Raw genomic sequence first — 243,793 nt, 5'->3', positions numbered from 1 at the left:
GTATTCTATTGATACGCCGGCTTAACTATTTCTGAATGTAGCTATAACTCTGTGCCTTTTTATTCTCCTTCGTCTGGGTGAGTTGTCATTAGAGGGGTCGGTGGTGGAGAAGCATGGCTCCCTGTTTAGGATGAAGTCATGCCGAGTATTTCAGTCTCCCCGCCTATGGGACAATCACAAAGACTCAGCTGACTGGTTGTCTTAGCAGCGATGTGTAAACTAAAAGATTCCTTTCACTGGCGTCCAGCTCTGCGAGGATCACTCCACTTAGGAAATGGTTCACACTATGAATATGGACTGAGCGTTCCCACCTTCCAGACGGGACAAGTGCCATGCCGGTGAGCGTCCGCCGCAATAACTACCGGAGTCCTTCCAGGCGTCCCCCATCCCTGGTGATCACCTAATCCCAGACAGGTAATTGCTTTTCCTTTAACGTTACATCTATGATCACGTTTCACGCTTTAACGCTTGCTAAAAATACGCTGACAGTTATGCCAAAAAAACGCACCTCTAGCTTTAATACACATTTTTGACGCTCTTAATGAGCATTTAACCACTTGACCCCTGGAAAATGTACAGCCTAGCCATTTTTTGTGATACGGCATTGCGTTACTTTAACCACTTAACCCCCGGACCATATTGCTGGTCAAAGACCAAGGCGCTTTTTGCGATTCGGCACTGCGTCGCTTTAACTGACAATTGCACGGTCGTGCAACGTGGCTCCCAAACAAAATTGGCGTGCTTTTTTTCCCCACAAATAGAGCTTTCTATTGGTAGTATTTGATCACCTCTGCGGTTTTTAGTTTTTGCGCTATAAACAAAAATAGAGCGACAATTTTGAAAAAGGGGATAGCCGGACAGGTTGAATATTTTTTACTTTTTGCTATAATAAATATCCCCCAAAAATATATAAAAAAACTATTTTCCTCAGTTTAGGTCGATACGTATTCTTCTACATATTTTTCGCAAAAAAATCGCAATAAACGTTTTTATTGATTGGTTTACGCAAAAGTTATAGGATTTAGAAAAAAGGGGGTTGTTTTATGGCATTTTTATTAATATTTTTTTTTTACTAGTAATGGCGGCGATTCAGCGATTTTTTTCGGTACTGCGACATTGTGGCGGACACTTCGGACACTTTTGACCCATTTTTGGGACCATTGGCATTTTTATAGCGATCAGTGCTATAAAAATGCATTGGATTGCTATAAAAATGCCACTGGCAGGGAAGGGGTTAACACTAGGGGGCGGGGAAGGGGTTAAGTATGTTCCCTGGGTGTGTTCTAACTGTAGGGGGGGTGGACTGACTAGGGGAAATGACTGATCGCTGTTCATACATTGTATGAACAGACGGTCAGGCATTTCTCCCCCTGAGAGGACCGGGAGCTGTGTGTTTACACACACAGCTCATAGTCCTCGCTCTGTAACGAGCGATCGCGGGTGCCCGGCGGTAAACGCACCCGCTGGACACGTGCGTCGGGATCAGGGACGAGCGGGGGACGTGCACGCACCCCTAGTGGCCGCTTCGCGAGGTGACGTATAGCTACGTGCTCTCGCGCAGGGGAGCCGACCTGCCGCCGGCGGCTGGTCGGCAAGTAGTTAACGTTACATCTATGATTACGTTTCACACTTTAATGCCAACGCTTGCTAAAAATACGCACTTTTGACGCTCTTAACGTGCATTTAACCACTTGACCTCTGGAAAATTTACCCCCCCCCCCTTCATGACCAAGCCATTTTTTGTGATACGGCATTGCGTTACTTTAACTGACAATTGTGCGGCCGTGCGACGCTGTACCCAAATACAAATTATATATTTTTCTCCCACAAATAGAGCTCTCTTTTGATGGTATTTGACCACCTCTGTGGTTTTTATTGTTTGCGCTATAAACAAAAGAAGACAATTTTGCAAAAAAAACAACAACAAAAAACAATACTTTTAATTTCTTTTGCTATAAAACATATCCAATAAAATTTAAAAAAATAATTTCTCCATCAATTTAGGCCAACACGTATTCTGCTACAAAAATTGGTCCAACTAAAATCTGATGTACAAACACGCATGCTCTGAACCAATGCTGAACATCAGACAATGTCAGAAGTTGCTCAAAGGGTGGCGGTCAAGAGCTGAAAAAGCACGTGGTTTGGTGTATGTTGGCTGAAAATGTTGGGCCATGTGTATGCATACCAAGTTCACAGCCAACGCCCCTGAAGACCAAAATCCATGGAAAAGTCAGATGGAAGTCCGATCGTGTGTATGAGGCTTATGACTTGGTTGTGTTGTAAATTAAGAAGACCCAAGAGTTCTGTGGAAGGGTCATGGGCACATTTTTTTGCTATGAGGGTGGTGATCTGTTTCCAATAGGATTCAATGTGTGGGCCTTGCCACAAAACTTGGGAGAGGGAGCTGGTCCATATCACAAGAACATTGGAGAAACCCGTGTGTCCCACCTACGTAAACCCACTGAATCTCTATACCGGTGTTTCTCAACTCCAGTTCTCAAGGCGCCCCAACAGGTCATGTTTTCAGGCTTGCCATTATTTAGCACAGGTGATGTTTCACCACAGCTGTTTCATCTAAAGGGAAATCTTGAAAACATGACCTGTTGGTGCGCCTTGAGGACTGGACTTGAGAAACACTGCTCTATATCACTAAGCCAGGAGGTACTGATAGGGGAAGAATGAGCTAGAAGGAGAATTGTGGAACATTGTTCATCATGAGACAATTTCAGCTCCCAGTATGGCAGGCTGGCTTCATGGTTTATATGTGCTACTGCTAGGAGCAGATTATATAGCAATGAGATGCCATGACAGGGGCTTCACATGGGCAAGAATATGTTTTATATTGGATTAAGGAAGACTAATATAGCCATGTTGGGAGGGTCTTGACAAAATTACCATTACAATTGAAACCACCTCCAAAAGTCCTGGGATGTGTGCCCCCAATCAAACCTTAGGAAATGTGACGTAGTCACAGTGGGATCTCTGTAGGGCCAGTTTTAGAAAGCTGTGTTATCCAGATCCAGAGGAAATAGTTAAATAGTTTTTTTCTTCAAGTCGTCATATGAGAGAAGAAATGTGTTGGTGTTGGCCAGATTCCTAGGTGACTTATATGTCCAAAGCTAAGTTTTACCCACAAGAGCTTCTTTAGCATCTACCATTTTTTATTTACAGTGGAACCTCAGATTGCGAGAAACGAGGTCAATGAGCGTTTCGCAATACGAGTGCTGTATTTAGAAAAATCCTAACTCGGTTTGCAAAAGTTGTCTCGCAAAACGAGCAGGATTCAGGCAAAAGCGGTGTGCAGTACTGCATTTGGCCTGAGGTGGTGGGGGCGCTGGAGCCAATCGGCCCCTTCAGAAATGCTCGGAAAGACTCGGAAATACTACGTTCCCAAGCCTTTCTGAGGTTTGCCGACATCAGCCGAGCTGTCCTCGGGCCTTTCCAGCTGTTTCCGAGGCTCTCCGGCGCCCCCTGCCTCTGGCTGCATGCATTATTGCATGCCATTAAAATCAATGCGGAACTAATTATTTTCATTTCTATTGACTTCAATGGGGAAACTCGCTTTGATATGCGAGTACTTTGGATTACGAGAATACTCTTGGAATGGATTGTGCTTGTAATCCGAGGTTCCACTGTATTTATTTTTAGGGGATTCCATAAATATCTAATCTAAAGTCTTGTTGAGTAAGGGGGCTTTGAATTATTTTCTAATATCTGGAAAGCCCATGTGTCTGTTAGCTTTAGTTCTCACAGTTGGATTGTGGCTCTGGTACTCGGTCACAAATTTAGAAGAAAAGTCTTTACTGGGCTTCGCCATGTTAGATGTCCAAAATTTCACCAAAGATAAGCTGTGCCCACCCCCCGGGCAAGTCCTACAACTCCCTGCATGCTGTGCCAACCAACAGACTAGTGTTGTAGGGTTCTCATCACACTGGTGTGAATCTTATTTATATCTGCGTGTAGAGAACTATTGATGATTAAGAAGTTTGAGAACTATTGATGATTATTATTGGTATTTATAGGAAGAGTGATGGAGGAGTCCTCTCAGAAGAAAGAAATGCTGACTGAATTCCTGCAGTGCGCTGCGATGGGGGATATGGAGGAAATCCTCACCACTCTGATGGGTCATCCAGATCTTATAAATGCTGAGAATTCAGAGTCTGGGGACACGGCTCTCGTTGTGGCGGCTCGGGAAAACCAGCCAGAGGTAAACGAAAAAGAAAATAAAAAGCCAACAGAAACCTTACTGAAAAGAGACTTGGAGGCTTCCATTGCTAAATATAGGATGCCGATTGTCTGACTGTCATCTATGTAGGACTTTTGAAAATATTGACCCAAGATAATAAGTTTTCATAGCTTTTGGTTACTTCAGCCAATAGTAAAGTTATTAAATGACTTTGGTTACTACTACTGATTAGAGAATCATGACCCGATTCCTTCTCGAGGAGATCCCTCCAATTATAACTGAAGATCTACAGAGAGAAATCAGGACCTATTTCCTCCTTCTTGAGCTCTCTCTAGTGATAACTAAAGATCTTTTGAGAGAAATCTGGACCACGTTCCTTCTGCTGGTGATCCTTCTAGTGATAACTAAAGATCTACATAGAGGAATCAGGATCTCCTTCCGGAGATCCCTCTAGTAATAACTAAAGATCTACACAGAGGAATCAGGATCTCCTTCTGGAGATCCCTCTAGTCATAACTAAAGATCTACATAGAGGAATCAGGATCTCCTTCCGGAGATCCCTCTAGTGATAACTAAAGATCTACATAGAGGAATCAGGATCTCCTTCCGGAGATCCCTCTAGTAATAACTAAAGATCTACACAGAGGAATCAGGATCTCCTTCTGGAGATCCCTCTAGTCATAACTAAAGATCTACATAGAGGAATCAGGATCTCCTTCCGGAGATCCCTCTAGTGATAACTAAAGATCTACATAGAGGAATCAGGATCTCCTTCCGGAGATCCCTCTAGTCATAACTAAAGATCTACATAGAGGAATCAGGATCTCCTTCCGGAGATCCCTCTAGTGCAGTGGTTCTCAACCTTCTAGTGCCATGACCCCTTGATAAAATTTCCCAAGTTGTGGGGACCCCTAACAGTAAAATAATTTTCATAGCGTGGGTTGAAGGCAAGACAACTAATTTGCGCCCCTAAACCGCGGACATTTAGCGCTCCCTGAGTGCTTTCCACTCGTACAATATTAAAACCCCTTACAGTACATTTTAGAATGTACCTCTCTTTCTTTGTTCAACTTTCTTTCCCTTTCATCTCTCTATATCCTAATTCCTTGTTTTCCCCCCATCCCTCCCTCTAACTGTCTTTCTTGCTCTCTCTTTTTTTCCTTTCTCTCCCTTTTTCTTTGTTCCTCCCCCTCTTATCATCTCCCTTCCTGGGAGAGCGGTACGGGCTTCAGTAACAGCCCAGGATTTGGTGACCCCTGGCAAATCCTCATATGACCCCCAGGTTGAGAACCACTGCTCTAGTGATAACTAAAGATCTACATAGAGGAATCAGGATCTCCCTCCGGAGATGCCTCTAGTGATAACTAAAGATCTACATAGAGGAATCAGGATATCCTTCTTGAGATTCCTCTAGTGATAACTAAAGAATCTTTAGTTATCACTAGAGGAATCTCAAGAAGGAGATCCTGATTCCTTTATGTAGATCTTTAGTTATCACTAGAGGAATCTCAAGAAGGAGATCCTGATTTCTCTATGTAGATCTTTAGTTATCACTAGAGGCATCTCCGAAAGGAGATCCTGATTCCTCTATGTAGATCTTTAGTTATCACTAGAGGAATCTCAAGAAGGAGATCCTGATTTCTCTATGTATATCTTTAGTTATCACTAATGGGATCTCAAGAAGGAGATCCTGATTCCTCTATGTAGATCTTTAGTTATCACTAGAGGGATCTCAGGAAGGAGATCCTGATTCCTCTATGTAGATCTTTAGATCTCCTTCTTGAGATCCCTCTAGTGATAACTAAAGATCTACATAGAGGAATCAGGATCTCCTTCCTGAGATCCCTCTAGTGATAACTAAAGATCTACATAGAGGAATCAGGATCTCCTTTCGGAGATGCCTCTAGTGATGACTAAAGATCTACATAGAGAAATCAGGATCTCCTTCTTGAGATACCTCTAGTGATAACTAAAAATCTACATGGAGGAATCAGGATCTCCTTCCGGAGATCCCTCTAGTGATAACTAAAGATCTACATAGAGGAATCAGGATCTCCTTTCGGAGATGCCTCTAGTCATAACTAAAGATCTACATAGAGGAATCAGGATCTCCTTCCGGAGATCCCTCTAGTGATAACTAAAGATCTACATAGAGGAATCAGGATCTCCTTCCGGAGATCCCTCTAGTGCAGTGGTTCTCAACCTTCTAGTGCCATGACCCCTTGATAAAATTTCCCAAGTTGTGGGGACCCTTAACAGTAAAATAATTTTCATAGCGTGGGTTGAAGGCAAGACAAGTAATTTGCGCCCCTAAACCGCGGACATTTAGCGCTCCCTGAGTGCTTTCCACTCGTACAATATTAAAACCCCTTACAGTACATTTTAGGATGTACCTCTCTTTCTTTGTTCAACTTTCTTTCTCTTTCATCTCTCTCTATCCTAATTCCTTGTCCCCCCCCCCATCTCTCCCTCTAACTGTCTTTCTTGCTCTCTCTTTTTTTCCTTTCTCTCCCTTTTTCTTTGTTCCTCCCCCTCTTATCATCTCCCTTCCTGGGAGAGCGGTGCATGCTTCAGGAACAGCCCAGGATTTGGTGACCCCTGGCAAATCATCATTTGACCCCCAGGTTGATAACCACTGCTCTAGTGATAACTAAAGATCTACATAGAGGAATCAAGATATCCTTCTTGAGATGCCTCTAGTGATAACTAAAGATCTACATAGAGGAATCAGGATCTCCTTTTGAAGATGCCTCTAGTGATAACTAAAGATCTACATAGAGAAATCAGGATCTCCTTCTTGAGATTCCTCTAGTGATAACTAAAGATCTACATAGAGGAATCAGTATCTCCTTCTTGAGATTCCTCTAGTGATAACTGGAGGAACTGGGGCCTCTTTTCTCCTAGTGGAGACCCTTCTAGTAATACCTAAAGGTCTATATAGGGAAATCAGGACTCCCTTCCTCCTGCTGGAGATCCCTCTAGTGATAACTAAAGAAAAGATCTATATAAGGGAATCAGGACCTACTTTATCTTGCTGGTGATCCCTCTAGTGATGCACCCAATATTTATTTTGGATTTCCCAACTGACATGGCCACACTTTTTTCTTATTTTGCAATCATCTAAAATACACCCAAATACCCAAATATTTTTTCTGTTGATAAAAAACGAGTTAAGCTACATGATACACATTTTGTCTGATTCCTGCTGAATCAGGGCAGAATTCAAGCCACGGGGGGCCATGTCGGCACCACCTGACTTGACAAAAAATTACTTTTTTCATCAACAGAGCCAAGTAAGAAAATTCTCGGCTATTCAATTACTGCATCCATATCAATCTAATAGCTGGCAGCAGGGGCGGACTGACCATTCGGGCACTTGGGCACTGCCCGAGGGTCCCATGACACTAGGGGGCCCAATCAGGGTTGCCAGCCTTAGTAAAACCAGGGACAGTATGTAAAAATCTGTGGTTTTTTTTTACATCTGTCCCTGAAATGTCCCTTACCGACATCCTTTTGGTCTAAAAATCCCAAGATTATAGCTGACCAGTACCTTCTCAGTGTGTGTATGTATGTACTGTGTGTCTGTGTGTATGTATACTGTGTGTGTATATTGTGTGTGTGTGTGTATACTGTGTACTTATACTCTATGTGTGTGTTTACAGTACTGTGTGGCCCCATTATCTGTTGCCTGGGGGGCCCCATAATCTCCTATTGCCCGGGGGCCCCATAATATCCTTTTGCCCGAGGGCCCCATGAGTTGTCAGTCCCCCCCTGGCTGGCAGGCTGTACTCTCCACACTGTTTAGTGTGTAGGAATCAAGTAATTTTCTCACAATCATCCTGCAGGCTGAAAATTGCATGGCTAGCATGGCTAGCCTTAGCCGATATTTAGCCGATATTTGGAATACCGTGTCTAGTCCTGGAGACCTCACTTCCAAAAAATATTGATAAGATAGAAGTCCAAAGACTGGCAATAAAAATGGTCAAAGATCTGAGGGATCAAACATATCAGGAGAGCGGGACTGCAAGAACTTAATATGTACAGTTTGAAAGAAAAGGAAAGAAAGGAAAGGTGGGTTTTGACTGAAACCTTTAAAGCGGGGGTTCACCCTTAGAGGGCACTTTTTCCCCTTAGCTTCCTGCTTGTTTTCTCTAGGGGAATCGGCTATTTGTACTAAAATATGTGCAGTACTTACCCGTTTTCGAGCTGCATCTTCTTCCGTCGCTTCCGGGTATGGGCTTCGGGAATGGGGGTTCCTTCTTGATTGACAGTCTTCCGAGAGGCTTCCGACGGTCGCATCCATCGCGTCACGATTTTCCGAAAGAAGCCGAACGTCGGTGCGCAGGCGCAGTATAGAGCCGCACCGACGTTCGGCTTCTTTCGGCTACGAGTGACGCGATGGATGCGACCGTCGGGAGCCTCTCGGAAGAATGTCAATCAAGAAGGAACGCCCGCTCCCGAAGACCCATACCCGGAAGCGACGGAAGAAGATGCAGCTCGAAAACGGGTAAGTACGGCTCATATTTTAATACAAACAGCCGATTCCCCTAGACCGAACGAGCAGGAATCTAGGGGAAGAAAAATTTTTTTTTTAGAAATGGGTGAACTCCCGCTTTAAATACATGAAGGGTGTGTATATAGTCCAGGAGGGAAGGATATTGAATATGAAGCTAAGATCAAGTCCACGGAGAAATGACCTCAAACTATCAGGAGGAAAGATCAAAACCAACCCTAGAAAGTATTATTTTACCAAAAGAGTGGTTGATGCTTGGAACAGACCTCCAGCTAAAGGAGGGAGTCAGTCAAAAGTAAATTTAAATATGCTTGGCACATAAAAAAGAATTAAAAAGAGCAGACTCGATGTACAAATTTCTCTTTTTCTGTCATTGCCTCTCTGTTTCTATGTAAAGGTTCCCATGCAATGTTGTCTAAAGAGCTGAGAGCTGTGAACAAGGCTTGTGCCGAAACGCGTAGTGTTGCTCACGAATATTCGCATTGCGAATATTCGACTCGAATATAGCATATTCGAGAAATCGCGCTATATTTCGAATTTCGCGGTGAATATTCGCAATTCCGAATATTCGCATTTTTTCAATTTGATTTTTAAAACAGATCACATCCTATCGACGTCTAAAAGCATTGCTGGTATGATTAGAGACCCTGGGCCGAGTAGCTAAGCTGAGGCGATCCTTTTATGTTGCCAAATTGAAAAGAAAAAAATTGCGATTTTTCGCTATTGCGAATGCGAAAATGATTGCGAATTTTCGATAACTGTGGTAGGAGAACTCTGATTGTCTCTGATGCAAAAGGGGGGGGCTTTGTGTATGTGTATGTTATGAATATTTGTATGTTTGATATTATTATTTTTTGTAAGAAGGAAAAAATTGCGCATACCTTAAAAAAGGGGAGAATACAGCAGCAACTCAAAAATGTTATACAACATAAATTAATACAAGACAGAAAATGGAGTCGCTCTACAAGAATAAAAAATATGTCTAGTGACAAGACATGTGGGCAAATTATAAAATAAGCAAGCGCAAATAACTTGTGAAATACACAGTGAAACAAATATATAAAGAAATATAGTCCCAATAATAGAAAAATAATCTTTCATAAAAATGTCTTTGATATGTGAAGTGAAAAAAAGTCCAAAGCATGCAGCATGAACGTGTTCAATCTTCAAGGTGTTTGATTGACAAACGGCTGTGACAGATGGATAGAGTAAAGAATCACCACCAATGCAAAACACTTTTTATTTTCTATTGTAAAATATCACGAATATTCTGAGCCAATCAGAGTGCTCCTTCCGCATTTGCCGAATATTCGCAATTATTTTGTATTGTAAAATATCAAGAATATTCTGAGCCAATCAGAGTGCTCCTTCTGCATTTGCCGAATATTCGCAATTATTTTGTATTGTAAAATATCAAGAATATTCTGAGCCAATCAGAGTGCTCCTTCCGCATTTGCCGAATATTCGCAATTATTTTGTATTGTAAAATATCAAGAATATTCTGAGCCAATCAGAGTGCTCCTTCCGCATTTGCCGAATATTCGCAATTATTTTGTATTGTAAAATATCACGAATATTCTGAGCCAATCAGAGTGCTCCTACAGCATTTGTCGAAATTGCGCAATAAATATCGCATTCGCATGTTGCGATATTTCGATAAAATATCACGAATATTCTGAGCCAATCAGAGCGCTCCTCCAGCATTTCTCGAAATTGCGCAATAAATATCGCATTCGCATGTTGCGATATTTCGATAAAATATCACGAATATTCTGAGCCAATCAGAGTGCTCCTACCGCAGTTATCAAAAAATCGCAATTATTTTCGCATTCGCAATAGCGAAAAATCGCAATCATTTAATTTCGATAAAATATCACGAATATTCGAATTTAGCGAATATATCTCGAATATTCGAATATATATTCGAGATATATCGCGAAATCGAATATGGCATATTCTGCTCAACACTAGAAACGCGTCACCATGTCTTTTTAAACTTGGCATGTTACGATAAAGACCACAGATGAATTATCCAGTAGTGCCAGCTCTTTCTTTGCATTTCATCAAGTTTTCATTTTGGATGTAAGAAGGACGTCCTGAGCCTTAGAGCATTTGGGTGTGTCGGTGTTCTTGCTACTTGGTATTCGGATATCATAGCTCAGAGCGGTGTTTATCACGAGTCGTAATGTTGTCTAAAGCGTTAGAAGTTTACATTGTTGATATTGATTTATTTTTTGTAAAGGTGATTGCCATCCTTCTGGACCATGGAGCGGATGTCACACTGTGCAACTCCAACTGTCAGACAGCTCTGCACATTGCCAATGACGGAATCCGGGCACATTTGTTATCTGCTGTTAAGAGAACCTCCTATCCACAGCTGGCTCTGGCACAGGCAGCCTGGCAAGGAGACCTGGACACCATTCAGGAATTTTTGGTCAGTATACTGGGCTGCTGTTCTGATGCATCCATAGAGAGTAATAAAAGGGGTTTTAAAAAGAAAGCAAAATAATAAATTTTTTGAAGTTTTGAAGCCAGTACTTGTACTCATGCAAAAGCTCCGGTGCCTAATCCCGATACCTGGGCAGTCAGGGATGATCAGTGCGGCGAGTTACAAGCACCGATCTCCCTGTAAAGATTTCAATAAAGCAGCTGACAGCCGCCGCTTCTCCTCCTCTCCTCCTCCCCTCCCCTGCGGCTTTCAGCTGCTTTATTGAAATCTATACAGGGAGATCAGTCCTTGTAACTCCCTCCACCGCCACACGATCACCCCTGACTGTCCCGTGTCCTCCTCCATGCTCCTCCGGTTCTCCTCTCTGTGCTTCTCCATGCTCCTCCGGTTCTCCTCTCTGTGCTCCTCCAGCAGTCCCCCTCTGTGCTCTTTCAGTGCCCTCCTGTCCCGGATCTATCAGGATGGAGAGCAGATCTGTCATTTACCGGCTCTTTCCTTTGATCACTAAATCTGTCTATTCATCATTCATAGCGGAGCATTGTAATCTGTGTTTACGATGTCTCAGTTTATGAATGGAGAGCCGCTGCCTCCTGTTCATTATTCTTTAGTGCAGCTGAGGCTGCCGAGAAGGGGACTGGGCAATCTGTCCTCAGTCCCTTTCCCTGTCTCAAAGAGGAGATGTCAGGGGTCTGTTTAGACCAGCCTTTCTCAACCTTTTCTACACATAGGGACCATTGAAATAGTTCTCTGGTCACAGGGAACCCCTGCTTAAAATTTGAAATCTACAACTCATGATATATTAGTGTGATGGTCAGTGGGAAGAATGGTCCTTACACTTGTGGTCATTGGGAAGAATTACCTCCTTACAGATAGCTAAAAAGATCAATGGTGTCTCGGAGAGGCAAAAATTGCCCATAGCTGAAGGAACCCCTCGCAACCCCTGGAGGAACCCTGGTTGAGAATTACTGGTTTAGACCCTGATATCTCACCAAAGCCCCTGCCCCCAACAGGGCTGATAAAAAAACAAACAAAAAAAAAACAATATTTAAACATTAAAAATTTAAAATATATAAAAAAAATAAAAATTGACGCCATCCACTCTTACCTCCCCAAAAAGAGAAAGCATTGTAAAATATATATATAAAAATTGTAAAAAATAATAAAAAAAATAAAATAGTAAAAAACTACTGACAGTCCACGCATCATCGGTGCTGTATATTAGTCCCACTGTCACATGACATAAAAAAAAGTATTGGTATCGGCGAGTACTTGAAAAAAGTATCGGTACTTGTACTCGGTCTTAAAAAAGTGGTATCAGTGCAACCCTAATTTTTAGTTCCAGCCCTGTGCAGCCAAACCAGAACAGGGATTGGGAATTCTGTACACAATTTTGCAAAGTCTGAAGGAAAATGCGATTTTTTTTTTTTTTGCAGTTCTAGAAAAAAAACTATCTACAGATTGAGCCAGAAAAGTGCTGAAAAAAGTGTCACCAATAAAATCTAAAGGGAGATTGCCTTTTGGTTTCATTAAAGCAGTATTAAACCCAACAACAAACATTTATTATATTGCACTGTACCAGTTCTTAGATGTGGTGGGCTGCATTCATTTTCTTTTTTTGTTTCCTTTCCTTTTTTTTCACCTGGTAACTCTGCCAGGAAGTCTGTTTTTCAACAGAAGATGCTCTTTTGCAGATGTAGCAGTTACAGGGTTGAGACAAACCATTTACAATGGACACGGGTGCGTACAGTGATCATATGTTATCCATTTATGTAAAACCTTTATCCCAAAGAAAAAAAAAAAAATGGTGCTGTAACTGCTTACAAAGTGTTAGCTGGAGTCACTGTGCCCATCAAACGCAGCCACCGTGCCGATCAAACGTAGCCACTTTGCCATCAAATACCGCCACTGTGCCCATCAAATGCAGCCTCACGTGTGCCTCTGTGTCGGTACCACCCTAGGCCAAGGGTGGAAGCAGTCGAGTCAGGGCATATTGGGTGTTCTTCCTTGGCAGCCAATCAGTGGGAGTTGATCGCCTCGCTGTGCATGCTGGGGGACAGTACTTAAAGCGGGAGTTCACCCATTTAAAAAAAAAAAAAAATCTCCCCTTAGCTTCCTGCTCGTTCGGTCTAGGGGAATCGGCTATTTATATTAAAATATGTGCAGTACTTACCCGTTTTCGAGCTGCATCTTCTTCCGTCGCTTCCGGGTATGGGTCTTCGGGAGCGGGCGTTCCTTCTTGATTGACAGTCTTCCGAGAGGCTTCCGACGGTCGCATCCATCGCGTCACTCGTAGCCGAAAGAAGCCGAACGTCGGTGCGGCTCTATACTGCGCCTGCGCACCGACGTTCGGCTTCTTTCGGAAAATCGTGACGCGATGGATGCGACCGTCGGAAGCCTCTCGGAAACCTGTCAATCAAGAAGGAACGCCCATTCCCGAAGCCCATACCCGGAAGCGACGGAGAGGATGCGTCTCGTAAACGGGTAAGTACTGCACATATTTTAAAATAAATAGCCGATTCCCCTAGTAATAACGAGCAGGAATCTAAGGGGGAAAAGTGCCCTCTAAGGGTGAACCCCCGCTTTAAGGGACGGACGTCATTAGTTCTGGGTTGTCGTCGTGGTCGTTGCCGATCCTGGCCTGTTGTCCCACCACCCCCCCTATGTGGCCCTCATGGCCGGGGGTGCGTGTTCAAGTGTTCCTGGCTCCGGGACCACGTTGGTCCGGGGTTGTGATCTACTAAGTAGGCCTGGTAGTCAGACTGGGTCTACGTTTGCAGAGTGGTCCTGTGCTGTCCGTCCTGAGGGAGGAAGCCACTCAAAGTACCTGATTTGGAGAGCACTGAGCACAAGGCTGGTATCTCAGGAGAGGCCTTGAACTTCATCGAAGGACGCACCATTACTGAGAGGCTGAGTGATGGTCGCCTGTCAGTTCTGAGTTAACAAGAGTTTATTCAAGAGAGATCCGGTTGCTTAATCCTGTGTTGAGAAGGATTCTGGACTGAATACATCTCCACCTTTGGGAAGGTCTGTGGCAGAGACTTTGCTAAAGTTTCTGTGTGACATCCTGGCTTCTAGGTTGGTGAGAGGCCTATCCAGGTGCACAACACCCACTCTGGCTAGAGTGGTGATGAAAGCTACGTTGCTGGAAGCAGGAGTGTTTCCGACAGTGGCGGCTGGTGCTCAAAATTTTTGGGGGGGGCGCAAACAAACAAAAAAATAAACAATTGCAGTCTCACTGTGCCCATCAAATGCAGCAACTGTGCCCATCAAACGCAGCCACTGTGCCATCAATTGTCACCACTGTGCCATGCCATCAAACGCAGCCACTGTGCAATGCCATCAAACGCAGCCACTGTGCCATCAATTGTCACCACTGTGCCATGCCAACAAACGCAGCCACTGTGCCCATCAATTGTCGCCACTGTGTCCTTTAATTGTCGCCACTGTGCCCTTTAATTGTCGCCACTGTGCAAATTGTCGCTACTCTGCCAATTGTCCCCAATGTGCCCTTTGTCGCCACTGTGCCCTTTAATTGTCGCCACTGTGCCAATTGTCACCACTGTGCCAATTGTCGCCACTGTGCCCCAGTAATTATCGCCACTGTGCCCTGTAAAATGCTGGCCCGCCCGGCACTTACCTTTCTGGGATCGGCCATCCTCCTTCCATGGTCCCTCGATGTCTTCTCCCGCCCTCGATGACGCTTCAGCCAATCAGGTTACCGGTAACCAGAACCTGTGAACCTGATTGGCTGAGACGCTGGCTCTGATAGGCACTTCCACAGCCAACCAGCTGCCGTTATTCAGATGGTCCGCGCTCACCAGGAGGCCAGCCATCTGAATAGTCGGCGGCAGCGGCAATACATAGATTCATGCAATGCATGAATCTATATATTGTATCAGTGGCGGTGCGGAAGCGAGAGGGGGCAGCGCTCCAGCACCCTCTATGGACGCACCGCCACTGGTTTCCGAATAAAGTTATACGCCTGAACCTATTACCCTTCCACCTCTTCAACTACTACTTTTATTCTTCTACCACGTTGGGTAAATAAAGCAAAGAAAAAGAAGCCTAGAGCCCCATACACACCATCAGATTATCTGCAGATTTTTGTCTTCAGATTTACCAAAACCATATAATATGAGGTCAAACCTTAAGAGTTTCAATTTGTATGCAATCAGGCAGGCCCTTGTACTACATGGTTTTGGTAAATCTGAAGACAAAAATCTGCAGATAATCTGATGGTGTGTATGGGGCTTAAGGTGTGAAGTTTTTCTCAACTCTCATCGTATACCCTAGACGGCGAAGGAATAGAGGTAACATGCCGTCCAAAACAAACCAGCAGCTCCTTCGGGGGTAGTGCTACATAAAATTTTTGGTTTTTGGTTTATTACCGATTTAATGCTGCATTGTGGATTACAGCGATGCTGAATATTTCAGAGGATAATTGTACTGACACTACAACCTGTTCAGATGTGTGATTCGGTAGGGGCTGTATGTAAGAGGGGGTGAAGAATAGATGTGAGAAGGAATCTGCAGACTGGACTGTATATAGAAGAGTCCTCCAGCTGCACAGATCTGTAGGAAGATTGTGGGAACACTCTTTAAAATATGATCCGTACTTACCCGTTTTCGAGATGCATCTTCTCCGTCGCTTCCGGGTATGGGTCTTCGGGAGCGGGCGTTCCTTCTTGATTGACAGCCTTCCGAGAGGCTTCCGACGGTCGCATCCATCGCGTCACTAGTAGCCGAAAGAAGCCGAACGTCGGTGCGGCTCTATACTGCGCCTGCGCACCGACGTTCGGCTTCTTTCGGAAAATCGTGACGCGATGGATGCGACCGTCGGAAGCCTCTCGGAAGACTGTCAATCAAAATAGGAACGCCCAGTCCCGCAGCCCATACCCAGAAGCGACGGAGAAGATGCATCTCGTAAACGGTAAGTACGGATCATATTTTAAAACAACTAGCCGATTCCCCTAGACAAAACGAGCATCCATCTAGGGGGAAATAGTGTCATGTGCGGGTGAACCTCCGCTTTAAAGGGTTACTAAAAGATTTTTTTTTTTAGCTAAATAGCTTCCTTTACCTTACTGCAGTCCTGGTTTCATGTCCTCATTGTTCGTTTTCGCTCTGATGTTGCTGTAATCCTTCTCTGTTCTGGAAACTTCCTGGTTGTCTGTTTCCTGATGACCACAGTACTGGGAGATTCTACTTTAATTTTCCAAACCATCACTGCTCTATGGCTCTGTCTAGCACAGAGGCAGGATAACATGCAAAAATGAAACTAGATGCAAAAACGAAACTAGATGCAAAAACAAAACTAGAGGTACATTATATGATTGATTTTGATCTATTTTTAATCAATTTTAAAAGGAATCAGTTAACTGTTATGTCTCCATACCCTGTAAACAGTCATTTCAGCAAAAAAAATATTTCCTTTACAACTCCTTTAAGTCCGCAGATTCTTGCCAGGATGTGAACACTATAAATGAGCAAGGCCTGACCCCGCTGATGTTGGTGGTGCGTGACGTGGACCTCTTTGAGGGACTGACCATGGAGTGTAAATACAAACCAGTGTCTGTATTAGAAGAACTATTAAGACATCATGGGTAAGTTCACACAGCGCTAAATAGACGACATAGGAAAATATGACACCGTCTTAGTGGATTTCCCAAATCCCCTGGTGAGGTGACTATAATTATATATATATATATAGAGAGAGAAAACAAACGAGGAAGCCCAACCATAGGAAGACAAGGGACTTTCTATAGTGCATATCTAATCATGTGAATTTATAAACATGTATTAGGTTAAAAATTGTGCATTTTATTTTTAACATATTAAAATTATTTAAAGTGTTGGTGCTAAATAAATCTTGTAGAATAATATGGGCATATGATGACTGTAAAAATGCAAGATGACTCTCTCCTGATTTTAAAGGGGTTTATTTAAAAAAAAAAAAATCCTAAATAGCTTCCTTTACCTCAGTGCAGTCCTCTTTCACTTACCTCATCCTTCCATTTTGCTTTTAAATGTCCTTATTTCTTCTGAGAAATCCTCACTTCCTGTTCTTCTGTCTGTAACTCCACACAGTAATGCAAGGCTTTCTCCCTGGTGTGGAGTGTCGTGCTCGCCCCCTCCCTTGGACTACGGGAGAGTCAGGACGGTCTCTACGTTACAGATAGAGAAAGGAGCTGTGTGTTTTTCTTTTCATTCTTTTTGTGCTGAGTTCATTAGCTGTTTGATGGGGGAATCAAGTGAATTTCTTTCCTACAACCTGTGGTTGCAGAAAAAAACATTTGCTCTGTGTATGGCCGGCCTAAGGGGGGATACTATCACCTTGTATAAATAAACAGCCCATATAGTAAACTTGGTGCAAGCTTGTTCACTGTATAGTCATTGCAAATGACAAGGGGGCACTCTTTGTGCCTGGAAGGAAGAAGATTTATAGTAACTTTTGAAGGCTTATTTACATAAAATAGACCTCCACAGTAGTGAAGAGTAAGAAGCAGCACAAGAAGCCAATCATTTTGAGAAGAAACATGCTGATAGGAGGAGAAAGCAGAGTGACAGAGAGATGAGCTAATCAGTCTGCTGCTTCTCCTTTTACGGTACTATCCCAGTCACAAGCTGGGGCAGGTCTATGGGCTGAACGATGCTGGCCATCATACTGAGGACACCTAGTGGTGAAAAAGAAGTACTGTGCGTAAAAGCTCTGGACTGAGGCTGAGTGTTGAAGTAAAAGCTTTTTTTTGTTTTTGTTTTTTGCTTTAAGTGGTTCTAAAAGCATTTTATTTTTACCTTAATGCATTCTCTGCATTAAAGGGGTGTTCCGGGAAAAAATTAAAAGCCAGCAGCTACACATACTGCAGCTGCTGGCTTTTAACCACTTAAGCCCCGGACCATATTGCTGCCTAAAGACCCAAGGGGTTTTTACAGTTCGGGACTGCGTCGCTTTAACAGACAATTGCGCGGTCGTGCGACGTGGCTCCCAAACAAAATTGGCGTCCTTTTTTCCCCACAAATAGAGCTTTCTTTTGGTGGTATTTGATCACCTCTGCGGTTTTTATTTTTTGCGCTATAAACAAAAATAGAGCTACAATTTTGAAAAAAATTCAATATTTTTTACTTTTTGCTGTAATAAATATCCCCCAAAAATATATATAATTTTTTTTTTTCCTCAGTTTAGGCCGATACGTATTCTTCTACCTATTTTTGGTAAAATAAATCGCAATAATCGTTTATCGGTTGGTTTGCGCAAAATTTATAGCGTTTACAAAATAGGGGATAGTTTTTTTTTATTTTTATTTTTTTATTTTTTTTACTACTAATGGTGGCGATCAGCGATTTTTTTCGTGACTGCGACATTATGGCGGACACTTCGGACAATTTTGACACATTTTTGGGACAATTGTCATTTTCACAGCAAAAAATGCATTTAAATTGCATTCTTTATTGTGAAAATGACAGTTGCAGTTTGGGAGTTACCACAGGGGGCGCTGTAGGAGTTAGGGTTTACTTTGTGTGTGTTTAATAGTGTAGGGGGGTGTGGCTGTAGGAATGATATCATCGATCGTGTCTTCCCTATAAAGGGAATGACGCGATCGATGCGCCGACACAGTGAAGCACGGGGAAGCCGTGTTTACATACGGCTCTCCCCGTTCTTCAGCTCCGGGGAGCGATCGCGACGGAGCGGCTATAAACAAATAGCCGCACCGTCGTCCCGGATCGCTCCCCGAGCGAACCCGACCTCCGCATGTACCGGGGGGGGTCCCGATCGGACCCCCGGACCCACGTCTAGCAGAGGACGTACAGGTACGTGATTGTGCCTGTCCGTGCCATTCTGCCGACGTAAATGTACATGGGGAGGTCGGGAAGTGGTTAATAAATGGAGACTTACCTGTCCAGCAGTCCCTCGATGTCGGCACCGCAGCTGATGTTTCCCATCAGCTGTTGGGTGCTGCCGTTGCCATTGCAGGTAAGGGAACCTGGCAGTGTAGCCTTTCGGCTTCACGCCGGGAACCCTACTGTGCATGCGCGAGGCCCGCTCCTCTCTCCTATTAGCCCGGCGGCAAGGGGAGGAGGAGGGAGCCCCGCGATGTCACTGGACTTCCGGAAGTGGGAAAGGATACCTGTCTTTGACAGGTATCCTGTTCCCCCTCCCCCCGAAAGGTGCCAATTGTGGCACCAGAGGGGGGGAGGAATCCGATGAGCGGAAATTCCACTTTAGGGTGGAGCTCTGCTTTAAGTTAAAAAAAGCTTTTGCATGCAGACCCCCCCTCCCCGCCTTATACTTACCTGAGCCCAATCTCGATTCAGCATTGTGCATGAGAGCAAAGGCTCTCTCTGCTCTCTTCCTTCTCATTGGCTGTCAATCACAGCCAGTGAAGAGGGGGAAGGGCCGAGCCATGCTCTGTGTGTCAATGGACACGCAGAGGGTCGCTTGGAAATGAGCACACAAGCAGCTTGCTATGGGCCCACTCAGCAGGGGGACCTGAGAAGAGGAGGACTGGGACTGCTCTGTGCAAACCATTGCACAGAGCAGGTAAGTATATGTTATTAAAATTTAAAAAAATTGGAGTATTTACAATCACTTTGGGGGGGATTTTCTAAAAACAGAGCATTCCGAATCTGGTGCAGTTGTGCATGGTAGCCAATCAGCTTTTAACTTCAGCTTGTTCAATTACGCTTTCATAATGAATCCTAGAAGCTGATTGGTTTCTATGCAGAGCTGCACCAGATTTTGCACCCTCCAGGTTTTAGTAAATCTCCCCCTTTAAGTCACTGATAATAAGTCACTTAATAATAGACAGTTAGGCCTCTTGCACACGGCAGCTTAAAAAAGCTCAGTACAGCTTATTTTTTTTACTGCCCTAAAATACAGCCCATTAATTGTAATGTAAAAAAAAGAATAAGGTAACGGTGCCAATGCAAAATAACCTAAATGTCCTAGTGCTGCACCTAAAATTAGTAATATACTAAAAAAATATATAAATATAAAGGGTGCAATCTAGACAAAATTAGTAGCGAAAATATTACATTTAATTATTTTATAATGTATAAAATAATGAAATTATTAACCACTTAACCCCCGGACCATAGTGCTGATCAAAGACCAGAGCACTTTTTGCGATTCGGCATTGCGTCGCTTTAACTGACAATTGCGCGGTCGTGCGACGTGGCTCCCAAACAAAATTGGCGTCCTTTTTTCCACACAAATAGAGCTTTCTTTTGGTGGTATTTCATCACCTCTGCGGTTTTTAGTTTTTGCGCTATAAACAAAAATAGAGCGACAATTTTGAAAAAAATGAATATTTTTTACTTTTTGCTATAATAAATATCCCCCAAAAATATATAAAAAATAATTTTTTTCCTCAGTTTAGGCCGATACGTATTCTTCTACATATTTTCCGTAAAAAAAAATCGCAATAAACGTTTATTGATTGGTTTGCGCAAAAGTTATAGCGTTTACAAAATAGGGGATAGTTTTATGGCATTTTTATTAATATTGTTTTTTCACTAGTAATGGCGGCGATCAGCGTTTTTTTTTTCGGTACTGCGACATTATGGCGGACACTTCGGACACCATTGGCATTTTTATAGCGATCAGTGCTATAAAAATGCATTGGATTACTATAAAAATGCCAGGGAAGGGGTTAACACTAGGGGGCGGGGAAGGGGTTAAGTATGTTCCCTGGGTGTGTTCTAACTGTAGGGGGGGTGGCCTCACTAGGGGAAATGACTGATCGCTGTTCATACATTGTATGAACAGACGGTCAGGCATTTCTCCCCAGACAGGACCGGGAGCTGTGTGTTTACACACACAGCTCCTGATCCTTGCTCTGTAACGAGCGATCGCGGGTGCCCTGCGGTGATCGCACCCGCGCCCCCAGTGGCCGCTTCGCAAGGTGACGTATAGCTATGTGCTCTCGCGCAGGGGAGCCGACCAGTTATACGGCGGCTGGTCGGCAAGTAGTTAATTCATATTTTCACTACCAATTTTGCGCCCTTTATATTTATATATTTTTTATTTATTTTTTTATTATTTGTAATGTGCCTATGCACACAGGTGTGTAAACAAGTGCCGTGTATTCGTCAGTAAAAAAAAAAAAATCTGCATTTCTGGTCAGTAATTTTCGCCTCAAGTGCGCAAATGCCGCACGTTTGTGCACAGATTTGTCCATTGACATTGGGACTGCAAGAACAAGCTTCCGCACATGCGTGAAAAATATGCGCGAATGCATATGCGCTAAAATACATTAAAAAAGTCTGAAAAAGTAGATGCTCAAATGGGAGTATCGTTTGCAAGAGTCCTTACCGGGGGGAGTAGTAGTCGATTCTCATCTTTGGCATAATCCAACCAATAACTTCTCTTCTGTGAAATTGCAGTGATGCCCACCTGTTGGACTTAAATGAGAATTCTGCAATGAGCTACGCATCCCAAGTGAAGAGTCCCATAAGGCAGCAGCTGATGGACCTACTGGAGAAGTCACCTCCCCCACCAGGTAAGGGTCACCTTCTAATAGACAGACAGGAGGCCAGCGGAGCAAGTGATTGTTTCACACAAAAAACTTCCCTAGGCTTTTCACTTACAGACCATTCATCATAAAGTGTAAATGGTTTCCATTTGCCTTCGCAGAAACATTAGACGAAGACTTCTGCGGCTTTTGTCCAGACACAAAGACTTCATTATTTGACAGAACAGCTTCTACTCCGGACAGACCTGACAGTCAGAACACACACTCCGGGAAGGAGGTAAGGCACACTTGCTCTTTCATTTTCTTATAGGGTCTATGAGGGTTCGTTCACACCGTAACGTACTTACGCATTGATGCCTATTGCAATAAATTTTTCCTAAATGCCAAAAAATTGCACCTACACTAGTCTTGGCTTTGCAGTGCAATGCACCAAAAATTTACATATGTGCGCTGTGGGTTGCAATGAAGAATGAGTGGCAACGCACACATACAGCGGGTTTTTGTTGCGCATGGTGTGAACGAGCCCGTATTAGACATTAGGCAATTTGTTTTGTTCTGAATTCGTTTTTTAACGAATTTCGACAAATTAATTAATTCTGAAACATCCAAATTAACGAAAACCCATTTAACGAATTTTTCCAAACATTCGTAAATTCGAAAATCTAAAATAATAACTATTCAATTATAGATTCTTATTTCCTTATAGTGCAGCGCTGTGTAACCTTTAAATCATTATATAAAAAACGCCATTGAATGTTTTTTTTATATACATTCCCCTATTATGTTTTCTTAAATAAGTGATTAATCACAGTGCAACCAGTCCATATATAAAAAATAAAAAATGCTTATGTTAAAAAAAAAAACATAAGATTTTTTTTCCTTTTTTTTTTTTTTTTATATGGACTGGTTGCACTGTGATTTAATCACTTATTTAAGAAAACATAATAGGGGATTGTGTATCTATATCTATATAGATATAGATATAGATATACATACATACATATATAAAATTAAATGGTGTTTTTTTATATAATAAAACATAATAGGGGATTGTGTATCTATATATATATATATATATATATATATATATAGAGAGAGAGAGAGAGAGAGAGAGAGAGAGAGATACATACATATATAAAATTAAATGGTGTTTTTTTATATAATAATTTAAAGGTTACACAGCACTGCGCTATAAGGAAATAATTGTTTAATTGGTGTGGTGAATCACTGAGTGTTACAGCAGCTGTGGGGTTTTTACAGTTTTATGCACATTATAACGTTTTTTGGGCACTGATTGTTACTTTACATCAAATTATAGATACTGTATTGGAATTTCTTTTCAAATTTGGCGGTTAGTGAACGTAAATGAATACAATTTATCTGAAGTTATGAATTATCCGAAAAAAACAAAATGCAGTATCTAAACGAATGGAACATAATAAATTAATAAAAATAAATAACAATAATAAAAAACTTTTTATTTTTTATCATTACTTTGTTCCGTTCCATTTGTTTGAATACGGCATTCATTATTTTGGATAATTCCTAACTTCGGATAAATTTGTTTTCATTACGTTCACTAATAGCTAAATTTGAAAGGAAATTCCACTATCTATCATGTATTAGTTAGTTATTATTAGTTAGTTATTCTTTAGAATTTTCGTATTTTGATTCTTTCAGATTTTCTTTCCTATTTTCAGATTTTCAAATTTAGAAAAGGACGAATTTTCAAATGTACAAATTTGCATATTTTCTAATTCACAAATTTTATGAATTTACAAATTTTCTAATTTACGAATTGCGATCATAACGAATGATCCGGAAAAAAAAAGAAAAAAAAATGAAGCTAAAACTAAGACGAACACATTTTTCGGCAGTGCACGTCTAGCCCAGATGGTTTTGGGTTCATTTTATTTAAAAAATGTTGGGTTTTCTTTCTCTGTTTTTAAGTTTATAGGTGATGCTTTATATAGTCCTAGCATCAGATAAACGCTTTCAATTAAATGCATGCATGCCAACTTATGTGAAAATAAAAGTCTAGAGCATTATCTGATTTGAATTAAAAATATTGAGCTGCAAAAAAAAAAGAAGAGGAAAAATATTTTTGCAAGTTAATAATTTTTTTTAGTTCTGACCATGATAAACAAAAAAAAGATATGTTCAAAACCAGTTTATATTTTCTTTAAAGGCTAAGAGCCCCTTTTACATATTTGCATAGTAAATACAGTGGGCCAGATTCACGTATTTTCGCGTAAATCTGCGGCGGCGTAACGTATCACATTTACGTTACACCTCCGCAAGTTTTTACGGGCAAGTGCTTGATTCACAAAGCACTTGCCTGTAAAGTTGCGGCGGCGTAGCGTAAATCCGCCCGGCGCAAGCCCACCTAATTCAAATGATCCGGGTAGGGGGCGTGGATCATTTAAATTAGGCGCGTTCCCGCGCCGATCGTACTGCGCATGCACCGTCCCTAAAATTTGCCGACGTGCATTGCGCTAAATGACGTCGCAAGGACGTCATTGGTTTCAACGTTAACGTAAATGCGTACAGCGCCATTCACAGACGACTTACGCAAACGACGTTAAATTTCAAATTTTGACGCGGGAACGACGGCCATACTTAACATTGGCTACGCCACCTAGGGGGCAGCTTTATCTTTACGCCGCATATCTCTTACGGAAACGGCGTAAATTTACTGCGACGGGCAAGCGTACGTTAGTGAATCGGCGCAACGACTCATTTGCATATTCTACGCCGACCGCAATGGAATCGCCACCTAGCGGCCGGCCTAGAATTGCAGCCTAAGATCTGACGGTGTAAGTCACTTACACATGTCGGATCTTAGGGAGATCTATGCGTAACCTGATTCTATGAATCAGGAGCATAGATACGACCGGCCAGACTCAGAGATACAACGGCGTATCAGGAGATACGCCGTCGTATCTTCTTTATGAATCTGGCCCAGAGTTCCCACAATATGCAGCAACACAATGGTGTGATGCATTGCAAGATTACTAATTTTAAATGGCACCTCAGTGCATAATTGCATTGGTGGGCACACTGGGCGATGCACCCCAATGCATATATCACATCTTGTGCCGTGCTGCATTGGATAAAGGCATTTTTTTTAAGCGTGTTAAGGTGCACTGCTAGCTCATTCAATGTGAATAGAGTGCCTTGCCACTGCACAGCCTTGGAAAAGGCAAGAGTGTTTTCGTTCTGTACTTGGCTATTGAAATGCCTGTGTGATAAACCTGACAGACTGCCCAGATGAGAGCACATGGCAGCCTGACAATGCTGATTCTATTTACAGAACAGTGGCTTAGCATTGTCAGCCTGCAACAGGAAGCGCTGTTACTGGTAGGATCTCCAAGTATGAAACTTTGCAAAAGATTTATAAAATCCCTGGGGGCCCCTGGCCTCATCTCAGCCATCTACACATCTTTGAATGGACGCCCGTCATCAGCATCCCTCTCCTACATGTGTCAATGAAAGTGGGACCTCCAATCCCCCAATAGAGGTAGAGGACTGGAGTAAGGCTTGGAAAACAGTTGCAAAATGTTCTTTTAATACAAACACGCTTGAAGCTACGTATAGGTTTTTTTTTCAGATAGTACTGGGTCCCTGCTTGGGTCACCCATGCTTTTCCGGGAAGTAGTGACAGATGCTTTTGTAACTGTGGACAAAGGGGAGATGTCCTGCATACCTGGGGGTCCTGCCTGAGACTGGTGGGGTTCTGGTCCAGGGTTTTTGGCCTGCTCAAGAACCTCTTCCATTTAATGGTCCGCAGTTGACCCTATTGCATTGCCTGACTCTCGGCTTATCCGCGCCCCAGCGCTACTTAACTTTTTATTTCTGGAAACCTTGGATTTCCTATGAGTTTTTCCCTCACTTCAACCGGTTTGTTTGGGCCTTCTCTGACTGCTTCTATTTGCATATCTAAATCTGAGTTCTTTTTTCCCTTCCCTTTTCTAGACTCAGACTCTCTCTTACTCTGTCCTACTTTCCCTTTCTAGACTCAGACTTTCTCTTACTCTGTTCTCCTTTCTTTCTGGCTGTTCCTTTTTCCCGTTCTTACAGATGCCATTAGACATGTGCGATTCGGTTTTCGTACAAATTAGTTAGTATTCATACATTCGGATCAATTCGAACATCCGAATAGCTGAAAGAACCAAAGTACGAAAATTACGAATAAGCAAAATAACAAACATGCGAAAATACGAACTTACGAATGGACAAACTTACGAAAATACGAAACACCGAAACAGTAAAAGAACGAAAATGACATCTAGAATGAATGATTTGCATTCCGTATTTTCAATCCTTTGTCTGTTCGTAATTTTGTTTGTGTGTTCGTAATTTCGTTTCTTTGTATGTTGGCAATTTCATTCGTTTGTGTTCTCGAATCGTTCTTTTGAATGGACAGTGTAAGAAAGTGTATCTTAATATGTATGTTCGTATTTTCATTCGTATGTTCGTAAATTCATTTCTTTGTCTGTTCGTAATTTCATGTTCTTGAATCGTTCTTTTGAATGGGCAGTGCAGTGAGTGATGTATCTTACTTAATATCTTAGCCAATCAGCTTATCTCTTTTGTGTCTGAGTCACAATACATTCCTGAATCTTTTTAGATTCAGTTGAGGAGACTGAGTCAGGTCTCATGACTAAGGGGGTGGACTGGGAGTAAGTACAGGACTTATTAGAAATTAAGATACACCCTCTCCAAATGGCGTTCAGGGGCGGAGGCTTATAGCCATGTGTTAAAAAAAGAAACTAAAATACGAGATTGCGAATGTCCGCGATGTATTTATAAAAGTACGAATCCATTCGAAGCACGGTAGTAGACACGAATCAACGAAAACAAAACAATATTACGAATCAACGGAAAAGGCAATCTCACAAAAGTAACAATTACTAAATTACGAGTAGTGTATCGAATACACGAAAATTATTATCTAACACAACTACAAATTTGGAATCAAAGAGAATAAATTAGACAGAATTACAAATCATTCAGTATCAACGAAAATAAAACTGTTACGAAATAACGAACGAGTCCGAATATGAAAACTCGCGTCTTACGAAATTACAAATCTTTACGAATCTACGGAAACGAGACGAAAAGAAACACATTTTTTTTTTGTGCACATGTCTAGATGCCAACCTTTGGGGTTGGTCGCAGCAGGAGTTGGGCCATCCCTGGGGTGACTGAGTATGGCCTTTTTTCCCTTTTCTTTCCATTTTGCATTTATTATCCTTCAATAGCATCGTATTCTTTTTGGATTCTCTGTAATACCTGATCATTCTTAAAGGAGTTGTAAAGGAAAAAATTGTTTTGCCTAAAATTTATGTCTGCAAGGTAGACAGACAGAATAGTGTAATAATTCTGTTAAAAAACGAATAAATACCTATTAAATTCATTCATCTATATCACCTCCGGCGTTCTAGTTTCTGTTCTCTCATTCACTTCCTGGTTTGCGGCGTTCGTTCATGTAAGAACTACATTTCCCAGTATGAATTGCGGCACGCCCAGTAATTCACACCTCCTTGAAGATCTTTAACACGTAAAGAGAGCGTCCTGCCACACAGATGTAGTTCCCAGGAGGGGGTGAGCACGTTACTGACCACCGCAGTAAAGCCTCCCTTCACGGTGGTCAGTAAAATCAGACAAGCAGGAAGTGAACAGAACAGAGAAGAAATAGAGCAACTTCTGAGCAAAAACGAACAATGAGGAAGTGAAAAGAGGAATGTCTGCAGGTAAAGGATGCTTATTATGAAAAAAAAATGTTTCCTTTACAACCCCTTTAAGCCAACCTGGTTGCTTCTGATTTCTTATGTTGTGTCATAAAACGAATAAATAGATTGAAACAGAAAAATCAATTTGCTTATAAAAACTGTTTAAAGTGAGATGTGATGGCAATCACAATACACTTTAAAACTGTATAGAATATCTGGTTGCATATATTAAAGTGATTGTAAAGTCCAATTTTTTTTTTAGTTAAATATAACAAACATGTTATACTTACCTCACCCAGATCCTCCTCTTCTCGGGTCCCTCTTCAGTGCTCCTGGTCCCTCCTTCCTGTTGAGTGCCCCCAAAGCATGCAGCTTGCTATAGGGGCACTGGAGCCAAGCCTGGCTTCGCCCCCTTTCTCTCCTAATTGGCTGGCTGACTTTGACAGCAGCCAGAGCCAATGATGCCGCGCCGCTGTCTCAGCCAATGAGGAGGGGGAGTCCCGGGCAGCCGAGACATTCCCACAACATCGCTGGAGCTAGATGGACCTCAGGTAAGTATTCGAGGGGCTGAGGGGAGATCCTGCACACAGAAGGCTTTTTATCTTAATGCATAGAATACATCAAGATAAAAAAAACTTCTGACTTTACAATCACTTTAAGTACTCACACGTTACAATTGCATTGTAAGATTTTACACTGTTGCATTTGCATGGGTTGCAGCTTCCCTATAGTAAAAATGGTGTCTGTTCCCATCTTAGCGCTGCAGTGCTTAAAAAAAAACATGCCCCTTATTTTCTGCATTTTAGTGCATTGGTGAGTCCAATAGAAGTCATTGGCAAGATATCAATACCCATGTTACATGTATTATTATACATGGGCAACAGGTGATAAAAAGCCTTAGTCAATGCCTGTTAAAGTGACAGAAAACAATATCCCTATTCTCCAAAAATAATTCATAAACATCCACTACTTAAAGCGGTGGTTCCCGTTCCCGACGTTCGGCTTCTTTCGGCATCTCGTGACGAGATGTATGCGTCGGTCGGATGCCTGTCCATCAATTAGGAACGCCCACCGCCAGCATCGTACCCGGAAGTGGCGGTGGGAACGAAAACAACAAACGGTATGTACGGACCTTTTTTTTTTTATAAAACCGGCCGATTCGAATCGTAATTTATTTGGGAAAAGCAATGTTAAAATTTTATTTTTAGGGGAACCACCGCTTTAAAGTGGTTGTATACCTCCAATGCAGAAGTTGTACCTAAAAGGTAAGAGGCTTATCTATAGGTACTGCAAATATTTCCTAAAAGTGCACCCTTTAGGAGATATTTACCTTGTAGTGTGCCGATGTCATTGGCGCACGCGCTATAAAGAAATGGCCCTCCGTGCTGTTTCTTCACTAGCAGGTGCCGTGACTGATGGCTCCCGGGCACATGCTCGGGAGTGACGTCACGCAACTCCGGTCAGTCACAGAGCCAGAGTCCGCACCCCTGGAAGAAAGAGGGGCGAAGATGGATGCGGCCACCAGCGGGGGCATTGTGTCCTTTGTTTGCAGGTAAGTGGCATACTAGCCCGTTATGCTTTTACTTTGCAGGGGGAAAAAAAGAGGAAGTAAAACCCATCAAGGTTTACTTCCTCTTTAAAGCGGAGTTCCACCCAAAAGTGGAACTTCCACTTTAAGCACTCCTCGCCCCCTTACATGCCACATTTGGTATGTAATTTTTTTGAGGGGGGAGTGGGGGCTTTGTTAGGAGTGGGACTTCCTATCCCACTTCCTACTTCCACCTATGGGCCGCCTAGGCGACTCCTCCTCTGCCCCTAGGTGGCCCCTCCCTCTAGGCGATCTGGGACACGACAGGTCCCAGGAAGCCGAAAGCTGTCACGGTCAGGTTCCCAAAGTGGCAATGGAGGCGTCGGAGAGAGGAGCGGAGCTTCGGGCAGCCGCATTGCTGGACCGTGGAGCAGGTAAGTGTCTGTTTATTAAAAGTCAGCAGCTACACTTTTTGTAGCTACTGACTTTTAATAAACAAAAAAAGGCTGGAACTCCCCTTTAATGGCCCTATTATCTACTTCTCATGAAATTGTTCCTTACTGTGTTTTTCCCCTGTGAGCTCTCAAGCCTCTCTTTTTTTTTTTTTATTGTATTTTCTCTTTTTTAATTGTGTAAATGTTTTTTTTTAAATTGCGTTTTAATTGAAACTTCTGGACTAAATTCAATGGAATACCAAGCAACAAAGGAAGTCTTTTATCCTGGTTGATACATGACTGGAGTGCCTGTGCGTTTATTTTTTTGCTTAAAATTTGGGGATTTTTTGTTTTTGTTCATAGAATGATTTTCCTTTGCTAGTGTGTGAGGCAGCTAAATAATGTATTTTTCAGAACAGAAGTTCTAATCAACATTCCTTCCTCAGCAGTTGGTCGGGGGCGTCTTTCTCAACACAAGACTCAAGAACAAACTAGCCAGAAGTGGGTTGTTCTGTCTTAATGTTCATTTTTACCATTTAGCATTATAGAGATTTGAAAAACGCAAACCTTTTACAAGGCACATCCCTATATGAGCGTGTGTAAATTGCTCTGTATTTATAAAGTAAATTCACAGGGGGGGAAAAAAAAAAAAAAAAGAGAAAGAGAGCGAGCAGCAGTGCAGGTTTGCATAGATATAGGGGTAGATTTACTAAAACTGGAGCACTAAGAATCTGAATAAGTCCCAAAAAGTTGCTTTATATAGGTGGCATGCAGGAATCCTGAAATAAACTGGCTGATATAGGAATGACCTGTGCGCTGGGAAAGGGCTCTTGGGAGATGTAATTCTGGGGCTGGGGGAACATATGTTTGAAAACAGAAACTGCGCTCTTAGCAGCTGACCCTGCTACAATTTATAAGCCTATTGATGATGTTGCAGGGAGTAATGAAAGCAGTTTCTTGCTACAGGAAGAAGGTATAATAAAACTATTTTAGGTAGAGCCTCTTCCTGACAACAGGGGTGCCTTGATTTGCATTGCAATTACACCAACTAATGTTTAACAGAAATAATTGTTGTATTCCTTACAGTAATGTAACTAGACCATTTACCATTAAAAGAGAAGTACAGCCAAAGCTTGTTTGGCTGTATGTCTCCTGTGGATGACAGGAGTGTAGTTCGTTCTGCACTCCTATGACCCGTTTTCAGCCGACAGAGGGTTGAAGCCCGCTGTTGGCTGATGTCACAGAGCCGGTCCAGGCTGGGGAAAGACCATGACCATATGGTTGGAATCTACCCAGGAGCCTGGAATGGCACCTGGCTAAGCCTTTGTAGCAGGCCTGAGCCGGCCGCTCACACCCCCTCTCACAGCCCAATGCTCCAGTGAGCACAGGGTGAGCAGATCATACTGCAATGGTTGACAGTCACCAGCTCTTTGCTCACTGAGAACTGAACGATCAGCAGTGTTTGATTGCTCGGTTCTCCATTTTAGAGCTGGCGGGAGAACCAATGCTGCATCCACCAGAAAAAAAAAAAAACTTATTTTAAGCTCTTTACTTTTTCTTTCCATTCTATATCTTATATTACCAATCCCCTCCCACCTAATGGAGTTGAAGGGATAAGGACAAGTTTGTAGTCAATATCAGGAGAGCAGCATGGGGTGACAACCCTAGATACACTGGTGGAGGGTGTAGCTATCCAGGGACAGGAAGTGTTATTTGCATGATTACTAGGGGTGCAACGGATCGTGCCCGATCCGGCCTAGCTCCGGAGCGGTCGGCCATCTTGGTACACTCGGCGGCGGTGCGCGCTGACGTCATCACCCCTCCCTCTGCTCGTGGATTTTTTCTATTTTGCAAGAGCGCGCTGCGCCGCTGACTCTGCATGCAACCTGAGTGCAGTGAGACGGACCGAGTACATCAGTACAGTGAGTTGGCTAATGGCTTAATAGCCATTAGCCAACTCACTGTACTGATGTACTCGGTCTAGTAAAACAGTAACACTGTAATTACCATTTTTGCCACTGTAATAATAGTCATAGCCAACATTGCCCCCACACTAGTAAACAGTAACACTGTGTGTATAGCCATTTTTCCCACTGTAATCAGTGGGAAAAATGGCTATACACACAGTGTTACTGTTTACTAGTGTGGGGGCAATGTTGGCTATGACTATTATTACAGTGGCAAAAATGACAATTACAGTGTTACTGTTTTACTAGTGTGGGGGCAATGTTGGCTATGGCTATTAATAATAGCCATAGCCAACATTGCCCCCACACTAGTAAAACTGTAATGGTCCCAAAATTGTCCGATGTGTCCGCCATAATGTCGCGGTCACGAAAAAAAATTGCTGATCGCCGCCATTAGTAGTAAAAAAATAAATATATTAATAAAAATGTAAAAAGACAAAACTTTTGTTTGTCTTGTGTTTTTTTTTTTTTTTTTTACTAACCTGAAAATGATCCGATCCGTGACTCCTGATCCGAGGATCGATCCGATCCGTGAGTTTTTTGATCCGTTGCACCCCTAATGATTACTAGGTGAAAATAAAGCAGAAAAACTAGAAAATATAAAACAAGTGCAGCAACCGCACCAAGAACTAGTAAGCTGCAATATTTTCATTTTTTTTTTTTATATTTTTGGTTTGAGGTTCAGATACACTTTAAAGGCAAACTTTATTTTTTGGAACCTTGTTACTAGTTATTCAAGAGGAAGTAAACCCTGATGGGTTTTACTTCCTCTCTATTTCCCTGCAAAGGTAAAGCATAATGGGCTACTATGCATCGCATAGTAGCCCATTATGTGTCACTTACCTGAAACCAAAGCCTGTGATGTCACTGCGGTCCCCACTAGCAGCGAGCGTCCATCTTCACCTGTCTTTCTTCTGGGGCCACAAACTCTGGCTCTGTGACCGGAGTCGCTTGACGTCACTCTCGCGCATGCGCGTGGGAGCCACCAGTCACAGCATGACCTCCTTTAGAAACGGCACGATTGCCGCTTCTAAAGTGTGCCTGCGCCGTTGTCTTCAGCGCATGCACCACAGACATTGGCGCACGTCTCTATTGTAAATATCTCCTAAACCGTAGAGGTTTAGAAGATATTTTCAGCACCTACAGGCAGGGCCACTGATAAGGGGGGACCACCAGTCCTCCTATAGGGGGCCCGGGCACACTGGGGGGCCCAAACAGCAGGGGGAATTAGTGTGGTTTGGTGGAGGGGCAGTTACAGAAGAATGCCCTGTGCAGCTCTCTGCAGCAGCTGAAAGCCAGTTTCTCCTCCTCTTGCCGGCTTTCAGCTGCTGCAGGGAGAGACATAGGGAATAATTCCTGTAATTGCTTCCCTGACACTTATTTCCCTCCCTGTTCTGCCTGCTTCTGTGACTGTGACCCCCTTGTCACTGTGAATATAATCATTTTTTTATGTAAAAAAAAAAACAATAAAAAAGGGCTAATTCACACAGGTTCTCTGTTATGTTTGTGTCCACTAATAATGATTTTAGTGTATTTTTTAAAAAAATATGGTCTTAATATATTGGGGGGGCCCTGCCAGGTAGGCTGTATGGGGCCCCTTGATTTCTAACAGCAGCCCTGCCTACAGGTAAGCCTTAGTCTAGGCTTACCTGTAGGTAAAAGGGTGTAACATGTAAGGTGGTGCAAATGGCACTTCGTCTTCAAATGTGACAGCTTGCAGGAGAAGTTTCTCCCCTGCAGTCACTTTTCAATTCGGAGCAGCTGCAGGACTCTGCCCACACAGCGGCATCATTCACTCACAGAGATCCGTGAATGAATGAACTACAAATGCCACCTGCCACCGCGGATGGAACATAAATTCCCCTCCAGCTCTAGAACTGAACGCCTGTATCTTGGTATGGGCACAGAGACTGGCATTGCACCCAACATCCACTGCTCACAGGTACAACAATACTTAGCAGGTGCCTGTGAAAAAATAAATAATATAGTAAATGCAATTTCCTGCAAAAAAAATGTGCCATTATAATTTTTTTTAAAAGGTGAACTTGGCCTTTAACTAACGGTTGAAAAAATTACCTGAAATTACTCAAAAGTGCAGTAATCAACAAGAAAAAAAGGTGTATGTCCTGCAACAGAAATAATAGTAGTGCAGTAATTGGAAAATTTGGTTATCTGCTCCAGATCTAAGTGTTTTGGGCAGCTTATGCCCTCCAGCCAGGCAGATGCGAGTCCAGGATTGAAGCTTCTTTGTTCCCCTTCAGTTAGGATTACAGCACACAGCCGCCACCTGCCTCTTGGGTAATAATCGCTCAGCCATATCATGTAAAGGCAGATGGTTGGCAGCAGTCCTCCGCCACCTCTCTGTACGCCGACACAATGACTAATTACGTAACGAGACGGCACTGTTACAACAGGTTGTGAAATGGGAATTTGTGGAAGGTCTTCCCACTGGGGAAACACAGGTAACAGTTGCCAACACTCAGCAACTTTCCAGGTTGCCTTTGACCAGGTACATGTGTTTCTGCCGACGTGTTTTATCATTGTGCAATTTACACTCAATAAATCAAGTTTGTTTATATCAATATAATTTTTTTTTTTTGGTTCTTTTTTTTTGTGTGTAAGCTACAAAAAGCCATTTTCAGTTTCTTCATGCAAATATTAACAATGTTCTGAATTGGCTTCCATTTTGATTTTCAGCCACTCTGTGATGGGATTATTGTGGAAGATATAAGTCAGGAGCCAGAAGCAGGTACAGCAAGTTTACTGTTGTGTCTGTCATTTGTTTCTACAAAAAAATAATAATAATAAAGTTGGCTTTACCCTGGTAGGTTTTCAAATAAACATTCGTGAGAATATCCGTACTCTAATCACAGCGGCAGAGGGAAAAAGAAAGAAAAGGATTTTGGGGAGGCTGATGGAAGCAATAGAAGAGATTGAGTTGAGAATACATACTCGAGAAGAATGAAAAAAAATACAAATTATATACACACAAACACATAGTGGAACCTTGGATTATGAGCATAATCCGTTCCAGGAGAATGCTTGCAATTTCAAAGCACTCGTATATCAAAGCAAGTTTCCCCATAGCAGTCAATGGAAACAAAGATAATTAGTTCTGCATTGACTTCTATGGCATACAATACCGCATGTGGCCAGAGGTGGGGGGTGTGCCAGAGAGCCTCAGAAATACTCGGGACAGCTTGGTTGATCTCAGAAACACCTGAGTATTTCCGAATGGCTCCAAGCCGTTCGGAGTGCCACTGATGCCCCCGCACTTCTGGCCAAATGCGGTACTGCACACCCCATTAGCTTGAATTCTGAATTTTTTTTAAAAAAAGTTGCTTGTCTTTCAAAACGCTTGTTAACTGCGTTACCAAGGTTCCACTGTGTGTGTATATATATATATATATATATATATATATATATATATATATACACAGGGTTACCGGAGCATAGGCTCTGGGAGCAAGCAACAGGCACGCGTTCCTAGTGGCCACAGGGCAAAGCGACGCAACATAACATTGTTTCGCCCAGCCGTGCCATGCTTCCGCAGTAAAACTGTGGCAAGTGGTTAAAAGCAGATGAACTCTTTTGAACGACATTCAAATGTTCTGAGAATTTTCCTAAGCCTTTAATTAAAAAATCTATGGCCAGCTTTACATCTGCACACTGGACAAATAAAAAAATATATACCGGTATATATGTGTATATACAGAAACAAATTTTAAGATGAGAGATTTTGTTTAAGGCTTATTTTATTACATCTGAAGAACTTTCTCGAGGGAAAAGGAATAATGCATTTCACTGGTGTATCTGTATATCTATAGAAGTGCCAATCTGTCCAGAAGCTGGCGAAGCAGGAGATGCCCCTGTTTATGATCTAGAAAATAATACAATGGATGAAAGGTAACTTTAAAATCAAGGTATTCATTGTACAAACCTTACTTCCTTTGCATTCTATTTCATAAGTACAGTATCACTTTTTACTGAGTCTGTTAGAAGATGAGATTCACCCATCTTCCTCTCCGATTCCTAAACCTTGGTTGTTCTCCAAACTTGTGTCACTCGTCACTGATCCTCAGCACAAAATTCTTGTCACTCATCCTCTAATTACGCCTCTGTTATGAATTGAACATACCCATCTTACTCATCAGTTATTTTCCTCACATATCTTTCTTAATCCTCCTGGATACTTCACTCATGAGTTCCTTTTACACTATATGGCATACAGCTTGTAGATATGTACCTACCACACCAATATGAGCATGAGTTGGCTTCCCTTTGGCCTCCACTTTGCTGGGAAGGCTTTCCACAAGATATTGTGGCTGTGAGAATGTGTGCATGCAGTCAAAAGAGCATCTGTGCGGTCATGTACTGATGTTGGATGAGAAGACATGGCTCACACTTAGCTTTCAAAATAATTCCAAGGGTGGGCAGTGGGGCTGAGGCTCTGTGCAAATAACTAGTCCAGTGGTTCTTAACCTGGGGGTCGAATAATGATTTGGCAGGGGTCACCAAATCTTGGGCTGTTCCTGAATCCCGCACTGCTCTCCCAGCCTTTTTGCAGCCGCCCAGCAGGGCTTTCCCTGGAGCCTGTGGCCGTCCACTAAGCCCCTTCGCAGCCGCCAATTCAGTTCATGGCATGACTGGGGGGCAGAGACTAGTGTTCAGTTGACTGGTGACGGAATGTAAAGTGGGAGGGGCTGGAGGAGACCCTATTTCCTGATTTCGGCATAGGTGTCACTGCTACGAGACACCACAGAGCTGGAGACACAGTAACACTACCTGTGATTATAGTTGCCATTAAAAGTCCCCACTACAGTTCTCAGATCAGCAGATGACCTTCATCAAGAGTACCTAAGTTGGCTGATCAGAATTCCCCCCCATCATTGCCACTCATACCAACTCCCCTCAGCACTGCCACTCATCCCGTTCCCCCCACCAAGGAGTAAGAGAAAGAATAAAAACAGAGAATACATGAAAGGGGAAAAGAAGGAGAGGAACAAAGAAAAAGGGAGAGAAAGAATAAGAAAGACGGCTAGAGAGAGGGATGGCGAACAAAAAACAACAAATTAGGATAGCGAGAGATAAAAGGGAAAGAAATTAGAACAAAGAGAAAGAGTGGTACATCCTAAAATGTACCATAAGGAGTTTTAATACTGTACGAGTGAAAGGGACTCCGGGAGCGCTAAACGTCCACAGGTTAGGGGAGCAAATTACTTGTCTTGCCTTGGGTGCCGACAATCCATGCTATGAAAATAATTTTACTGTTAAGGGTCCCCACAACTTGGGAAATTTTTATCACGGCCCCAGGAAGGTTGAGAACCACTGCTCTAGTCCCTCCACACCAAACTCATCAATCCATGTTTTGAAGCTGGCCTTGTGCCATGTTAGAAAATAGCTTACTTGAAAAATGTGCTACAAGGTTGTAGGTGCACATTTGTCTAAAATGTCTGTATGCTGTAACCAGGGCAGCCATCACAAATTTTGGAGCCCATTACACAGCTTTAGGCAGGCCCCCCCTGGAGCAAAGAACGGGGGGGGGGGGGCTCCTCTCTCCTGCCGTTTGTGGTAACAAAAGTGTCATCTCTTCTCTCTCCTGCCGCGAGTTGCTAAAGGGGGGGGGGGGTGTCAGACAAAATAAAAAAAACGGGGGGCATCGGGCCCCTTACAGGTGTGATGGCAGCCCAGTACTCTTCAATGGAAACACATGCATTTAATAAATGTGAGGGGTGTCTACATCCACTTGACCTCCAAAACATAAAACCCTCATTTCAAACCCATGCAAATGTATTTGTGAATTGAACAGACTGATAAAAACAAATTATATAACCTAGTAAACTGACACTTTTGTATTCCAGAAAGAAAAACTTTCTACCTGCACAATGGCTCCCTGACTTCTCACCAGAGCACTTGACCTCAAGGCCATCCATTAGGAAGAACCCATCATTGCCACCGCTTTATGTGAAGAAAGAAGAAAAGGACGTCCAACTGGAAAGGCTTGGGCTCGGTTACCTGTTGAAAGGGTCACATTCAGACCCCAACATCCCAGAAGCACCATTAGAAGTTGACCCGCTTCGAAACCTCAGATACATAAAGGATCACATTAAGCAAAGTAAGATATTCCATTATATAGCTTTACATTTATTAGGATCAACATTTGAAATAGATTGCAGTTGCCAATTTAATTGTGTTAAAGAATTTGGAATATCAAAAGATGTATTCAGCTGGTAAAAAGTTGTTTTTTCCAATATGATTTGAGAACATTAAACTTTTCATATTGGAACAACCATTAAGAAACCCAAAATGTGTCAGTGGGCTTATGGTAAGTTGGTTGGGAGCATACGATTGATGGTAGCACACTCACACATTATACTACTAGCAGTTTGCTAAAAATCTTTGTAGACCCCAATAACTGCACCTGTAGGCCAAGCAAACCTATTGCTTTGCTGCTCTAATGTTAAATCTGTTTCTTTAACCCAGTGTTCCTCAACTCCAGTCCTTAAAGCGGGGGTTCACCCGAATTTTTTTTTTTAACATTAGATTGAGGCCAATTGTGGGAAGCACAATTGAGTGTTTTTTTTTTTAAATCAATGCAGTACTTACAGTTTTAGAGAAAGATGTTCTCCGCGGCTTCCGGGTATGATCTTCGGGACTGGGTGTTCCTATTTGATTGACAGGCTTCCGACCGTCGCATACAGCGCGTCACGAGTTGCCGAAAGAAGCCGAACGTCGGTGCGGCTCTATACGGCACCTGCGCACCGACGTTCGGCTACTTTCGGCAACTCATGACGCGCTGTATGCGACGGTCGGAAGCCTGTCAATCAAATATGATGATGAATAGGAACGCCCAGTCCCGCAGTCCATACCAAGAAGCCGCGGAGAACATCTCTCTCTAAAACGGTAAGTACTGCATTGATTTAAAAAAAAAAAACACCCAATTGTGCTTCCCACAATTAGCCTCAATCGAATGTTAAAAATGTGTTTTTTGGGTGAACCCCCGCTTTAAGATGCTCCAACAGTTCATGTTTTCAGGATTTCCCTCAAATGAAACAGCTGGGGTAATTACTAAGGCAGTGAAACTGATCAATTCACCTGTGCAAAAAATGGAAAGCCTGAAAAGATGACCTGTTGGGGCGCCGTGAGGACTGGAGTTGAGAAACACTGCTTTAACCTATTCCGACTTTCTCAAACAGAAAATAAGGGATCTCTTAACTGCATGGCCCTTTGAAATGTTACAACTCAGTCCTCTTTCTACTGTGCACACAAGCTGCTGCCCCATTTATGGATAAACTGTATTCTGCTAGATGGCTAGCCTTGAGGCGATTCAGTTCGCATATGTAGTGCTATACAAGTTTTTCACTCACTCACGCTCCATTGAAGTGCTAATGCTCCTAGGATTCAACAGAGTGTAACGCGTATGCACAGGCCTGGCCAGTAGAATTTTGATAAGTGGATGTGTGCCACCAACAAGCTGCAAAGCACTGGATTAAGGGGCAAATGATTATAAGACTAGGAGGGCGCACAGAGAAGGGGGGCCTTCAGAGTATGTGTAAATGCATTAAAAGCCATTTACACTTTGAACCAAATCTATGCTACAGCAATCAAAACTATTGTAGAGGTGGACTGCGTAAAAAAGCAAAATGTACCAATAACCAAATGCGACACTTATGAAATGCCTTTTCAACTATTCATTCTCATAAAGTAAGGATCTTATTTTGTTTATGGTACAATACAGCCCAAATCGCTGCTAAATCCCCTTTTGTTTTCAAAATCAACAAACCATTGCTTGTTGGGCATGACATGCCTCATCAGTCTAGACTTTCTGATGCATTTCTCCCATGAAGAAGCAGAACATTTACCCATGTTCCATTTCAATCATTCCTGGTGCTAAAATTTACACGCTACCTCAAAACACCTATACTGTGTAAGAATACTTACCCATTTTCAGTCCACTCCGGTCATATGATCCAGCTCCCATGTGTCAGCCAGCAGCCACTTCAAGGGAGAGGGGTGAGCTCCAACATCAGATGGGCCATAGAAAGTCTATGGCTTACATTCATTGCTCCCAGGCATAACCAGCTGTTGTCAGAGCATTCTCTCCATTTCCCTGCAACCGGTGCTGGTTGACAAAGGGGAGATTAGGTGACCAGATGGGAGCGGGCTGAAACGAAGTATACAGAACTTTGTCTTTTGCACACCTATGCATTTTTTTGGTGCATTTTCAGTTTTGTAGAAACACACTACATTCCATTTAACCACTTAACGCCCAGCCGCATGACTATTTACGTCCGCAAAATGGCACGGACAGGCAGATGGGCGTATATATACGTCCTTGCCTTCTAGCGGGTGGGGGGGTCCGATCGCGAACCCCCCCCCCCCCGCTCCGCTGCGTGCGGCTTACCTCGGGGAGCGATCCGGGACGACGGCGCGGCTATTCGTTTATAGCCGCTCCGTCGCGATCACTCCCCGGAGCTGAAGAACGGGGAGAGCGGTATGTAAACACGGCTTCCCCGTGCTTCACTGTGGCGGCGCATCGATCGTGTCATCCCCTTTATAGGGGAGACACAATCGATGACATCAGACCTACAGCCACACCCACCTACTGTTGTAAACACACACTAGGTGAAGCCTAACACGTTCAGCGCCCCCTGTGGTTAACTCCCAAACTGCAACTGTCATTTTCACAATAAAGAATGCAATTTAAATGCATTTTTTGCTGTGAAAATGACAATGGTCCCAAAAATGTGTCAAAATTGTCCGAAGTGTCCGCCATAATGTCGCAGTCACGAAAAAAATCGCTGATCGCCGCCATTAGTAGTAAAAAATAAATAATTAATAAAAATGCAATAAAAATATCCCCTATTTTGTAAACGCTATAAATTTTGCGCAAACCAATCGATAAACGCTTATTGCATTTTTTTTTACCAAAAATAGGTAGAATACGTATCGGCCTAAACTGAGGAAAAGAAAAATGTTATATATGTTTTTGGGGGATATTTTTTACAGCAAAAAGTAAAAAATATTGAATTTTTTTCAAAATTGTCGCTCTATTTTTGTTTATAGCACAAAAAATAAAAACCGCAGAGGTGATCAAATACCACCAAAAGAAAGCTCTATTTGTGGGGGAAAAAAGGACGCCAATTTTGTTTGGGAGCCACGTCGCACGACCGTGCAATTGTCTGTTAAAGCGACGCAGTGCCGAATCGCAAAACCTGGCCTGGGCATTTAGCTGCCTAAAGGTCCGGGGGCTTAAATGGTTAACATGGTTTCCTATAGCTATAGTTCACATCTGTGCATTTTATGGAAAGGGCCAGGGACTTTTTCTTGTTTTTGGTTCCATAGACTTCAATGGATCAAGAACGTGAATTGAAAATTGCAAAATGCACCTGAAATATGCAAACTGCAATCTGCATAGGTGAATCAGGCCTTAGACTTTCGTCAGAATATGTGTTAGGAGGTAGAATGGAAGATTTTTAAGACTAGTTCGGTAAAGCCTGGCTTACTTTAACTACAAAGTAATTCTCCTCCTGCGGACTACTCGTTATCTGTAAGTACAAGTACTCTGTTGCATAATATCTGTTGAAAATGTGCGTTATAGTGTCAGGTCTAATGTCAGTCAAGTAGTTGGTTTTAGGGGGGTATTTAAGATCATGCTTTGTAATTTAATGAAATAGAACAATGTTTGAGTGTTGTATGTGTATAAATGCTACCCTGTCTACTACTGGGTCTTGTATTATTTTGGCAACAAACGACACAGTAGGGCTTATTTTCGGGGTAGGTCTTACCATGTAATGTGCTGTCTTCTCTCCTCCTCTCTCTCCCTGCCTGTCAGGAATCCCCAGTGTGAACCGAGTTAAAATGTTTGTAAAATCCTATAATCCACTCTATTACAGAAGTATATAATGTACAATGTGTGCATTTCTGTAATATAATTGTGCCACATACCTTCGTTATAGCGCCGCTCTGCGCTTCTGTGACCGCCGGAGCTCTCTTCCACGCAATTATATTACAGAAACACACACATTGTACATTATAGTTTTTAAAAACGTTTTTATTTCTTCAAGTGTATGGCCCTAATTAGGGTAAGATAGTAGTATTTTTTTAGTTCTTTTAAATGCTATTATGTGGTTTTATATTGTTATCTTACAGTAATGAGAGATGTGTTTTGTACTTGTATATGTTGGTTCTATGAGCGCATCGATGCCTTCTGGTAATGACTGCGCTCCTAATAAGCATTTTAATAAATAAATAAATAAATTATATATTCCTGTAATAGAGTGGATTATAGGATTGTACAAGCATTTTAAACTAGGGCTTATTTTCAGGGTAGGGCTTATATTGCAGCCAGGAAAATAACTCTAGGTCTTATTTTCAGGAAAACACAGTAGCTCCTAAGCCCCAGGCAGGGAGAAATGCATCAAATAATTATAGTCTAATAGGACATCCTGTTTTATTGGACAATAAATCTTGTGGATTTAATAGAAAAAAAAAGGATTTGGAACTGCGCATCACAACAGCTGAGTTTACGATCGGCTGTTGAGACAGCGCCTGCGCACAATAGCAGACAAAATATTTTTTTCTGTCAGATTGTGCCCCGCGTTGCCGAGGCGTGTTCAGGTGGGTGAGGGGCAGATTATTACATGATGGGGCAGATTATTACATGATGGGCAGTACTGCAAAACAAATTTTTCTGCTATTCTTCCTGGACGCTTGCGGGGCGTGTGTAGTAAACCGGAGGGCGTTTTTTTTTATCAGAAAACTGTTTTCCAGCAGTGGGCATAATTAAAAAATACGCCCCATTTTAGCAGCACTGTGCATCATTTAATAATCCGGCCCCATCATGTAAAAATCCGCCCCTCACCAACTTGAACGTACCTCGGCAGCACGTGGGTTCTATCAAGAAGTGCCAGCTATTGTGCGCAGGTGTCACCTCACCAAAACAACAGCTGATCGTAAAGTCAGTTGTTGTGATGAGCATGCGCAGTTCGAGGCGGCCACTTCTCGGTAGAACACCTGCTACCTATAGTTGGTACCAGTGGCGGCCCGTCCATAGGGACGCACGGGCGCCGCCCCCTCCCACAGTCACAAAAAAAAAAAAAACGGGCCCTTTAAGAACTTTTATTCGGCTAAAATGTCATTTTGACATTTTAGCCGCAGTTCTGGCGGCCGTCTATAGAGGGCGCTGCAGCGCCACCCCCTCTCGCAAATAACACACATTCGTGCATAAATGCACAAATGTATGTTATTGTTGGTTGCCAGCGCTGCCTGGTCTATTCAGATAACCGGATGCGGGACGCCGGTTACCCGAATAGCGGCAGCTGGTTGGCTGAGGGGAACTGCCTATCAAAGCCAGCGGCTCTGATAGGCTTTTCTCCGGCTCTCAGCTGTCTATACTCTGAGCGCAGGCAATCTGCGCTCATTGTATAAGACAAACGGCCGTTTCAGCCAATCAGGTTCCCGGATTCTGGTTATCAGGAACCTGATTGGCTGAAGCTTCACCACAGCGGCAGAAGACATCGAGGGAGCACATGGAATCCTCAGGTAAGTGCTTTTTACAGGGAAAGGGGCACAGTGACATCATGGGGCACAGAGGTGACAATTGGCACAATGGCAGCATGGGGCACAGTGGCAGCATGGGGCACAGTGGTGACAAAGGGCACAGAGGTGACAATTGGCACAGTGGCATCATGGGGCACAGTGGTGACAAAGGGCACAGAGGTGACAATGGGCACAGTGGCATCATGGGGCACAGTGGTGAGTGACAATGGGCACAGTGGCATCATGGGGCACAGTGGTGACAATGGGCACAGTGGCATCATGGGGCACAGTGGTGACAATGGGCACAGTGGCATCATGGGGCACAGTCGTGACAATTAAAGGGCACAGTGGTGACAATTGGCACAGTGGCAACAGTTGAGGGGCACAGTGGCTGCGTTTGATGGCATGGCACAGTGGCTGCGTTTGATGGCATGGCACAGTGGTGACAATTGATGGCACAGTTTCTGTGTTGCATGGCACAGTGGTGACAATTGATGGCACAGTGGCTGCGTTTGATGGCATGGCACAGTGGTGACAATTGATGGCACAGTGGCTGCGTTTGATGGCATGGCACAGTGGTGACAATTGATGGCACAGTGGCTGCGTTTGATGGCATGGCACAGTGGTGACAATTGATGGCACAGTTGCTGTTTGATGGCATGGCACAGTGGTGACAATTGATGGCACAGTGGCTGCATTTGGTGGCATGGCACAGTGGCTGCGTTTGATGGCACAGTGGCTGCATGTGATGGGCACAGTGAGGCTGCAATTTTTTTTTTTTTCCGTTTGCGCCCCCCCAAAAATTTTGAGCACCAGCCGCCACTGGTTGGTACAGAACTGCAGTAAATGACGGTGTCATACAAGTCCATAACAATTTACCCTGCAGAAAAAATACAAGTTGCTTTGGGCAACAAATGTAGTTTTTATTTGATCACTGAGATCTCTACCTTTTGGTCTATGGGAACATTGACTTATGCTTTTTTTATGAATACATACGTAAATATTAGGAGAAATATAGAATTAACTTTTATTTTGTGTTTTTAAGGATTAAATTTGAGTGAATCCCCAGGAAAAAGTAAGGTGAGACTATATATGAAATGCCTATAACTAATGGAGTTTTGACATTCCACAGCTGCTAACAGTGTGAAACAGACACAGAAGTTGCAATGCAGTTACCTGGTTTCACTTTCATGTCTTACCTATTGTAAAGGTGATGAGTGATTACTGCTAGCAGCTATATCTGCTGGCAGTAATTAAATGTAAAAAAATGCGACAGGCTGGTTGTACAAACAGGCTGTGTCAACTTGGGTACAATCAGCCAGCCCATACATGGAACGAATCTTGGCCAGTTCAGCAGGGCCTGGCCGAGATTTTGATCCATGTATGGCTGGCTTATGTCACGTTAAAATGGGGTAAATATGAATCATCTTTCCAATGTAAGCTTGCAGAAGTATTACTATATATTTAGATTCTTCTATAAGAAAATTTATGGCGATTCGTTTTCATCTTCATTTTCAATGGTCTTATAATACATATTTTCTTTCACAAATGGTAAAAAAAAAAAAAAAAAACACTTTTACAAAGTCCACTTTGTGACCTTTTAGGGTACAGGCAGTTAAAAAGGATTTGATTAGCCATACAAGGCTACCACCATTGATCAAAAACCAGTACCAACCTTGGGCAAGGATCTGGACATTTGTGGCTAACCTAGGAGACAATGACCAGTGGCAAATGCAGTCAGAGGCACGTAATCCTATAGTAAGAGTAGGGAGGACCCTCACCATGCCAACATCCAAAATATATATTTACGGATTGACCAAGTCAAAAGATTTGCGGACTTTGTAGGCTCACGAGAGGGAGAATAAAAAAAAGTATACATTTAATTACAACATAATTAAAAACACATATAAACAACATACAAACACCACCCTGTATGGACACAGTTACCCAATAATGCAGTTATAGAGGACTGGACCTATGGTACAAAGATTAATTTAATAATGTATCAAGGTAAGTGAAGAATTTCGGATCCAGTAATGCCTCCAAAAACGCATTTCACGAAAGTATTAACTTCCTCAGGACAGATACCTACCCAGTATCTGTCCTGAGGAAGCTAATAATTTAGTGAAACGCAAGACAAGAACGTTTTTGGAGGCATTACTGGATCAGAATTCTTCTCTTACCCTGATTAATCTTTTTACCGTAGGTCCAGTCCTCTATAACTGCATTAATGGGTAACTGTGTCCATACAGGGTGGTGTTTGTACGTGGTTTATGTTTTTTAATTCTGTAATAAAATGTATACTTTTTAATTGATTCTCCCTCTCATTGTGTGCCTACAAAGTCCGCAAATGTTTTGACTAGGTCAAGTCCTATAGAAAGAAGTTACCTGCGGGTGGTCCGCTTCTGTCCATCAGGAAAGTTAGAAGAGAAACAGTGGTGAGCCCTGGCACTACAGAGCATAGGCAGATGTCACCCCACTCATTCTGAGGCAGGTATCCTTTTGAGCCTTTAATGATAAGTTGCAACATAAGCTTTTTTGTTTTTTCTTTTCAGACTTTTCCTCCAATATATTATTCCCCTCTATCCCCTAAATCCTACAAACTAAGACCTCTGCTAAAGACCAGTTCAAGCAACAGCCTAACAGAGAGATCGATTACCATTCTTAACTCAGAGAAGTTTGATAAATCCAAAGACAACAGATTAACATGTAAACATGGGAGTGTTGGGAAGCCAGTGGACGGACTAGATATGGTCTTATCTAAAGATCAAGTTCAGATTAGCTTGGTCAGTGTTACCAGTTCTGAAAGTGTAAACCACACGAGTGATCTGTCAAGAAGTGCTCACTCAGGCATAAGACTTGCTTCTGGAAGAAGAGAAGACCAAGGCAGCTCAACGAACCATAACAATACTAGTCTACCTCAAATTTTCAGCAGATTACCTGAACTGCACGCGAATGGCAAGACACCAAGGAGTAGCTGGAGAGAAAAGACGCATTCTTCTTTTGAAAGTGAACCATTAGCAGTACAAAAGAGCCATAAAACTTTGGGAGAGCCAAACAATGACAGTAAAGACAATGAATTAGTTACAAATTGTGACCAAGACCTGCTAAAAGACCAGACAGGCATACTACTGTGTAACAAGTCTAACAAAAACTCAAAAGATAACATCAAAATGCCATTAAATGACAACAGGCTACCGTATGTCAGCAAAGTCATAGAGTCCATCAAAAACAATTCACCAAGGACACCCAGAGCAAGCTATGTGCCTTTTGTACAAATCACCTTCTCTGAACAGGAGGCTGAAACAGAAGTTCACTATCCTCCAGTCAAACAGTCTCTTGTTAAAGGAAAGCCAAACTTGAGCATTCTCACTCACGTCAGTAGAAGTTTTAACATAAATGCCCAAAAAGAAAACGACAAAAGTAAGAAAACTAATAACATAAGAAGCAACTCGGCAACTAACCTAAAATTTTCAAGGCCTCTGTCCAACAGAAATAGTGGCAAACGTGTGCCCTTGCCCACTTTGGCATACTCTTCTGGGCCTTCACCCTCAAGACTGTCAAAGAAAGGCAGGCCCAAACAGGGCAGTGCAGAGCGAAACAGCCAACGTTCACAAACCCAGTTATCCCTTTATACAAAGAAAAGACCCAAATCTCCTGTAAATCCAGCCATGGCTCTTCGAGCAAAGTCTGCGGACGATTTCCAGGACATACATTACAGTGATATGTTTGTTGAGATAAAATCACAAAACAATGGCCCAGGTATTTTTCAAATGTTTGAGAGTCCAGTTTATATCAAATGTTCTAAAGACGATAGAAAAGGCCGTAAGGAAGCCGGCTCTGCCTCATCCACTAGGAGCTGTTCCTCTAAAGGTATTCGATCAGGGTCTTCACGAGATAGCAGTGCAAGATCTTCAAAAAGCACGAAACCTGGGAACAGGAAAAAATCCTCTGCAACAAGCAGTCAACGTAAAAACTTGTTGACAAAATCGGTGGCTGCAGAAGATATTTCTGAGAAAAATCAGGACAATCAGGTCATTATATCTGGCAAAGATTGGGAAATCAAAACCATTAAAGATGAGAGAAAGGTTATTGAAATTAATACAGATAAACTAAAAAACCTATCAGACCTCCCACATCAAGATTTTGCAGATTTATCCATCATTAAAGAAGCCACAATAGAGAACTCACTCACTGGGAATCAAGCAGCTCAAACCATCTTCATTAAAATGTTCCAAGAAGTGGGAAAAGTTAATCATATTCAAAATTTGAAAAAGGAACATGTTGATCTTGTTACACCAGAAGAGAGAAATGGAATAGAAAAGGTTGGACCTCAGGCCAAAACCAAAAGCAGTGAAAAAGATGAGGAACAAAGAGGACACATATCTGAAGCAGGAGATGTTGGACTACCGCCTCAGATCAGTGCTACAAGAAGACCATCAGAAGGTCTTCAGCTTTCACTAGGCAAAGCCACCTTGAAAAATCTCAACTCAAGAGAGAAAAATGAGGAGGAAATCTTGATTGAAGACCGTGAAAGAGAAAGATCACATCAGTTGTACAGCACTTCTATCTCAATGAACAGCAAACACAACAGTGGAACCAGTGACATGCTGATTTCTTTCAAAAGGTATTTGGAACAGATTGATGAACAGTCCAAAAGTTCAAAAACTATGGAGAACCAAGACAATGATCAAAGTATAAACATTGACTGCAAGCAACATGCTGATAAATCTGGAAGAAAAATGGATTCAATACAGGTAACAAATGATGTGAGCCATTAAAAAGGGAACATTTAAATTAATCCTAATTTTGATGTCAAATGTGGATTTAGTTTTAGTCAGTCTTTTGATTAAAATGCAGTTTTAGTTGTATTTTAGTCATCTGAATTGTTTTAGTGTTATTTTAATTGACTAAAATCTTCAGCACATTAGTCGACTAAAATCCAATGGTTTTGTTAAACTGTAATGCATTTAACCAGTTGCTGAATGCCCTATAGTAGTTTTACTGCTACAAGGCGGCAGCTGTGCGCCAGATAATTGTATATATACACGTGACCCTGAACTTCTGCCTACGTGTGCCGACAGCAGGCTGCTTTCTGTCGTAATTATTCACAGCAGAAGTCGATCTGTCCACAGGCACCAGACGATCAGGCAGGAAATCAGAAATGGGCTCTGCCTACATAAACAAGGCAGAGTTGAGTTCTGACAAGGGGGAGGGGGGGATAGATTTGGTCTTTCTGCAAAGCCGGGACTAAAATCCATCTCTTCCCCCTAGTAAAAGCAGGACACATGGTAAACACAAACACTGACTAGGCACACAGTTAACCCTTTGATTGCCCAAGATGTTAACCCCTGCCCAGACAGTGTCATTAGTAGTGACAGTGCACATTTTTATTCAGAGGCCAAGATATCCACTTCCTTGGCTGAAAAGGAGAGGAGGGTTTAGTTCTACTTTAGCAAGTTCATCTTCACAGTGCAGAAATGGTTTGCATTACACTTTCTTAATTGTTTATTAGTAAGCCTGCACAATTTTACATTAAGACTCCATTGACACTTGTACAAATCCAAAGTTGCGTGACTTGAGTGCAACTTTGGATGGGGTTCGACATGGATGTAACTTGTTGTGCCTCTGCAAAGTTGGACCCACTGTTGGATGGTATAACATTCAGGTACGACTTTCATACAACCTTTGAGGGTTAATATTAAAGTCTATGGCCTTCAAGTTGCATGAAAGTCGGACCAAAATAGTGCATGAACTTCTTTGAGCCCTGGTTCACACTGGGTACGATTTGGAACGATTTGAGATGCGATTTGACATGTCAAATCGCATCTCAAATCGGCGGCAATTGTCGGCAATGGCACTGTCCTAATCAGTGCGACGCCTCATCTGCGATTTCAAAAAGTAGTTCCTCTACTACTTTTTGCGATTACGGGCCGCGATTTATATTAAATTGCGGCCGAAATCGCGGCAAAATCGCAGCCGCGAAATCGCGGTAAAATCGCGCATTTTACCGCGATTTTGAATTCGCAGCAGTGTGAACCTAGGCTGAAGTTGCAACTTTAAGTAGCACATATATGAATGGTTATCATTAGAAAACATGGGGTACGACTTGTCATGCAACTTTGATGTCCAAAGTCGCACAAGTGTGAAATATTTGAACCTTGCAAAAATCCTGTTATACCTGGTTGTATTTTAGTAGGAAATTACAAAAAGAAAAACACAAGACACAGTTTAAAAAAGCCAACAAAAAAAAACGTTGGTTAGTATATTTGCTCTACTTTAACATTATTCAGTAGCAGTGCATTTTTTAGTTTAGGACCTACACCTTGCTTCAGATTTGGCAGCCATCAAGCTGCGATTGGTCATCTTTACTGTCCATTTTTTTTAAAGTCAACTGGAAAACAGCCAAGAACTTCACCCTGGTAAACATTGTCAGCTGCTTTCAGGAATGAGATTCAGAACAAGGTGTAATTCCATTTCAGTGAAAATATATACAAATATATAGATATATATAACATTTTGATTGCTAACTTTTATTCAGACATGACAACGCATCTTAAGGAGCATTGCAGTACCAAATTACAGATGGCAAGTTGGCAGTCAATGCAATCCCTGACCATTGGGTTGCCATGAATCAGAGGTGATATAGTTGAAGTACATATTGAACAATCAGAGAGGAACATGCTGAGATAAGGATTCTGTTAATTTTTTTTACCTTGTATGTAGATACACATCTAGTAAACTGATGAACTAAACAGAACAAATTACAGGAGCCAGATGCCCAGTATGTGAAAACATTGCTTCCTCCTAATTTATGAGTTTTGGAGTCAAGGATTCTTATGTTCCTGGCTACTTAATAGTATCTTCCAGTGAATATTGTCCACCATGCTTTCGTGTAGGTACATACACTACATTTGTGTGCCACACTTATGTTGCATCTGGGTTGATTTGGTTAAAAGAAAATTGCATATTTTGTGAAACGTGTTGTCTTCAGCAGCAAGCATTCATGTGAACGCATTACTCAGCCACACCAAAATTGTGGGCACATTTTACAAAAAACAGTTGGTCACAAAAGCAGCAAACTGGTAGCAACTCTTGGTTATGGTAAAGATAACCTAGTATGTACATTTAGTAGTGGGTATTCTTTAAATAAGAGCAAATGTCTTGTAGCCCCCAGCCAACACTGCCAGATGCAGTCTTAAAGGATGCACTGGAATGTCAAATTCATGGACTGCTTAGGTGCCAAGAGGTATACGTTGCTAAATTAAAGTGCAGCTTTGGATTTCCTATGCAATATCTAAAGGCAAGAGAATCAATAAACTGTAAGTAGAATTCGTTATCTATATTCAGACCTGCCCATATAGACTATAGAAAAATAGTTCAGTTTTCTTGTGGTTGGGCAAGCTCATCTACACTGGTCTACACTTTTCCGACTGCCTAGACACATCCTTACCACCTTTTTTTTTTGTACAAGAAAACTATAGATGTTCATTACTGGATGTAATGGATAGTCAGGAGTCAACAAAATCAACAAGTTTGTAAATACTATTTACATAGTCTATTCCATAGCTCTGGCGTACCATGTCAAACCTGTCAGAAGTAGAGGGACATTAAAGTAATATAAATTAGATATCTGCTTCAATAACAAAACACATAAAAATAAATTACATTTTAGTGTTTCCATCTTTGGGATGAATTGGTCATGATAAAAAGCAAAACGAAATTAAAATTTCAAAACAAATTTATAAGTTTCTGGACCACACTTTGTCATGTACAATTGGCGTGCAGTCCCATCCTGAGATTAAGTGCTTGAGGCTTTTCCTTTCTTCCAAAGGAGCGTCTTCACGGTCATCATGAGTCTTACCGGTAGAAAGCTAAGGAGATAAAGAAGTTAAATAATTTGGACAGATGGATAGAGATAGACAGACTACACAACAAAATAAATCAGAATATGGTGGGATAGAGAAGGTCTAGATCAGGAGTGTCAAACTCAATTTCATTGTGGGCCACATCAGCATTATGATTGCCCTCAAAAGGGCCGGTTGTATCTGTAAGATTACATGTCCAGCGCATCCCCTCCCCTTACATTAGATGTTAAAAGCCCCCCCCCACCATCAGAAGACGAGTCCCCCACTCTCCCTTACATCACAGTGCATCCCCTTTCCTTATGCTGCTGCTGGGAAGAAGCTGGATGCATTTCAAAGGGCACAGCGGCGACAATGGGTACAGTGGGCACAGTGGCTGCGTTTGATGGCATGGCACAGTGGCTGCGTTTGATGGCATGGCACAGTGGCTGCGTTTGATGGCATGGCACAGTGGCTGCGTTTGATGGCATGGCACAGTGGTGACAATTGATTGGAACAGTGGCTGCGTTTGATGGCATGGCACAGTGGCTGTGTTTGATGGCATGGCACAGTGGTGACAATTGATGGCACAGTGGCTGCGTTTGATGGCATGGCACAGTGGCTGCATTTGATAGGCACAGTGGCTGCATTTTTTTTTTTTTTCGTTTGCACTCCCCCAAAAATTTTGAGCACCAGCCGCCACTGGTCTTTAGTAAAGAAGCCAATGTGCTTCGGGGTTCCCCCCTTCATCGATCTTAAGAAATGCAGAAAGAGGGCCTAATTCTGGATAATTGGCATTTAAATGCTCAGAAAGAAATATTGGTTTTCAGTCTTCTACACCGCACAAAAAGCAGCAACACCTAAAATCCAAAGTAAATAGAGTAATACGGATAATTCAACTGTGCTGAAAAAAGCATGCCAAAATAAATCTAATACATACTATAATCGACAACGTTCATTTTGGTGCCAAAATCCTAAATTGGGCATCATTTAATTCATTACAAGTGTTATTTAAACTTCAGTCATTACCGGTACTTCATCTCTGGATACTTTTCTCTAGCCAATATATTAAGGCTGGAATAATTTTTCCACCTTCCAAAATAGTCATTTTAAATTAGAAATGTTAAAATACATTCCACACTTTTTGGGCTTCAGGGTGTACCGAGGTCACGGGAAAATGCAAAACGCGGCAAAATCAGCTAGCGGCCAAACCGTTCCTATCCTGAATGGGATTCTTCAGTGTTCAGGAAAGGGAGGTTGAATTTCCCCTAACCGCAGCAGCTCCTAAAACCAGCGATGGCGAACCTTGGCACCCCAGATGTTTTGGAACTACATTCTCCATGATGCTCAAGGCATTTATGGAGTTGATTTTATAACAGCATTCAGACTTTTGGAGTAAGAGTCTATCAGCATGGCACATCTTGCCTTGGCATTCTTTGGCCACTCTTCCCTTGCGAAAGTGCTCTAAATTAAATTGGATTCAGGTATGGGCTCTGGTTAGGCCATTAACCGCTTAACGACCGCCGCATGTACATATACGTTGGCAAAATGGCACGGACAGGCAGAACGACGTGCCCGCACGTCGCTGCCTAAACGTGGGTCGGGGGGTCCGATCGGGACCCCCCCCCGGTACATACGGCAGTCGTTAATCGTGTGGGAGCGATCCGGGATGAGGGGGCGGCTATTTGTTTCTAGCCGCCCCCTCGCGATCGCTCCCCGGAGCTGAAGAACGGGGAGAGCCGCGTGTAAACACGGCTTCCCCGTGCTTCACTTTGGCGGCTGCATCGATCGTGTCATCCCTTTTATAGGGAGACACAATCAATGACGTCAGACCTACAGCCACACCCCCCTACAGTTGTAAACACACACTAGGTGAAACATAACTCCTTCAGCGCCCCCTGTTGGTTAACTCCCAAACTGCAACTCATTTTCACAGTAAACAATGCAATTTAAATGTGACAAAATTGTCCGAAGTGTCCGCCATAATGTCGGTCACGAAAAAAATCGCTGATCGCCGCCATTAGTAAAAAAAAATAATTAATAAAAATGCAATAAAACTATCCCCTATTTTGTAAACGCTATAAATTTTGCGCAAACCAACCGATGAACGCTTATTGCGTTTTTTTTTACCAAAAATATGTAGAAGAATACGTATCGGCCTAAACTGAGGAAAAAATGTTTTTTTATATATTTTTGGGGGATATTTATTATAGAAAAAAGTAAAAGAAATATTGACTTTTTTTCAAAATTGTCACTTTATTTTTGTTTATAGCACAAAAAATAAAAACCGCAGAGGTGATCAAATACCACCAAAAGAAAGCTCTATTTGTGGGAAGAAAAGGACCCAAATTTTGTTTCGGTACAACATTGCATGACCGCGCAATTACCAGTTAAAGCAGCGCAGTGCCAAATTGTAAAAACGCCTCTGGGCATTTAGCTGCATATTGGTCCGGGGCTTAAGTGGTTAAAAAACAAATCATCTGGTGTTAAAGCATCACAAGCACTATCGTTGCTGGAAGGTATCAGGAAATCAAATGTTCTCTGAAAAACATTCTACACTAGTGTAAACGAGACCCTACTACAATTAACTGAAAGCTAATTGGTTGCTATGGGTTAATTTCTATGGTGTGACTTAGGCTGGCCATACATTATACAATTGTCTTTTATACAATTTTCCTTTACATTTACCAAAACCATATATTATGGGGTCAAACCTAAAGACTTTAAATTTGTAACACAAACAGGCAGGCCCTTGTACTAGATAGTTGAAGGTAAATCTAAAGGAAATTAAAATAAGAAGATTGTATATAATATATGGCCAGCTTTAGGGTTTTCTCATTTATAACAGAACAAGGCATTCACTATCCCATCTCCAAGTGATAAAACGTGGTGCGCTCTGTGGAGCCTACGGTGCCCCACATAGTTCTCTGTTTAGCATAGCAGAGAGCTCTGTCATTGGAAAAGAGCCAGTCATTTGACTTGGAAAAGAGCCAGTCATTTGACTTTGATGGGCTGGTCATTTCCCCCATTCATTCTTATTTTTAAAGCCAAAGAAGAGCAATGCAAATAACGATGAGAATGATTTTAAATACAAATATGCAGTATTTTTTCCTTTGGCGGTGGTATTAGCTTTTGGAATGCACCTGTAACCGATTGTCCTACTGGTTTTCCTTTTACAGAGCAACAGATGTACAAGCCCCACTGACAGGGAAACCAATAACTCCAACCAGTCTGGAAACTACTTCAACACTAGCAACAATGACAGCTCCATTTACTGGATAAAAGGAGAGGTGTTGGGCAGAGGAGCGTATGGAACGGTAAAGTCTGGTATATTAGATTTGTTAAAGTACAAGGTCAATGTCTGTGGACAAAGGTTTCTATTACTGCTAGTTGCGTTTAAAAAAAAAAGTATGGGAGTCATCAGGAGACGCGAGAAACCAGTCTGCGAAACATCAGAAATATAACCTCTGGGGTGAACTGACTTTTTAAGGCCGGGGCCCTTAACTGGGGGTACACACACCTCTTAGGGGTTAGGGACTGAATCTCTATATAAAACAAATGACAGGTTTTTGTTTTAGTAACTGTACCTCTAATCGTCTTTTTTGCACAAAAAAGCTCACTAAATTGTAGCTTAGCTTGTGTATTTAAAAGTAGATGAAAGATGGATAGCCGCACTCCAAAAAAAATGTGCTGGTTGTCTTTTATTCAAATAAACAGCAAATACATCACTGAATCATAAAACAGGAACAGGGGAACAGCCGACGTTTCGCACAAGATTAGTGCTTCAGGAATCCATGAATAAGCACTAATCTTGTGCGAAACGTCGGCTGTTCCCCTGTTCCTGTTTTATGATTCGGTGATGTATTTGCTGTTTATTTGAATAAAAGACAACCTGCACGTTTTTTTTTGGAGTGCGGCTATCCATCTTTCATCTACTTTTCATGCTCGCCCAGTGCACTGCCAGCACCCTTGGAATCCTGTTTTAAACGTGTGACCATATAGTAGACCCACCTAGAGCGGTGACTCTCTTTCTAGCTTGTGCATTTGCTGTTTTTATATAAATATGCTATCCTTTCACCTGCTTATAATTATCCCCATGTAAAGTCAAATCAAGCCATCGACTTATTTAATGTCATACCTGAATCTTACAGGACTGACAATGATGATTAACAGTTTGGTGATGAGGGTATAGGGGAATATTTGGCAATCCATTCTAGCAATCATAAAACATTAAGAACCCTGCATTAAGGTGTTAGCAAATGCAAAGTCAGCAAATTTCCTTTGACAAAAATGGCTACCATATAGGCTACTCTAGGAGCCTAGCTCTAGGCACCTTGGTAGTGACCAGTGGTCAGATAGAGAGACAATGGCGCCATAGTGGGTAAAAACGACCCAAGCATTAGGGTGACTATTGAAGAAAGGGAGGATGAGTTGGGCATTTGTTGCAACAATGGGCAAAGGGGATCCAAGAATCTAGCTGGATGAGGCAAAAATAATACATTTGTAGTTAGAGAAGGACTAGGTTAAGGCCAGAATAGGGGTAATGTGCTCCAACTGTTTAACAAAGGGTTTGTACCCAACAGAGTGTACCTGCAGAGAGGTGGTACTTGAATTATTAATAGCAGCAGCTGTTTAATGGGGCTTTAGCCCATTTAATTTTTATGCTGCGCTCCAATAGATGTAAAATAGCAGCTACTAATGTTCAGATGATGTACATACAGTAAACATTTCTTATTGTCCTTTGGCTACAGGTGTATAAAGGTCTTACAAGCCAAGGGGAGCTCATTGCCGCCAAGCAGGTGACGCTACATGCCTCAGACTCAGAAGTTGCAGAGAAGGAGTACAAAAAGCTACAGGAGGAGGTAGACCTATTGAAGACTCTGAAACATGACAATATAGTCGGCTACCTGGGTACCTGTCTGCAGGACAACATAGTGACAATATTCATGGAGTATGTACCGGGGGGATCCATGGCCAACATTTTACGGGATTTTGGACCACTGCAAGAAGCTGTAATAAGTAAATTTACAAACCACATTTTGCAAGGTATTGCCTATCTGCACAAAAACAGGGTGGTGCACAGAGATATCAAGGGTAACAACGTCATGTTAATGCCCAACGGGGTCATCAAACTGATAGACTTTGGCTGTGCTAAACGCCTGAATGGACTGAGCATGAATAGCTCTCGGAGGGAAATGTTGAAATCAATGCATGGGACACCATACTGGATGGCACCAGAAGTAATCAGCGAGTCTGGACACGGGGAGAAGTCGGACATATGGAGTATTGGTTGCACAGTGTTTGAGATGGCGACTGGAAAGCCTCCGCTGGCACACATGAACAGGTTGGCAGCGATGTTTTATATTGCTGGACATAAAGGATTCATGCCAACTTTGCCTGACCACTTCTCAAAGAAAGCAAGAGACTTTGTAAACCTGTGCCTGATAAGGTGGGTCAATAAAGTATGAGTGATTTACAAACACAGACAGAAAGTGAAATTTTCTAGTTTGCTAAAGACCTGTCATTTTCCCAACAAGATTGAACATAAAAGAACTATGCTCAACACAGAACTGTAGCCAAAAAAGCCCAGTGCCCACCACACCCTCACAAAATAGAATCCCAAAAACTCACAAAGGCAAATTGCCAAACACATGAGTATCTGTCATGCTACACGGGGAACATCCCATGCCAATCTCTATATCGTGTCCTTTTAGTGGGGATCATGTGACAAAAGGTCTGTGCATTAGGTCACATTACTGGCAACTATGACATCCAAGATCAGTGAATGAATTTTACAATATTAAAATGTGAGGATAGAAATATGGAAGCTGCTATCCTTTTTTTTTTTTAACAGAAAGCTGCTATCCTTTTAAAGCTTCAGACCCTAAGGCCATAATCTTTTCTTCACTTTCTATTGAATCAATGGCCATAGGACCAAGGAAATTTCAACTCCCATACTACATTCATCTAAGTAGTAAAGACAGGCTCAGAACTGAAAGTCCTGGGAACCTGAGCTTACCCCTCCTTAGTCCTGTTTACTGTTATCATTGAAAGAGAAAAATTAAAAGAAAATTTTAAAATTAGGGTCGACACCAGAACAGAAAGAGAAACTTTTCCAACGGGGAAGACTTTAGAGGGATTTCCTCTAACTTCCTCCTTCGGCTATGGGACAGCAAGTGAAGGACAATCTCCCCAGTGGAACACAGATGGGAAAAAAATTGACAGGGGTTATAATCCTTTCCTTAAGCTATCCTAAATGAAAAAAGATTTGCCTTTAGTGCTACTTTAAGGGTAGCAGGGTGGGCAGGGCAGGTGGTGGGTCTAAATTAAGAGACCTTAGACCCAGGTTCACACTGCTGCAGGACTGACATTCCCGTATTGTCCGATGTCTGTTGAAATCGCACCAAAGTTGTCAAGAGTAGTACAGAAACTACTTTTGGGAATCGATACGGCGCCACACCGTTTTGGAAGTTGCCATTGCCGGCAATAGCTGCCGATTTGACATGTAAGTGAACATAGGCTAAAATTTATATAAAGAAACAGGTTGTTTTGTCTTCAATTTCTCATCCAAAATATAGGTGCAAGTGCATTAAAATGTCACAGTCTTCAAGCCTCCAACCCCCCCCCCCTACTGAATCTGGGGGTTCTTCTCCACAGAGGCTTCTGACCTTTATTTTAATCCAATGCTCACACAGCTGCATTATTCATTCACAGGAGATCTGTCCAGAGTCCCATTTACCACTGGCTTTGCCGATCTCAATGGCGTACAAGCAAAGCTCCCAACTATTCCTGATTTCGAGGGACTGTCTCTGATTTGGAACAAAGTCCCTCTGACCTCATTTGTCCCTTTTTTTAGTCTTATCTATCTAGTTGTATATAAAATGCACTTTTTCTCAAAAGGTGTTTCCCAGTGCTAAACCTTTCATTCAAATTCTAAATTGCTGCATTTGTAAAAACCAGCATAAAGGAATAGTAGTAAAAAAAAAAGCATGTTTGGGAACAGCTCTCCTGCATAACAAGGTGATCCCAGAACACTGACCTAAAGGTATTGGAGGTGGTCAGATCCACAACACAGCCTGGTCAAGGTTTTTAATTTGTGACTGGATTGTAACTTCGCAGGTTAAATTATAATATGTAAAAACACAGGTACTGTTGGCACTAAATTACAAAATGTCACAATAAGAAAATTGTATGACACTAAACCTTATCAGAATAGTGGCCACTATAATTTGGGGAACAGTGGTGTAGCATTGTTAAATTACTGTATGAGTGGTTGTCACTTACCATGACTAAGGAGGCGAAAGTACCAGGAAGGACAGAGGGTCAAAAGTTTCAATCTCATCTGAAAAGAAAATATGGGAGATCTCAACAAGGGAGATCACTTACAAGTTTAGTTGCAGTGCTTAAAGAATAAACATACACATCACTTTATATCCAATATAAAAACAGTATTGCAATGGGCAAGGCATGCAAATATATATATTCTATACTATAGTATTGATGCATAATATTAAACGAAATAAAAAGTCTGTGGCCACCTGACCATCACACACAGTATATGTCCTAAGGAGTATGGAAACCCTCCAAACTCTTAAAACCAGGTTCCAAGTGAAGGTTACTATTAATATTACAAGAAAATTGTGCACTTCCAATCGTGTGATAACAGTTGTAAAAAAACAGCTCCATTAACCGCTGGTCTACAAAGGCAGGTTTACGAATGGCATAGTAGATAAGTGCTTACATCAAGCAGTAGCAGCTGTGAGCTTGGTACCGGCTTTAAGGGTCAGCGAATGGCTCTGTTCAGCTAAGTGACTAGGTAGCTATAGATCTGTTGGAGCACTTATGGGGCTCTCAAAAAGGCACCCACCCCCATCTTTCCACTAGGCAGCTGTGGACCATTGGAAATGGTTTCCCTAGTGAAAGGAGGAGGAACTCTGGGAATGGATCTCTCCTGCGACCGATGACCCTGGAAGTGACGAGCATCACTTCCAGTGTCACAGCGGTCATTCCTTGGCTACTGTAGCCGATGATGCAGCTATTCAAAACACTGTTTGAATAGCTGTGTTGGTAGACAATGGGGACATTGTGGGGGAGCTTGTTAGCTCAGTTGATTGTGGGGGAGCTTGTTGGCTCCACTGCAAGTAAAGAAACGCATCCCTTGTGACAGCAATAAGTAGTCATAGGTACACTTAATGGAGAGATCTGGGGTATAGTAGACTCCAGATGTCTCCTCTGCCCTTAGGCTCGATTCACACCTATGCATGTTGCTTTTAAGTCTTTTTGCGGTGGTTGCTGTGTTTTTCGACACACGTGTTTACCGTGATTTGCGTGTTTTTTTTTTTAGCAGGCAATTATTTTTTTTTATATTTCCTTTAACAACTATCTATAAACAGGTTAAAAAAAAAAAAATCGCAAATCGTGGCAAAAGCGCGGTACTTGCGTTTTGGATGCGGGTCCATTGAATTCTATTACATGCAAAACGCTGCTTTTTGCAGGAAAAAAGTCCCCGACCCTTTCCAAAAACGCAGACACACTGCATTGATGTGAACATGTTCCATCGGAAAACGTTAAAAAACAATTCCCTGCATTTCTGCAAAATGCACCAAAAAATGCATTAGTGTGAATCGAGCCTTAAAGGGTTTGTAAAGTTTTGTGTTTTTTCACCTTAATGCATCCTATGCATTGAGGTGAAAAAACACCTGCCAATCACAGGCCCCCTAGCCCCCCGATTTACTTACCTGAGCCTGTTCACCTGCTCGGCGCGTCCCCGGCAACCTCTTCTCCACGGAGTCTCTGCGTTAATTGGATAGATTGATAGCAGAGCAGCCATTGCCTTCCGCTGCTGTCAATCAAATCCAATGACACGGGCGCCGGGGCCGAGTCATACACTCGGCATCTATGGACGCCAAGTATATGACACAGGAGCATGCCCGCAAGGTAACCCCCTTGGGAGATTCCCAGAGGTGGTTATCTAATGCGGGGAGGAGCCGCTGTGGGACCCCAGAACAGAAAGATCGGGGACACTCTGTTCAAAACAAACTGCACAGTGGAGGTAAGTATATGTTCGTAAACAATTATCCTTTAGTATCCCTTTAAAAGCATCTGGTAACACAAAGATCAGATGCTTTCCTTGCGTTTATATCCAAGGAAAACAGGAAGTCGCGTCAATACTAGAAAAATAGTATAAGCAATTTTCACATTTTACAAGCTTGCTCAATTTTTGTTATTTTTTTTCATTAGCATAGCAGACTATTTGTTTTAATCAAATTTGCAAGTGTTAAAAAAACTTTTTCTAATAACGTTAACGTAATAAAAGGACATTGCCACTCATCGCTGCTGGCATGCAAAACTGCAAAATGGAAGGATTGTATGATTTTTTTCATTGAAGTTAAAACTTCATCTTTGTAGAGAACAGAAACAAAAATTACACTAATTACAGCGAGGCTTGTTTGCTTATATCATATACACAGGATTGGATATATCTAGTGAATAATTACACAATTTATTGTGAGAACGTGCTCACCACATTTAGTAAATCACACTCATTATTACACATGCCACTTTTTGACAAATATGAGAAAAAAAAAAAAAAAACTTTGCACCTCTGGGATTTGTGATCAGCGTTACTGAGAAGTTGAACAGTTTTTATTACAATCACCCCTGTACTGCCAGAGGACAAAGTTGTGTCTCTGCCGAAATACCTACAAAAACCCTACTTGTCTAAAAGGTATGCTGAGGGGACCGTGTCTCCTTTACAACATGAAGTGGATAGAGGAGACAGACCCTCCCACTTGGCATTGCTACAGTCTCTTAAAGCAGAGCTCCCATTTTCCTTCTCCCCTTTCCCTCCGCTGCCACATTTTGCACCTTTTGAAAAGAAAGTGGGGTACCTGGTTTTGACAGGTACCTACTCCCACTTACGGCTGACTTCACCAGGATGAACTCATGCGGAAGTTGGGTCCCCCTCCTTCTCCCAATGCCGGGCCATTCACAAAGCACAGCCCACTTTGCGCATGCCCCAGTAGGGAACCAAGGCTTCACTGCCGGTTTCACCATTCCTGATATGGCAGCGGCAGCACCCGAGCGCCGAGTGAAGTCACCGCTGGAATGCTTGGACAGGTAAGTGTCCCAATAATAAAAGTCAGCAACTACAGTATTTGTAGGTGCTGACTTTATTTTTTCTCAAGGAGCCTGGAGCTCCTCTTTAAAGTGTATTTCCACCTTTGCAGCCAAATCTAGATCACACATACTTTTTGTTACATGTTCCCATTCACATAGCATAACCTAAAAATTCTTTACAAATGTTGCTTATATTTTTACTTTTTTTTCTCTGAAATTGCCAAAACGAAGGCCAGCCATACACGGTTGGAATCGATTGATCAAATTTGGATACAACCAGTCTGCTGGATTCCCTTGCAATTATTGCAAACGTCTGTCTATAATCACTGTCTTTTACCGGTGGGGACAGCTTCCCCCTGCACGCCCCCTCCGGGAGCAGACAATTTCTCAACAGGAAATGCGAATTTCCTTCTGGCAACCCGTGGTAGCAGGAAAGAAATTTGCACCGTCTTTGGCCTGCCTAAATTTTTCCCCTTGTGTGAAAATGTAAAGGCGGAAGCTGGGGAGTTCATGTTTACCATAATTAACCCTGTCGATAGGCCTGTACACACAGGGCGATTATTGGGCAGTATCGGCGGGTTCAATAGAAAAAGGTCTGCCAATCAGCACTGACAATTTTTTTTTTTTTCCATTCAGCCCCCTGGGTTGAACAAAAAAAGTAAGTGTGTACTAGGTTTATGTTTTGGCAGATGTGATTATCAGTTTTAAACTAGATTTAAACAATGTTATAATAATGGGTTAAATATCTCAGTTTGAATTAGGTTAATCAGGGGAAATTCAATGCGATTCTTCACTTTCAAATTTTTCCGAGTGGCTTTCAATCTACCAAAAAAAAATTCAATAAATTATATATATATATATATATATATATATATATATATATATATATATATATATATATATATATATATATATATATATATATATATATATATATATATATATATATATATATATATATATATATATATATATATATATATATATATATATAATTTATTACATGCTGTGTGAATGGAAACGCTGTGGGGATTCTTCAAATTTGACACCAAAAGTGGAAATGTAAAGTGTATTTGCAGGCAATTTTTTTTTTAATTTACGCTTTGAATGTAGTAGTTAAATCAATTTGTTTACTTTATTTTTTTAATGTCCCAATGGGGAGATTTTCCTTCACTTTCTGACCCAGACACAACAGAAAAAGAGATGAAACCTCTCCAAACTGAGGGAATTCCCTTATCAGACAGCCGTCACTGGACAAATGTCCATATTGAAAGATTCTCCAATAGACTCCAAGGATGAATCTGGTAAAAAAAAAAAAAATGCAGAATCTTCCCTTTCCTACTTTCTTAAAAACACTTCAATTTGTGGATACAAACATAATAAAGCTAGTAAGTAAACTAAAATCCTTGCATAGTATAACTTTGGATGTTCAACAGGTTTGACGTTTGCAGTATATTTCAGTGCGTTACTGTGCATATATGTTACGTTAAAATTACCTTATACAAGTTCTATTAAATTTAGGGACCGTGCATAAATATTTGCTGACAATGCAGATTTTGTATGACTACTAAAACACAAAAGCTATAACTAAACTTATGTTTTAAATTGACAGGGAACAGGAAGAGCGTCCCTCTGCAGAACAGCTCTTACAACACTCATTTACAAGGGAGAAAACCCCCCCTCAAAAATCCTTTCAGCCACCAGAAGACGCCTAGGAAGCCAGAAACAAGTACCAGAGCACCTTATTGCATTCATGGCAATGGCATATTGAATGCGGTCCTAAATCACACATCTCACCCAACACAAAATGAAGACCAATTTGCCTGCGCTGTTCCATTGCATAACGGGAGCCTGTGACATCACAGAAGACAATAACCTTCTCTAAAGACATATCGGGATCATGGGTCTGTGTGAAAAAGAGGAACCTGTGGAAGAGCAGTTGTGGGATGCAGAAAACCAACTTTAATAAAGTAGCATCTGATATTGTGTAGGAGATGATTTAAGGGAAAAATATTCCCTTTTCCTTTACTATTCATACTTTTGGTGCCAGTGGAAAATGTTCTCAAATTCCAGCCAAATTTGTCTTTGATATTTAGTGGAGAAAGCTTAGATATGCTAAACTGTTGTGCTCCTATTTCTGCGTCCCCTCATTGGAGACATTTCCTCAGTGATCATACAGGAGGTGGAAGCATAATCTCCTTAGTGGGACAAAGACGGACAGAGGTTCTCGCTCTACTAAACAGCTTTTATAACCATGTCGGCATTGGGGAGATTACTCTCACTTCTTCTCATGTCGTCATTCAGAAGCAATGGAAATCTTCCCAACAGAACGCACACATGAAAACCCTACATAGGTTCCAACATCCTTCAGGGGCCAGTACCTGTAGCACCAGATGGCAGAAACCATCTTTAAACTCCTGGTTTGCTTCACTAGATTCCAAGAGAGTCAATTATATGTTCTGCTTCACTGCCCCAACACACATTTTGGAAAGTAGAATTACAGATTGAACTAAAAGCAGAGTTCCAGGATAAAATCAAACTAGGTGTAAAACAAAAAACGAGCACCCCACCCCTCCACGTTTTTTGTCATTTTTCCAGCAGGACTTCCATCCTACCTGGCAGCGGCGAGGGACGTCATCCCCGGATTTGCATTGACCCCTCCTAGTCCCCTCCCAGCTGCCTTCTGGGACCTAAGCGTGTCCCAGAAGGCAGGGACATTCAGAAAGCACACCGCGACTCGCACATGCGCAGTAGGAAACCAGCAGTGAAGCCTGAAGGCTTCACTGCAGGTTTCCTTTAGTTGCAATGCCGTTACCTGCACCCAAGTCGGTCGAGGACGAACTGGCTTCAGGGGGCTGACTTTGCGGGATCCCTGGACAGGCAAGTGTCTTTACATCAAGAGTCAGCAGCTACATTTGTAGTAGCTGACTTTTACATTATTTAGAGGCTGGAACTCTGCTTTAAGGCAGGTTTTTTTTATCCTGTCATGGAATCCATTTAAAGTGAAGCTGAAGACAGACACATAGGAGCTGCCATTAATGGATAATGCTGGTATCTTATTTTCCTGTTAAGGGGGTATAGAGGTATTTCACTAGAATGTCTGGATACCTAGGGTGGCAGCTTCTCAATGCCAAGGGACTTCCACTGTGTCATTGGTTTGTAATTTAGGGAATGAGATTGAAGTGTCACACCCAAACGAAATCACCTAGATACTGATTTATTCTGAGGCAATTTCAGAAACTTTGTCACAAAACCAACACTCCCCCCCCCCCCTTTATGAAGGCCCAAATGCTGGACAATGGTTACAATGCATCATGAATTTTGACCAAATGGTTAAAAAAACAGTGCTTGAGGAGCTGCTGATGGACTTTGATTTTCAACAGTTTGGTCAAAACACCCGTTACATTGTAACTGTTGTGCAGAATCTCTTGCAAATTCATTACCAGTTTTTAGGCCCTGAGGAGTGTGAGTACCGAGTCCCCAAAATGCACTGGCTCTGTGACAAAGTTTATCTTGGCTTGTTCACACTATTCACTTTAGGCTTAAATCAAGTTAAAAACTGAAAAGTAAATGAGTTGCGTTACGTCCAGCTCCTAATGGGTGTCATATCTGAAGTTACACCACAAAGAAGAAAAAAAAGCAAGCAGACACTGAGTTTGTAATATATTTAACAATAAAAGCAGCTTCAACTTGTGTCAATTGTCATTCCAATACAAGGAATACAATAAGAAATTTAAGACATGAAATAGGCCACGACATACAAAAAAAGTTAAACAAAACCCTCAAATGTTTAAAAATGTAATATAGTAAAGCGAGGTCAGAGCATATTGGCCCCATAATGGATGATCAGGGTTTTTTTTTTTTTTTTTAAATGACAAGGCAATTGTAATAAATGTATTGTTCTATTGCAAAGGAAAAGGAAAGGTATAATAAATCAAGACTGTGTCGCTAGTAACAGAACATAAAATGTACCCTAACAGAAGCCAGTGTCCAAAAAAAGGACTTGAAAAACGCAAATAAATCACCAGGACCAGATGGGCTTACACCAGAGAGTCTCCTCAAACAACTTATCCAGGTTAAAACCATACCATTATTCCTTTTTATGAACAGCTGACTAGAATGGTACCAGTGTTTATAAAAAAAAAAAAAAAAAAAAAAAGGACCGAGAATATATATATATATATATATATATATATATATATATATATATATATATATATATATATATATATATATATACACACACACACACACACACACACACACACACACACATGGAAACATGGAAATGGCAGACCAGTCAGCCTAACATCAATTGGTATGTAAACTGTTGGAGGGTATTATAAACTAAACTATATATTAAAAAAAAAAAAAAAAAATAGCAGCGCCAATCTGAGTGCAGAGATTTTTTAAGGCAAGGTTTAATGACAAATAATACACTCACTAGACGGTGGTTATAAGGCACATCTTAGCATCATCCTGGAGCTGACCACCCAGCACCTGTGACGTCTTGCGGACTACTTCCTCCTGCACACTCCGCATCCTGCCCAGGACACCGGAAGACATCGGTGCAGCAGAGTACGATACCACTGCGCTGGTCTGAAGCCGCCCTAGAGTCCTGAGACGTTTTCAGTAGCCATCACAGATGTGCTTTATATCCACCACTGTCTAGTGAGTGTAATACTTGTCATTAAACCTTGCCTTAAAAAAATCTATGCACTCAGATTGGCACTACTCTGTTTATGTCTTTACTACCAGAGTTGCTTCTGCTCAACAGCATGCTGCTGCCTTCCAGTGTTGACCTCCAGACTGTCGCATATCACAGGAGGTACAACCCAGGATATATGGAATGTTTTCGCCTTTGACTACCCAATTTTTTATACTTTAATACCAGCCCACATTCCCCCCATTCCTCACCTAGGCCACATATTTTTTTCAATGATTTTTAATGCTATTAAATATCTTGCAATTGCGCTATAACTAAATGTTGATTGCCCTCCACCAGTGTCCCTGCTCCAGCCTGGAAGTGCTTTAGCGCGACAAACGCTGTTAAACTATATACAAGAATTTGCTTATGAAAACGGTATTAGTAGTAATCAAAGATTTACGAAAGATCGGTCTTGCCAAACAAACCGGTTAACAATCTATAAGTAAGTGAGCCGTCAGAGGAAGGCCTGTGGATGGGATGTATGCTAAATATGCAAATCTGTTAGTATGGTACCTGGATAGAAACTGGTTACAGGGGAGCGTCCAAAGATTGGTAATAAATGGCATGTACTCAGAATGGTCTGGGGTTGTAAACAGGGTACCCCAAAGCTCTGTCCTGGGACCAATTAGGTTTAATTTATTCATAAAGGATAAACAATAGACTGAGGTTTGTACAAATAGTTCAATCTTAGTGGTGATGATAAAAAGCTAAGGAGGACAATAACTTCACAAGAGGATATATCAATTTACAAGTAGACTTTAAATTTAAAGGATGGGCAAATGATGAAAAATGTATGGCAAGTTTCTCGCTAGGGGGTGAACCCTTGGGGTGAATCCAGAATAGAAAAAAGATATTTTAAAATAACCTTTTTAATGCATGCAGATATTCTGCTAGCTTTGCTTGCTGCAGCTTGGCATTGTATGCTGTTGTATGCTGTTGCTGAGCCTATGATCTACTAGGCAACAGCATACAATGTCGAGCTGCAGCAAGCAAAGCTAGCAGAATATTTGCATGCATTAAAACGGTTATTTAATTCGAAAGACTATAATTCTGCTATTTTACAAAACTCTAGTTTGACCACATCTTTAGTATGCCCATCCAGTTCTGGTCACCAGTCCTCAGGAAGGATGTGCTAAAAAAAAGTCCAGAGAAGGGCAACAAAGCAAATAAGGGAAATGGAGGACATCAGTTACAACAGGGGGCAGGCAATCTTTTTCCATTTAGGACCCGTAGGTACAATGCCTCCATCCCTGTTTGACAATTCATTGAAGAAAGAGGTTTGGAACTTTATATGAAGCATACAGCTGGGGGGGATGACCATGATGCAAATTGTGTCTGACCAGTGGCTCTCTTGCAGGACTAACCCAGCCACTCGATTGTTATCACAAGCAGCAGGAGGGGGGGATATCCTCCCCCGTTGCTCACCTGGGCTCTCCTTTCCCACTGAAGGACTGAGCAACCAGCAGGTACATCTGCCGGCTGGCTAGAGACCCAAAGAAACCTGTGATCAGCTTTGATTGGTTCACGGATATACCCTGGAAGCGACGACATGACATCACTTCCGGTTCTCTGGAGTCTTAAAGGCGCAAATTTATAAAAAAAAAAAAAAAGAATTCAAAAACAGATCTTGCCATTTGAATGCTTTCAAGTGCAAAGTAAGGATTTGGGGTCTTATAAATCCCAGATCCCTTCATAAAAATACTTGTCATTGCATTGAAGGCGGCCACCATCAAGCTCAGGACTCGAAGAATTGCAGAGCTGAATGACTCCTGGACTGTAGAGTCCAAGGAGAGGAGTTAGAAGTTTTTCCTGAGGAAAAAAAAAACTGACCCAAGCAGTGTCAAGAGCAACACCTAGATACTTCAACTGATAGGTCTGCTCCAGCACCAATTTCTGAAGGTTCGGGAACCAATTAAATCTTTTTAAGGTGTGGAATGTCTACATTATATTGTCAGACATGGTTTGAGCCAACTGTTCCCTAAATAGATGGTCCACAATGGGAATGCCCTGTGAGCATAATACATCTAGTACTGGCTAATACCTTGGTAAACACTTATGGTACTGAAGACAGTCTGAATAAGGGCTAAATTGGTAGTATGTCCACAGCAAAGCAAAAGTGATATGCTGGAAAGATGGAGACATGCATGCATAATGATGTCCACAGACGCTAGAAAGTCTCCTTAATGGAGTGATGCTACGACAGACCTGGTGGATTCCATGCAATTTTTTTGGACTTGAATGAACACATTAAAAGCCTTGAGATCCAAGATGTCCTAACACTGGCAATGACTCATTGCCCTCAAAAGATCTGCTAGGGCAGCATGGAGTTCTGGTAGGCTGTGAGGAGGGAAGAAGCAAAGAGCAGAACTTTAGCTCCTGGACACCACAACCCTTACAAGATGCATTCTGACAAAGAACTTGTCTGCAGGTTTAAGCATTTTAGAGGCTCAGAGTTTTCAACTGAACTGGGCTACTGGATTTGAGTATGGCCTTGGAGTGTGAACCTTGGGAGAGATAAAAATAAATCCATTTGGTGCATCTTTAGACAACTCTTATGAAGCGAATGCGCAAGTCCTTTTTAAATTGCCGTTACACAGATCAGCATTTCAGCCAAGTAGTGTTCTGCATATTTACAGCAAGAGATTCATTCAGGCAAATAGGATGGGCAATAACTACTTACCTGTGTATGAAGTAGTGTAGGGCTGTAGGGATGAGATAAGGGATGAGTAAGTGTTCTACAACTAGTTTGTGAAGGATCCTTGGACATATGCCTAGTTCATCCCCTAACGTTTGGCAAATGAACATTACAGTTATGGCAGGTTGCATGGCTTGGCCTGTCAGTGACAAAAGGTTTGAAAAAAACGTCGACATTTATGTGATCCTTAAAACTGGCGTTTCCATAATAGGTACAGTCAGTGTTTAATTAAGATGGGATATAGGCCAGACCACAGTGGGAACAACCCACGTTTTACAAAATGCTTCAAACAGATATAGATTGATAAAACGTTTTGCAAGAGTAAATCACTTATCAGGACTTCTACAGTCTCTGCATAGATGATGTTCAAGTAAGGAGTGTACCAGAAAGGTTTTGAGGCTTAGGGCCTCTCAGGGATTCCACTCTAGTAACAGCACTGGTATCCTCGGGGTGCTACAGTTTTAAGCTGGCTATTATGGTATCAAAATCCAATGAGGTATTTTCAGCTTGGGAGCTATATCGGCTTACCGTATTTATCGGCGTATATATTGGCCTGAAAATCAGGGCAAAATCGCGGGTGCGCGATATACGCCGATACCCGCGCCGTTTGAATGCCTGCACCAACATATACCGAGCGCAGTACACGGGTACATTCGGCCAGGCTCGGCTTCGCTCGTAGTCACGCTCTGACGTTTATGCGTGAGAAGCCGAGCCTGGCCGAATATACCCGAGTGTACTGCGCTCGGTATACGTCGGCGGAGGCTTCAAACTGAGCGCGGGAATTCGACATGAAGACAGCGCAGGAGAAGCCAGGAGGAAACCACCGAGGCCGCAGCCGGACGCCGGGCAAGACACCAAAACTGTAAGTAGTAAAATGTAATAAAATGTTTTACAGGATTTTAGGGTCAAAATTAGGGGTGCACGCTATACGCCGGAGCGCGCAATACCCCGATAAATACGTTAATTTAATGCCACTCAGGGAAAAAAATAAAAATCACAAACCAGCTGCGCAGATCACTATAGGCAACAAGGACTAACTGAGGCTAAAAGCCCTGTGTCCCTTGCAAACCCCAATCATGGGGAGAAACTGCCTCATGTTGGAAAATAGTAACAGTGTGCACAAACACTCAACACTGCCAATTAGTAAGGCTCAGTTCACACTGCTTCAACATGGGATCCGACTTGTGAGACCCCCAGGTTGGACGACATGTCAAATTCAATGTTTCCCTATGAGAGCCGTCTTAACCGATGGAGGTCTGACTTTATAAAAGGTTCCTGCACTACTTTGGTCCAACTTGGGTGCGATTTCAGCCCTTGTACAGGCTCCTAAATAGCATCCAAGTCATAGTTACATAATTAGTCAGGGTGAAAAAAGACACAAGTCCATCCAGTTCAACCATAAAAAAATAATATCATACAATCCCATATACCCAATTCTATACCCACAGTTGATCCAGAGGAAGGCAAAAAACCCCAAGAGCAGAGCACGATCCAATTTGCTACAGCAGGGGAAGTTTGCCGTTGCAGCAGTGTGAACCAAGACGAACACTTAATTCCCATAGGGGGTGAAAGTGGCACTTGACAGTACCAGTAACGTAGTAGTTTCCAATACAATTGTGGTGTGCTGTGAAACGAGCGTGTTCTGTAGATGTGTTGGGTTGCCAAACGAAAAAGCAACTCGTCATGCTTTGCTCATTAGCGTGTTTTAGCAGACATATTATAATGCAATTTAGTAGCACATGGACAGTGCATTGAAAAAGTATTCATACCCCTTGAAAATTTTCCACATTTTGTCATGTTACAACTTAACACGTAAATGTATTTTTATGTGATAGACCAACACAAGGCACTGTACATGTGTAGAAGTCCTTCGTCTAGTTCTTAATTTAATATTTTGGAAAACGGAGTAAGATTTCCTGATTGAATTCATGATCACTGCACTCAGCTCTGTTCTGATCCTCAGATAAAGTCCCAGTAAAACTCACCTCTCTTTCAGCAAAGCAGTCATTATAAAAAAACAGTGTAACCCTGCAAGGTGGTGCCTGGCAAACACCACAGAATAAAGGGCACTGGGAGTACTTAAATGGCCAAGTATAGCTTCATTCATTACATTAGTAGGGCAAACAGGCCTCACACAGTCTGGAGGTTGGAGACATCTGGGCAGAGGTGAGGCATGGTGACTCAGCATGCTTAATAAACCCATCACTGCCAGTCATGCTCTCACTCAGCATGTCAAGGTCACTCTGGAGCATAAACATGCAACCCTTTTACATTTCTGTGGATAGGCCTACATATAATGCAATTAGGCTGAAGATGGAAACAAGCCACACTGCACAAATACCCATTGGTGATCACTGCCTTTGCTTTTTTTTTTAAACCAAGGACAAATCTTTTTTCCATTTTGGATTTAGGAAGGGTTTTAACCCCCAGCTTCTTTTTTTGTCACGAGTCCCCTATTGGGGAGCTTTTACTTCACTTTAGCGCCATATCCAAAACAGAAAGTAAGAGACAAATAGCCAAACTGAGGGAATCCCACCAGAACCAGTGTCCCCACTGAAAGATTTCTCTATTCCTGTTCTGGTGACAACCTAAAATTTGTGTTTTTCTGTTACTTGCACACTCGGTGATACAGTGGGAAATTATTAATTTGATCACCTGCAGATTTTGTAAGTTTGCCCACTTACAAACAAAAGTCTATATTTTTTATTCGTTGGTGTATTTTAAATGAAAGACAGAATATAAACCAAAAATTCAGAAAAAACACAATACAAATGTTATAAATTGAGTTGCAGTTCAGCGGAGTAAAATAAGTCTTTGATCCCCAAGCAAAACACGACTTAGTACTTGGCAAGCACAGAGGTAAGACGTTTCTTGTAGTTGGTGATCAGGTTTACACACATCTCAGGAGGCATTTTGGTCCACTCTTTACAGATCTCAATTTTTAAAGCATTTGTTAACCCCCCCCCCAAAAAAAACGCCCCAAGTACATCAACTGTGGCAGGGCAGCCCGGGTGTGCAAAATCACATACCTGCAACGTGATTTTGTGCACGCAGTTTAGGGGGCACGCACTGCGATTGCACACAGCGGAAGCCAATCAGCGGGTCTGGTGGCCTCGACCCACGATCGTTCACAAGAGACACGGAGCAGCGGTGTGCCAATGTAAAAACACACCACAGCTCTGTTAAGGACAGTGAATCCAATGCCATCAGTTAGAAAGCACCTCCCAGGGAACAAATGTAACCCTTTGATCTTGGCTGCAAGTTTAATTTATACATTAATAAGTGCATTATTTTTTTATGCACTCTTTATGATGTTCCATTTGGGAAAAACACTAACTTTGCATGATATTGTGGGTCACTTTTTATATGCCTGTTTTTTCATGTTTACTTTTTGTGATGTGTTGCATTGCATGGAGTCATGCCGGGTTTTCCCTTTTGCATTTTTAAATTCACATGTGTTGGTTAATCATGTGACTTTTGTATATACTATTTAAGTGTTACTTATTGTTTTTTATCAGCCATTACTAAAAGCTAACTTCCGAAATGCGTAGGCTGTTTTACAGCTCTGTACATGTATTTAATAAAGGAATAATATTTTGGATGTCATCTTGAGTGCCGACCATCTTTCCTTTATTTATTTTTTAACACTGATAACTGTATTGGTGTCACTGGTACCCCAAGAAGTGTCACTTACGGTCAGATTTGTCCCCCGCGATGTCGCAGTCCCACCTTAAAACGCAGATCGCTGCCATTACCAGTAAAAAAAATAAAAAATCCATAAATCTATACTGTAGTTTGTAGCTGCTATAACTTTTGTGCAAACCAATCAATATGTGCTTACTGGGATTTTTTTTACCAAAAATATGTAAAATACATATTGGTCTAAATTGATGAAGAAATTCGTTTTTTTTTTTTTTATTGTATATTATAGCAGAAAGTAAAAAAGTTTTTTTTGTTTATAGCGCAAAAAAATAAAAACGGCAGAGGTGATCCAATACCACCAAAAGGAAGCTCTATTTGTAGGAAAAAAAGGGCATCAATTTAATTTGGGTACAGCATCGCAGGACCGCGCAATTGTCAGTTAAAGCGGTGCAGTGCCAGATTGCAAAAAATGGGCTGGTCAGGAAGTAGGTAAAACCTTCCGGGGCTAAAGTGGTTAAAGCATGTTATACAGCACAATGCTTGTGCTGTGTCATTTGGCCACCTGTATCACCTGAGATACCTGGCTAATCCTGCCAGTTTCTACCCTCCCCTCTGTACGCTGACCATGATATATCAAAGCTAACCTGACACCGTGGTTAGCATATGTGCCTCTGTCGTCTGCTATCTGCAGCACTCCTGTGCGTCTGTCCTCCTCCCCCTCCCTGCCAGTCAGTTCTCACTAGTGCCGCTCTGCTCCTCTCCCCACTGTTTCAAATCCATCTTACCTTTATATCACCACCTTCTCCCAGCGATCACACGACTGCAGGGTCTCTCCTCCACTCCTGACGTCAGCAGGGAAATCTTGGCCCACTGGAGCTATCAGATAGGGAGAGCAGAGAGCCTGGAGTCATGTGATCGATGGGAGATGTTAAAACAGGTAGAAATCCGTTTTTTTTTTTTTTAAAAGCACAGGTACTAGTAGACTGCTTTTTATCTGACAGAGGGGGTGATATAAAGCTGAGATAGTGGCTTAACAACCACTAAGGTTTATTGGTTCTCGCTTGGCAACAGTTTCAGCTCCTTCCATACATTTTCTATAAGATTAAGGTCTGGAGACCGACTAGGCCACTCTATGAGCTTAATAGGCGTTTTCTTGACACTTTTTTGTTGCCTTGGTGGTATGTTTTGTTTCATTGTCATGCTGGAAGACCCATCCACGACCCATCTTCAGTGTTCTGGTGAGAGAAGGTTACCATCCAAGATTTTACAATACATAGACCCTCAATACGGCGAAGTCGGCCTGTACCTTTAGCAGAGAAACAGCCCTAAAGCATGTTTCCACTTCCATGCTCGATTGTAGGGATGGTGTTCTTAGGGTCATAATCAGCATTTTTCTTCCTCCAAATACAGTAAGTCGAGTTCATGCCAAAGAGCTCAATTTTGGTCACATCTGACCACAGCACTTTCTCCCAATCTTTCGGAATTATTAAGATGCATATTGGCAAACTTCAGATGGGCGCTGCATGATTTCAATCCATGGGCAGCATATTGTGCTACCAAAGGTTTGTTTGGCGACTGTGTTGCCAACTGCCTTGAGACCATTCACAAGCTCCTCTGGTGTAGTTCTGGGCTGATTCCTCACTTCTTTCATGATCATCCATACCCCACGAGACAAATTATTGCGTAAAGCTCCAGACCAAAGACAATTGATGGTTATTTTGTATTTGTCCATTTGCAAATAATCACTCCAACAGTTGTCTCCTTCTCACCAAGCTTGTTGCTGATGGTCTTGTAGCCGATTCCCTCCTTGTGCAGGTCTGCAATCTTGTTCCCGACGTCTTGCCCACAATTGAGGTTTGAATTAAAGATTCTGTGGACAGGTAGCTTTTATACACATGACGAGTTGTCGTTGGAGCATCTTCCTAAATTGACAGGACTAATCTGTGTGCCACATGAGCACATACGGTAGCCACTCTGTGGGAGCCAGGAATAATGTTGGCTGGTAGAGGATCAAATACTTATTTTATTCACTGAACTGCATATTAATTTATAACATTTGTGTCATTGTGTTTTTTCTGGATTTTTGGTTGATATTCTGTCTCTATAATTTAAAATACACCTATCATAAAAATTACAGACCCTTCATTTCTTTGTAAGTCACCTTGCCTCTAGGGAGGCATCAAATAGATTTGACCACCTGGCAAAACTACCCCATTAAGTCAATCATATTTTGAAGGGAACCTTCAGATACCATGTCTTTTGAAACCTTAAGGGTGCAAATTTCATGATGGAGATCGTCACCTTGCTAAGGCAAGATACATGTTGAGCTGCTACTTTAAAAAGTTCATCAAGGATTGTACAGAATGCAGCAAAGAGTTTGGGGGTGGAGAACTCATCAGGTGGTTTTGACTCGCTGGTAAGAATATTAAATTGCTGATGATTAGTAAAGATCTTGAGAGCTTTTTCTTTATCTACTTTAAGTCCAGCTGTTTCACAAAACTATTGTCAGAGGCACTGGGACTTTCAACTTTGAGCATTTTAAAGTACTGCCCGATCAGACTGCCTGTGACAATTCTCCTTCACTTTGGAAAGCGAAGGAATGCACAAAAAAGTAGCGTACAGTGGCCGAGGCCACTGGTTAAGAGACAGGTGAGAACTAGACGGAAGGTGCGTTCTTGAAACCTCTTTGGCCTAGGTAGGAAGCCCTGACCTGGTCTAACACCCTAAGACGTTGTAAAAGGAAATGCTCCCAAAAGGGTAACTGTTGGGAACCAGATTTTTTTTTTTTTTTTTAAAACAAGATTTTACTGGACTATACTTATTTAAGGGCAGCTTTATAGATCGGTAAATGTTGGAATGGGTTTTTATACCACAACACATAAATGTGCACAATCAAGTTTAGACCTGTCTGTCCTACTACTGCACAGGGAGAAAGGGGAAAAGTTGAGCAGTCAATCTCACAGATGTGCATGGCAACCAGTTTCTATCCATTTTAAAGCTTAGAGTTGTAAAGGCAGAAGTTTTTTTATCTTAATGCATTCTATGCATTAGCATAAAAAGGCTTCTGTGTGCAGCAACCCCCCCCCCCTCCTCACACTTACCTGAGGCCCCTCTCTGTCCAGCGATGTTCAAGAGTGTCTCAGCTGTCCAAGATGCTCTGTCCTGATTGGCTGGCACAGCAGCGGCGGCATTGGCTGTCAATCAAATCAATGATGTGGCGTGCCCCGCCGGGGCCGAGTGATACAGTCAGCGTCTATGGCCGCCTACTAGGACAGGAGTGCGCCCGTAAGCTAACCCTTTTGGGTGACAGCTTCCCATAAGGGGATTAGATGATGCGGGGAGGAGCCGAGAGAGCCGCGGAGGGATCCCAGAAGACGTGGATCGGGGCCACTCTGTGCAAAACGAGCTGCACATTGGGAGGCAAGTATGACATGTTATTTAAAAAAAGGAACCCATACAACCCTTTTAAGGCTGTCAGCTGATCGGCCTCTATAAACTTAGCAGTGCCTACAAATAAAGAGCAACTGAGCATGTGCAGAGCAGGGTAAGAGTGCATTACTGAATTTTAACCACTAGCCGACCGCGCACCGTCATACGGCGGCAGGTCGGCTCTCCTGGGCGAGAGCCCGTAGCTATACGTCCTATCGTATAGCCGCCACTAGGGGGCGCGTGCTCCCCGCTCGCCCCCGACTCCCGTGCGTGTGCCCGGCGGGCGCGATCGCCGCCGGGCACACGCGATCGCTCGGTACAGAGCGGGGAACGGGAGCTGTGTGTGTAAACACACAGCTCTCGTTCCTGTCAGCAGGGGAAATGCTGATTTTCTGTTCATACAATGTATGAACAGAAAATCAGTGTTTCCCCTAGTGAGGCCACCCTCCCCCCCACAGTAAGAACACACCCAGGCATACTTAACCCCTTCCCCGCCCCCTAGTGTTAACCCCTTCACTGCCAGTGGCATTTTTATAGTAATCTAATGCATTTTTATAGCACTGATCGCTATAAAAATGCCAATGGTCCCAAAAATGTGTCAAAAATGTCCGAAGTGTCCGCCATAATGTCGCAATACCGAAAAAAAAAATCGCTGATCGCCGCCATTACTAGTAAAAAAAATATTAATAAAAATGCCATAAAAATACCCCCTATTTTGTAAACGCTATAACTTTTGCGCAAACCAATCAATAAACGCTTATTGCGATTTTTTTTACGAAAAATATGTAGAAGAATACGTATCGGCCTAAACTGAGGAAAAAAAATGTTTTTTTATATATTTTTGGGGGATATTTATTACAGCAAAAAGTAAAAAATATTCATTTTTTTCAAAATTGTCGCTCTATTTTTGTTTATAGCGCAAAAAATAAAAAACGCAGAGGTGATCAAATACCACCAAAAGAAAGCTCTATTTGTGGGAAAAAAAGGACGCCAATTTTGTTTGGGAGCCACGTCGCACGACCGCGCAATTGTCTGTTAAAGCGACGCAGTCCCGAATCGCAAAAAGTACTCTGGTCTTTGGGCAGCAATATGGTCCGGGGGGTAAGTGGTTAAACAGTATATGCACTTACTTTAAATTTTTTACATAGCTATACCTGCAAAAGGGGCCTGAGTGATCCAACAGGACTTAATTATCAGAATAAAGTTCCACTTTATTAGCCAATTAATTTAGATCTTGAAAGAACATAAGACTTATTTAGTACTCTTAACACTTAATGTGATTGTATTAGGGCACTTGCAAAATTACTCGATTGTTTCTGTACTTAAAAGACCCTGCGCTCGCTGTTTTATCAATGTTGACTGACCAATATGCAAAAAATTAGAAAAAATGTACTTTGTTAATTGTATCTGACCATTACATTATTAAACAGATGGCACTTCAGATGTCATTGAAGCCTGAACTTAGCAGTGATATGCAGCCTGAAGGCTTATTTTGTTACTGAACGCTCCAGCCTTTATCTAGTCACGATGTCATAGCTAATGATGTGATCATATGATCGAAAACCACGGTCATTAGTTCCCAATAGCCAGAGCAGTTAGTGACAACAGCGAGCGAGTTTGGTCAGCTCTGCAAAATGTCTGGTGGTGGCTCTCTGAGTGGATACAGTTAATAGCATGTCCACAGCATTGGGTATCATGTTGGCAATCTATATATATATATATATATATATATATATATATATATATATATATATATATATATATATATATATATATATATATATATATATATATTGCAGATGTTAAAAGATTATATTCAGAATTAAATACGTATTTATTACCACCCATACAGAAAACTATTTTTTTGCTCTGTTGGTAGCTTTATTACACTCTTGCGGGGTGTGCAAATAATGAGTGAAACATTTTATCCTAACAGCCTGATGAAAAAAGTTATTAGAGAGTATGTAAACCCTAAATCATTTCACACATATAGATGTCACTTCAACAATAAAACTAGCACCTAGTGGTTTAAAGCAGGTCTCCAACTTTTTTTTCCAAATACCCCGACCCTTCGCCAAGCTTCCACAAAAGGAAAAAAAACACATACCTTTTTTCCCCCCAGGCGTCTTACTGTAGGTCCAGTGAAATTAAAAGTCCATCCTCTTCCCTTCCAGAGGCAGCAATGGGTGGTTGTTACAGCTGCACTGAACATTTCTCACGTAACATGTGACAAATGGGCAAGCATCATTCAACATTTCAACAGATTCAGCATTGTCCGCTTATGTACAGAAATCCACATTCCCTGTAAGGGCCAGTTCACACCAAAATGTGGTTCGGGACAGGCCCACAGGAAGAAAATAAGAGGGTCAACAAGTCTCAAAACAAACTTAATAGAAACAGTATGTTACAGGAGCATAGACTGAACCTAGCAACCAACAGGAGGAGTACAGAACTGTAGGTACTGTATAGGTCTCAGAATCCAATTTTAACAAAAAATGGGCTATGGAGGGTCTCGTTCTTGGAGGGTAAAGCCTAGTGCGGGGGAAAAAGGGGGGGGGGCGACAAAATGACCACCTGGGTGGGTAAGAGTGAAAAGAGGCGCCCCAAGGGGGAATATTTCAGTAAGAAAAATGGTGGAGGGAAGGGACAGAATCTCATGGAGAAATGGCATAGCCATAGATGTCATACCTGACTTCGCAAACCCTAAGGGGATAACCATCATGTCATACCAGCTAGCTTGACCCCAAGTGGAAGGGAAGTCCAAGGAAGGGTCCCGCTGTTTGGACAGAAGTATGACTGGATTTTATGAGGGTATGCGCAGAAGGGATTCTATTTACAAGCATAACTCAGGATAGCTATGAGGTGCTGTAAGAGTGAAAGAATCCTGTATAGTAGAGGATTACAGAATACGTATACGAACTGTGTAACTTTGTCACTCCACTATAAATGTATGTTTATCAGCATAACCAAGATGTCTGATCACCCACAAACAAACAGACATCCCCACCACAATCAAATCCAACAGCTTACCCGAAAGTAGAACCTCAGCTTAGTGCTCAATATGTACTTGGATATGGTGCCATCCTCGTATAGGATTTCAGAATGGAGCACAGCTGCTACTTCCAGTGTTGCGTCAGCCTCGGTATCCATTAATACTGAGGCTATAACACAACACTGGAGAATAGGGTTAAGTAATATTTTCTGAGTAGACATGAACTACTAGAGAGGTAAGGAGACGACCGCAATTAGGGATAATGTTCCAGAAAAGGAATTTACACCTCTTAGTCAAGGTAAATATCCGTAAACCAGCCTTTTTCAAAGAGGATGCCTTGAGATTTCTTAAGGGGTGCCTTGGAAAAATGCCTAAAAATGATCAAAAATTGTATACAGCAGGTGGATCAAGCCTGCCTTTTAATTACACAAAGCCACGTTTTCATTGTGCACCATTATGAATTTCTAGACACTGGCATTCTAATGTCATCAGTTGAAGAGGTTGTCTGTCACCTCCACACTTGTTTGACCTTCCTCTACCTTTCTCCCTCAGCACTGGAGTCACATTAGCAGACTGATGGTGAGAAATTGAGGGAGAAGAGAAACATTGGAATTTTTAGTCAGTGAAAGTGTGCAAAAGTATTTGCTTTGGAAGAAACATTGGGTGTCCTACACGTGGGTGTTGCTGCATTAGGTAAAACTATTAGAATAGTTATTTTACATTATAGAATGGGGTACCTCGAGACTATGCATTTTAAAAGGGTGCCTTGACAAGGTCTAATTTTAAACTGTGTCTTGGCTCAAAAAAGGTTGGGAAACACTGCCATAGACCACCCCATCGCCTCTATAATATACCACCTGTTGGCATGAAGGGTTTTTAGCAATCCAGTGGCCTGAGAAAGGTTTGCCATGACTGGAAAGACCTACAGTAAATGAGGAATGTGTCTTGGAGAGGCACAGAGATGAGAACTGCACAGTACGAGATATGAAATACATATTGAAGTGTTATTTAGGATGGTGGGATTTGGGACCTTTCCCCATCAGCAGCTATCTCAATGTATTGAGGGTCTTGCCAAAGTTCTTTGAAGGGCATGCAAAAAAGGCATCTCTCCCACATTGGATTAGATGACCAGGCTTCAAGCCATACTGTGAAGACATTGTAGAGATCTAATGAATCAGGTTCTCCATTCCAATCCACACAGAATATTAGGGCCATAGTTTAGGTAATCTCTAAAGTGACAAGGCCAGCTGTACAGCCAAGTCCAGCTAGTTGATCAATGAATACAGATTAATCAGCATATGGCGATAGTGTAAAGTAGCAATTACCCTAATTAATGGAGAAAAATCGAGGTATCACAGGCAGGTGCGTCAGGCAGTGCTACTGTTTGGGCAGAATTAGTGTGTGCTCCTTCATCCAGAGTTGTTGCACTCTTAACACCGGAGGCCAGTTACTGGCCAGTCCACCAAGTGAAAACAGGAAGCAACCACAACATGTAATAATTGGTAAGCTGTAATATAAAATAAAATAGTTTTTGGGTTTAATAGGTTCAGCATGTTTGCAGTTGGGCAACAGGTGGTGTGGCAAGCAATCAGCTTTCTATGTCAGCAGAGAAGAGGTCAGAAGGATGCAGCTCAGAGACTTATGAGCACTATATCGATAGCAGAAAATAAACTTCCGGTGGTGTCCCGAAGTGTTAAAAAACTACCAAATTTGAATAGGTGAACGTTCTAACATTACTCATTAGGCAGAATAGTGCGACACTACAGTTAGGGAAAAAAAACCAAGTGCCCCATCAACTGCTTGTGTGCGATGTAGTACATTACTAGTGTGCCATCAAAACATGCAAACCCAGGAACCAGTATGCAAAGTGGTACAAGGAAACCCCATCTTACCTTGTCCAGACCGCTGGTCCTGCCCAGGGTCCATGCTTCACCTTTCACAATGGGCATACCCTTAAGAGAGGGTCTTCAGGTTCTGGGTGCCATGGGGATGGACCATGGCCCTGTATAGCACCCAGCAGCTAACTACATTTGTTGCACCACGTGCCAAGGTGAGTGCCAACACAGGGTTCAGTGCCTGAAGCAGACATAGGCCAGCCCCAAAACTGCAGGTAAGGTTACCTAGGCATGTTTGAGGGTCATTGATCTGGAAACTGCCAAGGAGCTATGAAAGCAGGAAGTTGTCTGATCCTGAAATAAGTGTCAGTTGTAAGAGGTAGTTACATTTGGTGAAAATTTAGTAGTAAAAACGAAAAAAAAAAAGAAAAAAAAAAGGCATCCGTCATCTAAGGACACTAGCAATAAATTAAAGCCTCATGTATTGGGAGGGGTTATATGATACTAGGGGGGGTGGGTCCACCATAGCTTTTGCCAGTGTCAGTAGTAGCATATAACCCACAGTCTATGAATCCTGTACTGTTCTAGATATGCATTAGTATAAAGTTACCTTCTGTGAAAATAATTTAGTTGATACAAAGATTAAGTTATGTGCAAGTCTATGATAAATACAGAGTGCAGGAAGGTAACTAAGGGTCTGCATGCTTCTCTGTCTTTACCTCTATCTATATCTACTGGTCAGTTTGCGATCACTGAGGGACACCCCTGTTTATGTAGATGTCCAGTTTTACTTAGTGGACCAGGTTTGTATCAGGTTACAGATCTGCATAGTTTGTGAAATGTATAAGATTAAGGAATAAAACTGGAGAACATTTCTGGTATACAATCCGCTCAGAGAAATACGTTTGTATCTAATCAATGAATGACAACATTCAGCCAGAGTAAAAAAATAAATAAAAAAAACACATTGGCTTGTGGATGGACATCTTTGCAGTCATTTAAGTGCTTGATATAGAACCATTCCATTCACAAAACACTTTACTCATACTGATCCACACACAACAAAGAAGAACATGCTACTTTTAGCCCTTAGGCCTCATCCTTTTATAACCTACCATTCCCAAAATATCTCAAAACCTCTTCAACTATACACCCTGCAAGCACAACTTGGCAGTCACTTTTCACAACAGAACATTCACAAGAGATTGAAAGCACAGATTCAAAGCTTCTGAAAATTGATCGGTCTTATCGCCAAAGTTAAAAATGTAATTGTATCACACACAACAAAGTTGACAAACAAAACTGTTCACACCTCTTCACACCGAGTTTAGCAAACTATTTTAAGATTTAAATAAATGACACAGACCTTCCAGGTGGACACTTGGCTATCAGCACATGATCACCGATACCGCATGGTCAAAATAATTTTTAATGAGACATCTGGCTCAGTTAGCCATTAGCATTTCATTCTTGAAAAAGGTAATTAGGGTGGTGACTATGTATTTGGGAAACTGGTCTCTGAAACCGTGTCTTAGATAAAAATGGTGAATAAATACATTTTCATACAGCTGTTAAGTGGACCAACACATTCTTTGATACTGTAATTTCGGGAAGTAGCAAAGTTGCAAACATTTTTGGAAATAAGTACATTTTTTACTGTTGTATAGAATTGAAATGCTCCGCATTCTCAAAAGATAGTAGAATCAGACGTCTATTATTGAGGTTCACAGACTCCTTTGAGAGTCATTGAGGATGTCCTGATGAAGGAACAAAACAACAGCGATTGGATAACATAATCGTGATTGGAAAAAGAGTATAGTGCAGTGATGGCGAACCTTGGCACCCCAGATGTTTTGGAACTACATTTCCCAGGACTCTGCATTGTAGTGGAGCATCATGGGAAATTTAGTTCCAAAACATCTGGGGTGCCAAGGTTCACCATCACTGGTATGGTTTGTAGGCAGGCCATAGATGGATCAAATCTTGGCAGATTGCAATTCAAACCATGTATGGGCATAGGCTGAATGTACCAAGTTGATCCACACTTGGGTACAACCAGCCTGCAGGATTTTACCTGCGATTAATCGCTAGCAATAATCACTGTCTTCTCCCGGCAGCGGGAGATTACAATGGTTCGGCAGGAGGGATTCCCACAATCATTTGTGTTGATGGGAGAATTAGGCAAATGTATCAACCGTGTATGGCCAGCTTAAAGCGGGGGTTCACCCTAAAAAAAAAATGTTTTTTCTAGCATGCCATCAAGCATACTAGCGCGAGCTACAGTATGCCTTTATTTTATTTTTTGGCGCCGTACTCAGTTTAATCGCGTAGTGTAGTTTCAGACTCCCCGCGGGGAATGGGCGTTCCTATGCAGAGGGAAGATGATTGACGGCCAGCTATGGCGTGTCACGCTTCCCGAAAATAGCCAAAATAGGACTTCGCTCTTCACGGCGCCTGCGCAGTCAGCTCCTAGTCTGTGCGCAGGCGCCATATAGCGCAGAGACCTACTCCGGCTATTTTCGGGAAGCGTGACGCGCCATAGCCGCCCGTCAATCATCTTCCCTCTGCATAGGAACGCCCATTCCCCGCGGATAGTCTGAAACTTCACTACGCGATTAAACTGAGTACGGCGCCAAAAAAATAAATAAAGGCATACTGTAGCTCACGCTAGTATGCTGGATTTAATGGTACAAACTTGTTATTTAGGGGGAACCACCGCTTTAACTTGCACTGCCCTGACCTGCCACATCTAGAACCTACTTCTCATATGCCTTCATGTTTATCGACTTTGTTTGCCGCTACTTTATGTGGGGTCCCAATCTGCAAAGACTTCTTCGCTTGGCCATTGGCTCAGTTTCCTACAAACAGAAGGGCATGTTTAAGTATAAATGAAGGTCAATGATGGACATGAGAAGGGCGTTAAGACTCAACTTTTTAGCATATTAATGCACCCAACAGACACCCTGGTACAAGCTGTATCTTGAGTAAACAATGATGGGCAGGCAATATTTCTGAGAATGAATTTTCCTATGGATGTTAAGCAAAGGGGTACTTATGATTGTTACCCGAGCCAAATGCAATCCACCAAACTAGGCAATGTTAAAATCATGTTTATGGGTGGCCTAAGGGCTGTAATTATAATAGGCAAATAAGGCAGCCAAGTATTTCCTCTCAAATGGGACCAGCCCAAGGGTACAGAAGCATCCAACATCTATATTCATTGCCACATCTAAAAGATATGGGTGTTGGCTGCCTGCTCCGAAGGTCCATTTCATCTGGGGCATGTTAGAAGTACTTCTAGAAGTCAGCATACATGTACATATTGTACAAGCTCATCTTCCATCTCAGCAGTCTAGCCTGCCACAAAAGTTGAAGGCATTCAAAATCTCAGCCAAAACAAAAATATATTTAATAATCAGTTAAGGTCCTTTCACACAGGCTTTCCGATCAGGTCCACCAGGTCAGTTTTTCCGACATAAGATTGGAGCCTCCATTCATTCCTATGGAGTGGCAGATGTCAGAGGAGACATGTCCGCTGACACCCGCTGCTATCCAATCCCATCTGTGAAATCCAGACAGATGGATGGTGACCCTATTTTCCATCCGTCTGGCGGATCAGATGAAAATGCACAGGCGATGCGTTTTTATCCACTCTCCCCATAGAGGAGAGCAGGGCCCTGTCATCTGCCTGCTCAGCAGATCGATCCCTCGCTGAGCAAGCGGACAAGCCCTTGTGAGAGGACCCTTGCCTTCTTCATAGAGGGGGAGCTACATTTGTGTATGGTTATGTACATAAATAACATTCATATATCCTAATGTTTGCAGATATTCTGTAGTCTCAAAGCAAAAAATGTTTGTGTCTGTACCTGTATATAGGTAAAATATGTAAATCTTTGAAAGCTTCTAGAATTATCTGGTAACTGCATAATGCTGCCAACGTTAAAGTCCCTCCATTGTGCATCAGAACCACTGATTCATTGCTAGCAGTTTCTTGGTTTCCACAGGGCAAACCATCCCACGATGCAATGTGGATGTCTGCAACCAGCTGCAAGGTATCTGCACTGCATTGTAGAATTAGTATGGGTGTGCCAAAGTAAGTCTGGGCACACAGTGGCCAAAATTTGGTCACAAAATGGTCAGATCAGGGGCCAGCCAACTTTTGGCCCGCGTGTAAGGCTACCTTGTCCGAAAGAACAATGGCATTCTGTATGTTTTTTTTTTTTCATTCAAAAAAAAAAAAGAAAGTTTGCATCCCGCATTATTCCTGGAATAGTTAGAACATTCATTTGGAGGGGGTTCAGCAGGGGCAAGTTAAATTTAGTGACAGCAATTTACAGGCACTAGCTAAAAACGTATAGATTAGATTTGCTTGAAAACGTAATTGTCAGCAGTAGATTCACACAATAGATTTAAAGTACATATAAAGCAACTTTTGTTTGGAGTAGGGAACGGTTAAAACCCATGGTAGTTTTTTTTTAGCTTCTGTCTGGGTCTTGTTAAAGATTTCCCTTCAAATTCCGCCTCAAAATAATCAACAGAAGAAATCATTCTTCTGAGGTGAGGTTCTCATAGACATCTCATAGACAGACAAGTATCCCGTTGGAAAATAATTTTACAATTACAACTGTAAAATTATGAATATCTAGTCACTTTGTTTTGGTGACAACAGTCACCAGCTCAAATAGGGAGGGCAACATTTCCCTGAAGTGGGCACCGACAGCAATTAAAACCGGACAAGGGTAGCTGTAGCAAATTGGATCATGCTCTGCTGCGGTTTTTTGCCTTCCTCTGGATGAACTGTGGGTAAAGAATTGGATATATGGGATTGTATGATGTTATATTTTTTTATGGTTTAACTGGATGGACTTGTGTCTTTTCAACCTATGTAAGGGTTTCCTTCCATATTATCAAAAAGAAAAAAATTTGACCGATACATTTTAAAGTGACACTTGTTAAATCAGGAAGAAAAAAAAAAACCCTCCCTGTAAAGAGACATTATACTTACCTGTCCTGCAGTGGCCAGAGAATCCTCTACCCCCTCACCGGGAGTGCTGGATGCACAGTTCCCCATCAAGCATCATGGCTCCCTCCACTGGCCCCTACTTTACTATTGTGCCCCGTAGTGCTGTAGAGGCTAGCAGGGACCAAAGCATCAAACCTTGAAGCATGCAATATAAAAAAGATGCTCAGTTGCTCTTGAAAAGCATAAGGATGGCCAGTGCAGACTGCGAGACAGGCAAATATGAGGTCTCTTTACAGGGGGAGCGTTTTTTTTTTTTTACTTCATGAATGACAATAGTGTCACTTTAAGGCCTTTTAATACTGAATATTAAATCCATGCTTTACGAAAGAGATATATCACAAATTGTTTTGAAAAATATACACATTTTATTGCAAAAAACATGATTGAATTACAGTATATAAAGAAAGAAGACTCGGTTTTGGACAACTCCAAATCTCCCAAATACATATAGAAGTGTATTACAGTTTGTTAATCCAAGATCTGTCAATTACAAATCACAGTAAGTAGTAACTATGGGCCCTTTTTTTTTTATACTGCTGGGACTTGAATCTTTGTCATCCACAAAAAGTGAACTGCAAAATCTAATTGCTTCATCACATACAGTGCATTACTCAGGTTTCTTATCAATGTAGGAAAAAAAAAAAACACATTCACTTAAATCACATATTCACACAGAAAAAATGAACAGTACAACTGCTTGCTAAGGCTAACAGCTAGAGTCAATTCCCAGAGTTGTTTTCTTATAATACATTTATGAGTTATATGCAACCGCTTGTCTCTCATTGATCTTTAGGTGGAGGTAGAACTTTCTAATGGTGCCGATTTGAACCATTTTTTTTCCTTCACATCAATAAATCTTGCAACATTGAGGATGATCATCAGAGAGCAATTGGATGTGCATTGTTCATTGCTCTACCAATGGCCTGCTGTTATATAAACATGCATGACCAACTTGGCACAGAGTGGGGGAGGGAAGCAAGAGGTGTGGTCAACACGCCAAAAAATAATAGGGAAATAGCATTAGTGTCAGCAGAATGACCACATCCCCTAACAAGGTCTGTGTAACGAACTGTTGGGGTCCACCTCATTCCTAGATATATTGTCTGGGTTAAATGCAGCTATTCATATGGGTACTAAGGGCGTTCTCCACAAAAAAGAACCACTGCAGTCCGTTCCTACATACTATCTAATACATAAAACCAATTCAACAACACTAGAAAAGTGTAAATTAAATTTTTTAATTTCTACCAAGCCAGCAAGACTACTAGTTTGGAAATCTGATGCACTTATGCTGAAATTCATAACCATTCTTCTCTCCAGTGCAGGTAAGATTAAAGACCCATACATGGGCTGAATGTCGGGCAGCATCGGCCAATTCATTAGAAACCGGCCTACATTCAACCTGGGTGTGTATGACATCTGGTTCGGCCAGTTTCTCTCGAAGGGTCATGACCAAAATGGTCTGCCTATCGGCATTTTCAGCCAATAGCTGAGTGAGCTGACTGGGAGGGAGGGGGGCTGTGCCCCTGTCAGAACACAATGGCACAACAGGGGTGATCACTGTACTATCATTGGATTGTTAGTTCAGCGGCTTCGGCCTGAGCCGTCAGTTTTTTTGTTTTTAACCCGCTGGGTTGTATGGGGAAAAAATAAATAGTAGTAGTGTGTATGAGGCTCAAGAAAGTCCACATCAGTCAGACAATGGACTTCCCCTAAGACATTATAATTTTGCTGCATGAATGGGCTGCAAGCCTTACGTATATTACTACAGTCCAAAAGTGATAAGTTAACTTTGCCCAAATCACAGTTTAACTTTTATCTGCCTAAAATACTGCCGCTCTTGTAATTTACACACATCTACCAAACCACATAGCAAGTAGGGGGACCTCACTTATGTCAGCTTAGCAATATGGACTGGTCACCTCTCATGCCCCAGCCTGTTGCCTAAAGAGGAATGGAGCCTCGCCATACTCTCAAAGAGGTCCAAAATTTTTAGGATGCCAGCGCTTAAAATTCTGTTAGACGAATAGCATTATGGAAAGCAAAAAGGTGCGCACAGAGCTGAAAACTTGTCTGCAGAGTATTTGCAAGTTAATATAGAGAAATGCCTGTATATTACAATAGTTAGCAATGTCACATAACCAGATGAAACCTATATGGAGTAATTACGTTAACGTGAATTTTACTACAAAAATACATGTGCATGGATTCACTTGCCAAAAGATTTATAATCCCGCTCTTGTATCCCAAACACCTTTGCTAGGTTGCATGGTCTAGGACCCACCCAGGCCTGTAACTGCACAACGAATGAGGTCATACATGTGCTCTACTGTCCTGTGTAAAGCTGCCAATAGATGGTGCAATTTTCTTTCCTGAAAAAACAGGTTGCAGGAAATAAAAATTACGTGATCCCCCCCCCCATCAACACGAGGAGCTGTCCCTGACAGGAACACAGCTATTGCTTGTGGCCAATCACATGAAAAATCCAACATGCTGGTTGTTCCCAAGACTTGGGTACAATAAGCCATAGATTGAATCTCAACCGGTTCAGCAGAGACCGGCTAACATTCAAACCATCTATGGCCAGCTATAGACTATATACACCTTGCAAAGCAATTTTTTTGCTCGACAGGCCCAGAAAGTAGCTCCTCCTTTTCCAAGTATGAGCGTTAGAAATTAGGCAAGAGAGACCTAGACCACTTTAGACATTTAATAATTAAATCTTACTTCACGTAAATATAAGTAAATACCTAAAGTGTGCGCTAGGAGTAGAGCTTTAACATATTACCAACCTTAATATAGCATGGAAATCAAAATCGCACATACTTTACAGCGCTTCCATCTATGTCACATCTATGTACAAACTTTCATGTACCAAAGTATACAGGAGGCCACAAGAAATATTACGACTACATTTAAAAATGAATAAAAAGTAACATTACTCACCAGTAATTCTCAGGAGCTGTTTAAAAAAGGGTTTACATCATAAATTCACACAAATTTGGCAAATATGGTGCAGCAGTTTACAAATACACCATACCAAAGGGTACTCAATAAATGTAAACAAGATGTGAAAGGTAGAATACAGAATTCTTTATTTTAGTTATCAGAGAGTGGCAGGGTCATACCAGACGTATATAGGGAAATAATTTTGTTCCCCCAGAGAACTGAACTGATTTATAACAAAACTGACAAAAACAAAGAAACCAAAGATTCTGCTCAGCACATACACGTCGCTGCTCTGTCACTTAGGGGCTCGTTTATACAACAATCCCTGCGTTCCTATGTGCAGTGCCACGTGCGAGTTTACATGCATTTACGCAAAATCAGCAGTGAGCTTGCATTGTAATTTAATAGGCCACCTTTTTCTGAATTGCATTTACGGTATGTGTGCTCCAAGAGAAAAAAAAAAATGCAGTATGCTGTACTTAGGCACCACCATGGTGTGAAATAGGCTAATTGAAATGTAATTTTTTTGCATTTAGAAACAGGTTTGACGTCATCTGGTGTAAACAAACATTTGTCTATAAAAGGCTACAGAAGCTCCCCCTTTACGATATCACAAGTTCACATAGCAGGCACAGGAAAAAAATAAAAAAAAATATATACGATAAATAAAATTTACTTTAAAAAATAATTCTTCAATTTCCTGCCGATTTGGAAATTCATCCATAGAATTCCCAAGAAGAAAAGGGTTGTAAAAACGATATCTTGTTATGATAGCCCCCCAGACAGCTACAACCAAGATCCGTGACAGGAGCGACCAGAGTTGCGCCTTAATTTCCTATAATCTTTAGACATAAATGTTTTTTGTAAAGGGGGGGGGAAGTGAAGGGAAGATGGAAGCTGTACACCAAACATCAATACCACTGTACAAACTTTTGGTTGAGTACCGACGCAGCCTGCCTGCGTTCCTTCTACTGACATTTCACTAAAGCTGAACTCCAGGTATGATCTTCATTGCATACTTACATTGGCGCAGCTTGAACCAACACAAGTATTCATCTCTCATCTGTTTGCTTAGCATTGTCATCATTCACAAACTGCCTTGTATTTTTTTTTTCCTTAATACAAGGCATTCTCTGACTGGAGGGGCGGTGACATAATCACCACTTTTTCATCATTTTCTGGTTACATGGAGTGATGCCCAATAAAAGGAGTGAGATTGCACCCATAGTGGAGAACGAGGGTGGCTCTAAAGCAGACCATTACTGCAATAGCTGGAAAAAAGTGAGGGATTTGATTGCCCATAAAGTGGATTAGGTACAATATTTAATGTGGATTTGCACAAAAAAAAGTGGAAAACATCTATGAACACGTCAATCAATGTTTGCTACTTAGTGGACATTTTTTGTAAATTTCTAAAAGGCCAACTGCACAGTTACATAGTTAGGTTGAAAAAAAAGACAAGTCCATGCAGTTGCATCCTTACCATAACATTTTTTGTATTGGAGTGATATGTGTTCAAACTAGCAATATTTGCTTCCTATGGAGGATGTGTTTCCATCCTCCGTTGCCATAAAAGACGCTTCCAGCAGCCACTAGAGGTCCCTATTGGGAGACAGGGGGAGGGGCTCTGCACTCAGAACAGATCGCCTACGTCCCAAAAGGTAATTAAAAATGCCTTCCTTTAAAGCTGGACTCCTGGGGAAAAAAAACGAAATTAACTGCTTCCCATCCGCCTATGGACAAATGACTGGGCGGGACCATTCGTCGTTCTGGGTGGATGTCACAGGACGTCCTTCCTAGGCTGTGCTGTAGCACAATATACCACCCGCTGTGTCCACTGTACCTTTCCGCTGTTGGTACCATGTGAACGCTGTGACCAATCACATGACAATTGTACATGATGGATGGCTTCCATTCATTGTGTACAATAGTATTTGCTCGCTGTGATTGGCCACAACGAACACATGGTACAGGTAGGGCCAATCACAACGCATCTGTACCATGTGATTAGCTGTGGCTCAATCACACAGAATATACATCCACTTTATGTGCACCAATTACTGTTGCTTACCCAGTTAATCAGCCTGTAAAAGTGGCAGTGACATCTCCATGCCACCCATTCTGTGCCGAGGGCTGAGCCCTCTATAGAATGCCGGCAGACACTACAGGAAGGCATAGATACAAGACCAGTCACCTTGCACCAGAAGAACGGAGCAGTGACCGGTCTTTACTACAGGAAACTCCTGCAAAGAGGTAAAAGTACCACACTGGAAGAAATAAAGCACACCAGGATTCCAAGCACATGCCCCTTGTACTTATAAAATATTTTGCCTCAAAAGGATGGAAAGACTCAAGGGAGGCACATGCAGGAGGTATTTTTTTCTTCTTTTGTAAGGCTACTTAAGCAAGGCCACTTAATGGATTTGCAGCGTAGTAAAAGTTATGAATATAATTTCTTATATGGTGTGGCTCTATGGTGTAGAGCAGAAATTAAAAGCGTGGGCTTAAAGTGCAGTCTGCCAGGTTTAACTTAAAGGGTATTTACATTCCAGTAGGGCACATGCTAAAAAATATATATATATATATATATATATAAAAAAAAGGAAAGTACATCGTACAGTATATGTATACAAAACTCCCTCCTATTCAAGAGGTCAAATGTAACTGAATAGTTGATTGACAAGCTGTTAAAGGGCCAGCTATGGACAGTTCCAGTGTGGAATTTGCATTGGAAAGCTCTTGCTGCAAACTTAGACTCCGTTCATACTGAGTTCGATACTCAGAAATGCTCAATAAGCAAAATCCCATTCATTTCAATGGTCCCTATTCACATTTGAGCGTTTTGTCGCCTGTAGCAAATTGCCTGTCACTCCAAAAGTTACACAAGTCCCCATAGACTTCAATGGAAAATGCCTGAACAGTGAGAAATTAGCATTTTTTTTCAGGCGTTTTCTGTTCAAACAGCAGCTCCTCTCATTTTCTAGCATCCCTCCACTCCTTACACAGGTTTCTGTTGGCGACAGCAAAAACGTTCAAAATAAAGTGTGAATGGGGTCTTTAGAAGTGCTGAAATCTGCTAGCAGCAGCCAAATACTCAGTTTTCAATCAACATTTAAAAACTGAGCTAAATGGTACTTTCAAGAACTTCAAAGCAGCTTGCTGTAAGTTCCGCAAATGCTTTGTACAAGCTTGCTGTCCACATTGCTCTTATACAAGCTGAAGCCCATGTGAAACAGGCCTCAATGAGAACCAAGAGCTGTCAGTGCAAGGAAAGCTGGCCATCTTTAGCATGAGAAGACAAAAAGAGTGCAGGAACATTAGGAGTGGCCAAATCCACAATTTAGAATGTACTAGAGAGTTCAGCAACAAAAGGCTTGAACAACCACAGAAGACGACATCTGGGCTGATTGCAGAATTCTTTTCACGGTGAAGATAAACCCCTTTCACAACAGCTAAACGAATTAAAGAACACACTCCAGGAGGTAGGAGTTTTATTGTCAAAATCTACCATCAAGAGAAGACTTTGTGAATCAAAGAAATGGTTTACCACACTGTACCAACTAGAAGGCCAGATTGGACTTTAGCTATAAAAAAATAAATAAACCTAAAAAATCATGTCAAGTTCTAAAATATGATTTGGGCGCCTAAAATCATGATTAGCGTAAAGAAGAATAGTAGGAATTGAAGGGAGGCGGAAAAGAACAGCTCATGATCTGAAGCATACCACAATTAAACATGGTGTGTGAGAGAATGCAAAAAAAGTGTTGCAATTCCTAAATGGCCAAGGCCCAATTCACACAGGCTGGATCAGTTTTTCTCAGCAGTGGATCAGTCCACTGAACCCCTGCTGAGTGGAGTGGGCAGATGACATGTCAGTGTTCATTCCGCCTATGCAGAGCGGACAGAGCTGGCTCTGCTCTATGGACAGTCGATCGGATCCGGCCAGATGGAGAACAGATCCCCTTCTGTTTTTCCCGGATCAGAGGTAGGTGGGTGCAAATGGACACAAGTCGGTTTACACCCACCGCTCCACAGAGAAAATGGACGGTCCGATGGGGTCCACCTGAAAAAAGACAGGGGATTGCTCATGTAAAAGGGGCCTGAAAAAATATTTAGTTGGACACCTGGACTTCAAGCTGAAAGTTTACATGTATGCCAACCTAAAAAACTAATTTTAAAATCATTGCGGCAGTGGAGAGCAAAAAGTTTAACTTTCTGTCACTGTCCAAATATATTTTTTTCCCCCACATAATAATGGACCCTACTATCTTTAGGTGACACACAAGCTTGGAGTTTCTTTGGGTCTATGGAGATTAAATCTTTCATTGGTAATTAATTTTAGGGGGTTGCATTAGGTGGTCAAATCCCACACTGCATTTTCATATCTCAAAGGCTGATAAAGGGAATTCCCATCTGAACCTTGCATGTTTGCCTAATAGAAGGCCATGACAAAAACAAGTTGTAATTCACTTGCCACTTCCACATTTGGTTCACTTCACAGTACTGTACTTAGAATCCATCAGGCAAGCATGACGCCGTCATTAAAGCTCTAATGGTCAATACGACAGGAAAGTACTGGAAATTCTGGTAAGGATCTCTCACTCAGACACCAAAGGCCAGTATGTTCAAATTGCCAATCACACTATTAGTGGATCTAAACCCTCCTATCTGTTTCTATTGTTTAAAAAAAAACTCATCTGTTACAGTCAAGAAAGTTTCCATATTAAACTGTTTGATCTGCAGTTACCACAATGCTGCACATGTCATCAGTTATGACAGCAACCATTTAATGGCTTGACAGTTTAGCTGAGGGCACACGATACTAACAGCATTCACTGACTAATTGTTTTGGAAAACTAAATCTGGGTTGAGCCCTGCTTTAAATCTCAGCTTTACTTGGATCAGCCTTTAAAGTGACCCAACTGTTTTTCTGCTACCTCTGCCATTTCCATACCGTGCAAAAAGGCCATTGTGAGCTCTCCTCTGCTTCCTTCACAGCTCTCTAGCACTCCCTAAAGAAGCCTCTCTCAACACAAATGAACCCTTCAAATAACCTTCTGGTCTTAACTCATAATAGATAAGTGTGATGGTCAGCGGGAATGATGTTTCTTACACTTGTGGTCAATTGGGAGGAATTCTCCCTCCTTACAGATAGCTAAAAAGATCAATGGTGTCAGTGGGAGCTTATCCGAGAGGCAGAATTGCTCAGAGAACCCCAAGCAACCTCTGGAGGAACCCTAGATGAGAAACCCTGCCCTAGATAATAAGCTGTGAAACTGTAAGTCATCTTTACCTTCCAAAGTCAAATTTGCAGGAATTTCGATTGTGCATGTGTAGAAAGTCTGCCAAGTCTCTTTTCTCGATTGGTTGGAATTACTTTTACAACTAACTTAGTGCTGTGATTAGGCAGTGAATTATCAGTCAGACAATAAAAAACTTCTAGCCAATTAGGAAAGAAGACTCGTCATATCTGGGCAAGCTTATGGAAAAATAGGTACAATTTTACAGCGTTTAAAATGCTATTTAGGGATTGCTACAAGAAAATACCTTCAACAGTATCCGAGTGCAGGTGTTAGAAGAGAGGGAGGAATAGCAAGGGTCTTTTTAAGAATGCGCATTTAGAGTTCAAGCGTATCTAAATCAAAAAACAAACGTACATCAGTGGCAAGATAATCCGGCAGGTTGGTTGTACCCAAGTTGCTAGATTGATCAAATTGGGTACAGCCAGGCTGATCAACTTGGGTACTGCCAGACTGATCAACTTGGGTACAGCCAGACTGATCAACTTGGGTACAGCCAGACTGATCAACTTGGGTACAGCCAGACTGATCAACTTGGGTACAGCCAGACTGATCAACTTGGGTACAGCCAGACTGATCAACTTGGGTACAGCCAGACTGATCAACTTGGGTACAGCCAGACTGATCAACTTGGGTACAGCCAGACTGATCAACTTGGGTACAGCCAGACTGATCAATAACGGTTCAAACTGTGTATGGCCGGCCTTAGACTACAACTACTCCTTAAAGCGGGGGTTCACCCTATTCTTCTACCATTACATTCGGCATCGTAGCGCGAGCTACAGTATGCCGGTCTTACATTTTTTTATCCCCGTACTCACTGTGCTATGGATCATTGAAGATTCCGGGGAATGGGCATTCCTATGGTGAGAGAAGGTGATTGACGGCCGGCCCTGGCACGTCACGCTTCTCCGGAAATAGCCGAAATAGGCTTGGCTCTTCACGGCGCCTGCGCATAGCCTGTGCGCAGGCACCGTGAAGAGCCGAGACCTACTCCGGCTGTCTTCGGGGAGCGTGACGTGCCAGAGCCGGCCGTCAATCATCCTCCCTCTCCATAGGCACGCCCATTCCCCGCGGGAGTCGGAATCTTCAATGATCCATAGCACCGTGAGTACGGGGATTAAAAATGTAAGACCGGCATACCGTAGCTCGCGCTACGATGCCGAATGTAATGGTATAATGATGTTAAGGAGGGTGAACCACCGCTTTAATGATATCTGTGGTAGGAGCCTTGGTTGCTGCAAGGACTGGACTTTGCCTTTGTTCATTTCTAATGCATGGTGGGTTCATGGAACTAGTAGTTTACAAAAATCTAATTGTTAATGCTCCTTTCAGCTCACATGAAGTGACAAGGACACATTTCTAAGTAGTTCTGTACTTGTTAAATCTTTTCTGAGCCTGACAAAAGAAACCCAATGCAGTCACCACATCTAAGAATTGTAAGCTGTAAAATATTACATTGTTTTGGGGTTTAGATACACTTTGAAATGGAAAACCAGAATTAAAGGCCCCGAGATGGCACAAACCTAAGATAGTGATAAGCTAGTCAGGAGTGAAGAATCATTGTAGTAGCCAGTCGAGTCAATAGTCAGTAAATCTGAGCCAGGAAGAAGAAGAGTAGGCTGGTTCACTTTTAATTATTATTTAAATTCCAAATGTATGATTTTCAGGTGTATAATAAGATGCTCTTATCTGCTTTCACAAATGATCCCTAATTATGAAGCCAATTCTACCATGGGCTTCCCCTCCACATCTCGCCTAAATGGCAGGATGTCCAACAGTTGGATGTGCTGCATCAACACCTCACGAATGAGCACAGATGGGCTAACTACGCATGCACAGTCTACTGTCACTCGCAGAGCATTGACCTCCGCTACTGCTGCGAGAGGGACTGTGGATTAGGCATTTGTGTTTGGGCAAGCCATGTTCTTGTAGCAAAGTGCTCATTGGTGAGGTGTTGGGGCCACCGATCCAACAGTCAGACTTCCTGCCATCTGAACAGGACAGGGGGGAAGTCCATAGTAGAATAAGCTTGCTTCAAACATAAGGATCATTTAATGCATGGTGCCCAGACAGTAGCCCACAACCTACTGCTTTGGGATGGCTAATGCCGACCCGCTGTCCCAGAGCATCAGTGTTGTGGATGGAGCTAGCTGTAGAGGAAGCAAGCAGCTGTGGAGGCAGCAGTGCCGCAAAATCAGATGCTTCCCCTATAGCAGCGGCTCATCCAGGTGGAGGGATACCAAATGTACTTCATGCCCGGGACAGCAAGAGCACAGTCGGTGATGCCTGCAAATTTGCAGAGGCGATTCCTGCAGATCAGAAAGTGGAAGATTCAATTAAGGTCAGTGTATGTGTCAATCAGTTCTGCATTGGTCATTAGCCTGCTTTCAAACTGATCGCAGTGCACTTATGGGTTACCTGCACTGAGCCATAGACCTCTATTAAATCCTGTGGATTTGGTGCGCTTTCAGAAAGTGCACCACACATGCAAAATATAATAGTCTATGGGGTTTATTTACTAAAGTCAAATCCACTTTGCACTGCAAGTGCACTTGGAAACGCAGTCGCTGTAGATCTGAGGGTGGCATGCAAGGAAAATAAAACAGCATTTTCTTTGTACATAATTAGACGACAGAAATTAGCAGAGCTTCCCCTCATTTCAGATCTACAGCGACGCACTTCCAGTTGCACTTATAGTGCAAAGTGGATTTGCCTTTAGTAAATCAACCCCTATGTCTAATAACAGTCTATGGCAAAGTGCAGCTAACCCACAGGAAAGTGTTACCCAAATCCACAGCACATAAGTGTGAAAGCAGCCTTATATGGGGCTCAGGGCAGTATGGGCTTGTTTGTGACCCGGGACAGGTTACCAAATTACTTAAGTGTACCTCACTTAATGGTAGACCGCATCTTAATGTGCACCTAAAGCTGTAATGCATATGGAATTTAAAAACAATTAAAGATGAACTAACCTGTTCACAAAAGATTAAAAGGTTGGTTTGTTTTTTGTGCACTGGCATTTTCCACCCTTGGAATAAATTGTTGTCAAAGGGAGGCACACACAAAGAATTACATATCCAGAACACTTACAGAAAATGATACAGGTCACCGCGCAAACTTGTATTTACATTTATTATCATTCTGGCGTAACAATATCAGTAATACATGTATACACTGTAAGGCTAGGAGTAGTCATTGGTTTATAGCAAGAATGCCGACGGTTTATTATTTTGACAAAAAAAAAAAAAAATTGCATACTGGCTAGAACCATTTCAAACGTCACCTCCTGTGCATTCACTCAAAATCATCAGACTACCACAATGAAATGAACGTTCAGGTATACAGAATTAGAGCAGAGGACGAATGTTCCAAGTTTACAGTGAGCTTTGTTAAACTTTTTTTACTAAATCCCTACACATGATCAGAACAGCCATCTTGTGCCTGAGCCGCAATGCAGGAGCTTATGACGTCACTTCCTGTCAAGTTTCTAGTGAGACAATTGGCTGTAAAGTTTGTTCCACTAAAAAGCTCCCACCACAGCACACAGACACATTTGCCAAGCACCATCTCTATAACATTAAACATACAATCCAGTTTTTTGTTTGTTTCCAAAGTGACTTACAATAGTGCATACAGTACTTTCAAATACAAAGTAATGAATAAAAATATACGCTTTATTTTCTGGTCTGTCAGCACTGAGTACATATACAGTAAAATGAGAAGACTGGTCACTGAATAGGATTGAGAAGATTCAGGAGGCAAAAAAAAAAAAAAAAAGTATATAAAAAATGTTTTTACAGTTTCATTAAAAACAGACCGCACATACTATGAACACGCAACATCCAGATAGCGACAGAATGGAGGGGAGTGGTTTTCACGGTCATTTAGAGTAAAGCAAAAAAAAAACATGAAACCCTCCCAACATCAAACCTCACAAGTACAATGCAAAAGTCAGTGACAACTGCCCCGCTAAAATGAAAAACAAAAAAACAGGATGTAGCAATTTTTCAACTCTCGCGTGAGGACTGCATTTATTTGGGAAAGTTTATGAATTGGCAAAATGACAAGTACATTCTGACACGCTAATAAAAACAGTGATCCTATGGGCTATTAAAATAACTTTTGGTTAAAAAAAAAAAAAGAAAGAAAAAAAAAACCTAACAAATCACTACGGAAGTTTTTTTCCTTTTCCTTTTTTTTTTTTTTTTCTTTACAAATATGAAGTTTTTTTGTCGTTTGTTTAAATTACATGAATCTACAATTACCTTTACCATCAACTCTGTCTATATTACTGCATCAAGCCAATAAACACTTAAATGCACTTCACAGCAAAAGATTATGTAAACTTATTTTTTTTTTTTTTTCTTTTTTCCTACTTCCTTCGCAACCCTGAGGACTGAGAAAGAGCCAGTCACTGCGTTTTAAAAGAAAAAGAAAAAAAGAGGCACGTGCGCTCTCCCCCTACTGCCGCTCTGGTGATGCTTACGGGTAAAGTCTGCTTCACAGGCTACAACAAAAATGTCCTCTTTAGTGGTTTTCAGCTGATTCCATTAAGGCCTACAGTTTACTGTCCTAGTGCCACGAAAGCCTTCTGATTCCAGGCCATTGTAGCACAGAATACATTTTTTGTTTTGTTTTAAGGAGACGAGGCAAAGCCATCTTTGTTGTGTTTAGTATTTTTCGATGGACTATGACGAGATAAAATAAAGTTAAATCTGTATATTGTTATTCTTACAAGCAGCTCCAAACCTGAGTATTTTATGGTTATATCTAAACATACAAAAATGTATGTACATTTTTTTTCTCCACCTTCTTGTAAACAGTTGTCCGTATAATCTGTTTTTATCCCTTTATCTATGAGACATGCATATCATACATTTTAAATATACAAAAAGAAAAAAAAAAAAAAAAGTTTTTTATACACATCTGACAAAATCTAAGCATCAAGGAACTGCTGGGCAGCCAACGCCGAAGGCGGAGTTAACCAGGCTTGAAGCAATCTATCGACTTAGAAGCAAACCCATCCGCTCTCTTATGTTCATAGAATTGAAGAAATACTGAGTTTTTTTTAGTTTTTTTGCACTTTCCATGCAATTACAGTATTTATAATAACACTATCATATGTGGAGATAGACATTTCACTAAACCTCTTCTTTTTTGAGGGATAAGAGCAGCACTTAAACATTTATTGAAACTGCGGCAACAGGTGTTACCATTGGTTAGATAAGGAAGTTTTTTCCATACTAACTTTTCTGTTTTAAATTAAAAAAAATATATATAATATATACATGATAAAAAGGGGAGGGGGCAAATAGGGTTGGGAAGTGGTGGGGGGGAGTGGGCAGGGAGAAGCCGTTTAAAATTTAAAAAGCGCTAATCACATGTTCATTCCTTGGGCACTTAACAGCGAATCAAGCATGTCGAATGTATCTTTGTAGTCCATATGCTGGCTGTTTGCACCGTACTCGTGACTGGCATCAGGGCCGTTGCTCTCCACTGGCTTCTTTTCCAGTTTCACGAGGGTGCTGAGATGCCCGTAGCCCACCTGGTATGTGACAGGGGGAGGAGGGAGTAAGGGATGGTTAAGAACAGTGTTGTGCGAGGATATATACTGCTTAACAGAGGAAGAACTAGAGGAACTACCTGAACTTTTGGAACTTTTGCCCGTTTTGGTGTGGTGGTTGTAAGAGGCGTCATTGGAATGCGGCCTCTTCCTTGAGGAGCTGGAGCTCGAGGTACCACCATCCTTGGGCACACCAACAGGACTCCGTAAAACAGTCGTTGGCATCCCATCTATGCAAAGTTTATTGCTGTTGTTGCTGCTCCCGCTGCTGTAGTGTGAATGGGAATGCTTGTGGCTGCTACTATGGTGCCGATTGGAAGAATGTTCTTTGTGCTTGTCTCTGTGTTCCTTGCTCACATGAGGGCTTGAGTGCTTGCTCTTGCCACTGCCCTCATCGGATGAGCTGTGTCGGTCTGCGGAAGAGACTTTTATTTTCATTTTCAAGTCCTCTTTGCTGGAGCCTCTCTCCGTCGGTGGGATGGGAATCCGCAACTTAAGGGAGCCGCCTTTATCCCTTTTTTCGGAAGAATGTTTGTCGGTCTTCTCTGTGGTAGAGATCGGAATTTTCATTTTGATAGGGGAGGCGACGGAGCTGCCGCCAGGAAATTGTCCATGTTTTTTATGCGACTGCTGCGGTTGATCAAGGTGACCAGCTGGGATCTGATCGCAATCAATGTCAACAGTTTCAAGCTTGCGTTTCTCTCTGTACTTGTCCAAAGACATTTTATGGGACATTGTTACAGGCGGAGCATAAATCTGTCCTTGGTGTTTGCTGCTGGATGTCTTGTGACTGTGTTCCTGCTTCACCGTATGCTCAGAACCTTTCTCGGACCGATGATGTAAACCAGGGTGGAGTTGAGCTATATTGAACTGAGCCGCCGAAAGGGAACCATCTTGCTTCTGGCTGTATGCTTGATCGTTTCTAGACTGTTCCGGTTGTTGAGGCCATTCATGATGGGATGAAATGGTGAAGGATGTACCAGGCATGGCTAACATTGACAGTTCATCAGCATTATGGGTTGCCTGAAGGGGCATGCTTCCTGAGTTCAGGGCTACAGGTGCAGGAAATGCAGATGTTGAAGGCTTGGGAAAAGTGGCGCTTGAAGTGATGCCAACTACAGGGTCCACCAAAATTGAGTTTGGGACTAAAGAAGAGTTAAGGAGGGAGTTGTCAAGCTGTCCGTCTGCCTTGGGCTTCCTTGCCGCTTGGGTGGCCTGAAAGAAAATTGTAATTGAATAAATGTTTAGAAATTCCAAAATATAAAACTGTAGGCAAGGATAACACAGGAAAGAATAGTTCAAAAAAAATTAAATGCAACAAAACTTGCAACTTACTAATACAAATTTTTGTTATCAAGCTTCTGGATCACAGAAGTTTTTGTTTTTTTTTAAATAATTGAGTTGCCCAATTTCTTCTTTGTTCATTCCTCGGGCAATTGAACTTGTGCGACTTGAAAGCCACGTGATTTTAACGCGATTTTGCCACGACTTGAAGCAATGCCCGTGTGATCTTGAGGTCTATGGACTTCAAGTTGCATCAAAGTCGGACCAAAGTAGTTCAGGGACTTGAAATAGCACAGATATGAATGGTACTCATTGGAAATCATGGGGTACGACTTGTCATGCGACTTTGCAGTCCAAAGTCGCATAAGTGTGAAAGGGGCCTAAAGCTGATCTTTGAGCAAAGAGTAAAATAAATATATAAAATTCCTAACTGGGAGCTGTAATACCAACTGAGTATTCGTATTTTTGCCCATCAAGTTCTGAAATTTACAGAGCCCTGCCAAAAATTCTGTTACAGATGTAGACTGTAGAAGAGGTACAGTGGTGTCCCCTTCACTCCTAGCTTGCTGAATGGACAACTGAAGACACACTGAAAGGCCCTCCCTTTCCTCTTGGCATATTCCTTTGAAGCATACTTGACTGGCATTGGATGCCCAGATTGAAAAAGGCTGATACCAAGTTAGGTACCTTTAGTAGAGCTGCATCTATAACAAATTTAATGATCTATTAATGAATAATGAAAATTTTCAAAAACCAACGCTGGCATTAGAAAAATAGCCATTTCATGTTTGAGGGCACAAATGAAGCTGCCTAAAACTGCAGTAAGTTACCATGATTGAGGTGTAGTAACCAACTGGCAAACCTAGAACACCAGTGCACTAGTTGATTTAATCTCAATGGACATTTGCAATGCCGTTTCAGAACAAAACTCTTTACCCTCCAGTTGCGAATCTTCTTCAGTCGGCTAGGCGTTTTCTCGAGAATTTGCAGGAATTCGTGCGTCAATTCTGTAAAAAAACAAAAATATACAATAAGGATTACATGAGCTGATAAGAGGCTCTTTCCTTTTTTGTCAAATAATTTTAGCTTTAAAGTGGAATTCCAGGTTATATGCAAGCTTAAAGGAGTTGTAAAGGCGGAATTAAACCGAAAAAATAAAATATTCAAAAAGTGTAGCTGCTGACTTTTAATAATCAGACACTCCTGTCCCACGGTCCATCGATGTATGTGTACAAAAGCCCCCCTCTCCATGGCGCCAGAATTTTTACTGTGAGCGCCTGGCTAAAATTTTTGGATGGAACTCCACTTTAATGCATTAAGATAAAACAAACTTGGGTGTAGCAGCCATCCCAGCACCCCCTAATACTTACCTGAACTCCATCTCTCCAGCAATGTCTAAGCTGTCCAGCCTTCTGATTGGCTGAGAGACAGCAGCGGCGCCACTGACTACCGAGGCTGTTAGCCAATTATGGGGGATGTGGACGGGTTGGGGCTTCATGTCTAAATGGACAAATGGAGCTGTGACTTGACTCCAGTGCCCCCATAGAAAGCGGCTGACTGTGGGGGGCACTCAATAGGAAGGAGGGGCCAGGAGCAGCAAAGAGGGACCCGGGCTGCTCTGTGCAAACCAACTGCACAGAAGAAGTATAACATGTTTGTTTTTTGTTTTTAAAAATAGACTTTACAAACCACTGTAAACCTGCTCCCAACTCCTATTCTAATTACCCTGTAGAAGGATGCTTATACTTAACTATTCTCAGTGCGCTCCAGTCCAGTCACGGTATTGTCTTTCAACAGTGGCTTCAAGGAAGTGGAGGGGAAGCCAACATGTGCCCCATTGCAAGCCTATGGGTGACGCCACCGCCCAGGCATTGCACTTGTTGGCGATCTTTCCTCTCCACTGAAGCTAAGGGAGATCACATGACCGGAGTGGAATGCTCCAAAATAGGCAAGTATATTCATCTTTCTTCTACAGGGGAGTTAGAAGGGGGCGGTAGAAGTTTTAGACTGAAAGACTGGAATTTCACTTTAATGTTTATTTATTTTTAATCTGCTTACTTAACGATCTACAATAAGCAAAGACCCAACCAACAGCTATACATTTTAGATACAATTTAAGAAAAAAAAAAAAAAAAAAGGGCAGTTTAAACATTTCAAAGTAAATTGTCAGCCCAATTTATTTTTTATATAATGTAGGGAATGACTAGAACCTCTGTTGGGGATTTACTGCTGTCTGAGGCTCAGATTTCACCTTACTTCCAGGCCAGGGGCAATGTTTTATCAGACAGTAAATGAAGGAAGCGCTTCAACAGCAAAGTAGACAAAATTAAAAATGCTTTAAAAAGGAGAAGTCCAGCCTGGGCTCGTTAGCTGGGCTTCTCCTGTGATCCAGTTTCAGCAGGGGTCTGAAGTTCACAATCTGCTGACGTCAGTGGAATAAGTCAAGGCACTGCGCCATCGTGAAAAAGTCTGGATCTGCCAGGTGCCTGGACTGATGCCTATCCGCGTTTCACTGATAAACCCGCTCCCTGCCCCTCCACAGCTCAGCGCTCCAATGAGCATGGAGGAGTAGAGGGGAGAGCCGATGATTGACAGTCAGCAGCTCTCCGCTTGGGGATCTGTGAGAACCAAGCCATCGGCGGTGTTTGATGGCTCGGTTCTCAGTGCAGAGGCGGCGGGGACAGATGAAGCATCCACTTAGGCAAGTATAATGGGGGGGGTATATTTCTTTACAAAAAAGCCAAACACCTGTCATCTTTATTATATGGTTTATTTTCCTGTTAAGAGACAATTCACACCAGACAGGAAGCAAGGGGTAATTAAATGGAAGTATAACATGACAGGGGACCAGGAATTTAAACAAAGGATTTTTGACTTGCCAGTAAAATCTGTTAGAGTGCAGGACACATATCTTTAAATTGTTACGATTGGGTTATCTGCAGCTACCTTCAGGTGATTGGACACAAAAGCGAAAGCTGCATGGCCTTCCCCTTATATAACCTCTCCCACTCTCAGCTAGCTTCAGTTTTGTAGCAAGCAATAGGGAGTCTATTAGGGGAGGCACACCTGATTACTGGAAAGTCAAAAATTATATTTTCTTACAACTGGGACATTCAAAGTAGTCCATCTGAGGGGTGGGCAACACAGAAATCCACACCAAAGAGGTTAAGAAAGGCAGTTCACCATCTGAACATGTCACGCTCATATTTAGGGTTAACATGTTCAGCAACATTCTCTTTCTGCCCTGTAATAGTGGGCTGGAGCACGCAGCACACATTTTAAAATCAGCAGGGCTCCGCTGTGAATGAAGGAAATACAAGTCCGATCTTCCACCGCAGCAGGTGGATTGTAGTTCTCAATGGACTGTGAAGGCACGGATGGGCGTCATGGTTCACGGACACTTCCTCCAGCTTTCAAACAGAAAGCATGTGCAGAGGTAAAGGCAAGATTGCTGGAACAAAATGGCCAAAATGTGTCCTTTAATGACACTCAAGGCCTGATGCTGATCAAAAGCAGAGCTGGAGGACAAAATACATTCCAAGGAGTACTTTCTAGGATGAAAGTTCCTCAACTTGTATCAAGGAATGGTATCAAGGAAAAGAGACCTTCCAGATGTGATGATAGAATTTGAAAGTGACGATTTCAGGACTGTGGTTTCAACAGGTATGCTGTTAAAGCCAGCGACTGAGAAGCAGACTGGAATGCTGCCATTAGGACAGAAGATCCAGACTATCGCAAAGAACCCACAGAGAGTCCATCAAGCTGCAATAGTCTGGAGTGAATTTGGCTGTCCAGGACAAGGCCTAACCATTAGACCCAAGAAACGTATGCAGGCACAAATAGAGGGGTTTCCCTTGCAGGAGAACAGAGGGACAGAAGTTTGTCCCAAAGCAAGAAGATCCTGGAAAAAGGACTGTTTAACCTTAGGCCCAGGAACTCCAATCTGTGCGATGGGCAAAGTGATGACTTCCCCATATTGAGGATTCAACCAAAGCTCTGCAGAGTCTGCACTGTCTGCTGGATAATGGCCGGCGGGGAGGACTGGTAGCAGATCATCTAGATTGCCCACTACATGAATTCTCTTGAGCACGAAGCAAAGCCAATAAAGCCAGGGCAAGTAATCTCCTTGATGTACTTGTAGTACAAAAAGGGACCAAACATTCACCTTTGTGGGGTGACCACTCAAGACTCTTCTTACATGGGAGCTCAGCTGACCAGCATTAAAGCCAAAGCATCCTGGTCATGTGAATCGACAGAAGACTCATCCTGGAGATCTCACAAAGTGGCTGCCAAGCTGTTGCCAGTTAACTAGCGTCCCACAAATAGAGCTTTCTTTTGGTGGTATTTGATCACCTCTGCGGTTTTTATTTTTTGTTCTATAAACAAAAATAGAGCAACAATTTTGAAAAAAAAATCAATATTTTTTACTTTTTGCTATAATAAATTTCCCCCAAAAAAAAAAATATATATATATATATATATATATATATATATATATATATATATATATATATATATATATATATATATATATATATATATATATATATATATATATATAAATTCCTCAGTTTAGGCCGATACGTATTCTTCTACATATTTTTTGGGGGAAAAAAAAAAAAAAAAAAAATCGCAATAAGCGTTTATCGGTTGGTTTGCGCAAAATTTATAGCGTTTACAAAATAGGGGATAGTTTTATTGCATTTGCATTATGGTGGACACTTTGCACAATTTTGACACATTTTTGGGACCATTGTCATTTTCACAGCAAAAATGCATTTAAAATGCATTCTTTATTGTGGAAATGACAGTTGCAGTTTGGGAGTTAACCACAGGGGGCGCTGAAGGAGTTATGTTTCACCTAGTGTGTGTTTACAACTGTAGCGGGGTGTGGCTGTAGGAGTGACGTCATCGATTGTGTCTCCCTATAAAGAGGATGACACGATTGATGCAGCCGCCACAGTGAAGCACGGGGAAGCCGTGTTTACACGCGGCTCTCCGCGTTCTTCAGCTCCGGGGACCGATCGCGGGACCCCAGCGGCGATCGGGTCCGCTGGTCCCGGAGCTTCGGACCGGACGTGCCGGTACGTCCATCTGCCCAGCCGTGCCATTCTGTGGACGTAAATCTACAGGCGGCGGTCCTTAAGTGGTTAAGGCAATTTAAGGGACATCATTGCTGGATAACATGAAGTGAGCAGACACAGAATGCTCCAACCCTAAGCAGAGTATATAGCGTCAATAAGGGTAACTATGATATCCTTAAGCTTGGACCTCCTGAAGGAAAAATGGTCATCCTCAACTACCACCTCCACTCTGGATAAAGTGAATGGCCCAAGGGCAAAATTAGAGAGCAACTGAGAAGCTAAAGAGGTATGGCTGTGACCCCTGCAATCCCTGCTTTTATTAGGCAGGAAATTCTGCCCATGAAATCTGCAATTGTGGCAGAAAATTCCTCCCGTCCTCGTCTTGGTGACATTTTCACTGCAACAGCAAATGATGGAAAACCTTTTTGCCACCAGAGCAAAAGATAAGGGGAAAAACCTTTTCAGGTGGCAACTGTCCCTAGGGCACTTTGGCGAGATTTCCTCTCAATCCATATTGCATCTCTGGTACAGAAAGGGACTGAAAATCTCCTCAAATGGGACAGACAACAAAAAAATAAGTTGACAGCGGTTTTAAGTCTTCCCTATTCTATCCAAAACTAAAGAAAAAAGGCTATACATACACTTTATGAGGACTGGATAGAGTTAAAGCGGAGGTTCACCCATAAAAACGATTTTTTTTTGGCTGCTGTACATACCTGGGTACAGCTATTCACCCGTGTCCTCCGGGTTGCGTCGCATAAGAAGCGTCACGATTGGCGGAAGGAGCCGAACGGCGAGTCGGCGCTATACTGCGCATCGCAGTTCGGCTCCTTTCGCCAGTCGTGACGCGGCTTACGCGACGGGGGGGGAGCTCATTTTTTAGTCAATCACCGCCATCGTAGGAACGCCCACTCCCGCGGGACTCGCAACCCGGAGGACACGGGTGAATAGCTGTACCCAGGTATGTACAGCAGACAAAAAAAAAAATTAATGGCATATTGGTATTGTAATGCGGGGGGGCAGTGTAATAGGGGGAAGTCGTTTTTATGGGTGAACCACCGCTTTAACAATTGCTTTACCTTTCACATAATGTTAAACCTAGACATTAGAGCTGCACAATTCATTGTTAAAAAAAACATGAAATCTCGATTCAAGCCCCCTCACAATCTCTACTGCAAAGTTTCCAGATTCTTTAATGTAACAAGTGTAGATACTTCTCTGCCTGCCAAGTTTTTAACATTGTCTGTGCTACCCTGTTTCCCCGAAAATAAGACAGTGTCTTATATTAATTTTTGCTCCCAAAGATGCGCTAGGTCTTATTTTTAGGGGATGTCTTATTTCTCCATGAAGAATACGGTACAAATTTATTGTTGAACAAATGTAATTTTAAGTGATCCCCCACCCCTGTGCCAGTGGACACCGTCACCAGACATCTCCCCCCCACCTTTAACAGACATTTCCCCCCTACCTCAGTCACCCCTGTGTGTCCACACAATGTGTCCAACTCCTGCTCCGTGCTACTCACTGTCAAATTGCGAGTCAGCCAGACTGTCAGGGCAGAGCCAGCAGCAGGCGGCAGCATGTCCTGGCGGGGGCACGGGCTCTCTGATGAAGAGACCACACACTTCCTGTCTGCTCTGTCTGCGTTGCAGCCAATAGTGAGTTGCGCCCGCCGCTACGGTCCAGGGTAAAAAGTTACGGTAGCTTCGGGCGCCTTATTATTGGGATGCCTTATGTTCAGGGGAGGCCCTATTATCGGGGGGGTCTTTTTCCGGGGGGATGTCTTATGTTTCAGCGAGAGGCAAAACTGTAAGTAGGTCTTATTTTTGGGGGAGGTCTTATTTTTGGGGAAACACGGTAGTAGATAAGTTGAAACATTTTAACTCTTCCTTCTTAGATCAAAGGGATAAACTTCTGTGTGTAAATGAAGAAAGTTTAACCACTTAAAGCCTACACTTTTTTTCTGACACGTGTTTCTTACAAAGTCAAAATCAGATTTTTTTTGCTGGAAAATTACTTGGAAGCCCCAAACATGCATTTTTTTTAGCAGAGACCCTAGGGCGGGGATATGCAATTAGCGGACCTCCAGCTGTTGCAGAACTACAAATCCCATGAGGCATAGCAAGGCTCTGACAGCCACGAGCATGACACCCAGAGGCATGATGGGATTTGTAGTTTTGCAACATCTGGAGGTCCGCTAATTGCATATCCCTGCCCTAGGGAATAAAATGGCGATTGCTGCAATATTTTATGTCACACTGTATTTGCACAGTGGTCTTTCAAACGCAATTTTTTTGGAAAAAAAAAAACTTCAGAACAAAAAAAAAAAAGAAAAAAAGAAACAGTATAGTTAGCCCAATTTTTATGTTTAATGTGAAAGATGAGGTTACACCGTGAGAATCGTGATCTCACTTCTAAGCAAAAAAATAAATGTGATTCTGATTTTAGCCAGAATCGTGCAGCTCTACTACACATCACAGAAAATATCTGGCATATTTAGGGATTTTGAAAGAAAATATACAGAACCTTTACTAGTCTAAAAACACAAAGCATCATTCTTACCATCCAACAACTCCAATGTAACCGTTTGGTCCACGTATTCCCACCAATGCTTGCCATCGGTCGATACAGGGATCTCCCAATTGGACCACTTACAGGCCAGGTGAATGCACACACATGCGATTACAGTGGGCTTGTACTGAAGGCAGAATGTAGTGAGGTGAAGGCTGAACATGCAGAAACAAAGAAAAGAAAAAAGAGAGAATGACCATTAGTCACTTGTATTGAATATACAAAATAGAAATGTCAGACGACAACAAATGTGCGGGAAATTCCGTTTATACCAAAATGGATCGTTAAAAGCAATTGAAATCTGTATTTGAGATTTCTCATACCACCATTCTTTCGATAATCTACCAGTGTATGGCCAGCTTTACACTACAGGACATATTCTATCATACATGCACACCTATGTACATGGTGACAGCCCTATTTGCGGATCACAGTACGGCGGGTTCCGCTTCCTCCTTTGCAGCTCTACACAATACAAGGGTCGTGCTTTCCTATTTATGACAATGTAAGCATAAGGGTTAGCTGAACCAAAATAAAACAATGTGTCCCAAGGGGCTGATTGTTAAGGTGGACTCTGCAGTAGAAGGCCCTCATCTTCTGTTCTAGGCAAGAGTGATGTCACGCTCTCCTTACAGGAAGAATAAGAGGCAGCCCAAATTTGTGAGATTTGATCTGCATTCCTTGGCGATGCAGAAGATGGGAGGAAAGCAAACAAAAATGTAACAATTCTTTACAGGTAACTTCTGTGCTAATGAACACTTCTCTCCTGCCGCCTGTGTCATGCAACGCCTCTTTTTAGCAGAGAACTCGTCCCCCCAAAATAAAGTCTGCCGATAAAACACACTTCTGGTAGTGCACCTCCACAGTCCTCACTGGTTCCTCCCTCTGACCTCATATGGTAGGATAAAGTAGTGATATGTCATCAGACAGAAACCAGTAAGAAAAGAAGGGACCCAGCAATCCAACACTCTTGAAGTCTTGGCTTCCCAACAGATATTAGAGGAACAGTTCTCTAACAAGCAGCTGTGTACAGCGCAGGCAGTAGGAAAGGTAAACATTCAGTCTTATAGGTTATGTGCTTTCTTGAAAGCTTTTTAATTGTACACAAGTATGGAAAAGCGGGTAAAAACATGAAATGTAAATTACTTTAAACCACACAACAAAATGTGTGAACCGACAAACACACTGTACTCTTTTAAAAGAAATCTGTCAGGATAAACAAATGAGTTAACTAGATCTTTAATTGCAGTCTCTGGGGATTGTCATCGTCATCCTTGCATCACTAACTGGAGAACCACAAACCCTGCACCAAGCATGCAAAGAGTGGAGAAAAAATTATGACATGACTACTTAAATTCCAGGTCAATGACTCTCAGTAGCAAACGGAATAAAGGAAACAGCCATGGTACTTGTACCTTTAGAAACAAGTCAGATACAGGCAGCCCCCGGGTTACATACATCCAACTTACATACAGAGGGAGACAACAGGAAGGGAGAGGAAAACTACCCATACGAAGGGAAATTCACTCCTGTCAGAGTTATTATGGGTAAAAAAAAGTGTCCCTGCTGAAGCTTTTATCACCAATCTTTGTTTCCACAACAGCACAAATATTTCAAAATCGTCACAGGGACAGAAAGTGAGGTGAAATCTTCTAAACAGGGGCACAGACAGCAAAACAAATGTTATAGGGGTTCTTCCCTATGCTATAAAAAACGTAAAAAAAATGTGGCTGGCGCTACACTTAACAAAAATGTACTTGTGCCAACTTGCATACAAATTCAAAAGTGGAGCTTCCGCTCATCTGATTTTTGGGGGGGGTCAGGATACACTTCCGGGAGCCACAGGTATTGACGTCACGGATGGGGCTCCCTCCTCCTCCTCCCGTCGCCAGGCAGGTAGGCGAGAAGAGCCGCCCTCACGGCAGGCTACACTGCTAGGTACCCTTACCGCAATGGTGGCGGTAGCACCCGACTGCTGATGAAAACATCAGCTGCAGTGCCGACATGGAGAGACTCCAGGACATGCAAGTGTCCTATTATTAAAAGCCAGCAGCTGCAGTATGTGTAGCTGCTGGTTTTAAAAAAAAAATTATTTGGACGGACCTCCGCTTTAGGAACAAACCTACAGAACCTATCCTGTTTGTAACCCTGGGACTGCCTGTATTCCTAATCTGAAAAGCTTTAAATTATAAAACCTGCCTGAATTATCAATATTCTATTGCCTACAAAATACTGCCCCACTGCTTTAGCACTGCTGTACTTGAGCTCATCAAATATGAAGGAGGGGGAAAAAAAACCTAGAGCAAATGATGATCACATGGTGTATGCAAAAAAATAAAATCATGCTAGCTTCTATTCGGACTTTGAAAAATAGCAACAGAAATCCATATTCTTGTGAAAAACCTCTACTACGCTGCAAGCTTCCATTGTAATAAAAAGGTCCTTCCACAGTACTTTATGCTGGGTTGCTTAAAGTGGAACTTTAGTCAGAAAAATAATACTGCTAGATCACTTCAAGCTGGCCGCCTTTTACACTTATAGCTAGAGAAAAACTTGTATACTATACTGTTTAAAACCCAGTATTACTGTCTCACCCTGCTCTGCACACGCTCAGTTGCTCTCTGTTTAAGTACTGCTGAGCTGACAGCCTTAAAGTGAAATTAAACCCGCCTATCCTTCACAGCCAAGGAAGCAGCTTCTGTTTGATCTACAATGCCAAATGTACTTTGAGCGACAGAACACTCAGATAATGAATGGGATTTGTATTGTTGGGCATTTTTGCTGAGGCTTAAAGCAGAAAAACTCCTAGATGTGAATGGAGCCTATTTAAAGGGGTTGTAAAGGTTCATTTTTTTATTTTCTAAATAGGCTCCTTTAAGCTAGTGCATTCTTGGTTCACTTACCTTTTCCTTCTATTTCCCTTCTAAATGTTTTATTTTTCCTTGTTTTCTTTGTCTGAATTTCTCACTTCCTGTTCCTCCTCAGTAAGCTGTTCTACATGACTTTCCACCATTCAGATGATGGTGGAAAGCTTACTGAGGAGAAACAGGAAGTGAAAATTCAAACAAAGAAAAAAAACATTTAGAAGGGAAATAGAAGGAAAAGGTAAGTGAACCAACAATGCACTAGCTTAAAGGAACCTATTTAGAGAACAAAAGACGAACCTTTACAACCCCTTTAAGCTGAGAACAGAGGGAATGTGATCACTTATAAAAGGGTATGAATGTTTTTTTTATATCCATACACAAAAGACTGTCTTTTATTTTCTATTTTACCCAAGTGGTTGCATTATCCTGACTGGACGCCATATGATGTCCAGCAGGATAACCGGCGCGCACCCATCGCAGCGATCAGTGGTGCGGTGTGCCAGTCTGACACACCGCTACACCGATCTGGGTAAAGAGCCTCAGACGGAGGTTCTTTACCACGTGATCAGCCGTGTCCAATCAGGGCTGATCACGATGTAAACAGGAAGAGCCATTGATCGTCTTTTCTTCACTCACGTCTGACAAAGACGCTAGTAGAGGAGAGACGATTGGCTACACTCCTAAAAGGGGGGTCTGTGCTGATTGTTTATCAGTGCAGCCCCCTCTCAGATTCCACCCAGGACCACCAGGATGACCATCCACACTGGACCACCAGGTATGCCCCCCCCCCCTAGACCACGAGAAATGCAAATCTGTGCCCAGGCAGCTGCCAATCAGTGCCCACCCACTATGCCCATCACTGCCAATGCCACCAGGGATACCCATTAGTGACACGTATCAATGCCTATCAGTGCCGCCTATCAGTACCACCCATAAATACCCATCTTTGCAGCCTTTCAGTGCCACCCATAAGCGCCGCCTTTCAATGCCCATCAGTGCTGCATATCAGTGCCCTTCGTTGGAGCCTGCTCATAGGTGTCACCTTGTCGGTGCCGCCTTATCAGTGAAGGAGGGCAGGAAGGGAGGTAAGTGCCTGGTATTTAAGTGGTTAAACTGAATGGGTTGCTTTACAAGGTGATCATTTACAATCAACCTTAAGGTTGTGTAGGTATTTATTTATTTTGCTTAGTTACATGGTGTAGCTTGGACCAACGCAAGTATGCATCTCTCATACTTGGACAATTCCTGTGGAAGCTGAAAGTCTACAGTAATATCAAACTCTACAGAGATAGCAGCCTTCCAGGTCCAGTGCCAAGCAGCCATAGCTCTGATGAGCAACCACAGGGGGCCACTTCCTCTGCATTGCTGCCATTTAGAGAAAGGCTCTGATTGGATAAGGTGGAGCCCAAAGGTGTTGATGTCACCATCTCAGCGGCTTGCATAAAGCAGGAAGAGTGCAGCTATCATGGTGGTAGTGCTGACTATTACAGTAGTTTTCAGCTCCCCCAATGGCCCATCAGGTATAAGAAACACATGCTTACATTGTGCAAAGCTGGACCAAGGTAAATACAATGTCTGGAGCTCAGCTTACATGTAGATAGCACCTTATTAGTACAAGCTACACAAAGATTTAACCTAAAAAAATAGTAAGGATTAGTTCCTACATAAAACAGTACTCCAAATATCTGAAACCACCACCTGTAAAGCAATTTAAAAAAAAATCACGGTGTAAAAAAAAAAAAAAAATCTAGGCACAAGAAATCCAAAATAAAAACTATTTCAAACCAACTAAACCAAATGCAAGTCAACATATTTCAAAACATATGCAAAATAATAAAACCTTATAAACAATGTACAGATAAACTGAAAGAACTGCATGTGAAAGCAAAATACAATTATTTTTGGTCTCTCAAACATTTAAAAGCTGCTAAGGGGAAAAAACAGTATTCCATTGGGCTTCGATGGAGAGAATTATGAAGTCATCAAAAGGCACTCGCATATTCCCAGCACACCGGCAGTGGTGGGCTCCTGCATGATGGGCACTGGGCTTGCAAGACAAGTCCAGTGCCCACCATGCAGGAGCTCTATTGGGAGCCAACTGCCCCATGTCGGGCCACAACAAAATGGCGACACCATCCAAACGGAAAAACGGCAGCCATGGTCAGCAATCATGGCTGCGGTTTACCAAGAAATAAGCCAGCATCCTGGAAAAACAAAACAGAGTCATTATTAAACCTGAGCACAACAACAACAGCCAAGAACATTATTCGGAATCTGGATTCTGAGTCCCTTATTAAATATCTGGGGCTACGAAATATGTACAAGATGAGTTTAGCAATTACACAAGTCATCTTTGTCGTGTAGTTGGTTTGAAAATAATCTTTAGTCATCGACGCGAAACAAAATAAAAACGCATCTCGCTAGTGGTATTCTAAAAGGCTAGATTTAGGACTGATTTATAGGTATATAAAATTTTAAATGAAGCTGAAGTATTATTATACTTACCAAGATATTCTAGGGTAAGTTTATCTCTTTAGATGCTATTCGGGGCTACCAGTTTAGTAAATGCACTCAGAATCAAGAAACTGATCAGAAAGCAACACTACATTTCTTGTTGTGCAATCCACCCCTCTGTGTCAGAGGTCCGCCTACAGCGCAGAGCGTTAGACACAGGAGAAAGACCAGGCCACATGACACAGCCCAGCCCCATCCTATGAACCAAGGCCAGTGAGACACAGGAAGGGGACCCTGCAGTAAAGAAAACTATAGTGTGCTGCGACTGTGCAACAAAGGTTCAGGATAACCACCTGTTGGTAGCCATGAAATACGAAGTCTGTGCCAAATCCTTGCTTGCTGCAAAAGAAAAAAAACAAGACGAATTAGTGCAAAGTGAAAATACCCATCAACATTTTAATATTTACTGCAAGAGGTTTATAGTCAATAAGACAATACTGTAACTGCATACCCATTTTAAATAGATGACTGTACTGATAAACTTTCAAATACATCTAAACGTGAGAGCATACGCTTGCTTTAGGTAAGCCCAAAATAAACAAAATAAATCAACCCGAAGCAAACTACTAAAGAACAGGGTTCAGCTTAAAACTACATCAGCCCCCTTCCCTAGTCCTCCAAACTATGCTACTATATACACCATATATTTAAGTCTATGAATAATAACTGCACATGTAACGCTGAGAAAATGTATTCTGAACTTCAAGAAACCTAAAAATCCTCTCTTGCAGTGGGGCTGTGTCTGCATGGATTAAAGAGGTTGTAAACCTCCAAAAAAAAACTGCAAGACAAAAGCCATAATGACTTAGTATGCATCGCATACTAGCTCATTATTAAATACTTACCTTAGAACGATGCCCTGAAGCGACAGCAGCACACCACTGACACAGCTGACATCTTTCCCAGAGCTACATCAGGGGGCTGTTTGCGGGCTCCAGTGCTACGATTGGCTGAAACCGCATGACATCACTCCTGCGCATGCCCGTGGGTGCTGCCGGCCACAGCATGGGCCATGAAAAAACAGCATGAGCGGGCCGTTTCTTCAGTGAGCATTGGCAATGACATCGGCGGCAGTGTATATAGTAAATATCTCCTAAACGGTGCAAGTTTAGGAGACATTTACAGTACCTTACAGGCGAGCCTTATTATAGGCTTACCTGTAGGTACATTCAAAGAGGAAGACTTTATTTTCCTCTTTAACTGCTTTAGATTTAAGGGACTTGGTAAAACCGTTTTGCTTACCCAATACTCTCCTCTACTGCAGGCTCCGCTGTGCTGCTATACCAGGCCCTACAGCCTTTTTTTCCCCCTACACTCTGGGGTTCTTAAGTCCTGACATTAGGACTGATGCAGGGACCACAGATCTGCAATAGAGATGAGGATGCTGAGGGACAGGCAGCTGTCCCTAGTCAACAGGCAGCGAATCCTTGAAAAAGGGAACACAGCCACACTGCAAGGGAGGATTTCTAGGTTTCCTGGTATTGGGCTTTAATTTAATAAAAGGTGCAAGTACATTTGTAGAACGATTTTAGAAGCCAGCCCCATCATAAAAATTGTATTTACTTTAGAGTGATTTTTTTTTTTTCAGTAACTACTAACCTCTCACTAACTGGGTGCATTTGACAACATCTGTATGGGGATGCTCAATAGTGATCTCAAAACCTAAGGGAAAAGACAAAAGATGACCATTTTCATCATTGTAATGACTGCAAAAAATGTACAGCTTGTTCAGTATTAAGATGCTTGAAATAGCTACAGAACTCTGTGCAAACCATTTTCTAAAGCAGACTAAATTACACATTTACACAAACATACACACACACACACACACACACACACACAAATGTATCCAATAGTTTATCTGAAAGGTTAAATGCTTCTCAAATATATTTATGTGGTTTATACCCCTCACATTTGATTCCAAGCTAGACAACCTTTTCACAGCAGGTTAGTGATACTCACCTAAGGTCTGTAGCAGCATTGTTTCAAGTATAACCAGCTCTTGCGCTTGCTGTAGGTATGCCTAGAAACAACAGACCAGATTCATAAATACCCAGTTTAATTGACAACTAACCCCAGGGACAGAATACATTTCAAAGCATGAAACAATACTATACACAATCAAAATAGACAGAAACGGGATTAAAATGATAGCCAAGACAGACAAAGTACCGGTAAGTATCAATAAATGTATCAATGTAAAGAACAACCGTTAATTGTAAAATACTTGAATTTCAGCATTGGAATGCAAAGTGTCACACAAAAGTCCTCAAACCCAGTATCATATCCACAGCTCAAATCCCCCAACTCTACTCACGTCACTTTTTGTGTCCAGCAGGGGATCTAGAGGATTAAGACAAGCATGGGACACTTTGATGACATGTTCAAGTTTACGTGGCTGCTCCTCCACTTTGGCAGCCAGGAACAATGCAGTAGGAGACATTATCTGAAATTGAAGCAGAGAGGAAGACAAAGTTAAAAAAACATAGCTCAATGTACTCTGCATTTAAAAAAAACTCGAAGTATGACAGCCAGCATCAATAGAATTGCATCTCCTTAAAGAATAAGTTCACCTTTTGTAACATATTACACCTATATTCTGAGTGTAATATGCTACATATGCACCAGCACAAAAAAAAAAAAAAAAAAAAAAAGACTCGGCCGCGGGGGCCCCTCGCCCGCATCATCTAGTCTATGAATGGAAGAAATACAAGGCCCGACATCCTTTATCAGCTTGTAGTTCTCAATGAACTATCACAGCTCTGTGGAGTGCTGCAGTAGTTCACTGAGCATCCTGTCTCAAGTGTACCTGTCTGGCTGTATCAGAGATAAAGACAGTCTTGCAGGACTGTGGTGTTATACCCATGGTCTGCTGATGGTGGGTGCAATGCTTTACAAGTCCCTAACAAAAAATTTATACAATAAACCTGCAAAAAAAAATGGTTTATTTTTATTTATTTTTTTAAATGTAAAGATAGTAAATGGAGGTAATTTGACCATCAGATACTTCCACGGGGGTTTTCAGGCCCAAAGGTTTAACATGTGCTTTCTGTATTGCTTTATTCAGATTTAAAAATCCTGAAGAGTAAATGTGGCCAGCATTTGTCAGGGCACATGAGAAGCAACAGAAACCTCTACATTCAACCACTTTGTATATGGGGACACAAATCATCAGCTCATCATTTCCAGAGAACACCTCGTCTACAAACACTGCTGTACTCCCACTACTATTGTTTCTAAACGGACAATACATAATCAGCCAACAACTTACTGAACCATGGGGCCAACAGGAAACAGATAGGCTGCCTGTATGTTCACATCACGGGACACCCTAAATTTGAGACACTAATCTAAAGTGGTTGTAAAGGCAGATTTTTTTATCTTAATGCATTAAGATAAACTCCCCCCCCTAAAAATCCCACCCATTTAGAGGTATTCAATTTTCCATTGATCAAGGGATGATGGCAACGTCATGCCATTACACATGAGCCAACTTTTTCCAACTCCCCCCTCAATACTTAGCAGAGGTCCATCTAGATCCAACGATGTTGTGAGAGTCTTGGCTGACCGGACTCCCTTCCTCATTGGTTGACACAGCAGCGCGGCACCATTGGCTCCTCCTGCTGCTGTCAAAGTCAGTAAGCCTATGAGGAGAGAAAAGGGGGCGGTTTGGGCCACAGCTGTGTCTGAATGGACACAGATCTTCGGGTTGGTTGCCCCCATAGCAAACTGCTTGCTGTGGGGGCACTCACCAGAGCCCTCGGCCGACTAGAGCCCTCAGCCAATGGCTGATGAGCACTGATAGGAGTGTTCTGGCATGAGGGCCATCTCCGTCAGAACACAACAGCTTAGCTGGGGAGATTGATGTACTAACATCAAATCGTCAGTACAGGGACTCTGACCAGAGCAGACAGTTTTTTCTTTTATTCATGGATTGAATGAAAAAAATAACCATTAGTGTGTACCAGGCTTTAGGTACTAAAGTTAATACAAAGGTGTACTGGCTACCAGGCACATAAGGGATGCTCTGCTGCTGCTATAATCAGTTCTGAGTTTTATAGTCAAAACAAAAAACTGTATTGTAATTTTTGAATTTCATGTATTGCAAACAGACTTGGATGCCTCTTTGGATAATGAAGTCAAATAGACATGGGAAGCACAGCTCCTCTGGGTGACCTCATTAATGCTCACAAGTAAGGATGAGCTCCGGCGTGTTCGCATAGAACACGTGCAGAGCCCGCCAGGAAGTGAGCACGGCGCTGTGCTAATCACAGCCAGGGAGACATTGTCCCGATACTCGGCTGCAGGGATCGTGAAATGTCTCCCTGGCTGTTATTAGCGCAGCGCACACTTCCTGGTGGGCTCTGCACGTGTTCTATGCGAACACGCCAGAGCTCATCCTTACTCACAAGACACTATTATGGCAGCTACTACTGTTAGTTTACAAGCACACCAATTGCTTAAAAAGCCATGGCAGCCTTTTGGCGGCACGGAGTCAACATTTATGATACAGCACAACAACAAAGATTTAAATCATTACGTCAAACTGCCAGGCTATGCTCTCTTGGCCTCAAGTCTAAAGTGGTTAGTGTTTAGAACGGTCAGCATTGCACCACAGCCAGCCAATAGATGGATACCCTGGCTGGCATAAAAATAAAAGGATTGACAGAGTGCAAGAGAAATCAGTACAAGAAACATGTATGTGAAAGAGAAATTAGTGCACAGAAAACATAAGCAGAAACCCTGCTCAGCCATGTCAATGTCACCCACCCGGGTTACCAAATGTAATGGTAGCTTACCGCTACATTTGTAAGCCATAGAAAATATAGCTTGGTGCATCTGTTTCTATTCTAGTATATATGGTATTTTATGATTGATCCAATAACCACAAGCCATTTTCTATTTGCACCAATTACACTGCTTGTGTCCATCAAACACCTTTCCAGCCATCTGTACGTCTTAAATTACGTGTCACTCTAACTGTAAGGGAACTGTACTACTACACAGCTGGAGCGCTCCAAAATACATTAGCACCACAGGAGCAGGTTATATAAGGAAAATTGGGCAGTATGGGCAAGAGAGGCATGCAGAGGGTATTACCCCCAACTACCATCTTCACCCAAATGAAAAAAATACATTTGTCTTTAACCAGTTCCCATCCAGGCCAATTCAGGGCCTGGCTAAAAAAAATCGTATTTTTTTGCTAGAAAATTACTTCGAACCCCCAAATATATATATATTTTTAGTAGAGACCCTACAGAATAAAATGGCAGTTGTTGCAATTTATATCACACAGTATTTGTGCAGCAATTTTCTGGGGAAAAAATACACTTTAATGAATTTAAATGCAAAAAAAAACAATATATAACCCAAATGTGCGTGCTACTGTGTGCGAGCACGAGGGGATGGGGTGAGTTTTTTATACACCTACTGCATCCCAGGAAATAAAATTGGAAGTGTTTACGTCTGTCAGAGTCGAAAGTGACATCATGACGTCGCTTGCGACTTCCCAGGGTCAGAGATGGCTGGAGACCACCCGGTCCACGGCCAGCTCTGTAGTGAACCGCCGTCAGATCAGATCTCTGGCTTCATGATCGCACGGGAGAGTCCGGAGAGGCAACACTGCGGCTAAACAGCCATTAGGGTGGCTTTTAAAGGGAATCACTGGCTGAAAACAAAGACATCTAGATGATGCCTGTAGCTTTAGGTATCATCCAGATATCATCACTTCAACCTAAGGACATCATATGATGTCCTACAGGCGGGAAGTAAAGTGTCACCAAACCCACATCATTAAATGATGTATATTACACATCGGAGCAGCCCATGGGACTATAGAGTCACACATGTGGGTGTGTATACAGTGGTAAATGAAAGGCCACTCCTTCCCTCCTCCTCCTCCATCCCCACTAACACAATAGGGTCAGGATATTATATGTAGATTAACCACATACCCGCCCATAGTTATGACGTCCACAGATGGGATCTCCCATCCCATCCTGGGTGAAAGTCACATGACGTCCTGGGCTTCCCAGGCCGTCTAGGGGGCGCGCGCCATTATTCGGGACCAGGTGCGGGTGCCCGACGGCCACGATGATCGCCGGGCACCCACGATTGCCCACAATCAAGGCAGGACCGTGGATCTGTGTGTGTAAACACACAGATCTATGTCCTGTCAGAGGAGACCGATGTGTGTTCCCAGTACAGAGGATCGGCCGATATTTGGCCGTTTTGGAGAAATCGGCATCGGCCGATTTTTATCCAAATCGGGCAGATATTTTACAATTCCCGCTAGCGATGCCACGGCTCCGGAGCCGTGGCCTTTCCTGATGCTGTGACCGCAGCGGCAATCTGCGGATTGCCGCCGCGGTCACAGCATCAGGAAAGATTGCGGCTTCGGCCTAGCTCCGGAGCCGCGGCCATCTTGGTACACGCGGCGTCTCTCCTCTGTTAACGCCCACAGAGGAGGTGGGGCCCGCGCTCGTGGGACACACACCGCTCTGGTGTCTGTACTACGGGGGGCAGGGTGTCTATACTGGAGGGAGAGGGGGTCTGTACTGAGGGGGGGGTGACACCATTTTTTTGCACCAGTGCCACTTGCCATCTGCCAGTAACAATACCAGCGCCACCATCCAGTGCTATCCGCAAAAATCGGCATCATATATCGGCCGCCCAGATTTCTAAATATCGGCCAGAGAAAAACCCATATCGGTCTACCTCTAGTCTCCTCCCCTTGTGAGTCCCCTCCCCCTACAGTTAGAATTACTCCCTAGGAAACATATTTAACCCCTTCAGCGCCCACTAGTGTTAACCCTTCGCTGCCAGTTACATTAATACAGTAATCAGTGCAATTTTATAGCACTAATCTCTGTATAAATGTGAATGGTCCCAAAAATGTGTCAAAAGTGTGCAATATGTCCGTCGCAAAGTCACGGTCACAATAAAAAAAAAAATAAAAAAAAATTAAAAAATGCAATAAATCTCAACCCTTATTTTGTAGACGCTATAACTTTTGCGCAAACCAATATACACTTATTGCAATTTTTTTTACCAAAAATATATAGAATATGTATCGGCCTAAACTGTGGACATTTTTTTTCTTTTTTTTATAGATCCTTGGGGGATATTTATAATAGCAAACAGTAAAAAATATTGAATTTTTCTCAAAATTGTCGCTCTATTTTTTTTTTTATAGCGCAAAAAATAAAATCCGCAGAGGTGATCAAATACCGCCAAAAGAAAGCTCTATTTGAGGAAAAAAAACGTCAATTTTGTTTGGGAGCCACTGTCCGGGTCCTATATATATATATATATTTTTTAATAATAAATCAAAGGAAGCAGTGTAAAGTCGCCTGTTTTAAAAGCAAAGCTGCACCTAACCAGAACATTTTTCACCCTATAGATGGTTTGAGGATTACAAGCAACACCCGCTTTACTATCATTTGAATTATTCAGTCGTTTCTGAACTTCCAGAAAGTAACAAACCCCCCACACCCGGTGGCCCTTATCCTTCCTAACCAATGTTATTGAGGAGTATCAATTGTCACAATTGCGGCCCCTGGAGAAAGTCACGGGTCCTCGGGCTGCCATTACATTTCAGGGAGGTATTTGCCCTAAAACTTGAAATCTTCATATCAATAATTGCCTTCAAACACACAACAGATGTGGCATAAAAGAAAAATCTCTTAAAGTGAAGCTCCACCCAACAGAGGAAGCTTTGCTTGTTATCTCCCCCCACTACCACATTTGACACCTTTCGGGGAAAGGGGGGAGCGGATACCTGTCAAAACCATGCACCCGACCCCACTTCCAGGTAAGATCGCGGCGGCGAGCTACGAAATGTCCCCTCCAATTGCCCCTCCTCCAATCCACCCCCCCTTCTGGGAGACACAAGGTCCCAGAAGACAGTGGCACCATTCAGAAAGTGCAGTAGGAAACAAGCTGTGATGCCACAAAGCTTCACTTCCTGTTTCCCTTAGTGAAGATGCCAGCACGAGCCAATGGATGGAACGGGTTCAGGTGCCAACATAGCGGGATCCCTGGACAGGTGGTTCCTTATATTAAAAGTCAACAGCTACAGTATTTGCCGCTGCTGACGTTTATTTTTGTTTCCCTCCAGGCTGGAACGCATCTTTAAGGCTTCAGAAGCCAAACCACCTTGGCTAAAGTAGGAAAGGGTTAGAACCTGCGTCATGTTTTATTATTACTGCGTCATGTTTTATTACAGGCCGCTTCACACTGAATTTTTTTTTACCCTATTATTTTCTGGTGTGCCCATAGTTGCAAGGAAAAAACAACCCAAAATTCTACCATTGTTACTGGTACAGATGGGCATCAGCTCTGGTAACTATAGTGTAAAGGGGGGGGGGGGGGTTGCCTTCACTTCCTTTGTGTGTCTCCAGGGCAGGAAGTGGAGAGATCTCCCCAAGAGATAGTTTACACTTGCTTCAAAACATGCCTTCGGATCGGACAGGCTTTGTTAAAGCTCTCTGAACGCCAGTCAAAGCTCCTGTCACTAAAATGGTTAGCTTACAGCCCTGTTTACACCTAGATTTTAAATGTGGTGCTTCGGATAGGCTTCAAGTGAGCTTTGCTATAGACTTCTATGGAGGCTTTGAAGCACCACTAAAGCTACACAGGGTATCATTTTTGAAGCAAAGCCAAAGCAAGGTGTAAATCGGACTGTAAGATAACCATTTTATTTAGACGTTTTGGCAGTCACATAGCTGCTGACCGTCACCTAAAATCAATGGATAACTATGTGATGCCTGCCTGAGATCCGCTAAGATTAAAGCGGAACTTCACCATTATTGTGAAGTCCTCTACTCCAGTGGTCATCAACCCTGTCCTGCAGGGCCCACTAACAGGCCAGGTTTGCAAGATAACTAAAATACATCACAGCTGAAATCATTTGCTCCTCAGTGATTGCAATATTCTAGACTGCATCTCCCCAAGGTAATACATAAAACCTGGCCTGTTTTCTTAAAAGATGCCTGTCATTCACCTGTGCCTGCTATGGCTCATGGGATATTCACATCACATATCCCAGGAGGCATAGCGCTTCATAGATAAAGGAGAGGAGTGGGCTTAGCGGTGCTTCATCCTGAGACCAGTCGGCTAAACCTGGAAGAGCTGGCGGGCCTTGGGATGACATCACACGGCAAGATGGAAGCATGGGGCCGAGCGGGGGAAGAATTTTGCAAAACAATGCTGCATCACTGGGTGGGTATCTGAAACATTCAGTACCCACCACAAGGCATGCAGGAGGTTAAAAAAAAAAAAAAAGTGGGGAACAACTTTAAGCAGCTACACCTGAAAATAAACAACAGGGGCACACTGATGCAAATATAAAACTACATGCTTTTTTTTGTGCCAAGAGAAGAATGAGTGGTATAGATATGAAGTTGATAGTAACTACTTCATTTGTCCCATCAAATCCTGGACAGAGACTCATCACAGTTATAAAACACAACGTGCTATCAATTTGATGGTCAGTCATTGAATAAGTACAAAGTCCACCCATATGAGCAAATTTTAGAGAAATCCAGCCTGAGCTTATTAGGGTGGGCTTCTCCTATGAGTGCCATTCGTTTTGCATGACCCGCTTTCAGCAGAGCGAGGTCTGAAGTCCGCTCTCCGCTGACGTCACCAATATCAGTCGAGGTACCACGTCATGTCGACTTCCCAAGTCTGGATCAGCCAGCTGCCTTGACTGATGGCAAGCCTCATTAAGCCACTGAGACCGCCACTCCATTGCTCTCCACAGCACATTGCTCCAATGAGCGTGGAGGAGCAGAGCAGGAGAGATGCTGACTGACAGGCAGCATCTCTCGGGGAGGGGAGAGAACCGAGCCATCGGCAGTGTTCAGTGGCTCGGTTCTCAGTGCCGACGCCGGGGGGACAGCTGCAGCATCGGTCTGATGCTGCATCCACCTAGGTAAGTATATATACATATATATATACACATATATATATATATATATATATATATATAGATATATATATATATATAGATATATATATATAAACACATACTTCTCTCAAAGATCCAGAGGTTTAATGCACGATACCGAATATATACAATGATAAAGCAGCTTTATCTCTGTGCAAGTTCCATGCTGTAAAATTGAGCGCTCACAGCTTTGCTCTTTTCACTCTCAGCAGTGAGTGATTGAAAAATAAGTATTACTAGCTAGTTAGGGTACCATTAAAAGTGACCTGGTTTCTTTTCCCTGCATAGGCAACACTTGGTTCAAGCTATCCTCCAGGCAAACCACCAAATACAATGATGAAATACACAGATTGAAGCGGTTTTAGCTGCCAAAACATTTGCATTTCTGTTAATCCAGTTCTGATATTTACACAGCTCTGCAGCACAAGCCTGCCTGGCGTAGGAGGAGACTTATTTTTTCTCTTTACAGATCTCCTGCCCCTCCACAACCTGAGAGGGGACCGTGAAAGGAGTAGCAGTAGACTAATGAGCTCATCTCTCGCACATACTGCTCTCTCCTTTTGGAATGCTCCCTGCATCAAAGCGCAACTGATTGGCTCATTTTACCGCTTCTCCATTCCTCAGCCAAGCTTTGCTGTACATGAACTGAGGATGATACTACAGCTAAATTAAGGCACTTACACAGCTTGCATTAAAAAAAAAAAAAATACAAGTATTAAACACAGAAAGCAAACTACTATAGCCAACAATAAGGGTCCATGCACACTGAGCTTTAAAAAAATGCCGATCCTGGCCGCTCCAAGCGCCAGATTTTAGATTTCTGGTGGAAATATTTTTCTTCAGGTGGTACCTCCACTTTAATGGCTCCCTAGACATGCAAGTGTCCTTTTATTATTTTTCACCCAGGCTGGTCCTCCTCTTTAAAGAACAGTGTGAATGGACCCCGAGTTACTTGATCCACAGAAACCTGGCAGTCTGTATTTATCTCTAGAAAGGTTCACAAACTACATAAATACATTGGACAACTTTACAACCATTCAACTAAATATAAACAGTCTCTTTTTAGCATAAGAAAAGATGATAAATACTTACGTGTCTGTGGTATTTGGTAAAAGAATGATGCATATAGAATCTGTGCATGTAAACAATGGCAGTGTTGATGGTCAGTTGGGATCTGTAGGTTTCAGGTTAAGGAAAGCAGGAACCAGTTTGGAAATAAAGATGAATAACAAAAGCATTCCATGTACTTAGTTGCATTTTACTAGAGCAAATTCAGGGATTTACCCTAGAGCGACATTGTTTCAAATCAGGCAAAGTTAATATTTTAAAATCCAGATGAGCGCAAGTGTGCTGTTAGACCATCAAATTGTCAATTTACATTAACACCCGCCAGTTTAGAAGATCTTAGAGACACTTTTTTGCTTAATGACCAGCAACTTACACCACACTTCTCTGCTCCCTATTGAGTATATCTATAATGTAGAAAATCCTCATGAAAAACATAATAACTTCTGAATAATTATCCTATTTCTGATTATCTGCTCGTAGAACAGAGATAAAAAGTTTCAACAAATTTTTAACCCTACAGAAAGTTATTTTTTTTATCTAGTTTATCAAAAATCTAGATAAAAGGTATAAAACCGTTTAATGTAGGGCTTGTTCACATAACACATGTAAAGCCCATTCATTTTGATGAATGGAAAAACCACACCTGCTGTATATAGCCAAAATTCTAAATTTTAGTTTACAACTAAACAGGATACGGAAAATATTTCAATGGGGAAATCTCTGCCTTTGTAGAGATTTCCTTTCACTTCCTGTGGTGTGTACAAGACACAAAGTAAAGCAGCCCATAGATTATGCAATTTTCTTTCCTTCAACTACAGGTGGAGGGAAAAAAAACGTCTCAATTAACCCCATCAACTCAGTGTTGATGACCCCCACTGTGTTGATGGGGTTAATCAAGCTGTTAATCCCTCCTGCAACACTATGGTGTTCTGCCAGCAGAACACAATGATCACTGCATGACGACATAGCCGGCAGCAATGATTGCATGAAAAAAAATCCAACAGCCTGGTTGTATTGAAGTCAACAGATGGATTGACTGTGGTACAACCAGCCTGCCCATAGATGGATTGAATCTCAACTGGTTTCTGCTAAAACAGATGGGATTCGTGCCATCTATGATCAGCTTAAGAGAAGACATCCCAAAAGAGACAATACACACGCCAAAAGAATGTCAGCTGCTTAGCCATTCCCTATCTATCCAAAAGATGTCAAATCGCTTCTGAAGTCGGACTGAATTGCTGGTCTGAAATCATGCAAGTTCAGTGTGAACCTAGCATAAAATAACACAAAAGTAGCTAAACCTGCTTTAAGGCCCCTTTCACACTGGGGCGGGAGGTGCGATGGCGGTAAAGCACCTCTATTTTTAGCGGCGCTTTACCGCTAATTTCGCAGCCCTATTTGTCTGCTAGCAGAGCGGATTTACCACCTGCTAGCTCATTCACATAGCCATACAATGTCAACAGAAGCATTGATTTCTGCCCCCAGAAATGTGCAACCTGTACCAACTAGTGGCATCTGAGCATTTGAATGTATACAGGGACAAATGAACATAAAACTAGAGTGCGCCCCCCCCCCCCCCCAGATTTACCAAAACCATAAAATATGAGGTCAAACCTTAAAGGAGTTGTAAAGGAAAAAATGTTTTGCCTAAAATTAATGTGTGCAAGGTAGACAGACAGAATAGTGTAATGATTCTGTTAAAAAACGAGTAAATACCTATTAAATTCCTTCATCTATATCACCTCCGGCATTTCTAGTTTCTGTTTTCTGATTCACTTCCTGGTTTGCGGCGCTCGTTCATGCAAGAACTACATTTCCCAGTATGCATTGCGGCACGCCCAGTAATTCACACCTCCTTGAAGTACAACACGTAGAGAGCGTCCTGCCGCACAGATGTAGTTCCCAGGAGGGGGTGAGCACGTTACTGACCACCGCAGTAAAGCCTCCCTTCACGGTGGTCAGTAACAATCAGACAAGCAGGAAGTGAACAGAACAGAGAAGAAATAGAGCAACTTCTGAGCAAAAACGAACAATGAGGAAGTGAAAAGAGGAATGTCTGCAGGTAAAGGATGCTTATTATGAAAAAAAAATGTTTCCTTTACAACCCCTTTAAGAGTTTTAATTTGTATGCAATCAGGCAGACCCTTGCACTAAATGGTTTTGGTAAATCTGAAGACAAAAATCTGCAGAAAATCTAAAAGTGTGTATGGGGACTTAAAGAGAAAGTAAACCCCGATGGGTTTTACTTCCTCTTTTGTGCTCTGTGCAAAGTCTGCAAATTAAAAGCATAATGGGCTAGTATGCATACTAGCCCATTGTGTGACACGTGCCAGCTTCACCTCTTTTCCTTCAGGGGCCGCGGACTCTGAACTCTGTGACTGGCTGAAGCCACGTGACGTCACTCCGGTACGTCACGGCACAAGAAACTGCATGGAGGTCCGTTGCCCTGACAGCGCATGCGCCGACGCATACATTGGCGCACTACAAGTGAAATATCTCATAAACGGCGCATGTTTAGGAGATATTTTTCCTATAGGTAACCCTTATTTCTAGGCTTACCTATAGATAAAAGACAACAAATGGTTTACAACCCCTTTAAAAGGGGTTGTAAAGGTTTGTTTTTTATTTTCTAAATTGGTTCCTTTAAAGCGGTTCTCCACCCTAAAGTGAAGTCCCGCTGATCGGAACCCTCCCCCCCTCCGGTGTCACATTTGACACCTTTCAGGGGGATGCAGATACCTGTCTAAAGACAGGTATTTGCACCCACTTCCGGCCCGGCATTCACGGGCAAAAGACGGGCATTCCGTCACATCCCGTCGCCCCCCCCCGTTGTGTGCTGGGAACACTCGGCTCCCAGCACACAGAGGGAGCCAATCAGCGGGCGCGGCGCGACTCGCGCATGCGCCGTAGGGAACCGGGCAGTGAAGCCGCAGCGCTTCACTTCCTGGTTCCCTCAGCGTGGATGGAGGGGGGAGCAGCAGGGTGACGAGCGATCGCTCGTCATCTGCTGCAGACACCGCTGGACTCCAGGACAGGTAAGTGTCCTAATATTAAAAGTCAGCAGCTGCAGTATTTGTAGCTGCTGGCTTTTACAATTTTTTTTGGCGGAACATCCGCTTTAAGCTAGTGCAGGGGTCTCCAAATTGCGGCCCGGGGGCCGGATGCGGCCCTTTCCTTACCTTTATCCGGCCCTTGGGGCACTAATCCTCTCACTGACATGAGACACTATTCTGACATCTAACACCAACAATGGGGCACCATTTCTTCTACTGACACCAATAATGGAGCACAATTACACCCTATATTACCCAACCTAATACCAAATGTGGTGATGTTCACTCCTACTGATGCCAGAAAAATGCTGGCCATCGATCCGGCCCTCCTATAGTCTGAAGGACGGTAAACCGGCCCTTTGTTTAGAAAGTATGGAGACCCCTGAGCTAGTGCATTGTTGGTTCACTTACCTTTTCCTTCAATCTCCCTTCTAAATGTTTTTTTTCTTTGTCTGAATTTCTCACTTCCTGTCCCTCCTCGGTAAGCTGTTCTGACTGGCTAACCCCCAGCCAGAACGGCTCGGATGATGGTGGAAAGCTTACTGAGGAGAAACAGGAAGTGAGGAATTCAGACAAAGAAAAAAAACATTTAGGGCTCTTTCACACGGAGCGGACCGTTTCCGGGTCCGCTCCGTGTGTCTCCGTCGGCTCAGCGGGGATCCCCACTCAGCTGTCGACGGGTCTCTGCTCCGTTGTCCCCTATGGGGAACCTGACGGTCCGTCTGCATCAGTTCCGCTCTGCCGAACGGAAGAAAAATAGTGTTTCTTCCGTTCGGAGAAGCGGATCCCGGCGGACGCTAGCGGATGCTCCATCCGCTAACGGACGCGTTCCCATAGGGATACATTACAAGTCCGTTAACGGACTTGTAATGAGCGGACGAACGGTCCGCTAGTGTGAAAGGACCCTTAGAAGGGAAATGGAAGGAGAAGGTAAGTGAACCAACAATGCACTAGCTTAAAGGGGTTGTAAAGGTTCGTCTTTAATTTTCTAGATAGGTTCGTTTAAAGCGGTGGTTCCCCCTAAAACAAATGTCTAACAATACATTCGGGCGACTGCTTACACTGCGGGTAGGCTGGCTTTTTTTTTTTTTGTACATACCTCGATCATATCGCATATCGCCGTTTCATCCCTCGGCTTCCGGGTATGAGTCTTGCTGGACCTAGTTGATTGACATTCCTCCGACCGGCGCATACTGCGCGTCACGACTTTCCGACAGAAGCCGAACGTCATTGCGCAGGCGCCGTATAGAGTCGGCTCTATACGGCGCCTGCGCAGCGACGTTCGGCTTCTTTCGGAAAGTCGTGACGTCAAGTATGCGTCGGTCGGAGGAACGTCAATCAACTAGGAACGCCCACCGCCACAAGACTCATACCCGGAAGTCGAGGGATGAAACGGCGATATCGAGGTATGTACGAAAAAACCTGCAGTGTAAGCAGTCGTCCGAATGTATTGTTAGACATTTGTTTTAAGGGGGAACCACCGCTTTAAAGCGGAAGTTCACACATTTGTGTTTTTTTTTCTCTTTTCCCCTTAGCTTCATGCTCGTTTTGTCTAGGGGAATCGGCTATTTGTTTTAAAATATGATCCGTACTTACCCGTTTTCGAGATGCATCTTCTCCGTCGCTTCCGGGTATGGGTCAGCGGGAGCGGGCGTTCCTTCTTGATTGACAGCCTTCCGTCGGTGCGGCTCTATACTGCGCCCCGACGTTCGGCTTCTTTCTGAAAATCGTGATGCGATGGATGCGACCGTCGGAAGCCTCTCGGAAGACTGTCAATCAAAATAGGAACGCCCAGTCCCGCAGCCCATACCCGGAAGCGACGGAGAAGATGCATCTCGAAAACGGGTAAGTACGGATCATATTTTAAAACAAATAGCCGATTCCCCTAGACAAAACGAGCATCCAGCTATGGGGAAAAAGTGTTCTCCATGGGTGAACCTCCGCTTTAAGCTAGTGCATTGTTGGTTCACTTACCTTTTCCTTCCTAAGCTGCATTCACACCTTAATGGCGACAAAATGCCTGAAGCGCGACGCTCAGATATGCTGGAGGGGAGAAATAACATTAATCTCTATAGAGATGGTTCACATCTCCACGCCGAACGCGTGAAGCTCAAACAAGTCCCGGACCCTTTTTTGTCGCGCGTATTCAGGCGGCTTTGGCGTTCGGCATAGCCAACAATGACCTGTAAAAAAACATTGGGTTAAAAACGCTGCGTTTTGTCGCGGCAAATCGCGGTACAAAACGCCGCAAATCGCCTACGCAAAGATGTGAATGCAGCCTAAATGTTTGTTTTCCTTTGTTTGAATTTCTCACTTCCTGTTTCTCCTCAGTAAGCTTGCCCCCATCATTCTAGCGGTGGAAAGTCATTTAAAACAGCTTACTGAGGAGGAACAGGAAGTGAGAAATTCAGACAAAGAAAAAAAAAACATTTAGAAGGGAAATGGAAGGAAAAGGTAAGTGAACCAACAATGCACTAGTTTAAAGTTATCTATTTAGAAAACACACCTTTACAAACCCTTTAAACTGAAAAGTGAAACATAATTTTCTTTGTGAGGTTTATTTAATTTTTTTTTTTTTTTACGACAAAAGCTTGCCCAGCGTCACGCGTTGCGCAGAGTAATTGCCACCCCTATTCAGTTGAATTTGATGTGTTTGGCGGGCATCGGTGACAACAAATGGGACCCTTTCTGTGGCATAGGGACGCATACCCCTTTAAACCCACAGAGCGGAAATAATGCGCCCCTATGCCACAGAAAGGGTCCCATTTGTTGGCACCGATGCCCGCCAAATACATCAAATTCAACTGAATAGGGGTGGCAATAACTCTGCGCAACGCATGACGCTGGGCAAGCTTTTGTCGCAAAAAATAAAATAAAAAATGAAATAAACCCCACAGAGAAAATTATGTTATTTCACATTTCAGCTGCCCCATGAAAAGTGTTCCATTGCAGATCACTCTTCAGAGGGTTTGCAATGGCTGCCACTACTGTACATGATATAGGAATACATTGCGGCTGTAGAATGTCATAGAGGGGCCCCATGGGAGGAAGGGGCCCTTGTGGGGGAGGCCCCGGCACACACACATCACCCGGCCTCTCTAGAATACGGAGCGCCCCCCGGTGGATAGAATATCAGACCCCCGGTCCTCCCGGTGCCGGTATACCGGCCTCCCCCCTCCCCCGGTCCCCTCCCCGGCACATACCGCACACGTCTACACCGATCCCCGGCCGTCCTCTCACTCCTCAGCCGCTCCGGACACTGAGGAAGACAAGGCCGCAGGCTTCCCGGCCGGCACTAGGCCGCAGTGGTGAGGTAACACATGAATAAAAAAGAAAAGGATACACGTTGAGGCGCTGGCCCATGTCTTGGATGAGGTTGGCCGCCTGTTGCCGGTAGGAGAGCTCCTTGTCCGCCTCCATCCCGCAGCGCCTGGACGGGCTCGTCTCCAGCTGTTCCCGGGTGAAGAACCAGCGAGCGTTCGGCGCTCGGCATTCCGCCATGGCACCCCACCAGCCCCCACAGAGCCGAGACCCCAGTGCGTCACAATCACCGGAAGTGGCGTAGGGAACCTGAGCCGGAAGCGCGCTGCCTCAAGTGACCCCCCCTGCGTCTGGTCTGGGAGTGCGCGTGTGCCGACCACATTTCATAGAAGTCTCTGGAGACACGAGCATGGGGGGTGACCACGCCTGCTGGGCGGTGCCAAGGAATACGCCCACTCTTTTCACCCACCTATCGGGGGACAAGGGACTTAATAGGATTCACGCCTATTTCTGGAAATTGGCCACGCCCCCTTTTTCTGTCTTCGCTTTAGCGGCGCTAGTGGCAATAGAGCGAGCGAGGAAGACACGCCCAGTGGGCGACTACTTTTCATAAGTGGGTGGAGTCCGCCCGCCAATCTTGCGTGATTGGACAACAGTCACTCGCCTAGTTTACATGAGTGGGCGGAGCTATCCCGCCATTTCTGAATGATTGGACAGTGCTCACTCGCCTAGTTTACATGAGTGGGCGGAGCTAGCCCGACAATTCTGCGTGATTAGACAGCGCTCACTCGCCTAGTTAACATGAGTAGGCGGAGCTAGCCCGCCAATGCTGCGTGATTGGACTGCGCTCTATCGCCTAGTTTCAGAAGTGGGCGGAGCTAGCATGCATGCCGGTGTGTGTGTACCGGCGAAATAATGATCGCCGTTACCGTCTGGAATTATAACGATCGTTACGCTATTTCTGTGCAGCTGACATAATATTAGCGCAAAACTATATTTTTAGTAAAAAAATAAAGCAAATTTTAGAAAAAAACAATAAATACCCCAAGTTTCTTTCAGTCAATTTTAAAAGATGACGTTACACCGAGTAAATAGATACCTAACATGTCACGCTTTAAAATTGCGCATGCTCGTGGACGGTGCTTACAAATCTCCATAGGAGACACTTTAAAAACCTTTACAGGTTATGGGGCAGATCCACGTACATTTGCGCATTAATCCGCCGGGAGTAGCGTATCTAATATACACTACGCCGCCGTAATTTTTTTTTCCGAATCCTCAAAGAATTTGCGCCGTAAGTTATGGCGGCGTAGTGTAACTTGGGCGGTGTAAGGGCGCGGAATTCAAATGGATGTGATGGGGGCGTGTTTTATGTAAATACATTACCTCACATTAGTGGCCACCATTGTATAGGAAGAATCCCTTCAGTTCTCCCACATAGAGGAGTATATCTCCCATGGTTGAGACCCAGGTTCTTTCATTCTATTACTAGGGTAGGACCCACTAATTCGGGGTACTTTGTCGCAGTAAGTGGGCTTAGCACTATATGACTATATAGTGTGACCAAACCCCTGTATTTTTGAATATGTTCAGGTGTTTTTAACTAGCCTTGCAGGATAAATGTCATTTTTGCATGTGTGCGCTATAATCTGTTTTGTACTGTATTTGGTCTTATAGCAGCACCAGCTTAGATGTATAGCATTTTTAGGGTGTGCCCACCAAGTATCTTTTTGTTTTATGTAAATACGTCGTGACCCGACGTAAACAACGTTTTTTTTGAACGGCGCATGCGCCGTCCGTGGGGGTATCCCAGTGCGCATGCTCGAAATTAAACCGAAACAAGCCAATGCTTACGACGGTGACGTCATTCTACGCAAATCCCTATTCGCGAACGACTTACGCAAACGACGTAAAAAATTCAAAATTTGACGCGGGAACGACGGCCATACTTAACATTGAGTATGCCTCATAATAGCAGGGGTAACTATACGCCGGAAAAAGCAGAACGCAAACAACGTAAAAAAATGCGCCGGACGGACGTACGTTCGTGGATCGCCGTAACTAGCTAATTTGCATACTCAACGCGGAATTCGATGGAAACGCCACCTAGCGGCCGGCGGAAAAAATGCATCTACGATCCGACGGCGTACTAAGACGTACGATCGATCCGAGATGCAGTCGTATCTTGTTTTGTAGATACAAAACAAAGATACGACGCGGGAAATTTAAAATTACGCGGCGTATTAATAGATACGCCGGCGTAATTCTTTTGTGGATCTGCCCCTATCAGTTTAGAGTTACAGAGGAGGGCTAGTGCTATTACTGCTCTCACTCTAATGATCGTGGCGATACCTCACATGTGTGTTGCCAACACCATTTACATACACATGCGCAACCTACGTATGCGTTCACTTCTGTGCACAAGCATAGAGGGATGTGGGGGGCTGGTATTTATTTTTTATACACTGTCCCTTTATTTTTTATAATTTTTTTATATTTTTTTTATCAGAGCCTCTGATGATGCTCCCGGGGCAGAGTGAAATGCATTAGGTTCGGGGACTTCCGGTGACGTCATTTCTTGGACTTTGGAATCCAAACTGCGGATTGCACGACATTTTATATGCTTGTCACGAAAGATCAACATGTGAGTGGGTATTATTTTATACAATTTTTAAAAAATACGATACAACCTTTTTTAAACAATATCACACCATGTACGCTCTATTTCTTATCCTATGAGTACGTCTAACTATTGGGGACACGTGCAAGAAAATAAAGACACAAATATTTCACCAGTAAAGGCGATCTTTACATGGATAGCTGGTGAGAAAGGGCACAGGAGGAGGGGGAACACAGAGGGCCAGATTCATAAAAGAGATACGACGGCGTATCTCCTGATACGCCGTCGTATCTCTGAGATACGATTGTCGTATCTATGCGCCTGATTCATAGAATCAGTTACGCATAGATATCCCTAAGATCCGACAGGTGTAAGTGACTTACACAGTCGGATCTTAGGTTGCAATTCTAGGCCGGTCGCTAGGTGGCGATTCCATTGCGGTTGGCGTAGAATATGCAAATGACTAGTTACGCCGATTCACGAACGTACGCTTTGCCAGTCGCTGTAAATTTACGTCGTTTCCGTAGAGATATGCGGCGTAAAACTAAACCTGCCCTCTAGGTGGTCTAGCCAATGTTAAGTATGGCCGTCGTTCCCGCGTCGAAATTTGAAATTTCACGTCGTTTGCGTAAGTCGTCCGTGAATGGCGCTGGACGCCATTTACGTTAACGTCGAAACCAATGACGTCCTTGCGACGTCATTTAGCGCAATGCACGTCGGGAAATTTTAGGGACGGAGCATGCGCAGTACGTTCGGCGCGGGAACGCGCCTAATTTAAATGGTCCCCGTCCCATTTGAATTAGGCGGGCTTGCGCCGGGCGGATTTACGCTGCGCCGCCGCAAGTTTACAGGCAAGTGCTTTGTGAATCAAGCACTTACGCTGGAAACTTGCGGCGGTGTAACGTAAATGTAATATGTTACGCCGCCGCAGCGTAGGGCGATTCTACCTGAATCTGGCCCAGAACTTTTATGATTCTATTTTTCTGAGCACAGACAGCGCACTTCCCATAACCCCGTTAAACCACTTGTAAACCGCAACATATATATGTATATATATATATATATATATATATATATATATATATATATATATATATATATATATATATAATATATATGTACTGCAGTCAGCAAGTGGATAATATTAGTGCAAAAATATATTTTTAGTAAAAAAAAGCTAGTTAATTTTGGTGCACACAGACTTGATATAATACCCATTTTTATTTTGTAAAATATTAAACAATGAGGTTACACCAAGTCCATAGATACGCAAAATGTAAAGTCACAGGGCCATATTCTCTCTAAATATCCGCCTGCTGCGCTTAGGGCACTTACACTCCGCTGTCCCAACTTACTGGAGCAGGTGTTGTATTCCCCAACCACTTGCTCCATAACTTGGGACAGCGGAGTGTAAGTGTCCCGGCGTAGCCTGGCGGATCTCCAAGGGGGCGGCTTCTATTCAAATGAAGCGCGCCCCCGATGCAAACGAACTGGGCATGCGCCGGGCTGCAAAAAGCCCAGTGCGCATGCTCCAGTTCTCGGCGGAAAACGTCAATGACGCCGACGTGTGCGTCATTGACGTAAAGTCGTATTCAAGAACGACTTACGTAAACGACGTATCCGACGAAAAAAACACGACGGGGACCCGACGCCATCCGTAACATGGCCTACGCGAGACTTGCGGAAACTTACCCCTCATATAGCAGGGGTAAGTTTCCGCTTACGCAAACGACGTTAGCGACGGTTACGCGACGCGAACTCGTTCGTGAATCGGCGTAGAAGGATCATTTGCATATGCAAATGACTCCTTCATGTAAATGCCATCTAGCGGCGGCCGGCGTCATTGCATTTAAGATCCGCCAGTGTAAGTGACTTACAGATGGCGGATCTTGGGCCAGATTCACAAAAGAGATACGATGGAGTATCTCAGATACACCATCGTATCTCGGATTTTTACTGGTCCTATCTATGCACCTGATTCATAGAATCAGATACGCATAGATAGGGCTGAGATCCGACAGTGTCACACTGTGTTACACTGTCGGATCTTTTTTTTGATTTAAAAATGGCGCCCCCGCTGATTTACACTGAATAATATGTAAATCAGCGAGATACGTGAAATTCACGACCGTACGCGGACCCGACGCGGTGTTCTTACGTCGTTTCCGTAGCGCGGTACCCGTCGTATACTTACCCATGCTAAAAGCAGGGGTAAGTATTGTTAAGTATGGCCGTCGTTCCCGCGTCGATTTTGAAATTCCCTACGTCGTTTGCGTACGCCGATTCACGAACACGCGCGTCGCAAGTCCCGCTCACGTCGCAACCACTGACGTCCTATTGACGTCAGTGGGAGCAATGCACGCCGGGAAATTCCCCGGACGACGCATGCGTATTTAAATCGGCGCGGGAGCGCGCCTGATTTAAATATGACACTCCCCTAGCCGCGGAATTTGAATTTCGCTGGGGGAGTTAGGATCCGCCGTCGCAAGTTTGGAGGTAAGTGTTTTGTGAATTTGACACTTTCCTCACAAACTTGCGAGGGCGGATCTTAATTCACATAGGTTACACGGATCTAAAGATCCGCTAACCTTTGTGAATCTGGCCCCTTAAGTGTATCTATGCAAAAATGATTCTGAGAATCAGGAGCATAGATACACGGGTCAAAAAAGGGAGTTACGATGGAGTATCCTGAGTTACTCCATCGTAACTTTACTCAGAATATGGCCCACAGACCCCACCTCTGCAAAACCACAGTGCCCAAAACGGTCAAGAAGTGAGGCTTCTGACCATCTCCTGTATCATGTCTGCAGTCTCTGACCATCTCCTGTATCATGTCTGCAGTCTCTGACTATCTCCTGTATCATGTCTGCAGTCTCTGACCATCTCCTGTATCATGTCTGCAGTCTCTGACCATCTCCTGTATCATGTCTGCATTCTTCGACCATCTCCTGTAGGATGTCTGCATTCTATGACCATCTCCTATATCATGTCTGCAGTCTCTGACCATCTTCTGTTATATGTCTGCAGTCTCTGACCATCTCCTGTATCATGTCTGCAGTCTCTGACCATCTCCTGTAGGATGTCTGCATTCTATGACCATCTCGTATATCATATCTGCCGTCTCTGACCATCTCCTGTATCATGTCTGCAGTCTCTGACCATCTCCTGTGGTATGTCTGCAGTCTTTGACACTGAATATTATGTGCATCCCTTTTGCAATGTCAAGTGCCACACCTGTGGCCCCCATATCAAAGAAGTTGATAACCAATCGGCCCATATATGATAGCACGTATAGCCCCGGCTCACACTATGAAGTGCACAGGAAAGCACATTGCATTCCTGTGCAATTCACATGTGATTCAGTGCGGTTCGATCTAAGCCCATTTATTTTGAATGGTTTCAAATCGCACTGCATTGCACCAAAAGTAGTGCTTTTGGAAACACTGCAAGCGCATCGCATTGTAAAACAAGCACAAACCATGCAATCTGGTGCAGCCAAACACACTGGGTTTGAGACCTGCGTTTGGGGTATTATTAACTCATCATTGACACCCGCTGCCGATTGCAAATGCAGTGCGTTTTGAATGTGATGCAGGAAGCCCACACAGATCGGGGGTTTCATGGACAGCATTCCAGAGTGATCCTAGCCTAAGGCCCCGTACACACGACCGAACATGTCTGCTGAAACTGATCCGCGGACCAGTTTCAGCAGACATGTTCGGTCGTGTGTACGGCCGACCGGACAGGTTTCCAGCGGACAAAAATTTCTTAGCATGCTAAGAAACATGTCCGCTGGAAGCCTGTCCGTTGGACATGTTCGGTCGTCTGTACAGACTCACCGTACATGTCCGCGGATCAATCCCAGCGGATAGATCCGGTCGTGTGTACGGGGCCTAACTCTTCTGGTCATATATTCTTAACCACTTGCCACCCGGGCCATTTCTGATGCCGCGTACACACGGTAATTTTTCAGCATGAAAAACCTCATTTAAAATGATCGTGTGTTCAGGTTCTAAAAAATGACCAATTTTTTTTCTGGACATGCTGCATTTTTTAACCTCGTTTTAAACTATGTCGTTTTTCGGGTTGTAAAAAATGATCGTGTGTGGGCTAAAACAACGTAAAAAAAACCTGCGCATGCTCAGAAGCAAGTTATGAGACGGGAGCGCTCGTTCTGGTAAAACTACCGTTCGTAATGGAGTAAGCACATTCATCACGCTGTAGCAGACAGAAAAGCGTGAATCGACTTTTACTAACACGAAATCAGCAAAAGCAGCCCAAATGCGAATGGAACTTCCCCTTTATAGTGCCGTCGTACGTGTTGTACGTCACGCGCTTTGCTAGGTAATTTTTTTTTTAAAACGATGGTGTGTGGGCAACGTCGTTTTTAATGATGAAGTTGGGAAAACATTGTTTTTTGGACATGCTGAAAAATGATCGCTTGACACTTCTCTCCTACATATAAAAATCTACTTTTTTTTTGCTAGAAAATTACTTAGAATCCCCAAACATTATATATATATATATTAGGGCTGCGGAAATTAACGATTAATTGGTCGATTAATCGTTAATTTCTTTGGTCGATTAAAATTATTTTGATCGATGACGATCCGCGGAGTGAGCTCCGCGGTCTCGCCCATAGGAAAGGCCGCGGCTTCGGCCTAGCTCCGGAGCCGCGGCGCGCTGACGTCATCATCACCTGCCCGCCTGCTTGTATCTTCTTCCCTTGCGCACGTGTGTCCATCGGCTACTCTGCAGATGGGTCTGCCTGCCTGATAGTCAGGTAAGAAAGGACAACCATCTGTGTGTGGTAACATTATGGGGCAGATGTATATATTCCTGGAGTATGGGGACAGATGTGTATATTAAAGCATGGGGGCAGATGCTGTAATGTACACATCTGCCCCCATGCTGTAATGTACACATCTGCCCCCATGCTGTAATGTACACATCTGCCCCCATGCTGTAATATACACATCTGCCCCCATACTGCAAGAATATACACATCTGCCCCCATGCTGTAATGTACACATGGGGGCAGATGTGTATATTCTTGCAGTATGGGAGGCAGATGTGTATATTACAGCATGGGGTCAGATGTGTACATTACAGCATGGGGGCAGATGTGTATATTACAGCATGGGGGCAGATGCTGTAATATACACATCTGCCCCCATACTGCAAGAATATACACATCTGCCCCCATACTGCCCCCACCACATTTACCAGTGGCTAATGCAGAGTTGCAATGCAAGGAGATCAGCTAAAAGTAGTTGTATATGTATGTGCGTTAATTAATCGAAATTAGTCGATTAATCGATTAAAAAAAAAAACGATTAATCGAACACAAAAATTTTAATCAGTCACAGCCCTAATATATATATATTATTATTATTTTTTTTTAATTTTTTTTTTAAAAGAGGCCCTATAGAATAAAATGGTGTGTTGCATTTTTTTTAATGTCACACATTTGCGCAGTGGTTTTTCAAAAGCAATGTTTTTGGGGGAAAAAAAACACTTTCATTAGTTAATTTGCAATGGTGTGAACCCAGCCTTAAAGTAGCTTTAGAAAATCAAACACTTCTTCCAAAAATGAAACATTTTGTGCATCATTTTTCTTTTGTGTAGCCTACTTTAGAGCATGTTTCCTTGTTGTGGGTTTCCTATCAGAGGAGATAGATGCAGGTGAGCATGACAATACACAGTGGAAAGTTCTTGTAGCAGATGGAGCTGAGGCTTTCTTTCATATGCAAGTGTTTCTTTAGAATGCAGGAGCCTGGGGTGTGATGTGTGCACAGCTAGTGACATGAAAAGGTCCTATTCAGATTCCACATGGACCTATTAATGGTATGTGATGGCCAAGGGAATTACTGGGCAGGGGGTTAAAGTGTTGGTTCACCTTTTCAGAAAAAAATGAAAAAGGTGACCTAACACTGTACACCCTTCCCCTATCCCTTGTGCCTGCTGTACTTTGATCCAGGGATGCTGAATTGTCATTGCCCATGCCACCAGCGCAGTGGTCCAGGGAATGAAATCCATGCTCTTCTCCCTTCTCCCTTTAATCTGTGCCTCACTTCTGGGATGGATTAGAGTTATTCTGATTGGTCAGCACCAGCACAGAGCATGTCTCTGATCCATGCCAGAAGAGCTGCAGAGAAAGAAAGGAAAAGAGCGGGGATTTCAAATCCCTGGACTGCTGCACCAGTTGTGTGGGCACTGAGGGGGAGTGGGGAGGTTTTAGTTTGCCTTTTCATTTTTTCTGAAACGGAGAACTAACAATTTAACAGGAGCATATGCCCCTCCAGTCTAATATTTGGTATGTTGAACTGGTGGCCATGAGTGGAGATACTGGCCCAGATTCAGCTAGAATTTGCCCCTTTTTTACAGAGGCACAGGGCCGCGTTTTTGCCCTGCGCCCCCGTAATTTGCGTGTGCGCTCTTTAAAATTGCCCTGCGTAAGGGCGCCTAATGTAAATGATCCCGTAGGGGGCGGGAATCATTTAAGTTAGGCGCGCTCCCGCGCCGAGCGTAGAGCGCATGCTCCGTCGGGAAACTTTCCCGACGTGCATTGTGGCAAATGACGTCGCAAGGTCCAAGTGAACGTGAATGGCGTCCAGCGCCATTCATGAATCACTTACGTAAACAACGTGAAATACTTTAGCATTGGCTGCCCCTACTATTAGAAGGGGCAGCCTTGCGCTAAAGTTGCCGTACGGAAACTCCGTACCTGGCTTGCGCAGGGCCCGCGCAAGTTTGTGAATCAGTGGTAGTATGCAATTTGCATACTACACGCTGATCACAATGGGAGCGCCCCCTAGCGGCCCACGCAAGAATGCAGCCTAAAATCTGCGTGGCATAAGAGCCTTATGCCGCACAGATTTTAGGCTGCAGTCGGTGTAACGAGGTTCCTGAATCAGGAGCACTCGTTACACCGGAGCAAGTAAGCAATTGCGCCGTGTAACCTATGGTTACACGGGCGCAATTGCTTCTTGAATCTGGGCCATTGTGTTCTACCACTCAGACCTCAATCAAGAGTATGCTCTGTTTGCTGCCCCCCCCCCCCAAAAATACACCACCTGCTACTGTTCCTTCAACTATGCCTTCCACTGGCATCAACATTGGGAGACTATTCCTCTCACTGATACCAATGAAGGGGTATCATGACTTCCACTGACAACAACATTGGGAGACTATTCCTCGCACTGATGCCAATGAAGGGGCTCTATTCCTCCCACTTGCACCAATAAAGGGGCATCATGCCTTCCACTGACACCAACATTGGGGGACTATTCCTCCCACTGGCACTAATGAAGGGTCATCATGCCTTCCACTGAGACTGAGTACTAAGTAATATGCATTGCATACTAGCACACTATGAAATACTTACCTTAGAACAAAGCCCCCACAGCGGCGCCCGGTCACCACTGAGGGGGCTGACATTCCACTGGTGTCTTCCGGGTTCGCGGGCTTCATCGCTGTGAGTAGTCGGAGCCGCAATGACGTCACTCCCGCGCATGCGCGCGGGAGCCCTCTGTTTCGGCAAGAAGCTCTGAAGTTTAAGTACGATACGCCAAACTTTCAGAGCGCATGCGCTGCTGACATCAGTGGCTGCATGCAGGGCCGTCTTAATAGCATCATGGGCCCCTGGGCAAAATAATGCTCTGGGGCCCCTACAATGATGCTGCTTTGGGGAAAGTGCAGGGGCCCCCCATGCAGCTGGGGCCCCTGGGCAGTGCCTAGGTGTGCCCTCTCATTAAGACAGCCCTGGCTGCATGCAGGGTGGATATCTCCTAAACCATGCAGGTTTAGGAGATATTAATTTTACCCACAGGTAAGCCTAATTATAGGCTCACCTGTAGGTAAAAATCACCAAGTGGGGTATACAACCACTTTAAATGCTCCTGGCTCTAAATGCCATTTACAGATGCCTATGTGTGCATGGACACTTAGAGGTTGATTTACTAAAGGCACATAGACTGTGCACTTTGCAAGTGCAGTTGCTCCAGAGCTTATTAAATAAGCAGAAGCTCTGCTGACTTCCATCATCCAGTCATGTGCAAGCAAAATATTTTTTTTTCTGGCTTCAGTGGGAGTAAACAGTGCCCCATCTTTGGTATTAGGGGGAGGAATAGTGCCCCATTATTGGTGTCAGTGGCAAGAACTTTGCCCCATTTTTGGTGTCAGAGGGCAGAATAGTGTATCATATCAGTATTTATCCAATAGTGCCCCAAGGGCCTGGATAGGATCAACCAAGGGCCGCAGTTTGGAGACCCCTGTTGTAAAGTAAAGCTTTACCTCATTTAATAAGCTTTGGAGCAACTGCACTTGCCGGGAGTGCACCGTAGTGTATTTGCCTTTAGTAAATCAACCCTATAGGCTAACATTGAGGGGCATTTAGAGGCAGAAAAAACAGCCAAAAGCCCTTAGAAGAAGCATCTGTGATGCCCAGTGCCCGAGGCGGGACTAGGGGTGGGCATGGAGGGGAAGCTGCCCTGGGCGAAGCGAAGTAAGAGGGCAAAGAATGGATGCATAGTGGTGCAACCATTCTACAGCATGTATTAAGAGTTGGGGAGGGGGCGCAATTCTCGACCTTTGCCCTGTGCACTGGATGACCAATTCCCGGTACTTCCCAGCAGTGCCAGAACAAGGCCATCCAGCGCCCAGGGAAAAGATGCCAAACTGCAACCCCCCCTTCCCTTAGGGTTAGCAGTGATGTCGTTGTCACTACTCCTGCCAGCCTTGTAACTGGCAACTGGCACAGGGCACCCCCATCCTTGCAACAAACGATTGCACCCAGGACAGCTGTCCCTGCTGCCCACCCCTTTTCCCGGCTGCCCAGTGTGCATGAGGCCTAACAGTCACCCACTACAGAAATTCAGCTATGGGGCTGTAGATGCAGGAGTGCCCAGGCACACTTACATACCAGGAGGAGCAATTTTTTTTAGAGGAATTCCAGGCAAAGGGTACATTTTACAGGGCACTGCTTAGACAGAATTTCCATCTCTAAACATTACTTTTATTTCAGCAAATCTCCACGTTTGAGTTCAGTTCAGTCCCCCCCCAGTGCTAACCTCTGGTGACCACGTCCAGACCTTTTAATTGCCCTTTTGTGTAAATGCATATGACATGTAATTGTATAAACACTAACCAGACACAATGGCAGCACAATTCTGAACAATATCAACAATGAGATGTTTTCCTGGCTCCTGGCGGGTGTCTGATGATCACTCCTAACTCTATCATCGTCTTAGTAATGGGTTTTCACACCTTTACAGGAAGTTTTTAGACACTGGGAACATTTCACTAATCTGATGACGTTACTGACAACCAACAAAGTTAAAGGGGTTGTAAAGGTTCGTGTTTTTTCACCTTAATGCATCCTATGCATTAAGGTAAAAAAACACCTTGCTCTGTCCGGCTCCCCAGCCCCTCTGTTTTACTTACCTGAGCCCCGAATTTCCGTGGGCGCGATCACGCGTAGCTCTCTCCATGGCTTCTTGGCTCTTCATTGGATAGATCGACAGCAGCGCAGCCATTGGCTCCCACTGTTGTCAATCAAATCCAATGATGCGGCCGGCCGGAGGCGAGTCATACACTCAGCGGCTATGGACGCCGAGTGTTTGACACAGGAGCGCGCCCGCAAGATAACCCCCTCGGGATAGAGCTTCCCAGAGGGGGTAATCTATTTCGGAGAGGAGACGCAAGGGCCACCGAGGGACCCCAGAAGAGGAGGAATGCCATCAGTAAGTGGAATACCAAGGCCTGATCAATTTTGTTCAAAACTATTTGGATTCTACAATCCCACCCATGAAAAATGACTGTAGGCCCTATTCATACATACGCTTTACTATAGAAACATCCCGGCTCCAGCCACTCCCACCACCGGAGCCCATGAACCTGGAAGAAAGACCAGAGGAACATGTCAGGCCTCTCAGCGGTAACAGCCTGCCACTGGAGGGTTTACTGGAGGGCATACTAAAACACATTATGCAAGTTCCTTAGGGCTCTTTCACACGGGCTGCCCGTTCAGGTCCGCCTGCCAGTTTTTTTGGTGGACCTGAACGGGTGCTCCGTGCTCCTCTATGGAGCCGCGGATGTCAGCGGTGACATGCCCGCTGACATCCGACCCGCTCCAATCCACCAAAGGGTGACGGAGGAAAAACCTACTTTTTCATCCGTCTGGCGGATCGGATCGGGTGAACACGGACAGACGGTCCGTGTTCATCCGATCCCCCCATAGGGGAGAGCGGAGAAAAGACAGGGCGGTCCCTGCACAGTGTGCGGGGACCGTCCTGTCATGCGCCGGCTTAGCGAGGATCAACGGAGCGATCCCCGCTGAGTAAGCGGAGGTTCACGGTGGCGGATCATTACTGATCCACCCCATGTGAAAGGGGCCATACAGGTGTTTTTTTCTTTAAACTGCCGCGGTTTATGACTACTTTTAGTTACTTCCTGTTTTTTCAGGCCTAGGCCAAAATTATGCCATACATCTAGGGTTGCCACCTGTCCAGGATTCACCCGGACAGTCTAGGTTTTGAATAATGTGTCCAGGTTTCAGACTGTCTGTAACCTGGACACATTATTCAGGCGGGACTGCAACCCCGATCCAACTTAAGCGTGCCTGTGCCCACCCTATTCACCCAGTGCAGCGCAGATTCCCCTTATTGCCTGGATTGCACACACCTATGCTCCCCATTAACCAAGTACCACAACCACTCAGTGCATAGGCCCCCTCCCTCCCTTCTCTGTCCTGCCCCTGAGAAAGTGAGTACACTAAGGTAAGGGGGACTTGGATGTAAGGGGTGCTCTGTGGATTCTGATGTAAGGGGGAGCTTTGGGAACCCTGATTTAATGGGGAATGCTGTGAATTTTGATGTAAGTGGGGGCTTTGGTAAGCAGAAACCCTCTTACATCAGAGTTTCATTTTATTCCACAGTCCACAGTGTTCCCCCATAAAAAAAAATAAAAAAAATGTAGTGTGCTGCTAAAGTATTTGGGTTTGGCTTGAAGAAAAGGTTGCAACCCTACAAAATCGAATTTCTTCATAGATTTAGGCCAATATATATTTTGCTACATATTTAAAAAGAAAAAAGAAGAAAACAATAGGCGTATATTGATTGGGTTGCGCAAAAGTTTTAGGCCCGGATTCACAAAGCACTTACGCCGACGAATCTACAGATACACCTCGTAAGTGCAAATATGCGCCGTCGTATCTATGCGCCGGATTCTGAAACCAAGATACGCCTGAAAATAGGCTTCATCGACCGACGTACCTTTCCTACGCCGGCGTAGAGTGGGCGCATATTTACGCTGGACGTATTTGGCGCACCTGTTGATTTTCTATTCACATATGCAAATGAGGGAGATACGTCGATTCAAAAACATACGTCTGTCCGACGCAGTGTGCGTAAAGTCCTACGTCCGGCGTTAAGTTATGCCCCATAAAGCAGGTGTAAGTCAGCAGCATCCATGCAAATGGCTGCACCAGGAAACACAAGCTGACATATTTTACGTAGTTTACGTAGGACGTAAATATGACTAGGCGTAGGTTACGTTCACGCCGTAGGCAGTGATCCGGTGTATCTTAGGGAGTAGTTCCCATGTGATTCTGAGCATGCACACTGGGTTGCGTCCACGGGACGGCGCATGCGCCGTTCATTATACCTATCTTTCTGAGACTTAGCCCATCATTTGCATGGGGTCACGCCTCATTTGCATGGCTCACGCCCACTTCCACTTACGACGACTTACGCCTAAGGCCTTGTACACACCACCAAACATGTCCGATGAAAACGGTCCGTTTTCATCGGACATGTCCGCTGGGAGCTTTTGGTCTGATGTGTGTACACACCATCAGACCAAAATCCCCGCGGACAGAGAACGCGGTGATGTAGAAGACACCAACGTTATCTGACACGGAAGTTCAATGCTTCCACGCATGTGTCGAATCAATTCGTTGCATGCGCAGGATTTTGGGCCGCTGGTTTTACGTCATAACCAGCGGACATGTCCGATTAGTTGTACTAACCATCGGACATGTCCGACGGACATGTTTCCAGCGGACAAATTTCTTAGCATGCTTTTGTCCGCTGGAAACCTGTCTGCTCGGCCGGAAAACTGTCCGCTAGGCCCTACACACCGCGGACCAGTTTCAGTGGACATGTTCGGTCGTGTGTTCAAGGCCTAAGAAACCCAGCGCAGATTTGGCAGCACTGGCTTTGTGAATCCAGTGCTTGCCTCTCTGCGCTATGTCGGCGTAGTGTAAAGGAGATACGTTACGGCGGCATAAATATGCGCCCATGTATGTGAATCCGGGCCATAATGTCTACATTAACTATGGGATATATACTAGAATTTTTATTTTATTGTATATATTTTTTTATATTAGACTATCCTTGGAAATAAGGGGCAGTACTTAGATAGAATAATACTTTTTTTTTTAACAATAGAAGTTAGATAGAATAATACTAATTTATTGCAGAAACCAGCCATGATTTAATTGTAAAGAAAAACGTTTAAGAATGGAAATGTCACATTCAACTAGTAATATATTTTCCTGTAATGAGTTTACTATTCATGCAACGATGTAAAACTCTTTTTTTTTTTTTAGAAAGATTTATTTATTTATTTTGTTTACAAACTTCTTATACACTTTATTCAATGTTTTATGACAATCTTTAATAAAATACTTGAACAAGGAAAATGGGGCAGTACACAACTAGACATAAAACACACAGCATGTGTTCTGATTTTGTTGTGTGCTGATAAAGAAACAAAAATGACAATAAATTCATTATTTAAAAATAAAATAAAAAATCTGTAGCGATATCATTGACTGTAAATACGGCGATGTAACAAATTTCAATAAAAGTAATCAAAGGGAGGAATCCTCTGTGTGTACAATAATAAGCCTGCTTTTAGATAGATAACACAAAGCTTACAAGTTCATTTCAGGCAAAGAAACAATTGCTAATGTGTCTTTTGTTCTCAACAAAACCACCAATCAAAGTCCTGGACTCATTGTCAATTCCAGTTTCATGGCTGAGGCTGTTTACACAATAGAGGAGTAGACTGAGCCTTGGAGGTGTGATCCTCTATGGGGGGGACACTTTGGCCCCGGGACATTTTCCATCCAGGACCACGCCTGCGCTTGTCGATTATTCACCTGGTGAAGAACCTAGACTTTTGTTTAATAAATCCATTCAACGTGTGCAAATAATGTGGAATGGCAGGATGTAAAGAAATCGACATTACTGGTCGCTTGACGTCACTCGAAGTTTGTCCTGTCCAGTCCCAGGAAAGACAAAGCATTGGCAGCCAAGAGCTTGTCCTGGAAAATATAAGAATTGAAATGGTGTTGATGCTGTTAATAGAAAGCTTTTTATTATAAGTGTAATCCTCTTATGGTTGTAAACCCACTTTTCAAAAAATACATGAAAAAAAAAGAAAAGGTATAATGAGCTAGTATGCATAGCATACTAGCTCATTATGTAACACTCACCTCAGATCAAAGCCCCCCGCAGCCGTCCTCGTACACCGCTCTAGCGGCCAACATCACTCCTGGGGGTTACTTCCGGGTATTGTGGCTCCGGTGCTGTGATTGGCCGGAGCCGCAATGACGCATATGTGGGAGCCACCAGTCACGGCATGACCTCCTTTAGAAACGGTGCGATCGCCATTTCTAAAGTGCGCCTGCGCCGTTGTCTATGGCGCATGCGCCATAGACATCGTCGCCCGATATTATTGTAAATATCTCCTAAACCATGGAGGTTTAGGAGATATTTCGAGCGCCTACAGGTAGGCCTTAATCTAGGCTTACCTGTAGGTAAAAGTGGTTGTAAAAGGTGTACAACCACTTTAATCATGACCCCCCTCCACCGGTGTTACCATTTTTGATTGCCCAGGACATGCACAGATGCACTAAAGGGCTCTTCCTGGTCTGATGGCGTGTACAGACGGTCGTTTTTTGTGATGAAAAAAAACGACGTTTTAAATCATGAAATAAAACGACGTTTTTGAAACATCATGAAATAAAACGACGTTGCCTACACACCATCGTTTTTCTCACAATGTTTTAGCAAAGCGAGGTTACGTTTCACCACTTTTTTCCATTGAAGCTCGCTTCATAACTAGCTTCTGGGCATGCGCGGGTTTAAAAACGTCGTTTTAAACGTCGTTTTTTGCTACACACGGTCAATTTCTGTGAAACAAAAAACGAAGTTTTGAAAAACGACACAAAAAATTCAAGCATGTTCGAATTTTTTTTTTTGTCGTTTTTTTGAAGACATAAAACGACGTTTTGCTCACACACGATCATTTTAAATGACGTTTTTTAAAACGTCGTTTTTTTTCATCACAAAAAACGACCGTCTGTACGCGGCATAAAGCTGGCCATAGATGGATTTTTTTTTTTTTTTTTTCAGCAGGGACCAACTACACTTCAATCCATCTATGGCTGTTCCCACTCAACAGAAATAAGTAGAGCTAATGGTTGACTTAGGCAGGCCATACATGGGTCAAATTTCGAAAGAATTTTCTTTTCTAAAATCTTATCTAAGAATTTTAATTCGTATTTCGCACCATTAGTGGGCTGCAGCAACGGCGGGACGGCGGGGCTTGCCGTGTCTATCTGAAGGGCTCCTTTGCTGTGCCTTCATATCTGCATGCCGGCGGGACCTTCCTATCCACACACAAGGGCTGTTACACTTTCCTCTATCACTTCCCTCTATCAACCTGGGATTCTACAACCATCCACTGGGAGTTGTGATAGTTCCCTTCATGGGACATCTACATGCCGACGGACTAATGTTAACCCCTTCTCATCTGGATTCAGCAGTGGCATCGTTGTACACATTTTTATACCAGTATCATACTTAGCTACATGTTTTTATGACAGCTTTTGCTACCGTTTGGTATTACTCCCACCATTTTTACAGTTTATGTAGCTACATCGACTTTATCTCCAGTGCAATATTTATTTTGTTACCTACTTGAAGACTATAAAAGTTTTAATGCTATTCCCATCGAGCGCCGCCTTTGTGTGTTTTTTGTATCCTGCTATGCATTTTTCCAGTGGTTGGTAGCTGCACTGGGAATCAGCCTGCAAGGAGATCAGCTAAAAGTTGTTGGATCTGTATGTGCGTTATAATTAATCGAAATTAGTCGATTAATCGATTAAAAAAACAAAACGATTAATCGAACACAAAAGGTAATAGCCCTAGTCACTTTTATTTCTATTACAAGGAATGTAAACATCCCTTGTAATAGAAAAAAAGCATGACAGGACCTCTTTAATGTGAGATCTGGACTACATCAAAAACGCACCAAAAACGTACTGGAACGTGTCAGAAAAGCATCTGGAACGCATAAGGACTGCGTTTCTATGGTGTAAACTGGCCCCAAAATAAAAATGAATGCTAGTGAGGCCACGTACACACCACCGGATCTCCGCTGGAAACGATCCGCCGGATCATTTCCAGCGGAGATTCCTCCTCCGGATTTGGATCCGATGGCGTGTACACACCATCGGATCCAAATCCGTGCAGAATTCATCAGCAGTGACGTGTCGCGCCGCCGCCGCGACGATGACGCGGCGACGTGTGCGACGCTGGAAGGTAAGTACTTCCACGCATGCGTCGAATCATTACGACGCATGCGAGGGAGGGGAGCGGACGGATTGATCCGGTGAGTCTGTACAGACCACCGGATCGATCCGCTGGAGCCGATTCAAGCGGATAGATTTCTTAGCATGCTAAGAAATTTATATCCGATTGAAATCGATCGGCCCGAGGAATCTCCGCGGATAAATATCCGCTAGGCCGTACAGACGACCGGATTTGTCCGCTGGAACTGATCCGCGGATCAATCCCAGCGGATAGATCCGGTCGTGTGTACGGAGCCTGAGAGATGAAAAAAAAGTCAGAAGGAGAACCTGGTTATGTGACCTATGAAAGCCACATAACGCACTCTTCTTCTGAGAAATCCATGGAGCAGTACAAGCTCAATACAAGAATCTGCATTTTATGAATGGGCTGCAAAATACAGGCCGCAGTATTGTAAATAGTGTGAAGTAACAGAAAGCGGATAACGATATTGGGCCAGATCGACAAACGAATTACGCCGGCGTATCTATTGATACGCCGCGTAATTTCAAAGTTCCCCCGTCGTATCTTTGTTTTGTATACACAAAACAAGATACGACTGAATGAGGGAGCGTTCCGACTGGCGTACGTCTTAGTACGCCGTCGGATCGTAGGTGCATATTTACGCTGGCCGTTAGGTGGCGTTTCCGTTGAATTCCGCGTTGAGTATGCAAATTAGCTAGATACGGCGATCCACGAACGTACGTCCGGCCGGCGCATTTCTTTACGTTGTTTGCATTCGGCTTTTTCCGGCGTAACGTTACCCCTGCTATATGAGGCGTATCCTATTTTAAGTATGGCCGTCGTTCCCGCGTCGAATTTTGAAAATGTTAAGTCGTTTGCGTAAGTCGTTCGCGAATAGGGCTTTGCGTAGAATGAAATCATCGTCGTAAGCATTGGCTTGTTCCGGTTTAATTTCGAGCATGCGCACTGGGATACCCCCACGGACGGCGCATGCAGCGTTAAAAAAAAACATCATTTACGTTGGGTCACGGCGTATTAACATAAAACACTGTCCCCCATCACATCGATTTGAATTGCGCGCCCTTACGCCGCCTAAGTTACACTACACCGCCGTAACTTACGGCGAAAATTCTTTCAGGATACCAAAAAAAAACTGTAAGTTACGGCGTATCTATGATACGCTACGCCGGACTGCAGAATGCGCTACGCTACGAGGATCTGCCCCATAGACTCTCAGATATGAAATTATATATATATATATATATATATATATACACACATCGTACATATATTATATATCTAAAATATAATACTAGTATATTTATCTGTATTATAAAATGAAGATAAAAACAAAAAATCTTACTTTTAAATTCATGTCAAAATTTTCCATTGATTCAATAAGGTGTCCCGGATTATGCTCTCCCAACGGAAAAGGATAGTCAGTTCCTAACATCACTTTTTCCTGTTCGGGGGGAAAAAAAGGAAAAATATGAATTGTTAAAGCGGAGTTCCGGCCACAATTTCACTTTTTAAATATAAATACCCCTGTAATACACAAGCTTAATGTATTCTAGTAAAGTTAGTCTGTAAACTAAGGTCCGTTTTGTTAGGTTGTTACAGCATTTAGAGACTTTATAAAACAGAAATTGACTGGGGCCATCTTAAGTGTGGGCATCATGAAGCCAGACTGTATGACTTCCTGGATTTCAGCCTTGCAGATCTCGCACATGCTCAGTGCTGCACAAGCAGTGTCAGATCAGGTTTCAGCACCTGTGCTGTCCAAGTCACATGATTCTTTGAGACTGGGGAGTGCACAGACTCCTGGAAAGTTACACCCACTATATTCCCAGGAGTCTGTGCGGTGTAGGTTAGGAAGCATTAAGCACCTAGGTGCAGGAAGAGGGAAGATTAACTATTCTGCCTAGCAACAACACTTTGAAGGCATCTAAAAAAAATATTTAGGACTAATGACATTTTTTTAAAACTACTGATGTAATGTTATATTTATGGGTGGAACTCCACTTTAATTACAAAGTTACTGATTGTAATAACTAAAATGTCACACTGCATTTTCTAAAAGGGGCAATTCCAGAAAAATAGAATGTTCCCTATTAAATTGGGGCGCCCCCTGTCAACATCAGAGAATACTGCAGTTACATTAGAGAAGTCTTTCTCAACCACTTTAACATGGAGGAACCCTCAAAATAGTTTTCAGGTCTTAGGGAAGTCCTACTAAAATTATTAGAAATACACCTCGTAATTTATTCGTTTAATCAGTTTTATTAGTTTAATCAGTAGGCGGTAGAGACTTTGAAATAAAATAAATATTTACAAAATGATCATAAAACTGCACTGATAATAATAATGGCCTGAAAAGAAACACAGATACAGTGGAACCTCAGGTTACGAATCCGTTCCAGGAGAATGCTCGTAATCCAAAGCACTCGCATATCAAAGCAAGTTTCCCCATTGAAGTCAATGGAAACGAAAATAATTTGCTTCACATTGACTTCAATGACATGCAATACCGCATGTGGCCAGGGGCGGGGGGGGGGGGGCGCCGGAGAGCCTCGGGAACACACGGAAAGGCCCGGGGACAGATCGACTGACCTCGGCAAACCTCAAAAAGGCTTGAGAGCGGCGTATTTCCGAGTCTTTCCGAGCATCCCGCGCCCCCCCCCCCCCACCTCAGGCCAGATGCGGTACTTTACACCGCTTTGGCCTGAATCCTGCTCGTTTTGTGAGACAACTCTCGCAAAGCGAGTTAGGGTTTCAAAAAATACAGTGCTTGTATTGCCAAACCGCGTTACTCGCAATCCGAAGTTCCACTGTAGTGAAAATCGTAGTGATCTCTAACATCGCTACTCAGTGTGGAATTGATCCCTTACTTTGGTGGTACACTGTGTATTGTCAAAAGTATTGGAACACTTGAACTTTAATGGTATCCCAGTCTTAGTCTGTAGGGTTCAATAATGAGTGTGTCCTCCCTTTACAGCTATAACAGCTTCAACTCCTCTGGGAAGGCCGTCCACAAGGTTTAGGAGTGTGTCTATGGGAATTTTTGACTATTCTTCCAGAATCGCATTTGTGAGGTCAGGCACTGATGTTGGACAAGAAGGCCTGGCTCGCAGTCTCTGCTCTAATTCATCCCAAAGGTGTTCTATCGGGCTGAGGTCAGGACTCTGTGCAGGCCAGTCAAGTTCCTCCACCCCTTGTAAGTTAACTTTAACAAGGGATGAATATAAAGCCCTTGCCGGGCAAGAAACCAAGAATTTCATAGACAGGGTAGAGAGTGAAAGTTATGTCTGGGGAAATAAACCTAGTAAAAACCTGGCCAGAATGGTAAGAAAAAAGAAAACCAGGAATTTTATCGAAAAAATCAGGAATGGGGATGGAGACTTAGTTCACGCAACGAATAAAATAGCAGAATCTTTTAGAAGCTATTACGAAAAACTATACAATGTCCAACAGAAGATCAGGGACCCTGTCGAAAAAAAGGATAAGATCAGGGAAGTTTTACGGCAAACTAATCTACCGAAGATAGAAGAGTATGAGATAGAAAGAATGGAGGAAAGTATTACTGAACAGGAGATAAGTGAGGTCTTAAAAAACACTCCCAAAGGGAAAAGCCCGGGACCAGACGGCTTCACGTCGGCCTACATACAAAGGTTTAGTACTATCTTAGTCCCTAGACTATGTCAATATTTCAATGGGTTGGGGCGAGACTATGAGATGAGCAGAGAGGCATTAACAGCTACGATCACTGTCATTAAAAAAGAGGGAAAGGACAATACGAATTGCTCAGGGTTCCGACCTATCTCACTCCTGAATGCAGATACCAAACTGTATGCAAAAATTTTGGCCGAACGAATGAAGGGGGTGATGACTGCCATTGTTCACCCAGACCAGGTCGGTTTCATACCTGGGAGAGAGGGAAAGGACAATGGGGTTAGGGCACTTCTTCTCATGGAGCTGATCAAAGAAAGAGGGACCCCCGGTCTATTCCTGTCAGTAGACGCTGAGAAAGCGTTTGACAGGGTAGACTGGGGGTTCCTGATACAAACTCTAGAATGTATAGGAATTGGCCCAAGGATGATCAAATGGATCAAAACGCTTTATTTTCACCCATGTGCTAGGATCAAGATCAATGGATCTTTATCCGCACCCTTTGAGATGAGAAATGGAACCAGGCAGGGCTGTCCCCTGTCCCCTCTTCTTTTTGTCTTATCATTGGAACCCCTGCTGGCAATGGTCCGACAAAATCCAGAAATATATGGAATGGAGGTTGGAGAAGATGAGCACAAACTATCTGCTTTTGCAGACGACATTCTTTTCTATATAAGTAGCCCAAGAGTCACCCTCCCGAAGCTAATAGCCACCTTAAAACAATATGGTGAGGTGTCAAATTTCAAAATGAATATAGAAAAGACGGAGATCCTAAATATTAACATTCTTAAAGAAGAAGAACAATATCTGCGGAAGAAATATAATTTTAAATGGCAAAAAGAAATAAAATATCTGGGAATAAAACTGGCAAATTCCATAAAGAAAATATATAGAATAAACTTTATCCCCCTGCTCAACGAAATAAAAAGTGAAATTAAAAACATATTTAATAGACCAATTTCGTGGTTCGGGAGGATAAATGTAGTAAAAATGGTTCTTATCCCAAAAATCCTATACAAGTTTCAAATGGTCCCAATATACCTACCACCGTCATATATTAAAATAATTAACTCCCTCATAATGAACTATATTTGGAAAAATAAAAAACACAGGGTGTCCGCTCAAATCCTAAAACGGGCCAAGAAAAATGGAGGCTTAGCTATACCCGACATAAGATTGTATTATAATGCTTCGGTCCTCTCACGGGTTATAGAATGGGCTAAAGAATCCCAGGACAAAAGATGGATAAATATTGAATGCACATTAGCGAGGGCACAGTTAGGGAGATTAATTTGGAACCCACCACAACACAGATCCTTACACACCTCAACACACACAATTACTCATAATGCATGGAGGATCTGGGATAGATTGCACAAACAATTAAAAACAGAATTCAACTCACCCTTTATCGATTTAAAAGAAAACGAATATTTCACCCCAGGGACAAAAGAAGTAGGGGGGAATTGGATCACAAATAGAACACAGTTAAAAGATATAACACTAGATGGCAAAATTAGGTCACTTCACGATATTAAATATAGGACTGGAATTAGGGCGCTCGACGAGTGGAGATACTTGCAGTTAGTGTCATTCGTCAAGCGCCTACCACATCCTTTGAGGTCACAAGAGGATTATACCTTATTGGAACAATTGTGTAGCATCGAAAGCTCAAAGGGAAATATATCTAAAATCTATAGTTACTTGCTGAGAACGGAAGAGTTGGACACGCTTAAATACATCCAAAAATGGGAAACAGACTTAGGGGTCCCAAGGGGGAAAACGACCATAGGAAGAATCCTGAAAATGACTCACACCTCGGCAGTAGATGTAAGAACTGCCGAGATGAACTTCAAATGTTTGACGAGGTGGTACGCCACCCCAGACAAAATGGCAAAATTCAGAGGGGGAGAGTCAGAGAAATGCTGGAGAGGTTGTGAGTCTAGAGGAACAATGGCACACCTTTGGTGGGACTGCTTGAAAATTAAAGCTTACTGGAAAAAAATCTTGGCCCTTATAAAGGTAATAACAAAAAAAGAAGTGGAAGATAACCCATGGGTAGTGCTCTTTCATGGGGGGGAGATTCCAGAGAAGGAGTATAAGGGTTCACTGATCCCTCATTTGTTGAACGCGGCGAAACGTTTGATTCCCCTTAAATGGAGAGACGCGAAAAGTCCGCAAATGTGGGAGTGGATCGACTCCGTAGAGGACACTTATAGGAGAGAGAAATTAAAATACGGGAGCTATAAACACAAGGTAGGGGAAAAGGATATATGGGTACCCTGGTTGGAATTTAAAAAGTCCTGGAGGTTCGCAGAAAACCTGAGAGAGGAATAGTAACGCATTTTTCAATTAAGGGAATGAATTCTTATAGTGGAGTCGTGGGATGGTCAAGGGCGGGGGTGGGTAGGGGGGGGGAGGGGGGATTTAGTCTTGGGAGGGGGGAAATGGGGGGTTGGGTATTTCTTTGTCACGCAGATAAAACCTTTTAAAAATTCCGTACTCACTATAAAAGAGTGAGTTTTAAACGGTGAGGAAAAAAAAAAAAAAAAAAAAGGGAAAAGATAAAAATAAACAAATAAACAAAATAAAAATTATATAAACTTGCAAAAGAAATACACCACAAATGATGCTAAACCAGATGTAGAGACGGAATTATGAATAAAATCATGAGCAAGTCTCTCGCTGTGGTGAAGTCTGAAGTGGCAAAAAAAAAAAAAAAAAAAAAAAAAAAAAAAAAGTTCCTCCACCCCAAACTCACTCACCCATGTCTTTATGGGCTTTGCTTTTTGCTCTGGTGTGCAGTCATGTTGGAACAGGAAGGGGCCGTCCCCAAACTGTTGCCACAAAGTTGGGAGCATGAAATCGTCCAAAATGTCTTGGTATGCTGATGCCTTAAGATTTCCCTTCACTGGAACTAAGGGGCCAACCCAACCCCTGAAGAACAACCCCACACCATAATCCCTTCTCCACCAAACAATTTGGACCAGTGCACAAAGCAAGGTCCATAAAGACATGGATGAGCGAGTTTGCGTCGGAGGAACTTGACTGGCCTGTACAGAGTCCTGACCTTAACATCTTTGGGATGAATTAGAGTGGAGACTGCGAACCAGGCCTTCTCGTCAAAGTTAAGTGCATGTGCACTCAACTTCTTTGGTTGACCATGGCGAGGCCTGTTCTGAGTGGTTGGCCAGAGCCGCAATGACGTCACTCCCGCGCATGCGTGCAGGAGCCACCGGTAACGGCACACTTACTGAAGCAACGGCACAGTGCGCATGTGCCGATGACAGGGGATATCTCCTAAATTGTGCAGGTTTAGGAGATATCCAGGGAAGCTACAGGTAAGCCTTATTATAGGCTTACCTGTAACAAAAAGTGGTTGTTTAGGGTTTAGCATGAGGAGGAGGCGCGGCTTTTTAAAAATGGACACCTGCAGTCTGCATCCGGCGTATAAGACAACCCCCGATTTTTGAGCCAAATTTTTAAGTATAAAAGGTCGTCTTATACACCGGCAAATACGGTACCATACCTAAAGTTTAGTTTTAATTTAGCACCATGTGTGGCTGGATTATTATTAGGACATGGTCACAGGTTTTTCTGTCCCTGAAGGACTTCTGAGGTTCTTCGTCCAGTTTCCAAAATACAGGAAAACCTTGGATTGCGAGCATAATTCGTTCCAGAAACATGCTTGTAATGCAAAGCACTTGTATATCAAAGCAAATTTCCCCATAAGAAATAATAGAAACTCAAATGATTCGTTTCACAACCATTTATTCATAAGTCCTTCAGTTTATAGTCCATATAAAAAGATTATAGCAATGTGATTGGTTGTGTAACCATAAAATGTCCATCCACAAATGGAAGCCTCCGCAAGGGGCTTAGAAGCAAAATCCAGCAGGAGCTCCAGAGTATAAAAGAGAAGAGAGGCGCCTCTAAGTGTAGCAATATGTTGCTAAATGTTGTACCTTCATTAATGTAACCGTATTCATACCTTCAAAATGTAACCATATTGCTACACTTATGCCGCGTACACACAATCATTTTTCAGGTTGTAAAAAATTAAGTTTTTTTAAAATGTCATTAAAAACGATTGTGTGTGGGCTCCAGAGCATTTTTCGGTTCTGAAAATCGGTACATGCACGATTTTTTAACGACGTTTGTAACGTTGTCGTTTTTCGGGTTGTAAAAAATGGTCGTGTGTGGGCTTTAACGACGTGAAAACCCCGCGCATGCTCAGAAGCAAGTTATGAGACGGGAGCGCTCGTTCTGGTAAAACTACCGTTCGCAATGGAGTAAGCACATTCATCACGCTGTAACAGACAGAAAAGCGCAAATCGTCTTTTACTAACACAGAATCAGCTAAAGCAGCCCAAAGGGTGGCGTCATCCGCATGGAACTTCCCCTTTATAGTGCCGTCGTACTTGTTATAAGTCACCGCGCTTTGCTAGAGCATTTTTTTTTCACGATCGTGTGTAGGCAAGGCCGTTTTAATGATCAAGTTGAAAAAAAAAAACTGAAAAACTTCATTGTTTACAACCCGAAAAATGATCGTGTGTACACGGCATCAGAGGCGCCTCTCTTCTTTTATACTCATCTGTGACATGGCACTACTTGTATATGAAGACATCGCTTGTATATCAAGTCAAAATGTATTTAAAAAATTTGCTTGTCTTGCAAAACGCTCTCAAACCAAGTTGCTCTCAAACCAAGGTTTTACTGTATTACACTAAAAGTGTTATAGGGAAAACAATTTGTAAGCTACGTATAATCCTGCAGGGGGCAGTATTTACTAAATATTTTTTAGACATCGCTCAATCAAGCTTGCACAGTTTTCGGAAGAGGTCGGGTCTATCATTTGTTTTATTTGCAGATGCAAGCCAATTCTGCTGGGCTTTACAAAAATCCACGGAGCATCCAGATCAGTCTCTGCTCAAAATAAGCTGTCATAGCCTTACTACAATCATACAAACGCATGCACACACTAGGGTCAGGTTTATGTGAAAGCCCCTTGCAGCATGTTTGGGTTGCAGCAGATAAATGAGAGCACTTAGGCCTCGTACACACAACCGGATCTGTCCGATGAAAACGGTCCACGGACCGTTTTCATCGGACATGTCCGCTCGGAGATTTTGGTCTGATGGTTGTACACACCATCAAACCAAAATCCGCGCGGACAGAATACGCGGTGACGTGACGACGACGTGAAGGCGACGATGACGCGGCGACGTGCACGAAGCCGGAAGTTAAATGCTTCCACGCATGCATCGAATCACTTCGACGTCATGCGCGGGTTCTCGGGCCAGCGGACATGTCCGATCGGTCATACTGACCATTGGACATGTCCGGTGGACATCGTTCCAGCGGACAAGTTTCTTAGCATGCTAAGAAATTTTTGTCCGCCGGAAAACGGTCGGCTGGACAAATGTCCGCTGGAAAACGGTCCGGTCGGCCGTACAGACGACCAAACATGTCCGCGGACCAGTTTCAGCAGACATGTTCGGTCGTGTGTACTAAGCCTTAGAGAAAAACTTTAAAAAAACAGGCAATGATGGGAGTAATAGTACAGGGTAAGTGCATGTGTTGTAAAATAACAATAATTAAAGAATACATTATGTAAACTTAACATTTTTATATTCCTGATATGTATCCTGTTTTCTATGTATTGCTTCCTTTGTGTGAAATCCCCGGTGTTCCTGCCAGTCCCTTGCTTTCCTAATAAAAACTGATGCACATTTTTTTTTTTTTATTATTTCTGTTTTTTTTTTTATTTAGTATTTTTTTCAAATTCCCAAATTTTATTTAATTTTTTTTTCGACTATTTGGAAAAGTTTGTTAACCACTTAAGACCCGGACCATTATGCAGGTTAAGGACCTTGCCCCTTTTTGCGATTCCGCACTGGGTTGCTTTAACTGACAACGTGCGACGTGGCTCCCAGACAAAATTGGTGTCCTTTTTCCCCACAAATAGAGCTTTCTTTTGGTGGTATTTGATCATTTCTGCGTTTTTTTTTGGGCTATAAACAAAAATTCAATATTTTTAACTTTTTGCTATAATAAATATCCCCCAAAAATATATTAAAAAACATTTATTTTTCCTCAGTTTAGGCCGATACGTATTTTTGGTAAAAAAAAAAAATCGCAATAAGCGTTTATTAAAGCGGGAGTTCACCCGAATTTTTTTTTAACATTAGATTGATGTTCATTTTGGGAAGCAGAATCGGGTGTTTTTTTTTAAATCAAAGCAGTACTTACCGTTTTAGAGATAGATCTTCTCCGCCGCTTCTGGGTATGGGCTGCGGGACTGGGCGTTCCTATTTGATTGACAGGCTTCCGACAGGCTTCCGACGGTCACATACATCGCGTCAGGAGTAGCCGAAAGAAGCCGAACATCGGTGCGGCTCTATACGGCACCTGCGCACCGACGTTCGGCTACTTTCGGAAAATCGTGACGTGCTGTATGCGACCGTCGGAAGCCTGTCAATCAAATAGGAACGCCCAGTCCCGCAGCCCATACCTGGAAGCGGCGGAGAAGATCTATCTCTAAAACGGTAAGTACAGCTTCGATTTAAAAAAAAACACCAAATGAGCCTCAACCTAATGTTAAAAATTGAGTTTTTGGGTGAACCTCCACTTTAATTGGTTTGCGCAAAAGTTATAGCTTTTACAAAATAGGGGATAGTTTTATGGCATTTATATTAATATTTTTTTTTTACTAGTAATGGCGGCGATCAGCGATTTTTTTTGTGATTGCGACATTTTGGTGGACACATTGGACACTTTTGACACATTTTTGGGACCATTGTCATTTTCACAGCGCAAAATACTATAAAAATGCACTGATTACTGTGCAAATGACAATGGCAGTGAAGGGGTTAACCACTAGGGGGCGCTAAGGGGTTAAGTGTTCCCTAAGAGAGTGATTCTTACTGTAGGGGGGCGTGGCTGTAGGTGTGTGTCACTGATCGTCACTCCCTATAACAGGGAACAGACGATCAGTGACACTGCCACAGAGAAGAACGGGGAAGGTGTGTCACCTCTCCCCGTTCTTCGGCTCCATGACCGGATCGCGGGACACCGGCAGCGATCGGGTCCGCAGGCCCCGCGGGCGCGGTCACTGAGCTTCAGACCGGGTTGCGAGCGTGACAAACGGCTGGGCTCTTAAAGGCGATATACAGGTACATGCCCGTGCCCAGCCGTGCCATTCTGCGGACGTATATCGGCAGGGCCACTGATAGGCCAGTACAACTGGCCCTGTTGTACCAGGCCCGGCCAGCAGGGGGCCCAGGCAACCTCCAGAGAGAACTAATTAATGTAGAAAAAAAACCTCCACAGCCCTGACTGAACATTGTTTAATGCATTGCTTTTTACGTTTTTTTTTATTTTTTATACCGCAATACCTTCAGTGTTCCGTTCGTGTAGGTGGCAGCAGGAAGGGATTATTTTTTCTATTTGTGGCGCGGAAGAAGGTCTCTTCTCTTCCGCGCCCGCTCCTAATGCTGACTCAAGTCCCGGCCAGCGTGTCCTTCCCTGGTGCCGCGGAGTGATTCCTCTCCCTCCGCTCTTGGTGCTCTGCTCTGTTCTTCACTCAGCTGAGAGAAGAAACAGTGAGACGAGCAGCGGCTTTGACAGAAAGGAAAAAAAGAAGCACCTGGCATCTGACTGTTTGTGAAACTGTCAGACTGACACTCCGGCGAGTCCAGGCAGCAGTACTGCAGGATCAGGGAGGAAGTGACTTTTGGCTGGGGCTCGGCTAACAGGTGTGTACTTGCTTGGGGGGGGGGGGGGGAGGGGATTCAAGATCTACTGCAGCAGCATCTATACATTATGGCTTTGGCGGCATGGGTGGCACTGTCTGCAGGTAGCACATGCGTTATGGCCCATAACGCATGTGCTACCTGCTGACAGTGCCAGCCATGCCGCCAATGCCATATTGTGCCGCAGACAGTGCCACCCATGACGCTAACCTGTCTGCAGCACAATATGGCATTGGCCGCATGGCTGGCACTGTCAGCAGGTAGCACATGCGTTATGGCATTAGTGTCATGGGTGGCACTGTCTGCAGCACAATACAGTATGGCATTGGGCGCATGGCTGGCACTGTCTGCAGGTAGCACATGCGTTATGGCCCATAACACATGTGCTGCCTGCAGGGACAGTGCCACCCATGCTGCCAATGCCGTAATGTGCTGCAGACAGTGCCACCTATGCTGCCAATGCCGTAATGTGTTGCCAATGGCAGCATGGGTGGCACTGTCTGCAGCACAATATGGCATTGGTGGCATGGCATGGGTGGCACTGTCTGCAGCACAATATGGCATTGGCGGCATGGCATGGGTAGCACTGTCTGCAGCACAATATGGCCAGGGGTGGGACCAAAGGAGAGACCAGGGGCGGGACCAGGGGTGGAGCTGAAGACGCCCCGTCAGGTAGGCTGTATGGGGCCCCATGATTTCTATCAGCGGCCCTGTATATCGGCGTTAGGCGGTCCTTAAGTGGTTAAACGCATTTTCTTTAATCCGGATATTTTTACGAATTTGACGAAATGCGTTAAAAAATGAATTCGGAACTAAACGAAGTGCACATGTCTATTGAACATGGCTACGTTCTCCAATACAAGCATGTACCTGCAAAGGTTTTTTTGGTAAGGGAACTGTTTGTTGGGTGAGCTCACGTTTAGAAAATGTGGTCCATTGTATCTCGACAATGACACAACAACTCACCTCTCCAATCACATCGATCAGGAGTTCTAGGGCTCTCGGGTCATGTACCAGGGAGTCTGTGTAGAAAGATCCAAGGTATTTTTCGGGGGGTTCCTTATTGTGAATAGCACAGAGATCAGGACGCACGTTGAAACCATGGTTAATGCGACCTACGGTAAAGGGGAAGGATCCACCTATATATAATAATAATAATAAACACATAATAATTAATACATTATAGTAAATTATTAAAACAATAATGATACATTTATAGAGCACAAAGAACACAGTATTAAAAAAAGGTAATAAAATATAAGAAAAAATGTAATTTTGAGTACAAAAATGTTTTGTTTTGGTTTGTGTGTACAACCAGCACATACAATGAACCCCCGGCAATTACAATCAACACACACACTAGGCCATCTATTTCCTTCAGCCAACCCTAATTGTTGTATACTGTAACTGTTAGATGATGTTACTCGATGATAAACAAAATCCAAGAAGTCTACATGTTTCGCAGAAACATCTTCCTTCTTCAGGACTATGAACAGAGCCAGTTTTAGTCCTTGGGCGGCCCGGAGCACTTCAGGTTGAAAGGGGCCCCTTATACACAGAGTTGGTTTACAATTTCAATGACAGTCACACATTTTTAAAATGGTAGAGCTGTAGTATCCAGTACTGAATCTGTAATTAGACATGTGCAATTGTCTAACCACAATTAGCATTTTTTAAATGTATGTCCTTTCATCCTGCGTTTTTATAATATAAATCTGGTCACTTACTATTTTACAATCCGCCGCCGCTCCGCATAGATATTCAAAAAAGATAGTTTATAAAACTATGTCCACATCGTTGCCATTTTGCTTGTGGGCATTGTGAAGCCTGCAAGCACTTACTTCCTGGAAGTCTTGGATGGGGAGTGATAATTGGGTAGCGCACTGCATCCTGGGAAATGATGACACACATTTCCCAGGAGCATTAGAGGGAGAGGATGTCAGAATCCTAGGTGATTCCAAAGGCAGATTTCGTGGGACTGCATAGCAACAGGCATTTCCAGATGAGTAAAACATGTATTTTTTTATTTTTTAGGTCTAATGAGCACAATAATGAAAAAAAAAATTTGGGATGGAAACTCCACTTTAACCACTTAAGGACCGCCTCCTGCAGATATACGTCGGCAGAATGGCACGGCTGGGCACAAGCAGGTACCTGTACGTCCTCTTTAAGTGCCCAGCCGTGGGTCGCAGGCGCGCGCCCGCAGCGCATGCCCGCGATGCGGTCCGAAGCTCCGCGGCCGCGGTACCCGCGGACCCGATTGCTGCTGGAGTCCCGCCATCGGTCCCCGGAGCTGAAGAACGGGGAGAGCTGTGTGTAAACACAGCTTCCCCGTTCTTCACAGTGGCAGCTTTATTGATCGTGTGTTCCCTAATATAGAGAAACACGATCAATGACATCACACATCCATCCCCGCCCCCCGACAGTTAGAAAAACATATGAGGTCACACTTAACCCCTACAGCGCCCCCTAGTGATTAACTCCTAAACTGCACTGTCATTTTCACAGTAAACAATGCATTTTTATAGCATTTTTGTCTGAAGTGTCCGCCATAATGTCGCAGTCTAAAAAAAAATCGCTGATCGCCGCCATTAGTAGTAAAAAAAAAAAAATTATAAAAATGCAATTAAACTATCTCCTATTTTGTAAACGCTATACATTTTGCGCAAACCAATCGATAAACGCTTATTGCGTTTTTTTTTACCAAAAATATGTAGAAGAATACGTATCGGCCTAAACTGAGGAAATTTTTTTTTTTTTTTTTATATCTTTTTGGGGGATATTTATTATAGCAAAAAGTAAAAAATATTGAATTTTTTTCAAAATTGTCGCTCTATTTTTGTTTATAGCACAAAAAATAAAAACCGCAGAGGTGATCAAATACCACCAAAAGAAAGCTCTATTTGTGGGGAAAAAAAAGGACGCCATTTTTGTTTGGGAGCCACGTCGCACAACCACGCAATTGTCTGTTAAAGCGACGCAGTGCCGAATCGCAAAACCTGGCCGGGTCCTTTAGCTGCATTTTGGTCCGGGTCTTAAGTGGTTAAGGACCGCCTCCTGCAGACATACGTCGGCAGAATGGCACAGTTGGACACAAGCACGTACCTGTACGTCCTCTTTAAGTGCCCAGCCGTGGGTCGCTCTATTTTTGTTTATAGCGCAAAAAATAAAAAACGCAGAGGTGATCAAATACCACCAAAAGAAAGCTCTATTTGTGGGAAAAAAAGGACCCCAATTTTGTTTGGGAGCCACGTCGCACGACCGCGCAATTGTCAGTTAAAACGACGCAGTGCCGAATCGCAAAAAACTGGCCAGGTCCTTTACCTGCATTTTGGTCCGGGTCTTAAGTGGTTAAGTATTGACAATATGCTGTACCATATTTTTTAAAAAGCCAATGTTAGGATGTCATTTGAATAAATATCAAATTGTATAAATATTATTTGGACATCTATTGACTGTCACGGTGGATGTACATTTTACAATTTTTTTTCAATAGTAATAAAGGGAGAAATTGGGTGGGCACCAAGAATATTTAAAGCGGGGGTTCACCCGTACATAACAATTTTGTCCCTTAGCTTCATGCTCATTTTGTCTAGGGGAATCGGCTAGTTGTTTTAAAATATGATCCGTACTTACGGTTTACGAGATGCATCTTCTCCGCCGCTTCCAGGTATGGGCTGCGGGACTGGGCGTTCCTATTTTGATTGACAGTCTTCCGAGAGGCTTCCGACGGTCGCATCCATCGCGTCACGATTTTCCGAAAGAAGCCGAACGTCGGTGCGCAGGCGCAGTATAGAGCCGCACCGACGTTCGGCTTTTTTCGGCTACTAGTGACGCGATGGATGCGTCCGTCGGCAGCCTCTCGGAAGACTGTCAATCAAGAAGGAACGCCCGCTCCCGAAGACCCATACCCGGAAGCGACGGAGAAGATGCATCTCGAAAACGGTAAGTACGGATCATATTTTAAAACAACTAGCCGATTCCCCTAGACAAAACGAGCATCCATCTAAGGGCATTCTTTGAAAAAAATGTTTTATGGGTGAACTCCCGCTTTAAGTGTTACCACCCAGTAATATGTATACAATCATTTGTATTAGAGGGAACCAGGTCAAAAATGAGTAAACCTCGTACCTCCATGGGCAAAGCAAACTTTAAGTTTGGAGAACTTCTCGAATATTCCACCCATAATCATACTGCAAATGGCGGTGGTTGTTTCCGCTGGCATGCCTACAAAAAAGTAATCAAATTATAGTTATCACAATTGTTTTCCACTTATTGTTCCATGCCTATCCCATTGCTGCTGTATATCAGACCCAATGTATCCCCTGCTCCCTTTGGGTTAAGGGCCATTTATTGGTTTTCGGTTCTTTTCCTTTTTTTTTATGACTGACCAGGTTGGTCTATTCGTCATATCTCTCTGACCTATGTTACTGTAATGGAATTTGGACTCTGTAAGTTCTGTTATGTATTTCCACTACAGCATGGTCACTTGTAAATGGCCCTGTTCTCTTAAAAATAAAAAATTAGAAAAAAAACAACAATGTAATATATCGCAGCTTTCCAGCCCTTAGATTTGTTTGCATTAGTGTTCCCTTTATTTTCACCTGGGGATCCTGCCAGTAGACATGTGCACTGCCGAAAAATGTGTTTATTTTCGTTTCATTCGTTCTTTAGCTTTTTTCAGAAATTCAGAAATTCTGGAAATTCGAAAATTCGGAAATTCGAAAAATCGGAATTCGGGAATTCGGAAATTTGAAAAATCTAAAATTTGGAATGTGGGAATTCCGAAATTCTGACATTCGGAAATCAAAATTTTCAGATTTTCTAATTCTAATTTTCGAATTTTCGTTATTCCGAAAATTGGAATTTCTGAAATGCAAATTTTTGAATTTCCAAAATTCTGAATTTCCAAAATTTCCAAAAAAGAGTTAATGATTTTGTCAACGAATTCGGAACTTTCAAGTTCTGAATTTTAGAGTTTTAGAAAATTTCCGAATTTTCAAATTTCCGAATTTTCGATTTTAAAATTTACGAATTTAGAATTTTCCAAATTTTTCAAATTTCGGAAATTCGAATATTCGGAAATTTGAAACTTTAGAAATCCGAAAATTCAGAAATTGAAAAATTTGGAATTTTGGACATTTCGTAATTAATGAATTTGTCAAAATTCGTTAAAAAACTAAGTTGGAACTTAACGAATTGCACGTGTCTACCTGCCAGTAACATACTTCCTGTCCCAGTGACAATGCTCAGTCAATGGGGTTGATTTACCAAAGGCAAAAAGACTGTTCACTTTGCAAAGTGCAGTTGCACCCTGTGCCATTGGCTCCCACTGCTGTCAATCAAAGTCATCTAGCCAATCCGGGGGGAGAAGGGGCAGGGCCAAGTCGTGGCTCCATGTCTGAATGGACCCAGGGAGCTGTGACTGGGCTCAGGTGTCCCCATAGCAAGCTTCTTGCTATGTGGGGGCACTGACCAGGAGTGATGGGCCAGGATCACAGAAGAAGGACCAGAGAAGAGGAGGATTGGGGCTGCACTGTGCAAATCCACTGCAACAAAGGAGGTAAGTGCAGGGCCGCTGATAGGGGGGGGACCACCAGCCCTCCTGTAGGGGGCCAGGGCACACAAGGGGCCCAGACAGCAGGAGGATTGGTGGAGCAGAGAATAAAGAATGACAGCGACTCAAAGTCGGTTTCTCTCCATCTCGCTCCCACGGCTTTCAGCTGCTAGGTGAGAGACACAGGGCTGGATTTAGGGGATGCCGGAGTGGGTTGTTATGCCCCCCCTGGCTGGCCGCTGCTGAGCTGCCTCCCCCGCCCCCTCTCTGCCCACACTCACAGCTGGAATGAGGAGACGGCAGCTTGGAGCGGTGAGAGAAGAAGTGCCAGCGGGAGGTGTGCTGTGTTTTGTTCTCCCCTCCTGTCAGAAGAGTGCTGGTCTTTACAGTACATGAGACCGGATCGCTCTTACTGTAGATCGCATGGCACTGTACACACACCGCCCCCTATACAAATTTGTTGCTGCTGGGAGGTGAGCACTGAGCAGCCTTTGGAGGAGATGGGGGTGCTGTGTGTGTGTACAGTGCAATGCAATCTACAGTAAGAGCGATCCGGTCTCATGTACTTTAACCACTTCAGATCCGCGCTATAGTAAAAATACGTCTGCAGCGCGGACCTGAAGTGCCAAGTGGCCGTTTTTAAACGGCCTGTCGTTTCTCTGCTGGAAGCGCGTCCCCGCGATCGCGCTTCTGCAGAAAACTGTGTTGGCCGTGTCCCTCGGACACAGCCAATCACAGATCGTGCTGAATGGCCAATCACAGCGGCCATTCAGCATTCGATCTAGCCGTCCAATGAGAGATGATCTCGAATGTAAACAAATGAGATCATCTCTCATCGCCGGCTTTCTCTCCTTACACACAGACCGCGTGTGAGGAGAGAAAGCCTTTTACAGTGTATCCATCGTTACAGTCAAAAAAAAAAAAACAGTGAGTGACACAAACACTACCCACAGTCCCTGCCAGTGCCACCTTCCAGTGCCACCTTCCAGTGCCATCAGCCAGTGCCACCAGCCAGTGCATTTATCAGAGCCACCTGCCCCTGCCATCAGTGCCACCTGCCCCTGCCATCAGTGCCACCTGCCCCTGCCATCAGTGCCACCTGCCCCTGCCATCAGTGCCACCTGCCAAAAGTGCAATCTTCCAAAAGTGCAATCTGCCAAAAGTGCAATCTGCCAAAAGTGCCACCTGCCAGTGCCACCTGCCCGTGCCACCTGCCCGTGCCATCTGCCCGTGCCATCAGTGCCGTCAGCCATCAGTGCCACCTGCCGCCAGTGCCACCTGCCCGTGCCACCTGCCCGTGCCATCTGCCCGTGCCATCAGTGCCGTCAGCCATCAGTGCCACCTGCCATCAGTGCCACCTGCCGCCAGTGCCACCTGCCCGTGCCATCTGCCCGTGCCATCTGCCCGTGCCATCAGTGCCGTCAGCCATCAGTGCCATCAGTGCCACCTGCCATCAGTGCCACCTGCCATCAGTGCTACCTGCCATCAGTGCCATCTGCCATCTGCCCGTGCCATCTGCCAGTCCCATTTGCCGTCAGTGCCACCTGTCAGTGTCATCAGTGCCACGTGCCATCTTTTGTCATGGCTAAAAGATCTTTTTCACTTACGGAGGCATACGAAATTATTGCGGCCGACGAGAGCAACGGGGAGCTCTGCGATTCGGATTCCTCCGCAAGGTCAGACGCCGGATCTGATGTTGACTATGAGCCGATAGTTAGCAGTGAAGAGGAGGAAGAGGGGGAAGATGAGGAAGAGGAGGAAGAGGGGGAAGATGAGGAAGAGGAGGAAGAAGAGGAAGAAGAGGAGAAAGAGGAAGAAGAGGAAGAAGAGGAGGAAGAGGGTCCGCCCGCCAGACGAAGGCGTATTGCTAAGGAGGCAGTGCCATCCACCAGCACTGCTGTGCCATCCACCAGCACTGCTGTGCCATCCACCAGCACTGCTGTGCCATCCACCAGCACCGCTGTGCCATCCACCAGAACCGCAACACCTCGTCAAGCAAGGTCACGTACCAGTAGGTCCCATGCCAGCCTTCCCTATTCCCTTCAGTACCCATTGTGGCTTCCTCCTAATTCAGGAGAAGCCAACATTCCCCCTTTCACTGCCCAGCCAGGAGTCCAAGTGGACACAGAAAATTTTGCCCCAATAGATTTTTTCAGTTTAATTTTTACTGAGGACTTGCTTTCCGCAATTGTTTCCCAGTCCAATCTCTATGCCCAACAATTTATTTCCAGTCACCCCACATCCTATTATGCCCGTCCCTTCCAATGGAGACCCCTTACATTGGAAGAGTTTAAAAATTTTTTGGGCCTCGTATTCTGTATGGGACTAAACCACAAAAACGAAGTACGTTCATATTGGTCAAAACGCCCCATATACCACATGCCCGTCTTTTCCTCAAAAATGCCCAGGTCCAGATATCAAATGATCATGCGATTCCTACACTATAGTGACAATACCCAGTGCCCTCCCCGAGATGACCCAAATTTTGACAAACTTTATAAGATTCGGCCACTACTAGATTATTTTTCCCAAATTTTCCCCCAGTTGTTTACCCCGGACCAAAACATCTGTGTTGACGAGTCACTTGTCAAATTTTCTGGCAGGCTCGGCATAAAGCAATTTATGCCCTCCAAAAGGGCCCGCTATGGAGTGAAGCTCTACAAATTATGTGACCGTGCCACCGGATATACCTATGCCTTCAACATATATGAAGGAAAGGACAGCCAGCTACACCCCCCTAATTGCCCAGACTACATAGGAACCAGCGGGAAAATTGTTTGGCAACTCCTAAACCCGCTCATGGAGAAAGGCTACCACTTGTATGTGGACAATTTCTACACAAGTTTGCCCCTTTTCCGAAACCTGTATAGAAAGAAGACACCCGCATGCGGCACCGTACGGTCGAACCGGAAGGGCTTTCCTCAAAGCCTCGTCACCAAGAAGCTAAGAAAAGGGGAGACGGCGAGTGCACGCAATGAGGAAGTTCTGGCCGTGAAATGGAGGGACAAAAGGGATGTGTACGTGCTTTCTACCATCCACAACAATACATGCGTTACCATCAGAAGGAGGAATGGGCAAATCCAGAAACCTAAATGTATCCACGAATACAATAAGTTCATGGGGGGTGTCGATTTCAATGATCAAATGATCGAGCCCTACCTTTCCACAAGACGATCATACCAGTGGTATAAAAAAGTTTCAATTTACTTATTCAATTTGGCCATATACAACACGTACGTATTATATCGAAAATCCACTCCAAGACCCAAATCCTACCTTTACTTCCAGGAGGAAATCACCACTGCCCTTTTATACACCAGCAACCCACCAGCAACCATTCGATCCGATGTGGTAAGCCGACTCTACGAGCGCCACTTCCCAGATAAAATCCCTCCCGGACCAACAGGCCGAAATTCCCCAAAAAAATGCCGGGTGTGCTCCAAAGATGGAGTGAGAAGAGACACCCGTTTTTATTGTGCCCAATGCCCTTCCCAACCAGGCCTCTGCATAGACGGCTGTTTCCGCCGTTATCATTCCTTACTAAATTATTAGTCACTTCCTGCCATTTACCTTTACACCCCTTATGCCTCTGCTTGCTCTGTATTTGACCCTGGCTTGTTATTTGACCACGATTCTGCCTACCGATTTTGTTTATACCTCTGCCTGATATGGAACTGACCCTGGACTGTTATTTGACCACGCTTTTGCCTACCGATTCTGTTTATACCTCTGCCTGATATGGAACTGACCCTGGACTGTTATTTGACCACGCTTATGCCTACCGATTCTGTTTATACCTCTGCCTGATCTGGAACTGACCCTGGACCGTTTGACCATTCTTTTTGCCTGCCTCTTGGACTGATCTTTTACCCTGCCAGTGGACTAGTGGGATTCAAAGCACAGGGGTCTCACATGTGAGGGGCTCCAGAATTGTTTTTCTGGATGAAGAAAACTATTGTTTTTGTTTTCTCATTCTAGATTAGGGTCTGGTTGCCCGGAGGCTTCAAAGAGATTTGGGTGGGAGAAGCCTCTACCCCTGTCCCCATTCTGTCCTGAACGAGGCCCTACTTCTGCCTGCTGCCTGTAGGACCTATGCCATCATGCCTGTTGCCTGGACAATTGCATTTTCTTTTGCTGACCAAGTCCCTGCCTGCTGCCTGGACCAGTGCTATCATCCCGTGGACAACTGCGCTACTAAAACCACAGGTACATTTTTTGTTTACCCTTTGCTTAGCATAATGTATTTTGGTGTGTAATTCTTGTCATGTGTATGCTATGTGTCCCTAGAACACCGGTTGGTCTTCCTTGCATGTTGGGCCTCTGTATGTGGTCAGGCTGTGAAAAAGTCCCACACATGTGGTATCGCCATACTCAGGAGGAGCAGCAGAATGTATTTTGGGGTGTAATTTTTGCTATGTACAGGCTATGTGTTGGCAATATCTTATAAATGGACAACTTTGCATAAAAAAATTGCGTTTTCATTTTTTTTCCACATTTTCCAGAAACGTTTGGAAAAAAATGAATCGTTCAAAAGACTCATTATGCCTCATAGATTATATGTTGGGGTGCTAGCTTTCCAAAATGGGGTCACTTTGTGGGCATTTCCATTGTCCAGGTGCTCTAGGGCCTTCAAAAGTGTAATAGGTAGTCAACAAGTTAGATGTGTAATTTATGCTCCTAGAACACCTGATGGTGCTCCCTGCATATTGGGGCTCTGTATGTGGCCAGGCTGTGAAAAAGTCCCACACATGTGGTATCGCCATACTCAGGGGGAGTAGCAGAATGTATTTTGGGGTGTAATTTTTGCTATGTACAGGCTATGTGTTGGCAATATCTTATAAATGGACAACTTTGCGTAAAAAAAATGCGTTTTCATTTTTTTCCCACATTTTCCAAAAACGTTTGGAAAAAAATGAATCGTTCAAAAGACTCATTATGCCTCATAGATTATACGTTGGGGTGTTAGCTTTCCAAAATGGGGTCACTTTGTGGGCATTTCCAATGTCCAGGTGCTCCAGGGCCTTCAAAAGTGTAATAGGTAGTCAACAAGTTAGATGTGTAATTTATGCTCCTAGAACACCTGATGGTGCTCCCTGCATATTGGGGCTCTGTATGTGGTCAGGCTGTAAAAAAGTCTCACACATGTGGTATCGCCATACTCAGGAGGAGTAGCAGAATGTATTTTTGGGTGTCATTTGTGGTATACACATGCCATGTGAGAGAAATAACCTATTACAATGACAATTTTGTGAGGGGGAAAAAAATAAATAAAAAAAATATTCATTTTGCAAAGAATTGTGGGAAAAAATTACAACATCAAAAACCTCATCATGCATCTTACTAAATACCTTGGAATGTCTACTTTCTAAAAAGGGGTCATTTGGGGGGTATTTGTACTTTCCTGGCGTGTTCAGGGCCCCAAGAAATGAGATAGGCACCGGTACAACAGGTGTGATATTTTTTTTATGATTTGCACCATAGCTTGTAGACTCTCTAACTTTCACAAAGAGCAAATAATATCCACTAATTTGGGTTATTTTTACCAAAGACATGTAGCAGTATAAATTGTGGCCAAAATTTATGAAGAAAAATTAATATTTTGCTAAATTTTATCGCATAAACTAAGAAAAATTCATTTTTTTTCAAAATTTTCCGCCTTTTTTCATTTATAGCGCAAAAAATAAAAAGTCCAGAGGTGATCAAATACCACCAAAAGAAAGCTCTGTTTCTATGAAAAAAAGGACAAAAAATTCATTTGGATACAATGTTGTATGACTGAGTAATTAACATTCAAAGTGTGAGAGTGCTGAAAGCTGAAAATTGCTCCGGGAACGAAGGTGGTTTAAGTGCCCAGTAAGCAAGTGGTTAAAGACCAGCGCTCTTCTGACAGGAGGGGACAACAAAACACAACACCAGGTGATCCTATTGGACACCTAGCGCCTAGGAGAAGGAGAGAGGAGATGCGTGGCTAAAGCCGCCGTGATGAAGATGGGGACAATGGAGCCCCAGCCCGCAGCCCGTCACCCAGATCGGGTCCACCATGGTGGAGCAGAGGACACCGGAGCCAACCAACAAAAAAAACACCAGCCGCCACTTCTGGACCTCTAAGATTATCTTATCTTAAAGTGGAACACCAATTAATGTTAATCCTTTTACTGCTAGTCTTAGTAAACAGATAGGAATGTATATTATATAGAAACATAGAAATGTGACGGCAGAAAAAGACAAAGTAGTCCATCAAGTCTGCTCATTTTTTTTTTGTTTGTTTGTTTCTTTTTTGCTTTTTTCTTGTTTTTTTTTGTTAAATTCGTTGTTTACCTTTACCTTGTGCCCTTTCCTCCAATACCTTTGAAGTTAAGTGCCTGAACTTCTAACAACTGTCTAATTATGTAATCACCTGCCCACCTACAGAGAGTTGTGTGCAATGGGTGGCATGCCATTCTATTCTGTGCCCTTGGAATGTGGAGTAATTGCCACTACCGAAGCAATATAAATGATTCCTTGAGTAAATCATTCACTTGACATTTTATAAATCATTGAAACCCAATGACCCAAGAAATGTATGATATCATTACTAACCCACCAGCCAGGGAAGCCAGTACTTTGCCGTCCTGCCATCGGTTGGCATGTCCCAGGGGTGCACAAATATGGAGCAGTTTAATTCTTCAGCCGCCTGAAAAAATGTTACAGACACGTTATTACATTGCCTGTATCTGTGTGAGCACATTATGTGTGGTTGTTTTCCACCAGTTTTCTATATGCAGGAGATTAATAATAATATATTAGGTGTAAAATGGTCAACGACAATTGATAGACAAATACTGCAGCTGCTGACTTTTAAAATTTGGAGACTTACTTGTCCAGAGCGCCCGCGATGTCCTCACCCAAATCTGATCTGTCCCTCAGCTCTCGGGTGGAGGTGCCGCCAACTTTGGTAGGGGCATCAGGAAGTTAAGCCTTGCGGCTTCGCAGCCTGGTTCCCTACTGCGCATGCGCGAGTCACGCTGTGCATCCTCACTGGTCCCTGCTGTCTTCTGGGACCTGTGTGTCTCCCAGAGGATAGAGGGGGGGGCGGAGGAGGGGCTGGACATGATGTAGATAGCCGCGGCTACTGCGGCTATCTATGCCAGGAAGTGGGAGCAAATACCTGGAATAGACATGTATCTGCTCCCTCTCCCCTCCCGAAAGGTACCAAATGTGACACAAGAGGGGGGGGGGGGGGATTCCAAAAAGCAGAAATTCAATTTTTGGGTGGAACTCCGCTTAAAGCTGGCCATACACAGATCGAAATTTGTCCGGCTCAGCAGGGACGAGACAAATCTATGGTATGGTCGCCCTGGTTGTGCACAAGTTGATCTATCAGTCAATTTGTATGAACCAGCCTGCCGTTTGCTTTTCCTGAATGATTAATGCCTCCCGTCTATAGTCGACAACACAAATTATTGTGTTCTATCAGAAGAGGAGGCTCCCCACACTCTTTGCTGGCAGGATGGATTCCCCCATCAACACTGACAGCATAATCTATGGCTTGGCTTAGACTTCAAAGGACTGGATAAACATCCTCTGTACTGAAATTAGTTGAAGTAAAATTGAGTGGGATTGACCTTCTGTGTCTTATTGAAGAGTTAAGCTCCCTGTGGATGGTGCCCAGTCAGCAGGTGACCATACTGTCAAGACAGACCGAGTGAAGCCTCATACACACGATGGGTTAACCAGAGGACAACGGTCTGAAGGACCGTTCTCATAGGTTAACCGATGAAGCTGACTGATGGTCCGTCGCCCCTACACACCATAGGTTAAATAACCGATCGTGTCATAACGCGGTGACGTAAAACACAACGACGTGCTGAAAAAAACGAAGTTCAATGCTTCCAAGCATGCGTCGACTTGATTCTGAGCATGCGTGGATTTTGTGCCTACTAACGATCGGTTTTGACCTATCGGTTAGGAATCCATAGGTTAATTTTAAAGCAAGTTGGCTTTTTTCTAACCTATAGTTAAATAACCTATGGGGCCCACACACGATGCTTTAGACCGTTGTCCTCTGGTTAACCTATCGTGTGCACGAGGCCTTAAGGGTGTATGTTCGATTGGGAAAGCTAAATTTATATATAGTAAGAGGGGAAACAGTACGAACACCTGTCCATTTAATGCATGTGTCTCCATTGTTGGAGACTCACATAGGTAGATTCAGGTAGAGTTAGGCCGACTTATCAGTAGATAAGTCGACCTAACTCAGAATCTACGCCGACCTATGTTTAAGCGTATGCTCAAACAGAGATACGCTTAAACATATCTAAGATACGACGGCTTGCGCCGTCCTATCTTAGATTGCAATTTTTCGGATGGCCGCTAGGTGGCGTTTCCATTGCAGCCGGCGTAGAATATGTAAATTAGTTTCTACGTCGATTCACGAACGTACACCCGTCCGCCGCAGTCGATTTACGCCGTTTCCGTAAGGCCTCAGGCGGCCTAAAGTTATTCCACCTATGAGGTGGAATAACAATGTTAAAGTATGGCCGTCGTTCCCGCCACGAGGTTCGAATTTTTTACGTCGTTTGCGTAAGTCGTCCGCGAATCGGGAGTTACGTCGTTTACGTCCACGTCGAAATCAATAGGCCCGTACGGCGTACTTAGCCGCAATGCGCACTGGGAAATGCATGCGCAGTAGGCATAAAACGTCAAAAGTGTGAGGTCAAGCCTCATTGACATTAAACACGCCCCCCTCCAACCCATTTGAATTAGGCGCCCTTACGCCCGCCGCGTTTACACTACGCCGCCCTAAGTAAGGAGGTAAGTGCTTTGAGAATCATGTACTTGCCTCTCTTACTTAAGGCGGCTTAGTGTAAACACGCTAGGCTACGCCGTCTTAAAATTGCGCGCCCCTACCTGAATCTACCCAACAGAAATTAGAGTTTAGGTCCACACAAAATGGAGTGCTTTGCCGGGGCTCTGTGGCGTACGCATTTATTTGCAAATGTGTGCAACTTAGCCCCTGTTGGACAGGTCAATTCGGTTGGTCACAAGCTGATCGGTAAGTTGAGCTTTAAAATGTATTAATTTTTTTATTTGGGTTGCCTATCCAATGCTCATTGCTGCAGTGACCAGTGATATGTGGGGGCAGTGACCACTTGTTTGTACCCATAAAATGGAACCCGTCTTTGTAGATTGGAAAGTCAAGGAGTCGTGCCAGAACTATGGGCCAATGTTGACGTCTTCCTTGTTTAGGTGACACTTGTACATGAGTGATGCTTGCCCTTATGTACTAATACAGTAGCAGGGCATCAGATAGTATCAGAAGTTGTCTAAAAAAGCCACTGTGGATATGATTCCAGGCTGTACGTACCGCATAAATGGGATATAGTTCAGGTGAATTCAGGTCCCACTGATTGATATGGGATCCAATCTGAACACCAGGGAACCCAAGTTCTTTTACACAGCGATGCATCTCCTCTACTGCCAGCTCTGGACTCTGCATAGGGAGTGTCCCCAGCCCTACAAATCTCTCTGGATACTTCCGAACCACAGCTGCCAAGTCATCATTGAGGAACCGAGACAGATCCAGGGTGTCCTGGGGCTTGGCCTGTACCGAGAAAACTCACAATGTTAGAAGATAAGGTTACATGGATACCATGGGGAAAAGGAAATTTACCCCTAGGGGCTTTGTGTTGCAGCAAGATATAAAGAGATATAACATTTTTAGTAAAAAAGTATAAAGTTCATTAGAATAAATATAGTTATCAAAAAGAGCCCCCCCAAAAAAAAATTGGGACTCAGGATATGAGCTATGACAAAAATAATCGATCAAAGACAAAAGGATCAATCACAAAAAATAGTAACAGAATAACAAATTGAACAGTACTGTATACATGTGAGCGCTATGGGCGAATAAGCCCCTACGCGTTTCGACCTTAACAGTAGCGGTCTTCTTCAGGGAGCAATATTTTTAATGCAGCCATAGGTTCTATAAAAAGAATACATGCAAGTAAATCAGTAAAAGGTATATACAGACATGAAGAGGACACCTCCACCCAAACATAAATGTAAATGAACGGGTGCTGGTATCCTGAGTCCCAATTATTTTTTTTTGGGGCTCTTTTTGATAACTATATTTATTCTAATAAACTTTTACTTTTTTACTAAAATTTGTATATCTCTTTATATCTTGCTGCAACACAAAGCCCCTAGGGGTAAATTTCCTTTTCTTCAAGTATTATCAGGGGTGTGCAGCATCCTTTATCCATGGGTTGTAATACCTTTTCTTTGCTACATGGATACCATAACCTTCTTATACATATGCGGTTATATTTGTTGCTTGAACTGGATAGATTGTTTTTATGAACTGTTAGTGTAATGCCGCGTACACACGATCGGAAATTCCGACAAGAAAGATTTTTTTCAGACGGAATGTTGGCTCAAACTTGTCTTGTATACACACAGTCACACAAAATTCCGAACGTCAAGAACGCGGTGACGTACAACACAACAATGAGCCGAGAAAAATTAAGTTCAGTGATTCCGAGAATGCGTCAAATTGATTCCGAGCATGCATGTTTTTTTTTGTGCCGAAATTGCATACAGACAAGCCCTCAAATTTTTGCTGTCGGAAATTTCCGACAGAAAAAGTCAGATGGAATCTACACACTGTCGGAATTTCTGACAAAAAGCTCATATCAAACTTTTCTTGTCAGAATTTGCGATCGTGTGTACGCGGCATTAGTGTTACTTTTTGATACTTTCTGGTGAGCCCTGACACAACTTAGATTAACACTTTTATATACACTTTAATTCATCTTGAATTATCTTCTTGCAATATGAACATCTTATTCACATTAAGAGGAAGGAAGCTCAGAAATCCATAGCATGTTCTGAAACATAAAACCTCCTAAAACTAAGATGAGTATGAAACATAAATCCTCTATCATCTTGAAACACTGAAGCACTATTGCCCTGGAGTATTCTGAGCTTCTATGGAAATCCTGACTTTAGACATGATCCCTGCATCCCAAATAGAGATGGGAAGACCCAGAAAAAAACTGAAAAAGTGGGGAAACAAAATATTTTTTCCCATTTTTTTCAAAGCCTTTTTTTGTTTGTTTTCCCCCAGAAAAATAGGAATATGTTCTTTTACAATGATAATTATATCTATGACATGGTATTCAAACTATATAACATATAGACCTTAATCAAAGATTTCTGAGACTCATTGCAAGTTCTCTCAGCTGAAGATAAGCAAATCCTGGAATACAGTGCTTTGGAGGTGTCCGAAGCTGCAGCGCTATTGGGGGGCGGTGATGGCCACTGTTAATGCTATATGGAATCTTCAACTACCTATGGACCCTAAATTGTGTGTGTTGGGGTGGTTAGATGAAGAAAAGTATATGCCATATACTTCTATTGCTATTCTAAGGGCCCTATTCTTGGCCAGGAAACTTATCGCTAGGAAATGGCTTTCTGCATTGGCCCCCACACATGCAGAGTGGATAATAGCGGTAAAGGACTCACTCGTTAGGGAACAACTTACATTTAAGCATCGGGGCAACCTGGGGAAATTTGAGAATATATGGGGCCCCTGGCTGGATACCCCAAGTCTAGCACCAACGCGGTTGATGCAAAGTAGAATTCTTGGGGACAGAGACGTAGTGGCCATTGGGAGGGAGTAGAATGAACAGGTGAGAAGGGAGGGTGAGGTAAATAAGCTCCTAAGATAGAGTTGAAGAATATAGAGGTGCTATGTAGACACGTATGCTTTGAAAGATATGCGAAATCTCCTGTGATGAAATGTACCCTGTAAAATTTTGTAATGTATTTAAAAAAAAAAGTATGTTTTGTATGTTGGAAACTCAATAAAAAAATATCTGATTAAAAACACTGAAATTTGCTCACATGCAGAATTGTCGCTGTCATTACTTTCAGTGTTTGATGACGAATTTCCCCACAAATCGCTATCGCTCAATTCTGCAAGTGATTCTAATTTACTATCTCTGTTTTCTAGCTGCTCTAAAACCACTTTTGACATAAAGGGACACTTTTTGGTTGCTATGGACCATCCACAGTTTCCAGGCAGAAAAAACAGTATTTATAATATAAAAGTGGATGCAGGACACTGGACAGACCACTAGGGACAAAGGGGATGTGTAATTATTTTGTACAGTACTGTAATCTCTAAGATTACAGTATACTGTATCTATACTGTGTTTTTATTTTTTTGAATTTGGCACCGATCTCTGCCCCCGTGCGTCGTAACGTCGCAGGGAACGGAGCTCGGCGGCACTCGGGCACTGTGTGAATCGAGCGAGGAGACATCTCGCTCACACAGCGGGGAGACATCGCAGGATCCAGGGGACAAGGTAAGTAACTCCCTGCCTGGATACTGCGATGCGATCCCGAGTCTGGCTCGGGGATACCGCTAATGGTACTGAAATTTTACCCCAAGCCAGATTTGGGAATACCGCCAGGGAGGTTAAAATATCCAGAAATTTTACATCTCTAATCTCAAAAAGCAATGCCAACACTAGAGGTGCCACAATGGATACTTCAGAAGCCTGTACTGACAAACAAAATAGGAATTAAATGCTATTTAGAAATACAGGGAGTGCAGAATTATTAGGCAAATTAGTATTTTGACCACATCATCCTCTTTATGCATGTTGTCTTACTCCAAGCTGTATAGGCTCGAAAGCCTACTACCAATTAAGCATATTAGGTGATGTGCATCTCTGTAATGAGAAGGTGTGTGGTCTAATGACATCAACACCCTATATCAGGTGTGCATAATTATTAGTCAACTTCCTTTCCTTTGGCAAAATGGGTCAAAAGAAGGACTTGACAGGCTCAGAAAAGTCAAAAATAGTGAGATATCTTGCAGAGGGATGCAGCACTCTTAAAATTTCAAAGCTTCTGAAGCGTGATCATCGAACAATCAAGCGTTTCATTCAAAATAGTCAACAGGGTCGCAAGAAGCGTGTGGAAAAACCAAGGCGCAGAATAACTGCCCATGAACTGAGAAAAGTCAAGCGTGCAGCTGCCAAGATGCCACTTGCCACCAGTTTGGCCATATTTCAGAGCTGCAACATCACTGGAGAGCCCAAAAGCACAAGGTGTGCAATACTCAGAGACAAGGCCAAGGTAAGAAAGGCTGAAAGACGACCACCACTGAACAAGACACACAAGCTGCAACGTCAAGACTGGGCCAAGAAATATCTCAAGACTGATTTTTCTAAGGTTTTATGGACTGATGAAATGAGAGTGAGTCTTGATGGGCCAGATGGATGGGCCCGTGGCTGGATTGGTAAAGAACAGAGAGCTCCAGTCCGACTCAGACGCCAGCAAGGTGGAGGTGGAGTACTGGTTTGGGCTGGTATCATCAAAGATGAGCTTGTGGGGCATTTTCGGGTTGAGGATGGAGTCAAGCTCAACTCCCAGTCCTACTACCAGTTTCTGGAAGACACCTTCTTCAAGCAGTGGTACAGGAAGAAGTCTGCATCCTTCAAGAAAAACATGATTTTCATGCAGGACAATGCTCCATCACACGCGTCCAAGTACTCCACAGCGTGGCTGGCAAGAAAGGGTATAAAAGAAGAAAAACTAATGACATGGCCTCCTTGTTCACCTGATCTGAACCCCATTGAGAACCTGTGGTCCATCATCAAATGTGAGATTTACAAGGAGGGAAAACAGTACACCTCTCTGAACAGTGTCTGGGAGGCTGCGGTTGCTGCTGCACGCAATGTTGATGGTAAACAGATCAAAACACTGACAGAATCCATGGATGGCAGGCTTTTGAGTGTCCTTGCAAAGAAAGGTGGCTATATTGGTCACTGATTTGTTTTTGTTTTGTTTTTGAATGTCAGAAATGTATATTTGTGAATGTTGAGATGTTATATTGGTTTCACTGGTAAAAATAAATAATTGAAATGGGTATATATTTGTTTTTTGTTAAGTTGCCTAATAATTATGCACAGTAATAGTCACCTGCACACACAGATATCCCCCTAAAATAGCTAAAACTAAAAACAAACTAAAAACTACTTCCAAAAATATTCAGCTTTGATATTAATGAGTTTTTTGGGTTCATTGAGAACATGGTTGTTGTTCAATAATAAAATTAATCCTCAAAAATACAACTTGCCTAATAATTCTGCACTCCCTGTATATATTACTGTGCTGTCTTACATTACAGTTTGAAATCTATCACATTCACAAATCTATTAAAAATACAAAATATAATTTATACATACCCAATAACTGAACATTACTGGCACAGTTGAGAGCACCTGCATTGTTACTCCTGCATGAGAAAAAGTATTTGTCTTATTTTATATGTAATTGGTTATCAGTGATATAATATTTAATTGCAATGATAGGATTTTTTTACTTAGTGTAATATCCTTTTCTTGGAATCCATTGAGGGACACAGGGGGGGCGGGGGGTTATTTACGAAAGGAAAATCCACTTTGCACTACAAGTGCAAAGTGCACTTGAAATTGCACTGAAAGATCGCTGTAGATCCGAGGGGGACATGCAGGATAGATAAAAACAGCATTTTAGCTTGCACATGATTGGATGATAAAATCAGCAGAGCTTCCCCTCATTTCAGATCTACCCCTCAGATTTACAGTGACTGCACTTCCAAGTGACATTTCAGTGCAATTTCAAAGGCACTTTGCACTTGTAGTTTGCACTTGCAGGGCCGCCATCAGGAGGGTACAGGCAGTACTCCTGTAAGAGGCCCAGGGCTGGACTGGGACAAAAATTTGGCCCTGGACTTCATCCAGTCTGGCCCACTTTTACAGGTCTCTCCCATGGCTTCCGGACAACTCCGGCACCCCCCCCCCCCCCCAACCCGGCCACACAAGCCTCCTCTCACCCTTCACTAGCTGTTCTACTTTATTAGAGTAGAACGGCTGGTACTGGTACTCTTATAGGCAGTACCAGTGGGGAAGCTAGACATTATTTCACCTGGGGCAAAGAATCAGTTCGGTGCCCCCCCCCCCCCTTATGGGACAAGATTAGGCAGAAATGAGAAACTCCCAGGCCATAGCTGTTGAGTCAGCTGTCTGTCCCCTCCCCCATGCTCCTCTGTCGTCATCCCTGCTCCTCTGGTCCTCCCCCTGCTTCTTTGTTCCCCCAGGTGAGCGCTGCGGTAAGGGAGAGGAGGTGAGCGCTGCGGGAAGGGAGAGACAGAGGATCGGAGGGGGGCGGCGGTCCACTGTCACTGAAGCCGACCCACTGAGCCATCGGCCCACCGGGAAACTCCCTGTAGTCCCAATGGCCAGTCCATCCCTGAAGAGGCCCCAGCGTGCCGACTGCTCCTCCTTCAGCAACAACACATGAAATTAATCTGTCAAGATTATAGAGAAGGGAGCTTTAGAGAAGGGAGCTGTGACAAGAGAGAGAGGCGAGCTGCGGGACGTCAGTATATCTCCCCCGCTCGCCCCCTCTTTTCTCCTGTCAGCAGTGGAGAGAGAGCGGCTCTCACCTGGTTCGCCGCTTAGTTCTTTGCCTGGTCTGTTTTCCTCCCGATTGGCCACAACGCAGCCAATCAAAAGAGACTAGAGTCTAGTGGAGCATTGTGGGACATGCAGTCCCAGAAGATTGACTGCCCCATTGTTGTGCACAACCAGCAGACTTCAGCCCCCAGCATGCACTCTGCTGGGAGAGAAAGTCTGGAACCCAGGAAGAAACTGAGGGAGTGACTGCTACAGGACACTGGGAAAAGAGAGGACTGTGCTGGGGGAAGCCAGAGAGGGAGCCCACTGTACCATTGCAATTAGAGAGGGAGCTAGGCTGTGCCTGTGCCATCAGAGAGGAAGCCACACTGTGCCCGTGCCATCAGAGAGGGAGCCATGCTGTGCCCGTGCCATCAGAGAGGGAGCCACGTTGTGCCCGTGCCATCAGAGAGGGAGCTACGCTGTGCCATGAGAGAGGGAGCCACGCTGTGCCCGTGCCATGAGAGAGGGAGCCACGCTGTGCCCGTGCCATGAGAGAGGGAGCCATGCTGTGCCCGTGCCATCAGAGAGGGAGCCACGCTGTGCCCGTGCCATCAGAGAGGAAGCCACGCTGTGCCCGTGCCATCAGAGAGGGAGCCACGCTGTGCCCGTGCCATCAGAGAGGGAGCCACGCTGTGCCCGTGCCATCAGAGAGGGAGCCTCACTGTAAGGGGCCCCAAAATTTCTGATGGCTGCCCTGTGCACTTGTAGTGCAAAGTGGATTTGCCTTTTGTAAATAACCCCCATGGAGTCTTTAACCTCTGGATTACAGGAGGACTGGACATTGGTATTAAAATGATGTAAGCCACTCAAGTATAACCCCTCCAGCATGATTCAATTTTGTAACTAAACCGTACAGAAAGCAGGGAATAAACACAGAGGTATGGGACCAGTGCAATGTTGCCAACCTCATACAGCATTTTTTACTGACAAAAAATGGAAGGTTTATTGACAGAGCACATTTCTTTTTTTTTTCCAAAATGACAGAGCACATTTCTTGCTGAAAACCTGATAAACAAGTAATTTCACTGGTTTACACTTACAAAAGTAAAAACAGCATATCAAATGATCAGCCCCTGATATTTACAGACAGACATCACTGATTTTACTGACGGTTGGCAACCCTGGACCAGTGTCCATCAATGGACTCCAAAGAATTTTTTTTATTTTGCGTACAAAAAACCGACTTTTTTTCTAATCCACTGAGAGACACAGACAATCTTTATATGTCATGACATCCAAAAGCAATCCATATGAGGGGTGAGCAACACAGCAAACAATCATAAACAGGCACAAGAAAGAAAAAAAAAACAGAAATGGGGGACTGCCTGCAGTTCAAAAAGTCATCTGAAGGAACTAAAGATGGCATCAGAATCTGGTTACACAGCTGTCTGGTGGCTAAATCCAGAGGTAATTAATCCCGCTACCCTACTAGAGGTGGCAGTGTTGAACTCCCCTAGAGGCTCTTAAAATCTTGTAGGTAGATTCAGGTAGAGTTAGGCCGACTTATCAGTAGATAAGTCGACCTAACTCAGAATCTACGCCGACTTATGTTTAAGTGTATGCTCAAACAGAGATACGCTTAAACATATCTAAGATACGAAGGCTTGCGCGGTCCTATCTTAGATTGCAATATTTTGGATGGCCGCTATGTGGCGCTTCCATTGTGGTCGGCGTAGAATATGTAAATGAGGGGATACGCCGATTCACGAACGTACGCCCGGCCGACGCAGTACTTTTACGCCGTTTGCGTAAGAGATAGGCCGCGTAAAGTTAGAGCTGGGCCCTAGTTGGAATAGTAATGTTAAGTATGGCCGCCGTTCCCGCCACGAAATTAGAAATTTTTACTATGTTTGCGTAAGTCGTCCGCAAATCGGGATTTATGTTGTTTATGTCCACGTCTAAATCAATAGGCCCGTGCGGCGTACTTAGCCGCAATGCACACTGGGAAATGTAGGCGCCCGGCGCATGCGCAGTAACGAAGAAACGTCAAAAACTTAAAGGGTCACTAAAGGAAAAATTTTTTTTAGCTGAAATGACTGTTTACAGGGCATAGAGACATAATAGTTAACTGATTCCTTTTAAAAATGATTAAAAATTGATAAAAAAAACAATCATATAATGTGCCTGCAGTGTAGTTTCGTTTTTGCTGTTGTTTGCTGGTTCTCTGATGTACAGAGAGCCACTAGAGGGCAGTCAGCCAATAGAGAGCAGTGATACTTTGTCTAAAACTCCTCAGCACCAATCCAGTTTCGTTTTACACACAGCTCCTTGATTAGTGACCACCGTGAGAAATCTCCCAGTACTGTGGTTATCAGGAAACAGGCAACCAGGAAGTGTCCAAAACAGAGAGGAATTACAGCAACATCAAAGCAAAAACGAACAATGAGGACATGAAACCAGGACTGCAGCAAGGTAAAGGAAGCTATTTAGCTAAAAAAAAAAATTCCTTTAGTGTCCCTTTAAGGTCAAGCCTCATTACCATTAAACACGCCCCCCTAACACACATTTGAATTCGGCGCCCTTACGCCCGCCTGCTTTAGGCTACGCCGCCGTATATTAGCAGGCAAGTACATTGAGAATCATTACTTGCCTAGCTAACTTACGGCGGCGTAGCCTAAACACGCTAAGCTACGCCGCCGTAACTTTATTCCAATGTACCTGAATCTAGCTATTATTGTTCCATGGTCCTCGGGTTCCCTATCCATTGACGCCCACTACGCTGCGTGCTTGGAGGTCCGCTCTCCAAATTGAACACTACCCCAAATCGGTGGTCTCTCCTGAAGACCCTCTATGGTTAAATCCCACCCTAAACCACATCTACATCCTACCAGAACCTCATGGCCCAGGTGATTTCTGGCCAAACCCTGGCCCCTCTTTCCAAATTGAGCTCTGACTTCAATGTTCCGCAGTCATACGTTTTCTGCTATCTTCAGTTCTCCCACGCCTTCAGCAGCCAATTCTCCCACTCTCCCCCTCAGGTGGTCCAATCAGCACTGGAAGGCCTCCTCAGATCAGCTTGCACAAAAAAACCCACCTCTCAGCTATACTCGCACTTGATAATGAACTCCCTTCCCACACTAGAGAAGCTTAGAAATCGATGGTTGCGAGACATTCCAGACTTTGACAATGACGACCGGGACGACATATGGGACTTCCCCTTCCGCTCCCTTGTCTCCATACGTGACAGGCTGTTACAGTTCAGGATAGTCCATCGGGCATACTTTACCCCATATAGGTTTAACAAAATGAATTACGATGCCCCCCGAGTGTTGGCGCTGTGGGGGAACTCCTGGTGACTTTGCCCATAATTTCTGGACCTGCCCAGCAATAGTCGGATACTGGGAGGATGTTCTAACAGTCATAACACAGGTCACCACCACTATGACCAACCATGTCCATTTGCTACCCCTCTACAAGGACACGTATGCCAACAGAGGCTTCCCCCGTAAATATGACAAGGTCTGGTCCAAATGGCTTGCAGACCCCTCTACAACCTCTGAGGTACGCTGAAGAGAATTCTTACCTGACTGATCCATCTCTTTTAATCTCACTTCAGGATTCCAGCAGTTGGACTGAACCACCCGGAAAACATTTCCATCCTTCATCATTCTTGCCTCGTCCTAGAAAAAAAAAAGAACACAATGGAACCTAACAAGCAAATAAATCTTGTGTATTGATGTTAGGTTAGTAAAAAATAAAGTTGGATTAGTTGTCATTAATTTATGCCCTTTTTTTTTTTACCTATTTAGATCAGTGATTCTCAACCTTTCTTAAGTCAAGGCACCCTTTAAAATTAAGGACAGTCTCAAGGCAATGAAAATTATTAAAAGATGGATCTCAAACTATTGTTAATTTTTGGGCAAAAAAATAAACCAATTAGTCTATATAGGACGGGGTACCTCCGAAACTATACACATTATATAAAAAATAATAGGGAAAAAGAGTGGGGGAAGGACAAGTAGTCAAATGGAGAACCAGACCATGGTATTCAGATGCCATTTACATTTTAATAGAACAATTATTATATAAAAAATGATTCTAATAGTTTCACATAATCCGGCAGCATCGACACTCGGAGGACACTGAACATTAGATGTGTTTCTATGCATGAAGGTAAAAAACCTGTGCAGCAGCTCCTCCTAATACCTGAGCCCCCTCTCGTTCCAGCAATGTCCACAAGAGCCTTGCCTCTCAGGGGACTCGCACTCCTGATTGGCTATTGGCAGCAGCGGGAGCCATTGGCTCCCACTGCTGTCAATCACAGCCAGTGAGCCAATCAGGAGATGGAGGGGGTGGTGCTGAACCTTGACTCACAGAGCATGTGGCTCGGCTTGGGTGCCTCCATAGCAAGCTGCTTGCTGTTGGAGCACCCAGGAGGAGGAAGGAGCCAGGACCACAGGTATGGGATCCGAGAAGGGGAGAATCTTGGCGGCACTGTGCAAAACCACTACACAGAGCAGGTAAGTATAACATGTTATTTTATGGAAAAAAATAAAAATGAAAGCTTTACAATCACTTAAGGGTTAAAATACTTATTGCTGGTTGAGAGAATGTCATGGATATGCAGTAATGTCTGGCAGCTTACCTTCCTCTCCATGTGTTCACCTTAGAGGCCAGACCCTCTCACTTGGCTGCTTTTATCATCTCTCCTCCCTGTATGGCTTCACCCCAGGCCATATCAGGAACTCTATATTAACCAGTGCACTGCAGGTCTGCCTTGCTGATCAACGTTGTTTGTTAAGCATTGTGTGTTTGGGTCCCCGCTTGCTGTGTGCTACGTTTATCTCTGTGTACCGATCTTGGCTGGTCCCTGACTACTCCTGTTTGCCTCTGACTCTGACCCTTGGCCTGTCCCTTGTTTGTTCTTGTCTGCTTGTCGCCCCGACCTTGGCTTAACCCTTCACTATCTCTTGTGTCCTGAGTGGCTGCTTCCCCTCTCTCCCTAAGGAACGTGACCTAGGGGACTCTGGGGGCCGTGACCTGGATTCAGTTGCAGCTAAGGCCATCCTCACCACTAGAGACTCTGGTGAATACCAGCTGGATCTTAGACTCCGTGCCCTGAGGAATCTTGGGCTCAAGCTTCCTGTGGGATCCCTGTTTGTGCTCCAGTGGAACTGTCCTCCATATCCACTCTGTGGTCCATCCGCAGCAGTCTGGCATAGGGTTCACTACCTTGTGGTGCACTCCTGACTCCAACGGGGTGCATCTGTCATCTGGCCACAGGTGACCTGACAGAGAGTTTAGTTCCGCCTAACCACTTACGGACCGCCTGTGGTTGTTATACATCGGCATTTTGACGTTGAATACCATTGTTATGGCAGCAGCATACCTATGTCCGCTTTAAGATAAAAGTGGTCTCTGCAGCAGAATATAGATAAAAAAATACATTATTTTTTTATTGCATTTAAGTGTAAATATGAGATCTGAGGTCTTTTTGACCCCAGATCTCACATTAACCACTTCAATACAGGGCTTTAAAACCCACCTCCATACCGGGCCTATTCTAGCACTTCTCTCCTACATGTACAAATCATCATTCTTTTGCTAGAAAATTACTCAGAACCCCCAAACATTATATATGTTTTTTTAGCAGACACCCTAGGGTATAAAATGGCGGTCATTGCAACTTTTTATCTTGCAGAGTATTTGAGCAATAATGTTTTTTGTAAACATTTCATGAATTAAAAAAATAACAAAACAGTAAAGTTAGCCCAATTTTTTTGTAAAATATGAAAGATGATGTTACGCCAAGTAAATAGATACCTAACATGTCATGCTTTAAAATTGCGCACACTCATGGAATGGCGCCAAACTATGTTACTTAAAAATCTCCATAGGTTTTCTTGTGAAAAAAAAAAAAAATCTCCATAGGCGACGCTTTACATTTTTTTACAGGTTACCAGTTTAGAGTTACAGAGGAGGTCTAGTGCTAGAATTGTTGCACACGCTCTACCGCACACGGAAACACCTCACATGTGTGGTTTGAACAACGTTTACATACGTGGGCGGGACTTATGTGTGCGTTCGCTTCTGAGCGCAAGCTACCAGGGACAGGGGCGTTTTAATTTTTATTTATTTATTTTACTTACTTATTTATTTTTTACACTTTTTTTTTTTTCCGATCACTTTTATTCCTATTACAAGGAATGTAAACATCCCTTGTAATAGGAATGTGTGTGACAGGTCCTCTTTAAGGAGAGATGCAGAGTCAATAAGACCCCACATCTCTCCTCAGGCTGGAAAGAATGAGATCGTGAAAAAAAATTCACAGATCTCATTCTTACTATCCGCAATTGCAGTTTGTTTACATATGGGCAGCCCGGGCGTGACGTCATCACATCGTACCCGGGCCTCCGACGGTCATAGAGATGACTGGTGACCATCTGGCCACCAGTCATCTCTATGCTGCACATCCGGCGGACGGCGATCATCTCTCCGGGCCACCGATGGGACGGAAGAGCCCGGAGAAGCACAGGATGGCGGCAGGGGGGGGGGAAACATTGCTTCAGCCCTGCGCAATTTTGAAGTGTGAAGCCTCGTACACACGACCGCGAAACTCGACTGGCGAAACACATCGTTTTCCTCGTCGAATTCCTTGTTAGGCTGTCGAGGAACTTGACAAGCCAATTTTCTCCATTCCCGTCAAGGAAATAGAGAACATGCTCTCTTTTTGGCTCGTCGAGTTTCTCTACAGCTTCCTCGACGAAAATGTACACACGACCGGTTTCCTCTGCAAAAAAATATCTCCCAGCAAGTTTCTTGCTGTTTTTTGCCGAGAAACTCGGTCGTGTGTACGAGGCCTGACATGTTGGGTATCAATTTACTCAGCGTAACATTATCTTTCACAGTATAGAAAATAATTGGGCTAACTTTACTGTTTTCTTATTTAAAAAAGTGTATTTTTTCCAAATAAATTGGGTTTGTAAGACCGCTGCGCAAATACGGTGTGACATAAAGCATTGCAACGACTGATATTTTATCCTCTAGGGTGTTTGAAAACAATATATAATGTTTGGGGGTTCTGAGTAAGATTTTAACTTGTAAACAACAAGTTTGAAAAATAGGCCCGGTCCTTAAAGGAGAAGTCCAGCCTGGGCTCGTTTGGCTGGGCTTCTCCTATGGGTCACAGGAACGCAATTCGTTTTGCACTTCTGTGCAGGGCCGCGTTCAGGAATTATGGGGCCCCTTACACAGCTTCAGGCATGGGCCCCCTGGAGCAGAGAACCGGGGAAAAGGGGGTGCTGCCGCCTGAAATTGAGAAGCGGGGGGGGGGGGGGGGGGGGCTGCCGCTAATTACCTGGGGACCTCCGGGTCCTTTAATAACAATAAAAAAAGAAACCTCTGGGCCCTTTAATAAAAAATATATATATATATTAAAAAAATATATATTAAAAAAATAAACATTTATAAAAAAGGGGGGTTGCCATCCAGGACCCCGGGGACCTCTGGGCCCTTTAATAAAAAAATAGATATATATAAAAAAAATAAAAATAAAAAAAATAGGGGTTTGTCATCCGGGGCCCTGGGGACCTCCGAGCCCCTGGGGACCTCAATAGAAAAAAAAATATATATATATATATATATATATATATATATATATTAAAAAAATATATCTTTTTTATAAAAAATAAATAAAAAAAAGGGGAGTTGCCATCCGGGTCCATGGGAACCTCCGGACCCCTTACAAAAAAATAATAATAATAATAATAAAAAAAAAAGGGGGGTTGCCATCCAGGCCCCTGGGGACCTCCGGCCCCTTACAGGTGTACTGCCTGTACCCCCCTGATGGCGGCCCTGCTTCTGTGACCCGCTCTCTGCTGACGTCACAAGGATCAGTCCCGGCACCGCATCATCCTGACTCTGGGAGTCTGGATCCGTCAAGGTGCCTGGACTGATAGCCATCTCAGCCTCTCAGTGAGTCGCTAAGAAACGGCCAATCCCCGACACTCCAATGAGTGTGGAGGAGCAGAGCAGGAGAGCTGCTGATTGACAGGCAGCAGCTCTCCGCTTGGGGATCGGCGATGTTTGGTGGCTCGGTTCTCAGTGCAGAGAGGCCCGGGGGGACAGATGCAGCATCCACTAAAGTAAGTATAAAACTGCAATAACCCTCAAACCCATACTTCTCTTTTAAGTGGATAAAGCTGTCCTTCAATGTTGTTTCTAATAGTTATCTGTTTCTCGGTAAGGCGGTGTGGTCAAGGCAGAGACACAAAATCTGCAGCAGGGAAATTTTTATCACCCTCCTTATATTCTGGATTGTCTTTGAAAGTAAAAGTCTTCTTATATGTGTTTAAAGTTGTAGCTGCCCTTTAAATAACCCCCAGTATTTTATTTCTCCCGATTCCAGGTATACAACGCCGCTGCTTTTATAGCCTTGATTGATGGCGCCGTGTCCGAGATGAAAATTTAATTAGGCGGAGAGACCGCAGTTTATTCGGTTTACATGGGAGAACGCGCCAGGCATTCCGCGGAGGTCAGGAGGCCACAAACCTGGCGATGAAGCTGAAAAAAGCTTGGCATTTTAACGCTGTGCAATCAAAGCAAAGCACCGGCTCTATTTATAGAGTGCTCTCTGACCTAGATTTACTGCAATATTCAATGAAAAGATAAAGGGAATATCCATGATACATCTGTAAATGGAAGGAGATCTCTTCCATCCAGCCAATTTGGTGCTTATTAAAGCGGAACTGCACTACACATGAGCAGCACAAGCCGAAAACGCTATTTAATACATTTTTAATATTCAAAGGAAACTCCCCCGCCCATCCGTATCTCCATGTCTTATTTTGCTGAGAAATCACTTTGAAAAAACTCCGCTCTAGCATTTCCAGCTGCGGCCATCTTGAGTAAGGGCAGATGATTCAAGTAGCATTTACTTCTTGGAATCCACCTGCCCTTAGCTCAGGCACGCAGACAGGAGGGTGTGCTTAGTTGAGAAAGCCCATCCTCCCCTCCTGAAGACTCCTGGGATGTACGACATCATTTGCCTAGACATGAAAAAAGGTAACGTAAAGTTTGACCACTTTATGACTGCCAGTTGTAGATATACTGCGGCAGGGCAGCTGCTCTGCACCAGATCATGTACCTAGTAAGTGAACTGACACTTACGGGTCTGGGGCGCGCACGCACACCGCCAGACTCCAGAAACCCGCTCCCGCTGTGATCACACACAGTGGGAGCCCAGCGGCAGGTACCGCAAGCTCGATGTCCGCCGGCACCCACCAACTGTTCAGCAAAGAGGCAGAATGGCGATCTGCCTATGTAAACATGGCAGGTCGCCTTTCTGTCAGAAGAGAAGGCATGGATCCTTGTTGGAAGGACAACAGCATGTAATGTAAAGTACTGTGAAATATATATTTGCATTATACCTGTCTATACCAGTAGGTGGCACTGCAGTGTTATAATGTATAATGTGCATTCTATGGTAATGTAATGAGAGAAAATGTTTGTATTTCCTCCCTGTGTACTTGTATGTTCCTATCTCCACGATGTAAAGACATGCTTTTCAATCCTTTATGAAAGTAAAGTATTCTCTGCAAATAAGAAGCTTCCAGCGCATTATATCACTACTCTGCACAATAGGTTATGCGCCCAGCACACCCAGCATACCCTGCAGGCACCCAGGGCACTGGAAAGAGAATTCTTTACTGTGAGTACTGTATATAAACTACTAAAAGATGGCAAGTGGTTCGGATGTGATTTCAATGCCAATTACCAGCAGTGGACGTTTAAACGGAGAGACGGAGGACTGGAACAGGAAAGACAGACATGCAAAAACGAATATAAGCTTACTAGTGGAAGATGACCAGTTTATCCACATAAGAAAAGAGAAAATGGCCAAAGGTATGTTGACTTCATAACAAAAACTGCACGAGTGTTCAAGTCTCAACAGTAAGCTGCTTCTACTAAGAAAGGTGTATAAAATGAGACTAGATGAAGGCCGGCAAATGTGTGACCATGTGAAAGCTCTGCTAGAAATCTTAGCCAGCTGCGCACCATTGGAGAGGACATTAAAGATAACCATATTGTTGCCCTGTTCTTCTGCAGCCTTCCAGAGACGTATACTGCTCTTAATAAGGCCTCAGGAACCAGACCCAAGCAGGAACTCACGCTAGAATATGTCAAAGGGAGGCTGGTGCATAGACTCAAGAGCGACAATCCACAGGAGCGACAATCCACATGACTAGTGATGAGTCCTTCTTCACAAACATTGATTATACTACAAAAGACAAAGGGCCGGATTCAGAAAGATGAGCGCATCTTTCTGCGGGCGTAATGTATCTCCAATACGTTACGCCGCTGTAACTTTGGGCGCAAGTTCCGTATGCAAAAAGAACTTGCGCCCTTAGTTACGACGGCGTAACGTATGTGTTGCGTCGTAAGCCCGCCTAATTCAAATGGGGATGTTGGGGGCGTGTTTTATTTAAATTTTACTTGACCCCGCGTTTTGGGCGGGTTTTTTGAATGGCGCATGCTCCGTCCGTAAAATATCCCAGTGTGCATTGCTCCAAAGTACTCCGCAAGGATGTATTGGATTCAACGTAAACGTAAATGACGTCCAGCCCTATTCGCAAACGACTTACGCAAACAACGTAAAATTTTCAAAACTCGGCGCGGGAACGACGGCCATACTTAACATTAGCTATGCCTCATATAGCAGGGGTAACTATACGCCGAAAAAAGCCTAACGTAAACAACATAAAAAAAGGCGCCGGCGGGACGTACGTTTCTGAATCGGCGTAAATACCTCATTAGCATATTCCTCGCGGAACTATACGGAAGCGCCACCTAGCGGCCAGCGTAAATATGCAGCCTAAGATACGACGGTGTAAGACACTTACGCCAGTCGGATCTAAGGGAAATCAATGCGTAACTGATTCTCTGAATCAGGCGCATAGATACGATGGCCCGCACTCAGAGATACGACGGCGTATCAGGAGATACGCCGTCGTATGTCCTATCTGAATCCGGCCCAAAGTTTTCCTAGCAAACGGCATCACTGCAGAAGGTAAATGCCCAGGGCTTCCTGATCTATATTACACCACAAGGCAAGCACAGTGTCCTTGTAAAGAAAGTGCTGTATGTTCCAGAACTAGAAGGCAACCTTCTATCAGTGAAAAGTCTTGCAAACAACAGTCTCATAGTTAAGTTCCAGGATGATGGATGCACAATTCTCAATAATAAGCAATTCTTCGGAAAGGAAAACTGGATGATCAGGCTCATCACCACAGACCAGCAAGCCAATAAGGTCTCTAATTGTCAGGAAAGGGTTCACCCATTGGTGGCACTGTTGGTCCTGTGGATTGCTGTACCGGTGTCCACCAGCGGGTGTCTTCCTACAGCCAGGATCTGTAATAAAGGATTTCACCTGCTGGTGGCACTGTTAGATACATGGGCCCGAGTATACTGTCGGGTCTGCCAGGAGATTCCAACCGTCACTCCGGTTTCCTGGCCGGTAGCCTTGTTATCCCAGTATTAGGTGGAGGGACGGTTGATATCCTGCAGCCATCTATTGCGGTCCCATAATACTGGCTGCAGGATATCAACCGTCCCTCCGTCCCTGATACTGGGATAACAAGACTTTCATTGATGATTATTCCAGGTACACAACTACAGTGGAACCTTGGTTTACGAGTAACGCAGTTAACGAGCATTTTAAATAACGAGCAACTTTTTTTTTTTTTATTCAGACCCGGTTTGCGAGTGTTGCCTCGTGAAACAAGCAGAATTCAAACTAATGGGGTGTAAAGTACCGCATTTGGCCAGAGGTGCGTGGGCGCCGGCAACACACGGTTCAGAAATACTCAGAATCACTCCGTTCCTGAGTGTTTCCGAACCTTTCCGAGGGTTTCCGAGATCAGCTGAGCTGTCCCTGAGTATTTTCGAGGCTCTCCGGCACCCCCCCACCTCTGGCCACATACGGTATTGCATGCCATAGAAGTCAATGCAAAATAAATTATATTTGTTTCCATTGACTTTTATGGCAAAACTCGCAACTTACAAGCATTCTCCTGGAACGGATTATGCTCGTAATCTAAGGTTCCACTGTAATTATCTGATGAAACACAAGAATGAAACATCAGAGAAACTTCAAGAGTTTGTTGCCAAGTCAGGAGCACGGGATCCAAGTTAGAATAAAAGCAACTGATTTATTATCAAAAATGTATAGCACACTTACTCCAGATTTTAAATGTAAAAGTGCTATAAATCTTTGGTAATAAATCAGTTGCTTTTAGTCTAACTTGGATCCCGTGCTTCTGACTTTCTGTTGTTTGAAATCTATTTAGTAGAACCAAGGGCCAAATCCACAAAGACCCGGCGTAACGGCGAATTTCTAATTTAAGTTACACTGCCTTAAAATTTCTACCTAAGTGCCCGATCCACAAAGCACTTACCTAGAAATTTCTGGCCGTGTAACTTAAATTCCGCAGGCGCAAGGCGTTCCTCATTTCATGGGGGCGATTCCCATTTAAATGAGGCGCGCTCCTGCGCCGGCCGTACTGCGCATGCTCGTGACGTCATTTTCCCGACGTGCATAGCGTGAAATTACGTTACGCCGGGCTTTGTGGATTGCGACGGGTCAATAAAGTTGCGTCGGAAAAAAAAAAAGATACGGCGCAAAAAAAAAATTCAAATTCGAAAAAAAAACGCGTCGCTAGACAGAAGGGTCTGCTTTTACATGGGGTACTAACTTTACACCATGTAAAAGCAGCCCTAATTTTGCGTATGCAATTTAATACTTACGGAGAAAAAACGAAGCAGAAAAGCTTTGTGGATCTCCGTAAGTGCTAATTTGCATACCCGAGGCGGCATTTCGTCACGAAATGCCCCCAGCGGCGGATGCGGTACTGCATCCTAAGATCCGGCAGTGTAATTCAATTACACATGCCGGATCTTCTCCCTAACTATGGAAAACTGATTCTGTGGATCAGTTCCATAGTTAGGACCAGGGATACGACAGAGTAACAGCAGTTACTCCGTCGTATCTCTTTTGAAGGATTTGGCCCCAAGTTTCTTTGCTATGATTTGTGCTTGTTTTGGTGTAGCGCTCGCCCCCAGCGGGGCCAATGGAAATGACTCAGGTCTCCTTTACCTGTTCAGAGGCTGCCAGGACCAGACAACAGTTCCAAGCACCCCAACAAACAGGCTGGCCGGGATTCACATACATTGGCGCATATTTATGCCGGCGTAGCGTATCGAATATACGCTACGCCGACGCAGCGCACAGAGGAAAGCACAGTATTCACAAAGCACTCGCCCCCAGACGCTCTCAAATCTACGCTGGGTTTCCTCGGCGTAAGCCAGCGTATGTGGAAGTGGGCGTGAGCCATGCTAATGAGGCGTGCCCCCATGTAAATGAAGGACTGAGCGCCATGAAGTTACGAATAACGTACGGCGCATGCGCTGTCCCGTGGCCCCATCCCAGTGCGCATGCTCAGAATCAGGTCGAAACAACTGCCTAAGATACGTCGAATCACTGCCTACGACGTGAACGTAACCTACGCCTAGTCATATTCACGTACAGCGTAAACGACAAAAGATACGACGGCTTGTGTTCCTTGGTCCATACCTTTGCATGAGTTGCGCCTCCTATATGGGGAATAACTTTACGCCGGACGTACGACTTACGCAAACCACATATATAATGCGCCGGGCGCAACTACGTTCGTGAATCGGCGTATCTTCCTCATTTGCATATGTGCATAGAAAATCAATGGGAGCGGCAAATGCGCCCAGCGTAAATATGCGCCCACGATATGCCGGCGTAGGAAAGTTACGTCGGTCGGATGAAGCCTATTTTCAGGCGTATCTCAGTTTATGGGCACGGCGCATATATACGACGGCGCATACTTACACTTACGTGGCGTATCTCGAGATACGTCAGGGGTAAGTGCTTTGTGAATCCGGGCCGCTGAGTCTAGAGGATGTCTTTTTGTAGACAGTAGAAGGGTCTTAAAGGGGCATTAAATACCAGAATTGCATTACATACAGAGTGCAGAGTTCAGGGGGTTACAAAGCTGTCACTTGTAAACACAGAAACCAGACTTCTGTGTTTACAAGTGATTGTGGTGAGCAGGCAGCTAAGGGTCTGAGCCAGAGGTGGTGGAACCGAGTTCCTCCAAGTTCCCCCTGAAAAAAAGCCCTTAGTAGATGTAAGAAGATCCATTGCAACTGAAATCTGCAGGATTATTTTTGCATTGTTATAGTTTGCAAGAAGTTCCCTTTTTCTGCCACAAGATGGAGCTTTGTGAACTCTGATTCATCTTTACTTAGAGCCCCGGGATGATGGAAAATGTAGTCCCATCTAAAGGAACTCCATTAACAATAGAGATACAGTCATACCTCCCAACTGTCTCTGATTTCGAGGGACTGTCCCTGATTTGGAGCAATGTCCCCCTGTCTCTCATTTTGGTCTGATCTATATATAAGTATATCAAATTAACTTTTTATCTATCAAAAAGTGTTTCGCAGCGCTAAACCTTTCCTCTGATTTCTAAATCGCTGCATTTGTACATTTTAAGAGCCAATTTACCACTAGAGGGCCACGCTATAGACGAAAGACGTCCACAGCGCGGCTCTCAAGTGGCGGGTGGACGTCCCTGGATGTCCTGCTATTTACATTCCTCACGCGCGCAGCGGGGAAACACTGCTCGGCGCATCGCTGAGATGCCGATGCGTGAGCCTGGCAGGCCGCGATGTCATAGCTCCACGTCCTGTCAGGGGGAGAGGAGACCGATGCCGTGTCCCTTGTACATAGGAACACAGCTTCGGTCACCTTCCCCAGTCAGTCCTCCTCCACAGCCAGTTAGAACACACCCAGGGAATACATTTAACCCCTTCCTCACCCCCTAGTGTTAACCCCTTCCCTGCCAGTCACATTTATACAGTAATTAGTGCATTTTTATAGCACTGATCGCTGTATAAATGTGAATGGTCCCAAAATTGTGTCAAAAGTGTCCGATACGTCCGCGCACAATATCGCAGGCCTGACAAAAAAATCGCAGATCGCCGCCATTACTAGTAGAAAAAAAAAATCATAAATCTATCCCCTATTTTGTAGGCGCTATAACTTTTGCGCAAACCAATCAATATACGATTATTGTGATTTTTTTAACAAAAATATGTAGAAGAATACGTATCGGCCTAAACCGAGGAAAAAAAATGTATATTAAAAAAAATGGGATATTATTATAACAAAAATAAAAAAATATTGTGTTTTTTTTTATAATTTTCGGTCTTTTTTTGTTTAGAACGCAAAAAATAAAAATCGCAAAGATGATCAAATACCACCAAAAGAAAGCTCTATTTGTGGGAAAAAAATTATAAAAATATAATTTGGGTACAGTGTTGTATGACCGCGCAATTGTCATTTAAAATGCGTCAGCGCTGAAAGCTGAAAATTGGTCTGGGCACGAAGGGGGTTTAAGTGCCCGGTAATGAAGTGATTAAAGCAATAGTAGTGGTAAAAAAAAGTCCTTGTGGATTTATTCAAAGCGGAGTTCCACCCAAAAATCGAACTTCCACTTTTCGAAATCCCCCCCACCCTCCGGTGTCACATTTGGCACCTTTAAGGGGGGAGCAGATAACTGTGTAATTTGGTATTTGTTCCCACTTCCGGGCATAGATAACCAAGCCACCCACGGGTATCTACGCCACTTTCTTCATCCCCCCCGGTGTCTTCTGGGAGACACACAGGTCCCAGAAGACAGCAGGGACCAGTGTAATAGCGCAGTGCGTGTCGCGCATGCGCAGTAGGGAACCAGGAGGTGAAGCCGCAACGCTTCATTTCCTGATTCCCTTATCGGAGATGGCGGCGGCAGCCGAGAGCCGAGGGACAGAACGGCTTTGGGTGCCGACATCGCGGGCGCCCTGGACAGGTAAGTGTCCTTATTTTAAAAGTCAGCAGCTGCAGTATTTGTAGCTGCTGACTTTATAAAAAAAAACATGGTGGACCTCTGCTTTAAAGTGGTTGTATATATATCTATTTTTTTACTTCTACCTATAGGTAAGCCTATAATAAGGTTTACCTATAAAGCAGGAACAAAAATTGTCTCTGGACAGCCGCACTCTGAACAAATTGTAGCCTTTATTAAAAGAAGGACAGCACTACAAGTCACAGCAAAATAAAATAAAAACCCGACTTCTGGCGCGTTTCGCACTGAAACTAGTGCTTAGTTATAGGTAGTGGAGCGTGCAGCGTTTAGGAGATATTTCACTTGTAGTGCGCCGATAATACAAACGGCGCACGTGCTGGGAAGAAAAAAAACTCTGTGTTTCGTTTCTTCCCTAACGTGTGCCGTTGCCGTGCGCATGCGAGGAGTGACGTCATCGCGACTATATATATATAAAAAATAAAAGAAATAAAAAAAATATAGATAAAATATATTTTTTTATATACAAAAAGGGGGGGTTGCCATCCGGGGCCCTGGGAACCTCCGGATCTCTAAAAAATAAATAAAAAAAATAAATAAATCAATAAAAAATTAAATAAAAAAAGATTAAATTGTATTTTTTTTTAATAAAAAAAGGGGGGGGGGTTCCCATCTGGGGCCCTGTGGGCCTCCAGGCCCCTGGGAACCTCCGGGCCCCTAAAAAAAAAAGGGGGTTGTCGTCCAGGCCCCTGGTAACCTCCGAGCCCCTTACAGGTGTACTGCCTGTACCCCCCTGATGGCGGCCCTGAGTAGGATAGTCAGGTTTTCTTTTTTAAGAGAGTTTACTTCCTCTTTAACCTTTTTTTTGGTAAATTCTCCTTTGAGGGGGTGTGGCAGGGGGCGTGTTCTATGCCTACATACATTTGTTGGTAGGTGTCCCTCATTCTCATCTTAAAATGTTGGGAGGTATGCTTTAGTGTGCGTCAGTACCATTAGTTGATAACGACACCCCCCATGCAGCTGCAGACGCGTGAGGTGCATTTTTGGAAAAGAGTCAGGTAGCTGGATTCAAAAAGACGCGCCTAACGTTAGGCAGGCGTATCGTATCTCATAACGCTACGCCGCCGTAAGTTAGAGAGGCAAGTGCTGTATTCACAAAGCACTTGCGTCCTAAGTTACGGCGGCGTAGCGTAAATGTCCCGCCGTAAGCGCGCCTAATTCAAATTGTGAAGAGGTGGGCGTGTTTTATGTAAAGCATGACCCCACGTAAATGACGTTTTGAATGAACGGCGCATGCGCCGTCCATGGACGTATCCCAGTGCGCATGCTCCAAATTACGCCGCAAAAACTCATTGGTTTCGACGTGAACGTAAATGACGCCCAGCCCCATTCACGGACGACTTACGCAAACAACGTAAACATTTCAAAATTTGACGCGGGTCCGACGTCCATACTTAACATTGGCTGGGCCAGCATTTTGGTGGACTAACTTTACGCCTGAAAACGCCTTTCGTAAACGGCGTATCTTTACTGCGACGGGCAAGCGTACGTTCGTGAATAGGCGTATCTCGCTGATTTACGCATTCTAGGCGTAAATCAGCGTACACGCCCCTTGCGGACGGTGTAAATAGTCAGCTAAGATACGACGGCGTAGGAGGTCGCATCTTAGCTACATTTAAGTGTATCTCAATTTGAGAATACACTTAAATTTACGACGGCGCAGATTCAGAGTTACGACGGCGTATCTACTGATACGCCGGCGTAAACCTCTCTGAATCTGGCTAAGGGACTTCTTTTCCGCGTTTCTCGCGTGCATGACTCACCGTGACGCGTCCGCGATTGGCGGCACCTGTAGATGTGAACCAAGCCTTAGCGAAATCCATTCAGAGCAAGTCAGAGCAAGAAGAAGCCGACTGCATTAGTCACCGCTCGCTAGAGGTAAAAAAACAAAACACAAAACCTGCCCTAATTAAGGGAATCAACTCCCCGTGTTTGTGAGCGCCGCAAAGACAGTTCATTAGTTTCCGAATAAGACTGAAGGGGCTGAATATTGACGTGCAACTGGCACAAGTGTCCTCGCGAGGATATTTATTCATACATGACGGAGAGGCTGACCATGGTTGCTGTGGCAACCCGTTCCTTCGATATCTCTGTTCCAGAACTTGATTAATGCGGCCTCTTCTCTCATGATAAATGTCAGCGCCGCCAGAAACGTGCTTACCAACCGCCCCGGAAATATGCGAGAATAACTCCTCACACCACCAACGCTCTTCTCTCTTCTCACATCGGTTTAATGACAACACTTCCAGTGACTTTTGAAGTATTGCATTTGCTGGGCATGTGGAGGTAGAATCTTATCTGATATTGACAATATCAGATAAGATTCCACCTCCACATGCCCAGCAAATGCAATACTGTACAATATCAGAGGTGGGTGGTATGTACATGAGAGGGGTGCGGAGTGTATATAGGTGGGTGGTATGTAAATAAGAGAGGTGCGGAGTGTATGAGGTGGGTGGTATGTACATGAGAGGGGTGCGGTGTGTATGGGAGTTGGGCAGTATGAAATACACTGGTTTTTGGTTTTGCGGCTCCCAGTTTTTTTTTTCCTTCGGAAACGGGTCCAAGTGGCTCTTTAGGTCTTAAAGGTTGCAGACCCCTGGCCTAGGCTATAAGAAGATGGCCAAGACCCTGGGACTGAGCTGCAAAACGGTGGCCAAGACCATACAGCGATATAACAGGACAGGTTACACTCAGAACAGGCCTCGCCATGGTCTACCAAAGAAGTTGAGTGCACGTGCTCAGCATCATATCCAGAGGTTGTCTTTGGGAAATAGACGTATTAGTGCTGCCAGCATTGCTGCAGAGGTTGAAGGGGTGGGGGGTGGGGGGGGGTGAGCCTGTCAGTGCTCAGACCATACGCCGCACACTGCATCAAATTGGTCTGCATGGCTGTCGTCACAGAAGGAAGCCTCTTCTAAAGATGATGCACAAAAAAGCCCACAAACAGTTTGCTGAAGACAAGCAGACTAAGGACATGGATTACTGGAACCATGTCCTGTGGTCTGATGAGACCAAGATAATCTTATTTGGTGTCAGATGGTGACAAGCGCGTGTGACGGCAACCAGGTGAGGAATACAAAGACAAGTGTGTCTTGCCTACAGTCAAGCCATGACTAAGCACTGACTGTAAGTGCGAAACGCGTCGGCCATACTGTATCTTGTTGGTTTGCAGTGACTGTTTGTGCAGTTGAAAAATAAAAAGACAACTTTTTTAAGTGATTTTGGAGTGCGGCTGTCCAGTTCTCGTCCATTTATTTGCCATGGTGGTGGGAGTGTCATGGTCTGGGTCTGCATGAGTGCTGCCGGCACTGGGGAGCTACAGATCATTGAGGGAACTATGAATGCCAATATGTACTGTGACATACTGAAGCAAAGCATGATCCCCTCACTAGAGAGTCTGGGCCGCAGGGCAGTATTCCAACATGATAACGACCCCAAACACACCTCCAAGACGACCACTGCCTTGCTAAAGAAGCTGAGGGTAAAGGTGATGGACTGGCCAAGCATGTCTCCAGACCTAAACCCTATTGATCATCTGTGGGGCATCCTCAAACAGAAGGTGGAGGGGGCGCAAGGTCTCTAACATCCACCAGCTCTGTGATGTCAACATGGAGGAGGGGAAGAGGACTCCAGTGGCAACCTGTGAAGCTCTGGTGACCTCCCTGCCCAAGAGGGTTTTCACTTGGGGTGTACTTAATTTTGTGAGATACTGTAAGTACTTATTTACTAATCGACATACTGATGTCACATTACCCAGCTCTCTCCCAGCCCGTCTGCAGGGAAACATAAGCAGGAGGAGCTTCTAGTCCTCTGCTTCTGTTAACATTTTCAAAATAAAAAAACTGCTTGAGGGATAAAGAGGAAAAATAAATAATTCATATCAATAAACTGTTTTTAATCACCATACATATTTCTGCCAGTCATAGGTTGTGTCACACCCCTCCAGCCTGTGTATTAAAATAAGAGGGAGGTGAAGCCTCCATCAATCTACATCGAATACCCCACCCCCATTGTGTTTAGCTGGAAGGAGGGAGGGAGTGGGCAGACATTTACCAGTGTGTATACACCCACATGTGTGACTCTGTACTGTGGGTGAGCGGCAAGCAGTTAAACAGGCAAAATAAGTTCAATAGATAGAACTAACCTTGGTGGTATGTTGCATCTGGATCCATCCACCATAGCCGTATTTCTGAAGAGATAAAAGAAAGAAGTCACATTTATGAAAAAAAAAATGTTTTACTATCCAAAGTTAAAACAACAACAAGGGCAGAAGATTCGATAGATGGAAAGATGAAAAAAATGATTACTCAGCAACAGTAGGATGAATGATCTTCCTGCGCTCCCTGACAGATGAACTGTGTATCTCGGCCAGGAATGAGATCTTCATTATCAGAGGAAGTGTGCAGATCCCTCCATGTAGAGTGAATGACTCGGTGGATGAAGGTCACCTTCTCCCTCAATTCATAATTTAGCAGCAGAGATGGGCTGGAGGTGGAAGATCGGCCTGCTGAAGGCTCCGACCTCTTCAGTCTATTGATCTACTACTAATAAGACAGGGTGATCCCATTCATGCCCACGGGGGGGAAAAATCGATCATTGCATGAAATGGTGATATAGGCAAAGCCGTCCCTGATAAATATGGTGGAAAGTTTTATAGGTTATTTACTACGGTGACCAGATTTTTTTTTTTTTATGTGAGTATAATGCCGCGTACACACGATAATTTTTCGGCATGAAAAAAACGTAGTTTTTCAAAAAACTTCATTTAAAATGATCGTGTGTGTGCTTCAGATCATTTTCAGGTTCATTTTCAGGTTCTGAAAAACGAAAAAAAAAAAAAAAATCGTACCGGTACATGCTGCATTTTTTAACGTCGTTTAAACAAATTCGTTTTTCAGGTTGTAAAAAATAATAGTGTGTGGGCTAAAACAACGTAAAAAAACCCCATGCATTCTCAGAAGCAAGTTATGAGACGGGAGCGATCGTTCTGGTAAAACTACCGTTCATAATTGAGTAAGCACATTCATCACGCTGAAAAGCGCGAATCGTCTTTTACTAACACGGAATCAGCTAAAGCAGCCCAAAGGCGAATGGAACTTCCCCTTTATAGTGCCGCCGTACGTGTTGTACGACGTGTTGTACGTCACCGCGCTTTGCTAGATCATTTTGATGATGAAGTTGGGAAAACATTGTTTTTTCGACATGCTGAAAAACAAAAAAAAATTTTCATACTGAAAAATGATCATGTGTACGCGGCATAAGACATACAAACAACAAACAACAGTGAACCTGCCACAGCATAGGGACTAGCCCCACGCAGGAGTCAGTGCCAGCTGACATTGGGCTCCTTCCATCATTGGTAACATACAGCTGCAGCAAGTCCACAAGAAAAGAACAAACAACCTTGTGCTGTATTGGCTCCTGCTCACTTGAAAAGTCTAATGCCGCGTACACACGACCGAGGAACTCGTCGGGCGAGACACATCCTTTTTCTCGTCGAGTTCCGTGTTAGGCTTGTCGAGGAACTCCACAAGCTTGCTTTGCGTACACACTTTACAGACCAAATCTCCTCGTTCTCAAACGCGGTGAAGTACAACACATACAACTGCAGGGGAAGTTCGATTCCACTGGCACAACTCTTGGGGCTGCTTTTGCTAATCTCATGTGTTTGCGTGTTAAGTAAAAGTTTGGTGAGAGACGATTTGCACTTTACAGTCTGTTAAAGCGTGAAAAATGTGTTATCTCCATTACAAACGCTACTTTTACTCCCGTCTCATACTTTATTCTGAGCAAGCGCGGGTTTCTTAGCATACACACGCTCGAGTTTCTCGTCGAAAACCAGCCCGACGAGGAACTCGACGAGCCAATTTGAGACTCCCGTCGAGGAAAAAGAGAACTTGTTCTCTTTTTGGCTCGTCGAGTTCCTCGACAGTTTCCTCGATGAAAAACGTACACACGACCGGTTTCCTCGGCAAAAAAGCTCTGCCACCAAGTTTCATGATGGATTCTGCCGAGGAAACCGGTCGTGTGTATGAGGCCTAAGGATCAAATCTTTCAGTCGAGACCCAAGGGACAATAGTAAATATCCAATAAACCCATAATAGAGATTACAATAATAAAAAATAAATAAAAATACCAAATCACCCAATGTATCAATATCACATCCACCCGTAGGGTGGTTTTATGTACATGCTCAATCAGTCTGCGGTTGCCATGGAGGCCTCCGCTAGCCATTTGGCCCACACTCTATCATATTTTTTGGGGCATCCTCTATTTTGGTAGGTTTCCTTGTAGAGTGGTAGTACTTTATTGACATGTGTTTTCCATAGCGATATGGATGGCGGGGCACTTTTTTTCCAGCAGAGAGTGATAATTTTCCTGGCATAGAATATCAAGAGTCCTATCAGAGTTCTCTCTGCCACCCTAGGGGCTAATTCTTCTACTAAGCCTAGAAGGCATATCTGCGGGGTTGGGGCTACATCTATTACACCACCTCCTGTATTACCTCTAGTACTTGCGACCAGTAGTTTTGTATTGCTGGGCAGGACCAGAAGATGTGTATAAAGTCGCCCGGATCCCCGGTACATCTCCAACACTCTGAGGACAGGTTCTCATTTTATGTAACCTATACGGGGTAATATACGCCCGATGTTGTATTTTGTATTGTATGAGACGATCTCGAAGTGAGACCAGGATTTTGAAGGGGATGTCCCACATGTCCTCCCAATCCTCGGAGTCCAGTCCCGGGATGTCCTGTGTCCATCGCTGACGGAGCTTTGACAGGTGTGTGTCTGTGTGCGTGTATACTGTGTGGCCCCATAATATTTTTAGCGCCGCTATACCGTCGGAATTGCGGCGGTATTCGGCCGTTAACAGTGCGGTTTTGACAGTGCCCATCCTGACCTTCCTGGGGCCCTAAGCAAAATGACATGTCACATTAAAGATTAAAGTTGATAAGTGGGGGGGAGGGGGTGTTCTGCTGTCAGAAATGACATCTTACATTAAAGTGAGAAGCGGGGTGAGGGGCCGAAAATGACTTCTCACCAGGCGGGGTCTCTAGTAATTTGGGGGGCCCTCTGCAGCTTTGCGGGGCCCTAAGCGGCTTGCATAGTGAGCCTATAGGGCGGATCGGCCCTGGGTTTTGACCCCCGCTAGCGGCCGAAAAAGGGTTGATACCGCCTCTGCAGAGGCGCATTGCCGGCAGTATTACCGCGGTGCCCATTGCTTTCAAGGAGGAGAGGTAAACACACTGCTCCTTCACCGCTCCAAAGATGCTGCTGGCAGGACTTTTGGAGCGGTCCCGCCAGCGCACCCCCTCAGTGTGAAAGCCCTCGGGAGGCTGCAGGGCTAAAACGCCTAACAAACTCCTCAGTGTGAAAGGGGTCTAACCGCATGGCATTTACAGTAAAACCTTGGATTGCGAGCATAATTCGTTGCGGAGACATGCTTGTAATCCAAAGCACTTTTCAAATTCACTTGTATATCAAAGCCAATTTCCCCATAAGAAATAATGGAAACTCAGACGATTCATTACACAACCATTTATTCATAAGTCCATCAGTTTATAGAGCTGGGTGGGGAAATTCGGGGGGTAACTGGGGGTAAGAATTGTTCTCAGAGGGGGAAATTGGGGGGTGATTTGTTTGGATTTGGGTGGATTTATGTTGGGGGGAGAGGATTTGTGCTAGAAGAGGTGATATGGTAAAAGGGAGGGGGGGGGTTTGTACTAGGAGGGGAGTTTTTTGTGTGTGTGTGTGTGGGGGGGGGGGGGGCTGGGTCCAATAGGGTTGATTGGAGGGTATTTGTGCTAGGAGGTGACATTGGGGGGGGGGGGTTTGTTTGGATTTGGGTGGATTTATGTTGGGGGGGAGAGGATTTGTGCTAGAAGAGGTGATATGGTAAAAGGGGGGAGGTATTTGTGCTAGAAGGGGAGTTTTTTGTGTGTGTGTGTGGGGGGGGGGGGGGGCTGGGCCCAGTAGGGATGATTGGGGGGTATTTGTGCTAGGAGGTGACATTTGGGGGGTATTTGTGCTGGAGGAAAATGGGAAAAGAGAGGATTTGACCTGGGAGGGGGGATGGGGGGGGGGATTTGTGCTGGTAGGAGGGTGAACTTAAGCTTAAAGGGGAGTTTTAACCTTTTTAGGTTCATTAAAAGAACCTGCTGACTTTTAATAAACAGACACTTACCTGCTCCACGGTCCAGCGACGTGGCCGCCAGGAGCTCCGCTCCTCTCCCCCCCTCTCCGCCAGCGCCTCCATTCACTATGTGGGCCCCCCGGCCGTGACAGCTTTCGGCTTCACGGCCGGGCATGCACTGCGAATGCGTGAGCGGCGCTGCGCTCCCTGAGTGGACAGGCGATCTCCTGGGACCTGTCACGTGTCCCAGGAGATCGCCTAGAGGAAGGGGCCGCCTAAGGCGAGAGGAGAAGTCGCCGAGGCGGTCCCTGGGCGGAAGGAGGAAGTGGGACAGGAAGTCCCACTCCTACCGAAGCCCCCAACCCCCCCCAAAAAATGACATGCCAAATGTAGCATGTAAGGGGGTGAGGAGTGCTAAAAGCGGAAGTTCCACTTTTGGGTGGAACTCCGCTTTAAGGGGTAAGCATGCAAATTAGTGCTCATTTTTTTGGGGGTGGGGGATTTATGACACATAGGCCCAGATTCTTGTAGATCGGGCATATGTCTGCGGCGGCGCAACGTATGTCATCTACGTTACGCCGCCGCAAGTTTTTCATGCAAGTGCTTTTTTCACGAAGCACTTGCGTGTAAAGTTGCGGCAGCGTAGTGTAAATCACGCAGCGTAAGGCCGCGTAATTCAAATTCAGCAGGTAGGGGGCGTGTTACATTTAAATGAAGCGCGCCGTCTGTAAAAAATCCCAGGGTGCATTGCTCCAAATGACGTCGCAAGGACGTCATTGTTTTCGACATGAACGTAAATGGCGTCCTGCCCCATTCACGGACGACTTACGCAAACAACGTAACTTTTCAAATTTCGACGCGGGAGAACGACGGCCATACTTAACATTGGTTGCGCCTCATATAGCAGGGGCAACTTTACGCCGGGACAAGCCTAACGTAAACGTCGTAACTTTACTGCGTCGGCCGTGCGTACGTTCGGGAATTCGCGTATCTAGCTAGTTTGCATACTCGACGGGTAAAACGACGGAGGCGACACCTAGCGGACAAAAAAAAAATTGCATTTAAGATCCGACAGCGTAAGAGCCTTCTAAGAATCAGTCGCATAGATACGACGTCCCAGATTAGGACTTACGACAGCGTACATGGCGTTGCACCGTCGTAAGCCCTTTGAGAATCTGGGCCATAAATGCTTATACATCTTGGGTGGGGGCGCAGTTTGGCATGTTCGCCCCGGGCTCTAGATGTCCCGACACTGGCTGACTTTATTCATTTTTGCTACATAGGTAATCAGGTTTATTAAGGCTCCATTCACCCCGATGCAGGTGCGATGGTGTGTGCGCATTATTCTGTAGTTTTAACAAGTCATATTTAGGGCAGTCCATTGGAAAAAAATAATAATTTTTTTTAAAAATCGCATTGCTCCAAAACGCATGGTACATTGTTACTATGTGCTTTGGCACATGTAAAAACACGGGGCCGGATTCAGATAGAATGGTCTATCTGTCCGCCCGGCGTAACGTATCTTAAATACGTTACGCCGCTGTAACTTTGGGCGCAAGTTCCGTATTCAGAAAGAACTTGCGCCCTAAATTACGGCGGCGTCACGTATGTGGGCCGGCGTAAGCCCGCCTAATTCAAATGGGGATGTTGTGGGCGTGTTTTATTTAAATTTAGCATGACCCCGCGTATTTTACGTTTTTTTTGTGAACGGCGCATGCGCCGTTCGTGAAAGAAACCCAGTGCGCATGCTCGAAATTACGCCGCAAAGCCTCATTGGTTTCGACGTGGACGTAAATTACGCAAAGCCCTGTTGGCGAACGACTTACGCAAACGACGTAAAATTTTCAAAATTCGACCCGGGAACGACGGCCATACTTAACATAGGATACGCCGCACATACCCCTCATATAGCAGGGGTAACTTTACGCCGGAAAAAGCATAACGCAAACAACGTAAAAAAAAAAAGCGCCGGGCGGTCGTTCGTTTCTGAATCGGCGTAAATACCTAATTTGCATATTCCTCGCGTAACTATACGGAAGCGCCACCTAGCGGCCAGCGTGAATATGCAGCCTAAGATACGACGGTGTAAGACACTTACACCAGTCGGATCTTAGGGATATCTATGCGTAAATGATTCTCTGAATCAGGCGCATAGATACGACCGGCCGGACTCAGAGATACGACGGCGTATCAGGAGATACGCCGTCGTATCTTGTTTCTGAATCCGGCCCACGGGCATTAGCAAGGTGCGTTGGGGAGCCATTAGGAATAAATTGCACCGCCACACACCTGCAAAAAGGGTGACGCATTTTTGTGCATTGCAAGAGCGTGTTTGTTCCTGCAATGCGCAAATGTGAATCCAGCATAAAGGAAAGGAGGTGTGGGGGTGGGGATGGGGGGGGGGGGGTCGCTTTAAACCTTGTATAAGGTTGGTTTCACATCTACATCTATTACATACCTCCCAACTTTTTGAGATGGGAATGAGGGACATCTATCAGCAAAAGTATGCAGGCATAGGACACGCCCCTGGCCACACCCCCTTAAAGGACAATTTTACACACAAAAAAAAACAAGATTGAAGTGCTTTTTTTACAACTACTATTCCTTTATATTGGCTTTTGGAAATTACAAATGGTGCAATTTAGAAATCAGAAGAAAGGTTTAGCGCTGGGAAACACTTTTTGAAAGATAAAAAGTGCATTTGATATACAATTATATAGATCAGACCAACGTGAGGGACAAGTGAGGAGGAAAGAGGGACATTGCTCCAAATCAGGGACAGTCCCTTGAAATCAGGGACAGTTGGGAGCTATGCTATGTTGTATCTACGCGCCGTGTTCTGTCGGGGATGTTCCTGCCAGGGTGCCTCTGCCTGCTGTTGGCGGAGAGCTGTAGCTTTCCTTGAAATGTGATCACTCAGCAGAGTTTTATTGACTCGGCAGAGAAAGTTGTCAGATAAGAGATGGTAGAAGTGAAAGTCCCCTCTGTCACCCGAGGTCAGGCGGGAGCTGTGCGTGTGCATAGAACATGGATTTCAATGGCGTCCAGAAGGAGGCGCTAACACTTAGATCAGGCTCACAATAACTGAAATCATTGGCCCAGATTCAGGTAGAATTTGCCCCTTTTTTACGGAGGCACAGGGCAGCGTTTTTGCCCCGCAAATTTACTGCGCTGCGCGCGATTCACGGAGCAGGAGCTCCGTAAATTGCGTGTGCGCTCTTTAAAATTGCCCTGCGTAAGGGCGCCTAATGTAAATGATCCCGTAGGGGGCGGGAATCATTTAAATTAGGCGCGCTCCCGCGCCGAGCGTAGAGCGCATCCTCCGTCGGGAAACTTTCCCGACGTGCATTGCGGCAAATGACGTCGCAAGGACGTCATTTGCTTCCAAGTGAACGTGAATGGTGTCCAGCGCCATTCACGAATCACTTACGCAAACGACGTGAAATTCAAATTTCACGACGCGGGAACGGCGGGTATACTTTAGCATTGGCTGCCCCTACTATTAGAAGGGGCAGCCTTACGCTAAAGACGCCGTACGGAAACTCCGTAACTTGCGTACGCAGGGCCCGCGCAACATTGTGAATCGGTGTTAGTATGCAATTTGCATACTATACGCTGAGCACAATGGGAGCGCCCCCTATCGGTCATCGCAAGAATGCAGCCTAAAATCTGCGTGGCATAAGAGCCTTATGCCACGCAGATTTTAGGCTGCAGTCGGCGTTACGTTGTTCCTGAATCAGGAGCATTCGTAACGCCGGAGGAAGTCAGCAATTGCGCTGCGTAACTATGGTTACGCAGGCGCAATTGCTCTCTGAATCTGGGCCATTCAGTTCACTTCCTTTTGCTCCAATGCATTGCCTGTAATAGTAGATGTACATATAGGGGCACCGGCGCACTTTGTCACAACACACATTACATGCAGTGCCGTTGTTTCATTCTGAATGGCACCCCATGGCACAATGGCAAGGCAGCTACTAGGGGGCGGAGACAAGGGGTGAATAGGAACCGGGGAGTACCTGCACCTATTCTCTGAGAAAAATAGCCCTAATATGAACACATGTGGCTGCCTCCATGTACATATGTTATTACAGACAACGCACACTGTGCCCTGTCATTGTGCAATGGGGTGCCCTTCAGAGGCTCTTTACCATGTGATCAGCCGTGTCCAATCACAGCTGATCACAGTGTAAATAGTAAATGCCGGTTATCGGCATTCCTCTTCTCACACTGACAGCACGTGAGGAGAGGAGAGCCAATAAGCGGCTTTTCTCAGTGGGGACGTGCACAGAAATCAGTGCAGCCCCATCAGTGATGCCTTCCAGTGATGCTCACTAGTGATGCCTCACAGTGCCCACCAGTGATGCCTGTTAGTACCAATCAGTGCCTCCTCATCAGTGCCGTCTATCAGTGGCTATAATTGCTGCCTATCAGTGCCCATAAGAGCTGCCCATCAGTGCTGCATATCAGTGCTGCATATTAGTGCCTCCTCATCAGTGCCCATCAGTGCCTCCTCATAAGTGCTGTCTATCAGTGGATGTCATTGCTGCCTTTCAGTGCCCATTAGTGCTGCCTACCAGTGCCCATCAGTGCTGCATATTAGTGCCTCCTCATCAGTGCCCATCAGTGCCTCCTCATTAATGCCATCTATCAGTGGCTATCATTGATGCCTATCAGTGCCCCTCAGTGCCACCTATCAATGCCCATCAGTGTTGCATATTAGTGCCTCCTCATCAGTGCCCATTAGTGCCTCCTCATTAATGCCGTCTATCAGTGGCTATTATTTCTGCCTATCAGTGCTCATCACTGCCACCTATCAGTGCCCATCAGTGCCGCATATCAGTGCTGCATATTAGCGCCTCCTCATCAGTGCCCATCCGTGCCTCCTCATTAATGCCGTCTATCAGTGGCTCTCATTACTGCCTATCAGTGCCCATCAATGTCGCCTATCAGTGCTGCAAATCAGTGCTGCATGTTTGTGCCACCTCATCAGTGCCCATCAGTGTGGCCTATCAGTTCCCATCAATGAAGCCTCATCAGCGCACATCAGTGAAGGAGAAAAATTACTTAAATTTAGGGGATTACCAGAGTATAGAACCCTAGAATGACAGACTATAACGGCCACAGAGAGGAGACATATTTGATAAAATACATCAGATTTTTATTACCAAATTGGTTAAAAATATTGCAGAAAAAGTAGAAAGCACCCCAACAGGGGAGAATAATTCACATACAAAGTGTGTACAATAAAATCTGTATAAACAAATGAAAATACAATCCATACATTGCTATTAATTGGTGCACTCTGGGCCATATTCTTAAAAAATTTACGCCGGCGTATCAGCAGATACGCCGACGTAAGTCCGATTCTAAGGCCGTCCTATGTTTAAGTGTATTCTCAAACTGAGATACACTTAAACATGCCTAAGATACGACGGCCTGCGCCGTTGTATCTTAGGCTGCAATATCTACGCTGACCGCTAGGTGGCGTTTCCTTTGCGGTCAGCGTAGAATATGCAAATGACTAGTCACGCCGATTCTCTAACGTACGCTTGCCCGTGATTTTACGTTGTTTCCGTAAGCGATACGCGGCGTAAAGATAAAGATGCCCCCTAGGTGGTGTAGCCAATGTTAAGTATGGCTGTCGTTCCCGCGTCGAAATTTGGAAATTTAACGTCGTTTGCGTAAGTCGTCCGTGAATGGCGATGGACGCCATTTACGTTACCGTCAAAACAAATGACGTTCGTGAGACGTCATTTAGCGCAATGCACGTCGGGTAATTTACCCGACGGAGCATGCGCATTACGATCGGCGCGGGAGCGCGCCTAATTTAAATGATCCACGCCCCCTACCAGGATCATTTGAATTAGGAGTGCTTGCGCGGGTGGACTTTACGCTACGCCGCCGCAAGTTTACAGGTAAGTGGTTTGGGAATCAGGCACTTGCCAGTTAAACTTGCGGCGGAGTAACGTAAAGGACATACGTTACGCCGCCGGAGATATCTAAGAATATGTCCCTCTGTCTGTACGGTCAATAACCCTTCCAGAGAAAAATTACTTATTTACAAATTTTGATAACAGAAACTAAGAAAAACGTATTTTTTTTCAAAAAATGTCTGTTTTTTCATCTGTTTAGCAAAAAAAAAAAAAAAAAAAAAAAACAGTGGTGATTAAGGCTGCTTTCACATTAGGCGGTGGAGCCGCGCTATTTGTAGCGCCGCTATACCGTCGTATTTACCGCGATATTCGGGCGCTAGCGGTGAGGTTTTAACTTCCGCTAGCGGCCGAAAAAGGGTTAATACCGCCCACAGTGCGGGCGGTATTACCCCGGTTTCCAATTGATTTCAATGGGAAGGCGCGGTATAGGAGCGGTAAACACCCCGCTCCTATACCGCTCCAAAGATGCGGCTAGCAGGACTTTTGGAGCGATCCTGCTACCGCACCGCTTCAGTGTGAAAGCCTTGGAGCTTTCACATTAAAGCCTGCAGGGCATGATTTTTTCATGCGGTATAGCAGCGCTATTTTTAGCGCTGTACCGCATGAAAAACGCCTCAATATGAAAGGGGCCTAAGGCCCCTTTCAGACATGCGGACCGTATGTCCGCTTTTTCATCCATCCGTTTGCGGATGAAAAAGGGACATACATTGGTCCCTATGTGATTACGGGTGTCAGAGGATGACCATCCGCTGACACCCGTAATCACCCGCCTCCGCAAACATCCGATTTTGCAGACGGAAGAATGTCCTATTTTTTCTTCCGTCTGCGGATCGGATCGGATGAACTTGGACACACGGTCCGTGTTCATCCGATCCCCCCATAGGGGAGGGCGGAGAAAAGACAGGGCGGTCCTTAATGCCGCGTACACACGATCAAAATTTCCGACAAGAAAAGTTCGATGTGAGCTTTTGTTTGGAAAATTTCCGACCGTGTGTAGGCCCCATTGGACATTTTATGTCGGAATTTCCGACCAGCAAAAATTTGAGAGCTGGTTCTCAAATTTTCCCACGGGGAAAAAGTTTTTGTCGGAAATTGCGATCGTCTGTGTGCAATTCCGACGCACAAAAATCCTACGCACGCTCGGAATCATTGAACTTCATTTTTCTCGGCTCGTCGTAGTGTTGTACGTCACCGCGTTCTCGATGGTCAACATTTGTGTGACCGTGTGTATGCAACACAGGTTTAAGCCAACATTCCATCGGAAAAAAAAAATCCATGGTTTTGTTGTCGGAAATTCTGATCGTGTGTATGGGGCATAAGGGTGAAATTCTGCTTTAGTATATAAAAAAACAACAACAATATGATTATCTATGAAACAAAGCGAGGGAAATATGGTACAGCAAGCATTTAAAAATATGAATGTCGATATCAAAACTGTTTTGGGAAAACATTATAATAACTCGAAATCTGTGCTTAGTGAAGATGCGCGATGTATCAACGAGTCTTGGTGCAGAATAAGAATGATGGCCCAGATTCTCGTATCTGGGCGTAAAACTGCGGCGGCGTAACGTATATGTCATTTACGTTACGCCTCCGCAAGTTTTACAGGCAAGTGCTTTAATCACAAAGAACTTGCCTGTCAAGTTGCAGCGACGTAGCGTAAATCCCCCGGCGCAAGCCCGCCTAATTCAAATGAGCCGGGTAGGGGGCGTGGATCATTTAAATTTGGCGCGTTCCCGCGCCGAACGTACTGCGCATGCGCCGTCCCTAAAATTTCCCGACGTGCATTGCGCTAAATGACGTCGCAAGGACGTCATCGGTTTCGACGTGAACGTAAATGGCGTCCAGCCCCATTCACAGACGACTTACGCAAACGACGTAAATTTTTAAATTTCGACGCGGGAACGACAGCCATACTTAACATTGGTTGCCCCTCATATAGCAGGGGCAACTTTACGCGTCGCAAATCTAACGTAAACGTCGTAACTTCCCCGAATTTGCATACACGACGGGGAAAACGACGGAGGCGTCAACAAAATTGCATTTAAGATCCGACAGCGTAAGAGCCTTACGCCTGTCGGATCTAATGATTATCTATGCGTAACTGATTCTAAGAATCAGTCGCATAGATACGACGGCCCAGATTAGGACTTACGACGGCGTACATGGCGTTGCGCCGTCGTAAGCCCTTTGAGAATCTGGGTCGATATCTATAGAACGCGGTATTGTTACCTGCTTGAGATCCGGCCATTCTTGGGGAAGTATATGGCTGTGAATGTCAATTTTCATTATCTATGGAGCGCTGCCAGCTACTGTATGAGAAAACAACGTCCCTCCGGGTCCAGCACAGTATGGGTAGGATATGTTGTGTTACTTTGTAGCAAGGCAGTTACACACCCCTTGGCAGGAACCAATAGGAACACAGGCGAGGCAGAGAACGGTCCAGGACCGAGCTCAAAGGGCAAATTAATGCTGACTAACGTAGAAAGTATTATTATTGTTTTAAACAGCTTGTGGAAATCATTAAATATAAAAAGGTACAATCATAAAAAGATCCCGGGGGGCACAGGACCGTTTACTATCAATGGAATAAAAATGAAAGTTGATATTACGCCCTCAGGTTTTTCAACCTCTATCAGCAGCTGTTTTATTCACGTAATAAGTAGACACCTTCTTTATTTTTTAATCCTTGCCTATGTTCCAGTGCAGTGGCGGCTGGTGCTCAATTTTTTTTTTAGGGGGGCAAACAAACTGAAAAAAAAAAAAACATTAACTGCAGCCACTGTGCCCATCAAACGCAGCTACTGTGCCAATCAATTGCCGCCACTGTGCCCATCAAACGCAGCCACTGTGCCCATCAATTGCCGCCACTGTGCCCATCAAACGCAGCCACTGTGCCCATCAAACGCAGCCACTGTGCCCATCAAATGCAGTCACTGTGCCCATCAAACGCAGCCACTGTACCAATAAATTGGCGTCACTGTGCTATCAAACGCTGCTACTGTACCCATCAATTGCTGCCAGTTTGCCCATCAATTGCTGCCACTGTGCTCATCAATTGTTGTCAGTGTGTCCATCAATTGCTGCCACTGTGCCCATCAATTGCCGCTACTGTGCCCATCAATTGCTGCCAGTGTGCTCATCAATTGCCACTACTGTGCCCATCAATTGCTGCCAGGGTGTTCATCAATTTCTGCCACTGTGCCCAACATTTGCCGCTACTGTGCCCATCAATTGCTGCCAGTGTGCTCATCAATTGCTGCTACTGTACCCATCAATTGCTGCCACTGTACCCATAAATTACTGCCAGTGTGCCCATCAATTGTCGCTACTGTGTCCATCAATCGTTGCCAGTGTGCCCATCAATTGCTGCTACTGTGCCCATCAATTGCTGCCAGTGTGCCCATCAATTGCTGCCAGTGTTCTCATTAATTGCCACTACTGTGCCCATTAATTGCTGCCAGTGTGTCCATCAATTGCTGCCACTGTGCCCATCAATTGCCGCTACTGTGCCCATCAATTGCTGCCAGTGTGTCCATCAATTGCTGCCACTGTGCCCATCAATTGCCGTTACTGTGCCCATCAATTGCTGCCAGTGTGCTCATCAATTGCCGCTACTGTGCCCATCAATTGCTGCCAGTGTGTTCATCAATTGCTGCCACTGTGCCCAACATTTGCCGCTACTGTGCTCATCAATTGCTGCTACTGTACCCATCAATTGCTGCTACTGTACCCATTAATTGCTGCCACTGTACCCATAAATTACTGCCAGTGTGCCCATCAATTGTTGCCACTGTATCCATCAATTGTTGCCAGTGTGCCCATCAATTGCTGCTACTGTGCCCATCAATTGCTGCCAGTGTGCCCATCAATTGCTGCCAGTGTGCCCATCAATTGCTGCCAGTGTTCTCATTAATTGCCACTACTGTGCCCATTAATTGCTGCCAGTATGCCCATCAATTGCCGCTACTGTGCCTATCAAATGCTGCCAGTGTGCATTCCCCTGCCCGGCACTTACCTGTCTCCGTGGGGCATCGGGTCACGGCGGCGATGTCCTCCACGCTCCTCAATGTCTTCTCCCGTCCTCTCTTCCCAACCTTCTGCTGTCCCTTTATGTCAAAAATGGTTTTAGAGCAGCTAGAAAACAGTGATAATAAATTAGAATCACTTGCAGAATTGTGCGATAGCGATTTGTGGGGAAATTCTTCATAAAAAAATAAAAGTAATGACAGAGACAATTCTGCAACTGAGCAAATTTCAGTGATTTTGAGTTGATTACATTATTGAATAATTTTTATTATAATTATATTATTATTTGTTATAATTATTTATAATTATTTATTATATTATAATTTATAATTTTGTTTTTAAAAAAATGTCATACCCGGGATGCCTATTAGATTCTTGTTTGGTCAGATTTAAGTGAGTTATTCCTAATGCCCCGTACACACCATCACTTTATGTGATGAAAAAAAATGACGTTTTTAAAAACGTCACTTTAATTGACCGTGTGTGGGGGAAAACGTCATTTTATGTCTTGTAAAAAACGACCAAAAAAAATTGAAGCATGCTTCAATTTTATGTGTCGTTTTTCAAAACGTCAACTTTTACTTCACAGAAATTGACCATGTGTAGCAAAAAACGTAGTTTAAAACGACGTTTTTTCACCCGCGCATGCCCAGAAGCTACTTATGAAGCGAGCTTCAATGGAAAAACGTGGTGGAACGTAACCTCGCTTTGCTAGAACATTGTGAGAAAAACGATGGTGTGTAGGCAACTTCGTCTTTGAAAATTGAAGTTTCAAAAACGTCATTTTTTACTTCACAGAAAGTGTCGTTTTTTTTCATCACATAAAGTGATGGTGTGTACGGGGCATAAGAATTACAGGCCTACAATATAAAACGCCAAATTTCCTTGCAAATAATGGTACCGCTTTCAGCAAGTAAAATCGGAAAGAATCATACCGCAAAGGAAGGTTAAAGTCCCGTCAGGGGGAATTTCTCCATTTTCCCGTAAACTGTTCCCCTAAAGTGACATTTTTTTTTAGCACTGATCGCTGTATTAGTGCCACTGGTCCCCAACTAGACTGTGCCCTTTGAAAAGTGCAATTGCTCCAGAGCTTAGTAAATGAGGTAAAGTTTCACTTTGCAAAGAATACCCAATCACACGCAAGGAAAAAAAAAAACTGAATTTTTGCTTGCACGTGATTGGATAATGGAAGTCAGCAGAGCTTCTACTCATTTGGACCCCTTTCACACTGAGGAGTTTTTCAGGCGGTACATCGCTAAAAATAGCGCTGCTATACCGCCTGAAAAACTCCTGCACTGCATACTCAATTTTGAAAGCCTGAGGGCTTTCACACTGAGGCGATGCGCTGGCGGGAGAGAAAAAAATCTCCTGCCAGCAGCCTCTTTGGAGCGGTGAGAGGAGCCGCATGTATACCGCTCCTTCCCATTTAAAACAATGGGAAACCGCGGCAATACTGCCCGCAATGCGCCTCTGCAGAGGAGCATTGCGGGCGGTATTAACCCTTTATCGGCCGCTAGCGGGGGTTAATACTGCACCGCTAGTGCCTGAATCCCGCGGCAAATCCGACGGTATAGCGCCGCTATTTTTAGCGGCGCTATACCGCCACCGCGCCTCCCGCCCCAGTGTAAAAAGGGGCCTTACTAAGCACGGGAGCAACTGCAAAGTGCATAGTCTATTTGGGGCAGATCCACAGAGCGAGTACGCCGGCGTATCTACTTATACGCCGGCGTACTTTCAAATTTCCCGTGTCGTATCTTTGGTTTGAATCCTCAAACCAAGATACGACGGCATCTGGGTTAGATCCGACAGGCGTATGCCATTGTACGGCTTCGGATAGTAGATGCAATACTTCGGCATCCGCTGGGTGGAGTTCTCGTTGTTTTCCGCGTCGAGTATGCAAATTAGCTATTTCCGATGATTCACGAACGTACGCGCGGCCGTCGCATTCTCTTACGTCGTCTCTAGTCGGCTTTTTCCGGCGTATAGTTAAAGCTGCTGTTTTGCGGCGTATATTTAGACTTGCCATGTTAAATATGGCCGTCGTTCCCGCGTTTCTTTTTAATTTTTTTTTTTTTTTTGCGTAAGTCGTTCGTGAATCGGGATGGATGTAATTTACGTCCAGGTCAAAACCAATGACGTCCTTGCGACGTCATTTAGCGCAATGCACGGCGGAAAATTTAGGGACGGCGCATGCGCAGTTTGTTCGGTGCGGGGGCGGGGTTCATTTAAATGAAACACGCCCCCTACCCGCCCAATTTGAATTCCGCACCCTTACGCCGCTTGAGATACACTACGCCGCCGTAACTTACGGCGCAAAATCTTTATGGATTTGAACCAAAGCCAGGTAAGGTACGGCGGCGTAGCGTATCTCAGATACGATGCGCCGGGGCCGATCTTTGTGGATCTGCCCCTTTGTCTTTAGTAAATGAATCCCATAGATGTGCTTTTACAGGCTGAAAAAAAAAAAAACGCCAAACGCCTGTAAAAACAGCATTTATGTAATATCAGTGGCCCAGTGTGCATGAGACCTGAGTTTTGGGAAAATAAGTTCTTTTCAGTTGAGATTGGATTTTTGATCTTGCTTGATGCGTTTTCCATTGAACTCAAAGGCAAACACATTTGGGGGGAAAAAAATAATGCGTAGATGTGAATCCAGCCTGAATGTTGGTAGCATACAGGTTCTTCACATCATTATAACATTTACATTTTCAGTATACTTCATAAAGCAGAAGGAATAAAAACAGAAACATAATTCACATAGGTGACGGCTCTTTGTGTATAACCTCAATGAATGACATTGGGAAATATCTCCATAGGGCCAGTCTATCCACATAATCTGGAGATTTCCAATTATCGCAGGAAATCGTATCCCTCCAATCCCCGGAGTGCAGCTTCTGAGCCGACATTCTGATGATAATTAGAGAAAGGCGATTGATGGTGAGTGGTTATTGATCGCTACACCTGCGCCTGAAGTGGATTTGTGGAGAAATCTGACTTGATCTCTATATTAACTGGATTGTGCAGACTCTATCACTGACAAGAATCAGTCTGTCTTCTGGATCGGGGCCCAAAAAAAAGATTTTTTTTATATTTAGACATGTGCGTTCCCGTTCGTAACGAATGGATTTTCGTAAGAATTTCTTAGTATTCGTACATTCGGATCAAATCGAACATCCGAAAAGCTGAAAGAACCAAAATACGAAAATTACGGAATTACGAATAAGCAAAATAACGAACAAGCGAAAATACGAACGTATGATTGGACAATCTTACTAAAATACGAAACACCGTAAAAGCAAAAGAACGAAAATGACATCTATGACGAGCGATTTGCATTCCGGATTTTAAATCCTTTGTCTGTTCGTATTTTCATTCGTATGTTCGTATTTTCATTTGTGTGTTTTGTAAATCCGTTTCTTTGTCTGTTCGTAAATTTGTGCACTTGTATCGTTCTTTCGAATGGGCACTGGGCAGTGTAGTTAGTGAGTGATTACTTATAGGTAGATTCAGGTACATTGGAATAACTTTAGGGCGGCGTAGCCTAGCCTGTTTAGGCTACACCGCCGTAAATTAGCTATGCTAGTAGTGATTTTTAATCTACTTACCTGCTAATCTACGGCGGCATAGCCCCAAACGAGCGGGCGTAAGGGCGCCTAATTGAAATGACTTGGAGGGGGGCGTATATCATGGTAATGAGGCTTGACCTCACATTTTCGAAGTTTTTTGTCACTGCGCATGCACCGGGCGACTACATTTCCCAGTGCGCATTGCGGCTAAGTACGCCGTACGGGCCTATTGATTTCGACGTGGACGTAAACTACGTAAATCCCGATTCGCGGACGACTTACGCAAATGATGTAAAAATTTTGAATTTCGCGGCGGGAACGGCAGCCATACTTAACATTACTATTCCACTAGAGCCTAGCTCTAACTTTAGGCGGCCTATCTCTTACGTAAACGGCGTAAAAGTACTGCGTCGGCCTGGCGTTTGTTCGTGAATCGGCGTATCCCCTCATTTACATAATCTACGCCGGCCGCAATGGAAGCGCCATCTAGTGGCCATCAGCAACATTGCAATCTAAGATAGGACGGCGCAAGCCGTCGTATCTTAGATATGTTTAAGTGTGTCTCTGTTAGAGAATACACTTAAACATAGGTCAGTGCAGATTCAGAGTTAGGTCGGCTTATCTGTAGATAAGCCGGCCTAACTCTTTCTGAATCTACCTATTAATATCTTAGCCAATCAGCTTATCTCTTTTGTGCTGAGTCACATTGTACAGTGTAAAGCCTCGTACACACGATCGGACTTCAAACAAACTTTTCCCTGGATTTTTGTCTGAAGGCAGTTGGCCAGACTTTTGAAACCGAAAAAGTTTGTCCGATAGAGCGTACACACGGTCGGATTTTTTGGAAAACGCTCATTTTGACGTTTGTTGGCAAGAAGTCCGACCGTGTTTACTGGGCTTAAGGGAAAGTATATCTTAATATGGATTAGCCGCGTGTTGCTATGTATTTACGAAAGTACAAAATTACGAATCCATTAAACGAAAATTATTATCTAACAAAATTACGAATTTCAAATCAACGAAAATAAATTAGACAGAATTACGAATCATTCAGTATAAACGAAAATAAAACTGTTAAGAAAATACGAACAGGTCTGAATAGGAAAACTTGCGTCTTACGAAATACGAACGGGTCCGAATAGGAAAACTTGAGTCTTACGAAATACGAACGGGTCCGAATAGAAAAACTTGAGTCTTACGAAATTGCGAATCTTTACGAATCTACGGAACGAGACGAAACGGAGCAAACAAATACGATTTTTTTTGTTGTGCACATGTCTATTAATATTCCACTTTCAACAAAGTGGCAGAAAGTCCTTTATAAAATTGCACCAAACGCCATTATTTGTTGGTCATAAATTTCAGTATTTTGAGACACAAGAGGCCCTAGAAAACAGAAAACTTTCACTTAAAAAAAAAAAAAATACAATACACATTACTGTTGCAGCAAAAGGCATTTTGTAATTTAAAGCTGAACTCTGGGCTCAAACATTTTCATTTAACCAGTTAAGGACCAGGCCCTTTTCTGACATTTGTTGTTTACAAATTTAAATTAGTATTTTTTTGCTAGAAAATTACTTAGAACCCCAAACATTCTATATATATATTATATATATATATATTTTTGCAGAGACCCTAAAGAATAAAATGGCGGTCGTTGCAATATATAGTGTCACACTGTATTTGGGCAATGGTGTTTTTTTAAATGCAAATTTTTGGGAAGAAATACACTTTCATGAATTTATTTTATTTTATTTATTATTATTCATAATTTTTTTGTATAATGTGAAAGATGAGTTTACATCGAGTAAATAGATACCAAACATGTCATGCTTCAAAATTGCGCATGCTCAATGAATGGAGAGAAACGACGATACTTAAAAATCTCCATAGGCGACGTTTTAATTTTTTTTACAGGTTACCTGTTTAGAGTCAGGCTACTTTCACGCCAAAGTGTTGGGGGCATCGGCGATAAAGCGCCAGTATTTTTAGCAGCGTTTTACCCTTTTTTTTTTTTCGCTTTTCGGTCGCTATCGGGGTGCTTTTAACCCACGCTAGCGTTCCGAAAAAGGGTTGATATCAATGGGCAGGGGCGCTTTAGGAGCTCTTACAGCGCTGCAAATATGCGGCTTGCAGGGCTTTTTTTTACCGCCCTGCCAGTGCACCACTCCAGTGTGAAAGCCCCCGGGCTTTCACATTGGAGCGAGAGGAGAGGCTCTTTCAAGGCGCTTTGCAGGCGCTATTTTTAGCGTCATAGCATCTGTAAAGTGCTTGAGTGTGAAAGCAGCCTAACAGAGGAGGTCTAGTGGTAGAAGTATTGCTCTCACGCTTATGATTGCGATGATACCTCACATGTGTGGTTTGTACTCCATTAACATATGTGGGCGCGACTTACGTGTGCATTGGTGGTGTTTCATCATACATGTACATGACATACTTCATATTGCCATCGCACACATTCTTGGATGAGCTCTAAAATTAGGGTGCTGCAGCAACAACCAGCTGGATACTGGTTCAAATCACAATGAAGTTATTTGCCAGCACACCATGGAACAATGTGAATAGCATCCAAACGGATGATTTATTGCATGATCACTACAATAAATCATCTGTTTTAACGCTATTCTCATTATACATGACACCCCGATGACGTCATCTATGACGAAACTAGTAGGGTGGACTTTATGCTCAATCACACCACGCTTGTTTGGTTGTGATCTGCAGATCGTTTTATCCCAGGAGTATTTCATTCATGTCTTGCTGGACTTGTGGAATTTTATATTAACTTTTCAATAAAACATCACGGTTTTACGCTATTTGATGATTTCTTCCCCTTTTTTACACTGTATCCATGAGAGAGAGTGAGGGAATGACCAGTGCTGTTGGCATCAACATCAAAAAAACAAAAAAACATCACCCTGCTTACATCCAGTGGATGGATCCCTCGTGACGTATGAATCCATGTCTTACTAGACTCCTATAACGTGGAGTAAGGTAAGGACACAGGGGCAGATTCATCAAGAGATACGACGGCGGATCTCCTGATCCGCCGTCGTATCTGTGAGAGCCGACGGTCGGATCTGTGAGATCTCACGGTCGGATCTATGCGACTGATTCATAAGAATCAGTTCTGCATAGATCTCCCTTAGATCCGACTGGTGTAAGTGACTTACACCAGTTGAATCTTAGGCTGCAATCTCCCGCCGGCCGCTAGGTGTCGTCGCTTTTTTTTCCGCGTCGGATATGCAAATGAGGAGAACCGCCGATTCAAGTCCATACGCCCGCCCGTCACTTTTTTTTAACGTTGTTTGCGTTCGGCTTTTTCCGGCGGATAGTTACCCCTGCTATATGAGGGGTAGCTAATGTTAAGTATGGCCGTCGTTCCCGCGCCGAGATTCAAATTTTTACGTCGTTTGCGTAACTCGATCCGGAATACGGATGGCCGCAATCGACGTAGCCGCCGCAAACAATGACGTCCTAGCGACGTCATTTGGAGCATGCGCACTGGCAAATTTCGCCGGCGGAGCATGCGCAGTTAATTCGGCGCGGGAACGCGCCTGATTTACATTGTACACTCCCCCTAGCCGCGGAATTTGCATTCCGCCGGGGGAGTTACGATCCGACGGTGCAATTTTCGAGGTGAATCATGCACTAGCCTCGCTAAATTGCACCGGCGGATCGTAAAACATGTAGATCGAGCGGATCTAAAGATCCGCTGATCTACATGAATCTGCCCCACAGCCTTTTCTTATCATGGTGAAATGTGCACTTTTGGGTGTATAGCATAACTCCCAACCTCCCAAATGTCCATGATTTTGAGGGACTGTCCCTGATTTGGAGCAATGTCCCTCTGTCCCTCATTCCTCCTCATTTGTCCCTCATTTTGGTCTGATCTTTATAGTTGTATATAAAATGCACTTTTTATATTTCAAAAAGTGTTTCCCAGTGCAAAACCTTTCATCCAAATTCAATATTTCTGCATTTGTACATTTTAAAATCCAGTATAAGGGAAAAGTAGTTGTAAAAAAAAAAGCCTTTGTGGATTTAATTAACCTTTTTTTTGGTTAATTCTCCTTTAACTACTTCCCGACCTCCTCATGTACATTTACGGCAGAATGGCACGGACAGGCACAATCAAGTACCTGTACGTCCTCTGCTAGACGTGGGTGGGGGGTCCGATCGGGACCCCCCCCGGTACATGCGGAGGTCGGGTCCGCTCGGGGAGCGATCCGGGACGACAGCGCGGCTATTTGTTTATAGCCGCTCCGTCGCGATCGCTCCCCGGAGCTGAAGAACGGGGAGAGCCGTGTGTAAACACGGCTTCCCCGTGCTTCACTGTGACGGCGCATCGATCGCGTCATCCCCTTTATAGGGGAGACACGATCAATGACGTCATTCCTACAGCCACACACCCCTACACTAGTAAACACATACACAGTGATCCCTAACTCCTACAGCGCCCCCTGTGTTTAACTCCCAAACTGCAACTGTCATTTTCACAATAAACAATGCAATTTAAATGCATTTTTTGCTGTGAAAATGACAATTGTCCCAAAAATGTGTCAAAATTGTCCGAAGTGTCCGCCATAATGTCGCAGTCACGAAAAAAATCTCTGATCGCCGCCATTAGTAGTAAAACAAATAAAATAAATAAAAATGCAAAAAAACTATCCCCTATTTTGTAAACGCTATAAATTTTGCGCAAACCAACCGATAAACAATTATTGCGATTTTTTTTACCAAAAATAGGTAGAAGAATACGTATCGGCCTAAACTGAGAAAAAAAAAAAATTTATATATGTTTTTGGGGGATATTTATTACAGCAAAAAGTAAAAAATATTGCATTTTTTTCAAAATTGTCGCTCTATTTTTGTTTATAGCGCAAAAAATAAAAACCGCAGAGGTGATCAAATACCACCAAAATAAAGCTCTATTTGTGGGGAAAAAAAGACGCCAATTTTGTTTGGGAGCCACGTCGCACGACCGCGCAATTGTCTGTTAAAGCGACGCAGTCCCGAACTGTAAAAACCCCTTGGGTCTTTAGGCAGCATTTTGGTCCGGGGCTTAAGTGGTTAAGAGGGTGTAGCAGGAGGTGTGTCCTATGCCTACATACGTTTGCTAGTAGGCGTCCCTCATTCCCATCTCATAATGTTGGGAGGTGTGGTATAGTCATCTACCATCCTTGAGACACGACTGCAAAGGATTCTTTCACATTGTTGGTTTGGACACTCTCATGGACTGATCATTGTTATTCATTCATTTCATATATATATGTTATTTCACTTACTGTAGTGTGGCAATTTTTATTTTTTTACTTACTACTGACCTCTGCAGTCTGCATTACTACTCTAAACTCTGCGAAAACAACTGATCCCTGAACTATGCATTACTACTGAACCCTGCACTTAAAACCTGTCCTTATACCTGACCAGCCCATGGTGAGCCCCTAGGGGCCACAGTGTGTCATTATGACCCTCCCAGGCTTTCCTGTATTGTCATGATTACCCAGTTATTGGCCATATATTCTAACAACTGCATTATAAGTGACATATGGGGAAAAAAAATGTGCTGGCGTTAGGGCCTGGGTTATTAACCAGTAGATGCAATGCAATGCTAAGATTGGTGAGTACAATTCAGGAGGCAATTTGTGCTGGAGGTGGTTTTGTCATGTAGAGGGGGGGGAATAATGTCAAGGGGGGAGTTTTTACTTTGAATGAACTTTGTGCTTTATTTACTATTGACCCCTGCACTCCATGCATTGTGCATTGTTGACCCAGAGCAGAGTAGGCTCAGGTTTAAAAAAAAAAAAAAAAGCATAATCAATAGGGGAGCCCAACAAACAGCTTCTGAAGCTTAGCAACTATCATGATCACTTAGTGCCCCTGTTCCTCATTCCAGCACCCGGGTGTTGGCTGTTGCTTTTCCCTTGTCTGTGTTCACCTGCAAGTCATCTGATCATGGCCGCCATCAGGGGGTACAGGCATTACACCTGTAAGGGGCCCGGCTGGCCCCCCTTCCGTTTTTTTTTGCATTACACCTGTAAGGGGCCCGATGGTCCCCAGGTCCCCTTACAGGCCCGGCTGACCCCCCTCCCGTTTAATTAAATTTTGTATTTTTTGTATTTCTTTTTGCATTACACCTGTAAGGGGCCCGATGGTCCCCAGGGCCCCTTAGGCCGCGCACACACGATCAGTCCATCCGATGAGAACGGTCCGAAGGACCGTTGTCATCAGTTAACTGATGAAGCTGACTGATGGTCTGATGTGCCTACACACTATCGGTTAATGAACCGATCGTGTCAGAACGCGGTGACGTAAAACACAACGATGTTTCAGCATGGGCGCTACGCTAAAGTTAGTGGGAATGGGAGAGTTACTTTTCTCCCATTCGTGTTTGTCTAAATTTGGGACTTCTGTCATCCCAGAAATGTCCACTGGGTCAGTCTGTGGTCAAGGGGTGCAATACCACCCCTTGCCGGCAGTTGGCGCCAGAGGGGTTCTGGCAGAGCAAGTTTTCCCCAGCAGCCAATTGGAGGAGTTTTTCCCTCGCAGGGCATTCTGGGGGAGAGTATATCTGTGACAGGGGTCATGTGTTAGAAAATCTTTGCGGGATTCCTGTTCCAGGTGCGGTATCCACCTTCAGGGTACGCGCATCCATGGACCCCGCCAGTGTGGCCCACCTGGCCAAAGCTGACAGCTGCATCGAACCTCATCCTGAGGAAAAAAGGGATCCCAGTGTTCCACTGGGTCCCATGACTTGTTGAGAGGATCCCAGCCTGGGATCGGGCATCCGGACCACTGACAGGTATGCTTGCTGTCATCCCGGGGGCCCATATAGGAAAAGTCAACTGGGAGGATTCACTCTCTTTATTCACCTAAGTCCTATATTGAAACTGGCCTGTGGATTTCGTGCCAAATGGGGAGGAGAAACGCCCAATTTCGCACCAAGGGGGCAGAGCCATTAATTTCTTTGAACGGGACGGATCACTGCTGGAGAGATGTCCGAAACTTCGAAGGCCTCGACTGCCCTATGATGCCCTGTGTCTACACCAAGGCTGCTATCTGAGTCTGCAGAGCTCGGAGTGCCCGTGACGGATACGGGCATTCGGCTGTCCACGGCGGGACAGTTTGTCTTGCTGTCCTCCGAGGGGACAGAGATGTTGGGCCTCATGTGCCCCAGATGTGAAGAGCTGGCCGTCCGCCTCCTGCCCTTTGGCCGATGCCAGCGATGCCAAGCTCCACTGTTCGTGACCATACCAGTGGTCGGACCACCGCGGGACTACCATGTGAATAGGTCCTCCGGAGCCGTCACCGCGGAGGTAGAGACCGCATGGCCGAAGCCCATTGCCCCAGTTGAAGGAGGATCCGGAGTCCGGGAACGGAGTGTTGTTCCCTTCGCCCCATCTGCTAAGATCTCGCTACCGGTGACCGGGATCAGTTACCCCCAAGAGGTGAGCCCGTTGGATGGGATGGAGGAACTGAGCGACTTCATGGCCCGCGCGGCCTGCTTACTGACTGAGACCACTCATGAGACCGCCTCGGCTGGCGTGGCCTCCATACGATGCGTGCCTGCCGGAGAAAAATCTCCTGGACCGATCGACTGGGGGGATCATCCAAATTAAACCAGCCACTGCCCTGTCAACTTACCTCCCGGCTGGAGCAGAGGATTCTTCAGACCTGGAACATTGGTCGGAAAGCTTCCAGACGGATGATGGCGATTGTCCTGATTACCTATTCGAGCCGCAATTTCCCGAGCAACAGGACCACGGAGGATGTTGGGGCTCCAAGAGAAGAAGGAGGAAGAAGCGCCCGGTTCAGGGCGCATCTTGCGGGCCCAGTGGCCCATGTTTGCCTTGAGGAGCATGTGAGCCCGTTGTGTTCCTTTTAGTCTAGATTCACCGCTTCTCCAAGCCGGGACATGCCGTCCTGTGCCGGGTACTGATGTTCTATTGCCGAGCCCTGTGTGTGTGATTAGACAAGCTGCCTAATCTGGGTGTTCACCCAATGAAGGGGAAAAAGTTACGGACAAGTATGTCCCCCACTCCATTTGATTTTTTTTCCTCTTCCCAGTTTTGCCCTTTTCCCCCCTACTTCTCCAGAACCACATAAACTGTTGTGAAGAACTCTTGGGAGGGGTTGGGATCAGTCAGTTAGAGTGGGGACTTTGCCAACTTTCTTTGAGCAGCTTTGGAACATTCCACAAAAAGAAAGAACTATTTTCATATTCACTTCCCTTTGCTGCTATTTTTGCACTTTTACATTTGTGACTGTTGCAGTACCAGCGCACTGACCGCTAGGGGCAGTGTTCTGCACCGTTCTTTGTAGGGTTATACTGTTGATTTTAACTTTAATAATTCTTGCACAGAGTATCTTCCACATTACTTAGGCCCCGTACACACGGCCGAGAAACTCGACGAGCAAAACACATCGTTTTGCTCGTCGAGTTCCTTGTGAAGCCGCCGAGGATCTCGGCGAGCCAAGTTTCCCCGTTGACTAACGAGGAAATAGAGAACATGTTCTCTATTTGGCCCGACGAGATCCTCGTCGGTTTCCTCAGCCGAAAGTGTACACACGGCCGGGTTTCTCGGCAGAATACAGCTCCGATCGAGTTTCTGGCTGAATTCTGTCGAGAAACTCGGTCGTGTGTACGGGGCCTTACAGTTTAGAGCTCTTTGGGGGAGGAGGCCTTAATCCAACCCTCAGAGGTTGTGAATATTAGAGAGTATATTGTACATCCTGTATGCTTTTTGTTTTTTTTCTCTCCCATACAGGATTTCTTCTGGACCCACCTTCTATCAAACACTGCGGAGAATGGGCAGATAGATAGCAGGGTTGTGTATGTTGTATGTCTTAGGCTATTTTAAGAATTGTATTACCATGTGTGAATTCTGTCCTTCCTTCTTTTCCTCCTTTCTATTTTTTTTTGGCAGGTATCAGGTCAGCATTCGGGCTCGAATGCTTTAGGACACTGGGGACAGTGTCATTTCAAGTGGGGGGACCTTCAGTCCGTTTTCATCGGTTTTGACCGATCGTGTGTACAGGACTTACAGGCCTGGATGGCTGGCCACCCTCCTGTTTTTTTTTATTTATATATTTTTTGCATTACACTTGTAAGGGGCCTGGACAGCCCCCTCCCGTTTTTTTTTTTTTTTTATTATTTTTTAAAAAGCTGTGTAAGGGGCCCCAAAATTTGTGATGGCTGCCCTGCACCTGATAGAAGCAAACCGAACACTCTATCCCTTGCTTGTGATAGAGACAGTTGCCTGCATTGTTTGTCTGCCTTGCTTTGCTGTTGGATTTCCCTGTGTATGACCTGGATCGGATATTGGACTATTCCCTGAACTCAGCCTGCCTTATTACCTGGACCGCCTTAGAACCACGCTATCTGTCTGCTAAACTGAAAGTAGTCTGTTGTTTGCCCTAGTGTGGTGGCCAGGCACTATAGCATTGTGTATAGGTCCTGGGGGCAACCAAGTACCGGTATGCCTGTTTGTCTTAAAGGGGTCGTAAAGGTAAAAAATGTTTTCCCTAATTAGCTTCCTTTACTTTAGTGCAGTCCTCCTTCCCTTACCTCATCCTTAGATTTTGCTTTTAAATGTCCTTATTTCTTCTGAGAAATCCTCACTTCCTGTTCTTCTGTCTGTAACTATACACAGTAATGCGAGGCTTTCTCCCTGGTGTGGAGAAAGCCTCTTAAGGGGGGCAGCAGGAGTGTCAGGACGCCCACTAACACACAGCTCCTTTTCTCTATCTGCAAAGTAGAGAGTACCTGACTTGCCTGCTCGCCCCCTCCCCCCTCAAGAGGCTTTCTCCACACCAGGGAGAAAGCCTTGCATTACTGTGTGGAGTTACAGACAGAAGAACAGGAAGTGAGGATTTCTCAGAAGAAATAAGGACATTTAAAAGTAAAATGGAAGGATGAGGTAAGTGAAGGAGGACTGCACTAAGGTAATGGAAGCTATTTAGGGATTTTTTTTTTTTTTTTTACCTTTACAACACCTTAAAGGGAAAGGGGGCTGCTATAGGTGAAGCATGCAGTAACTAGCTATAGTGTCTGACCACCTGCGTTGAGGTAGATGTGACATTCGTGACAGCAACCTAATGGATCAGATTTTTCCTGTAGACAGATGATGAAAAATGAATTCAAATTGCTAACCAGGAACCCCATTCTACTATATATTATTTTGTACATCTCCCAGCATCCTCTAGGGGGAGACATTTAGCAACTTTTTAGAATGGCGGAGAATCTGTAAGTCGTGACTTAAAATGTGAAGCATTATTTTTTAATACAAAGGCAATGTGTTCAGAAAATGCTTCGTAAACATTCTATATAATACTGAATGGCATCTGGACGTCAATAAATCAGTGCGCCAAAAGTTTATAAAGCTCTTGGACTTATTTGCTCCAGCTGAGCTGAACCATGGAAATGTCTAAGCTTTGGTTTTGTTCCATCCTTGGGTTGGTTTTCTGTTTATATTGATCCAGATAAATCAGCTGGTTTAAATGTACAGTTGATACAGGGCTTTGCACATCGATGTGCAACCTTACATACTGTGTTTCCCTGAAAATAAGCCTGGATCTTATATTAATTAAGGTCTTACCATGTAATGTGATGTCTTCCCTCCCCCTCTCCCTCCCTGCCTGTCAGGAATCCCCAGTGTGGATGGAGTTAAAATGCTTGTAATATCCTATAATCCACTCTATTACAGTAATATATAATATGTGTGTTTCTGTAATATAACTGTGCCAAATACCTTTGTTATAGCGCTGCTCTGCACTTCTGTGACCCGCCAGAGCTCTCTTCCCCGCAATTATATTACAGAAACACACACATTGTACATTTATATACTCCTGTAATACCGGTAGAGTGGATTATAGGATTTTACAAGCATTTTAAACTAGGGCTTATTTTCAGGGTAGGGCTTATATTGCAGCCCTCCTGGAAAAAAACGAAAGGGGCCAGATTCACAAAGAGATACGACGGTGTATCTCCTGATACACCATCGTATCTCTGACTTACACTGGTCCTATCTATGCGCCTGATTCATAGAATCAGATACGCATAGATAGGGCTTAGATCTGACAGGTGTAACTGTGTTACACTGTCGGATCTTTTTTTCGATTTAAAAATGGCGCCGGGGGCGTTCCCGCTGATTTACGATAAATAATATGTAAATCAGCGAGATACGCAAATTCACGAACGTACGCGGACCCGACGCAGTCTTCTTACGACGTTTCCGTAGCGGCGTACCCGTCGTATACTTACCCCTGCTTTCATCAGGCGCAGCCAATGTTAAGTATAGCCGACGTTCCCGCGTCGAATTTAAATTTTTTAACGTCGTTTGCGTAAGTCGTTCTAGAATACGGATGGACGTCGTTTACGTAAGCGTCAAAACCACTGACGTCCTAGCGACGTTAGTGGGAGCAATGCACGCCGGGAAATTCCCCGGACGGCGCATGCGCATTTAAATCGGCGCGGGAACGCGCCTGATTTAAATAGTACACTCCCCTAGCCACGGAATTTGAATTCCGCCGGGGGATTTAGGATCCGCCGTCGCAAGTTTGGAGGTAAGTGGTTTGTGAATTAGCCACTTGCCTCCTAAACTATTTTCGGGGAACACAGTATTTCTAGTAAACATCTGTATAAAGCCAGGCACGCTTATTTTCGGGGAACACAGTCGGCTAGATTCACATAGATTAGCGGATCTTTAGATCCACGTAATCTATGTGATTTACGATCCGCCGGCGCAATTTTGCGAGGCTAGTGCAGTTTTGACAAAGCACTTACCTCCAAACTTGCGCCGGCGGATCGTAACTCCCCCGGCAGAATTCAAATTCCGCGGCTAGGGGGAGTGTACAATTTAAATCAGGCGCGTCCCTGCGCCGATTTTACTGCGCATGCGCCGCCGGCGAAATTTCCCAGTGCGCATGCTCCAAATGACGTCTCTAGTACGTCATTGTTTTCGGCGTTAATGTAAATTACGGCCATCCGTATTCACGACCGACTTACGCAAACAACGTAAAAATTCAAAACTCGGTGCGAGAACGACGGCCATACTTAACATTAGCTACCCCTCATATAGCAGGGGTAACTATCCGCCGGAAAAAGCTGAACGCAAACGTTGTAAAAAAAAAAAGACGGGCGGGCGTTCGTTTCTGCATCGGCGTATCTCCTCATTTGCATATTCGTCGCAAGTAAAACACGAAACGCCACCTAGCGGACAGCGGAAGATTGCAGCCTAAGATCCGACGGTGTAAGTCACTTACACCTGTCGGATCTAAGGGAGATCTATGCGTAACTGATTCTTATGAATCAGTCGCATAGATCCGACCGTCGGATCTCAGAGATACGACAGCGTATCAGGAGATACGCCGTCGTATCTCTTTGTGAATCTGGCCCAGTATTTCTAGTAAACATCTGTATGAAGCCAGGCACGCTTGGTTCTCATAGATTGCAATTAGGGATGAGCTGGGTTCAGTCCGAACCCGTCACATAATTGCATTCCCATCAGCTGCAGACTAGACATGTATTGCATCCTTAATTGCTATACATGTTTGTTTATGGATTACAGGTACTTATATAGTGCCAACAATTTACGCAGAGCTTTACATATATACACTAAGGCCCAGATTCACGTAGGAGATACGACGGCGTATCTCCAGATACGCCGTCGTATCTCTGAGGCCCCGTACACACGTCCGAGGAACTCGACGGGCAAAACATATCGTTTTGCCCGTCGAGTTCCTTGTGAAGCCGCCGAGGATCTCGGTGAGCCGAAATTTCCCATTGAACAACGAGGAAATAGAGAACATGTTCTCTATTTCCTCGCCGAGGTCCTCGTCGGCTTCCTCGGCCGAAAGTGTACACACGGCCGGGTTTCTCGGCAGATTTCAGCTCCGACCGAGTTTCTGGCTGAATTCTGCCGAGAAACTCGGTCGTGTGTACAGGGCCTAAGTCTGAGGCGTCGTATCTTGGCGCCTGATTCAAAGAATCAGATACGCCAGAATTTGTCTAAGATACGACCAGCGTAAGTCGCCTACGCCGTCGTATCTTAACTGCATATTCACGCTGGCCGCTAGGGGCGTGTACGCTGATTTACGCCTAGAATATGTAAATCAGCTAGATACGCCAATTCACGAACGTACGCCCGGCCGTCGCAGTACAGATAGCCGTTTACGTTAGGCTTTTTCTGGCGTAAAGTTACCCCTGCTATATGAGGCGCAGCCAATGTTAAGTATGGACGTCGGGCCAGCCTCGAATTTTCCGTCGATTACGTCATTTGCGTATGTCGTTCGCGAATAGGGCTGTGCGTCATTTACCTACACGTCGAAAGCATTGGCTTTTTGCGGGTTAATTTGGAGCATGCGCACTGGGATACTTTTTTACGGACGGCGCATGGAATGAGTTCTGCCGAAAGTCCCACGTTTATAGCACTGGCCTTGGAATGACCTCCCCAGGGCGGCCCTGTACATTAATCCCCTGGGTGACAACAACCACTATGAGCCAACACAAGAACTGCAGGAATGAAGTGTAAGATCATATTGGAACTCTAGTGGAAAATATTACATCAACCGTATATTAAACACAGCCTGCCAGGAATGTCTCCTTCTGGGCATCAGTGTTCCCCACCTTTTATAGCTGAACTACATTAAAAATATAACACCATATTTTCAGCCTACGGTCATTTCTCCGTGGAAGCTCAACATTGTCTATTGAAGCATAACTTAGATTAGAAATCAGTTCAGTCATCATGAAAATCACAAATACATTTATTAAACTTAAAATTAACATATTAATAAAATTGTGGAATTCTTATCAATGTTCAAAAACAGATAAATAATTCCCAGCAGCGCATTAAAAATGATGTTACAATAATTCCAAAATGTATGTGGTATAGAACGTAATATGCCACCTAGTATTCACTTTATACCCTGTTTCCCCAAAAATAAGACCTACCCTGAAAATAGCGTTATTTTCCAGGAGGGCTGCAATATAAGACCTACCCCGAAAATAAGCCCTAGTTAAAAATGCTTGTAAAATCCTATAATCCGCTCTATTACAGTAGTATATAATGTACAATGTGTGTGTTTCTGTAATATAATTATGGGGAAGAGAGCTCCGGCGGGTCACAGAAGCGCAGAATGGCGCTATAACGAAGGTATTTGGCACAATTATATTACAGGAACACGCACATTGTACATTATATACTACTGTAATAGAGTGGATTGTAGGATTTTACAAGCATTTTAACTCAGTTCACACTGTGGATTCCTGACAGGCAGGGAGGGAGAGGGGGAGAGAAGACAGCACATTACATGGTAAGACCTACCCCGAAAATAAGCCCTACTGTGTCTTTTGTTGGCATAATTAATATAAGACCCGGGCTTATTTTCGGGGAAACACGGTAGTAGCGTACAATCGTGCTCTGACCACACCAAAGCGGCGACAATGGCATGGCACAGTAATGAAAATTGATGGGCACAGTGGCTGCGTTTGATGGCATGGCACAGTGGCGACAATTTGATGGCACAGTGGCTGCGTTTGATGGGCACAGTGGCGGCAATTGATGGGCACAGTGAGGCTGCAATTGTTGTTTTTGTTTTTTTTTCGTTTGTTTGCGCCCCCCCCCCCCAAAAAAAAAATTTGGAGCACCAGCCGCCACTGTATAAAAAACTGAGGCAGCAGACTTTGTGAAAATGTATTTGTGTCATTTTCAAAACCTTTGGCCACAGCTGTAAATCTCAGAACTGGATGAACAGAAATACAATTCAATTGGAGAGTGATAGACTCTTGTAATCTTGTAAATAGACATGTGCACTGCAAAAAAAATCATTTTTTTCGTTTATGTTATTTTCGTTTTTTTTTTTTTTAAATTCGAAAACTCTAAAATTTAAAATTCGAAAATCCGAGTATTCGAAATTTGAAAATTCGAAATTTGAAAATTCGAAATTTGAAAATTCGAAATTTGAAAATTCGAAAAATGAAAAATGAAAAATTCGAAATGTCTAAAATTGAAAAATTCGAAATTCAAAAATAAAAAATGAAAAATTCGAAATTTCGAAAATTCGGAATTTCTAAAATATAAAAATTAGAAAATTAAAAAAAAACGAAACATTTTCGTATTTCCGAAAATCCGAATTTCCGAAATTCGGTAACACGAAAATTCAGGAATTAAAAATTCGGAAATTCGGAAATTAAAAAAATTCGAAAATTCGAAATTTCGGATGTCCGAAAATTCGGAAATTGGAAAATTCGGAAATACGAAAGTTCGGAAATTCAGAAATTCAAATTTTTGCTGAAATTCGGAAATTCGAAATTTTCGGAAGACCGAAAATTCGGAAATGAAAAATTAGTTAATACGAAAATTCGGAATTAACGAATTTCAAAATTTTCGTTAAAAAACAAATTAGAAATTAAACGAATTGCACATGTCTACTTGTAAATGCATGGGGCTAACAATACATAGGTGCCTCTACTGGATCTCTCATGCATTCCGGAGGTGATGACAGCCAAATGTATGCAATTTGTGATAATGATTCTCTCCAGACAAATTCACCTCTTTAAATGCGTCAGAGTAAACTAGGCATGTGCAATTTTTTAAGTTACGAATACGTCAATTTTCGTTATTTTAGTTGATTCGTTAACATACGAATGAACGAACGGTTTAGCGCAATTAATAACGAATAACGATATTTTCAAAATAACGAATATGAAAAACAACGAAGATACGAAAGATGAAAGAAACGAAAACATAGAAACAACGAAAATACCGAACCCAAAAAAAATAATAATTACGAAAAACAAAATGAACGAAAATGCAAACTTACTAATATTCGACGACCGAAAAGAAAACAACCGAAATGCCGAACAAAGAATAAAAAACGAAAATCAAAACTAACGAAAAATAAATTACGAATCTTCGGAAAACGGAAATGAAAACAACGAAAATACAAAATAATGTAAATTAGCTTTCGTTAGTACTGAAATATTTTTGGACATTGACCAATAGCCACTGAGCGCTGTCCCTTTCCTCTGAAGAGGTTTGTTCCTTCCCCCAATGAGCTTCTTTCTCATTACCTCCTGGCTCCTTGTGTCTTTTTCTGTGTTAGACTGCAGTGCATCCAATTTCTAGATTTGTATTTGTAATATCTGTCATATTTTAGTTTTCTTCTACGTCAGACTTCATTCTAGACAGGGTGTGTGTGCTAACTAAGACAGTCAAGTCAATCACAGTAAAGTACGAATTACAAAATTACGACGAGTAGTGTGTCGAATAAACGTAAAATGTATTCTAACAGAATTACGAATGCAATAAAATCTACAAAAGTAAGTTTTTACAATCAAAGGAAATTAGACACGAAAATACGAATGATCATAAAGCAACGAAAATATATTTCTTACGAAAATACGAATGCGGCATGATGGAAAATATAATGTAAATACGAATAGCAAAACAACGAAAATTAAACCAACGTTTAAAAATACGAATGCCGCAGAATACAAAATATAACGAAAATACGAATCTCGATTCAACGAAAAATAAACTAACAGAAAAAAACGTAAACGGAAAAAAGAGTGTTACGAAAATAGTAAAGAGTACGAATACGATAACTAACGTCTTACGAAATTACGACTCGTTACGAATCACGATAAACGAACAGAAACGAAACAGAAATAAACGAAAATTTTTGCTGTGCACATGTCTAGAGTAAACATTTTTTAAGTGAGGGTGAGATTTGCAGTCTGTGTCACAATCACCCTGATAACTGTTATTCTCCAACTGTCAATTTACCAACTGTCATTTCTTCTATTCTTGGAGGAAGAGAATAAACATGTATCCTGGGGAAGTATTAAGCTGATCGTGTTTAGACATAGATCTAGAAGACTCTGGATAATCATGGAGCAATTGCGGGGACGGTTTCTATATATGACTGTACAATTTTAGAACGCTCTCACTAATGCTTGCCACTAATTACAGCAATGAATCGTCTTGAGCGAGGAGCTTTTTTTTACCCGCATGATAAGGAGTTATATATTATCCTGCGTAGAGCATCGTTGTGTTAGAAGTGACAGTTAAAAGTGTACTGACATGACATTTGCCTGTAAACAAATTTGTTCTAAACTCTCTGCATTCATTCCTATTGCTTCTGTGCTTTTTCAGATTCAGACATCCATGTTGCGCATTCTGAACAGTGAAATACACTGAATAAAAACAATATTAAAAACACTCCAAGACATAGAGTCCACAATAATATTGTAGCAGCTCTTCAATTAAACCATAGTTTGACAGACTTCCGTATAAAGTTCATACAGGAAACCACAGTGGTGCAGAGGAGGACGACTGTGATTGGCAATGTAATCGATCTTAAATCAGTGCACATTTCACCAAAGGATTTTCACCACGTGGGGGGGGGGGGGGGGGTTTCCCCTTTTGAAAATCTTTGAATTAGATGCGCCTAAAATCACCCTGGTCATCCACCGCAAACTGCACTTTTCCACCAAATTCAATTGCTTAATACAGGGGTCCAGCAGCAACATGTAAATTAATAAAGTGTCCACATAGAGCAGGGATATGCAATTAGTGGACCTCCAGCTGTTCCAAAACTACAAATCCCATCATGCCTCTGCCTTTGGGTGTCATGCTTGTTGCTGTCAGAGACTTGCTATGCCTCATGGGACTTGTAGTTCTGCAACAGCTGGAGGTCCGCTAATTGCTTATCCCTGACATAGAGTATTACTGCTTTATAAATGATTAATGAAACCACCAAAACCCTTTACAATTCAAACGTACCCAAAGCAATAAATCTGTAACATAATATAATGTAAATCTGAGTGTGGTCACTTGGTCACCGTAATAGGAGTCACAGACGAAGTCAGGAAGTGACGAAACGTGTCAGAGCGCGACTCTTGTGAACTAACTGGAAGTGACGTGTGCAATCCATGGTTGGAGGATAAGAAGCAGAGAGCAGACCATTTAGGTTTACTTGTTTATGGGAAGAGCTTGTTTGACCTCTTATGAAGCTTAGAGGTCACGTGTGAAGGTAAGAAGATCTACTGTACGTGTCACTGGGTGGAATGTCTTTTCTCATACTCCATGAATCAGTGGGAATCAGTGGTGGCTGGTGTCTTTTTTTTGGGGGGGCAGCAAACAACCACCTCCCCCAGGTGGTCGGTTGGTTAGCAGCACCCCTCCTACCCTGGCACTTTCCCCATCAGTTGCAGGCGGGCAGACTCTTACAGGTGGCAGGCAGCGGCCAGGTTACGGCTCCTATGGGCGGGTTGCGGGCTCCTACGGGCTGCGGGTTGTGAGCACCTATGGGCGGCGGGCAGCGGATTCTGTGTCCTGTCAGCATCATGGTGGCTTCCACCACGTGGCTCCTCCTTCTTCCTCCTAGACGCCCAATAAGGATCGCCTGTCCCTTCAGCCAATTGGGTGCCAGATAGCTAGGTCTCTGCCTACGGTTTGTGCAGCGGTCAACTTCCAGTATATTGGTAGGTGAGCCCCTTTTTTTTGCAATATAGTTTATATGCATCTCCTGTTTTTCTAGTCCACCCTGTCCCTACTGGTCTGGGGTTCTAAAGCTAGTTTTGGCTTAGGGCTTGATAACCAGCATAGGCTACAGCCAGGTTAGGCATCCAGTAGCCACTTCAGCATCATTAGCAGGGCTTTTTTTCAGGGGGAACTTGGGGGAACTCAGTTCCACCACCTCTGGCTCGGACCCTTTGGTGCCTGCTCACCACAATTACTTGTAAACACAGAAGTCTGGTTTCTGTGTTTACAAGTGACAGCTCTGCACTCTGTGTGTAACCCCCTGAACTCTGCACTCTGTATGTAATGCAATCCTGATATTTAATGCCCCTTTAAGACCCTCCTACTGTTTGTGAAATATGAACGGGGTCGTGGTTGAGTTCCAGCACCTATTTTCTGAGAAAAAAAGCTCTGATCATTAGCATAGGTTTTTTTGGTTGCATGTCAGATTATAAGCTATTAGATAGGAACTAAAGTGTAGAGCAGATAGGCTGCCTTGAAAAAGTATTCGTTCCACTTAAAATTTTGAAAACCATTTATCATTTTCCTTCCACTTGCCACTTTGTGTTGGTCTATCACAGGGGTCTCCAAACTTTTCAAATAAAAGAGCCAGCTTATTGTCCTTCACACTTTAAAAGGGTCGAATTGTGGCCAGCGAGGACAGAAAATGTCCCAAGCCCGGCATCGGTGACAATAAATATGGCCTTACAGCCGGTTCACACAGGGGCGGCACGACTTCGGGGGCGACTCGGCCAGGCGACCTGAAGACGACTTCCAAGGCGACTTGCAAAATGACTTCTGTATAGAAAACAATGCGAGTCGCCCCCCAAGTCGTACAAGAACCTTTTTCTAAGTCGGAGCGACTTGCGTCGCTCCTATTAGAATGGTTCTATTCACTAGAATGGGACGCGACTTGTCAGGCGGCTGCGTCACCCGATGAGTCGCCCCAGTGTGAACCGGGTCTTAGGGTTGGTGGTAAATAGGAGGAGGAGTAGTGCCCCTATTAGTAGGAATAATTGTATCCCATCATTGGTATCGCTGGAAGAAATAGTGCTATATTGTTGGTTTCAGTGGGAGGAATAGTGCCTCATATCAGTGGGACAAGTAGTACTCCGAGGGCCGGATAAAGGCTAGCAAAGGGCCACATCTGGCCCTCGGGCTGCAGTTTAGAGACCACTGGTCTATCACATAAAATCTCAATAAAATACATCTACGTTTTTGGTTTTAACCCAAAAAAATTGGAATATTTAAAGGGGTGTGAATACTTTTTCAAGGCATTGTAAAATGAGTTCCAATATATAGGGTATTTCTTTGATTCACTATAAAATTACAGTAGTTTGCCAAAATCCAAGAAAGACAAAGAGAAAAAAAAATATGCAAGCGACTGCTGTTGGCTTTCTTGCAGAATTAATGGCAAGCATATCCCTGCATTATTTAACATGTCTCCAATTTCATCAGAAATCAAAACCCACAAAAGGTCAGTCCATTAGCGTAATTTTGCATTGAGACACTTGCGTAGAGGACCATTTGGGTCCAGCGATGAGAAAACTACCTCTGGAAATGAAATTAACCTTTCAGAAGTTTAATTAGACGCCGGGTACTCCAGAAATCTTCAGACCCTCTGACTCCCGTTTTCAGATTCTAAAGATGATTAATTAAACACATCCGCTGCTGCACAGATCCCAGGACGTGCTGTTTTTAATTAAATGAAAGTGAACTTCAGAATGAGACTAATAGTTTTGTTTCACTAGAGGACTGAGCAGAAATTTGTATATTCTGGCTGGTTTCTGACGACTTCCAGTCTCGGGCTGTCAAGATGAACCCGGGAAATGCTAATTTCTTGTTTGCCTACTTGAGACAGCACCTGGCCAACTGCGGACATCCATTGAACTGCTGGTGAATTAAAGCAAACTTGGCAGCTTCCCTAATGTCATTAACCACTTGCCGACCGACGCACATTTACGTCGGCAGAATGGCTTGTATGCGCAAAGGGACGTACCTGTACCTGAACCCCAGCCTGGCTCTCAGCCAAGCCAAATTTTCCTATTTTAACAACTAACTACAGTATGTACACCTAACCTAGCACACTAGAGGTTGCTACAAGAGTAAGAGTGTCAGGAGAATAATAGTAGAAGGATGCAGAAGGTCTCGGGGAGATAAATGTAGTCTAGACAGGGGCCAAAAGTTTCAATAAAATAAGAGTAGCAGGATGCAGAAGGTTTCAGGGGGGATTATAGTAGAAGGGGGCAGAGGATGTCAGGTGGATAAGAGTAGAAGGATGCAGAAGGTGTCAGGTGCATAAGAGTAGAAGGATGCAGAAGGTGTCGGGAGGCTAAGTGTAGAAAGGGGCCAAAAGTCTCAGGAGAATAAGAGTATAAGGGGGCAGGTAGATGAGATTAGAAGGGGGCAGAAGGTGTCAGGGGGATAAGAGTAGAAGGGGGAAGAAAGTGTCAGGTGGATAGGAGTAGAAGGGTGGAGAAGGTGTCAGGGGGATTAAGCGTAGAAAGGGGCCAGAAGGTGTTAAGAGGATACATATAGAAAGGGGCCAAAAGTCTCAGAAGAATAAGAGTATAAGGGGGCAGGTACATAAGAGTAGAAGGATGCAGAAGGTGACAGGGGGGATAATAGTAGAAGGGGCAGGTGGTGTCAGGTGGATAAGAGTAGAAGGAATCGGATCCAGAAGGTGTTAGGAGGATACATATAGAAAGGGGCCAAAAGTGTCAGGAGAATAAGAGTATAGGGGGCAAAAAGTGTCAGGTGGATAAGAGTAGAAAGATGCAGATGGTGTCAGGGGGATAAGCGTAGAAAGGGGCCAAACGTGTCAGGAGAATAAGAGTAGAAGGGGGCAGAAGGTGTCATGTGGATAAGAGTAGAAGGATGCAGAAGATGCCAGGGGAATAAGAGTAGAAGGGGGCTGAAGGTGTCATGTAAGTAAGAGTAGAAGGAGCAGAAGGTGTCAGGAGAATAAGAGTAGAAGGGGGCTGAAGGTTTCAGGTGAATAAAAGTAGAAGGGGGCAGATAGTGTCAGGGGGATAAGAGTAGATGGGTGCAGAAGGTGTCAGGGGGATAAGAGTAGAAGGGGGTAGAAAGTGTCAGGTGGATAGGAGTAGAAGGGTTCAGGTGGATAAGAGTAGAAGGATGCAGAAGGTGTCAGGGGAATAAGAGTAGAAGGGGGCTGAAGATGTTAGGTGGATAGGAGTAGAAAGATGCAGAAGGTGTCAGGTGGATAAGAGTAGAAGGATGCAGAATGTGTCAGGGGGATAAGAGTAGAAGGGGGCAGAAGGTGTCAGAGGGATAAGAGTAAAATGGGGCAGAAGGTGCCAGGTGGATAAGAGTAGAAAGATGAAGAAGGTGTCAGGGAAATAAGAGTAGAAGAGGGGAGAAGGTGTCAGGGGGATAAGAGTAGAAGGGGGAAGAAAGTGTCAGGTGGATAGGAGTAGAAGGGTGGAGAAGGTGTCAGGGGGATTAAGCGTAGAAAGGGGCCAGAAGGTGTTAGGAGGATACATATAGAAAGGGGCCAAAAGTCTCAGGAGAATAAGAGTATAAGGGGGCAGGTAGATAAGAGTAGAAGGATGCAGAAGGTGACAGGGGGGGTAATAGTAGAAGGGGCAGGTGGTGTCAGGTGGATAAGAGTAGAAGGAATCGGATCCAGAAGGTGTTAGGAGGATACGTATAGAAAGGGGCCAAAAGTGTCAGCAGAATAGGAGTATAGGGGGCAAAAAGTGTCAGGAGAATAAGAGTATAGGGGGCAAAAAGTGTCAGGTGGATAAGAGTAGAAAGATGCAGATGGTGTCAGGGGGATAAGCATAGAAAGGGGCCAAACGTGTCAGGAGAATAGGAGTAGAAGAGGGCAGAAGGTGTCATGTGGATAAGAGTAGAAGGATGCAGAATGTGCCAGGGGAATAAGAGTAGAAGGGGGCTGAAGGTGTCATGTAAGTAAGAGTAAAAGGAGCAGAAGGTGTCAGGAGAATAAGAGTAAAAGGGGGCTAAAGGTTTCAGGTGAATAAAAGCAGAAGGGGGCAGATAGTGTCAGGGGGATACGAGTAGATGGGTGCAGAAGGTGTCAGGGGGATAAGAGTAGAAGGGGCAAAAAGTGTCAGGTGGATAGGAGTAGAAGGGTTCAGGTAGATAAGAGTAGAAAGATGCAGAAGGTGTCAGGGGAATAAGAGTAGAAGGGGGCTGAAGGTGTCAGGTGGATAAGAGTAGAAGGGGGCAGAAGGTGTCAGGGGGATAAGAGTAGAAGGGAGCAGAAGGTGTCAGGGGGATAAGAGTAGAAGGAGCAGAAGGTGTCAGGTGGATAAGAGTGGAAGGGGACTGAAGGTGTCATGTGGATAGGAGTAGAAGGGGGCTGAAAGTGTCAGGTGTATAGGAGTAGAAGGGGGCTGAAAGTGTCAGGTGTATAGGAGTAGAAAGATGCAGAAGGTGTCAGGTGGATGAGAGTAGAAGGGGCAGAATGTGTCAGGGGGGTAAGAGTAAAAGGGAGCAGAAGGTGTCAGGGGGATAAGCCTAGAAAAGGCCAAAAGTGTCAGGAGAATAAGAGTAGAAGGGAGCAGAAGGTGTCAGGAGAACAAGAGTAGAAGGGGACAGGAATAATTGAGAGGATTATAGTAGGGGGTAGAATGTGATCTTCCTCATATGATATCTCATCTCTGCCTAGTGCCGTGTAAGCAGATTCTTCTAATAGAAAAAGGTATATGTGTGATGGAGAGGAGGTGAGAGCTGCAGCAAATGTTTTCATCAGCTTTATTATAGCCGGTTGTCGCAGAAGAAGTGGGATTTGTGTGCACATTATTTCTGTGAGACGGTCTTGCGGGTATTCTGCAGAACGATGACAGAAGCACACAGCTAGAAGACCAGGTGGTAGCGGGCAGGGCCGGACTTACCATTGGCCTTGACTGGGCTCAAGCCCAGGGGCCCCCCCCAATAGGGGGCCCCCTTTAAAAAAAAAAAAAAAAAAAAAAAAAATTTTTTTTTTTTTTTTTTTTTTTTTTTTTTTTTAGGGGTCCGGAGGCCCCCAGGGCCCCGGACGGCAACCCCCCTTTTTTTTTATTTATTTTTTGTAAAAAAATGTTTTTTTTATATATTTTTTATTTTTATATATATATATATATATATATATATATATATATATTTTATTATTATTATTATTAAAGGGCCCAGGGGTCTCCAGGGCCCCGGATGGCAACCCCCCTTTTTTTTATTTATTTTTTGTAAAAAAATGTTTTTTTTATATATTTTTTATTTTTATATATATAATATATATATATATGTATATATATATTTTATTATTATTATTAAAGGGCCCAGGGGTCTCCAGGGCCCCCGGATGGCAACCCACCTTTTTTATTTTTTTATAAAAAAAATTACATTTTTTTTTATATATATATATTTTTATTAAAGGGCTCAGAGGTCCCCAGGGCCCCATGTGGCAACCCCCCCTTTTTTATTTTTTTTATAAATGTTTATTTTTTTATTTTTGTTTATTTTTTTATTTTTTATTAAAAGGCCCAGAGGTTCCCAGGGGCCCAGAGGTCCCCAGGGCCCCGGATGGCTACATATATTTATATATATTTGTTTTCTTCTTTATTTCTTCTTTTTTTTGTAAAGGCCTCCCCGCTTCTCAATTTGCGGCAGCCCCCACGCTTCTCAATTTCAGGCGGCAGCACCCCCACCCCCCCTTGGTTCTCTGCTTCAGGGGGCCCATGCCTTAAGCTGTGCAAGGGGCCCCAAAATTCCTGATGGCGGCCCTGCGCATACCTCCCAACACGCACGGATTCTGTGGGACTTTCCCGCACAGACAGCTTCTTCCCGCAGTCCCGCAAAAGGGTTAATTTTCCCGCACTACAAGAGGAGGCAGCACGGAAGCAGGAGGAACCGGAGCGGTGTGTGGAGGACTGTGGCTGCTGAAGGGAAGATAGCCGAGAGCCGGGCTAATGACAGTCTGTGGCCCCGGCTGTTGGCACAGGTGAGAGGCACTCCCCCCCTCAACAACTGCAAAATCCCCCCCCGCTCAACAACTTTAATGCGCTCCCCCCCGCTCAACAACTTCAATTCGCCCCCCCCCCCCGCTCAACAACTTCGATCCCCCCCAATTCTCGGCTCCAGGGGGCCCCTTCAACACTCAAGCCCAGGGGCCCCCACCACCCTAAGTCCTGCCCTGGTAGCGGGTTATCAGAACACAGGAACACGATGTGAAGGTGCGGAATACTTATCTACCGGAGATAGGATTAGATTGCACCAGAAATGAAAAAAGACTGACTGTTATGACAGCTTATTAAAAATCCAGAATTACCACAAGAGCCCTTTTCACGCCAATTTGCCATAAAGCTCATTTATGATGCACGTTTCTGCATTATAGCATGCTCTTTAACATTTCTTACGCAC

The 243,793-nt window shown here is 43.7% G+C and overlaps 3 protein-coding genes across 6 annotated transcripts; 1 reads left to right on the top strand and 2 right to left on the bottom strand.

Annotated features, from left to right (window-relative positions):
* The first annotated feature begins 208 nt into the window (after positions 1-208).
* Positions 209-64,484, top strand: MAP3K19 (mitogen-activated protein kinase kinase kinase 19). Its single transcript, XM_040358091.1, has 14 exons — positions 209-414; positions 4,026-4,210; positions 10,945-11,136; positions 16,600-16,754; positions 21,535-21,650; positions 21,785-21,900; positions 33,985-34,036; positions 35,115-35,193; positions 37,149-37,402; positions 43,874-43,908; positions 45,384-47,585; positions 53,852-53,989; positions 55,424-56,121; positions 62,404-64,484. Exons 2-14 carry the CDS (start codon positions 4,034-4,036, stop codon positions 62,504-62,506), a joined length of 4,317 nt encoding a protein of 1,438 aa, XP_040214025.1. The 5' UTR covers positions 209-414; positions 4,026-4,033; the 3' UTR covers positions 62,507-64,484.
* Positions 49,059-130,966, bottom strand: CCNT2 (cyclin T2). 4 transcript variants are annotated; one of them, XM_040358094.1, is made up of 11 exons: positions 130,667-130,950; positions 124,295-124,376; positions 115,568-115,696; positions 115,213-115,273; positions 114,850-114,912; positions 113,544-113,589; positions 107,861-108,024; positions 101,151-101,221; positions 99,011-100,145; positions 57,957-58,014; positions 49,059-50,702 (listed from the first exon to the last, which is right to left on the bottom strand). In XM_040358094.1, exons 1-10 carry the CDS (start codon positions 130,822-130,824, stop codon positions 57,962-57,964), a joined length of 1,962 nt encoding a protein of 653 aa, XP_040214028.1. In that variant the 5' UTR covers positions 130,825-130,950; the 3' UTR covers positions 49,059-50,702; positions 57,957-57,961. The 4 variants fall into 4 exon arrangements, 3 of the variants coding, with proteins under 3 accessions (XP_040214028.1, XP_040214027.1, XP_040214029.1); XM_040358095.1 differs by lacking the exons at positions 49,059-50,702; positions 57,957-58,014 and adding an exon at positions 98,845-98,912 and having other exon boundaries at positions 99,008-100,145; XM_040358093.1 differs by lacking the exons at positions 49,059-50,702; positions 57,957-58,014 and having other exon boundaries at positions 96,481-100,145.
* Positions 130,967-145,827: 14,861 nt separating this feature from the next.
* ACMSD (aminocarboxymuconate semialdehyde decarboxylase) lies at positions 145,828-213,655 on the bottom strand. Its single transcript, XM_040358090.1, has 10 exons — positions 213,517-213,655; positions 201,360-201,404; positions 184,804-184,900; positions 180,027-180,076; positions 175,133-175,369; positions 172,366-172,459; positions 164,361-164,456; positions 161,196-161,368; positions 150,173-150,271; positions 145,828-146,534 (listed from the first exon to the last, which is right to left on the bottom strand). The coding sequence occupies exons 1-10, from the start codon at positions 213,571-213,573 to the stop codon at positions 146,472-146,474; spliced, it is 1,011 nt and encodes a 336-aa protein (XP_040214024.1). The 5' UTR covers positions 213,574-213,655; the 3' UTR covers positions 145,828-146,471.
* Positions 213,656-243,793: the final 30,138 nt, after the last annotated feature.

The sequence above is a fragment of the Rana temporaria genome, chromosome 6 (assembly GCF_905171775.1).
Source record: "Rana temporaria chromosome 6, aRanTem1.1, whole genome shotgun sequence".
In the NCBI taxonomy this organism is placed as follows: Eukaryota; Metazoa; Chordata; class Amphibia; order Anura; family Ranidae; genus Rana; species Rana temporaria.
The sequence above is the reverse complement of the archived record's forward strand: the minus strand, read 5'-3'. Positions and strand labels throughout refer to the sequence as shown.

Bases quoted from the DNA above. Each gene is read 5' to 3' on its own strand.
- MAP3K19 (XM_040358091.1), top strand. From the start codon at position 4,034: ATGGAGGAGTCCTCTCAGAAGAAAGAAATGCTGACTGAATTCCTGCAG. The intron at 21,651-21,784 runs GTAAGGGTCACC...TTGCCTTCGCAG, and splicing joins GAAGTCACCTCCCCCACCAG to AAACATTAGACGAAGACTTC. The intron at 56,122-62,403 runs GTGGGTCAATAA...TTAAATTGACAG, and splicing joins GTAAACCTGTGCCTGATAAG to GGAACAGGAAGAGCGTCCCT.
- CCNT2 (XM_040358093.1), bottom strand. From the start codon at position 130,824: ATGGCGGAATGCCGAGCGCCGAACGCTCGCTGGTTCTTCACCCGGGAA. The intron at 108,025-113,543 runs GTGGTTATCCTG...CTGCATGTTCAG, and splicing joins TATTTCATGGCTACCAACAG to CCTTCACCTCACTACATTCT. The intron at 101,222-107,860 runs GTAAGAATGATG...GTTTTTTTACAG, and splicing joins TACATTGGAGTTGTTGGATG to AATTGACGCACGAATTCCTG.
- ACMSD (XM_040358090.1), bottom strand. From the start codon at position 213,573: ATGAAAATTGACATTCACAGCCATATACTTCCCCAAGAATGGCCGGAT. The intron at 172,460-175,132 runs GTACGTACAGCC...ACATTTTTTCAG, and splicing joins AACTATATCCCATTTATGCG to GCGGCTGAAGAATTAAACTG. The intron at 150,272-161,195 runs GTGAGTTGTTGT...CCCCCCGAACAG, and splicing joins TGATCGATGTGATTGGAGAG to GAAAAAGTGATGTTAGGAAC.